Source organism: Peromyscus leucopus, chromosome 14 (genome assembly GCF_004664715.2).
Source record: "Peromyscus leucopus breed LL Stock chromosome 14, UCI_PerLeu_2.1, whole genome shotgun sequence".
Classification (NCBI taxonomy): domain Eukaryota; kingdom Metazoa; phylum Chordata; class Mammalia; order Rodentia; family Cricetidae; genus Peromyscus; species Peromyscus leucopus.
The window spans coordinates 5,369,409-5,613,201 of NC_051075.1; the positions used below are offsets into that span (position 1 = coordinate 5,369,409).

The 243,793-nt window shown below is 43.6% G+C and overlaps 4 protein-coding genes and 2 pseudogenes across 8 annotated transcripts in view; 3 read left to right on the forward strand and 3 right to left on the reverse strand.

The window, feature by feature from the left end:
• Positions 1–1,691, reverse strand: part of Tspan13 (tetraspanin 13) — a 27,926-nt gene extending 26,235 nt beyond the window's left edge. Inside the window, exon 1 of the mRNA XM_028878424.2 lies at positions 1,428–1,691. Within this exon, the coding sequence (XP_028734257.1) occupies positions 1,428–1,490 (63 nt within the window). The 5' untranslated portion in view covers positions 1,491–1,691. The remainder of the gene's footprint in view (positions 1–1,427) is intronic.
• A 50,952-nt stretch (positions 1,692–52,643) lies between these two features.
• Positions 52,644–53,794, forward strand: LOC114699369 (annotated as a pseudogene).
• A 13,187-nt stretch (positions 53,795–66,981) lies between these two features.
• Bzw2 (basic leucine zipper and W2 domains 2) lies at positions 66,982–126,367 on the reverse strand. 2 transcript variants are annotated; one of them, XM_028878421.2, is made up of 12 exons: positions 126,216–126,367; positions 103,442–103,506; positions 97,526–97,702; positions 93,402–93,505; positions 90,471–90,536; positions 89,117–89,252; positions 84,448–84,557; positions 80,107–80,277; positions 77,196–77,342; positions 76,013–76,151; positions 67,921–68,043; positions 66,982–67,419 (listed from the first exon to the last, which is right to left on the reverse strand). In XM_028878421.2, the coding sequence occupies exons 1-12, from the start codon at positions 126,326–126,328 to the stop codon at positions 67,391–67,393; spliced, it is 1,380 nt and encodes a 459-aa protein (XP_028734254.1). In that variant the 5' UTR covers positions 126,329–126,367; the 3' UTR covers positions 66,982–67,390. The 2 variants fall into 2 exon arrangements, with proteins under 2 accessions (XP_028734254.1, XP_028734255.1); XM_028878422.2 differs by lacking the exon at positions 126,216–126,367 and adding an exon at positions 106,056–106,150.
• A 308-nt stretch (positions 126,368–126,675) lies between these two features.
• On the forward strand, positions 126,676–169,001 carry Ankmy2 (ankyrin repeat and MYND domain containing 2). Of its 2 annotated transcripts, XM_028878420.2 has the most exons (10): positions 126,676–126,965; positions 133,845–133,909; positions 140,933–141,071; positions 146,137–146,235; positions 156,627–156,787; positions 161,371–161,585; positions 162,251–162,386; positions 165,326–165,454; positions 166,557–166,686; positions 167,946–169,001. In XM_028878420.2, exons 1-10 carry the CDS (start codon positions 126,899–126,901, stop codon positions 168,125–168,127), a joined length of 1,323 nt encoding a protein of 440 aa, XP_028734253.1. In that variant the 5' UTR covers positions 126,676–126,898; the 3' UTR covers positions 168,128–169,001. The 2 variants fall into 2 exon arrangements, 1 of the variants encoding a protein (XP_028734253.1); XR_005092727.1 differs by lacking the exon at positions 167,946–169,001 and having other exon boundaries at positions 126,687–126,965; positions 165,326–166,231; positions 166,557–166,621.
• LOC114699381 lies at positions 141,384–143,800 on the forward strand (annotated as a pseudogene).
• A 9,641-nt stretch (positions 169,002–178,642) lies between the features above and the next one.
• On the reverse strand, positions 178,643–224,407 carry Lrrc72 (leucine rich repeat containing 72). 3 transcript variants are annotated; one of them, XM_028878403.2, is made up of 9 exons: positions 224,226–224,407; positions 218,810–218,883; positions 214,100–214,169; positions 192,559–192,640; positions 191,212–191,322; positions 184,288–184,377; positions 182,811–182,963; positions 179,892–179,919; positions 178,643–178,930 (listed from the first exon to the last, which is right to left on the reverse strand). In XM_028878403.2, exons 1-9 carry the CDS (start codon positions 224,316–224,318, stop codon positions 178,765–178,767), a joined length of 867 nt encoding a protein of 288 aa, XP_028734236.1. In that variant the 5' UTR covers positions 224,319–224,407; the 3' UTR covers positions 178,643–178,764. The 3 variants fall into 3 exon arrangements, with proteins under 3 accessions (XP_028734236.1, XP_037066395.1, XP_037066394.1); XM_037210500.1 differs by lacking the exons at positions 191,212–191,322; positions 192,559–192,640; positions 218,810–218,883 and having other exon boundaries at positions 224,226–224,314; XM_037210499.1 differs by lacking the exons at positions 191,212–191,322; positions 192,559–192,640; positions 214,100–214,169; positions 218,810–218,883 and having other exon boundaries at positions 224,226–224,394.
• Positions 224,408–243,793: the final 19,386 nt, after the last annotated feature.

The following is a 243,793-nucleotide window of genomic DNA, read 5'->3' on the forward strand; positions in this document are numbered from 1 at the left end:
AGACCATCCATGCTAAGAAGAGAAAACAGTCGAAGAACGGATAGGAATTTACTTTATAAGCAACATGGTAAGCATGCTTCACGTGAGACGGGTGGATTTCGATAGGAAACTTGACATGTATCTCCAATTACAAGGAGCTATATCACCGTGTGTTCTAGAATCTTCCTTCCAAGTCTACCATTTGTGAACATATTGTCTGGATTCCTAAGAACCAGCCTGAAAAGCTTACGCCATTGATGCCCATTTCCGGCCTGCTTTCACAGCTTTGCTATCGTGTCCAGACACACACCAAAAAAAGGTAAAATGACTGGTTGTCTCTGCTCTTAACCCCTAGCAGCCAGCCTCTCTTGTCCATGGAGGTAACTTAAGCTGGCCCAGATGGCCTGGCTCTCCTAACGCAGGGGAGCTGGGTTTGTTTTCAGGGTGGGTGCTGCAAGCACCAGGTGTATTTATAGAAGGGAACATGGAGTGAGATGGCCGAGAGGAAGTTGCGTCCACACAGTGGAGACAGGTTATGGAAGGATCTAGATTCCACAGCTCAGTTCCACTCCAGACCAGCTATGGAATCGTATTAAAATCTTTTTTGGTCTCTACCGTTATAAAATGTAGACAACTCCGCTTGCCATAGAAAAATAACAGAATGACAAATGTACATGAAAAGGCTGGGCTGTAGAAGATTTTCAATAGACGTCACCTTGTCTCCCTCCTGTTCAGAATTACGCATCAAAAATGGAAATGAGCTTTCAACGTTAAGACTGGGAGGCACAGGCTTACAAGCAGGGAGAAGAAACAAACAAAAACGACTTGGGTGGAGGACTATACCGAAGGACTTCGCCTGAAATGGAGTTTGGATATTGATAAAGGGGGAGGAGGAGGAAGGCATGGGAAAAGCATCAGGTTGGAACCTCACTGACAGGAACATCAACAAAGAGATTTTATGTAAACACGAAACAAACTTCGGAAGCCACGGATATCCTGAGAAGTCTCTAGACGGCCTCCATTCAAACAACAGCGCTCAGGGCTGAGCCAGAAGCGCGCCATCCACGGGCCTCCGGGTCCATACCAGGCCACGCTACCCCGCAAAACTGCCCTCCAGGCCCCGGGCTGTTCTCCAGCCTCCGATCGCGCTCCAGATGGGATGGCGAGCCGGGAGCGTGAGGCTGGAGGGATGGGGATGGGATCCTGGGGAGCGATGCGAGAGCGGGGAGGGACGGAGGAGTGGGCAGGGATGGATGCCAGAGTGAAGGGCTGCGGAGAGCCACAATGAAGGACGTGCAGAGACTGCGACAAGCAGGATCGGGGTCCCGGGCGGGGGCCGCGGGCGAGGCCGGGGCGTGGGAAGGCTGCAAAGGGGGCGGGATGGGGCTCAGCAGGGCTGGGAGGAGGCTGACGACCCCCGCAGGTACCACCGGGCGCAGGGTACTCACGGTGTACAGCAGGTTGAGCGCGCACAGGCAGTTCTTGGAACACGAGAAGCCCCCGCACACCATCGTGGCGCGTGGGTTGGAGGGCGCCTGCGAGTCGAGGCGTCCTCGGCGGGGCTGGGCGGGTAGCCGCTGGATCCTAACCTCCTGGGCCTGTGGACCGGGCTGGGCTGGGGGTTCGGGTTCGAGTTCAGGCTCAGGGCTGCAGTGCCGCGCCCGCAGCGGCTCCCACCCGCTCTGCAACCTGCGGGGCGCAGCGGCTCCGCCGATCGCACGCCCCGCCCCGCCGCCCCGCCTCTCCCCGCACGCTGATTGGCCACGGCCGGGGAACAAAGGTAGAAATATGCAAATCAATGCGCTCGGCAGACCCGGATCCGGGAGGGCGGGGCAGCTCTGCGGAGGGGGAGGGGGTCTAGACCGCCCCGAGGGAACCGGGCCCGGGGCTCGTGACAGTGGCCCGGGTGTCATCCCCCACTCCACCCCCACCCCAGCAGGTGAGCAGCCGAGGGCGGGGCTCCACGCTGGCAGCAGAAAGGACAGCACCTCTCTGCATTCTTGCCCCGTGGGTGACGTGGCACCATTTTGAACGAGATGATAAAACAAAACGAAGCACCTGGCCTCGTTTGAATGAAAGAAATAGACAAGAATGAAAGACTGACAGAGAATGAGGATGGAGGCAACGAAAGAAAATAAATAAATAAATAAATAAGTGAAATACTAAAAGGGGCAAACAAAAACCTGTTTCTCTCAACGTAGGTATGAAATGTGGCCTGGAATGGTGACAGATCTCAGGTCAAGAGGACTCACTCTACTCAGGGCCTGAGAAATACTTATGAATACATAGGTGCAAAAGCAATCAAGGATCATTATTCTTGTGGCAGGGTCCTGAATTTCAAAATGCTTCTTTGCATAAATAAGAGCTGGGGAAGCCTTTCAATAATGGACGCAGTTAATTTATTATCACTTTATTTGCAGCATCTTGAATTCTGATTCCTTGCCTCTAACTAGAACATTACAAGTATATTAATCACGTTTTGACAGACCATTGCATAGACTAAAGTATCATATCAGATGATATTAGTCCAGCTAATGTGTTTTAAGCACCACTGTGTTCCAGCTGTTAGGCTGGTGGTAAAGGATTGGTGATTTCATAGTACTTTCTACCAAAAGCAGACTTTATAAAGAGATTTTCAAGGGCCGTAAGAGTTGGCGCTGTGGTTAAGAAGGCTTACTGCTCTAGCAGAGGACCCTAGCACCCAGATATCACTCCCATCTGTGACTCCAGTCCCAGGGAACCCAGTGCCCTCTTTTGACCTCAGTGGGCATCAGGCATGCACATGGTACACATAAACACATGCAGGCAGACACTCATAAACATAAAATACTAAAATAAATCTATGTTTTGAGCCTAAAACTTCACACTGTCACGTGAATGTATAGGTCAAAAACCATTGATTTAAAGAAGTTAATTAAAATAGCTTCAAATACTGTACTCCCTCTTCTAGCCCTTCATGCCTCCTCTAACCTCCCTCATACAAACTCATGGATTCTTTGTCTTTTGTAACCTTTCTCAATCTTGTATATACTCCCAGAAATATTTTTAAAAATTAGTATAGGAAATGACCCTCAACTCCAAACTATATTTTTAATTCCACTTTTCTTTTTTAAATTCCAGAACTTTAAGCCTTGTGTGGTGGTGTGTGTCTTAAATTCCAGTGTTTCTGAGGCAGAGGCAAGCAGATCTCTGTGAGTTCCAGGACAGCCAAAGCTGCATAGGAAGATCATGTTTTAAAACTAAAGAAAGAAGGAAAGAAAGAAAGAAAGAAAGAAAGAAAGAGAGAGAGAGAGAGAGAGAGAGAGAGAGAGAGAGAGAGAGAAAGAAAGAAAGAAAGAAAGAAAGAAAGAAAGAAAGAAAGAAAGAAAGAAAGAAAGAAAGAAAGAAAGAAAGAAAGAAATTCAGAAGTTTACAAAGAAGTATCAACAGGAAAATCTGAGACACCAATACCCAATCAAATAACAGGTAAACAATTTTCAAGACATAAATATCTACTTCAGTCTCAATCTTTTCTACATATTTCACACACAATTTAAAATTCTGAAAGATTTGGATGGAAAAAAAAAAGTATTTAGAAGCCAAGCTTGGTAGTACATCCCTGGGATCCCCACACTGAGAAAGCAAAGGCAGGAGCATTGTGAGTTGTAGACTAGGCTAGACTAAATAACGGAATTTGTCTCAAACAAGAAAGAAGACAGACATGGAGAGACTGGCTCTTGCAGAGGATAGAATCATGTTCCCAGCACCCACAACCACTGGCAACTGTGATCCAGGGATCCATTGCCTCTGGCTTCAGTGGACACCTGCGCTCAAGTTCACATGCTTACACATTCCCATAACTAAAAGTTGCACAGATCAGAAAAAATCTTTTTAAGTACTAAAAGGAAAGACATCCTGGCACTGAGCATGTAGAGACAGGAGACGGATTCTTGGGGCTCAATAGTCATCTAGTCTGCATATATAGCAAGCTGGGTCACTAAGACTAAGGAGGTGGATGGTGCTGGAGGAATATACCTGAGTTCTCCTCTGGCCCCCACATGCATGCACACAATGCCTGAGCGCCTGTAGCACCTTGCACACACATGCTCCAGTACAGAACCATGCATGCACACTCACACACAAGTACACATACACAAACAAGAAAACTTGATTAAGTCATTGTCTACTGTGTAAAACTGGTGTGTTTCATGTCAGCTGTGTTGTTAAGTGGAATGTGAAGACAGGCTTTATAAAATGTGTTCGGTGTGCAGTACATGGTCCTCTCCTGAAGAAGGAATGGACTGAATATGTACGTCACTCTCAGTAGAGCAGTAATAAACTGATGTGCTGGTTGCCTCCTACCCAGTAGGTCTGGCTGCAGCTCTTCCTCTCTAGTACTGCGCCTTGATTTCATTTCTTACAGAATCAGAACTGGCAGGAAATATTTTAATAGATAACCATTTAATTGACATTTAGAATCAAAGGAAGACAAACAGCTGAGATTTCAAACCCACTTCTACCCTCAGGAGTCTCCTCTGCCTCCTCCCTCACTTTCTCCTTTTCCTCTGCTTTCTCTTCGTTCTCTCTCCCTGTCTAGTCTTTATCATTATTGCTATAATTTTTTCCTTTATTTTTCTGAGACAGAATATATATATATATATATATATATATATATATATATATATATATATATATATATATTGCCCAAGCTGACTTCATGCTGGATCCTCCTGCCTCAGCTTCCAGGTGTTGCAAATGCAGACATGGGCCACAACACCCAGTTGTTTGTAATGTGATTCTGAGCCATGGCAAAGACAAAGTCTTGGGAATCTTTCCAGATCTTCAAAGAGTCTAAATGCCAAGGCTGAGTAAGTTAAATGTGTAAGACGTTCATTCATTGGAGAGGAAAGCCTCAGTGTGGGACGCAGGAAGGAATAGGAGTCTGGAAATGCTAGACAACCCCCATGCAAGTGTACCTGTGCGAGAGCAGGGAGAAGAAGGCACTGGGAAGGGGCCGAACGCACAGAAGAAAGTCTGAGTGTGACACGATTTTAAGATCTGCAGAAGCAGCTATTATTTGAATACAGTTTAGTGTCTCTCCAAGACTTCATGGATTTAAACTGATTCCCCATTGTGAAGTATTAAGAAGATGGAAACATATTCAACTCACCTTTGGAATATGATTCAGATTAGATAGCATCACTGGGGTGGAGCCCCCCATAATTGTACCTTGGTGGCATTATAAAAAGAGTGAGAAACTTTGGTTGCAGGACATAAAGAAGTAAGCTCAACTGATCAGGAAACTTCCTTTCTGCTGCATACCTTTCATAGAGCCAGGAAGTGCTATGCAGATTCCTGGGGAGGAAAAGGCACCCAAAACCATACCCAGCTGTGAACCCTGTGAGCTATATTACCAATCTGCCAGGCAAGATGGTCCGTGTGCCCACAGGCACAATAACAGCATGCTTTTACAGAAGAAAACAACTGCTGCTGTGTGGGTTTGGGGCCTGCTCTCCCCAGGGGGGAATATACGCCTCGTGTTATACACCTGATCAAAAACGAGGCTGTAGAGAGCAGAGGCCCTGGAAGGAGATGCACTGCAACTGAGTTTGGTTAAATGGACACGGGATCGAATTGCCATCTCTGTACGTAGGTTTATACGCATAGAGCATGCTGCCTAACACTGGTCAGAGAAGCTTCTTTTTGCAGTGCTCAACAGTTAGTGCAGATAAGTGATCAAAGGCCTGAGAATAAGGGACTGTTGAGTTCTCAGCCCGAAAGGGAAACATATCACCGACTCCTAGGCTCAGGGAATGTCACAGAAGAGGGTAAAAGCCAAAAGATGGTGGGTAGTGCTGCAAACACTGATATCTGGATCATGGCTGCTGCACTACCTCCCAGCCGCTGTTGTGACTTGCTCAAGCTGGGGCCCCGTTAACATGCCACCATGATGGGGGAGGGGCTTGTGAAGCATCACTGTTCCCTAAGGAGCTGTTGGCAGTTAATGATTGCTGGGGGAGGGGAAATCGTAATATTCAGTGGCAACTTGCCTCGATCTAGTAAACACCACACACACACACACACACACACACACACACACACTACTCACGCTCATGCAAGCAATCTGAACTCAAGTCACCTGAAACTAAATAACTAAATAATAAGAATATATACAATAAACTCAGTGGGTCACAACATCAGCAACAGAAAGACATGAAGGTAGGAGGGACTTGTTTAAAGAAACAAGGGGTTCAGCAGGAGAAGGGGAACAAGGGGGCAGTAAGGAAGAGGGGATGACCAAGATGCCTTATGTACTTCATATACATACATGAAGTCATCAAAGTAAACCCGTATGCTAAACCTCACCCAGTCTATGGTGTTGTGCTGCTGGCAACAGAAAATGAATGAATACCAAGGCCAACAGGACATCTTTGGCCAGGCTCAGAAGTCTCCACAATCCCATACACCTCTCTGGAATGAGCAAGCCGCTGACTGAGAAGTCACCACAGTGCTGTCGGTTATTTATTTGCGGTGCAGTTTACTGGGCAAGAGAGAACACGAGGTACAATGTAACCCACTGTAAGAGTTTTATTAGGGAAAGTATAAGAACATGGATAGGCCTGCTGGAAATGAATAGTGCAGGAGAGAGAGAGGGGATTGGGTGGAATCTGCTTTTATAGGTCACCCCCATGCATGTGCATATGGGCTTTTATAGCTACACCACACATGCGCGCATAGGTTATGTGATCATGAGGTACATGGATTGCGTAGTGTGTGAGGCCCTGGGGTAACTAAACATTTTGCCTGACTGCTGGTCAGCACATAAGAAGTCATGTAACTAGGAAGTGGCTATGAATTATAACACTATCTATAATTGATTTCAAATGAGAGCATTGATCCATTTCCTTAGGCTACCCACAATGAGTCTGAGGAATTCATATACTGCAAATGTAATTACATTTCAAACTTTCATTTGTTTTTATGATCACGATTTTATCAGAAAAGGAAATCTGTGATCTAGAGTAATTCAGGTGTTAATAATCCTTACTTAAAAGCTCTTCATCATTTAGATTTAGCTTGACATGATCTCAAAATGTTTTAATAATTTTAAATAATAATTTAAGCTTAAAGCAAACATTTTGTTTGTTGTGAACCTTGCCTTTAACGGCTGAGTCATCTCTCCAGCTTTGTCACGATTTCTTTTAAAGAATTCAACATCAGGATTTAGTTATGTTCAAGTTGTCCGAGAAGAGCCAGGGAGGTGACTCAGTGGGTAAAGGCGCCTACCCCAGTGATGAGCTGAGTTCAGTCTCCCCGGACCCACATGAGCAAGGAGACCCTGTTCTAGCAAGTTGTCCTCTGACTTCCACATGCATGCACATGTACACACACACACATACACACACACACACACACACACACACACACACACACACACACACACACACTTTAATAAATATATGCTAAGCAAAATGGTACCCCCAGACACCTCCAGCAGTGGTAACCGTGACACGGCAATGCTTTCTGGGCTTCTCAGTCTGAACACAAACTTAGATAAACATAAAATTATGCACACACAGTTTGTAGTCATGTAAAATGTCAACGCTGTAGTAACTTCAGATTGTTTCACCTAGAGTCTGTTGTCTTTGTCTAAGTCCCAGTGGACTACTTCAGAATCCATAAGATAATATTAGTAAGTAAATCATCAATGTTTTAAGTGCAATTGATAGAGTTAAACTCTTTCTAATATCAATTTTTATTACAATTTGGGGGCCGTTATTCCTCTGATAGTCTAATAAGCAAACAAAAGAAAATAAGAAGCTTTGCAAACTTTCTTTTCTTTTTTTTTTTCTTTTTGTATTTTGAGACAAGGTTTCTCTGTGTGGCCCTGGCTGTTCTGGAACTTGCTCTGTAGACCAGGCCGGCCTCAAACTCAGAGAGAACCACCTGCCTCTGCCTCCCTAGTGCTGGGACGAAAGGCGTGCGCCGCCGCCACCGCCACCACCACCACCACCACCACCACCACCACTGGATCAGCTTTCATACTGAAGGAAATACCAATGGGGACTCTCTTTCTCCCCAGGGAACCACAGAAGCGAGGCAGCACAGTCGCCCTCCTTCCACATCTGATCTAATGTCTCTTTTCTCCTGTCCCTTTTCTAAAGATTTATATTATTTTTGTTTATATACGCACATATGTGCAGGTGACTTCACAATCCAGAAGAGAGCACTGGATTCTCTGTAGCTGGAGTACCAGGAGATTATGAGCCACTAGATGTGGGCACTGGGAATTTTGTTTATTGTCTGTGGTTTTTATTTCACTGTACGTGTATGAATGTATAAAAATGTACCACATCCATGCATCCGATCCCCTGGAACTGGAGTTGAAGATGGTTGTGAGTCACCATGAGTGCTGGGAATCAAACCCATGTCCTCTGCAATAGCAACATGTGCTCTTCACCACTGAGCCATCTCTCCAGCCCACGGGTACTGGGAATCGAACTCTGGTCCTCTACAAGAGCTGACAGTACTCTCTGTAATCTTACCCACTGAGATTCTCCCCAGTCCACCAGTCTATCTTTCTGATGTTTTGCCAGTTTCAGCAATTAAATTGACATATTCTCCATTCCTACAACAATGTTCTGCCTCCTTTTGCTACACAAGATGGTTCACTATTCATGCCAGAATACTTCAACCAGAACTTTGTTTTTAAAAATGTTTTTCTTCTAGCCGCAAATGAAATGTCAAGGTTTCATTTTCTTTCTTTCTTCTTGCAATTTTTGTCATATGCAAATGGCTTTCTTTTTCCCAGAGGAACTAAATCCATTATGTATGACTACCTTGCTGTGGGATGTCAGCATGGACATCTCACTTCTGAATTTCTGAGTGAGAACTTTTAGAGGCATATTAACTGCTGAAGTATTACATGCAGTTTGAGGGATCAATAGGCGAGTTGAGCTTCCTGCACAGACAAATCCAGCCTGGTCACTGATCTGGAGCCTTTGATGAGGGAAGAGCTTGAACAGCAGGTAAATATCTTTTGTCTCTTCTCCACATCTTCTCTTCCAAAAGGGAAGCTCTTCTCTGATCAAGGTGACAGTGCTCTCATGAGATTTCTAGTTAGCGTGAACTGAGAATACTCTTAATATTCTACCACACCTAAAGAATTTCCTACAAACATTCCCTGTCTGAATTCTGAGACCTGAGTGTTTCCATTTATTGATTTATTTACTTAACTTATTATGTTTCTAGGAATTGAATCCCAGGCCTTATGCATGGTAGGCAAATGCTCTACCCCTGAGCGCCATCCCCAGCACTTGCCTGGAACTTACTATGAAGACCAAGCTAGCTGGCCTCAAACTCTTAGAGATCTTCCTAGCACTCCTGAGTACTAGGACTAAAGGCATGTACCACCTTGCCCAGATCTTATTCTATTTTTGATATTGTAGGTTAATATTTATTAAATTCATTTATCCAATAGAAATTTCAAAAATACCTAGATTCGTTCATCTAAAAGCTAATGACACAAACTTAATTCACATATATCAGAGAGCAATAAAAAGTGATTGGGAACTGGGTATGTGGCTCTGTGGTAGAGTGCATGCTTAGCATGTACAAGGTCCTAAGTTCAGTCTTCAGCACCACATAAACCAGATGTCATAGTACAAACCTGTGATCCCAGCCTTCTGGAGGCGGAAGCAGAAGGATTTAAAACCTCAGTCATTTGTGCTGGCTCGTCTTGTGTCAACCTGAAACCCAAACTAGAGTTCTCTGAAAGGAGGGAACCAACTGAGAAAGTGCTTCCATGAGGTGCAGCGATAAGACATTTTCTTATTTGATTACTGACGGGAAGGGTCCAGCCCATTGTGAGCGGTTCTATCCCTGGATTGTGGTCCTAGATTCTATAAAATAGCAGGCTGAGAAAGCCATGGGGAGCAAGCCAGTAAGCAGCACCCCGCCATGGCCTTGGCACCAGCTCCTGCCTCCAGCGTCCTGACCTGTTTGAGTTCCTGTCTTGACTGCTTTCAGTGATTTAAGTGTAAGCCAAATCAAATCAACCCTTTCCTCCCGAACTTGCTTCTTGGTCATGGTGTTTCATCACAGCAATAGTAACCCTAACTAAGACATCACCATGACTACTTGATGAGTTCCAGGCCAGCCTGGGCAACACGAGACACTCTGTTTTTAAAAAGAAAATGAGGGGGAAATGCAATCAAGTTGATCCTTGTGAGTCTATTTAAAGTGTGGTCCTGTTTGAAACAAGGGAAGTAATCCTGACAGAATGATTAAATGATTAAAAATTTTAAAGAAAATTTGAAAAAAAAACTTTAAGAAAGATACATTTTTTAAAAGAAACGTAGCTTTTTGCCTGTTATCTCTGAACAGCTTACGCAGTCTAAAAGCCAGATGGATGCAATCTGATTCAGCTCATGGTATGCTGGTAATCCTCCAGGCTAGAAACAGCTCAAATATCCATCAACAGCAGAGCTCACTGGCCAAACCCTGGCCATCCACCCGATGAAAACCTACCTACCTACACAGGACGCATGGCCCTCTCAATGGTTTTCTTACAAGGCATGGAGTTGAGTAGAAGGACCCAGAGATACAAAAAAATGGATTGTATGATCTTGTTCCTGTACAGCTAGAGACATTAGATGTTAACATCTGTATCTAGAGATGAAACTATACACAACAGTGAGGGATTGATAACCAGGAAAGTCTAGAGTGTGGTACATATTGGGGGAAGGAAGTGTGGAAATGATGTCTAAGGAAGGGCCATAGGGCCCTCTTGGGGGGATGAGAATGTACCTAGACTGTCACCTTGCAATTCATCTGGAAAAGCCGATGGATGTGTGTGGAGGGGCGGCCAGGAGTACCTACAGCCTAATGTACCAACAATCTGGTTTTAGATCATATAAACAGTGCTATTATAGGAAAGTAATGATGAAACCACCTGTGTGTTTTCAGTTTCCTGCACTCATTTCTCTTTAGAACGGCACCTGTTTGCCAACAAATGTAGCAGATAAGATGGTCTTTGTCATATCACTTGTGGCTGCTTTTGAATACTGACTGTGGCTGTCAAAAGGGCCAATTTTGTCTTTTTGATATTTCTGGCAAAGTCTAACAATCCACGACAAAGAGACTTTTTTTTTTGGAAATAAAAGGATATCAGCCTTTAATCATATCCTGTTTACACAACCACAAATGTACCAGAACACATTGTTTATTACTTTCCCCAAACCAAGTGCATGGCAAAAGTTTTGAGAAACGCGTTTAACCTCCTCCTGGTTCCACTGTGAGTTTTGCAGTATATCCAGTTTCTAGGTTGGAAATTATCTCTTAGAAACTGAAAATTTTGTTCTTTATCAGTTCAAGATATTGTGACAACTGATACTCTCTTGTAAAGTTTTTTGCCTTCTCTTTTGGAAGCTCATAATCTTGTCTTTGACTAAAAATACTGGAATTTTTCAGAAATTCTTTTTTTTTTTTTTTCTTTTTTCTTTTTTTGGTTTTTCGAGACAGGGTTTCTCTGTGTAGCTTTGTGCCTTTCCTGGAACTCACTTGGTAGCCCAGGCTGGCCTCGAACTCACAGAGATCCGCCTGGCTCTGCCTCCCGAGTACTGGGATTAAAGGCGTGCGCCACCACCACCCGGCGAGAAATTCTTAATGATGTACAAAACAAGATTGAGCACAACAGTAAATACTTTAATGAAAAAAAAACAACAAATTATAAATTTTTGCAAGTAAGTGATTTAAAACTACAAATTTTCCAAAATCTTGAAGAATGTGATACATGAGTGTTTTGTTGTTGTTGTTGTTTTGTTTTTTAAGTCGGCACATTTACTTTGTGACTGATTGTTGAAATCTTCTCGTTGAACTGCATGCTGCGGCAGCTACCCCCCTGGCTTGAGCTGTTGTTCCTTCATGGAATCCACATCCTAATTTGATGGTCTCATGCCTCAGACCCCCATTTACTGGGACTGCAAATATATGCCATCACCATGTAGCTAACTATTATTATTATTATTATTATTATTATTATTATTATTATTACAGTATTAGCAATTAAACCTAGGAGTTTGCATATGTATTCTACCACTGAGATACATCCAACCCATTTAATTCTTATCAATAACTTAGGTTGACTTCTTTCTGCCTTCCAATGTGAAGTCTCAATCTCTCTAGGTAATGCTATATACATTTGGGGAAGTCTCCATCATTTATCTCTCTATTGCAATGACCTCTAAATTTAACAGCTTAAGACTGTAACCATTCTATTATATCTCTCAATTTTCAGCAAGGCTTGACTATCTTGTTGCTTGGCTTCCTAGCAGAGTATTAGGGCACTATTCAATTGTCATCCAGGATCCAACCTTACCTACTGGGAACCATCACAATGTTCTGTTTTCCCAGGACCTCTGTGCAAGGTCGTAAGAAGGAAAGAAAAACAAGGGGATGAGGACTTGAGACAGTTCAGTCCTTTGTTTGGGGAATCACTTGCAGAGTGATCCCTCTAAGAGCTAGAGCCTGGTATCCACTTACAGGTTGGGGTGGTTGCAATACAGAATGGAGGGAGAGAAAGGACATTGAAAGCTTTTCTTTTCTAGCCAGAAATTGGCCATTGCTAGGAGTGACTCCCAAATGGAGAATAGTGGTAAAAGAATGTCATATGATTAATAAACATCTCTTATGGGCAGCCACTACCAGGGGGTCTTAGGAGGTACGTGACAAGAATTTAGGTAGACAATGTAGAACACTATCACTATGGTTTCAAGAAATTGTCACCATTTAACCAAAATGGGGGGGACTTTTCAAAATGGTGTGACTGTGGCTAGCCCTCTCCATGAGCTCTCTCGGTTGAGGTAGTTGGTCTTCCTACATAGTGCTAAGGCACATTAGGCCTCTCAGCAGAGACGCTGCATCTCTTCTGCTGTGGTCTACTGCACAGAGCAGCCATAACAAATCAAGATAGAAAGATACAGAAAATGCTGGGGACGTGGGAAAGAAAAGGAACCCTTCACTCAAAAGCCTTTTGTCAACCAAGAATCAAGAATTCCAGCACAAGTAATGTTTGCTGTAAGGACTGCCCACATAGAAACCATATCCCTTTCATTTAAAGATACTTCCAAATAAAAATGTAAGATGGAACTAAACGATACTTACGGCCTGGGCATATGTAACACTCAGTGAGGCCTTGCTCCTTTTCCCAGACGTTTTCTGGAAACCACTTAAACCAGACTGTCAGCTTTTGTTTACAATGAAAACAGCTTCACTTTCCCTGCAGGTCTTGTGACCTAGAGAGTGACCTCATCAACTATAATCCTACTTGGCCCACCTCAGAAGCTGCCTCGTGATCACATGGGAACTTCTTAGCCACACTGTAAAAACAGTAACTTCAGCACCTCACGGAATCCTATCAGTGGCTGTTGTAAAGACAGGGAAGCCATTCGTTTGAGAAGCCCACATCCGTGTTCTTGGGAACATTTTCATCTTTCCCTGGACACTTCTCTCTCTATTAATGCTAGTGCTTAAGTCTATGCTAAAAATCCATTTCAATAGACCTGAACTCTGATTTATTCTGAATCATCCTGAAATTCCTTTCTGCAGTGAAGTCAGGGATCCAGCTTTATCTGAGTGGGGTCTCTGGGAATAACTCCTCAGGCGTCACCTGCGCAGTGTGGAGCTGTGTCTCCGGTGGACCCCTGGCACCTCTGAGAATAGGTTAGCCCAAATTCCAGGGTGGAGGAATAGACCTGACTACTTCTTTTCTTCTTCTTCTTCTTCTTCTTCTTCTTCTTCTTCTTCTTCTTCTTCTTCTTCTTCTTCTTCTTCTTCTTCTTCTTCTTCTTCTTCTTCTTTTTCTTCTTCTTCTTCTTCTTCTTCTTCTTCTTCTTCTTCTTCTTCTCCTCCTCCTCCTCCTCCTCCTCCTCCTCCTCCTCCTCCTCCTCCTCCTTCTTCTTCTTCAGAAAATGACTTATTTATTTAGGGGTGCTAGGGATCAAACCCAGAGGCTGTGTATGTTAGGTGAGGACTTATTAACTGAGCTACATCCCGGCCCTCAATTAATTACCTTTGCAGTCGCTAGGGACAGAACATGGGTTGTCCACATGCCGGCAGGTGCTCCATTACAGAGCTACCTCAACTCCTGCCTTTTCATTATCTTCTGTGTCCTCTCTTTCTGAGGTAAGGTTTTGTTACATAGGCTAGCCTGGCCTTGAACTTGTGATCTTTCTATTTCTGCCTTCCAATACAGCTATGGCATTATCTCATAAGAACCAATCTCTTGCTGGAAGTTATAGCCAAGAGTTTGTAGCCACTATCATTAATGCTGTGGTGACTCTATTCCAGTCCTTCATTGCTATCTAGTGAACCGGCCAGACAGAGTTAAAACCATTGCATTCGGAAAGAGGCTGGGATTGGAGACATAAAGGCTCTCATGGGCTCCACACACAAGATAGCTCCCTCACATTATCCTGAAGCCTCAGCCAGGATGGCTGAAGTAGCTGGGAGAGGCTGGCTTTTTATGCATGACTTAAACTTCCTCCTAGAGCAGCGAGATCAGTAGTCATGTGATATCTTGCTTTCTCTATATTGCGTGTTCTAAGGAGCTCCAGGACATCTCCCAATCACTTTCCCATAGTTATCTACTCCAAGCCGGCATCAATGAAGGGAAGGATAAAGAACTTGGAGAAACAGGGAACACTGAAGGTGACAGAGCAGAACTCAACTTCCTGCTTCTGGCTTCCACACTTGCTTCAACACCACACACACACACACACACACACACACACACACGCACGCACGCACGCATGCACGCACGCACGCACGCACGCACACACACACACACACACATTTGCAGATTTTCACAAAAACATTGCACTATGGAAGCACATTCCTCCAAGACCTTGTAAGAGACCTGCTAATACTCTCTGCCTGCCAGCTGCCCTCCGCCTCCGGCCTCTGTAACCATGCTCCTTAGGCAAGGTTTTAGTTTCCTCCTATTTATTCCCTGCCCAGGATCAAAGCTGATCAAGTTGAAGTGTAAATGCAACATGCTGCCACTTAGGTTTAAAATCCCCAACAGCATCTGCCATCATAAAAGTTTCTTAATATGATTTAAAAGTTTTTCAAACTCTCTTCCTATTGACCTTCTCCTACTCTTTGATCTAACGGCATTGGATATCTTTAATTGCCTGATATCTTTTAGTCTAATCCTCCCCAACTTCTAGGTCTGTGTTGGGCAGTGCACCATTCGGACATGGGAGAGCATCCTTTAACAGGAAATGTGGTTCTGGGGTTGTATAATTGAAACAGTGCAAACACTTATTCCAGCACATGGAAAACTGAGTCTGAACCGCTGTCCTCCGTGTGCCAACCAGCAACTCAAGGAGCTTCTGTTTCACCCCACAGTGGAGAGTACCTGGAGAACATACACATGCTCTCAAACCCTCCATTCAAAAGTAGTCCACGAGGCTCAGTGGTGTGATTATTATGTAGCATCTGTAAGGGTCTGGGTTCAATCCTAAACACTGGAAAGAACAATAGATCTGTGCAGCTTCTCTTCATTGGCTGGAATGAGTCAAGTGGATAGAATCAACACAGTGTCATGATGCACAGATATAATCCTGGAGGCTGGAGTATGGAGGAGATGGGGCAGTTCAAACCAGCTTGGCCTGTATAGGCAAGTTCAAGGCAAGACAGAGCTACACAGTGAGATCTTGTATCAACAAAACAAATAACCACCACCACAAAAAAACCAAAACAATGGCGTTGGCAGAGGCAGGCAGAGCGGCAGCAGGGCAGCAGAGATGCGGTGGTGATAAAGACCAGAAACTAAACTATTACCCACTGAGGAGTCAGAGAAAACAAGGAGATTAAGAGCTTGGAACAGGGACGCCTTTAATCCTAGCACCCAGGAAAGGAGCCATCTCTGTGGGGCACGACCAGAACGGATCCGAACACTCTGCCTGAGGCCAAGCTAGGGCCCAGCTGCTGATCCTGTGAAACCCAACAACTTGGAGGTGTTGGTGAGATTGCCCTACTGAACAACCTGCTCAGCTGAGATCCATTTGGGAGAGGTTTCAGAATCCTATAGTCTGCAGTTTGAAGAAATAAGATCAGCTGAGGAGTTGATGAATGAGCAAAATGTGACCTGAGAACACAAAAGAAGGCACTGCCCAGCCACCAAACCAGATCACCAGAATCATAGGCCTACTACACCAACTGGGAACAGGTAAGCCCCCATCTCCAGACCGGCAGACCAGGTCTCTAGCCCCTAGGCCCTACCCATCAGAGTCCCAGGGACCAGACAGCTACCTTTCCCTGCTCCTCCACCAAAACAAACAAAAACATAAAAAACAAAACAAACAAAAAAAAAACCAACCCCTACAAACCCAACAACCACTGGAACCATAAGCATACCCTGCACCAACTGGGAACAACTGCTCCCTGAGACAGAACCCACTAACACTGATTGGACTAAGCTGCTCCTGGAGAAACAAAGCCCAACAGCACCGATTTGACCAAGAACTCCTAGTGGACCAAGACTAACAATTAGAACAAGAGAGGCACCTTCAGACACAGACACCACCTGCACTGAGCAGAGGAAGAGATGAGTAGACGCCAGTGCAAAAATACAGGCATCAACATAAAGACTTATATGACAACATCAGAACCTAGCGATTCTATACCTGCAAGACCTGAGCATACCAAGGCAGAAGAAGCAGAAAAAATCAATCACAAAAATGACTTTAAGAAGATGATAGAGGCCCTTAAAGAGGAAATAAAAAATTCCCTTAAAGAGGAAATAAAAAATTCCCTTAAAGAAATGTGTGGGGGTATTGTGTCCCCCAAAATATTGTGTATTCTAATAAATTTATCTGGGGGTCAGAGAACAGACAGCCACTAGATACAAAGGCTAGAAAATGGTGGCACTCACACCTTTAATCCTAGCATTCCAGAGATAGAAATTCCTCTGGATCTCTGTGAGTTCAAGGCCACATTGGAAATAGCCAAGCATGGTGACACGCCTTTAATCCCAGAAAGCCAGCCTTTAATCCCAGGGAGTGGTGGTAGAAAGGAGAAAGATATATAAGGCGTGAGGACCAGAAACTAGAAGATTTTGGCCTGGTTAAGCATTTGGCTGGTTAAGCATGTGGCTGGTTAAGCATTCAGGCTTTTGAGCAGCAGTTCAGCTGAGAGCCATTGGGATGAGGACACAGAAGCTTCTAGTCTGAGGAAACAAGACCAGCTGAGGATCTGGCGAGGTGAGATAGCTGTGGCTTGCTCTGTCTCTCTGATCAACCAGCATGGACCCCGATAACTCGCCTCAGGTTTGATTTTATTAATAAGAACTTTTAAGATTCCTGCTACAGAAATGGAAGAAAAAAACAAAACAAATAAACAAAAAAAACAACAAACTGGCTGGAAAAATGGGTGATGACCTGGTCACACCTACCTTTTCATCACACTTACCAATCTCACCATCTCACGGCCACATCTGTTTCCAGCTGATGTCACTAATCATCATTTACTAGTATATAGAAAATTCCATGATGGGATGAAAGTGTATTTGTGTGCTTACCCATTTTGTTCTCTTCTAGTCCCCATCAAGGTTTGGGTAACTAATAAATGCTTACTGAGTGAACAAATGAATAAAATATTTAAATTAGCAAATGTTTATTACAACACTCAACTCCAACTCACTGTAGTCATCTGAGTAAATTACAAAGCTCGTTTATATGCATTCCTTCCCTTCCTTGGTTTTTTTTGTTTTATGGTGCTGGGGTCTACCACTGAGCTCTAGCCAAAGCAGTTTTGGTTTGTTGTGTGTGTTTTGTTTTTGACAGGGCCTTGATGTATAACCCAGATTGGCCACAAAATCAAGATCTTCTGGCCTCATCTTCCCCGAGTGCTGGAGTTACAGGTGTGTCCCACACTGCTCAACTGCTTGTTTTTATTTTCCTCTGAGGAGAGTGGTATGGTTTCCCACATTACTAACTGTTTTAAAGATGGTGAAGCTGAGGCTGGGGGCTTACAGAATCTTCATCACTGGCTGCCCAGCAGAATTCTCTGTATTCTCATGCCAGATTCCATTCACTGTCTTAGCAGGCCTGAGTCGCTTGACCTCCAGCATTCCAAAGGAAGGCCAGTCTTGAGGCGGGCACTGGGCCAGCTCCTTTGGAGTACTCTACCCAAGTAAGTGGGAAGTGCTTTGCATGCCTGGAGTCCTGGGCCACGCTGTATTTATGGCAGATGCCTGCTGCTCTAGTGAGAGATGAAGAGGACGGGTAAGAATCTGAACAGCTGCTGTTATTATACCCGCACTGCCGGGATACACAAGTGACCTCCAGCAAAACGCTGGCTCTCACAGCCAGGGCGAACATTTATAGTTTGCACGAGTTGTCACCCAGCATTTCTAAGATGTGTATCTCATGAGACTCCACTGGGAGGAGACCCCTAGAAACTCCTAACTGTCTATTCCAGGTCTCTCCATATGTGCTCTTTCTTTTGATAGTAGTTAAAGTGGGTATTCATTCCACCTATGGCCTTGGGGTACCAGCCTCTAGGGCATGGCCTCTTGGCTAGCTTAAGATCTGGGGACCACATAAGGGGGCCTTTCTTTCTGTCATGCATGCACTCTTGGAGGGTGGAGACCTAACCGGGTGGCATGAGGCTGCTTGGGACCAGTTCTCAGCCTTCCAGGTCTCTGGGACTGAATTTGCCATATCCTGCATTCGTGAGTTGTTCCCCCCATTATAATCCTTTAATAAATACTTCCTTTATTAGTAATCCACGTATTTTCAGCAATATCTGGCAGCCAGCATAGTGCTCGAACCCATGACCCTGAGGTTAAGAGTCTCATGCTCCATTGACTGCAGGAGAAGAAAAGCTATGGATACCAAGAAAACTAATAAAAATTCGATTTGAACAGGGGAAACCTCTTGGTAAGGAGAGGTCATAGCTCATCGCCCATGTGAAAATTCTATAAGTTGTAAGGAAGACTCATGAAACAAGGATTGGGGCAGAGTTCTGTTTTTTGTCTTTACAGGATAATAGAAATACCCATCATCAGGAAGTCAAAAGGCCTTGGCCATCTAGATGTCTAAAGCAGAAGGAAAGGCTATATAGAAAAAATTTACAAGCAAATAATATCAGACCTATTTGTACCAATATACTCTACAGGGCAATATCTCACTGCCTAACATCAATTTCTCTTTACTTCTAGAAAAGTTATGGTCCAACTCAATCATAAATCAAGCTGGCTTCAGAGTTGGAATGTGGCTCTCTCCTTCTCTAAACCCAAAAGAAAGAAAAAAATTAAGAGATTCTGTCTCATATCAGAAGAGCTACATGGTATGGGACAGAAGAACGCCAATAATCTGGAGACTATTGCTGTAAAGATTCTATTTCTCTCCATGCCAATTCTTGATTCTTTATAACCCTTCTTTATATACCTTGGATCTTAAATTTTAAACTTTCCATTTTGATATTAATAATGTTTAAGTTATCCACAGTGAACAACAAATTCTCCTAACAGCGATCTCTGAATCCCCCAGAAGGAAGATGGGGCCCCACAGCAATTCTGCCTGATTCATAATGATACCATTGAGTCGATAAACACCACTCAGTGATCAGCTTTGGACTACAAACTGTTCAGAATGGTTTTTAAGATGGCTAGCTGAGATGGTCCATCATATTACACTTCTAGCCAGAACTTCACATAAGCTTTACACATAACTTGGAGACTGACTTTGAGTACTACAGCCAGTTCCTACAAGACCTAACCACCGTTTTAGGTTTTTTTTCACAGGATCCCACAGAGATACCATCGCCCCCCAGACAGCAGGAAGCAATTCTAAGAAAATGATGCCCCCTTTCCCAAAAGATTGTTCTCTCAGGGTTATAGATAATTGTAATCTCTTAGGGTTTGGTTTTAAGTTGTAATAGGGTAGGGCATGGAACAATAAAGTTTAGACTCAGGATTCTCTTTTGGAAAAGAAAAAAGGGAATAGATAGGATAGAACAATAAGGTAGATTATTGTATCTACTTGTAAACTAAATCAGCAACTATCAGCCTTAGATAATTTGCATTGGTATGGATTCTTATATATTGATACAAATGTAAAATTGTTTTTCTATTCCTGCTTAAGATAATTTATATATTGATACAAATACAAAACTATATTTATCATATTGTACATATGTGCAGCTGGAAGCTTCTCCAGTCCTGCCCAGCCCCGTAGTGGGGATGAATCTCTCCCACCCACGTCCCACAGCCACTTGGTCCCAAGTAAACACACAGGGGCTTATATTACTTTCAAACTGTATGTCCTATGGGTCAGGCTTCTTGTTAGCTAGCTATTATAACTTAACTCATTTCTATTAATCTATACGTTCCATGTGGCCGTGGCATTACTGGTCCACTGGTATTTTGTTGCTCTTTGGGCTGCAGGCTGGCATCTCCCCTGATTCCACCCTTCTTCCTCTCTTCTTCAGTTTGAATGTACTGCCTAACCTTATCCTGCCCTGCCATAGGCCAACACAGCTTTATTTATCAACCAATCAGAGCAACACATGTTCACAGCATACAGAAAGACATCCCACAGCACATATGTTCCTACTCCTGTTTGAAATATTTTGTATATTCACACAAATGTAAAATTACATTTGTCATACTGTATGTATCTTCTACCTCTGTTTAGGATACTTTGTGTATTGACAGATATTAAGGATATCTATATAGTTCTACATCTGATTAAGGTATTTTGTATATTGTCACAAATTCAAGGTCATTGCCCTTATATATCTTATGTATACCTTATATCTGTAAACATCTGTTTACAGATTGTTTACTCTTATAATATGAAGCCTTAGTCTTTAAGTTATTTAGGTTGATAAGATTTATAGGTTAATAGTCGCCTATGCTTGTCATATCTATAGTCATGTCTGTTAGGTTTTCTAGATATACTGAAATATATATTGGAAGAATAGGTAATCTTCAAATACTTCATAGGACTAGAAAATATGGCATTTAAATGTTCTAATAACTTAGAATTCTATTGACATGAGACAGGATTGCTCCTGGCAGAACCCATCTACTCCCAAGAGGATGTTACGTGATATATTTTGCACCCTAATAAACTTATCTGGGGTCGGAGAACAGAACAGCAACTAGATAGACATAGAGGCTAGAAAATGGTGGCACTCACACCTTTAATCCTAGCATTCCGGAGGCAGAGATCCATCTGGATCTCTGTGAGTTCAAGGCCACACTGGAAACAGCCAGGCATGGTGACACACACCTTTAATCCCAGGAAGTGATGTCAGGAAGCAGAAAGGTATTAAGGTATGAGGACCAGGAACTAGAGGCTTTTTAGCTTTTAGGCTTTTTTAGCAGCAGTTCAGCTGAGATCCATTCTGGGTGAGGACTCAGAGGCTTCCAGTTTGAGGAAATGAGATTGGCTGAGAAGTTAGTAAGGTGAGGTTAGCTGTGGCTGTTCTGCTTCTCTGATCTTTCAGCATTCACCCCAATACCTAGCCCCTGGTTTTTTATTTAATAAGACCATTTAAGTTTGTGCTACAGTTAGGCATTGAAGACACTCCATATGGAGTTTGTCTTCTTCTTGGCAAAAAAATGGCCTGTTTGGCAAAGAATTGCCCTTGCCTTGACTGCTAATGGTAAGCACACTGTCCAATCTGGACAAGCAGGACAAAGGATAAGCAACTGCTGAACTTTGTCAAGACAAGGTGTGATGCACCAGGTGGTGGTGGCGCACGCCTCTAATCCCGGCACTCAGGAGGCAGAGGCAGGTGGATCTCTGTGAGTTCGAGGCCAGACTGGTCTCCAAAGTGAGTTCCAGGAAAGGTGCAAAGCTACACAGAGAAACCCTGTCTCGGGAGAAAAAAAAAAAGACAAGCTAAGATTGTCTTTCAAAATATGCTGCTTCTGAAGGTGGTCTGTCAGATATTTTAGAGCTATAGACAAAATATGGATGCCCCAACATTGCGGAGAAACATGGGGTGACTGTCCAGGCTGCTGGCTGTCTCTGCCATTTCTTGCCATTTTTTGGAAGTTGCTCGCTTGCACTTCTGGTTTACTCAGGTAATATTTTCTTTCTCAGGTCTTTGGTAGAATTGAAGGCTAGATAGTTATAGTTACAATCCTCTCATATCTTAGCTAAGAATACATTAGGTACTAGAGTCAGATTCTTCAGGATAGGACAGCTATTGGAGTAATCTCTATAATTTGCCATTTACCTATGGTCTGGACACATAGCATTTGTTTCTTGCTTGCTGCTGTTCTTGTTGGCTGTATTTCCATTTTGGTTTATGTTATTACCTTTTCCTTCTCCTGGACACCTTGATAATCATTCTTATTGTGTGTAGTTTTGTATTACGTTTAGAACTTTCTTATTTATACAAAAAAGGGAAATGTAGTGGGTATTCATTCCATCTATGGCCTTGGGGTACCAGCCCCTAGGGTGTGGCCTCTTGGCTGGCTTAAGACCTGGCTAGCACGTATGAGGGCCCTTCTCTCATGTGCATGCTCTAGGAGGGTGGAGACCAAATCAGGCAAGGAAGGTGAAGCAGCATGGGACCAGTTCTCAGCCTCCCAGGACTCTGGGACTGAATTTGCCATATCCTGCATTAGTGAGTTGTTCCCCACATTATAGTCCTCTAATTAATAGTTCCTTTATCAGTAATCTGCATATTTTCTGCAATAAGTAGTCTGTGTATAAATTTTTTACTATATTTACTCTTTGAGAACTTCACGTATGTATATAACATACTTGACCATATCCACTCCCACTGCCCACTCTTTCCAGTCCTCTTTCCCACTCACTGTGTCCCTCTCCCAACCTCATAACCTCATGCCATCTTTTTTTCCCCAGATCTCATGATGGAGTTGTGGCTGGCCTAGAACTCCCTATGTAGGCCACCAGGCCTTAAACTCACAGAAATCTGTATGCCTCAGCTTCCTGGGTGCTGGGACTAAAGGCATGCACTACCATGCTCAACTTCATGTACCTACTTAAAAAAAAAAATCATAATTCACTGAGTCTAATTGGGGCTGCCTGTGTGTACATGCTTGTGGGGCCATCTACTTGAGCCTGATTGGTCGATCGGGGCCACACCCCTGAAGAAAAAACGGACTCTCCTTTCCGCAACAGCCATCACCGGGGATTTTGAATGGCTTGCTCTTGTGCAGGTCTTGTGCAGGCAACCACAGCTGCCATGCATTCGTGAGTGCAGTGGCCCTGCCATGTACAGAAGACACTGCTTTGCAGCGGCCCTCCCTGATGTCTGGATCTTCAAGTGTTTCTATTCCTTCTCCCACAGTGTTCTCTGAGCCTTAGGGGAAGGAGCCATGGTACAGACGCCTCATTTGTAGCTGAGCTCTTCACCATTACTTAGTCTCTGAACTTTGACCAATAATGTGTCTCTGCATTAGCCAGCATCACCTACAAACAGAAGCGTCTCTGATGGCATCTCAGAGCTGCACTAATTCTGTTTATAATAATAAGTATTTAGAAGAAATGAGCTTATGTCCACTTAGCAAAATAACAGTAGTGGATTCCACGCTATGGCCTATGACCTCCTTGGCCATGGGTTCATGGCCAGGTATATAGTACCAAGCAAAAGTTTCATTCTGTGGAGCAGGCCTTAAAACCAATCATAAAATGGTTGGTTATTCCACTGTATTTAAGTCACTATTACATAAATAGACATATCTTTATCTTTTTATTCTAACAGGTTTCTGTCAAGCATATAGCTGCTTTTCCAAGTCCCACAAATCTGTTCAATGAATCAGCAAGCCTGGGTGTGGACTCAAGGAGCCTCTAGTACAATTTTTAATATGTCAGGCTACCTGCCTTGCCAGATTCCATTATAAACTTGGGCTTTAATTTGGAAAACCAGTACCTTTTAAAATGGGCTTTTTCCATCTTTATTTTGGTTAGGAACTAAATCTAGAGTGTCACACATGATAAGTGTGTGCATTACCACTGAGGTATACCTCTAGTGCTTTAACTTTTTTATTAACATGTAGTAATCATACATAGTAATAGGTTTCATTATGATAAATTATAATCTATTTTGATTATATGTTCCCCCTTATCATTCTCTCTTGTCCCACTTCTGCTGATGCCTTTTTAGGTGTACACCTTTTAAATTTTATTTATTCTTTCACAAGTTCATACACATATATAATGTATTTCATCATAGTCCCCTATACCCTCCCCTTTCCTCTCCTCCCTCCACTGAACCTCTTCTTCTTCCCAAGGAATCTTCAGTTACAGCATGAGAATGGGTGGGTAGGGAATTATTTCTTTGAGCAAAGGCTACACCATAGAGAATGTGACTCCTCATACCCTAGCAACTACTAATTGCCTATAGTTCTCCTCAATTTCTTTGCAATAAAACATTTTCATGCTATTTCCTAGTGATGTACAGTGAATTTGATAAAGAGTTCACTAAATGACACAAAGCAAATAGCCCTACACCATTCCTGTGTTTCTTGACCAGAAGGAAGTAAACATCCAGCTCTGACCAGTTACCTCACAGCAAAATGCAGTAAACAAGTTAATATTAATAAAGTATGGTTAGTTATAGGCTCATCTATTTAGATAATCATATAAAGCATATATATACATATACACATATATGAGATTTATTAGAGTGGTTTACATGCTGTGGTCCAGCTAGTCCAAAAATGAATGCTTACCAATGGACAGTCAAAAAGTCCAGTAGTTGTTCAGTCCATAAGACTGGATGTCTCAGCTGGTCTTCAGTTAGAGCCAGAATCTTGAAGTTGACTCTAATGCCAGTGAATGGACTTGACAGTGAGAGTGAGAGCAAGCGAGCAAAGAGTGAGGGCTTCCTTCTTCCACATCCTTTGTATTGGCTGTGACCAGAAGGTATGGCCCAGATTACAGGTGGCTCTTCCCACCTCAAAACTTCGGGATTAAAGGTGGGTCTTCCTAATTCAAATGAGCTAATTAAGAAAAATCCCAGCCACTTGGATTTTAGTTAATTCCAAATGTAGTCAAGTGACAACCAAGAATAGCTATCACATTTGCAATAATAGGTTTGTGGCAGTGGCGGTGGTTGCTTTTAGATAGGGTCTAGTTTTGTGGCTCTAGTTGTCCTTAAACTCATTATATAAATCAGGCTGACCTTACATATACAATCCTTGTGCCTCAATTTCCCCAAATGCTGGGGTTTCTGGTATATGCCCCCATGCCCATCATTTGTGTGTGTGTGTGTGTGTGTGTGTGTGTGTGTGTGTGTGTGTGTGTTGTGTTGCAATAGCAGAACTTGGTAGGAAAATGCATGTTTTATATATTAACTTATAGTTTTAAAAATGACAAAGATAGGATCATAAAGAGAAAATATTTCAGAAAACCAATAATCTCTTCTTTTGCCAGCATGAATAGTATGTTGGAAACATCCAATAAAAGCTGTTGAAACTTACAATAGTGCTCCAACATGCCCAAGTAAGATATAATATTACGAACAGGATAGTCTAATCAGTATGACTGAAAACCTCATGCATGAACAAAATCAGAATTAGTTTCTTATTTATGCTGCTCCATCCTGTCACCAGGTTTCCGCTGATGGAGACATTACCACCACAGTAGAAGATCCCTAGGGCCATCGCCTCACAGGGAGGAGCATGGAAAACTCATACCTCCTCTCTTAAATGTCCAGCCACTTCCCACAATGCATTTTCAGAAATAATTATTGCCAGGGCCTATGAAGTCTTCCAGAGGACCAAACATAGTAAGCACCATTCACTTCTACCTGAGTACAGCACATGCTAATGAGCCAAGGCACTGTGAGAAGGTGTGCAGATCACACACCACAGTCTTCTCTCACCTCCGACAGCTCACTGGGTGTATATAAATGATGTGTTGTTAGATTCTGGGTAGTAGACCCTGCCATTAAGTGCTGGGTATACACCTCATAGCCACTTAACTGTTTGCACTAGCTTCTTCCTTGCTAAAAGTATACAATGTTCTGCAAAAGCAGCACTTATAAATCAGAAGTTGGTTCTATCCATCTGGAAAGTCGGGCCTTAGGTCTGATTGGCAGCAGCATTGATTCTGAGAAAGGCATGTAAATCAGAGGTTTGATCCAGGTAAACCTCCCAGCCTTGATTGGAGAGAGGTGGGGTTTGGGATGAACCAATGTGGAATAATCCTTCTGTACACTGGGAATACATATTACTCTCAATGGTTAATAAAGAACTGACTGACTGATAGCTGGGCAAGAAGAGATTGGGTAGGAGAGACAGACTAGGAAGATGCTGGGAAGAAGGAAGGCAGAATCTGGATTAGCAAGAAGGCAAAGGGAAAAGCAAGATGGGCATGCTGTACTGAGAAAAGGTACAGGCCACATGGCAAAGCATAGATAAGAATTAAGGGTTAACTGAAAATGTAAGAGTTAGGTAGTAACAAGCCTGAGCTATTGGCCAAGCATTTATAATTAATATTAAGCCTCTGTGTGGTTACTTGGGAGTGGCTGGCAGGACAGAAACTCCTGCCACCAAAGGAAACCAGCCTGAGAATGTGGTGACACTAAGAGGGCATAGCCAAGGTCATGGAAGCCATCTAAGTGAAGCCTCAGGGGAATCAACAAACCCTGTTTCCCTGTGGCTTCATGAGCCACAATTATCTTCCTAAAACCATTGAGTCAAGGATTCTCCTAGATGTAAGCAAATAAATCTTAATAAATTAAAGAGCAAGCTGGACAGTGATGGTGCAGCCCTTTAATCCCAGCACTCAGGAGGCAGAGGCAGGTGGATCTCTGTGAGTTCAAGACCAACCTGGTCTACAGAGTGAGTTCCAGGACTGTCAGAGCTGTTACACAGAGAAACCCTGTTTTGAAAATCAAAAACAAACAAACAAACAAACAAATATATAAACAATCAAATAAATACAATTAATTAATTGATTAAAGAGCAAATCAGCTGGGAAGTATTTGTTGATTGAAATTTCACTTAATTTATTGTCTTAGTCTCTAAAATCAAATTATGGGCCTTGTACATGGACAAATACAATTAAAAAAATTCTCTCTGCTACAATTGGAAAAAAATTTCCTTCCTCTCCATTTTTAAGTAAGTAACATTTACTTTAAACTTGTAAGTGGAAATACTTTCTCTTCCGTTTGAAATGCAAATAAATAATTTTGAAAAGTAAATTGCTATTTTGCCGGCTTGATGATCTACCCAGAGAAAGAAGTGTCTTTTTCCCCTACACAAAAGCTAATTAGCTAATATAAATGCTACCATATATTCAGATATTTATCACAACAACAGCTAAAACACGGAGAGGGTTATACAGCCGCTGTAGAGGAGAGTGCGGTTTTGTCTTTGTATTCTCTTAGTGGCCTGCCTATGTGTCACAGTCTGGATAATTCTTTCTCAGTAGTTCATTTCTTTTCCTGTTACCTGTGTGAAGATTTCAGAGAAGATTTTATGTTAAAATCTGTTTCCTCAACAACACATAATCTGTAATAACAACCATGCTTTGAAGATAAAGTCCAGTTCCTGGTAATTCTTCCCTAGTATATTTTTGTTTTGCTCATGTTAGTTTTCAGTCAATGTTAAATTAACTCTTTCACCATTGCATTTATATACTAATACTGCCATGCTGATAATTAGATGGGCTTTTTCTATGCCAGGTAATATGTTGGGCATCTTGCCCCAAATTTACTACTGGGTCCAGGAATTTGTTAGGTGTCACTTGTGAAAGTAATATGTATATTGTTATATGAATCAGAGATCAAAGCTGGGCAACCATCCCTTAAGAATCTGGGAAAGGAGAAAAGGGAAATATTCTAAGTCAACAGCAAAAGCAAAGAAGAAAAACAAACACATTAGAGCTGAGTGACTGTGGGGGATTTTTCACTTAATAGTCCTCATGTCAGTGTTCTGGCCTCCATCAATTTCAAGTCACAAGATCTCCAGCATATACACCAGCATGTGACTTTGTCTTTACCCAGACCTTTGAATGTATCTGAAATTATCACATTATTGGAAGTATTGCAGATCTGCATGTTCATAGGATTCGGTAGTACCTTACCCTATTAGTTAGCAGGGTTGTTGTTTTGGTTAGAATTTTGAAGGAAAAAAAAACATTGAAATGTGAGAAGAATGATATGAGATTAAATTTAGCTTGCATACGTGTGTGTGTGTGTGTGTGTGTGTGTGTGTGTGTGTGTGTGTGTGTGTGTGTGTGTGATCTTCTTAGGAGAAAATTCAGCCATGTTACAAATATGTATGAAGGATCATCTTTATTTTATTTTCTGTTTGACATCCAAGATTTGGCACAGAGCCCATACAAACTAACAATTAAATAAATGTTTGTTTGTAAGAAGTACCAGAAAGCAGGGTAGGTGAACTGGCAGATAAAATGGGAAAAGATAATCACAGAATGATCCCCAGGACAAAGAAACAGCGTGCTCTTACATCTGTAGGGGGCCCAGAGCAGTTAAAGAGACTAAGGCTGGAAGGGTGGGGGAGAAAGGCCCAGAAAGCAAACCCCGAGCTAACAGCGACAGAGAAGAGAGGAGACTGAGAGAAGCCTTTTATCTTTGACCTTTGAGTTGCTAATTTACTAATTAAAGACTTGGCCTAAGTTCTTTACCCTTAGTTTTTATTGGTTGCCCCTGAAAAGCCTTGACAGCTGACCCAGTAGGAAATGGCTCTTCTGCTTGACCTGACAGAGAAGGGGGAGGTGACCGGCCATGCCCTTCTGATCTCTTTCTGGGACTACCAGCCGCTGTAAAATTTGCAAAAAACCCTCTGACATTGGATAGTTTCCTCTGAAAAGAAATGTCATGTTTTCTTTCCATGTGGATCTTTTTGTTTGGTGATGCCATGCACTGCTGTTGGTTCTTCCAATTAATTATTCAGAACTTACCTGAACCTTCAAATTGAACTGCTTACGACATTTTGATGTTGGATTCTTGAGAGTGGCACTGTCTGTGCTTGGCGGGTTTATCAATGAGCTTATCAATGAAACTAAGAATCACAGAAGGGTTCCCACAGTAACGTCTATGTAGCCTCCATTCATTCTTCATACCAAATCTCTGAATGACACTTGCGGAAGATCTTGCAGTCTCCTTTGTTTTAAGAATAAATCCCTCAGGCAACTGCACTCCATTCTTTGCTAAGCCTTGACAGCCTTGAACTGCCTATCTGGAGTCCACGTGATGGAAGGAAAGAGCCAACTATCACAGGCTGTCCTTTGACCTCTACATGTGTGCCATGGCACAGTCATGCCCACCACACACAAATAAAAAGAGTGAAAAAAGAATGAACGTTTTATTCTCTTATTTTTCTACTTGACTTACTGCTGTCTCCCCTTGACACATTGCCGTATGTACACTACCCTTGCTTTACATTTGTTCCCGGGCCCCATTAGATCCTCAGCATCCAGAAGAACCTCCCTGTAAGGTTCACTCGGCCTGAACCGTCCAACCTCACATTGCTCTCCCACTCTCGACATCAGATCCTTACCGCACTTTCCCTGGTAGTTTTGCCTGACTACATTTTATTTACTCTTCAGTTCTCCTGCTAAATGAGACCTTTATTCACTCTCTAAACTAGGTCCACTTACTAAATGTTCTAGCAGAGTTGTGGGTTTTTTTCCATCAAAGCATCCATAACAATTGCAAGGAAAAATTCTGCATTCTTCCATCCCAGTAGAAAATAGGACAGATAAATTCACAGATTAGGCCTGATCTGTAGTGTTAAGTGCAGGCTACAGGGCATGGTTCAGTGGTACTAGGAGTCAAACTGGAAACGTGTTGAATGAAGGGTTCCAACAAGAGCTTCCCTTTTCTTCTACCAATGCCAACGAGATTAACACAGCTACATAAGATTGATGTTCACACAGATTCTCAGGTTTGGTCCCATGCAAGTTGGGATTAAGAAAATCAATTTACAAAGAACTCTCGATAGGATCTTAACTGACAAGGCATAGAACTGAAGTTTCCTAATAAATTTTACTGTTGATAGACTATCTATATTAAACAAAGTCCTGCTTATCTAATGAGTCCTGGTTAATTGCTGTGGCAATGTAATTCTAAAGTAGAGATCTGATGTGCAGGGTAAAGGCCGAACACAGGGAGTGAGCGATGGAGGAGATAGTGATATGAACCAGAAACAGAAACTTGTCAGAAAGTTTAGGGACAAGGACCTCCATAAGTGTTCTTGGAAAGAAGCAGAGCATGTCCTTGGTTTTGTCTTGGTCAGAGGCCAATCATGCCAGAGATCTTAGGGGGCTCTACTTTCTGGTCTAGTTTTAGCTGTTATAATCCTACTAGCAACACCATTAATCTTTGGACCTTGTGTACACAATTGCTGTCTTAATTTTTTCTCCCTCATTTACAGTTGATCTGCGACAGAAAGAACATGTCTTCCCTGTGAGAAATCAGTCCACACACTTAGAGACTGATAAAGAAAGAGCACTTTAGTAGAACTTGTATGGCTGTGGCTAATGCCCAAAAAAGAGTTAGCCTTGAATAGCAGGTTTTACTCCTTTATATACAGCGAGGCTTATGCATTTCAAATACACTGTTACCCTTAAGTCTCTTTTATGTACCAGCCCTAGGTTACATTTTGAACAACTGAAACAGAGACAAGAGACTGCAATTCCCCCAGATGAGAGATTTATATGGCATGGACAGAGCCAGAATATTTCTTTCTTGTTTGTTTGTTTGTTTTTCCAGACAGGGTTTCTCTGTAGCCTGGGCTGTCATGGAACTAACTGTAGATCAGGCTAGTCTCAAACTCAGAGATCTGCCTGCCTAGTCTGCTGCCTGAGTGTTGGGATTAAAGACATGCACCATTGCCTCCCAGCTAAAATATTTCTTAAGTATACGAGCATTCTTCCGTTCTAACAGTTTTTAATCCAGGATCACCTTGTTTATTTGGCAGAATGATGCTTTTTCCCAGGAAGAGAACTGGGTTTATGGCAGGCCAGGACTTTAGCATCACTTGTGCCCCTGCATGGCCCCTTGAGCTATTAGAGGCATGCTCTTTGGGGATGGGTCTAATGGCTGGCTAGTCCTGGGGAATGGGCATTTATATCCTAGCATCCTAAATTTCCCCTATCTTTAGCAGGTTTGGTTATCAGGCTATTTATCTTTGGCGTACTTGGGGTGGAGAACAGTGCTCCCTTAGCTAAATTCTACCCCATGTGACTTAGTGTCTCATAAGCAAATCTTTTATCATCAATCCTCTTACTTTGAATTTTTCTGCATCAGATCCACACTTAGATGGGTTTTCTGTGGTCTAATTCTTTCTATCTGGGTCCTTGTGATTGCCCTTTAAGGCTGAATGTCAGCAATAATGGAAATCCTAAACCTTTCTATGCTCCAATTTCAGCAGATCACCTAAATAATTTGGGGGTCTCAGATCTCAAGGAAGGAATGTTAGTAAGGTAGTTGGACAGGAATTAATAGCCTTGGAGGACATTGAGGATAGAGCCTTCCCTCAAGGCCAGATATGAACCTCACATCCCATTTAACATTAGAAAGCAAAGTATCACAACTGCCCTTCCTCGGGCCTCCTGGTCAAAAGGATGAAGTACATCTGGATCTTGGTACAGAAATAGTATTCTGATCTTCCCTCATAGACTCCCTTATTACATAGTGCTGTCTCTTCCCTGAAGAGTTAACCCAGGTGCTAGAAAGGTGGATTAGCAGTTACGAGCACTTGTTGCTCTTGCAAATGATCCAGATTCAGTTCCAAGCACACACATGATACACATACATACATAAAGACAAACCACCAGTAAACATAAAATAAGTCTAAAAAATACAAAATAAAGAGTTAATCCAACTTGGCCTGTCAGTCACCTAGTCAAGAGGACATCCCATAGGAATTTGATTCACTGGAAGACACATTAAGGGGATGGGAGGAATAATTATCTCCTTAATTAGATAATGTATTTATCCTTTCAGAAGCCCTCCCTCAGTGCAGCTGCTTAGACTCCCCCAGCTGCCATGTTAAATCTGCCTGATTAACTAAAACAAGTTTAACTTTTCCTTTTCCTTCTTTTTATCTCCTTTTCTTTCAGATGATGGTCAAAAGCCTAAGCATACTTTCTTTGTCACTCTGGGCTCGTTCTCTCTCCTCCTCCTCCTCCTCCTCCTCCTCCTCCTCCTCCTCCTCCATCTCTCTCTCCAAGCCTCCCCAGTCTTCCCACCGACAGCTGTTCACTGACTTCCATTGCTGAACAGGCTTGCTTTCTTGAGCTCTAACTCCAAGGCACAGTTTCCTCTCTTCTTTTTCAGCTATCTCCCTCCTCTTTACAGTTACTGAGATTTATAAGTTGCCTGCCCACTGTATTTCTCCAAAACGCTAATAATATTGTCCTCAAGCTTCCTTCTGAATCTGTTTTAGTACCTTTTATTAATTAAACTAAGAGCCTACAAAAGGAAACCTCGATTTACTGGATAACAATGTAAGTCAATCACTAACACCAGTGAATCTTAGATTTCCAGCGTGGGAAACCCTCAGTTCGGTCCCTGGGTCTTTGAATAGCTTCACAATCTGAACAATTGTTACTGCACGCCACACAACCATTTCTAAAGCTTTCTAGTATCACATTACATAATCAACATTTTTACTAGGTTTGACTAGTTGAATCATTTGTGTTCCAGAGGATACTCACAGAAATCCAAAACACTTCTGTCAGTCATGTTTTAGCTCAAGGATACATGCCAGTTAGTCAACTATCAAAGAGCAATGCACTGTCTGAGTTTGAGGTCAGCCTGGTCTATGGAGTAAGTTCCAGAACAGCCAGGGCTATTAAAAAAAAAAAAAAAAAAAAAAAAAAAAAAGCCCTGTCTCGAAAAACAAACAAAACAAAACAAACAAACAAAAACAAAGAGCAATGCATTCTTCATTGTTGAGTAACCTCTTTGTACTTGTGCTAATGTTTTTGTTTTGAATAATTCAGCCATGGAGACACCAATAAAAACTGATCTGTGGGATGGGTATATAAATCACTGGTAAAGGATCCACAAAGCCCTCAATTTGATTCCCAGCACAGTAAACAAACACAAATTTAATTGTTTATGGCAGTCATTGAAAAAAAAAAATAGTGAGACCATAGTACCCAGAGAAGCTTAAGACAGATATATTTCCTACATCTTTGGGTTCAGCCTTTTGACATTGACATAGTTAACCAGCCTCTAGATTCCTCAAGAAAACTGCTACAAACTTCTGGAAGAAGCACTCCACTTCAGCTTTTTTTTTTTTTTTTTTTTTTTTTTGATATATATTTTTTATTTTACAATATCATTCAGTTCTACATATCAGCCATGGGTTCCCCTATTCTCCCCCCTCCCACGCCCTCCCCTTACCCCCAGCCCATCCTCCATTCCCACCTCCTCCAGGACAAGTCCTCCCCCGAGGACTGTGATCAACTTGGTAGACTCAGTCCAGGGAGGTCCAGTCCCTTCCTCCCAGACTAAGCCAAGTGTCCCTGCATAAGTTCCAGGCTTCAGACAGCCAACTCATGCAATGAGCACAGGACTTGGTCCCACTGCCTAGATGCCTCCCAAACTGATCAAGCCAATCAACTGTCTCACCTATTCAGAGGGCCTGATCCAGCTGGGAGCCCTTCAGCCTTTGGTTCATAGTTATGTGTTTCCATTCATTTGGCTATTTTTTTTTCAATAATGGAGTAAAACTGAAATTTATTATATGCCACAGTCATTCTAGGGACCTCCATGCTATATATATAGCCTCTATGGTTCTATGGGTTGTGGTCTGATTGTTCTTTATTTTATATCTAGAATCCACCAATGAGTGAGTACATACCATTACTGTCTTTCTGGGTTTGGGTTACCTCACTCAGGATGATTTTTTCTAGTTCCATCCATTTGCCTGCAAATTTCATGCTTTCATTGTTTTTCTCTGCTGAGTAGTACTCCATTGTGTATATGTACCACATTTTTTTCATCCATTCTTCCGTTGATGGGCATCTAGGTTGTTTCCAGGTTCTGGCTATTACAAATAGTGCTGCTATGAACATAGCTGAGCATGTATCTTTATGGTATAAATCAGCATTCCTTGGGTAGATGCCCAAGAGTGGGATGGCTGGGTCTTGAGGTAGTTCGATTCCTAATTTTCTGAGAAACCGCCATACTGATTTCCACAGTGGTTGTACAAGTTTACATTCACACCAACTCCACTTCAGCTTTTATAACTCTTATTCATCCAGGCATTGAATATTTTGTGAGGTACCCACCAGAGAAGACCACTCTGACTCAGGATCAAGCCAATGAAATGACTTTATTAGCCGGCAACCACACTAGGTGTTGGGACCGTGTACAGTCTTGAGCCTTTCTCAGGGTGAGCTCTTAAGCACAGAAACCTCTTCCTGGGTTGACAGACCTCAGTGAGCAAGAACAGATAGTCAGAAGTGGAACTCCAGTAGCTAAAAGGGCAGGTTAGTACATGCAGGGACTTTCCCAGAGCTATGGACTTTGATGCATTAGGTCTTTGTTCTCATTTTGGAGGTGTTGCTGACTATGTGCTGGGTTCCAAAGCCTGTTCATTATAGGGCCAGTTCTGCTAAGGTCTGGGGGCCTGTTATTATACCATGGCATTTGTTTATGCTTTTGAGATTCACTGTGTACACCATGCAGCAATCCTTCCACTTCTGCCAATATGTCTAAGATTGTAGGTACGACTCACCAATAGTGGAATGTATATAGTCATCTTACAAGAAACTGCACATTTCAGTTCATTTAGTCTCTACAGCCAGCAATTATTTCACAGGAAATAGTTTAACGGTGGTCCACCAAAAGAGTCATTTACCACAGAGACCAACGTTATGGTTCAGGAAGAGCCCTGCAGAGAGGCCAAGGAAGTTGTGTATGCACAAGAGATAACCTCTACCCTAAGTAACTTTAATCATCCCATCGAATTGTGCCAACAACCCTGTGCAAAATTAGTTTTTAATGGAGACTGTATACAATGAAAGTCTTGGTTGGAGTTTTATTGCTGTGAAGACACACCGTGATCATGACTGAAAGGATAAACGGCGCTGGTTGGTTGGCAGAAGAGTCACGAGCCATGGTTACCAGAGTTAGAGTGGGCTTTATTAGAAAGGAGAGGGATTGGATGGAGAAGCCAGGCCGGGCGGAGTGGGGGTGGTGGGGCAGAGCAGACAGCAGAGAGGAAATGGGAAAGGGCGGGTGGGGGTCCGTGTGCAGCTTTTTAAGGCTCAGATTGCGTGATCATGCTGCGGTACACAGTAGGACATTACACCCAGAAGAGTGAGAGCAGGATACTAACAATGACAACTCTTATAAAGGAAAACATTTAATTGGGGCTGGCTTATAGTTCAGAGATTTAGTTCATTATCTTCATGGGAGCATGAGGGAAGACATGGCGCTGGAGAAATAGCTGAGAGTTCTATATCTGGATCCGAAGGCAGCAGGGAGGGGGGGGAGGGAGGGAGGGAGGGAGAGAGAGAGAGAGGTGTTTGAAGCCCCAAAACCCACCAAGTGACACACTTTCTCCAACAAAGCCACACCTCCCAATGCCCCTGCCTAAGCATTCAAATACGATTCTATGGGGGCCTTTCTTATTCAAACCACCACAGAAGCTTTGGAAAAGTAATGGCTGTGGAAAAAGATATGTTCTAGATTCATAAGAGCAGAAAAGGGGCTGAAGAGATGGCTTGGTGGTTAAGAAGAGACTCATTCTCCTCTCTGTGTCTGGTTCCCAGCAACCAAGTCAGGTGACTTCCAACCCCCTGAGACTCCAGCTCCAGGGAATCAGACACCCTCTTCAAGTCTCTGCAGGTACACAAATACACATGCACCCACTCCTACACAGATGCACACACATACATTTAATTTTTAAAATACAAAATAAATCTCTTTTTAAAAGGGAAAGAATTTGTTCCAATGAAATTGTTAGGGAAAGACAGAGCTCCAACCCAACACAAGATTACAGGCTTCAGCATCAACAATGATAGTCTATTGAATCGCCACAATTAATACTAATCTATACTTTGTAAAATACGTTAGTTACAAATCATATAATGTGCCAAATACTAGATAGAAAATTCAGAGACATCTTAATTAGCAGAGTTCATTTACAAGCCCAAGGAAACAAGATTTTTACTGAGTTCAAATTTTGTCTTTAATTATCTACTTAAGGAAAGAAAAATCCCACTGAGATAACATATTTAAGTATACTTTAGTATGGACACATACATCAAAGAGTCAACCTTAACATTCAGTGACAGTGAATTCCAAGGAAATTCTTCTTAAAACTTTTTATTAGGGCTGGAGAGACGGTTGAACAGATAAAGGAGCCAGGCTTGATGACCTGAGTTCAACCCCTGGGTCCACATTGTGGAGGGACAGAACCAAATCCCACAACTTGTCTTCTGATCTATGTGTGTGCGCGCGCGCACGCACGTCTACACACACACACACACACACACACACTAAAACATTTAAAAATTATTAAAACAATATTATATATGCCAAGCAAGCTTAGAATTTGTACTGAAAGTTATGTGCTTTGATTAAGGGTACTGGAGCATGTAAGATGCCTGAAAGCCAGGCTTCCGTGGCTTATTACTGATAAGATGTGAGTGACTGAGCTCTGCCAGGAGAGCTGTCAGTGGTCAAGTCCAAGTATTACTTGCTCTACAGACCTGTATTTACAATAAAAAAGAAATTGTATTCCTTTTTTGTTTGCTGTAGAAAATTAAGAATAATTACTGAAATGACAATTATCACTGCCAAGTTGCACAGAAGTCTATGCATTTATTTGATTATTATCTTTTAAATAAGGCAACTACTTAAAATAAAACTAAGTCGCCTGAATCATGATGCTAAAGCATTCCCTCCCCCCCCCCCCCCCCCCGTTCAAGACAAGGTTTTACCGAGTCGTCTTTATTAGCCTCAAACCCAACTGTTGAAATCTACAGTATCCTGAGTGTTGAGACTAAAGCCTGAGCAACCATGCCATACTGAGGCATTCTTGGGCTTGGCATTGGTTTTAATTTTTTTTAATTTTATTGTTTTGCATGGGGGAGAGGGCATGCACAGGCCACATCATGTATGTGGAGGCCGGAGGCCAGTAGGTCCCAGGGACTGAAGCCAGGTCATCAGTCTTCGTGGCGAACAGCCTGACTTGCTGCTCCGTCTCCCTGGACATACAGTGCATATTTAGTGGTTGTATTAATTACTTTTCTGTTGCTTTGATAAAACGTCATGACCAAAAGCAACATCAGGAAGAAAGTGTTTATTTTGGCTTCCGACTCCAGAGGGACGAGACTCCATCACGGCAGGGAGGTGGGAAAGCAGGACAAAAAGCTGAGAGGTGGCGTCTTTGAACACACACAGAGAGCAGAGAGAAGCAGGAGGAAGGTGAGGCTGTACAAGGCCAGCCTCCAGCAGCACCCTCCCCCAGCAAGGCTGTTTCCTAAACTTTCCTAAACATCAGCAGCTGTGGACCGTGTTCAGAAGCCTGAGCCTAGGGGGACATTTGTCTTTCACGCCACCACAGTAGTGTTTGCTCTATTCATCTGCCTGCAAGAACAATTTGTGATCAATTTTAGAATGCTTGCAAATTAGACATTTACTCAAAATTATCTTGAATAGTTTGAATTTTTTTTTTTTTAAATTTGACTTTAGCACCCAGCAGAGAGCTCTCATTGTGCCCATTGTTTATCTTTGGATTGCCTTCGAGGTACATAGTCTCCTAACTGATTTCTTCCCTCATGTTGCTATAACAACAGGCCACATCCTGGGTGGCCTGAGCAACAATACCCATCACTCACAGATATGGAAGCTGGGAAGTTCAAGGACAGGAGCCAACATGCTCTGGCTATGGTAGGACAGGACGCCAACATGCTCGGGCTATGGTAGGCCTCTACCTTGCTTGCAACAGCAGCTTTCTTGCTGCACCCTCCCCTGGCGGAGGGATGATTCACCTTACAAGGGGAGTCGTTCCATCATCGGACCACTACTTCCATGACATCATTTAAATTTAATTACTCTCAAACGCCCTACCTCCAAGTACCATCACCTTGTTAGAATTTTAACATATCAATTTCAGAGAGACACAAGAATTCAACCCATAATATTTGGCTAGCGTTGGTATGACAAAGAACCACAGATTAAGAACCCTAAACAACATATATTTATGGTATTATATTTATGGAAGCTGGAGGTCTGGAACTAATGGATCCTTAGAGCTGGTTGCTAATATAGACTACAGGGGACAATTTGTTCCATACCACTTCTGTTTGGACGCTTAGTGTTCCTTATCTTCTGCTGCATCACTCCCAACCCTGCCCTCAGCATCATTCAGAGTTCTCTTTGTAGTTATCTTGGGTTAGAAGCCCATTGTAGCCTATTATGATCTTGTCTCAACATCTACAACTCTTCCTGAATAGTCACATTGTATGACATTAGGGCTAAGACTTCACTGTATGTATTTTTAGGGTACATAATTCAATCCAGATAACCTCCATAGCTTTAACATCTATAAAATAAAGGGAAGTATATAGAACATTATTTAACTTTCAGATGTTAATAGAGTATAGTATGTGAAATATTATTCAATACATGATGTAGCCTACATTTTCTCGCCTAGTATCTGTGATGGCTAATCTTCATTGTTAATCTGATTGAGTTTAGAATCACCTAGGAGACACACCTCTGGGCTTGTCTGGAGATTTGCTTCCAGACAGTTTTAACTGAGAAGAAATGCACCCCAAATGTAGGTAACACCACTCCTAGGCTGAGTCCTGGACTAACTAAGAAGAGGAAAGGAGAAATGATCCGAGCACCAGCATTCATCTCCGGCTTTCTGACTGAGCGGCTGCCTCAGGCTCCTGTGACCAGAGCTGGAGCTGCTCTCAGCAGCAGGTGTCCCCAAAGGTCTACACCCCCAACCAGTGAACACAAGCACAACTTCTGAAAGTTACTTCCGCCAAATCTTTTGTCACAGCAATGAGAAAAATAATGAAAGCCATTCTGTCCCTGAAGTGAGAAGAACGGGCAATACCATCGAATTCCTGAAGCTTGTGGGAAGCATTCATTTGCAAGGAGGAACTGAGTTCCTACGTGACATTTGAGATCAAAGCTGTTCCAATTAACCATTTGTTCAGTTTCCTGGCATGATGAATTCAGGTTGAAAAGGCAGCGTCTAAGTTAGTTATTAAAAAGCACTTAATTTTGCACAAAGCTGCTTTCACTACAAAGCCTTAATTAAAAGCCCCTACTTAATTATTTATATACCACTCGGGGCATTCGTCTGATTTCCCAGGAAGTGGCAACTAAGCTTTCACAGAGTTGTGACCATTGCATACAGTAACTCTGGTCCATTCAGAACACTCTTAGTTCTTTGAGTCTGCCGTTAGCTTTAGAGAAAGCTGCCAGCTAATGAGGACTCTGATGAGATCAAAAGCCAGGGAAATGCTGGTATTTGGGGATACTCATTTGAAGTCCAGCGAAATCCAAAGCTCTAAGTTTTATCAGCTCACAGCAGAACAATCTGGCAGACACACAAGCAGATTTTTAAGAACTAAGTAACAATTTTAACCTAAGAAAGGAGACCGTGTTATCTATTGCAGCATCATGGTGAGCAGGCTGGCTATGAGGTTGCTGGAGTCCCAGTCTGGCAAACTCCAGCCCTGGGCAGCTGTGTGTGTTGAACTTGCAAATTCTTGTCCGGATGACTCAAACTTTTATCTTCAATTGGCTGTGTTAGTAATGACAGGATCAATGAGGTCACCCATCACAAGACCGATGAGGGACTTCAACCTCTTGGGCAAACTTCATTCATGCCATAAGCTAACAAATACAGCTCTCTAAAACAAATATTGGTCCCCATAAACCAATACCCAGAACATAGCTAATAAAACCTGGTGCTAATACATATATGAAGAATACAAAATTTAAACATCAGGAGGGAGCCCCTCTCTCTCCCAGTAAATAAGCTGAACTACATAGGGGCCAAGCCTTCCTGTCTTCCTCCTTGCCTCTCTAAGGATGATTGTCCCAGACACTGCCTTCTCAGAGCCAAGTGTTTCAACACTTTCAGTTTTCCTTCAGAATCCTTTACCTAATGAGTTTTTAGTTTTAATTTAATCCAATCTGAATTCAAGTACCCATGATTTAAAATTCCTTTGTCTTCATTGCTGTGTATGAATAAAGTTGTTGCATGTGTGTGGGTGCTTTTTTTTTAAACCAAAGGTCAGTCTTCACACTTTCTTCCTGTGAGGCAAAGTCTCACCCTAAGAGTGGAGCTTGATTTTCAGCAAGGTTGGTAGCCAGCAAGCCTCCATGATTCTGTTGTGTCTATCCTCTACAGTCCCGTGGTTTCCGGCATGTACAAGATCATATCTAGACTGTTACATGGGTGCTGGGTTCTGAACTCAGGTCCTTATGTTCCATAATAAGCACTCTCAACCACTTTGCCATATCTCTAGCTCCTGATATTTTTTGAGATAAAGTCTTGCTAAATGTAGTCCAGACTGGCCTTGAGTTTGTGGTAATCCCCCTGCCTCAGCCACTGGAATGCTGGGATTATGTGTACACAATACCCAGTCATTCCAGGGAAATTTGAAAAGAAATATTTAAAGTGTTTTTAACTTAAAAAACTCTTTTGCAATGCATTTAAAAGATAAAGAGAAGAACAATAAAGATTAAATTCCCAAAGTTTATTTGAGTAAATGATTTATGTATTGGAGGACTCCAAACCAGAAATAGATCAGTTTCTCCAACATAGGAATGTCACAGACAGAGATAAAGCAAAGATTACACTAGGCTGGTAGTAATTATAAAATTGGCTTGATTAGAAAGTCCCAAGTTATATGACTGTAGTTATCTAATTTTTAAAAATGTAGTTATTAGCCGGGCGGTGGTGGCGCACACCTTTAATCTAAGAACTCAGGAGCAGAGCCAGGTGGATCTCGGTGAGTCCAGCCTGATCTACAGAGCAAGATGCAGGACAGGCACCAAAACTACACAGACAAACCCTGTCTCAAAAAAAAAAAAAAAAAAAAAAAAAAAAAAAGTAGATGCAAAGATGTGTTGGATTCTTTTATGTTGCATTTTTTAACTCTGTGAAGCTGTGTTACTGTGTCTGTCTAAAACACCTGATGGTCTAATAAAGAGCTGAACAGCCAATAGCAAGGCAGGAGAAAGGATAGGCGGGGCTAGCAGGCAGATAGAATACATGGAAGGAGAAATCTGGGAGGTAAAACAAGAAGGAAGGAAGAGGATGCTAGGGGCCAGCCACCCAGCCACCCAGTCACCCAGCCACACAGCCACCTAGCCACCCAGCCACCCAGCCACACAGCCACACAGCCACACAGCCACACAGCCACACAGCCACACAGCCAGCCATGGAGTAAGAGTAAAAGTAAGATAAACAGAAGTAAGAAAAGGAAAAAGCCAGAAGTAAAATGTAGACAGGGATAATTTAAGAAAAGCTGGCTAGAGGGACTGGAGAGATGGCTCAGAGGTTAAGAGCACTGACTGTTCTTCCTAAAAGACCCTGGTTCAATTTCCAGCACCCACATGACAGCTCATACATTTGTCTGTAACTCCAGTTCCAGGGCATCTGGCACCCTCATACAGATATACTCAACAACACACACAATAAATAAATAAATTTTTTTTTAAAAAAAAAAAGAAAAGCTGGCTAGAAATAAGCCAAGCTAAGGCTGGGCATTTATAATTAAGAATAAGCCTCCATGTGATTATTTGGGAACTGGGTGGTGGGCCCTCCAAAGAACAAAGAGCCAAAGAGTAAAGAGTGAAAAAAAAGAACTACACAGTTAAATTTAGCTAGTTTTGTTTGCTTGAACATTCTTGAACATTGTTTTTCTTTTATTTAATTAACTATATTTATTACTACTACTACTACTACTACTACTACTACTACTACTACTACTATTACCACCACTACTACTATTATCATTATTATTGCAGTCTTGTAGATCAAACTCAGGGCCTTGGGCATGCTAGAAAAAATACTCTACCACTGAGCTACATTTCAGGCCTAAAGTCTCCCATTAAAAATTTACTTATTTATTTATTTATTTATTTATTTAATTTGGTTTTTCAAGACAGAGTTTCTCTGTGTAGTTTTGATGCCTGTCCTGGATCTCACTCTGTAGACCAGGCTGGCCTCAAACTCACAGAGATCCACCTGGCTCTGCCTCCCAAGTACTGGGATTAAAGGCATGTGCCACCACTGCCCAGCTTAAAATATTTATTTTGGTTGTGTGTATGGTGTGTGTGTGTGTGTGTGTGTGTGCGTGTGCGCGCGCGCGCCTTCCATGGCACTCATGGAAGACCTAGGATAACTCCTAATGGCAGGCCTTGTTTTCTACTTTGTTGGAGACACAGTCTCTTACTGTTTTTATTGCTGTGGATGCAGGACTAGCTGGCCTGGGGGCTTCTGGGATTCCCAGACTGTCTCTGTCTCTGATCCTGTTGTCTGGGCACTAAGATCACAGATGTGTGCTTCCTTGTCTGGCGTTGATCTGGTTCCCAAGGATTGAGAAGTGGAAAGTGTTTCATGCTTTACTCTGAGCCACGCCCCAGCCCATAAGATTTTCTTTAAAAAATTTAAAAGAGCCGGGCGGTGGTGGCGCACGCCTTTAATCCCAGCACTCGGGAGGCAGAGGCAGGCGGATCTCTGTGAGTTCGAGGCCAGCCTGGTCTCCAAAGCGAGTTCCAGGAAAGGCGCAAAGCTACACAGAGAAACCCTGTCTCGAAAAACCAAAAAAAAAAAAAAAAAATTTAAAAGATCTTTTACTTTGTGTGCACATTTTGCTTGCATGTATGTCTGTCTGCCACATGTGCGAAGTACCTTGGCTACATGTGTGTGCCGGGATCCAGACCCTGGTCCCCAGCAAAAGCAGCAAGTGGTCTTGACTGCTGAGTTTTTAATTAATATCTCCAGCCCCAAAGGTTTTTTTTTTTTTTTTTTCTTTTTGAGTAGGGTCTTGTACCTGTTGTTGGCCTGAGGTTTGCTATGTTGACAGGCTGGTCTGGAACTCACATAGATTTGCCTGCTTAGGATATGTGCTGGGTACTGGGATTAAAGGTTTACTCTACTCTGCCCGGCTCCTTCATCCTCTTTTGAAATTGTTTATTTATGTTTTGAGTGTGAGCATGTGTTAGAAGACAGCTTTCAAGAATTGGTTCTTGTTTCCTACCTTGCTGAGGTAGGCACTACACTGTCTGTTTGTTTTTTAAAACATGGACTCTGTGGTTGAACTCAGGTTGCTGGACTTGCAGGACCAGGAATCAGTGTGATGGCTCAGCTGATAAAGGTCTTGGTCCTTGCTCTGCAGTGGGAGGTGGTGCTGGGCGCTCAGTGATTTTGTGAGCAGGCTGGTCACTGAAGTTAGGCGAGCTCTCACAGCTAACGGCTGCCAGCTTTCCTTAGATGTTTCATATTCTCACATGAGTTCTCTGTAATTTTCCTGAATGCACATAATTGTCACATTAATCTTCAGTGGCATCTAGTGTATGCCTTCACCACTTACACATTTGTCCATTAGAATTATTCTTTAGTTTTAGCATGAGTTCCAGACTAGAATATTGCTTCATGTCTAAAGCAACCACAGTGCACAAATGTAACACACTGCTTATTATTATGTTCAGAGGTTGTTTTCTAACACAAGGGAGGAAATTAAGCTTTGTATTCTTTTTTATTATTGTTTTTTATTTTTAATTGATCCTGATTGCAGTTTCCTTTCCCTTCCCTCTTCCCAGCCTCCCAGCTTCCCCTCTCCCCTAGGTCCACTCTCTCCATTTACCTTCAGAAAAGAGCAGGCCTCCCAGAGATGTCAACTGAATACAGCATAACAAGATACAATAAGAATAGACACAAACCCTCATATCAAAGCTGGGCCAGGCAACCCAGTAGGAGGAAAAGGGTCCCAAGAGCAAAAGAGTCAGAGACAACCCGACTCCAACAGTTAGGAATACCACAAAAATATCAAGCTAACAACCATAACATATGTGCCGAGGACCTGGGGCAGACCCATGGTTGCTGATTTGGTCTCTGTGAGCCCCTATGAGCCCTGCTTAGTTGGTGTCTGTGAGCCTTGTTCTCCTGGCGTCCTTGACCACTCTAGCTGCTACAATTCCTCCCCCACTTCCCCAGGTTTCCTGACCTCCAAGGGATCTGATGGAGATATAGAGCTCGGTCTCTCTCTCCACCTAATGTTTGGCTGTGGATCTCTGCTTCTGCTTCCATCAGCTGCCAGCAGAGGCCTCTCGGATGACAATTGGGCTAGGCACTGACCTATGAGTATAACAGAATATCATTAGGAATCACTTTATTGATTGTTATTTTCTAAACTATGTCTCTGAGCTATCCAGCTTCTGGTTCCTGGTCATTCAGACAGTATTGGGAATGGGCTCCCTCTCCCTTCATAATAGCCTCAAATAATAGAAAATATCTTGGGGCAATTCTAAGCAACTGAAAAGACCTGTATGATTAAAAACTGCATATCTTTGAAGAAAAAAAGTGAAGACCATCTCAGATGAAAAGTTCTCCCATGCTCATGAATCAGTAGGATAAACATAGTAAAAATGGCCATCCTACCAAAAGCAAACTACAGATTCAATGCAATCCCCATCAAAATTCCAACATAATTTTTTACAGACCTCAAAAGAACAATACTCAACTTCATATGGAAAAACAGAAGATCTAGGATAGCTAAAAGAATCCTGTAAAATAAAAGAACTTCCAGAAGTATTACCATCCCTTATTTCAAGCTGTACTACAGAGTTATAGTAATAAAAACTTAGTATTGGTATAAAAATAGACAGGTTGATCAATGGAATTGAATTGAAGACCCAGACATAAGTATGGTGGTATTTTATTTGTACTGAAATGTGATTTTAATTGTATATTAATAAATAAAGTTGCCCGGGGGTCAGAGCTATTAGAGCCATAGCAAGAGCATGGTGGTGGTGGCGCACGCCTTTAATCCCAGCGCTTGGTAGACAGAGCTAGATAGATCTCTGTGTGTTCAGGGATACAGCCAGCATTGGAGACATATGCCTTTAAGACCTGGAGGGCTGTACTTACAGGCAGTGACGAGGCAGTCACGTGTTTGGGTTTACAACCAACGAGAAGGCAGAACAGAAAGACTATTTAAAGACATGCACACAGGAAGTAGGTCTCTTTCGGAGAGCTAGGAGCACCGCAGGAGGAAGGGTAAGATTTTAGCTCTGAGCTCTGACCTCTTGGCTTTCTCTTTTACATTGGTTCTGTGTTTCTTATTTAATAAGACGGTTGGTTACATCTACACATAAGTCTATATACCTATTGACACCTGATTTTTTTTATAAAGAAGCCAGAAGGAAACAATGGAAAAAAGACAGAATCTTCAACAAATAGTGCTAGTCAAACTGGATGGATGAATGTAGAAGAATGAAAATAGATCCATATTTATCACCCTGCATAAGACTCAAGACCAAGTGAATCAAAGACCTCAACATAAAACCAGATATGCTGAATCTGAAAGAAGAGAAAGTGGGAAATAGCCTTGAATTCATCAGCACAGGAGACAACTTCCTTAATAGAAAACCAGTATCACTGACACTAAGATCAACAATTAATAAATGGGACCTCATGAAACTGAAAAGCTTCTGTAAGGCAAAGAACACTGTCAATGGGACAAAAACAGCTTACAGAATGGGGAAATGTCTTCACTAACTCCACATTAGACAGAGAGCTGATTTCCAAAATATGTAAAGAACTCAGGAAACTAGACATGAAAAAAAATGGGGTACAGATCTAAACAGAGCATTCTCAAGAGAGGAATCCCAAATGGCTGAGAATCACTTCAAGAAATGTTCAACATTCTTAGCCTTCAGGGAAGTGCAAATCAAAATGACTTTGAGATTCCATCTTATATCTGTCAGAATGGCTAAGATCCATAACATAAATGACAGCTCATACTGGAAAGGATATGGAGCAAGGGGAATACTCCTTCATTGCTGATAGGAGTATAAATTTGTACTGCCACTATGGAAATCAATATGCTGGTTACTTAGAAATTTGGTAGATGATCTAACTCTAGACCCAGCTATGCCACTCTTGGGCATATACCCAAAGGATCCTCAATCATATCACAAGGACACTTACTCAACTATATTCATAGGAGCTTTATTCATAATAGTCAGAAACTGGAAATAACCTACATGATCCTCAACTGAAGAATGAATAAAGAAAATGTGACATATTTACATAATGGAGTATTACTCAGTTGTTACAAAAATGACATCATGAAATTTTCAGGCAAATGAATGGAACTAGGAAAAATCACCCTGAGTGAAGTAACCCAGACCAAGAAAGGTAAACATGGTATATACTCGCTAATAAGTGGATACTAGCTGTTAAGTAAAGGATAATCAAACTATAATCCACAGACCCAGAGAAGTTAGATAAAGAGGAGAGGTCTAGGGAAGGATGTTTGGATCTCCCTGGGAAGGGAAAATAGAATAGATATTGAGGGTGGACTTGGGGTAGGTGGGAATGGGAACAGGGGGGATCAGAATGGGGAGGGAGGATGGAGGGAGGGAGTACTGGGAGAGATGACTGGAACAAGTAGACATTTAGGGGGTGATGTGGAAACACAGAGCAGTGGAAACTTTCTGAAACCTATGAGGTTGATGCTAGCAAGGACTCCTAGTAACAGGGGATATAGAGCCTGAACTGGCCATCTTCTATAACCAGGCCAGTATCCCAGTGGTGGGACTGGGACACCAACACAGCCACAAAAATCTACAACCCATACCATGCATACTCCCTGCATGATGTGCTGGGGCAATGGTAGCTCAGAGCTTGTGAAAGTGACCAACCAATGACTGGTCTAACTTGAGGTCCAAGCCATGAGAAGGAGCCCATGCTAGACACTGCCTGGATGGCCAAGATCCGGAAGCTGGAAGATTCAGAGACCCTAGGGTAGAACCAAACCCAACTGACTCAAAAGGAAAAAAGAGGCAATGAAATGAAATGATTCCCAACAAAATTCTGCTATACTCATAGATTAGTTCCAGGCCCAGTTGTTTTCAGAAAGGCTTCCTCCAACAGCTAATGGGAGCAGATAGAGAGACCGGTAGCTAAACGTTAGGCAGAGCTCAGGGAACCCTGCAGAAGAGTGGGGGCAAGGATCATGGGAACCTGAGAGATTGAGGACACCAAGAGAACATGGCCCACAAACATCAACTAAGAAAAGCTCATAGGGGCTCACAGAGACTGAAGTGGCAACCATGGGCCTGTATGGGTCTGTACTAGGCCTTCTGTATACATGTTGTAGTTGTTTAGTTTGTGGTTTTGGGTATCTCTTACTATTTTTCCTGCTCTTCAGACCCTTTTCCTCCTACTAGGTCACCTTGCTCAGCTTTGATATGAGGGATTGTGCCTAGTCTTATTGCATCTTGTTATACTATGTTTGGTTGATATCCCTGGGAGGCCTACTCTTTTCTAAAGGGAAATGGAGAAGCAGTGTATCTGGAAGAGAGGGGAGCAAGGGGAGGCTAAGATTGGGATGTATTATATGAGAGAAGAATAAAGAAAAAGAGAACAACAAAAAATGGAATGTAATTCTAATATCCTCCTTTATATGTTACTTGACCTTTCCCCTTGCAGCTTTTAATATTCTGTCTTTGTTCTGTGTTTAATGTTTTGATTTTTAATTAATTAATTAATTTTTCTATTATCAGCTTGATACAGTGTAAATTCTTATCCTAATAGTGAAATGTTTCACTGAGGCTTGCCCAGTAATTGAGTAAAACCAAAACTTATTATAAGCCACAGTCATCCTAGGGTCCCCCCTGCTATATAGCCTCCCTGGTTCTGTGGGTTGCAGTCTGATTGTTCTATGCTTTGATTATTATGTAGTAAGAGGGCTTTCTTTTCTGGTCCAACCTATTTGGTGTTCTATATGCATCTTTTACCTTTATAGGAATCTCCTTCTTTAGGTTAGGGACATTTTCTTCTATGATTTTGTTGAAATGTCTTCTGGGTCTTTGAGCTGGGATTCTTCTCCTTCTTCTAGTCCTGTTATTCTTAGGTTTGGTCATTTGATAGTGTCCCAGACTTCCTGGAGGTTTTGCTTAAGGAATTTTTTAGATTAACATTTTCTTTGACCAATGTATCTATTTCTTCTATTGTTTTTTCAATTCCTTAGATTCTCTCTTCCAGCTCTTGTATTCTGTTGGTGACGGGGTGACTGGGGATAGGGTAGGTGGGCACCAAGAGAGTGAGAAAGTAACCATTCAGAGGCTTAATATTAATTACAAACTGTTTGGCCTAGGCAGGTGGCCTACCTGGAGTTCTGTCTGGTGGCTGGAGTGACCTCTGTTCAAGCAGGGGGTCTCTGTCTGAGTTGGGGGCTAGGACACTGCAATAGGGAGGGGGTGGACTAGGGAAAGGGTGGGGGACACTGAGGGAGTGGGGAGGTCCTCAGGTAGGTCACCTGCTTAGACTTTTGGCAGCCTGCATAGCCTCATGCAGGGTATCTCTGCCCGAGTTGGGGGCTGGGGCATGGTAATGTGGAGGGGGTAGGGATTAGGGAAGGAGAGCCACCAAGAGAGTGGAGAAGGTCTGCAGTTGGGTGGCTTACCTGGACTTCTGGTGGTTGGCATGTCTCTGGTAGAGCCAAGTCTTTGGATTCTAATAAGACAACTTAGGCATAAATGCTTAGCTTGGTGACCCTTTTCAGGAATGGTGAGGGCCTTATCAGTGTTTTCTGTGTATTCCACTGAACACCGACAAGCTGTGGTATAGCTAGGAGGATTAAATGGAAAGTGGAATGTAGCCAGAGCCTTTTCTCTATCCCGCTTGGTCCTGCAGCAGCTTATAAAGTAACCATTCAGAGGCTTAATATTAATTACAAACTGTTTGGCCTAGGGCTCAGGCTCATTACTAGCTAGCTCTTATATCTTAAATTAACCCATTTCTATTAATCTATGTATCGCCACGTGGCTGGTGCCTTACTGGTACTTTCACATCTTCCTTCTTGGGAGGCTCACTGGCATCTTTCTGACTCTCTCCTCTTCTTCCTGTATCTCTGCTTGGATTTCCCAGCTGGTTATATCCTGCCTTGCTATAGACCAAAACAGCTTCTTTTTTTTTTTTTTTTTTTTTTTTTTTTTGGTTTTTCAAGACAGGGTTTCTCTGTGTAGCTTTGCGCCTTTCCTGGAGCTCACTTGGTAGCCCAGGCTGGCCTCGAACTCACAGAGATCCGCCTGGCTCTGCCTCCCGAGTGCTGGGATTAAAGGCGTGCGCCACCAACGCCCGGTCCAAAACAGCTTCTTTATTAACCAATGGTAATAAAACATATTGATACATACAAAAAGATACTCCATAGCATTTCCCCTTTTCTGTCTAATCAAAAAGGAAGGTTTCAACTTTAACATAGTCAAATTACATACAACAAAACAGTTAGCAAGCAAGAATTACAGTTACAATATTTAGTCTATTAGTATTTGATAAAATTAGAGAAAACCTTTAGTTCTCTATCTTATCTTGGTGAATCTAAATTTTTATATCTAATTTACCTTTGATCCTAAGTAAAATTATAACTATCTAGTCTTCAGTTCCATCAAAGACCCTAGAAGGATATAATATTATCTAAGTAAACAGGAAGTGCATTGCAAGCAACTTCCAAAACTCTAGAAATGACAAGAGACATCTGGCTTCCTGGACAGTCACCCAAAGTTCTTTTGTAATAGTGGGGCACTCATCTTCAGCCCATAGTAACAGGCAGACTTTTCTTTTTCTTTTTCCCGAGACAGTGTTTCTCTGTGTTGTTTTGGTGCCTGTCCTCTCTCTGTAGACCAGGCTAGCCTCAAACTCACAGAGATCTACCTGGCTCTGCATCCCGAGTGCTGGGATTAAAGGCATGCACCATGGGGCTGGAGAGATGGCTCAGTGGATAAGAACACTGACTGGTCTTCCAAAGGTCCTGAGTTCAATTCCCAGCAACCACATGGTGACTCATAACCATCTATAATGAGATCTGGTACCCTCTTCTGGCCTGCAGGCATACATGCAGGCAGAATACTGTATACATAATAGATAAATAAATCTTAAAAAAAAAAAAAAAAAAAAAAAAAAAAGGCGTGCACCACCACTGCCCGGCTAGGCAGACTTTTCAATGCAGCAGGAATTTTGAAGGACTGTCTTGCCTTGTTTTGGCAACGTTCAACAGTCTTTTTCTTGTGTGTCCTCCATGTCCAGTCTGCACAGCACATTGCCAGCAGTCAAAAGCAAGAACAGTTTCTTTGCCCAGTGGCTACCCTTGCACAATGAAAGCAAACTCCATAAGGAGTTTCTTCAATGCCCATCATTTTTTCTGAAGTAAACTGGTGCTGCCAGGAGCAGATGTGTCTCATTGTCATAAAAAAACTTTAAAAACAAAACATTTTAAATGCCATATTCTCTAGGTCTTTGAAGTACTCGAAGACCATCTATCTAAAATACATCTATTTAACCTAGAAAACATACCTACCATATCTACAAATTTGATTGTTATAAATGACTAACTACTTATTGGAAATTTTGAGGGCCAGCCTCTTAATTTCCTTCCAGGCCCCAGGAGAGACACTGCTAATGGCGGGGAATGAATCTAGATACACAGAGCTCTTTCATCCAACTCGTTTATTCCTCTGCCACCATGATTCTGTTTGGTTCTCTGGGGTCCAGTCTATTTCTCTCCAAAAACAGCAACAACCTTCATGTTTACAATACAAGAATTACAAGGTCCCCACCAGAGGTTTCCTGGTTAACTTCATTTGCAACGCAAAGGGGGAGTGAATAAAGGTGGAGTTAGATAGGGACTGGAATAGATCAGAAAAGGAATTTATGTGCTAGAAGTATTCCCTCATCTGTGGTGAGGTGAAGACATAAGAGTCTATCATAAATGTGCTCAAACTACAAACTTGCAGGTGATAGGTAAAGAAACCTCTAAGTCACTGAAATAAAACTGCCTCTGTCTTCCTATGCTGCTGGTTTCCTGACAGGGCGGGGGAGGAGCACTGACAGCCAGTCAATCTGCATCTCAGCTTGAAGCACCTGGTGATAAGAAAACTTTTTCTTCTAAGAAGTTGCTCTGGGGCAGTGAGAAGAGGGGGGGAAATCTGAACTTGATTTGCACAAGAAGCAAAGCTATGCACCTAGGAGCCAGGCACTTGGCCTAGGAGCCAGGTTGCCTCTGAAAGCATGTTTTACCTTAGTTCAGGGGCCTTGGATGCTTTGTTTGGAGCTGGCCCTATCTTTGGATGTAGCTAAAGGGGATATTTGCAGAATGCAGATACCCAATTCAAATGCTGAAAAGGGAGCAGGAAGCCTTGAAGCAGAAGACCTTGCCTATATGACCTTATCCAAGTACTTTGAGCGTATATGCCTGAGGAGGTTCACACACACTGTTCTTGGGGAATTCTGAGCACAAGAAATTCATAGCAAGAAACAGTTGAATATTACAAAGCTGAATAACACCAAGTATTCCATGATAAATGGTTTTCTCTTGAAGGACTCCTTGGTCAATCAAGTTATAGCTTACTATATATAGTTGGACTCCTCTATTTCATATTCTTGTGGCCCGTGGACAACTACTGACCTATATTTCTTGATTATTTATAGTAATATGTGTTTATTATTTATAATAATAGCTTTCAAAAACTAGAACTTTACATTACATTTTTAAATGAATTGCATAGGTATAATACTTTAAACAAAAATAGAAATACATATATAATATGTTGTAACAAAAATAACCTTAAATTCTTATCAATATACAAAAATCCTTTAAACAAGAAAAGAAACATATACACAGTATAACAAAATAACTTTAAATTTGTATCAATATACTATATTCCCATAAATGATAACAAATATCCTTAACACACCAAATAACCAAAAGCCAACCACACATCCCCAACTCTTGGGAATGTGGGACATATTTTTATCCATACTGCTTCCTGCTGTCTATGGAAGAAGCAACTTTAGGGTTCCAGAGAGAAAATTTTCAGATAATGACCAAGTCCTGAGAAGACCAGCAGTAACCTTTGTTGATAACTTGTCAAGTTTCAGGAGGTCTTTCCTGATTAAACCTGATCCATATTAACCCTGAAGAAATCCACAACTTCTCATCTCTTATGGGAATAAAACTCCCAAGCATTCTTGATTTTCATTTGACAATTATTTATTTTGACTTCTTTTTTAAAGTTAAGATAGCCCTAAATTATCTAGGTTGGTTCAATTTTGCAGTCTTGTTCACAATCCCATGTATCCTAGAAGCTGTCTTTTTTTCTTCAGCATTCAAAAAATTCAAAAATCAACACAATACTATACAGGATGCAGACTCTGTGTGTATTTCATGTCTTACACGGCTTTTTTCTTTTACTCTCTCTTTAAAGACTTTATTTTATAAACTCTTCATTTTTTTTTCTATGACTATACCCTCTTTCTTTTCTTAAGCCTATGCACATTGTAACCTGTTTAGAGGTTTTTCCTTCTGGACCTCTTTTATTGTGTATCTTCAACCTTTTTTGACCATATAAACAACTCTTTAAACTGCTAACCTACACCTGGATCCTCTGCATGTGGCTCTTAGCTGGCTCCTCCTGCTTCTCAGGTCATGAAAACCAAGCATAAAACTCATGGTCTGGTAGGAGGTTCATGACCAGGAACTGCATTCAACCTTCCTAGAGCTCCAGAATGCCGATGCTTGCACTTTTATTTAGTTTTTTTTTTTTTTCTTTTGTTCTTACTTAACATACTAGCTGCTTAAGGCCTCACTAATGGGCAGAAACTGTGTGGCTGAAATTCTTAAAGGAGCTATATCCCCCTCACCTCCTTTTCTTTCAGCTTTCTCAGGCAGTTCGGAAATTCAAGCACCTCATTGGTATGCCAAAATGTTGTTGTTCTTTGGTCTGTTTGGGGGGGTGCACCACCCAGCTCCCAAATAAATCACACATAGAGGCCTATTCTTACTTATAAACATCTGGCCTTAGCTTGGCTTGTTGCTTGCCAGCTTTCTTTAACTTTAAATTATCCCATGTACCTTTTGCCTCTGGGCTTTTCCCATTCTCTTACTTCTGTAAATCTTACTCTTACTCCATGGCTTGCTGTGTAGCTGGGTGGCTGGCCAGGCTATCTAGGCAACTTCTACTTCAGATTCTTGTCTCAGAGAACCTTCTCATCCCTGAGCATCCAGGAGATCATGAGCTAGTTCTTCCAGTGGTCCATGCTGGGCAGAATCCATGCATAGGCATTTACCTTTGTCCAGATGTTCCAGCCCTACCAGAAGGATGATTTCATCATGGCTTTTTTTTTTTTTTTTCAAATACCTGAATGTTATTCCAAATTTGCAGTTACTCTCAGATTCTTCTGGACAGTGAACCACATTAGGTTTTGTTCATGGAAGACTCTGAAAAATATGAAGTCTTGAGCCCACTGGGAAGGGAAGATTTCTTGTTCTGTCTCTTTAAGCACCTCTGTATGGGAGGGTCCCTTTGTCAGTATGAAGATATGCTTAAGCCATATCTGGAGATAGCAACACTGATCTATCAGGATCTGGTGAATGGTTAGAAACATCCTTGAACTAAGGAAATGCAAATTACCTCTTCTCTCTTTAAAATGAAATCCTACAACTCTGCTGGTGTGTGCTACCCTTCAGCTAAAGAGCATGAACAGACATTCTCTTACTTCATTGTGGATCCCATTAAGCATCATATGAATGTCTTATACTATTGCTATGGTGTGGGTGACATGGCTGAGTCTTGTTAAAACCATCAGTTGGTGCTGCTCCTTAGTCATTGTGTCTCCTTATCAACACTAATGGATGGTTAGATGTGCTCTTGCAGATCAGTAAAAAGCAACTGTAAAGAGCCTATTCCAAACTGAAGAGGGCAAACACTAAAGTACCTCTCTCTACATTTGCCCAGCACACTCATGCAGGGATCCCTGATGGAACCTGCACAAAGTAGAAATGTTGTAGAACATTATTTTTAGATATGTTTCTTTTGTTTATGTTGCATTTGTTTAACTCTGTGAAGCTGTGTTACTGTGCCTGTCTAAAACACATGATGGTCTAATAAAGAGCTGAATGGCCAATATCAAGGCAGGAGAAAGGATAGGTGGGGCTGGCAGGCAGAGAGAATATATAGAAGGAGAAATTTGGGAGAATGAGAGAAATAGCCAGAGAAGGAGGAAGACATCAGGAGCTAGCCACCCAGCTTCACAGCAAGCCATGGAGTAAGAGTAAGATTTACAGAAACAAGAGAAGGAGAAAAGCCCAGAGGCAAAAGGCAGATGGGATAATTTAATGTTAAGCAAAGCTGGCAAGAAATAAGTCAAGCTAAGGCCAGGCATTTATAAGTAAGAATAAGCATACATGTGTGTTTTATTTGGGAGCTGGATGGCAGCCCCGCCCCCCCCCAGAAGACCAAAGAAAAACAACAGGGGAGGGGAAAGCAGGGTAAAGGAAGGAAGATGGGGAGAGACAGAAAAACCATTTGGAAACCAACTACCGTAGAAACTTCCTAAAATATATACATATATGAAAGGAATTTTAATGGAGTTGCCAAATAATCGGGGAGAGAATTCCCCAACTAGAGATGTTATGCCACCAAGTAAAACTTCCAGTACCAGGAATGGGTTACATCTTGTTGAGTTGTTGGCTAAGTTGATACAATGGAATCCTCCAAACATCCAGGCTATTGTCATGGCTATTTGTTTCTCTACACAACCTGACCATAAGGCCCTATTGCTGAAGAGAACAATTACTCATGTCACTGGACATGGGGAAGTTGAGCTGGCACCTAACTAGAAACTTCACCTCCACTGACCAGTAGGCATAGTGCTGAAAGGTAATCTACGTGCTTCTGGAGGAGAAAGGTAATCATCAATTTCACCCAGCTACAAACCCTGTGACCTATAACAGAGACCTCCTCCAAGATATACTGGTACAACAGTGGCAGAGACACTATGTTATGTAACCAACCACTTTTAGGCCCACTCCATGAGATGGAACATATACATGACATTGCTAAAGTGGCCAAGCACCTGAGATTGGATAGGTCACAGACCTAGGGGAAAGCCTACTGTTATTATTGTGCTAAAGGAACTTAGCAACAAACACACTGCTGTCTGGACCCATAGACCAGTGCATCACTCAACCCTCATTAGAGCTTCTTAAAGTAGAGGGGAATTAACAGAGACCTATAGTGGCAATTAACGAGTCAATTCCATGTAGTTTATCTGATCATCAAAAGAGGTTTATTTTGCATCAACTTACAGCAAGCAAAAGGTTCTGTTACAGGATCCAGGAGAGGTGAGGCACAGTCCAACACAGTTCTCTGGAAAACTCTAACTTGGTCTGCAGTTCAGCATCCAGCATCCAGGATCACAAGGTAGCCAAGACAGTGAGCATGTATGCATTTCAGTTCTTAAGTGGTCCCTGTCTTGGCCACACCCAGGGCGGGGGCAGGTACATAGCAGTTACCTGCTGCCTACTAGGGGCAGTACTTCAGGGGTGAATCACAGACAACCACCCTTACAGAGACCCACAAGTGGACAATGTGCAGAGAGTGAGAAACTTTGGAGCACTGAGTCTTAAGTGGGATGTCTTCATCAAAGCCCTCCCTTCAAGACTCAGGAGTCCACTGAAAAGGAGGCGGAAAGGTGTTCAGAGCCAGAGGTGGTGGATGACTCCAAGGAGACAGTGACTTCCAGACACTGCAGGACTGAGGCACACGTGAACTCACAGAGACTGTGACAGCGTGCACAGGACCTGCACAGGTTCAAACCAGACAAAAATCCCAGCACTAAGAAGGGAAGTGGACATAAAGTCCCACCCCTAACCAAGGAGCTCTCTGCAACTGATGCCTGCTGGGAAAGGAAAAAATCAGTTTTCTCCAGTGGAGTGTCACTGGGTGTATCAACCACATTCCAGGACAGGCCCTGTGCCCAGGAGTCGTCCCTGGGCCAGCGCAAAATGAACTTCATGTTTTGTTTTGTTTTTTAATTTTGTTTTGGCATTTTTTATTTACTGATTTTTTGTTTGTTCTGATTTTTTTTTTTTTTGAGAGGGAAGAGAGGAAGAGAGAGAAAAGTTGGATGGGTATGGAGGTAGGGAGGATCTTGGAGGGAAAACATGATCAAAATAAATTTTCTGAAAAAATTTAAATAAAAATGTTGTGATATATTGAATTAGCAAGTCTAACTTTCTACTATAACTATCTAAGAGTATCCGGAGAGCACCCCAAAGAGTTCAAAAATCTTATGTCTAACTAGTTAAGTCTAAACACAAATAAAATATGGAAAGACTAATCTCAGAGGCAGCTACTACATAAGAATTGGAGAGAAGCTAGACATACATGTATCAGGCATTCATGTCTCATGTAAGGCATTGCAATAATAACTCTACTTATAACTTAAGATTGTACATGGTGAATCCTTAGGGTAACCATGATAAAGGTAATATAAAGTACACAAGGTAATGAATAATTGTAATTAGTAGTATCATTACTATTGTTGTTATTCCTGTTTTGAGATGTGGTCTCACTATGGAGCATCTGGCCTCAAACTTACTATGTAACTTAGTCTGCCCTTGAACTAGAGATTCTCTTGTTTCAGCCTCCTGAGTGCTGGGATTATAAATGTATTCCACCACAAAAGCTTAAAATGGAATTCTGAAAAATCTTCAGGTTATTTAAAGAGAAGGCAAGAAAGGAGAGATGTGGGGATAGAAGCAGAGGGGCTAAGGAAGAAAACTGGAAGTTTGTAGATGTAAATCCAATGGTTTGCAATCGTAGAGATTTTATTTTTCTCCAGTATTGCTATAAGTAGGCAAATGAAAAGCAAACAATTCACTGTGGGTGTTTAATCTCAAGACATTATCACCCACCAAGGTCTCAGTGTGTTTATACAACACCCACCTGTCATTCTCAGCTTCGGCAACTTAGGTTAGCCTACAATCACCTGAGAGGAAAACCTCAATTGAGAAATTGCGCAGATCAGACTGGTTCATTGGCACGTCTGTTGGGAACTGTCTTAATTGTCTATTGACATATGAGGGCCCAGCCCAAACCGGGCAGCACTGCTCCCTGAACGGGTGGTCCCAGGCTGCCTAAAGCTGGCCCAAATGAGACAACAAGCATCACAATTCCACAGTTTCTGTCGTTCTTCCTTGGCTGTGAGGGACTTCCTGCCTTAGTTTGGATTTCTATTGCTGTGAAGAGACACCATGACCATGACAACTCTTCTAAAGACAACATTTAACTGATGGGGCTCTCCTACAGTTTCAGAGGTTCACTCAATTTTTATCATGGAGGGAGCATGGCGGCCATGTGGGCAGAGGTGGTGCTGTAGCTGAGAGTGCTACGTCTTGCAGGCAACAGGAAGTTGACTGATGTCACACTGAGTGAAGCTTGAGAAAAAGACCTCAAAGCCCCCACAGTGACACACTTCCTCAGAAGGTGTGGCCCAGATTAAAGGTGTGCCCTCCAGCCCCAAGGTCTCTGGATTATAGGTGTGTGTCATCCAGCCTCCTCCAACAAGGCCACACCTACTAATAGTGCCACTCTCTGAGTTTATGGCGGCCAAATCATTCAAACTACCACACTTCCCTAGTTAGAGTAATGCTGTATGGAAGAGCACACAGGCCAGCTTTCAAGTTCCGGCCTTGACTTCCCCAGTGACGCACTGTGACCTGGAACCACAGGCTAAGTCAATCCTCTCCTCCACGTTGCTTTGGCTCTCAGCAACAGAAAACATACTAGAGCAGCCTTAACCAGTGTGCAATGCATGGTGTTGGTAAGTGCACAGGTGCATTGATCAACCCCATGGTGGGCTACAAAGTATGTCTCAGCACGTGGAAAGCACTGACATTATACCACACATGCTTTTTAATTAGACAGTGATATATTGGAAAACTGACATCTGCAGATTAAACAATGTGGGCCCTTGTCATTACTCATATTGGTTACACATTATTCAGCCTGTACATGTGAGGATGCAAAATGTATTTTGATTCAAATAAAAGATGGGAGGCTGCATGATTAAAGGAGACTGCTCCGCTAATGCCCATGGGAAAACATTGAGGTCGGGCCACAAAAAGAGACACGTGATCAAATATTTGTGTTTTAAAAAATTCTTATTTAGTCCTGTGTGTTTGCACACATGTCATGTCACATGTTGGAGGTCAGAGCATGACTTTGTGGTGTTGGTTATCTCCTTCCACCTTTCTATGGGTTCTGGTGACTGAACTCTGGCTGTCTGACTTGTGTGGCAAGTGCTTTGCCCACTGGACCCTCTCACTGACCCAAATTCCTGAATTTTAGATTTTTACACACTCCATTTTTTCATGCTCAGCATTGTGCTGCATTGAAATTGTGTGTGGGGTGTGTGTGTGTGTGTGTGTGTGTGTGTGTGTATGCACACATGTGTGCATGTGTTTATGCATGTGGAGTCCTGAGGTTGGTGTTGGATGTATTTTGTGGGGGACCAGCCCCCACTTTTATGGCCAGGGTGCTCTTGAGCAGGGAGAAGTGGGAAATATTTAGATAGAAAGAGAGACCTAGACAATGACGAGAGAGGAAAGACAGAAACACAGGACGGCCTTGGGAGGGCCTGGGTCAGAACCCACCAGCCCCAAAAGGGCTTTTTATAACAATGCCAAGGGGTGGGGCAAAAAGACCTTCCCCGTTAGATACAACCAAGTGTAGACCCTTTCAAACACCTGGTACTCAGGCCCATGACCCAATCATCCTCTTATACAGTCCTGCTGGGTGAAGCCACTAGGGAATCTTGGTGGGCTCCAACAGTATTTCTGCCTTCAACCCTACTTTTTGAGCACCCCCGCTTTCTCTCTCTAACCTTGCGACTCATGTTGCTCAGACTGGCTGGCCAGCTAGCCCAAGGTATCTGCTTGTCCACATGACGCTCTCATCCCTCTATGCTGGGGTTACTGTGTGTACTGCCACACCTGGCTTTTTATGTGGGTGCTGGGTATCAGATCTCAAGTCCCCATGCTTGTGAGGGTGGTATTTTAACAACTGAGCTGGAGTTATCTCCCCATGCCCTGAAGAAGGTTTTGATCTCTTGTAAACCATGTAGTCTATGCTCCTACTTGAATCTACATATAAAAATCACCTAGCCTTCACTCATGTTCCTCTCCATTATCTAGAACTTTCTTTATGATACATTGTAAATATTCATGAGAGTCACTGCATTTTATGAACCTGCTGTTGTGAGTGATGACTGAGTTGACTGGACAGAAGAAGAAGAAGAAGAAGAAGAAGAAGAAGAAGAAGAAGAAGAAGAAGAAGAAGAAGAAGAAGAAGAAGAAGAAGAAGAAGAAGAAGAAGAAGAAGGAAAAAAAAACCCCTGAATATATTATCTTCGTGTTCAATAAGAATTAAATTGAGAATTAAGTTGAGAAAAACCAGCTTTGGAAGATGACCCCACACACTTGCAGATGAGTTCACAGCAGCTATTTCTACAGCTCAGGCTGAGTCACACGGCCACAGGACACTGACATCTGACGTCAGCTAAGAGCTGCTGAAAGATGCCAGGTCACCTTGTCCTCAGAGACATGTCTTGTCTTGCCCTGTCCTTCTCCTTCACTCTGTCCTTTGGTTTTTAATTAGCCTCCAGAAAGTGAAATATGCCATCTCCCCAGGCCCTTACCTTGTCCCAAAGCCTGAGTTTATCTCTGCTCTAATTGTCCATTGCTCTTCTGTCTCTTTAGGGATGTGTCAAGATGGGTTGACATCTGAGACCTTGTTTTCAAAACAATCACACCTTGGAATCCAGGAGAGCCTGTAACTGGCTGGGATGTCTGGAGTGGACGCTGGCAGCCTGCATTTTTAGCTAGCTTCCAGGTGATTCTGATGCTGCCTATCTGGGGCCTATCCTCAACAAACCCACAGAGTTCTTTGCTTAAAGGGGAGAGAGAATGCTGACCAAGGGTCTAGGATGTACTCAAAGGATATTGTGTGTTGTAAGAAGTTGAGATATTTCCAACTCTTTTCCTCTTAAGATTGTTTAGAGACAGACAAATGGTACAGAAAACTGAGGCTGAGGCTGGCTGCTCTCAATCTGAAGGCCAACCTGGGATACATAGCAACACCCCACTCCACATATATATATATATATATATCAGAAGGAGTTTGGGAAAGCTAAATTAGGAACTATGAAACAATCTTGGAAACCTACAGAGAGGAGCATCCAGCAGTACCTCAGAACTTGTTAAGAAAGCCAACCTGAGGCCCGGCCAGGCACCTGAGCCAGACTCCCAGCCCCCCTCTCGGGGGCTTCTGGATGAGGCCTGAGGGGCAGCAATGTCTGCTGATTTCTGAGCTTCACTGTCGCTGTTTAAGAATGGATCTTCCCAGCCTGGCGGTGGTGGCGCACGCCTTTAATCCCAGCACTGGGGAGGCAGAGCCAGGCGGATCTCAGAGGAGTTCAAAGCCAGCCTGGGCTACCAAGTGAGCTCCAGGAAAGGCGCAAAGCTGCACAGAGAAACCCTGTCTCGAAAAACCAAAAAAAAAAAAAAAAAAAAGAATGGATCTTCTCTAGGCCCTTATTTTGCAGTCAAGCAAAGTAAATACCAAGCGTTAAGTGACTTACTAATTAGCTAAACAACTAATTAGAGAACCATCTTCCAGCTCAGGGCAAGCAAAGCCAGGTTCTCTCTGCTCCATCACCCACCAGCAGCCAGCGTCAGAAGAAACACAAACAACCGAGGCCACAGTAGGCTGTGCTCCTTTCATCCTACAGCCTGTCTGGCCGTATAAAATAGGAATGCCCTTTCAGGGACGGGAGCAGCATTTCCTCCCCCCCCCCTGCTCCCCTCCCCTCTCCTGAGATAGTCTCCATCGTAGATCTGACAACTCACCGTGTAGCTCAGGCTGGTGATCCTTCCTGCCTCGACCATCTGAGTGTCAAGGTTAGAGGCACACACCGCTATGCTTGACTGTTTTGTTTGTTTAATGACTGGTATGAAGGCAAGCACATGCTCCAAAATTATCACTGACAACCAGCCTCGTGCCTCCTAATTATTAGTAAAAAACAATAGTCTCAGTGGGATAGGGGAAGCTGAGGCAGGAGGGTTGAAAGTTTGAAGTCAGCCTGAGCCACTAAGAGAAGTGCTGTCTCAGATTAGAGGTATGAACTGGCGAGGTGGCTCATGGTGTAGAGACTCTTGTTGCCAAGGCTGATGGCCTGAGTTCGATCCCATGGATCAACATGGTGAATGAAGGGAACCTACTTCCACAAGTTGTCTTGTGACCTCCACACATACACTATAGGACTCATGTGCCCCCTCCCCATAATTAAATAAATGTAATAAAAAATGTAAGTGAAAAGGCGTAGGGCTATATGTAGCTCACTGGTAGAATACCTGCCTAGAGTAAGCAGTCTTTGGGTTCAGTTCTTAGCACTGAAAAAACATACCAGCATTCCTGATTCATGAATTCTGGAAGAGCTGGCCATTGTGGCCAGTAGAGCAAGTATGTTCACTTAATTATATACCAAAAAATAGTTGAACTCAGAGAACAGGTATCAAGAAATCAGGGAAAACTGCTGGGCGTGGTGGTGCATACCTTTAATCCAAGCACTCCTGGAAGGCAGAGGCAGGAAGATCTCTGTGAGTTTGAGGCTAGCCTGATCTACAGAGAAAGTTCCAGGACAGACAGGGCTGTTACACAAAGAAACCCTGTCTAGCCAGGTGGTGGCAGCGCACGCCTTTAATCCCAGCACTCGGGAGGCAGAGGCAGGAGGATCTCTGTGAGTTCGAGGCCAGCCTGAGCTACAGAGTGAGTTCCAGGAAAGGTGCAAAGCTACACAGAGAAACCCTGTCTTGAAAAACAAAAACAAAAAAACAAAACAAAACAATAACAACAAAAAACCTGGTATTTATGTTTTTGAAGAATACTGTATTTCTATGGTAAATTGTTACAGAATACTTTTCCAAGATCAGACGAGATGGGGCGCGTTCTGGGTGGTATGGCCGTAGATGTTACAGAATACTTTTAATAACAGGATATAGAATAGACCTAATTCTTAAAGAATCAAGCGAAAACCATACTTAGAGATGGGAGTGGTGGCATATGCCTTTAATGCCAGCACTCAGAAGCCAGAGAGGTAGATCTCTATGTTCTGCTCTATTCGGTGAACCTGGGAGAGTCGGGCCTGAAAAAATGCGATGGACTAAAACACTGGTTCTCAATCTGTGGGTCTCAACCCCTTTGGGGATTTGAATTACCCTTTCACAGAGGTCACCTAAGAGCATCCTGCATATTAGATATTTACACTGTGATTCATAATAGTAGCAAAATTACAGCTTTGAAGAAGCATCGAAATAATCTTACATTGGGGGTTTGCAGCATTAGACTGAGAACCACTGGATTAGAGTCTCATGTAATAGCCAACTTTATTGAGAGCATCAGACAATTTATACTGGAGGGTTAGAAGAGTCACCTGAGTAAAGTTTACAGTCACAAGGACAAGCCACATGCAGCAGAACCACGTTTTTCCACAGAGGCCTGTGAATAACAACAGCTGAAGTCCACTCACTCCTGACTGCTACACCCGGGAGGAACATGAAAACACACTCCAAGACGGTTCTGTGTTTTGAAGAAACAGATCACAAGACTCTTGTCTGTTTTCTCACAAGCACTCAGATTCTCACACTACTCCATTCTTGGACTGTGGTCCAACAGGTCTCTGAGTTCAAGGCCAGAACAGTTTCTACAGCAAGTTCTAGGGCAGACAGGGCTGTGGAGTAAGTCTGTCCCAGACAATCACAGCAACAATAAGCAAAGCAACTGTATTTATAAAAATATTAGGGCATGTTTCTCCCTAAATGTTTTCAATGTATTCCATAATAAACATACTAATGTTTCACAGTATGAAGATGTTGTTTTCTAGAAAGAAATTCAAAGAAACATAAACATATAAGAATCTGTGAGCTGCTTCCTGTGTGCGGGGAGCCACACCAGGTCCTCTGTAAGAGCAAGTGCTTTTAACCACTGAGCCATCTGTCCACCCCCTCTTCACACACTTTTTGCATGTGTTCAATTAAGTTACTGCTTTAATTTTCAGAAACGTTATGTTAACTGTCATTTTGTATCAGTCTATTGAAGCCTAGAGACTCCACATGTATACGGTGTTTATCATTCAGGTACCAGCCAGTGTGGGAAAGTTGCCAAGGCTATATAGCTTTCTCGATGTATTTTTTTGACTTTTATCATCTCATACATCTACAACATATAGATATCACATGTCTACAACTGAGCTACACCCCAGCTCTGTTTTTATTACTTGAACATTAGGTAGAGAGTTTAATGTCTAAAAGTTACTTTTGTCTGCCTATCTATTTTACTGTAGCAACCAGTCTCTCAGATAACTTTACATTATCCCTACATCCTGGCACCCACACCAGTGTATTGTACAGGATTTTACGTTCCATAGGATTGGCCTTGGAGAGCACAGAACTGAAGCTGTCATTTCCAGTATCAGGTTATTAAAGACTGGCTTCTTTCTTGGGCTCCCCCATAATCATGTAAAGCTGAGGGAAAGCCAGCTTACGCTGTCAGGGCTTTCGGGTGGCCTGAGTGAGGACTGGAAAAGAGAGAGAGAACTGAGGAATCCAAAATAGTGAGTCAGCTTGGAAGCAGCTCCTGCAGCCTCCAGAGGGTGGCAGCCACAGCCAACCGCTTGACTGTAGCCATACAAGTCCTAGGCTAGGTAGGGCAAAGCTACTTCCAAAGGCAACAGTGAAGTCATGAATGTGTACTTAAAGCTGGTGAGTAGTAGGATAATTTATTATACTAATCAAGTTAACCACGTGTATAATTAGTTCAAATTCTACTTTAAAGGTAAAACAGGGCTGGACGTAGCTCAGTTGATAAAGCATTTGCCTTGCATGCACGAAGCCGGATGTTTAATCTCCAGCACCGCTCAAATCCTGTGTGGCAAGGCCTGCAATCCCAGCATGTGGGAGGTGAAGGCAGGACAAACAGAAGTTCAAGGTCACATTCAATTCAAGGTCACATTCAGCTATATAGAGTAGAGGTCAAAGTAAGCTATGTATGACTGTCTCACAAAACAACAAAATCTTCCAGAAGCTTTCATGGAAAGACATGGCTTTAGTTTTTTTTTTTTTTTTTCTTTCTTCCAAGACAGGGTTTCTCTGTGCAGCTTTGGAGCCTGTCCTGGAACTCACTCTGTAGACCAGGCTGGCCTTGAACTCACAGAAATCCACCTGGCGCTGCCTCCCGATCCCTGGGATTAAAGGCCCGACAACAAGGCTTTAGCTTAAGGCTTTCATGAAGTTCTTGCTATTGGAGTATGTGCCTCCATCCTTATGTGGCTCAAAATTACCATCGGCTTTGGGAAAATGTTAAGTCACTTTCCATTTTTGTTATAGGCTAGAAAAGAAAAATTTTAGGTGTTTCTCAAATATAAGTGCTACATGTCCTTCTTCTTTATTTATTTAGGTTTTATGGCAGGGCCGTGTTCATGCTAAGCAATACACCAGACCAAATGAGCTAGGGATTTTTTTTTTTAACTTTTGCTTGAACTGTACAGTTATTCTCAGTATAAAAAACAAAAGAAGCATAGATGTGGGATGGTCCAGTTGGGACATCTTGGTCATTGGTCACCAGCCCTCAGTTAACTGCCCATTTTCTGTTTGGCTACTTTAGGAACAGGGAGAGTCAAATATACTGCAATTCAATGGCCTTCAGTGTTTACTTATGCTCCCCTGAAATGAAGGGAAAACTTCCTTAAATATTGATAAAATTAAGTGTGAAATATTTAATATGAAATGTATAAAAGTCAACATAAAATATTCTGTGGTAAATTGAGTATAATGTGTAATATTTTGTCTTTGATATATTCAAAATGTTGTTTTAAATCCATGTATTAGTTTCAAGTAAAAAAAAACACATCAGCTGGGCATTGGCACCCCTTTTGTACCAGCACTTGGGGGGCAGAGGCAGGCGGGTCTCTGCGAGTTTGAGGACAGCCAGGTTTACAGGGTGAGTTCCAGGACAGCCGAGGCTGTTACAGAGAAACCCTGTCTCAAAAAACAAACACATCAATACAGGCTCTATGATGTGACTACCATTTAATTTCACACCATTCTTACGTATGTGGGGAGGAAGCAAAATAACAGACGTCTGTAAACTGATGGTGGTATGGAAGAAACTAGGTACTTTCTTCCTTGCCCTCCCCCCGCCCCCAAAGGACTATCTTCTAAAAATATCAGATTCTAGGGCAAGATGGCTCAGTGGGTACACCTGCCATCAAGTCCATGACCTAATTCAATGCCTGGGACCCACATCTGTGAAAGCAGGGCACTGACTGCTGCCAGGTCGGCCTCTGACCTCTATATGAGCATGACGGGCACGTGTGTGCAGGCACACACACACACACACACACAAACACACACTAAATAAATGTATTAAAGAGTACCACAGGAATGGAGATGGCTTGTTAGGGAAGAGCACTGGCTCCTCTTCCAGGAGACTGACTGGGGCTCAGTTCAAGCACCCACATGGTGACTCACAAGTGTCCAGTTGCAGGAATCTGAGAGCTTCTGCCTGCGTCGGCAATGCGTACGTGTAGTGCATAAGCACACAGGCAGGTGAAACACCTCCAAGGCATTTTATGGTTGGCTTTAATGTCAACTTTCCACCAATCAGAATCTTGAACAGTCCTAACCGACGAAGGAAGCCCCGCCCTGATTGTGGGTGGCGCCTTCCGGTAGGAGTCCAGGTTTAAAAAGGCTGTTAAACTGATTTGTGCCATCATTGCTGAAGATTCCTTTGCTTACAGACCAGCGTTTCTCCAGGGAATTCTGGAGTCCCAGCACAGGGAAGTGCAGAGGCTCCCACCTGTGGACCAAGTGACCACTGGTCACCCTCAGTGAGACAGTTTTTCTGGAACCACTCCAGCTGTTGACAACCCAGCCTCACAGACAAACACTGGCTGCTCAACATCTCGGGTGTGACTTGGCCCTGGATACTATTTAAACATTTACTAAATTATGATTCTCTATGTATTTCCATCCCCTTAGTTCTGTTCCTCCAGAGGACCTGACTGAAACAGCGGTGAATACACTGCCTTGACCCAACAGGTATAAAAACTTCTTACCCTGACCCTGGGGAGTGTTATTTAGCCATGCGCTCCTTTTTGTTTCAACTTTTGCCTTCTTGAACCTTTCCATTGCCCTGACAGCAAAATTACTTCATGTAGCTCAAGAGTAAAGGCTACAAAGTTTCCCAAATGGTCAGGTTGATTACATTGTTACTATTGAGAACAGGATCCTCAGAGAATAAAATCTACTGAATATATATAAATACAAACAGACCTTTTAACACATATAGTTTTTATAGCTCAGAAATGTAGCCATTTAAAAATATTTGGATTGGAAAAAATTATGACACTTGTATTAGGAAGTAATGTAAAGAATAAAAAGTGCTTGCCAGCTTCCAAACCCGAAGCCTGAGTTAGATCCCAGGGAAGAAGAGAACTGAAGTTCTCTGACCTCCACACCCAGGCCAGGCCTGCTCTCACACACTGTGGTGGTTTCAAAGAGAAAGGCCCCCATAGGAGTGGCACCACCAGGAGGTGTGGCCTTGTTGGAGGAAGTGCGTCACTGGGGGCGGGCTTTGAGGTCTCAGATGCTCAAGCCAGGACCAGTGTGGCACTCTCTCTTCCTGCGGCCATCAGATCCAGACATAGAACTCTCTGCTCCTCCAGCTCCGTGTCTGTCCGCTCGCCACAGCGCTTTCCACCATGATGAAAATGGACGAAACCTCTGAACTGCAAGCCAGCCCCAACTACACGCTTTCCTTTCTAAGAGTAGCTGTGGTCATGGTGTCTCTTCACAGGAACTCTAACTAAGGCACAACCCCACCACACACTATACTAGTAAATAAACAGAGCTCTGAGGATATACGCAAGGGTTTTTAAAAAGCCATTTATTTAAAAAACTGGTTTGTCAAATCACATACATGAGCAGAAGAAACAGCCATGGAGGTGGCCCTGCGACACAGACTCCAGTGGGTGTCCCACGGCCCGAAAACAGCTGAAAAGGGGTCCTGCTGAGTTACGCTTCGGGTTCCCACCCGGCCCCTTGTAGAATGGCTTTAATTAGCATACAGTGCGAGGTAGAGTCCCAAGTGTGTTAGCCGATGCCTCAGGGCTCCGCTTAAAACAAAACAGAAATGAAAACCCCTTCCCCTCCGAGCAGGGAGGCCTCGCCCATCATTTTTTTCCCTTGGTGCAAACAGAAGCCAAGTTCCCCTCCCCAAACGCTTCAGCGTTCCCAACCGAAAAGTGTGGTGTTAGGCGGTGTGCTCCGGACATTTAATTTTCTTCACCTTCTGATTCGGATTCTAAGAGACAAGAAAGAGAAAAAATCAGGTATTTTATCAGATTCCTTTACATGAGCATCTCATGAGCATCCCAGAGCTGTGGTCAGCCTGGGATAGATTTACACGTATTCATTAGACAAAACAGTTACACAGGAGGCCAGATGGAAACCTCCGTAACGTCTGTTCCCCAGCGAACTAGTAACACAGGCTTCCCTGGGGAGTTGAAGCTCTGACTCTAAGACATGCTTTCATTCTGTGCCTCTGTCTCCAGCATGGCCCACCAGGTGAAGGTGCCGACACCCCGTTCAATCGCACCACGTGTGCCCAAGACCACCACTTCATCCTCTCATCTTCACCAAGTGGATAATCCGAGTTCCTTTTTTAATATTTCTTTTAAAAAAATTGTATTACCTTGCTTTTAGATGTAGGCGAAAGAAAATGCTTGTGTTTGAAGACACATTTAAGGAAAGCGAGGGGAGGGGGCCTGAAATAAAATGGCCATCAGAGTTGTGAAGAAGTTACCTTCTTCTGCGTTTTGTAGCCACTCCACAAACTTCTTCATCTGGTCAAGAAAGACACTTTTGCCCTTGGCGGCATGAGCCTCCTTATACCACTTCAGGATCGCCTCCTCGCTCAGAACGTCAGCTGCAGTTGGAAAGCAAGGGTGCCGAGTTACCACAGGAATGGCATGTTTAAAAAGACTGCTGTGGGGGCGGTTCTGGAGAGCTGGCCGAGGAGGGACGGGCACTTTCTGCACAACCATGAGGACGAGAATTCAGATCCCAGCATGGATCCGTCCAGACTCTGCTTATAACTGCGGCTCCAAGGGTGTGTGTGTGTGTGTGTGTGGTGTGTGTGTGTGTGTGTGTGTGTGTGTGTGTGTGTGTGTGTGTACACAGGTGGATTGCTGTGGCTTATAACCCTGGCTCCAAGGGTCTGTGTAGGGGGAGCTGCAGCTTGATGAATCCTACAGAGTCAATGAGAAAACATGAGCCTCTAGTTCAGGGTAAAACGTGATAGAGGATATCAGACTTCTTCTTCTTGCCTCTGTTAGTCAGTCTCCCGCCCTACCTCCCTTCCTCCAAGCTTATTTAAAGCAGCACAGAGCCACACCCCACACCCTTACAATCAGCTCAGTTCTGGCGATAACAGCGACGGCACCATATCAGTCAGGACACAGTGCAAGCCGCACAGGTCAGGACTGGGCTGAGGAAATCTTGCAAATGAATCAGCAATTCCAGTTTTAGAAAACCATGTCCTGACAAGTTCTACCACATAATGATTAACGTGCAACCTCAGCTATGAGGCACGCGCACACACACACACACACACACGTGAGCCTAGGAGCTGGAAGCTGAAGAATCAGGAACCACAGTGAATGCTAAACTAGTCGGCCCACACAGGACCTGGTCTCCTAAAACAAGGAACAACCACATGGCTATTTGCTCTTCTCTTTGATTTCCCTCGTTTGTTAAGGAGAAACAGCAACGAGAAAGACTAAGGTCGGATGCAAGGAAGATGGCGGCGGGCAGACAGGGACGAGCTGCAGGGCCGCACCAGCAGGCAGCCCCACCTTCCACACCTCGCGCTGCCGCTAAATTAGCATCGTGCTCGGGATAACAGCCTGCGCCACAGTGCAGTCTCCCGGTCCACAGTAAGAGAAAGGCACTGCAAAAAGGTGTTAGGAATGTTATCTACACTGTAAATGGCACCCCATGAAGTGATCACGAATGATCATGAATTGAGGCCACTTAAGGGCGGGGCAATATGAAAAAACAAAACAAAACAAAACAGCCTACGTACTCTGCAGCGTCCTAAGGGTGGTCTTTGGGATTGTGTCCCCGGTAAGTGTCTATTCCATTACATGTACTGATAAGTAGATGTAACATTGATGCATCATTCCAACGACACATTTGCAATTAAAAAATAATTTAAAATTACTATGGCATTCATTTAAAGCTTAGTACCATTTTCATAAGAAATACACTTAGTTTTCCTTTCCTTTATACAAACAAACAAGCTGGCTTTTAGAAAGGGCTCTTGGTTTAAACTCAAGGAATGGGTAAATAAATGATTAAAAAAAAAAAAAAAAAGCTGGGCGATGGTGGCCCATGCCTTTAATCCCAGCACTCGGGAGGTAGAGGCAGGCGGATCTCTGTGAGTTCCAGGCCAGCCTGGTCTACAGAGTGAGTTCTAGGAAAGGTGCAAAGCTACACAGAGAAACCCTGTCTCAAAAAACCAAAAAAAAAAAAAAAAAAAAAAAAAAAAAAAAAAAAAAAAAAAAAAAAAACAACAACAACAAAAACCCCACAAAACAAAAAACAAAAAAAAAAAAAAAGGGAATAAAAAGAAATGGGGAGGGGCACTGGAGAGATGGCTCAGTGGTTAAAAGCCCTGGCTGATCTTCCAGGGGACCCAGGTTCAATTCTCAGTACCCATGTGGCAGTTAACAATCACGTGTAACTCTAGCCCAGAAGAGAGAATGAACGACCTTTCTGGCTTCCACAGGAACTAGGCACACACACGGTGCAGACATAGAGACAGAACACCCACACATATACACGATGTGGCTGGTCTAGAGCACAGGCGTTTGTTTCACTTGTTAAAGAATCATTTGATACCCTACATTTTGCAAAGGAAAGACGTCTGGATTTGTTCATTGATAAGTGCAGGATACCCGGTACACAATTATTCTTATCCTCTAGCCTTTCTGCTGCTTCCCAAACCTCCACCAGACCAAGCCCAGATTTTGTGAAGGGACAGAGCAGGGGGTTATGGTCCCGGGAAGTGAGTTGTTGCTGTTCAAGACAGCTTTGCAGAGATTTGTCGAGAATACTAACTAGGGGTGGTTTTCAGATCACTTGTAATTGGTTCATTGTCTTTAAGACACTTTTGACTTAGACTTAAGAAACTCTTTTGATCACTCACCCCCAGGACTGAAAGAATTTTCAGCACACATGTCCAGCCATATGCAGCAACTACTATTGTTATAAAAATGGGTTGGTTAGAAGACACAACAAATACGGGCAGCTGATAGAGATATAAATGGAAACCGCACTCTTTCCACACATTAATGAATGGGGATCCCACCTAATGAGCCAGGCAGCTGATGTCACCTGCTGCTCGGAGGCACCAGGCCTTCTGAAGGCAGAGCTCAGGCTAGGGTTTGTCACCCCACGGAGGACAAAAGGAGCCATGCACATACTAAAATATGTCCAAGACAGGGATGGAAATGACAGACTGGCAACGCCACATCAAATATATCCACACACACAAATATAAACCACCCACAGTACAATGGAGAGGTCTGAGAAGTTAAGAATCCCATTTATTAAAAGAGTCTTTAATCCCAGCACTCGGGAGGCTGAGGCAGGCAGATCTCTGAGTTCAAGGCCAGCCGGCCTACAGAGTGAGTTCCAGGACGGCCAGGGCCACACACAGAAACCCTATCCCGAAACAAACAGAACCCCACTTATTAATGAATATTTGTTGAAAGACCAAATTTCTAGCACCAGGGAATTATTACTAAAGAGCTAGAGCCACCGCCTGGGACAGTTAGGCATACCTGGATATCAAAAAGTTAAGGGGGGGCTGGAGAAACAGCTCACTGCACAAGAGTGCACCCCCTCCCCCTGCCGCAGGTCCTGTTGGTTCCCAGAACGTACAGGGATGGCTCATGACCAACCACCTGGACTCCTCCACGGGAATCCGATGCCTCTGGCCCGGGAGGGCATCAGCATACACATATACCAGGTGTGGCACACGCCTTCAATCCAGACACTGGGGACAGAGAGGCAGGTGGACCTCTGTGAGCTCAAGGCCAGCCCGGTCTGTGTAGTATTTTTCTGAGAGAAGGTTTTACTCTGTAGCCCAGGCTAGCCTAGATCAGGCTAGCCTTGCCTCCTCCTGACTTTCCCATTTGTGTAGCTGGGATTACAGGCAAGAGACATCGGGCTTAGGTTTAAAAAGGAATTAATTCCTGAGGAATGAAGAGAGGGAGGGACATTCCTATCCTAAGGAAAAGTGGGAGAGGGTTTTGTTAAAATTACAAGCGTTCCCTCACACCAGATGATGTATTTCCTTCCATCTTGCAATTTTCACAAGCCGGGAACTCTTCTGTCTATGTGATTTCCAGCACCGAACAAGAGCGGCCATACAGCATGCGTTCATCACACACACAGTAGACAAACCCAGGGACAGAACAGAGAGGCTGAGAACCATGGAGCTTTACAACGTGCTATTCTATAGTTAAGTCTAAAACTATACCACCGGAAACTTAAAAAACTCAGAATTATACATCGGGAGTGTCACATGAGGACATACATCAGGAAGATAATTTCCCCAAGAATGCTGGGAGTGAGCGTTTGCTGTAGAAGATTATTTTCTTTAACTGTGTGAAGCTGTGTTACTGTGCCTGTGTAAAACACCTGATGGGCTAATAAAGAACTGGCCAATAGCAAGGCAGGAGAAAGGATGGGCGGGGCTGGCAGGCAGAGAGAATGCATAGAGGGAGACATCTGCGAGGAAAGAAAAGAGACCTAGGAGCCAGAGAAGGGGCGGAGGGACGAGAGAGAGAGAGAGAGAGAGAGAGAGAGAGAGAGAGAGAGAGAGAGAGAGAAAGAGAGAGAGAGAGAGAGAGAAAAGACTAGGACTCCAGGGGTCAGCCACCCAGCCTCACAACAAGCCACGGAGAAAGAGTAAGATTTACAGAAGTTTTCAAGGACGTGCCTCCAGTTGTGGAAGGACCCCAGCTACAAGCCTGCAGCACGTGCGCCTTTGGGGGACACTTCCCCACACTGTAGGGAGTATGGTGAGACTCACGCGTTTTATTTCATTTGCTTATTTTTAGTTATTTCATTGTTTATATGTATGAGTGTTTTGCTTGCATATAAGTCTGTTCACCATGTGGGTGCTGGGAATCAAATCCTGGTCCTCTGGAAGAACAGCCAGTGCTCTCAACCACTAAGACAGCCCTGCTTTCCCCTGGGACTGTTTTGTGGGGTTTTTTAGTTTGTTTGGAGACAGGGTTTCTCTGTGTAGTTGTAGAGCCTGTCCTGGATTTCGCTCTGTAGACCAGGCTGGCCTCAAGCACAGAGATCCATCTTCCTCTGCCTCCCGAGTGCTGGGATTAAAGGCGTGCACCACCAAAAAAAGATGTACAGAAGTAAGAGAATGGGAAAAGCCCAGAGGCAAAAGGTAGATGGGCTAATTTAAGTTAAAGAAAGCTGGTTAGAAACTAAGCCATATTAAGGCCTGGCATTCATAAGTAAGACTAAGCCTCCGTGTGATTTATTTGGGAGCTGGGTGATGGACACCCCCCTCCCAAAACAAAAACCACCACCAACAGGTGTGGGCCCCCTGGAGGGGACATTACAGGACAGGCAGCTGTGAATGCATGGTGTGGTGCCCGGAAGTGAACTAGGTCCTCAGCACTAACAGCTGATCCATCCCTCTAACACCTTAGTCCTCCTTTAACAAGTTCTCCAGCTGGGTCTTACACCCACTGGAGCTGGGAAAAGAGAACTTAAACCCACTGTTCATCTAGGCTTTCCGGGCACGACACAAATGAAGCCCCTATCTCCTGCTGCACAAGCACCAGTTAAAGTGCGAAATAATCACAGTTAAAACAACAGACACGGTAACCTAGCAACGCTCTGAACGGTGGTGGGAACATCCGTTATCCAGGAATCCCTTGTTCTCAAGAGGAAATGTACAATATTTTACCCAAGAAAATAGGCTGTAAGTATAAGTCTCAGGGAAAATTACAAAATTACCTAAAAATAATAATTTTAACATCTCAGTGATTTATCTTTAGGTCCCTAGTGAAAAAGTTTTCTGATTTCCGTTCAAAATAAACGTGATTCTGGGGCCCTTCCCGCCACAGGCAGGACTGACTTCCGTTATTTAAGAGGCATGAATGAAAGGCTTACGGAAGAGCCGCCGCCTCTGCCTTTTATTTCCGGTGATTTTATAATTTCAGGTCACTGTCCCTTGGCATCTGGGACTGGAAACTAGCAACTGAAGTAGTTTTAGTTCCTGTCATTAGTTGCTCTGAGGAACATAATGGGAAGGACGCTGGCATTGATAGGCACAGTGAAATCTGAAGGGCTTCAGCGGTTCACACCACTTACAGGCCAATTAGTTCTGAATCTGAACCCCGCCCCGTCTCCAAAAGACACATGTTTTGAATGCTTGTCCCCCATCTCGGGGTACTAACACAGGCTGTGGAGCCTTCGGCAGGAGGGAGCAGGTGGCAGAAATCAGTCCCTGGGAGTGGGTCTCGGAGTCACACCCAGCCCCGGTACTTCCCACGAACAGCTCCGGCCCAGGCCTACTGTCATGGGTTGAAACCACAGAGACCATTTTCTCAAATGGATATTTCTTTCTTTCTATAAGCTGTTGGTCAGGGACCATGGTTAAAACAATACAAACTGATATAACATTAACCATGCCAATGCCAAGCCCAGTAAAAAGTCCTTCCTTTTTTTTCTTCATTTTGTGTGAATTAAACAAAATAGGGGTTCTTCTAGAGAAATGAACATTCAACTATGGTGCCTCGGATAGAAAAACTTCTGATAAGACTCTGGTTACAGAGGTGGGGTGGGTTGGGTCAGAAAGCAAATGCAGAACCCACTTACCCTCAGCCTCTGCGGCGTCAGGTGAGTCAGCTGTGGCGCTGGCTGCAGAGCAGTGCTCTTTAGGTGGCCGGCCAGCACAGCCTGAACGGTTTCCTTTTTAATCGTTTTTCTATAATGAGGGTTTTGCCTACAGGCGTGCATGCACATTCAAGCACCACTCAGAAGAGGCTGCAGGCTCCCCTGAATGGTCATTACTGATTGTCGGTGAGTCAGCACGTGAGTGCTGGGAACTGAACCCAGGTCCCCTACAAGATCAACAACTGCTCCTAACCACTGAGCCACCTCCCCAGCTCCCAGGATTTTCTTTTTAAAATTCACTTTATACATGTGCACTGGTGTTTCGTCTGCATGTATGTCTGGGTGCCACGTGCATACAGTGCTGGAAGGAGCCGGGAAGGAGTGTTGGTCCCCAGGGAACTGAGTCACAGACAGTTGTCAGTAACCACAGGGGTGCTAGGATAATTCTGGGTCCTTGCAGAGCAGCCAGTGCTCTAAACCCTTGAGGCATGTCTCCAACCCCTCAGGTTTGGTTTGAAATGATATTAAGAAAATGCCCCAGAGGCCTGCCCACAGGCCACACATGCGGGGGCATTGTCTCAGTTGAGGTTCCCTTTTCCAAGTGACTCTAGCTGGGATTAACTTGATAAAAACTAACCAACACATTTGCTGTTCTGCAAACATAAAATATCACCCCAAAAAGACTTGTAAGATATATTCGTTTCAAGAATCTGGATGGTCGCTGGGTGGTGGCAGAGCACTCGGGAGGCAGAGCCAGGTGGATCTCTGAGTTTGAGGCCAGCCTGGTCTACAGAGTGAGATCCAGGACAGGCTCCAAAGCTACACAGAGAAACCCTGTCTTGAAACACCAAAAAACAAACAACAACAATTTTAATTGGATGGCCAATTAAAATTCACAGTGAAATACCACTAAGCAGTCAAAAAATACCTGTTACTCAACCATGTAAAAATGTTGTAACAACTTTGGGGGCAGGGGTGAGAGAGGCATCTGGACATCACCCTAACTAAGCTCACCTGGTTAATGAGAAAAACACGAAACAGGGCTGGCTGGGATAAAGGGGATCAGCAGGAGCTGGGGAATGGGGTGGGGGTGAGAGGACTGGAGTTGGAAAAGGGGTGTGTGTGAACATGATCAAGAGACAGCATATGTAAAGAACACAGCAGGCAATTTTAAGAACACAAAAGGAAAATAAACATTAAGCTTCTATTACCTTATCTTTGTGATATTATGCTACCTATGTATGTAATAACCTCTAATGAGCCTTCTGTAATGTTCAAAATGTATCTCCCAATTGCTCCCTCCCCCATTAAAACCACATCATCTAGCCCTAAAACAGCCCAGGATCACTTTTGTATGCTGTAGGTATGGAGACTGAGATCAGTTAGAGCATTTAACATTCATTTTTAGTGCTAGTTGTCATGGCAACCTAAACCTTATAAATATAATGAAAAGACAGTAAATGTGAATTCTTAAAAATAGCCTTGCCTTGGAAAAACAGGAGAATGGTTGGGCCAAACAACCAAAATGTCAAGTGAAAGGCTAATTATTCCAGTAATTTTCAAGTCAGGCTTATGGAACCGAAATGGGTCTGAACACAGTATATATAGCATTTTGATAATCACTGTTATTAGAGCTAATTGTTACAATTCAGAAGCAGACCCAATTATCTTATATAATTACATTGGTTCACTATAGCCGAGAAACAATCAGTTCATGCCCAGTCTTCTGGCAGCTTTGACCAGTAAGAAATGTTCAGGTGCCCAACTAGCAATGTTCCCGAAGTAGTGCATACGGGTGCGTGCCTTCTCTTTCTGTGATGCGGCCAACTGCCCAAACGTTCAGCAGTTAGCATATCTGGTGTCCTCTATAAGGACGGGCTTGTGATCTCGGCCTTACCCAGCTCTGCTCTCAGAGCTTCTGCAAAGCACAGAGGCACAGTGAGTGGACATGAGAATACCTTTATAGAAGAGGACCACGATCTTCTGGAAGGCTTTCATGAAGTGGATGTTGTCGTAGCAGTATTCCTGCACCTTCTGCAGGAGGACTAGCTCTGACTGGCCTTGGGAGCTGAACACAGCCAGCAGGGGAGCGTATTGCTGGAAGAGAGCAGAGGGGAAAGGTGTGACCTGGGGCCAGCACTGTCGGAATCGCAGCACTATGGAGGTTCATTTGGGCTGTTGTTATGGCCAATCAAAGCGAACTGCAGAGCAGTGTATCTGCCTAGATTCTTTTCACTGTACCCACTAAAGAGACCAAATATTGTGGACAACTGCAGAACCCACTGTGTATGCTGGACACTGTGGATGTGGGATCGCATCCTCAAGGCCACTGCGCAGCCTCCCTCTGCCGTTAGGAGGGTGGGAGTCTACTTCCTGATGTCCCAGGCATCAAAAGCCGCCTGAAGGGTCTTTCTGTTGTTGGTACACCCGCAGTGTCTTTGGTTGCTTTCTCTAAGACGACCTCATCGCCTTTCCTGGAGACTTCCCCATCGCCGCCGCTGGAACAGATCGGTCACTCCCCTCACCTCACGAACACCGGAGTCAGCATCTCTGGCCACCGAGTTCACATTCTGTCCTCGACTTCCTAACTGAACTCTATATGCAAGATCTACGGTTCCCACTCACCTCAGGGCAAAGGCACGCTGACCTATACCTGAAAATATGCAACTGACATCATCAATTTCTTCTCTAATTCTAATGTCTATTCATTGTTTACTCAAATAAAAGATTCGGGTATTTTTTTCATGTGAAACACAATAGTTAGCTCACATTTCTCTTTAATGTATGACCCTGAGGGTGACTCTGGATATTTCTGATGTTTTTAGTGAGAACTCACTTTGAGATGTTTCATGTTCTCATATTGGAGACATTTGAGGCAGTGGCAGATTTGAAAAGGAAAAATGTACACAGGATATGTTTAATTTGGTTCTGGGGGAAATGCAGGTGGCACCTACTTGTTCTTTTGTTTCTTATTGTCTGTGACAGGGTCTCCTGTAGCCCAGGCTGGCCTTGATCTTCCCGCCTAGACCTTCTGAGTGTTGGGGTTGTAGGAATGTGGCCCCACACCAAGCTCTACCTCTCAGGCTCCCAGGAGGTGCAGCTGACCCAGCACGGAGCTGGTTCCGATGTAAGACCCATTACCTTCAGGTGCTTGAGAGCTTGTTCTGCGACCAGCTCCTCCTTCTTGTTCCACTCAACAGCATTCATGATACAGGTCCACAGGAGCCCGATCACGGCTGTTTCCGGAAGATCGTTCCTTTTCATTTCCTCCTTGACATAAAGCACCACCTACATTTCACGGAGAGACAGTCAGTGAGCAACAGCATATCAAACACAGACGTTGGGGTTATTCCTCTCGCTGGCCTGGTCAATGAAGGTCAATAAAGGCAGGGTAGGAAACGCTGCGCTCAGCTTCTCCATTCCTGATACACACCCTCGAATGACAAAATGAAAGAAAACAGTAAGACCAATTTTTACCCCATAAACTTAGTTCTAGACAAAAGCAGGTAAATGGCATGGGCTAAGAGAAAGACTTTGTTTTCTAGATAATAAGTATAGGGATAAACCCTGTGGGTTCAGTAGAGTAGGGCACGTGAGTCTTCTTTAGGTCTAAAGAAAGCAACAGGTCTGTGAATTTTTATCTCTATTTTTCAAAATTAAACTTCTTGATGGATATGTTATAAACTTGCAAAAATCCCTTCTCTACAATGTATTCTCTAATTCTTATTGTTAAGATGATTCCCATGCCTCAGCTCAGTGAAAAGTCAATTGGTAAAGAAACCGTAAAGTACAAGGTCATCTCCTTCCTCTCTTTCCCATCTTTCCAGACAGGGAAACTTGCTCCATAGGTGAGGATGACCTTGGACTTCTGTGCTTCCTCCTAACTGCTGAGACTAGACACTGCACCTGGGTTGTGTGGCGCTGGCCCCAAGGCTGATGCATCCCAAGCAAGCCACACCCCAAATTCTGTCATTTTCTTTCTTTGATTCATGTGCATCCAGCAATATCAGCAGGTTCTCTCCCCTTTCAGATTATGTATAACTATGGAAACTTATTCTCAGTTCTGACATCTGGAATACAGGCCTGCCTAACACCGTGTTTCATTCATACTCAAATGCTATGCCTTTTTCTTTTTGAGATACAATCACAATTACAGGTAAGGTCTTAGGAGCGATTAAAAGCCATACAGTATTTTAGGTGTGTAACTCTGTAACTAGCAATACACCCTTTCCCTTTCCTTTTGTGAGAAGGTAACCATTTTTCTTACTTCTGATCTGAACTTCGGACACAGTGGGTGGAGGAGCTCTCAAGAAGTGGCTGGACCACCCCGGCTCAGAGCTGCCTGAAGATCTAGTGAGCGAGAGCAGGGGGCAGGCCTGCACCTCAAGCAGCTCCTCCCCACACCATGGAAAGCCACGCAGAACCCTAGTTTGAATATGGCTGGACACACTGCTGCAGGGAAGGCCAGGGATGCACGAGCATTTGGTGTTCTAACAACTCCACCTGGTGGACAGTTATCAGTGTGAGCTTCCCCGGCTCTCAGGCCTTCAAGAAGCCAGGCCAGGCTGAGAGCAGGGCAGCTGTGGTGCAGAGGTGAGGCTGAGAGCAGGGCAGCTGCAGTGCAGAGGTGAGGCTGGGAGCAGGGCAGCTGTGGTGCAGAGGCCAGGCTGAGAGCACGGCAGCTGTGGTGCAGGGATGAGGCTGAGAGCAGGGCAGCTGTGGTGCAGGGGTGAGGCTGAGAGAACGGCAGCTGTGGTGCAGGGGTGAGGCTGGGAGCAGGGCAGCTGTGGTGCAGGGATGTGGGAGGAAGGAGGAGGACTCCCAGCTCAAGTTTGAGTTTACCATGTCATAGAAAATGGCGTTTCTCAGCCTAAAGAAGAGCTTTCCAGATGCATAAACAGTGATCACTATCTAACACAGATAGTTCCAAACCCTGGAGCTTTTACACAGCCTTCGTAAAGGGGGGAAATGGAATGCCGGCCCAGCTGGTTGTTCCCCTTGTGGACTTGTGTTTTGTTTTCTCTTTCAAGGGTGCCAGAACACAATTCAATATTGGAACTCTTGCTGTACACGAATGAGGTCCCGCGTTTGACTCTAATCACCATGAAAACAGTGTGGGAGCCCGTTCTCAGGTTCCTCGTGGCTTTACCCAGAAGGTCCGAATAGAGGATGATCAGGACCATGGGCCTGAGTGCCAGTGTCTGAGATGGTCTGCACTTGGCTGTGCTGGGGGAGGAGGTCTTTTGCTCCACCCCTTGGCGTCTCTATAAAAACCCTGGGCCAGAGACAGTCGGGGCCCGTTGGAATAGGTTCCAGGCCCTCTCGAGGCTATCCTTTATTTTCTATCTGTTTATCTCCACAATATAAATCCTTCTATCTAACATTTCCTGCTGCTCACACTCAAGAAAATTCTGGGGAGCTGTGGGGTTGGTGGGTAAACTCCCCACAAAACAGAAACAAGCCCACACATTCACAACCAGTGATGCAAAATGCCCAGCCTGGACACTAAACACTAGCTAATGCCTAATACCAGGTGAGAATCCACAATAAAACAGAAGGCCACACTATGGGGTATTCTAACACTGGATAGATAGCCAAGTCTATATGTTGATGAAAACCGTTTGGTAATCATAGCAGCCTGGTAAAATAAGCCTTTTGAACCAAAATAACATTAATAGATATTTCTGGAATACCCCAAAATGTAATAAAAGGGGATTTTGAATGAGTACTTTGAGCCAACTTAAGTGCTAGGAAAAAGGGGATCGTGTTTAGCAACAAACGGTGGGAATGGGGGTGTGAGGGAGGGGGCAGGAAGCTGTGCTGTATGCCCTATGTAGGTAGTTCTTCCCATTGGTGTGTGTGCGCGCGCACACACACCCCAGCATGCATGTGCTGGGGATGGAAACCACGGTCTTGTGAATGTTTATTCAAGTGCTCTACCACTGAGCACACCTGTACCCATCCACCAAGCACATTCACCACAGCCTCCTACCTCCCCCGAGGGGGCCCCCTTCACCCCCATGTGGTGCTGCAGGTCGCCATGGCCTCCTACCTCCTTGATCGGACATTCCTGAGACAGTCGCTCTTGCAGCTCCTTCTGAAGCTCCTTCCTGGTGCCCAGCGACTGCTGGACTCGGAGAAAGTCGGACAGTTCCTTCAGCCCGGCGTCAGTGAAATACTTAGCAAAATGGTCCACACTCTGTCTGTTCACCGGGAAGAGTTCCTGAAGGAGAAACGGAGATGTGTAAACTGCAAGCTATTCAAATTAGGATGGAATTTCCATATTAACATACTTGTGATCTCACGCAGATGAGGACTGCTCCACAGCAGAGAACTATTCTTGGGATGGTGACTGAGTAGCACCTTTTAGAAGACGATGACTTTATAAAGAAGATTGCAAGATTGCGCAATGCAGACACTCGCCTTGCTCACTGGAACCACGAACCCCTTTTCTTTCACCTCAATCAACAGCACAGGACTAAATTTGCTTGACCATGGTGGCATACGTCTTTAATTCCAGCATTTGGAAGACAGAGGCAGGTGGATCTGTGAGTTCGAGGCCAGCTTGGTCTATAGAGCGAGCTCCAGGACAGCCAAGGCTACATACACAGAGAAACTTTTTTTTTTTTTTTTTTTTCGAGACAGGGTTTCTCTGTGTAGCTTTGTGTCTTTTCCTGGAACTCACTTGGTAGCCCAGGCTGGCCTCGAACTCAGAGATCCGCCTGGCTCTGCCTCCCGAGTGCTGGGATTAAAGGCGCGCACCATCACCGCCCCGCCAAGAGAAACTTAGCCTTGAAAAACCCAAACGAAACCCCAAAACAAAACAACCCAACAACAATAGCAACAACAACAAACCCCAAAAAACTGAATAGTACTTGAATTGTTTTTAAATTGAGAAGAAAAATTGAAATCATTAGCTATTCACACTGCTTTGTTAACTGCGTTAAAGTTTGCTTCTGTAAAGCGGAAATGATCGGAAACACCAGTGGCGGCTCCTCTCCAAGGACCTCCAGTCTCCTCAGCAAATGCTGCTCCTCACTATTCAGAAACAGAAAAGGAACAGCAGCGGAGATTCTCATTCTCCACTAAGGACGGTGGTTCTCAGTTGAGTTCTGATGAGACTCGATCTAAACTCGCCTCATCAACTGCTCGGCTTCTTACATAATTCTGATGGATTTTTTTGTTAAAACAAAAAGAGCAAAACACCCTAGCTGCCTTCATATTTTCATCACTTCATTTCACTGTACCCTACGCAGCTTGGCACCTGCTCAGGAACACTTAGTCACGATCTAATCCTGTGTGAATCCAGCACCCAACTATGGAATTGAGGCAATTTTCAAACTGCTGTCAAGTCTAGAGACAGGCAGGTGCTTTACATTAGTTAGGGCTGCATGTGTGCAGCCAATGACTCTGACTCATCTCGAGAAAGACCTGCCATGGGGCTGCCACCAGGGAGAGGAACACAGTACTGCTGCTGGGCCCCATTATCACCCCCAAATTTCCTCAAGTCATATATTTTATGTCAGAACAGAGTTGGTGGGAACATCTAACAAATGTGTGTTCACATCAAAACGTTTCTCACCATATTGAGACTTCATCGTTAATATTTACACTACCATTGAAGACTTTCCAGCTTTAGGGGAAGGTTAATTTCATTTTATGGAATGGTCCTTTCTGCTCCCAGAGAATAAAAGTGTATTGGCACTTCATTCATAATGACTATTTAAAATACAAGTGTTTCTAAAAAACAAAATTAAAACATCAACAATTATCTATGAATCTATCATCTATATCTATCTATTCATCTATCCATGTATCATCTATCATCCTCTATCTGTCTGTCTGTCTGTCCATCCTATTATATATCTTTCCATCTAACTAGTATGTTTATACACATGCTTGCATGAGTCCTCCGGGGAAACCCGTGGAGGTCTGGTGCTTCCGTATGTGGACCTGAGGAGTCACACTCAGTCTACCAGGCTGGGTGGCAGGCTCTCCCGCCCACGGGGCCACGTCACCAGACCTGAAGTAGACATACAGCATTTGGCAGGTGACATGGTTTAAGGGCAGTGCTGGGCACTTGCAGTCAGTTCTGGCTCCATTACTCAGTGCAGCCATTGAGCATTCTTGTCAGAAAGAGTGTGGCTGTCAGGTGCGATCTGAAGTTATGTCCCAGTGCAGGCCAGTCATAATGTCCACAGCTCATTTATGACGCAGATGTGCTCTTTCGGACACATCCCCTCATGACACAGACTTTCCCTCACTACCAAAGGCCTGTATTGATTATTGCTCCCCGTAATCTGTTCTCCTTTAGCTGTTGTCTACACAATTTTCTCTCTACAGATTTTCCTTTTTTGTTGTTTTTGAGGTAAAGTCTCATGAAGGTAGGCCTGGAACTGGCTTTGTAGCAGGCTAGCCTCAAACTCATGGCGATCCTCCAAGCCTCAGGCCCGTGTTAGGATTATAGACATGTACTGTGATGACCCTAACTTCACCATTTAAAAAAAATTATGTGTTCTGTGTGTTGCTCATTCCCCCAAAGTGGGATGTCACCTCATAAAGGCAAGGGTCAGTTTGCTTTCTTTCTATTTTCCCAGTTCCCAGAAATTTCTGGCATGTAATATGCCAAAACCACACTCGATGAATGAATAACAGGAAAATCAACTTCAGTTCCCCTTTTTGTAGGGTTATGGAAGAGTTTCTCCCATCCCATCTCCTCAGGCTTGTACACATGTGTCCTTCTTCTGTCACACTGCTGAGTAATGGCTAACGTTACTATTTTTCTGGACAGTTACATAAATTGTCTATCTTCACCAGACAAAAATGGCTCCCTTAGAATGTAACAGACGCCAAGTGTCTCATGTGGTAAGTCAGGGCCTCTCAGGCACCTGCTGCGCCGTGGATCACAAGCAGCCTGTCCCACCCGACCTGTGTTGTGAGCACTTGGGAGAAACATCGTCTATGCTTCGCATTCCCACAACACACGGATCTAGGAAGAACAGTTAAATGTCGTACGTTTTCAAAACAGATGACGTTTCACACCTAGTCATCTAACTAACCAACCCATGGCTGTTTAAGAAACCAGACTTAGTGAGTCTCTTATGGCAAGTTGTGGTAAATTCTGTTTCCAATCACCAACATAATAACATCTCTGTCAAAGACACCCGCGCCCCTACTACAGAGAGAGAAGTAGCTAAATGTCCCTACTCTATTTCCAGGATGCCAGTGACTTCTTTGTGAAGTTTTAATTTTAAACTATATTTATGCACGTGTGTCAATGTGTAGATATATGCACAAGGGTGCTGGTGCCCTTGAAGGCCAGGCCAGAGCGTTGGAGCACCTGGAGATGGAGTTACAGATGTGTGTGAACTACCTCTTCCCCATACAGGGGCTGGAAACCTCTGCAAGAGCTGTAGGCACTCTTAACCACTGAGCCATGTCTCCAGGAGGGCCAGTGACTTTGTATGCTTTTAATGTGCCTGAGGACTTGAGTTTATGACCCGTGTTCCTGTCCCATGCCATGCAGACATGATGTCCTAAACGGAGGCTGGCTGATCCTTCAGTCTGGTTTCTGGGATGAAAAGACATATGGAACCCAGCTAGACAAGATCCACCTAGTTCATGGATGATTCACAGGCTCCCAAAATGCTATGGTGGGACTGGCAGGATGGGTCACTGGGTAAATAGGCTTCATGCAAAGCCCTCCAACCTGAGTTTGATCGCCGTAACAACACAGTAGAAGAATAAACTACAGCTGTCCTGACCGCTATCTGTGTACTATGGCATGCATGAACCGCACCCCCGCCCAAAAGAAGGAAGGTGTAATATAACTTCTACTCAAGATATCACACATAGCTATCTAATTTGTTGAGATTAAAAGAGATTAAAAACATTAAAACTTTAGTTTTGTAAAAAGTTATTTGATATAGAAGAAACTATTTGTCAGTTTGTTTTATTATGCTGGGGATCGCAACCAGGAAGGCTTGAGTGTGCTGGGCAAGTTCTCTACCACTGAACTACCACCACCACAGCCCTCAAGAGAAAGCTTTCCTGTTAGAAAAGGCCCACACTCAGCTCTCTCTTCCCCTTCTTATTTGGCGCAGTACACTACCCCGTAGGACGGTCTTACCAGCGTACAGCACTCTTCACCCCAGTCAATCCTCTCTAGGAAAGCCCTCATACATTCCCAAAGGTTTCCTCATGATTGGCCTAGGGGTATCTTATTGATTTAAAATACATTAGGATGTATGGAAGATAAGAATGGAATTAAGTTTCTCTGTGATAATGAGAAATAAAAGGAGCACAGTCCAGTCCAGCAGAGCCTGGCATGTCACCGACATGCCAACACGCTCAGAGCAGCCGCACAGACAACCTTTGATGCACAAACACTTACGAGCAGCCGCTTGTCCAAGTTGGCTTTTCTCAAGGAAGAGGTAACAGAATTGGCATCCTTCTCCGCCATCCAGGCTTTGAAAAGCTTGACAGCAAACGAGGCTGCAATGCCTGTTAAAAGAGAGCGAGAATGTGATCCCTGTGTACTGGAGACCCCTTGTGTGGCCTCGCAAGGCTACATTTCCAGCTAGGTTTCCTGAAATGGGTAACAGCTAATTTGGAAGAGAAGAAAAACAGGCAGACCTGCATGTACACCTCTCTTGTCATACTACAAAGAAAGCATCTTCATGAGAAAGGACCTGGGCATGATCCCGTATCAGGAAGCAGAGACAGGAACATTGTTACCAGAGCTAGACCACCTAGTCTACACAGTAAGTTTGAGGACAGGCAGGGCGACATGGTGATATATCACTTACAAAAACAAAATAAACCAACAACAAAATAATCAACGAGGAAAATAAATCAAAACAGTTCTTAGCCAAGCGATGGTGGTGCACACTTAATTCCAGCACTCAGGAGGAAGAGGCAGGCAGATCTCTGAGTTTGAGGCCAGCCTGGTCTACAGAGTGAGTTCCAAGACAGGGCTACACAGAGAAACTGTCTCAAAAAACAAAAAACAAAGTTTTTAGAGCAGGACCCCTGATTTCAATCTGGTATAACTTAATTATTCATGTGTTTATTTATGAATTAATGTATTCATATTTACTTAGTGTGCATCTGCATGCAGAGGCCAGAGGTCAACATTGGGTGTTGTTCCTCAGAAGCCCTTCATCTTGTTTTCTGAGACAGGGTCTCTTCACTGGCCTGAGGTTCCCCAGTTAGGCCAGGCCCCAGGCACCCTCCTATTTCTGCTTCTCAGCACTGGAATTACAAACTCTACCACCAGGCCAGGGTTTCTACACAGTTACTGGCCTAAAAAGTACTGATTCCAAGAGCTCATGGTACCGAAGTCTGTCTGATGGCCTGTACGGTAAACCTTGATATTCAGAGGGATAAAGGTGTACTCACAAATCCTAGCTACTGGAGATGTTTGGGGTAAACACTGCCTGACTTACATTCATGGTATGAACTACATCAAGACCAAAAGTATTCTATGGTCAAAAAAACGGCAGATAATGACTGGCGCTCATGTCGATGCTAAGACTACCCCTGGCTATCTGTGCCACCTGTTGTTGTTTTTACTAGAAAATGCAACGATGGACCTGAAACCTCCGATGCTCTGCACCAACACACCCACTGCATTTGGATGAAGACTCTGGGATTTATGACCAAGAGACACAGGCAAAGGATATGAAAGAACAAATTTACTCTGGAGAGAGATGGCTTCCCACTCTCCTCATCCCTTCCTTTCATGTTGTCATTACTGAAGCAAAAATGCCGAGGAGGCCCAAGTTTGATGTGGAGAGCCCAGGGAGCTTCCCAAAGGGCCTGGCTCTGGAATGGCCACCTTTTGAGCTTGGGTGCTGAAGCTGGACAAGCTGATGGATGGGCAGGACCAAAGTGCAAGAATCTATTTAAGATTCAGACTCTCAATTTTTATTTTATTTTTTGTTTGACCGAATTAGGGTTTTGCTATGTAGCTCAGGCTGGCCAGGAACACACAATTCTCCTGCCTCAGCCTTCTAAGCAACTAGAAGGGCGGAAGCGTATGTAGTTCTAGTGACAGTGACGTTAAGAGACGTCGTAAGGACTGCCAGCAACTGAAGTGAACCCTTGACGTGGATGATCAGCAACCTTTCAATTTATACAACATCAAGACTGCTTAAAATTAAACACATGGCATTTTAAAAGCAATTTAGATAGATGTGTAGATGTTCATCAGGAAACCACTCAATCCCTTATCCATATTTGAATCATGATTACTTCCAAAAATAAAGCATCAGCTAGCGAGCAGACAGTTTTTCTGTAACACTTCCAATTTCTAAATATAAGCTTATATTGCATTTGATGAAGTTGTATTGCATATGGTGTGGTTGAAATATTTAACTGATTTTCCTAAATTGAATGTCTGCCTAGTATTGGTGGCATAAGCAGCTGCCAATATCTCCTTTGCTCCTTTCTAAAAGAACTCCTAGTTGGTCAGGTCAGGTTGACTTCTGATGCGTCTGCGTCCTGCACCTCCTCCTGAAGTCCGTCATCACTTCAGTGACCTCATCCTGCTGGCAAAGCTCCTGGACTTAGGCTGACAAGTGCCGTCCTGCTGAACACGAGGAGGGAGGTCTGTGCTAGAGTCGATCTGAAGACTCAGATGATGACCGGGGAACCAACCACTCTTAGGATGAAGTCTATGCTATCAGTGACATTCCCATTTACTCTGACATCTGCCCTGACTTTACAGTTATCCTTTCATTTAAAAACCATGGGTCAGCAAGATGGCTCAACAGTTAAAGGTGCCTGTGCAAGCCTGGTGTCCCGAGTTCAGTCCCTGGAATCCTCATAAAGGTCAGAGAAGAGAGCTGATGAGACAGAGGTGTCCACAGATAGACACACGCATGCTGCGATCTCTCTCTCTCTCTCTCTCTCACACATACACACACACACCCCTATGGAAATATGCTTATGAAATATGCTACTTTTCAAGATGATTTTTCTTTTTGTGATTTGGAGGTGGAACCTGGGCCTGCAGACAAGCCAGGCAGGGATGAATCACTGAGTTACACCTCCACTCAGCACAAACTTTCAACATTATTATTAGGTTACAGACTCAATATAACTTTAATACAATTAGGCGATGAAGTAAAAATAAGACTGTTCTGTAATCTGTCTTATAAGAAAAAAAACAAAGCATGATTGAAATTTGAAGCCTAAAAAACAAAACCAAAAAAAAAAAAAAAAATCTATATTTAAGCCTATCGCTTTGTATTACAGGAAACCTGGAATGTTTTTGAAGTTACTCTGTTAGTGAGTGGAATGATCCTGTTTTCTTGGATGGTTACTAGAGAGGAGTTGGGCCAAGGTAAAACTTAAGCCTTTCCTAATTAGGAATTAAAAATGTACAGCTTTAGTTTCTAATGATGGTAAAGTACAAGGAAAAACTATGATGCAAACACAAGATCACTCCCGTGGCAGAGGCATTTTCCTCCCCATTTTACTATAACCAATTTCAAACATGGAAAAGGTGAGTGACTGAGTCATAGAATGACCATCTAAATTCTATAATGGTTGTTCTTAAAGACTTATTATTTTTATTTTATGTACATATGTGTGTACCTGAGTATTATATGTACACCTCACATGCGCATGTGCCCATGGAGGCCAGAAGAGGGCATTGGCTCCCCTGAAACAATGGAGTCATAGGCAGTTATGAACCGCCTGATGGTGTTGGGAATTAGTCATCTTCAGCAAGAGTAGAATGTGCTGTTGACTGTTGAGCCCCACCCCCCACTTGGGGTTCCATTAACTAGTAAGGTGATTCTTTTCTGTTGGGATGGCTAGGGTAATCTAGTATTATTGATGAATAAAGTGTCAATTGTACCTTCTCTTTCTGTGCATAACAGGCCAATAACATAAGATACATGAAGTTTGAATTCTTTTCAGAAAAATACTTTCAAATATCTCAGTATTAACAATAACTAATAGTTCTAGAATCATAAGCCGGACAGTGTAGAGAATCTGCAGAATGCCACTTGTCTCTGGCCTTGCTCTTTTCTCCTCGCTGTAAGAGCACTATGGCCCTCCCACTATGGGTGTGAATGAAGCCGGGCTGTCTGTCCTACACGCAGGAGGAAAACCTCCCAGAAGAAACAGATGTTCTCACAAAAGCTCCTTTAATTTATTTTTAAGGAAAATACTGTTTTATGTTAAATTATAATTTGCATACCATTATCCTCCTACAAGAAAACAGCCCACTTTTGTTTTGTTCTGTAATCAATTATTGCAGTAGTGCTTGCCAAACTTTGGAATTTGCACAAGCCTTTCTACTGCATTAATCCTGACTTTGCAATTACTCACTGTCTTGGACAGTGAATGCCTTTTAAAAAAGATATTTTAATGTACATGTGTGCTTCTGTATGTGCATGTGTGCATGTCCAAGGTCAGCAGAGTGCAGGCTCCCCTGGGGTTGTGGTTAGAGGCTGTTGTGAGCTGCTGGGAACACAACTCTGGTCTTCTGCAAGAGCAGCGAGTGCTCTGGACCAATGAGCTACCTCACCCTGAATGTCTTAAAAGTGTGACTAAAACCCACATCCGAGAACCCTGCAAGGCCTTCCTGTTTGTCTTCTTCCTTTCTTTCATTTAGGTAGGGCAACTGCCATGTAGTTCAGGCTGGCCTGGCACTCACTCCATAGCCCAGGCTGGCCTTGAACCTGTGATGACCTGTACGTAGGCTTCAGCCTCCCGATAGGTTTCAGAGGTTTGTAGGTTTCCTGTTCGGGAGGTCTTTTGAAAATGATGGGAAGTTTCTTGTTTCCACATGAAAACTGGAGTTACTAGCTGGTATTTTTATCTCCAAGGTTTTCGTTTGCAAGTAGAATTCCAATGCCAATATACAGCTGGTGCACATTCTTCTAATTCTTTATGATAAATGTGGACTTTCTTATTTGGAGGTGCACACACACACACACACACACACACACACACACACACACACACAGAGGGCGGGTGTTTTTCTAACTCTCTAGGGCGCCCTCTCCTCTCCGCCTCACACACAAGACCCGACCGAGCACAGTTACCTTCTTTGACTAAGCTGTCGGTGAAGAGGCTGGTGAGGATGGCTGCCGGAAGGGTTCCATTGCCCAGCAGGATCCCGGACAGCATTGCCAACTTGGTCTGCTCTGCTTCAGAAAACGCTTTAAGGAAGAGGAGAAGCTGTGGGTCAAACAAAAGACATCATGTCTGTGTGTCCAGACACCAGGGCAGAAGATAACAATGCAATGAGGTCATCCATCCAGGTCTAGGTGGCAAGGCCAGCGGTCGCACACTGGATGTACATGTGCATTGTAGCAAGTCCTGCTGTCTGTGACAGCACTTTCCTCCAGGTTCCTGCACATGTAGCTATAAACAGTCGCAATAGGAGACACTTGGGAACAGTGTGTATGCACAATACACATGTGGCTACTGTACATGGAAAAGGGGAAGCATATAGCGAACATGTTTCACTTTCACCCTTGCCCCCATGTTGAGTGACCACTTCCTCACCATGGCATATGCAAAAACTTTACTTTGGAAACAATAAAATTTTATTCTATTGATTTACATGCAAGTGCACATCTCTGTGTACATATGCCATGTAAATGCAGGTGCCTGGAAAGGCCAGAAGAGGGTGGCAGATCCCTGGAACTGGAATTACAGGTTGTTATAAGCCACCCGATGAGTGCTGGGAACTGAACTCAGGCCCTCTGCAAGTGTAACAAGCACTTCGAACTGCTGAGCCACCTCTCCAGCTCTGGGAATATAACTTTTTCAAGCGGGGAACACAGCAGGACAGAGTCCATGTGAAGCAAGACCTCTGAGGAGAAAAGTCTAAGTTTTTAAGACATTCAGATCAATCATAGTTTAAACACAAGCCTTGGTAAGGAGGCAGTGGAAGATATGAGATTTTCCCAATTTCATCATTTCTTAGGTATGACGCTGAGGTTCCCCAGGGGGCTCCAATCACAACAGGGACCTGGCTGAGTTTTCCTCACTCAACACCAGCGAAGTTTCCGACATTAACATAGGTTTCTATTTACAGGCGGGTGACGTGACTCTCCACCAGCTCTGGAATGAGTGCAGGACACACGAACTCACCGCTGTCCTTAGCATCCGAGAGACTGTTTCTGAGGGCTTACGTCACTGTGATGTGTACACTAAGTGGAAGAACCAGAATCAAAGCTTTTGACTTCTACTCCATATCTAGTAAACTCTCAGCAAACCAAGGGATCACCTCAGGCGAGGGAGTGAGAGTGCGTGCATGTGCGTGTGTCTTCGTGTGTGTGTGTGTGTGTGTGTGTGTGTGTGTGTGTGTGTGTGTGTGATATGGTCTTGTTTTGTAGCTCAAGTTGACCCCAAGTTCAGGATCCTTCTGCCTTAGATATTTTAATTTACCTTTTTCATTTCATCTTCAAATGCCTTTTCCAAATATTTGTATCTCCTGATGAGTTTATTGAAGACCTAAACATAAAACAGAATAATTGAATTATGCAAATAACCTTAAAGGCCACAGAAAAAAGGGAGGAAGTTTATCCTATCCACTGCCATAGGTCTGCAATGATAAGAAGATAAACGTTCTCAGACACGGGAACTATAAGCATGTCAAAGGAGGTACCATGACTCCAGGAAAAACAGGATCAAATATACACATAGGATAAAACAAACTCAAAAATGGAAACAGGCTGGAGAAGTGGATCCAAGGTTAAGAACGCTTGCTACTCTTTCAGAGGACTGAGTTCAATTCCCAGCATCCACGTCGGGAGACTTAAAAGTCCTGTAACTCCAGCACTAGGGGGACAGAATGCTTCTGGCTTTGGAGGACACCTGCACTTATGCACATATCCTTACACAAAAACATTAAAAAAATATAGACTATTGAATACCCAGGGTCCGGGGATAATGCTATGTCTGGCGTGGGATATCTGAGGGAAAAAAAAAAATCTACATACACTATGCTCTTACATCTGTCAACGTTATTCCTCTAGGACAAAATTCTATCAATACAGCTACAGCTCTATCAGGCATTCAGGGCAGGAATTAATTAACTCTAGACATACCAAGCTCTTTATCTGTCTTCTTTATTATTTCTCTGGGATGAAATCCTGTCTCCATAGCTTCAATTCTGTCCAGTTCCCTCTCACAGTCCTGCTAACGACTAAGTTCTTATGCTTCGGGCCTCTTCTTCATCCTGTTTCCTCATTTTCCATCTCTACTACTGTCTACTCCTGGCTCTAGAGTTCTGCCTACCATCTACATTACCTGTGTTCTCTTCTCCCTGGTCATGCCCTTCTGTCCTTTCTTTCCCTGGTACAGGGCTTTCTCTGCCTCCTCGGGAATGTTGCTCTACCTTCCACCTTGATATGTAAAAACCTCTTTTGTTCTCAGTCAGTTGCCCTGGACAGCCACTAGGCCTCAAGGCGAGGAGATGGTCCGAGCTTCATTAGCACAAGAAACAAAGCTATTCTTCTCCCTTCCCCTTGTCTCTGCTTATCCAAGTACTGGCTCCAGCAGGGAGGTTAGTTACCTAGAAGTTCAGCAGGCCTGAGGAGCTGAACTGTTTACCAATTGGTCTTTCATAGCAGAGGACAGCTGAAATATTAAAGCCTGGATGACACCAAATATTCATAGTAAATGGCTTGCCTTTTGACAGACCCTTGGCCGGTCAAAGTATAGCTTTCATACACAGCTGAATCTCTATAATATATTTTTGTGGCTCAACACAATAGAAACAAGTAGAGAAACAATAAATAAATGTTGATGAAAATAAAATAGTTTTAATCTTTAATCCAGATGCAGAGGCTGAGAGAAATCAGACTTAGAAATTATGATCCTTCCAGCTGTGGTGGTCCAAGAGGCAGGAGTTTGATATGAGACCCAGCCCTGAAACCCCAATATGCTGAGCTTGGGAACCGGGTATTCCTATGCCTTCTCAGAGTAGTTACGCCTCTTCTATACACAGGAAAAGACATCTGGAGGGCAGCCCAGCGTCCGACCTTGTCTGTTGTTCCATATAAAACCATTTCTCTTCCCCCCATGTTGGTAAGGAGGCTGTGTATGCTATGCCAATGCATTCTCCCCACTGAGCCACACTGCCAGCCCACAGCCAGCTTTTGAAGAGTCCATATGGAATCAGAATAGGAAAAACAGGCCTGGCTAGCTGCAATGGCAGCTGTTCACTCTCAGACCTTTCACCCCTTACTTTTTGCCAAGCTAATACGGGCAAACTGACCCTCCATAATTTTATTTACTATTCCCCTAAGAACCAGTGGGTATGAACATACTCGCATACATTTAACAGGGACTTGTTTCTTCTCCCTTGAAGTGTCCACACAGACCCTCTCCTAGAAAGGATGCGTATCCCACCTTATCACTGACGTACGAATCTCTTATAGGTTCTATGCTATACTAGTATCTTTTTACCTCTCATTGATTTTTGAGATTGCATCTACCGAAGCCTCAGCTGGCCTTCCGCTCACTGTGTAGCTGAGGATGACTGAATTCCTGTCCTCAGCATGCTGGGCTCACACGCAGGCATCACCACGTCCAGTTTATTCAGTGCTGGGGGATCGAACCTGGGCTTTGTGCATGCTGGAAAAATGCTCTACCAGCCCCTTTTTACTCTACGATTTTTTAAAAAATTAATTTATTTTATTTTTGTGTATTGGTGTTTTGCCTCTATGTATGTCTATGCACCATGTGCATGCCTGGTGCCCTCCGAGGCCAGAAGAGGTGGTCTGATCCTCTGGGACTGGGGATCCTCAGTAAGCTGTCATATGGGGGCTGAGATTAAAACCCAGGTCTTTAAAAGAGCAGCCCATGGTCTTGACCACTGTGCTACCTCTAGCCCAGTGCATACTCTCAATAGCTACATTGTATGTAACCTACAACTGTAAGTCACAAGCATTTCAATTGCGTTTTACATTAATTTCCCTCCTTGGCATTATTATAAGAAATACTGTGACGATGATAATCACTGTAGCTGCCATTTCATATATGCTCAAGCATGGCTGTAAGATGTCTTAAGACCAAGAAGTAAAATCAGTGGTCAAAGGGAATGTGCATCTGTAATATGACAAGAAAGAGCAAAACTGTTTTCTCCAAAAAAAAAAGGATGAATTTACATTGTGTAGGGCACTGAAAACTGTGCAGGGCACCCGAAGACTTGTAGGTGAGGGGCAAAGGTCAGTGCTTTCTAGGAATGCAACTGTGTGGTTTTTCACACACTTAAGAGTTATCTCGCACTGTTGGAGATTGTTCTCCCTCCATTTCTGCTCAGGTGCCTCAGTCCCAACACACAGCACACCCCCTGGCAGAGCCACACTCTACCTGAGCGTAGTTTCGGATGGTTTCATGATCTTCCTTTGCTGAGAACACACAGTGGTTGGTCATCTTGGTCTTGTCACCATCGTCTATGCGTGTTCCTCCAGGGGCTGAAAGACAAGTTATCGCGGTTAGGATGACGCTGCAGGACAAGGCCGAAGCGGGAGGACAGCATCAAGGAAAACAGAGAACAGACGTAAAAACAGGTCACAGTGAATCTCATAGGATGCACACGTCCAAGTAAAGATGCATGTTTCCAATACAATCCAAATACGTTGTTCCCCATCATACATTGACCACACCTGTTCCATGTCCTTGCCTTCACCAGACCCTATCATTAAAAACCTAGTTCTTTCCGAAGTGGGTACTTAACCATGAAAATCGAACCTCAGTGAACTGAATTCCATTATTCTCAATGCACCTTCTGATAATTCATACATTGGGCCATGGTTTTTTCAGGACCACTAAATGCCTTGCTGGACCTTGTTCACCTAACTGTGGGGTTGCACAGATTCAGCTGTGGTTTTTTTTTTTTTTTTAGCTTTATTTTTTTAAATTACTTATATATGCATGTCATTGCACGGAGGAGTGCTGATGACTGGAGCCTAGAAGAGGACGTCAGATTCCCTGAAGTTGCAGTTACAGGAGGTTGTACATAGAGGTGCAGGGAACCAAACTTGGGTCTTCTACAACAGCAGTATGTGCTCCGATTCACTGAGTCATCTCTTAGCAAAGGGTCCAACTCTTACCGATGGCGCGTCTGGTGGGAGTGGGTCATCAGTACAAACTGCGGTGTCAACCATAGGAACCAAGTCGTCTGGACCTTTTTGGCCTTTACTGGTTTCTCAAACCATTTCCTCTTTCACCAACACAATTTCCCATATGTGGCTAACAGTCTGTACTGACTCCTTGAACAGCTGCACTGGCTAGAACAGTATTTTAATTCTCTTACTTGCTTTGCTAGTAGACTAAATGGACTGGAACAGCAGAGTGCCTTTTTATTAGAGCTCAATTTTCCATGTTCCCGTAAGTTCCAACAATGGCTGCTATAAGCACTGATTGTTTACAAGGACAGAGACAGAGCATTCCTGTTTTTCAGTTCTTTCACTGCAGTCAGGCTGGGTTTGAGTGCCATGTTAGAGATACCTGTCCTACATCTAACAAGCATTTGAAGCATAGAATTTTACACTAGCTATTGGACTGTGCACCATCGGTACAGCAGTGAAGAGACCAATGTTGTTGTCTACTTATCAGTCACTTCTTAAATTTATTTGCATAATTTAGCTTTAATTTAATTTGTGATTTCAGACATTGGGTAAAAAAATGCCACATATAGGCACTTTTGTTACTGGATGTAAGAAATGAGAATTTCTTAGCTTACAGACTCTTCCATGGGGCTTTAGACCTCAGCAAATAGTTTGCAAGTAAATTAGTTTTTGAGAAGTCAGCTCCTGCAGGAATCTATTTTCCTTAAGTCATCTTATGCACCCAATTTAATTAGCCCCTTTTAATGAACACCTGAAACAAAATTATATTAAGATGATAATCTTCTCAAACCTCTGGACTAATTGTTCCTTCATGGTAAAGATTGCAAAACCAGAAAGTCTGACTTTGAGACTGCAGATTTCTCCCTGGGGGAAGTACGGGTTTAGGAATGCATTTGCTCACACAACAGACTCACTTGTCATATGCTGATTGATAGCTTGCATTTCAAATGGCTTCTCATTATATTAGAAGCAAGAGTTAATTGTCACTTCCGGGTTTAGGAACACCGCTACTTTTCGAGACAGCGGTAATAAAAGAAAATGTATCCCTTGTGGCTACTTTTTCTTAACATAGAGGTAAAAGAAGAATATTCTTTGATGAAAGACCAAGAACAGTAGGAAAACCTTGTGATATGAAGGAAATTCCTACACAACTGGTCATTTGACAAAGGGTTCAGTTAAAGGAAGGGGCTTGTCTTAGTTCATCTTAAATCTGGACTCAGGCATCTGGGTTGTATAAAATGGGCTAAGCTGTGCCTATCATATATACGAATAGCCTGTTGTACATACTGACTGTGTGAAGGATGAAGCCTGGGCTGCAGAGCTAAACTGGCTATTGATTGTAAGCAAGCCCTCAAAAAGATCAATGCATAGTGTGCAGATACTTGAACACATTTATGGGGCAGGGGAAAAGACTGGAAGAGTGGTAGGAAGGGATCCCTAGCGGTTTTCTAAGAGGGGAAGGAAAGAAAAAGCCCAATGCAGACAGAAGGATTAAGAGTGCTGCCTGGAGGTCACTGGGAACCTAAAACACAACAATGCAGTTCCGAGAACTTGACCTGTCTATGGGAACGAGCCGCCCGCATGCGCAGTCCCAATAACAACGCTCCCCGGGACTGACCAGTGCGGCGATGGGTGTCACGCTTGCTGAGCACCAGTGGATTCTAAGTCATGTTAGAAAATGCTCTATTTCACTATTAAAGTATCCACTCTTAGTTTGTTTGACAAAGATCTAAAAAAGATAGGCATAGGAAAAGATTCATGATTTATGGCAAATGTTAACAAAAATGTTTCCTTCGACTGCTAGATCTGACTATCTCTCCAACCTTTATTACCGTGGCTGGTGCTTTGCTAACTACAGAACCTGCCGGGACGTGTCCACAAACATTGGAACTCAATATTCTTTAACATCACTGGGCTATAACTCTTAAAATCACCCCAAATGTAACACTCATGGAGGCGAAAGGCAGAATATACTGCTTAGCAAACACAAATTAACATGCGTAGTACCACATGCATATAATATTACTCAGTTCTCAAAAATGTGAGGTGAGAGGAGAGAGTTAACCAAAATATTATCAATGGCTGTTTCTGGGTATTGGGATTTAACACACTATATAGAGTTTTCTTGATGGTGGTGTTTCTGTGGTGATGAGTGATTTGTATAAATGGTAACACAAAATTAATTCAGTATTCAGTGAAAAGTCAGCAATATAGATAAGGCCTGGTGTCGTATGGGACCACATTTCATATCAGAACATGCGACCAGGGACTCAGAAAGGGCTCTGGCTCAAAAAGGAGGAATGTATTCACCTTGTCTCAAGGCAGATTGGCTTAGCCAGTGTTTCCTTGAAAGCAGGGATGACATCTGGGACAGGCACTTTCCATTATATCACCCGTCTCATCAGAGCAGCCAGCACACGTTGGCACCACTTCCAAGTGTTTGTAACAATCGAAATACTCCCACAGATGTGCAAATCTCTTTCTCTTAAAAACAAACTCATTTTTGTTTTATTTTATATGCACAGGTGTTTTGCCTGCTCCTATCTAACTAAGTGAGCCACATGTGCGCAACACCAGGCTGGAGAGGACACTGGATCTCATGGAACTGGAGTTACAGACGGTTGTGTGCCACCTTGTGGGTGCTGGGAATCACACCTGGGTCCTTTAGAAGAGCAGCCAATGGTCTTTAACTGATGAGTCATCTCCAGCCCCCAAATATCTCTCAGATAACTGAAAATCAGGAAAAGTGACTGCTTCTAATGACATACAGCTTCCTGGAAATCAATAGTAAGAACTAAGATCTAAAGGAGTTGGGGAGATAACTCAGTTGTTATAAGGACCAGAATTTAGATTCCCAAAACCTATACAAAATGCTCAGTGGGTGAACATGGGATTCCCTAGAGCAACCAGGCTAGCTGGAGTTGCCATGTTAGCAAGCTTTGGGTTTGACTGAGATCTTGTCTCATTGAGTAAGATGGAAGAGCTATAAAGGATGATCCTTACATCAACCTTAGCACATGGAGGAAAAAAGGAAAGCTGCCATTTGATATCTGGGGTCACCAAGTATGCAGGAAGGATCTAGAAGACATATCCAAACACACGAAGCCAAGCCTGCCATAGACACTGTGGGTTAGGGACACAGGAAGCAATGGGCTTTTGGTTGTAGAAACTCAGTCCTACGCTCCATGAGCCAGTGATCAGTCAGACCTACATTAATCCCACTTGGAATTATAATCTAGGTAAAAATTGTAGATTTTCACCAAATGTGATGAATGTTAAGTTTCCAAGGACTCTATCCTAAGAGGAAGCATGATAACGGAATTGAGATACATACACACTGTAAGAAAATGCTAATGAGCTCACCAAGCATGCTGCCAGCCACCAGGATATCGAAGAGTGTGTCTGCATAGCGACGATAATCTAATCGCGAGCCAGTAGAATCCAGAAATTTGGCTACAGCTTCAAGGTCATCACCAGCTTCATTAAGCCCCTGGACAAGCGTATCCCTGAAGACTGTGGGTTCGAATTTCTCTTTTTCATCTGAAATAAATAAAATAAATAAATAGGATTCTCTCTGTGTGTGTCCATGTAGTACTGAAAGAAATTGGCCATGTGGATTTACATGTTCTAAAACCCCTTGTTCAAACATCTATTCTAACAAATTGATTATGTACCTAACATATAACATTAATGACTGTTCATTTATGTCATTTGTATCCCAGGATAATATATGCAATCTATTAAGTCTAACCATGGGAGAAAAAAATTATAGCTACTAAAACTTAATTAGTTTGCCTGAGATAAAGAAACGAAGCAGAGAATCACCAAAGACTGTAGAAGATGAAAATGAACAAGACTGAGGTGGAGGAAATAAAAAAGTGTCTCTTTTTCATGATAAAAGACTCCAGAGCACATGAACGCTGACTATGATGAGCTGGATGTGTGATGTACGGCTCCAGGGCAGGTACTGTTTTCTGTCCTTACCTCTTGACATTTAGTGTTGAGGATCACAAACTTCCTTTTTGTATGTGCATGGATGTTCTATCTATTCATATTTTACTAGAAACAAAAAACATACCATTTTGGAATACGTATTCAATAAATAAGAAAGTGAGATGCTGTTTTAGAGTCGTGCAGTCTTTGTAGTGGATTCTTCTAGCTAGTGTACTCTCCTGAAATACCACATCTCCTCTAGACTCTAGAAGACCACACTGTGAAATATGAAGAGCATTGAACAATGACTTAGTGTTATGGCTAGGCACATTTCTGACTGGGTAGATCATCTAAAGGGCTGCAGAGATTTAAGGAAAACCAGCCACTACATAGCTGCTGTTTCCAGCACACCGATGAGGCAGACACGGAATAACAGAAAGGCATCGGGAGCTAATGTGAACTGTGTCCATGAACACGGGGCTCCGCCAGGGAGTGGGGGGAGGGGCTGTGTGGAAGGTTGGTGCAGGAGAGAAAAGGGGAGAAGGGGGAGGCAGAGAGGAGTGTTCATGATAAATACCTCCTGAGTAACAGTGAGCGCTTGGAAAGGAAAATGACAGAGAAGTGGAGAACTCAACTGGAGAACTGAAAGAGAAAGCTGAAAACATCTGTTGTGAACAATCTAGAAAAATCTTAGTCAAAAGACAAGGCAGAGGGCCGAATACTCAAATACTGAAATAGTACAGTAAAGATAACAAGTCAATGGAAACTATTTTTTAAATTTTCAGAAAGTTTTATAGAATTGAAAAACACAGGTTTTCAGTTGACGGATGATGTGAACACACTACACTTAAACCGGACCCACACCAGGTGCATTCATTGTCACGAAACTTCGGAACACCAGACAGAAAGCAACCACCTGAAGTTTCTGGGGCAGGGAAAACCAAAACCAAGTCCGCATCGAGTATCCGGGAACAGAATCACACCAACTGTTCAACAAGTCACGAGCAATTCCGCTTCAGAAACCAGGATCTTCAAAAAAATTTGGCTAAAAACAATTTCCAGCCCAGAGTTTAGCCAAACTATTCTTCAAGGAAAAGCTTCTTCAAGAGCAAAGTGAGGCTGTACTGAGATCCATGGCCAGGCACCAGGCTGAGCTCCGGGAATTCAATTAATGAGAGAGGAGAGATACTGCAGGCGAGGGAGGTTGAGATCATGATGGGAGGATGTGCAGAGATGACCGGCCACACTAGTGGAAGCCCGTGAACTGTGGACTGGTGGCTGTGGAGCCCCCATGGGACTGGACTAGGCCCTGTGGACACAGAAGATGGTTGTTTGGCTCGAACTGTTTGGGGGGCACCCAGGCAGGGGGATTGGGATCTGTCCCTGGTGCATGGGCAGGCTTCTGGAATCCGGTGCCTGTGGTGTGACACCTTGCACAGCCTTGGTGCAGTGGGAAGGGGCTTGGACCTGCCTAGGCTCAGTGAGCTGGGCTCTGCTGACCCCCCACCATGGGAGACCTTGATTTGTGGGATGTGGGGATGCGGGGTGGCTTAGGAAAGAGGGCTGGGGGTGGGTGGGTGGGAGTAGGGAGGAGGGGGGATCTGTGGGTGGTATGTGGAGTGAGTAGAAAATTTCTTAATAAAGAAAAATGAAAAAAAAAAAGTGAGGCTGTATTGAAACATTCAACACCTCAAGAATGGGAAGTAACTATCGGCTGCATCATGAGACCCTACAAGGAAATAAAAAAATCCACGAGAAGGCAAAACACTGGTGTGGACAGTGGACAGCCCAGCTTCAAGGTGACAACTCAAAGTTGCTGCAATGTGACCAGGAGAACGCCTCAGTATGATACAGTGTGAGGGTGAATGGCACTTAGGAGGGCTGAGCTGGCGCACGCCTTTAATCCCAGCACTCAGGAGGCAGAGCCAAGCAGATGTCTGTGAGTTCGAGGTCAGCCTGGTTTATAGAGCGAGATCCAGGACAGGCACCAAAAACGACACAGAGAAACCCTGTCTGGAAAAAGAAGGCACTTAGGTACCATACTCCAACCTCCAAAAGGAGATCACCATGGAGGAGGGGGTGGGAAGAGCTTAGAGGCAGAGCTCGTGGGTGACGCCAAGAAACAATGACTTCTGGATACAGCAGGACAGATGTGTGTATGAACGCACAGTGGTTGTGACGTCGTGTTATAAGACCCTGAACGAGAAGCATGGGGAAGAGAGTTGGGCACAAAGTTCCACCCCTAGTTGATAAGTTTGTGTCAATTATTAGCTGCTGGGTGGGAGAGGAAGGGTCTCCCCTAAAATGTAGCCCCAATGAGTCTTCCAGAACGCGATGAAGAGGCCACACGTCCAAGAACACTCGGGCAGCACAAGCCGGCCCTGGTGGGTTAATAAACAGACACAGAGGTTGTGTGGGAAGGGAGGGGGCAGATCTGGGAAGGTCTGGGGGAGGGAGACAGGTGACTAGGATCAAAGTAAACCGTATGGAATTCTTAAAGAACTAATAAAAAAAGTGAGACGCATCAATGACACAAGAATTCCTTCAACGTCCTATCATTGCTATCAATTCCTTTATATAATGGAGGAAAAGTTAGGGTTGCCTGGTTTTAATCCATAGAAAATGAAGCACAAATAAGAAATGACTAAATTCATTCAGCCAAAGGATCACAATGATACTGTAAGAAAGAGTGCACCTTAAAGATCATGTCCGTTCACAGGAGAGGGAGGGACAGGAGGTGTGCGGGGGAGTGAGGACTGTCAGAGGGAGATGAACCCTCCTGTTTTCATAGTAGGAGGTGAACATTTAATACTGCTGAGAGGGAGGGAGAGGGAGAGGGAGAGGGAGAGGGGGAGAGAGAGAGAGAGAGAGAGAGAGAGAGAGAGAGAGAGAGAGAGAGAGAGAGAGAAAGGTGATCTGGCTTCACGAATGTGAAAATCAAAGCATCCATTAAGAGTCAAAGGACCTGCTGCTGTAACTACATCTCATAGAGCCATTTGCTTAAATTACATGCTTACATAATTTTGATATCAGTAAAACTTCTAGCTTGCACAGAATGGCTACTTGTAGTTGTCTCATGTGAGAATGGGATAAGTAGTTAACGTCACTTATACCAACACCAGAACCACAGTACTAGTCAGAGTCATGAGGGGAGGACGCCATAAAGACATATATGAATTAATAGCAACAGTGTTCGCTATAAAACAAGAGATAAAAGACCCTTTGATGCTGTAACAAAAACATTATGTAGCCACCAACATGCAAATGGAGCAATAGAAAAAATATAATTAGAGTCTTGTTGTGTAGAGGGGGAGGGGGATGATTAAAATTCTAGAGGAACAAAGTACATAGGCTGCAGGCAGAGTACTCATAGCTCTGAGCCAGAGGAACCCACGGGAAAGTGGAGCAGACGCTACCTTTACTCAGCATCTAACCACAGAGAAGTTCTCCTTGCACTTAGGAGGCAGACATTTCCTTCCTCATAATATGAAAAACAGGGAATATATAAAAAGACCACGGGCCATTTATTAAGCCTGTGACTGACTTCACCTGAACCATCCTCACAGCGATACTGTATGTGTGGTGTGTGTGTGTGTGTGTGTGTGTGTGGTATGATACTACAGCGTGCTTGGACTGAGGTGGTTTCGATAATTTGGAAATTACAGACTGAGGCGCTGGGAAACACAAATGGTGGAAACACCCAGGCTGTGGCAAGAGTACACACAGAAAGGACTGTTTTTATGTAAGAGAACTTAACTTGTGTTTGAGCCAGACCTGGTGATGAACGCCTTTAATCTCAGCACTCAGGAGGCAGAGGCCGGCAGATCTCTGTGAGTTCAAGGCCAGCCTGGTCTATAGAGCAGGTTCTAGGGCAGCCAGTGCAAGACAGAAACCCTGTCTTGAAAAATAATAAAAACAAAAAACAAAAGCAAACAAACCCCCCCAATCAAAACAAACAAACACAAGAACAAAAACTTGTGTTTGTAAGAAGTCCTTTGTCTCTCAGTAAGTAATTTCCCACAGAAGCGCCAAGGGAAAGGCATGGAAAGAGACAGCCCAAGGCAGCTATGGCTGTTGCAGTGAGGGCAGTGGCCACCGTCACCTTGACGGAGCCCAGAGTCACCTGGGAGAACTTTGTCAAGCTCGTTTTCAGTGCTATCTTCTGCCAGTGAACTGGCGGGATAAATGGTGGCCACGCCTAGAGACCCCGAGTCATGGTGGCGTACACATGTCTTCTCTTTCAGGGTGAAGTCTCTCCTGCTCATTATCTGTCAGGAGCTGGGGATGCAGCTCTACGGGGCAGCCCTTGCCTCACGAGTGCGGTGTGCAAGGCCCTGGCCAGGCTCGACTCTGGGCACACGGGAGGAGGTTGAAAAGGAAAGGACACTCACACAGGTGTGGTGACTCGTGCTGCAGGACTCGAGCTCAGGAGGTTGAAACAGGAGGATTCAAAGACAGCTGGGGCTACATGCTGAGTTCTAGACTAGCCTGGGCTACATACAAGTGAAAACCTTCCCGAAAAACAAAACCAAACACACCGAAAAAAGGAGGAAGAGGCTGCTAACCAGGAAAAGGGCAACCACATTTGTATTTTCAGTAATTCTTCACTTCCTTCATCTTATTCCCAGAAATAGTGTCTACATTCAGTTTTAGCTGAACCATTTTTATATCCAAAGACAGAATTGTATAAAACCAATAGTAAAAATTATATATGACACATAACTCTGCAAAACTATATTGTGTGCACAATGTAACTACAAAGCTGACAATTCATAAAATTGGGCAAGATGAGATATGAAATCATGTTACAAATACCCTACACAGAGGACAGCAACACAGACTTTACTTAAGATTTTACTTAAATCTTACTGCTCTGCATCAGCCTACTGTTCGCCCACAGCAGGAAAGCGTGAAAAGTCCCATGTACACCAAGGGCCAGCATGGCACTAGATTTAACCTGACTTCAAATTTCTGGAACACTTCTCTCTTAACATTACTCTTTGTCATGAATATTTTCTCAAAAACCAAAACAGGAGACTGCAATATAAACAATGGTGTCAAAACAGTGAAGTTTGTAAAAAAAAAAAAACAAAAAAAAAACAAAAAACAAAAAAACAGCGAAGTTTATTTGATCAATTGTCTTCATTTTGTCCCCAAAGAGGCACAGCTCGGGTAGGATGTAAGAGCGACCCAACACGAAATAAAAGTCACCCAGTTCCAAGGCTGCACTGCCGAGTAAAGGCTATTCAGAGTTCAGTGTACCAGGAAGAGGAAGTAGGGAAATCATTCAGGCTCCCCTCAATCCTAAAATCTGATTAGCAAATTATGCACACACACACAACTTACCCCTTTTCCGGGTTTTGAACCGCTGGCCTGTTAGTACTGGCTTCTGATGCTTATTCATAAAATTACTGAAAAAAAGAGAACAAAGTTTGTGCTTTAAATCAGCAGTCACAATAAACCTATGTAGATAATAAACACATACTCACTTGAACCATGCATGGATATGGCTTCTAAATTACTAGATTAGCAAAATGGGAAAGTTTACCTAGAACCACTTTTGGCAAAGGTTGGGAAACAACCACCCGCATCGACTTTAACAGAAGTTAGACTTCATGCCATGCTTTAAGGAAGTATATGGTGAGTATCTGTAAATACTTACATGTATATCCTGCAGTCTAACAATTGCTTTATTAGTGGTATCCTTTATTTACATCCACATACCAAGGCAAACATACATGTATGTGAAAGATATAGTTGCAAAAAAAGCATGTGTCTAGCTAAGTGAATTACAATTTAACCACTACATGGAACATTATACAGACTTACAAGAGGATGAATTAGATCTAACTGTGCTACTTCTCAGGTTCTGACTACATCTCTATGACGTAATAATATCCAGTCTCCATTTCTTCCCATCACATACTGGGTTGTGACGTCACTGTTTTCTGCGTTTGCTCCAAAAGACAAGAGGGAGCCCAGTTCCTGAGGCCATGTGCCTGCCTCTTTCAGGATGGCTCTTCCAATTGTTGCTTATCTTCACACACATTCAAATATCTCCTCTGCAGAGGACTCCCCGACCACTTTCAGTGTTCTTCTCCTTCAGTCTTTAGTACCACTGGTTATTTTACAGTCACCTGACTGATGGTGGTCTGTTCTACCCTGAGTGTCCAACTTCAATGAGGTTAGGAAATGCCTAGGTTTTTACATTATTTCCTATCTTTTTTTCCCCTAAGATTTATTTTTTCATGTATATGAGTGCTCTCTTTTTAAAATTAATTTATTTTTATTTTATGTGCATTTGTGTTTGACTGCATGTATGTCTGTGTGAGGATGGCAGATCTCCTGGAACTGGAGTTACAGATGGTTGTGAGCTCCCATGTTGGTGCTGGGAATTGAACTTGGGTCCTCTGGAAGAGCAGCCAGTGCTCTTAACCACTGAGCCATCTCTCCAGCCCTCCTATCTTTTAACACCTAAAAACTAAGCAACAGATAAGCATTTAAATATGTAACCAGTAAGCAGCTGTGCTAACATGGAGCAATGTTTAATTGTTAATAGGAAAAAAAATTCCATCAAAGACTGTAAAGTATAACTTATCTACCTAAAAAGAGGGGAAATGTAGTCTGTGCTTTTTCTATGTAAGAAAAATTCAAGTACTGATATATAAAATTTGTTCTCCAAGACCTTTTAACAATTAATCTACTGCTGGCATGAATATACACCACACATAAAGATTGCTTAAATTAATTACAGAGGCCAAGTAAGATAGTATGTGCTACCCAAACAAGTTACTGCATTTATCTATTGTTTAAAAATTTTTAGTACTTCAAAAACATTTGTATAAACTGCGATTTGAAAATGTCTAGATTTCTTCAATTACACCATTAAATACCCAAGAAAATCTGCAGCGCTCAAGCAATTATTTATTATTTCCCAAAGTTTAAAAGAATCATTAGCAGTATGGAAAATCCTGATTCAATTTATAAAATAAATGTTCCTTCCCAGGGCTGGGTTGTTGCTGGATGGTAGGACACTTGCTGGCATGTGCTAGATCTAGTGTTCTATTCCTAGAACCACCAAAACAAAACAAAATTCCCCTTACCACCAAGAACTTCACATCGATTGTTATTAAGAAGTAAAACTAACTACCAATAAAGCAACAGATGCAAACAGGATTTATTTTACCACTGGAGATGAGTTTTTAACAACTTCCTATAGTGAAAGGAACGGCTTTGAGACACAAGGATGACGAGCCTGAAGAAGACTCTAGGAACAGTATAAATACTGAAACAATGCACATAGTTAGAGTGCTAGGATCCTCACACTGCCATCCCGTCTCATCGGATGGATGCTGGAAAAGTAGCACCCACACATGGATTGCTTACATTAACTGTGAAACTCATTCCGAAATCTCTCTGTCCATGTTGTTATTAGATTCACCCCAGATCTGCAATACTGAATTAGTGCAAAGTGGTAACACCTCTATCTCCCTCCACATTTCCATACTCCCCAGGACGACAAATGTCCAAATGTATTATCATTCAATGACCAAAAATCACCAAGAGTTTGAGTCTCATTAGGAAATTTGGGAACAAAAATAAAATATAAAATGTAGCCCTCTGTCAAAATGTTCTTATTTTGTAAATATTTGGGAATTTTCAGGTGTGAGCTTTCTCTAAAAGTTTTTTTTTTTTGAGCCAGAATACCAACTCAAAGAGTCCCCCAATTAATGCTGTCTTTGCACCCTATTCTCACCCCCCCATTGGAAAAGTGCCACAAAACACTTCATTTTAAAAGCTTTTGATTTTATATCAACTTTAGTTCTAAATGCTTAAGTTTTTCTTCATGCTTGGCTATGGGAGCTTATTGCCAACACCATCTATCCAGTCTATGTGGAGAATAACTGAGTAACACATAAGCATATATATGTATGCAAAGCAGATTCTGAAATAAACAAACCTGTTTCCCGCAGCCAGGTTGAAGGAAGACACTGATCCCCGAGAGTACCTCTAACTGAGCTGTTACTATTTGCAGCAGAGGCATACTTCCCTCTAATTTTAGCTCTTCATGCTACACTATAATCTGCTCCAGTGAGGGTCAGCCTTTATAAGGTCCTCACTGAGCTCTTTTGAAAATCCTGGCCTCAGAAAAGCCAGGGCACTTGAGATTAAAAAATGGGCCTAGCTCAAACCTAGGACAATGTCAAAGATACAGTGGCAAAGAATATCCAAGTATGACAATGTTGAAAGTACACATTTACTATTACTCTTTAGTATATTTACCACACTGCATTATAATCTGGAACCAAGTGACTAGACACAAGTACCATCATTCTGCTGTGGAATAATCCTCTTGTACACTGTAAAGATTTGTCACTCAAATTGGGTTAATAAAACGCTGATTGGCTAGAAGCCAGGTGAGAAGTATAGGCAGGGTGACCAATCTAAGAATCTGGGAAGAGGAAGGGCTGAGTCAGGGGTCACCAGCCAGACGCAGAGGAAGCAAGATGAGAATGCCTCACTGAGAAAAGGTACCAAGCCACGTGGCTAAACATAGGTAAGAATTATGGGTTAATTTAAGTGTAAGAGCTAGTCAGTAATAAGCCTGAGCTAATGGCCAAGCATTTATAAGTAATATTAGGCCTCCAACTCAATTATTTGAAAGTGGCTGCGGGACTGGGCAGAACAGAGAAACTCCATTTATATCATTCTTTGACCCCCACTGGAAAACCTGGCAGGTGTGATGGAAGCACACTTGTAATCCTACTAGTACTTTGGAGACCGAGACAGGGGGACTGCCAGTTTGATGCCAGTCTGGACTACACAGACCCAGTGTCAAATGAAATGACACACACATTGAGTCCAGCCATCCACAGATGATCTACAGGAAAAGGATCCTCCCCTATCTCTTTAAATGAGTGATAGTTTGTCTCAGTATTTGGAGGTTTGTGTACATGCTCTGGCTTTGTTCTTGTTTGGTCTGGCTTAGTTTATCTCTAAATTTTGGTTGCCTGCCTTCCATGACATGCACACCACTGCACGATGCTATCCGCTCATACCACTTCAACTTAGGAACACAGATACTCTAAAGCAGAGCTCACAACATTTCTTTTTTCTTCTGTAAAAGGGCAGAAAAATAGGCTCAGCTTTAAGGCCTTATCTCTATTCCAATTGCTATGGTCTGAAGAAACCATATGAAAATGAGTCCTGCAAGATGGCTCAGAGGGTAAATACCATTGTCTGCAAAGCTGATGGTGTGAGCTTGACTCCTGGAACCCAGTGAGGGGAAAGGAGAGGAGAGAAGCAACTCCATGACTCCATGAAGCTGTCCTCTGATCTCCACATACGTACAGTGGCACACATGTGCAATGAGGCTTTTTCTGTCCTGCCAGCCAGCTCCCAAATAATGACATGGAGACTTCTTACTAATTTATTAGAATTCATCCTATGGCTTAGTCTTGTTCCTAACTAGCTCTTGGAACTTAAACTAACCCATTTATATTAATTTGTGTTCTATCATGTGGTGTTACCTCTCTTCCATCTTGCACCTCCTGTTTCTTCTTTGTGTCTCCTAGTGTCTCCCATGTGCCTAGGTTACTCCTCCTCTTCCTTTCTCCCCCAAGAAATCCCACCTACCTCCTGCCTACCTACTGGCCATTCAGCTTTTTCTTACACCAATCACAGCAATACATCTTCATACAGTGTACAAATATGCCACAACATTTCCCCCTTTTTGTCTAAATAAAAAGGAAAGGTTTTAACTTTAATACAGTAAAATTATATACAATAAGAACAACTATCGCCGGGCGGTGGTGGCGCACGCCTTTAATCCCAGCACTTGGGAGGCAGAGGCAGGCAGATCTCTGTGAGTTCGAGGCCAGCCTGGACTACCAAGTGAGTCCCAGGAAAGGCGCAAAGCTACACAGAGAAACCCTGTCTCGAAAAACCAAAAAAAAAAAAAAAAAAAAAAAAAAAAAAAAGAATTACATTCACAATGTCTAGTCCATTTATATTTGTCAAATTTGGAGAAATTACTCTATTGTCTATCTTATCTTGATGAGTTTTATACTTAAACTTTTTCTATCATAACTTGTATTACCATCCTGAAATTGTCTTTTTAAACCTCAGAACATTTTTTTTAGATAAACAATTTAAGCTTTTATGTCTTTTAATCTTATACACTTTATATCTCTCTTGTGAATTTCTTTTCCAAATGTGGTAGCAAGGAAAACTATAATATCTCATCTTACTCCATCAGAGACTTGAGAAAACAGAAAGTGCAGAGCAAACAACTTCCAAAACTATAGAAATGACAGAGATAGCTGGCAGCCTGGACAGCCACCCAAGGTTCCTCTGCAGCGTTGGAGCATCCATCTTTGGCCTACAGGCCTACAATATCTGACAGACTTTTCTAGGAAGCAGGAATTTGAAAGACTCCTACCTTGTCTTAGCAAAGTTTGGTAGTTGCCTTACTTTTGTGTCCTGCTTGTCCAGTTTGCACAGCATGCTGTCAGCAGTCAAGGCAAGGGCAGCCCCTGGCTCATATGTCTAGCTTTGCCACATGAAAAGCAAACTCCATATGGAGGTTCTCTGATGCCCATCATCCTTTTTTGAAATAAACTGGTGCTGCCAGGAACAGACATGTCTCACTGTCATGAAAAGCCTTATGTTATTAAAACATTTTAAATTCCATATTCTGTAGGTCTCTGAAATGTTTGAAGACCATTTGTCTAAAATATACCTGTGTTTGACCTTGAAAACATACCCAACATGACTATAAATTTGAATGTAATAGGTGGCTAACTACTAACCTGCATTTCTTTATTATCCTAAACAGTACGTAATAATAGATTTCAAGGAGTAGAACTTTACATTACATTTTTAAATGAGCTGCATAGGTACAATATCTTAAACAAGAGTAGAAATATATATGCAGTATGTTCTAACAAAAATAACTTTAAATTTGCATCAATATAAAAAAAATCCATACCAATGTAAATTATTTGAGACTAATAGTTGCTTGCTGTGGGAAAATGCTTTTGTACACTGGTTTAGTAAAACGCTGATTGGTCAGTAACCAGGCAGGAAGTATAGGTGGAGCGAGCAGACGAGGAGAATTCTGGGAAGAGGAAGGCTGAGTAAGGAGTCGCCAGCCAGACACAGAGGAAGCAAGATGACAAGGCAGAACTGAAAAAAGGTACCAAGCCATGTGGCTAAACATAAATAAGAATTATGGGTTAACTTAAGTGTAAGAGTTAGTCAGTAAGACTGAGCCAATGGCTGAGCAGTTATAATATAAGTCTCTGTGTGTTTATTTGGGTCTGAGGGCTGCAGACCAGCCAGGACACAGAAACTTCCAGCTACAGTTGCTTTTTAGTCTAAAAGTGGATTCAATAATCGAAACCTTTTATCCTATCATTCCCATATCCCCCCTTTTTATTTTCAGAAATTATGTGTATATCTATGCCCATGAAAGTATGTACCCAGTAGCCAAAAGAGAATATTGGATCCCCTGAAGCTAGATTTATAGGCAGTTGTAAGCCAACCAACATGGGTGATGGGAACAATACTCAGGTTCTCTGCAAGAACAATATACACTATCTCCTGACCTATCTCTCCATCCCCAGAATTTCTAGTCAATATTTTTCCAATAAAGTATCTTAGAGAATCATTTTGCCCAATTTTCAAAGCATTATGCCAGTGGGCAAGAAAAACTTTGCAACAAAATACCATAAAGAAGTTTTTCTACTCAGTCAATACTATTTATAACTGTGGGGGGCAGGATTTCGGTCTTCAAAAATATAGGAGCACAACCTTACCTGCAAAGAAAGTGTTTCAAGAGGACCAACTCAGTAAAACAGTTTTCTAGGAGCACTTTGGGTTTGTTTGCAAGATTTAAAAATTATCTCATATTTTCTAATTGAATAAGATAATTTACCACTGAAAGAACTAAAAATTACCCATAATTATAAGTGATTCTCTTTCTCCAAACAGCTAACTGAAAGAAACATAAAATAATTAACATGTTCAATATAGAAAAACTTCTAGGTTGACATTATTGCAGTAGTTCTCTTAAAATTAAACTGATTTAAAAAGTTTAAATTACTAACATTAAAGTAACTAAATGCATGTGTATAATAACATGATATAATTTGTTGTATAGCATGCCAATGGACTCTAAGGTCCAGGAGGTTCTTAGTCCACTAAAGAAAAATTCAACAGCAGACACAAATGTCTCAGCTCACATTCAAAGATGGCGAGAGTGGGCGAACCCAAGACATGGTGGCCGCCAGAGATCTTAGGTTTCCTAATTTTATAGGACGTTTTTTACATATATTTGAGGTGAGTGTTGTAGTCACATTTCCCGTTTTCTCCTCCCCAAGTCACAGTAGACAGGATCTTCCTTCTGGGTTGTCTCTTCCTACAGTCCTTTTGAAAAGCCCACACGATGCCGCAGAACCACTGCTGAGGAGACTGTGATGAAACCAGGGTCTTTTGAAGATAGACTGTGTGCATGCATCATGGCTAGGAAACCCGCATAGAGCCTCAGCTCCTGGTGCAGGGGTTAGAACCCAGAAGCTGGCCACAGCCCTGTGGTTCCATAAAACTACCCATGACATCGTGCCCCAGTCCTTGTGGTGCCTGTTCAGAGGCTGTGGGTGGAAGTATGATGCTTTTAAGTGATGTATGGTAGCCATGAGGGTCCCCTCAATACCCTCCCCACCCCACTGGGAAAAAAAGTCTTGGAAATGGTGCATTCCAATCCACTGTGAAGTCAGATAATCAGCAGTCACATCTCCAAAATTTGGAAGAGAGGATTGAACATTTCTTTCGATGTTAAAGGGCTTGATTATAAAAGGAACCCAAGCTGGAATATTCCTTAAGGACAGCAGAAACAGAAACCTGACTGTGGGGGATCACTGTACAGGCCTCAGTACCAAGGGTTTGGTGCCAAATAAAACATTCTAGCTCCCTTCAAACAAACTCCTATTGTAAGTGTGTAGCCATGTGTAGGTATGAATGACTAAGACGGTTTCTGTGATATTTGTAAATATTGAAGGACCTCAATGTTAAAACTGGATGAGTAAAAACCAGTAGCACACAAGTGCAAACTTCTTCCTCAGATGAATTATGGGTACGAGGAAACTGACATCTGATTTCTGAAAATGAGCTAAAAGTTAGGACTCAAGAACAAATCCATCAGTCACATAGTATCTAGTTCCTAGATCTAGCCCCAGAATCGCCCAAGAACCAGTTAGTAAGGGATGTATACCCACTCCATTCTCCTCCAAGTTCATGGCCTCTTGTTCATTGTTACTGCATGCATATATGTATTTATATATCCATATGTACCTCTAAATATAATCCATTCAGTCCATACGATGTTACTTGTATGTATGTTTTCAGGACTAACCATTTGGCAATGGACAACCAATTGGTGTGTTTTTCCCTGGTGAGGGTGACCTTTCCCATTCCCAGCTGGACCATTGCCTATAATTCTTTGTGTAGGGTTGAGGCTTGTGGGCTTTTCGCCATCCACTTTGGCGTGTTTATTGGTGTCACTCTTTGTTCATGTTTGGTCAGTCATGTTGGTGAAACTTGAAGTTTTTTTATTAGTACCTCACCGTATGGTATGGCATCAGAAGGCACTGAAATTTGATAGGTGTTATACAGGGAGGTCATCAGGGTCCCAAGAAAGCCCCAGAACTTGGAAGCGTTGGCAGCAGTTTCTAGCCCAAACAATATACTAAGTCAGGAGGCCGACTTGGCTTGGCCCTCTCCTACCCCAAATAGGTGGTTTGAACTTCCACCTCTAGGGGAAAGCTTGATATTGTGCCTTTGCCTCTGCTTCTGTTTCAACAGAGGACAGGAAGCTCAGAAGGTTAGTATCCTCTAACAGATGTTTCTTTGGGGACACAGAGAACAGTTGCTCTGACCTGTCAAATTCGCAACTTTATTTACGGTGGGGTGGGGAGAGGGAATAGCCATTCAGTGCCCAGTGAACCTGTGGGCACACAGCACGGAGAAGAGGGGAAATGTCACAGCTGGAACCTTACAGTTGATCGGTCAGACAGGTCATGTGCAGAGAACAACTTACAGCGTGCCAGAATCAGTTCCGTCTTATCACCACATGGGTTCTAGGGATTGAGCGCACTCAAAGTCAGGCTGGGTGCCAGGCACCCTCACCCACTGAGCCGGCTGGCTGGCAGGGACTAAGTCTTTAATGCATGCTTTACATGTGGGCAAATCCATGAGTGTGGAAACCGGGGTCTACTCTGGCCCCTGTCACACCTATGGAACTCAGTTCTCATGAAGTCTGACCTGGAGAGAGCAAGTAAACCTGGCTTCTAGAGTTTCGTGGCCTGTCCTTTAGAGCTGGGCGGCTCTTCCACCTTTCCAGAACCCCGGGATCTAGGAAGAAGGTGTGTGATTAGCAACAGGAAGGCTACCACTTGTGTGAGTTGGCAGGTGACGGTGGGGGCCATTATCACTGTGGAACTACCTGGCAACCCAAACCCAGGGGCTGGGTGGTTGAACTCTTTACCTGGAGGGTCTTTCCTGTTCCAGTGGAAGCAACAGAAAGAATGGGGAGGGAACAGCCAGCTCCACCTCTCAGGACAGCCCAATCAGATGCCCCATCTTCCTCTACCACCCGGAGGTTACTGTGACCCCTTTCCTGCCTACAGACAAGACAGATTCCTGTCGCCCAGAGAGGCTCTTTGGGGCAGCTGGAGATGATGTCTGCTGGCAGAAGGAATCTTCTCTGGGCTCCAAGTTTATCTTCCTCTGCCCAGTCTCTATTATAAATGTGGTTGCCTCCAGTTATTGATCTAGGAGAACTTGGGGGTCCAAGAACCAACCTTTTCTGTTTTCCTGCCAGGTGTCACACGAAAGTTGTTTTTGTTGAAGAGATGCTCTCAAGAGGAAAGGCGGTGGGAACAGGGTGTTTCCCATATGTGAGAGATACGCAGAGAGCTAGTTAGGGCAATCTGAGATCTGGGTATACACCCAGGAGTGGACCAGCTGGGCCATCTGATAGCTGTGGTAATGCATCATGATGAAAATATTTTATATTCTAAGAAACTAGAAATTTTGGTGGAACTCACAGCCAGAGTTAATAATACACCGTAGGGTCACTTAAGATTTAAGACTGCCAGCCTACTGTTTAACCTGCCTTTAAGAAACAAGCTAACAACCAACCTTACTTGCCTTGGATTCCCCTGTAATCAGCTTTTACAACCTAAGCTAATATATAGCTGTAATCTTCCATTATGTACTCTCCCATGCCTCTGACCCAGAGGGGTGTGTGTGTGTGTGTGTGTGTGTGTGTGTGTGTGTGTGTGTGTGTGTATTACAATAATCATTTGCTAGAACCAGCAAACAGGCTGAAAAGTGGCCTTATAAAATGAATATCCACCATAAATGTTGGATGGGACAAACAGATATTGCTTGATAAAGAATGGTGTTTATATTTGTTGTTATCTGAGCCAGCTGGAGTGAGCTAGTCAGTGACTTAATTCCTTGGAAAACTCTGAAGTGTCCCTCAGTCCTTCCCATGTGACACTTCCTGTGCTGGTCAATAAAAAGGTGAGCAAAGCCTTTTGTGAGGACAGACACACAGATTCTGAAGACAGCATTCTGGCAGGAACTGATTCAGACTCATGCAACCGAGAGCCAGTGGGATGGAAGAGAGAGAGAAGCAGACAACTAGAATCTGGGTTCCCTCTGGTCACACGACACCCAGGGGAACTGGATTCCTTTCCTTAGTGCGACACCAACGCATTGCTGGTGACTGAGTTTATTACTAACGTGTTCAAATCCACTGCAAACATGTTACTTACACCTGCAATACTGGTACAGTTTTTCCACATTGATAACTTCATATCCTGTGATATTCAAGGAAGAGGGTGGAAGACAGAACAGAAATTTGAGAATTGAGGAGAGAGGAAGAGAGTTAAGGACTGGAGTGACGATGGCTCAGGTTACATGAGTCCTGGCCGCTTTTCCAGAGGACCAGGGTTCTATTCCCGGCACCCCTATGGTGGCTCAGAACCACCAGTGCCACCAGCACCAGAGGGTCTGATGCTGTAGTGGTTTGGGTGACAAGGAGCCTCACAGGCGCTTATGCCTGAATGCTTGTTCCCAGTTGGCAGAACTGTTTGTGGGGAGGTGTGCCATTGGGGATGGGCTCTGAAGTTTCAAAACTCCACACAAGCCCTGCTTCTCTCTCTGCCCACGGCCTGTGCATCAGGATGTAAAGCTCTCAGCTACTGCTCCAGTGCCGTGCCCGTCTGCCTCCCGTCATGATGATCACGGACTCACCCTCTGAAACTGTAAGCAAGCCTCCAGTTAAATGCTTTCTCTTACAAGAGCTGCCTTGAACACGGTCTCTTCACAGCAATGGATCAGTGACTAAGTCAGATGCCTTCTTCCGGCACCAGGCATGCAGGTGGGTTAGAGATATACATATAAATAACACCCATACATACAAATAAAATTAAATTAAAAAAATGTAGGACACTGGGGCTGGAGAAATTGCTCAGTGTTCTCTCAGGACTCAGGTTCAATTCCCACCCCCACATGGCAGCTCACAAACTGTAACTCCAGGATCTGACACCCTTAAACAGACATAACATTCAGGCAAAACACCAGTGCACATAAAATAAAAGTAAATAAATTATTGCTGGGCAGTGGTGGGACACACCTTTAATCCTAGCACTTGGGAGGCTGAGGCAGGCGGATCTCAGAGAGTTCAAGGCCAGCCTGGTCTACAAAGTAAGTTCCAGGACAGCTAAGAGTGTTACACAGAGAAACCCTGTCTCAAAAAAACAAAATAAATAATAATTTTTTTTTTTTAAAGAAAGGAATAAGTAAAACAAGAGCAGATCCAAATTTCTCTTATCTGTATTTCACCAGTCTTCAAAGTTCTAAGTATGCAGACACAGAGCACACACTCAAATCCTAAAATTACAGACCGCACTGGCGGGGATCATATCTAGAGTCCGCCACACTAAAATTACATGTTGATTAAAATTTTTAACCTTTGCTGAAATGCAAAGCGGTTTCAAAAAGATCGAAGCAGCGTTATTATTTACACATACATAAGAACAATATTTACATAGACTTCAGATAACATCACACCACGTCCTACTGAAAGAAAATAGGATTCCCAGGATAAATTACTGATTTCAAGGTAGGGCAGGCTAGATTCACAGTGATCCCCGGGATATCCAGTTTCAGAATAAATAAACAAATATTAAGGAAATTAAAATGATAGCTACTTTGAAAATAATTCTTAGTCTCGTTTGGGGGTCGCATAAGTGAGAATGATCAAAGGCCATCAATGATTAATATAAAAAAATCAGAGCTGGAAAGTCCAGACTCGATGTGAAAACACGGGCAGTGGAGAAGTGGAAGAGACTGCTCTTGAGGCAGGGTCTCCTCTAGCCCAGGCTAGCCCTGAACTTCCACGTAGCTGAGGATTGACCTCCTAAGCACTGTGATTACAGGTGTGTGCCTGGGCCTAGGGATGGGGCTCAAAGCTCCAAGCAATCAGAAAATTCACCAGTTTGTGATTATCACATAAAACAAAGGCATAAAAACCTAAACCAAAATGTGTTATAAGCTCAGTACGGTAGCCTGTCCTTTAATCCCAGCACTTAGGAAGCCGAGGACGGCGGATCTCAGTGAGTTCAAGAGCCTATGTTAAATCCACTAAATTTTATTGTTGTACTGTGTTTCTGTAGGAAAAGTCTTATTCTCTTAAAGAAAAATTTAAAACTACATTTATTTGTTTCTTTATTTATTTAGTATGTGTGTGTGTGTCCGTGTCCATGTGTGTTTGGGTACATGCATGCTGTTATGCACGTGTGGACATCAGGGGACGACTGTGGGAGTCAGTTCTTTTATACTGTGTAAGCTCTGAAGACTGACACAGGCTATCAGGGTTGGCAGCAGATGGCTTTCTTCATCCACTGAACATTCCCGTAGCCCATTATCTTATTCTTCAGAAATACACCCTGAAATAACAGAGTAAAGCAAAATAATATATATACTACTCTCAAATCATTCAGAAATAAAAATTATGAACACACAGCGCCAGCGACGGAGGAAAGGCAGACACAGGAAACAGCAGTATTTTCAGGACGTTTGGGAAGAGGATGATCCGGGGAGCTGAACTCCTCAGGAGTTCTGTATTTTGAGGGACTGTTTAGGAATGAGTGCCACCTAGAAAGACTTCCAAATCCTTAGAATATGCTCTGCTGTGGGCAGCAACACAGCCGTTCGGACATACTCCAGGAAAAAGAAAACACTTCGACATGAGTGTTTATGATAAAGATATATATGTATGTATTTTTGTCTTCATATTTGACTGTCCCTATTCAAGCAAAATGATTTACTTATATTCATTTGGTTGCTTTCTGATCTGTGGCTCCATAGGTTATGTTCTTGTGTGTGATCAGGGATGGTGCCTCCCTGTGGGGCCAGAGCCGAAGTCGGTGTCCTCTGCTGCTCTCCGGCTTATTTCTTTTGAGAAAGGGTCTCACTGAATCTGAAGCCAGCTCACGTATGTGGCTAGGCAGCCTGGCCTTCAAGCTTTGGAGGTGTGTCAAATACACAAAAATGAAGATTTTCATTTGTGTCTGAGTGTTTTTCATCCATGTCCCTGTGTGCCACCTGCACATGGTGCTTGCTGGGCCAGGAGAAGGTGGATCCCCAGGAACTGGAGTTACAGCTGTTTGTAAAGGCACCATGTGGGTGCTGGGAACTGAATCTGAGTCCTCTGAAGGACTGCTTCTCCTCCTCTTCTTCTTCCAGCTCAGCCTCTCCAGTACCCCCAAATCCTTTTAATGGACTTACAAATTCTCCCCTTTAATAATGTCTCCAAAATCTATATATACAACATGTACAAGTGAGCTACCTGTGTGCAGGTGCCGTGGAGGCCAGACAGGGTACCAGCCCCCTGGAATTGGAGTTGAACATGATTGGGAACCACCGGACATGGGTACTAACACTCAAACTTGGTCTTATGCAAGAGCTGCAAGCATTCTTAAAGACTGGGCCATCTCTCCAGCCCCTCAAAAAACAGTCATTAGGACTTGGAATTATGTGACCTGACTCAATGGTGTATTCCACCGTTTTGCTTTTAACAATCTTCTGATTTAGTATTTCACATTCCAATTAAGCATTAGCCCCTGCTGCAAAGGGAAGTTATTCTCAAATTTATGACTTATTTTGCAGTTTTAAGCTTAGAAAAGATGATATGGTTTATCAGCAGCTTTTAATACCGTGAAGTGATACGATGGTGAGGTGAAACACCAACAAACTAACCCAAAGCAGAACAGAAACGAAATAAAACCTACAGCTCACACCTCAGCCTTGCTTATCTACGTATGTCCTAGGGAAATGGTAATTGGAATGCATTAACATGATCTTATGGATCCCTTCATAAGGAGGTTTTCATGCACAAGGATCTCATGTATATTAGATAAAAGTCACATTGTGTCCTCGCTACCAGTGTTCGTTCCTTTAGCAAAGCGCTACACCCTTGTTAGATAGCCGAACAGACCAGACGTGGCCCCTGAGTACAGGAGAAGGGCGTGTCTGTGTCGCACACACGTGAGCGTGGGGCCCAGGGCAGGCTGCAGGTGTCTTTCTCTATCCTCTCCGCACCACTACCTTGAGATAGCATCTCCCACTGGATCACGTGCTTGCCAGTTCAACTAGACTGGTCAGTCCGAGAGCTCTCAGGACCCACCTGTTTGCGCTCTTCAGTTCTGGGTTACAGGCATGGGCACCCATACTCGGCCTCTTTTTGTTGGTTTGTTTTTCCGAGGCAGGGTTTCTCTGTGTAACAGCCCTGGCTGTCCTAGAACTCACTTTCTAGACCAGGCTGACCTTGAACTCACAGAGATCCACCTGCCTCTGCCTCCCAAGTGCTGGGATTAAAGGTGTGCGCCACTACACCCACAGGAAGGAGGACTTTAAGATCTCCCCTCTGCTTCATATACGAGCTTACAGGTTGACAACAAAGGCCGCCCGAGCTGAAGAAAAGCAGGAGGTGAGGATCAGCAAAGAATAGAATGTCAAGTGCCAGATATCAACTCAGAGGCTGGAAAACACAAAACTGAGGGGCACGTGTATGCTCGCAGTTCCAATGCCAAGTCCGAAGCTGAGCAGCACAGTAAGCGAACTAAGTGAACTCCACTACCTAGAGGGCCTTAATCAGAGGAGAAAATTGTAACACTGTAGTAACAAACCTCCAGGAAGGTCAAATAGGGCGGTGGCAGGAATCTGAACATTTGCTCAGTTACTGTTTCATTCAAACACCTACCCTATGTTCTGGGCTGGGGACCTGCCCAAGCCTGCCTAGCAGATGAAACTTTAGGTGAAGGCTAAACACACACACCCATGCATATGTCTTTAGACAAGGAAAGCATGTGCTGTACAGAACTGCCAAAGCCAGCCTAGTACCAATGGGCACAGAGCACCGTTGACAGGATACTGTATTCACCAACAGTTTTATCCACGATCGCCCAAGAAACACAAACTTAAAGGGAAGAAGCATCTTAACTTTCTTTTTGACTTATTTTGTGTGTGTGAAGGTTTTGCTTACAAGTATGTATGTATACAACAGGTGTGCCCGGTGCCCATGGAGGTCAGAAGAGGACGGTGAAGGTGGGTGCTGGGAACTGAGACGGAGTTCTCCACAGGGGCAAGCACTCCTAATTGCTGAGCCATCTCTCCAGCCCCCAAAGAAGTATCAACAACAAAATATTGAAACCAGTTCAGGGTTACAAACTCAAACATCCTTTTTCTTAGCAGTGTTAGGGATGGAACCCAGAGCCTGGCACACACAGGCCAGAGCTCTATTGCTGAGGCCCCCACCCCCTTTCCCCTCCCTCATATGTTAATGTGGTTCAGCTATAGGTCAACCATCATTTGTTTATCTGATATGCCAGGTCTGGGGGGCAGAAGGGCCAGAGCAGCCAGGTTTCCTGGTGTTCACTCGGCAGCAGGTGTAGCTCTGCCCCTACTGACTGACAAAAGACTGGTACCGGCAGAACAGAGGCCCTCCTGACAGCTAACGGACCAAGTACCCTGTATCGTTCACTTGAGCTGTGGCTTCACCGATTAGTGTTTGAATAACTGTTGGATTTTTTCCCCTCTTTAACCTTTTCACTCATGTGGATACTTTGAAAACTCTGGCTCTAAACCCAGGCTCTCAACTCCTTCTCAGATAAAGCTCAGAGGCCTCAAACCACTCACGTGAGGCCACACATTTCATGTTAGCCCTGGTGATACAGTCTAAGACTCTGGCTCCTCTGGAGCTGACAAAGCGGGAGCAGGTCCACTGTCTCCACCCAGAATGCTGGCCAAAGCCAAGCTGCCAACTGTCTTGGAAAGGTATTATAATTCCTGAAGGAAGCCTTGTCATTATTGGCCTCATAGACTTTATAGTTTAGAATTAGGTAGAGTAGAACATAAATATAACGTCAGCACTTGGGCATCCTGAATTAGCAGGTGCCACCAAAATGGCAAGCAGTTCTCTGTAGTTTTAATAAGGAAAACATCCATGTATCTTTAGGCAAAGGACCTAACTACACTGCCTCTTGGGGACATCTAGATATTAGGAAATTTGTGGCTCCATGATTTCTGTAATGTTATGAGATCCAATGTTTCAACTATTTCCTTCCTGCAGAGGCTCAAACTGAATGAAAACAACCTTCATACTCCCAAACATATTGTGTGGCATCCTTCTTCTTAAGCCAGCGGTTTCCTTGGCACCATTAAATTTGGGGTTGTCTTTCCTGTTCGTAAACGTCCCATTCTATTACCTTGTATTCTTAGGAAAAGATAGGCCATGCCTTTTTTCCCCTTAGAAACCACCACAGTTCTAGGAAACTTTACAGGTTAAAACAAAACATTAGAGTGTTTTTGTAAGACTACGCGAAGGGAAGGACAGCAGTGGAGTACCAGAGAGTCAGCCTGGCAGCATCAGTAACAGTGCTGTGGCCTGCAGCCTTCGGCTCCAGGGCCTGCCTTTAGGTTTCCTAGATCATAGCATATCTAACAACTGCCTTTAAAATGTCCTCCTCTAGGATGAGTGTGATGGTATACACCTTTAAAGCCAGCAGAGGCAGGTGGGTATGCGTTCCAGGATAGCCAGAGCCACAGAGAGATACTCTGTCTCAAAAACCCACCCAACCAAACACAAAAGTCCTCCTCAAGCATAGCAGTAAGTTGCAAAGAAGGGGAAACCAATCTTCTACTTACACAAACTGATTATCCTATTCCCATTAAATAGTAATACTTATGGAATTAAAAGAATTAAAGCTAGTCAAATGATTGTTTTCCTAGATATTAAAGTGGGTCATGATATCTATACCATTACATGTTTCCTTCTCATTGACATAAAGGAACAAACAAAACCAAAGAAAACAGCTAACACTGAAAATCAGAGAAAACCGTAACAGTACTGTATCTTAGGCATTTAATACAGTGGTCTACCTTAAGTGTCATTTTCAAAGTAGAGAGCTGACAAATAGGACCATCTGAGCATTTCTGGCACTCTTCACTCAACACATGCCAAATTTAGAACAGGCCAAATCATTCCACTTGGCACCTAACCTCCCAAAAGACACTTGCTGAAGAGATCTGTCCCCAATCAACAGACTCCAGAGAGGGCTAAGAATGAGAAGAAAGCTGTGAGCAGCTTTCTCATATTGGTAGAGTCTATGTTAATTAAACACTTTCTAAAAATCCTTCAAGCAAAGCTAGGAAAGTGATGTTAAAATAATATTCAATACTTCTAACATATAAAAGAGCAACCTTTTCTTTGGACAACTCAGGAGATCCAATTCAGTGTCCCATGCTTGCTAAGTGCTGCCCCAACTACCAGGAAAATTGTCGACACCAAGAAATGCACGATATGAAGTTCCAGGAATCAGAAAGCAGGTGTCCCGTAAGCACCAAGTTAGTTAAGTGAAGTGAGTAAGAACCCAGGGACACACCCTGCCCTCTCGCTGGTCCTGGCTTCCCCACGTTAATAACCTCATCCTGCCAGAGCTGACACGGCTCAGAACAATTCTGCCACTCCTTTTTTGGGAAGGACTTCTGAGTTGGCTTAACAGACAAAGAAAATCAGTATCTCCACTTGGTTCACCTCTGATTTTTCTCAGATAAACTATGTGTCTTTCCTTAGACTTGTCTGCAAACGACTTCGTCAGTTTTAAAAGGGACAGCAACTGACTGCCAGTAAGATATTCATAAACCCGTGAAGCAAGCAAGGAGTAACCCCCTCTTCCTTACAGTTGAGCTGAAAAGTTAAACATGACGGATGGTTTTAGTCCTCTGCAGAGCTAGGTGTGAGACTGCCTTACACTCCAGTGACTCCAGTGAAGAGAAGAACTGCACAACCTAAACATGGAGTATTCATATTACTTTCCTACGCTGGGGGCGGGGGGCAACGTCTTAGGGAATGTAATGCTTTCAAATGTCCTTTCAAAGATGTCATGGTGAAACACCTCAGACATCTTCAAGAGGAGGAGGGACGGTTAATGAAGTCAGTCAAACAGCTTCAGACAATGACAGCGTGGTCAGTGGTGCCTTCCTGTTCCTACCCGGCCTCCAGTCATGGTTACCTTACAAAAGGTGCACATGGCACTCCATTTCCTTCTCAAGTAGTCACAATGTATCTCTGAATGATAAGGAATCCTTGGAAAACAGAAGCATACTATTCTGGTCTAAAAAGTTAAAATTGCTTGATCGCATCAGTTTCCAGTCAATCAGGATAAGCACCTAGTGTACATCCAAGGAGTCAAATGCCAAGGGAAAAACCCTCGCTTCAGACAAAATACCCAAAACTAGTTGTCAATGACCCTGCAATAAAAAGTATTATCTTTAAGCAGCGAGTGAAAGACCTGGGACTTGAGCAAGGAATCCATTAAATTTGTGAGAAGTTTTTTTCTTAGCTGGTAGTGCCAAGTGTCAAGAGATCCAGAGAGTCCCAATGTCTCAAGACTGCCTGCCCTTGGTTATGGCTATGTGCGTTTAGTGCCATTTCACACTGCCAGGAAGGATTAGTGAACTAAGGAAACAAATCCACCTAAAATAACTTTGAGATCAAATGAATTCAACTCAGCATGTAGTGAGCACCTACTAACTGCAAGGTACTGGGTTATATGTTCAGAAACAGCGAGCTGACCTGGAGAATTTATAGTCAAGAAGGAAAAGAGGTCCAAACAATTATGAAAAGTTGTCATAGGAAGGGAGGAGAAAAGCATTTGCTAAACTGTATCATTTTCACGTGGCTGCAGACCCAGAAAAATGGTGTTAACTGGAGGGGTGACTCGAGGGTGCTGGCTGGCTTCCATAATATAGATCAGTTAGAGGTTGCCAAAAACAGTCCCTGCAACCACATCATCTGTCAGCGCCCCGCCACACAAAGACTGTGGGTCCCTGTAACTGCCCGAGGGGCTGTACTCCCTCACTGGACAAGGTGAAAGATAACACATGCAGGCTGGAGAAAAACGCTTATCAACCGAAGGAACAAGAAAGGCAGAGGATTCCAGGAAGAGAAAGGAGGAACAAGGGCTGGAAATCGCAGGCATGGGGAACCAGCAGCATGGTGACCTTAGGGCAGAGTGGGAGGAGCTGGCGTCTGGAAACGCCTGCTGGGACCACACTTGGAGTCTCGCTCATTGGCCAGTGAAAGGGTGATGGTGCTTGGTGTTTACTCAGCTGAGAGTTCCTTGAGATAGTCAGGTGGGAGAATGTGAGGAAAAGCTTAGGAATCCATGGCAGACACCAAGGACACAAGTATAAAGAGGTGACAGGACACGATGACATTTCAGAAATTACTACGTTTTAAAATGGTGAAGACAGGGGGTGGGGGGTTTAGCTCAGTGGTAAAGCACTTGCCTAGCAAGCGCAAGGCCCTGGGTTCGATCCTCAGCTCTGGGGAGTGGGATGGGGTGGGGGTGGTGAAGACAGAAACAGGAGACTATCTCTCACACACACACACTATATATATATATATATATATATATATATATATATATATATACACACATATACATATATAATTATGTAATAGTGTGTTAATATGCTTCCTTTTTTTTTTTTAAAGAAAAAAACTGGAATAGACACATACACGATGAACATGTCTCAGGAAGGAGAACTGAACCTATGGGATGCTGGATCTCCTAACTGTCATACAAAACAGGCAGCCAGAGGATGGGTGCTTCCCCACTTACCCCCAAGCACACCGAGAAGAGCTGGAGTAGATGGGCAATGGCTCCGGTACCTACTGAACATAGCAGAGCGGACCTGGCCGCCAGGTTCTCCCAGCATCCCTCAGTCCCTACCTGTTCCAGGGCATGGCTGGCACGCCTGCCCTCTACCCCGACTCTGCCCTACATGATCCAGCCCTTTTGGTCACCAGCCACTTCTTTACCTGTTGCTCTCCTGGCTGCCGCACCTGGTTCCCCTCTCTCCCCTCCCCTCCCGTGGCTCAGGGTCGGGTCCACTCCGACTCTCCCAGATGCCCCTGCCTCTGCTCTCCCTTTTATGTACAATAAACTTTCTCCTCCACCATACCTGGGGACAGTCATGCCCTTCCTTCTCATTTCTTTTTTTCATTCAGTTTGGCTATGTTTTCATTTATTTTATTTTTTAATCTTTGAGACAGGGTCTTACTATGTAACCCTGGCTGGCCTGGAACTAGTTATGTAGAAAGATCCGCCTGCCTCTGCCTCCTGAGGGCTGGGATTAGAGATCCTGCAAAAGGATTTTATAGACAGATCACAAAGACTCTACATAGCAGATTCCATACTTCCTAACTGTGGGGCTGTGGTCAAACTAACCTCCTTTACCTTCTGCTCCTATTTTCATAAATGGAGATAGCACAGGCTAGTTCCTGGCCGATGGTATAGCATCTAGCAGAATATCTGGAGCAGATTAAGTAGTCATAGTGAATAGTTAGTTATTCATTATCAGTAGACCTCTTTGATAAGAATACATTTCAACCGGGCGGTGGTGACACACGCCTTTAATCCCAGCACTCGGGAGGCAGAGGCAGGCGGATCTCTGTGAGTTCGAGGCCAGCCTGGGCTACCAAGTGAGTTCCAGGAAAGGCGCAAAGCTACACAGAGAAACCCAGACTCGGAAAACCAAAAAAAAAAAAAAAGACTAATTAATGAGTTTATTGAAATGTATTCCTTTTTTTTGTTTGTTTTGTTTTGTTTTGTTTTTTGAGACAGGGTTTCTCTGTGTAGCTTTGCGCCTTTCCTGGAACTCACTCTGTAGACCAGGCTGGCCTGGAATTCACAGAGATCCGCCTGCCTCTGCCTCCCGAGTGCTGGGATTAAAGGCGTGCGCCACCACCGCCCGACAATTAATCTTATTTTGACATTAAATACTTATATTGTACAGTACTATTACTGAAACCCCTCTGAACATTCGCCATTAGGTATTTGTTTCCAAAATTCAAACTGAACACAGGATTTATCTGCACTTCTAGGTGGATGTTTTTCTTTGTCCTTAACTATCATCAAATCTAAATTAAAGCCACGCATTCAGAAGACTAAACTCCCACCAGGAAAGCACATCCTATGTCGCTATCCTCGAGGAAGAGACAACCCCAGTGAGACAAACAGGTGTGACCTTCAAGTAACCATGGCCCAGATTTGGCACAAGGGATGGAAATACTGGCAGTTAAGTGCCCAATCCTGTCTATGCATCTGCTGATACGATGTGAAGTCACATGGTGGGGTTACTCTCAGGCATTTCCTCAGCCTCGTGGGCTCCTTTGGCACACTAATTGCTGTGTGGTCAACATAAGCAGCGGGCACTCTCAGAAGCCTCCTGCTTGTTTGAGCAGCTACATCGTCTTTAAAGCATCATCAAACAAAAGTTTCTTTGTTGTACATTGAGATGAATAATCACCAGCCATTTTCATGGGAGAATCTGCTCTTCCCTCCCCCAAACTGAAGATTTATGTGTCTGTGGGGGTTGGGGAGTAGACAGGCAGCTGGAGTTTAGAAAAGATTTTGGTTAAAGGCAAGAAATCGTGATTAGCATCCCTAGATTTCTTAAGTGTGAGTATATGCTTCCAGAATAATGAAGGTGGACTTTATATATGGTACTGTGGAAAGAAAGCGTGGTCCTGGGGATGCTTAATAAAAACCACCCACACAATTATTTATTCAAGTATTTCTCCCTAGCACAGTTGGGTCTTGAGCAAGACATCAATACTAGTCTGTAGAGAAACAGGAAAACTAAACAGTCATTTCTGAAGAAGCTGTGCTTGACGCTGTAAAACGCTACAGATATGCACCTTGGGGGAATGACTGCATATTTTAGCAAGCATGTCTTGCATCTGTGCCACAGAAAGGCACACACTTTATTCACCCCTTGTCTACCTACCGTGGAAGCTCCAGGCTCCACATCACAGTTGAATGAAGGCTGGATTAAGAAGCTAATCTAAGGCTATATATAGACAGCAACACCAATGTAATCCCCGCCCTCTCCACCCTCCCCTCCCTAGTTCCATAAATCGCCAAACGTGAGTTACAAAGGCAAGCAACTCTCTCAGAGCAAAGATAGCCCACACCCCAACGAAGTATGAATGCAAGCGTGATTTGCTTCTAAATATCCTTAGCAAACACCACAGGTCGGTGTTGTATGGCTTCCAGAGGCCAAGAGATGACAAATGGTGGGGAGGACGAGGTTGGCAAAGAGAAAATTACCTTCTCCGAGCCTCTCCCCATCACAAGCTCACCTCGTTGGCGCGGGCCTCCCCGGGGATCGCCACGCACGAGACCATGTGCACCCGCCACTTCCACCGCGTGGCCAGCTCGCGGCTCGCCCGCGGTCCCCGGGGCTCCTGGGGCGGCCACACGTAAGCGAGGTCGGGGTCTTCCTCGTGGGGCACGGGCACACGGTATGTGCGGAGATGATGGCGCGGCGCGGGGGCTTCTCTGCCGAGAGGAAGGCAGCCGCCCCGGGAGGCACATGCTTCCTCCAGGCTCCAGCCCCGGTGGGAGCCGCTGGCCCGGAGGCGGCCCCGGCGCCCTCGACCCTCAGGCTCCCGCCGCCCCACCTGGGCACCTCTTACCTGTCCAAGGAGGGAGCGACGACGCGCGGGACCGGTGGCTGCGGCGGAACCTGCAGAGCGGTAGCGGCGGCAGCGGCTGAGGCAGACAATGGAGGAGTGAAGGACAGACACATTGACACAGACACACGGAACCCGGCTTAGCTCCGCCTCCCGCCCCGGCCCCGCCCCGGCCCCGCCCCTCGCCCGAACGCACGCCACTCCAGGGGCGGTGCAGCGTGTCTGGCGGCATCCCGATGCCACTGCGCATCCCCACAGAAGCCACTGCCAGGCAGAGAAGTGGTTTGTGTAGAGCGCAAGGAACCCTGTGTCGCTGTAGCTCGTAATCGGTGATCATAGGGGTAGGGAGCTTAGAAGATATATAGAACCCCCCCTCCGGATTTCTCCTTTTGGTTTGGACCTCGTGAGCGGCTCCAATTGGAGTCTCTTGCTGCGCTTGCAGCTCCTCCTTCCGACCGGGCCAATGAGGCGCGGGGGCGGTCCTTGCGGAGAGCGCCTGCCCGGCTCGCCCGAGCTCGCCGCACCCGCCAGCCCCCAGCCGTAGGACCCTGGCGAGCGCCCCTGCGCTGGGCTGCTGCCCCGGCCTCGAGTTCCCTGGCTGTGGCGGACTTCCACGACGCACACACGTCTCTCGTTTTTAAAAACCTGACCAAAGACATAGAATAAGCTTCAAGCTGGCGGGAACGATGGGTCACATAAAGAAAGGCGAGCTGACCCAGGAAGAAAAGGAGCTGCTGGAAATGATCGGGAAAGGTACGGTGCAGGGCTGGTACCCGGGCGCTGTGCACCTGGTCGCAGGGCATGGAGGAGCCTAGGGGCGCGCTTCGGGCCCGGGGGACCTTGGGCAACTTGCGATCCGGAAAAAGCCTTTCTGTCTCTGCTTGGGGACCGATTGCAGGGGCGGGGAGATGGGACATTAAAAGCGTTGGCGTGATCAGATCGAGGCTTAGACCTCTAAATCAGCTTTTTGGAAATCGACCGACTGCCACTACCCCTCTGAGACTGTAACGCGCGGCCCTGGGGCGCTTGCCTCCGCGTGTGCAGGCTTGCCAGCTCCTCGGATGTTTTGACCGCAGTCAGTCAAGACCACAGTGGCCTGGTAGTTCTAGGCTCTCAGGCTGGTGTCTAAAGGGCCCTTTTGACTTCCGGAGGCCGAAGGATCTGGATCCCTTGCGGATCTCCGCCCCTGCTGGGGGTGGAGGGAGCTCTCAGCGAGAAGTGTTCTTTATAAGGGCACAGAACTCGGTCTGAATGTGCCGCCTTGAGCTTTCTGCATCCAGGGTCTCTGTGACTGGCTTCCCTGCCCAGGCCGGCGCAGGAACCCGCACGAAGGCCAGGAGATGGGCGGGACGCTCACTGCTGTCTTTGGTCTGGTATTATACGTCTGAGATCTTGTTGTGCTTCTCAGTGCTTTCCCTTCCACTTCGTGGGTTCGAGTCGCGCCTACGCCGTGCAGCTTGTAGGAAGGAAGCCATCTAGGCCAACCAGAAGCCTTGTTTTCCACACTAGTCTGAGTGGACTTCCCAGCTGAATCCCGTTACCTGGCAGGTGACATCAGCGTGACCACAGGCACTGTCACTTTGATGAGAATGAGGAGCCTGCAGGCATGACTAATGTGGATGCTTTAAGTTCAAGAATTAAACATATGCCCTCGAATGGCAGAGAAGCTGGGCATTGTAACATTGGGGCTCCTGGGTTTACAGTCTTGTATGCAGTCAATTTCTATCTAGAGCCACAGATAGGAAGGCAAATGCATTCTTTCTAAGAAGGAATGCCTGTGAGTCGAAATAGTATGAAAAGAGAAAACTATTGTGTTTGAACTCAACAGGTCACTAGATCTCACTTCTACATCAGTCATGACTAGATGCTCAGGGCACTTGATATTTGCTGGAAATCCCAGAGCTCCGGGTTGGATTTTTGTCTTGTGAACTGCATGGCTCTCAATGACTTCTGGCTTTCTGTGCTCTCTGGGTTTCTCCCTGCCTTCGGTAGGTCTGGGATTTAGTTTAGTGAACAGGAGCCCCAACTACATGCCAGGTACTGTACTGTACCCACCAAAACTAAGAGAGGAGAGAACACATAATCCACCTGGGATGGTAATTCTGATTTAAATAGGCCAAAGCTATCACAAGTTCACTTGAAAGTGAAAAGAGCAAGCAGGCGGAGAAAACATGGTCTGAAGGGGAGGTGTAAGTTCTTGGATATATTCAGAGGTGTGCAAGGGTTTATTCGAAAGGTTGTATGGAACAGGAGTAGTGTGCGTATCACTTGTATTTCTTGGGCCATCTCATGCTCAAGGTTTGTGAGTACACGGATGCTGGTGTTCATTGGTTTAATTTCCCCAGGCCAATGAGTGAAGAACCAAGGTAAACTTAGTTTGGGCTGCATTCTTGTCATGTCAAGGTTTTAGAGCCATTATTGCTTTTTAAAAAAATACTGGGAGATGGGAGAAGATAAGCCCCCATTGAATGCCATTCTGAGCACATGGCATATATTTATACATTTAATCTAGAAGAACTAAAGGTTTGTGTTTTGTTGTGTTTTCTCTGAATTGTAGCAGGAAGCATCATGGAATTGTCACTAATTATGTGTCTGGGTTAGTTTTTGTTTTGTCAATTTCATACATGCTAGACTCGTCTAGGAAGAGGAACTTCACTGAGAAAATATCTCCAACAGGTTACAAGTCTGTGCCAGCATTTCTTAATGATTGACATGGGAGGGCCCAGCCCATTGCAGCCAGTGCCACCTTTGAAAGGCAGTTGGTCCTGGGTGCTGTGAGAAAGCAGGCTGAGCCCTGGGGAATAAGCCAGTCAGCAGCACTCCTTCATGGCTTCTGCATCAGCTCCGGCCTCCAGGTTCCTGCCCTGCTTGACTTCCCGCCCAGATGACTTCCTTCATGATGGAGTGTCCCTCCCTCCCTGTGTTGCTTTTGGTCACGATGTTTTATCACAGCAATGGGAAGCTAAGTAGGACACCATGCCAGCTAGTTCCCAGCACTGCCACCGTGGTTCCCTGGTAGTGTAGACTTCCGCACGTGTCAGGTTCTGTGGGTATGATGGCCCCTACCTCATGGCATTGTTGTAAGGATAAAGTGAGTCGGTACAGGTAACGTTAAACACACTCTGCTGCCCATGGGTTTGGTAAATATTTCCCCTTCATAGAGACAGAAAGTGCTGAGGGAGAACTTTTAGAAACTTTGCAGAAATCTACTGTTTTCAAAGCACGTGTTATAGTAGATATAGTAGAAGTTTCTTGATTTTTTTAAAAACATTTTATGTGTATGTGTGATTGTGCTGATGGTATCAGATCCTCAGGAGCTGGAGTGAGTTACAGGTGGTTGTCAACCACCAGATGTGGATGCTGCGGTTCCTGGGAACTGAACTCCAGCCTTCTGCAAGAGCAGTTGTGTGCTCTTAACTAATGGGCTATCTTTCCAGCTTCCAGTTGTCTGCTTATAAACATTTTTATAACTTTACATCTGATGATAGCAATTTATATCTATATGTTTTCCTTTTGAAGTTAAGGCACTTATGTGTCACACAATGCCTTAGTGGGTAAGGTCCTTTCTGAGCAGACTAGACAACTGGAGTGTGATCCCTGGGACCCACGTAAAGATGGAACATGAACAGTCTCCATGGCTGTCCTCTGACCTCTGCATATGTGCTGTGGCATGTGCACACACCCTCTGCACACATCATATAGTTAAGATGCTTGGAATAGCTTTACGTAATTTTACTTATATATAAACATTAAAGCAGCCACAAACTCAAATCATACTTTAAATGTTTAATTGGATATAGATGCTGTAAGACACCCATTTTGGGGGTCTGGGATGGTGGCTCAATGGTTAAGAGCACTTATTACTCTGGTAGACCTGGGTTCTGTTTCCATTTGGCTCACAAGCATCTGTAACTCCAGGTCTAGGGGATCTAGGGCCATCTTCTGGCCTCCAATAGACACCAGGCAGATTTGTGGTACACATGCATCCATGAAGGCAAATGCTTTACACATAATTTTTTTTTTCTTTGAGACAGGGTTTCTCTGTGTAGCCCTGGCTGTCCTGGAACTCATTCTGTAGACCAGGCTGGCCTCAAACTCAGAGATATGCCTGTTTCTGCCTCCCTAGTGCTGGGATTAAAGACATGTGCTACCACTGCCTAGCTAAATATTTTTTCAAAATATATCTTTTGACACCTGCTAGTTATTCAAATCTACACACACCTAAAGCACAGCCATGTGGTACAGCTCTTGCCCCACGTATGTCTACTAGGACCTCATGATAATTGCTCTGAAGGTAAAACAAGAAGAGCATGTGGGCGCCTTAGCGGTTAACAACGCTGGCTGCTCTTCCAGATGACCCAGGTTCCATTACCAGCAACCACACAGTGGCTCACAGTCATCTCTAACTCCAGCTCCATTGGACCTGATGCTTTCCTCTGGCCTCTGTGGGCACAGGAAGGCATGTGGTGCACAGATGTGCACACGGACAACAAAACGCATACACATAAAATTAAAAATTAAAGGCCATGTAAAGTGCGCTGAAGGTTTCCAGTGTGTCCACATTAAGGTGAACCCCGAGTCTTCCTCAGTATTCTCCAGGATTTTTGTTTGTTATTAGAAAGTTAGGGCTTGGTCTGCTTTGTTTAGTTTCACCGTAGCTCTGAAAATGTCACAGGTGGTAGCAGGTGGTGACAATGAGAACCCACTTCTAGCGTCACTTGCCGGCCAGTGCTGGCTTATCTAGATAAGACTGATCAGTCCCCCTCTGATGAAGGCAGCTGGGTTCTGTTTCCTTTGGTTTGAACATCAACTCTCCGAAGGAGCAAATCACCACTGGCTTTCATTAGTCTGGTCCCACCCATTTTTGTCTGCAGTGAAGGTTGATCAATCCTGTCCAATCCAGGTACTTATCTCAGGGTTGCCCCCCCTACTGTGTTTGTTAAATTAGATAGGACACACTTCTTTCCCTGCATAAAACAGCTTTTTAAAAACTCAATGGCAAAATACCATTTGAGAGTCTCCTATGAGGGTTAGGAATAAGCAGAAGTGTGACTCCTGTGTGAGCCACATGCTTCCCACCTCTGTGATATTTGGCTGGTTCTGAAGTTTGCTGTTGGTGTCATTAGATTTCGAACACCACATTAAAAGTCATATTATATATATATTTCCCCTTGGGGTAGTTCTCTTCTATTTTCATTCTGAAGAAGCTCAAACTCCAGATTTTTTTTCATCCAGCTCCCTGCATCTCAAAAAGCTGATGTAAGAGATTGCATAAATCTGTATGTATGTATGTATGTATGTATGTATGTATGTATGCATGTACGTATGTGTCTGCATCGGTAGGATATAATATGGATTTGTTCTCTGCCCTTGTTTCCTGGCACACAGCTCTTAAATCACTCCCTACCTCTAAGCATCAGGGGTGTTGGGTACATCTTTTATTCTAATATCTCTTGGCACCTCCTAGGTGACAGGCATGCCTCTATTTATTAGTCGCTGTCCGGTGGGCTCCTAGGTAGTTCTACAGCATGGGCTGGTCATGGGAAGGACCAAGCCACCATTACAAGCTTGGAAGTTTCAGCTTCACCTTGCTCTCATCAACTTCCAGGAAGGGGAGAGGGGCTGGAGACTGAGCTAATTATTGATCATATCTATGCATCAAAGCCTCAAAATATTTCTGAAATACCAGGTTGAGAAAATGTTCAGATTGCTGGAAGATGGGCTGCCCAAAGAAGGTTCTATGCTTCCTCCTGTATACCATGCCTTATTCTTCTAGACCAGTAGTTCTCAGCCTTTCTAATGCTGCAGCCTTTTAATTGTGTTGACCCTCAACCATAAAATTATTTTCGTTGCTACTTCATAACTGTAATTTTGCTGCTGTTATGAGTTGTAATATAAATATCTGATACACTGGATATCTGATATGCAATGCCTGTGAAGGGATCATTTGGCCCCCAAGGAATTGATACCCAGAGGGGAGAACCATTGATCTCTCTACCTTTTACAATTAACAGGAACATGTGAGTTTAATGTTTCCCTGAATCATGTGAGTTATCAGACCTGAGGAAGACATCTCATTGATGTTTGCTGGAGAACTGGTGTGTGTGTGTGTGTGTGTGTGTGTGTGTGTGTGTGTGTGTGTGTGTGTGTGTTGGCAGAGGTATAGGGAGTCTCTGGTTTCATAGATAAAGTCTTGAGACTACTGGGTGAGAGTTTAGCAGGAGAAAATATCCCTGCCCTATACTTTACAGCATGCCTAGTATCTTTTTAGGCTGTTGACTACTGGGCAAACGTTTTGTAGAATTAGAGGCCTGTTCTCTAATGAGAACCATGCTGTCCTTACCATGTGGCAAGCTTGAGATGCTCACGATCCCTGTAGTACTCTTTTTCTCCATAAACATCTGGCCAGAAAGAAAACGACTTGCTGAGTTCTCAGTGGAGCATGTAAGTCAACTGAAGCATCTTCCCCAAGAGTAAATGGGTTGTCTACCTTCTTTGAGATAGGGTCTGTTATGTGCCTAGAGGTCACCAATTAGGTGAGCTGGCATGTACTGCAGCAAATTTCTCCTTATCCTTAGCCACTCAGCCAATGATACCAACTGCCCTCTCGGGGAGTTCAGCGCCAGAAAAAAAAAATCCAGCAACAACAAAAACACAGTATTTACAGAAATAGTGGCGATCACACTCCAGGGTCATGTAGATCATTCTGTTGACATTTTCCCATCACACCCAGTGGCATCACTGCTTCTCCTGCACTGGGGAGGAGCCCTCAGGGGACTTGTCTACAAATCACATCGTGGAAAAGAAGCATGCTGGTGTTCACTCTGTACCCCGCTTTCCTCTTACTCGGCTGGGGTGCTCCTGTCTTTGATTTCCTTTTAGAGGGGAGGCATAGCTCATCCTCACACGCCGAGGACACTCAATTTCATTGTTCTCTTCCAGTCGAGCCAAGAAATTATTTGGCAGACCACGTGGCTGTCGTGGACTAGTGGCGGGACTATTGACGCTCTCCTCTGCAACCGCCTTCTGCCATGCGGCACACAAAACTGGAAAAACCTGGTCCTTCTGACCCAGTTACAGCTGGTTTCCAAATTTGCAGAGGACTGACTTTTTCAATTTTAATGCAATCCTTTACAGCACGGGGGACTGAATACTCACCAGAGAGCACTTTCCACAGTAGCAGACTTTGAAACCATGTCTTACCTAGCAGTTTCCAAACCAAGCATTCTTTTAAAAACATGCCATCATTCACAAGACCTGGTGCTGACAGATGATACAATACCGACCGTATCTTGAATTCTAAGTGTTACACGGGTGAGACTGTCATTTTTGGGTGGTGATTTGGATTGGATTGTCTTTAGGAGTGGCTACAGTCTGACTGTCAAGAGGAAAATGGGGCCAAGGTAATATAATTTAAGGTCAATGAAAGTAAAACCAAGATGGAACTATGTTAGTTTGTATTAAACTGTTTCTTTGGAGAAATGATTTTGAAGCAAATAGTACATGGCTGAGTGCTTTATGTCTTGGTACCCAGCTTGACTAACCTTAGTTTTCCAGACAGCCCTTTAAAGTTTACTGCCCTCCCATTAGACCTTCCGCTCATGTTTCACCACCTTTTTTTTTTTTTTAAAGGTACTGTCCAAGAAGCTGGAACACTGTTATCTAGTAAGAATGTTCACGTCAACTGTTTGGATGAGGTAAAATTAATACAGCATTTTATTTCCTGAGAAGATGAATGCCATAGGCATTGGGAACATGACTCAGTGGGTTAGTGAGGATCTGAGTTCAGATGGCCAGCACCCATGTGAAAATCAGGCATGGCAGGACACACCTGTCAGCTCAGCACTGGCGTGGGGACAGGGTGGCAGAAACAGGATGCCTGGCACTCACTGGCCAGCCGCCAGGCTAGCCAAAACAGTGAGTCCGGGGTCCGTGAGACACTGTGTACAGAATAAGGTGGAAAGCAATAGAGTAAGACACTTGACATCAACTTCTAGCTTCCACATGGGCAAACACATCTGCGCGCGCGCGCGCGCGCGCACACACACACACACACACACACACACACACACACACACACACACGCCAAAATGGGTAATGCAAAGTCTTTCAATAGAAGTTGTTTTGTATCATTTGTGTGCTCAAGTTATATTACTTAAAAAGATAAGAGACAAAGAAAACATGACTGATTTTACAAGCAATCAAATAAGTACAATTTAAGCCCAAATTACAACCCCTTTCTCTTTCCCTTCTCCCTCCCCTCTTCACCTTGTTCTTCTTCTTGTGTTATTGTGTTGTTTTTGAGATGGGTCTTAATACTGTGTGTCCCAGACCACCCTTTCAACTCTTGTCCTACTGCCTCAGTTTCCCAAGCTCTGGAACGGTTATGCAATTAGAGGTGTTTGTAATCACACCTGTTGCCAAACAATCTCTCTCTCTCTCTTTTTTTTTTTTTTTTTGAGATTGGGTCTCACTATGCAGCACTGACTGGCCTGGAACTAGCTCTGTGGACCAGGCTGGCCTCTAATTCACAGAGATCCACCTGCCTCTGCCTCCCAAGTCATGGGATTAAAGGCCAACTGTACCACCACAACCAGCCTTTATCACTTTTTACAAAATATGGGAACATGAGCTTTTATATGCTAATAGATTATATACATTATATTTTAAAAAATGAATTTCAATAACATTAAACAAGTTTACCAAATGCAATGTGTTAGATTTGAAAATAAAAAAAAATAATCAAACTAATGAAATGCCTATCTTGGAATGTTTTTTAATTCAATAATTCTTAGATTCATAAATAAAGTAGAAATGTGTGGAACTAGAAATACATTTATCAAAATATGGTATTTATTGAAAGCCTTTGTGGTGGGTAAAGCAATGAACAGAAGCCATTTTGCAGGTATTATCATATTTTCAATCTTTGTGGTAGTCTAAGATTTCAGATCATGAAATTATATGAGTAAAATATACAGAAAGAAATATAAAAATAGCTTAGGAAAAATGAAAACAAAAAAGAAATGTGAGATGAGATAAGGTATCAGCTACAAAATAGAAAATAGATTAACTGGAAATCTCTGAGGGTGAAAGCTTTTGTGTTTCAAGGCATGCAATTGTTAACCCCACTGATTGAGAATAAGACCACTACCACAGTTTAAAACCAAATTTGAAGCAAGCTTTAATTAAATGCTGGACATGTGCCTGGGCTCTGGTCAGGTCCACACCCAGGTTCCTGGGAAATGGCCCCAGGTCACGGTTTGCAGCAGCTTAAGAAGGAAATTGCATAATAATTCACTGCATTTCCCATCAGATCCAATCAGGGACAAGCATACATGCTGATGTACTTCCAGCCTACATCCAGTTAGGGGCAAGGGCCCAGCTGGGACACCACCAGCTCCCACATTTTACAACATGGTACTCTTGGGGAGAGAGGGATAAGAGATATTAGATAGAAGGATAGAGGGGAGAGAGACAGATAGAAACACAGGATAGCCTCAGGAGGGCCTGGATCCTTATCCACCGGCTCCTCCTGTCTCTTCTAAAGGGCTTTTTATAGGAATGCCAAGGGGTGGAGCAAAAGACCGCCCCCTAGAACAGCCAAGTGCAGACCCTTCCAATCACCTGGCAACCACATGTAGTCAAGCAATTCTCCAATGCAGTCCTGCTGGGTAGAGCAAGCTCAGGTCTCACTAGGAAACCTTTGTGGGCCTCCACATATATCCTGACATATTTCCTGCCTATCAACCTTCCGCCCACATGTGATCAAGCACATCCCATGCAGATGGGTCAAATAAACTTGTTCAGGGGAGTGAAAACATGTGGTTTGTTATCTCCCGTAAACAATAGCCTCCAGCACTTCAGGAACTGTCTGTCCTTGGGCAAGAGACCTGCAGATCAGAGATATTTTTGTTTCTTGGATCTCTTAGGCATGGTAATTAAAACTTAAAATGTAACTTTGGTTCTCACACAATCATAACCCATAGAAGTGGAGAAAAGATTTATAAATCATATCTGAGGAGGGATATATAGCAAGAGTATAGTAAGAACTACTAACTTAAAACAAAAGAATTTATAACCCGGGTGTGGGGGTTGGGGGCAGGGGAGGATAAGCAAAGGATCCAAACAGACAGGGCTCCAAAGATTTTTTTAAAAAGTACCAGAAAACGTGTGGGTAGTCCCTGTGACGTCACTACCACTTGGGTGATGCTTTGGAAGCACAGTGGGACGTTGCTTCCTGCCCGTTTGGGGACTCAGTCTGGACACCTGTCACTACCGCTGAGGTAGAGAGATGGGTGCTCAGCACTGGCTTCTCCAGAGCACTACGTCACCTCACATCGATAACTGGAAAATAGCATTTTCAATTTGACTTGGGAATTTTGTTTTGAATATGGGAATGTTTTCTTTTAGCAGATTAACTTTTGATTTGAGTTATTTGTCTCCTTGATATTTTTTTTAAACACTGACAGACTAGAAAGGCTGATGGAAAAGCCTTTATCTCAGAACAAAGAAGTGTGTTAGTATTCCTTCAGTTTTTTTTTCTTGGCCCATTGAAATCACACCATAAAATGTAGCACTACAACCAACATAATACTTAGTAGTCATTGCATTGGGAATTTCTCCCTTTGCATTGGTTGAGTAATGCAAAATGGAATTAAGAAAAGAAAGTAGGAATGATATCCAGATCTTTCAAAAACTAGTCTAACTTTTCCCAGATTCTGATAGCCTGGAGTAATGATATGGGGGGAGCCCACATTACATGTGGACTTGACAGACAGCTGGCCCAGACACCTCAAAGTGAGTGACATAATCAGAACTCTGTGCTTTTGGAAGGAAGCTTTCTTAGTTTTTGGCCCTAAAATCTAATCTTGCTGAGGTGGCTAAAAGAGAAAGAACAAGAGGATAAAGACGTAGAAAGAGGGAGATAGCATTCATTTTAAAATGAGAAGTAATGGGACCAAGGGAGGCGGGAGTTCTAGCCGTCAGGACGTAAGAACAGCACAGACAGACGGCAACAGAAGACCTTTGAGGTTTGCAGGTTCTCACATTGTATGGAGAGGTTCTGCTTTAAAGGCAAGGCCGTCCTAGAGTTTCAGTGATATTCTCTGCAGGTGAACACTCTGGGGAGGATTCCAGGAAGGCTGCCTGCAAACCCGTTCTGAAAGAACAGGAAAGGTTGAAATCTGCATGATCTGTCTCTTAAGAAAAAGTTGTTATGTGTTTGTTCAATTAGCATATGAAACACTCAGTTTCTGCCTGACATTCTGAAATATCATTTGTTTTGTTGATCCCAGCCTTTCCCCCTCCTCCTGCTTCTTCTCCCCCACCCCACTCTCTCCCTTCCCCTCCCCACCCCACTCTCCCTTCCTCTCCCCCTTCCTCTCCCCCACCCCACTCTCCCCTTCCTCTCCCCACCCACTCTCCCCTTCCCCTCCCCACCCCACTCTCCCCTTCCCTTCCCCCACCCAGCCCCCCTTCCCCTCCCAGTTTTCTGTTTTTCGCTTTCCCATCACATGTTTTATCACACTCACTCTTCCTCAGTGGTTCCCTTTTGTGGGGACCTTTCCTCACCTTGTCCACTTTCATAGCCTATACTCACATCCACACACGTGTGTACGTATGTTCCCGGCGTTGCTGTTATTTGGTGGTAGAAGTGAAGCCCAGGACGACTCTTCACTGTGCCACTGAGCTACACCTACACCAAGCACCAGGTGGCCTTTTTTAATGCCATGCCCTCCCCTCCTGCAGCCTACATGCTGTCCTCTTCATGCATAGGTCCCAGCACTCCCCGGGGCTCGCACCTGTGCTCTCCATCCATCTCTGCCTCGTTCAGATGATAATGATCATACAGTCCATCCCTCTTCACTGAAGTACATCCATTCCCAGCATCCGTTTCTGTATGAATACACACTTAAGACGTCTTAATATTGTATAGTCTCCCTGTTTTCCTGTTTGCAGTCCCAAGAAGTGTTGATCACCCCCATTGAGTAACCTGAGAGGACCCAGCCCCCAATTCTGTTGTTGGTCTCCCTCTAAGAGGGTGGGTGTAAGGCAAGGTAGAGAGACGAAAATGTAAGGGGACACAGGAGGGAAGGGGGCCCCTCAGAACCTTTCCTGCTGAAGGAAAGACAAGAATCTCCTGCAGAACTGATGAAAAGCCGAAGTTACCCACAGAGATAATAGTTTGTTTAAGGACATCTCAAGAATGGACGTTCAGAACAACAAATGAACTGTTTAGGGCCAGAATATTTATGATCAGGAGCTGAACTGTATTAGTACTCATCTTATTCCTAAATTGAAACCACACACCTCATAAGATCGTATTATAATTTCATTAACAAAAAGAAATATTTTTTCCCTTTTATTTTTTGAGACAGAGTCTCACTACATAGTTCTGGCTGGCCTGGAGCTTATATCAAGGCTTCTCTGCCTCTCTGCCTCTGCCTCTGCCTCTGCCTCTGCCTCTGCCTCTGCCTCTGCCTCTGCCTCTGCCTCTGCCTTTGCTGGATTAAAGGCATCATTATGCCCAGTTGAAAGAAAATTCTTTATGATAAAATAAATTTACTAAATCTTGAAACTTTGTTTAATCTTTAAATTTTGTTTTAAATTATACTTTTGGAGCAATGTTACTAAAAAAGCTGTGGAATTATATATATTATTCATTATAAATTTCAAATTGAAAGTTAAAGGACAAATCAAACCCAGCACACCAATAAAAAATGACAGCGTAACTACAGAAGATAGGAAAGGCTAAGCGCCACCGTTAGACCTTCCCACAGCAGCCCTGTGCCCAAGATTGCTCAGCCCGTCACGAAAAGCTGTGAACAGCAGCCTCACAGACACAAACGGGCATTCCTTCTTGGGTAGTCTGCACCCAAGAAAAAGATGGAGGCAAGCCAACACATGAATTTTAAAAGATATACTAATACCTCTAAGAGAAAATGTCTTCCTTAGGACATGGAAGGGTCATCTATGAGATTTAACAGAACCATGTGTGTGCTGTAATATTATTACATTACATGATACTTCATTAGGTCAACACAGACAGATGGAGACCAAGCAGTTCAGTCTAGTTTAAATATTGCCAGCCACTCCTCAATGTTTGCAATCATATGTAATCAAATCCTAGTGTGATTTGGAGATTATTGTTTTAAGATACAATGTCACAGGGTGGGAGGCTGGAGAGATGGCTCAGTGGTTAAGAGCACTGGCTGCTCTTCCAGAGGTCCTGAGTTCAATTCCAAGCAACCACATGGTGGCTCACAACCATCTGTAATGAGATCTGGCGCCCTCTTCTGGTGTGGCGCCCGCTTCTGGTGTGCAGACAGAACACTGTGTACATAATAAATAAACAAATCTTTACTGGGCGGTGGTGGCACACGCCTTTAATCCCAGCACTCAGGAGGCAGAGCCAGGCGGATCTCTGTGAGTTCAAGGCCAGCCTGGTCTACAGAGTGAGCTCCAGGACAGGCACCAAAACTGCACAGAGAAACCCTGTCTTGGAAAACAAAACAAAACAAAAACAAAAACAACAAAAAAAGAAACAATGTCACAGCAGTAAATATATCCCATGCCTGCTTTTTCTCATTGCCAGTAGTCAGAGAATTCCCAATTCACTACACAGAGATGATTTTTTTCTAATTTATTTATTATTTTATTTATTTATTATCTATCTATCTATCTATCTATCTATCATCTATTTAGTGTGTGTGTGTGTGTTTGTGTGTGTGTGTGTGTGTGTGTGTGTGTGTGTGTGTGTGTGTGTGTAGGCCAGGAAAGAGTATCTGATCCTGGATCTAGAATCACAGGCAGTTTTGGACTGTCTGATATGAGCGCTAGGAACTGTACTCAGAGCCTCTGGAAGAGCAGCAAACAGTATTAACCTCTGAGCCATCTCTCTATCCCCTCTAAATTTTTTTTTTAAATCTTCATCTTTATTTGTTTATATTATGTGTGAGTTTGTATGTGTGGGGCCACATGTGCTCAAAGAACAGCTTTTTGAAGTTGGTTCTCTCCTACCAGTGGGTCCTGCTGCTCAAACTCAGGTAGCCAGGCTTGCTGGCAAGCATGCCTACCCCCTGAGCATCTCGCTGTCTCCAAATGCACTTACTGAATAGCTTTAGAATGACCTATTATGAATATGCCAGAATCTGTTCAGCTTTCCTTTTGATAAATGTTCTGTGTATTTCAGAATTTTTTGTCTTTTGTTTGGTTTGGTGCTAAGGTTGAACCTAGGGCCTTGCACATGTTAAGCAAGTACTTTACCATTAAGCTACATTCCAAACCCGTTTTTAACTTTTTATTTTGAGATAGAGTCTCAGGCAGGCCTTGAACCTGTGGTCTTCATGCCTCAGCCTCCTGCCTTCAGTTTTTTTGTGTTCATTGGTGTCTTAAGAACCAAGAGTGTGAGGAGATGAGGACCTGAGGCCACTTTTGTCTTAAGAACTAAGAGTGTGGGGAGATGAGGACCTGAGGTGGTCTGGGCTCTGACCCTTGCTCTTCTTGTCTGATAGTGTGTGAGGTTGAACATGTCTTTTCTGCTTGTTAATCTATTTAAAAAAAAAATGTGTTTTTTCCTCTCAGAAGTTGAGGTAAGATCTAAGAGAGGAAATGAATATGCTTTCTAGGTTTTAAAGATGATTTTATTAGTTTATGTGTGTGTTCATGAGTTATGAAAATGGAAATGTGCGTAATCAATGTATTTTCCCTTCTGTTTAAAGAATGGAATGACTCCTTTAATGCACGCAGCATACAAAGGAAAACTTGATATGTGCAAGTTACTTCTGCGTCACGGAGCTGACGTCAACTGCCATCAGCATGAGCACGGGTACACAGCCCTCATGTTCGCTGCGCTCTCCGGTAAAGATTCAGTCTTACTCTTCTATCAGTGTTCTTGACCTTTACAGTCTAAATGGGCATGTGTTTTAAATGTAATGCATGTTTTACTTTAGTCATTTTTAGAAGTTTAATAGAAAAGAGTGGTGAGAATTGACTTGTGAAAAAACTATAATGCAGCCGGGTAGTAATGCACACCTTTAATCCCAGCACTCAGGACACAGAAGCAGGTGAATCTCTGAGTTCGAGGCCAGCCTAGTCTACAGAGTGAGTTCCAGGACAGCCAGGGCTACACAGAGAAACCCTGTCTTGAAAAAACCAAAATAAAAAGGTATAATGCCTGAAACAAGTGACCGAGTTAGTGATCTGTTTCTTGTCTTTGTTGTGGTTCATGGCACAGGTCTGCAGGTCCGAGAAGGACTTGCAGAAGTTAGTCCCCTCCTCTCAGCATGTGGGTTGTGGGAACTGCATGCCAGGCCTCAGCCTTGGCAGGGAGCACTCTTACCCACTTGACCATCTGGCCAGCCCACTTCAAGTCACATTTTAGTGACGTAAAATCCAGTGCTTCCCTATACACCTCTTCTTTCTATCTTGCTCCTTTGAGTCTAAGTCTTCACGTGTTAATGAAATCCAAACATTGCTTTGGTCTTTTGTCAAACAGTTGCTAGGACAGTGCTGCCCAGTTGCCTAGAGGGATCATCCACGTGGAAACAGACTTGCATGTTTACAGACCCATTTCCTGAATAAAATAATTGAAAAGTATCAGTTAAAATAAAATAGGGTTTACATGATTGAGGTCCTCCCCCCGCCCCAACACACACACACACACACACACACACACACACACACACACACACACACTTTTGTTGCTGATCCTGTTTTGAGACAGGATCTCATTCTATAGACTTGGCTGGCCTGGTACTCCTAGAGAACCACCTGCCTGTACCTCCTGAGAGCTGGGGTTAAAGATGTGTGACATCATGCCAGATGGTTGTAAGTCTTTAAGAAAATAGAGATATAATATAATAAGCTCTGATTTCAAAGGCACACACATACACATACACACACACATGCATATAATCATGAGGCACAGAAGCATTTCTAAGTTGTGTATACAATAAAGAATCCATAAATAATACAGACATCAGGGACTAGAGGACTGGACAGAGGGGTGTGAAAATCAGAACAAGAAAACTTTTAACTTGGAGAAGCGAACCATACTCCAAGGATGCATCATCAACCAGCAGCAGCAGCAGCAGCACATACACACACACACAACACACACACACACAGCCAGAATGAAGGCTTGACTACTGACCAAGAGAGACCTCCACCCTGTGTAAGTCATCTCTTTGTTGACAGTCTTCCCCTGACATCACTGAGGAGGAAATAAAACTTTCTGAGAATTATGGGAAAGCAGGCAAAGTTTTCATTCATAAGGACAAAGGCTTTGGCTTTACCCGCTTGGAAACACGACCCTAGTGGAGATTGGCAAAGTGACCCCGGACAATTTGTCTCTCGGTGGAGGACAGCAGCCGGGTGTGCCCTTACCCACTGAGTGTCTACAGCCTTCCTCAGGACGTGTCTAAGGAACCGCGGGAAGAAGCCTTTTCTGTTCGGCCAGGTGGAGGGCTGTGGTCACTGTGGATGACCGAGGAAGGCCCTCAGGGAAAGGCATTGATGAGTTCTCAGGAAGTCAGCTGCTCGGAAACTCTGGACAGATGCGGTGAAGGCTCCTTCTTGCTAACCACATTTCCTCGGACTGTGACAGGGGAGCCAATGGACATGATGAAGAGGGGCTTCCAGAGAAGCTGGTCATAAAAACTCCAGCCGTTTCACCCAGAACTGAAGCAGCCACCCGTGCTTTGCACGGCCTGGGTCCTTGGAGTTTGAGTATGCCATGCACTGGAAGGCACTAGTGAGATGAGAAGCAGCAGCAGGATCCAGTGGACCTCAACATCAGGGAGGCTCGTGAGAAGCTAGAGATGAAGACAGCATGCCATAAGCACCAGGTTATGAGGCAGGATTTCATGAGGCTTCAAGAAGAGCTTCCGAGAACTGAGGAGCTGAGTGACCGAGAGCTAGAGCCGTAACAAAGCAGCTAGAGCTCAGGCAGAAGGAACAGCGCAGACTCCGTGAAAAAGAAATGCAGCAGCAAGGAGAAATAACGGAGCACCAGCAGGAAGGATTCAAGGGAACCTTCCCTGATGAAGAGAACAAGAGATGTGGATGGGCCAAATGGCTACGGGAGATGCCATGGGCACAAACAATAGAGGCACCGTTTCCCTGCTCCGGTGCCGGCTGTATCCCAGCTCCTCCAGAACCTGCCAATATGAACCCTGGCATTGACCCCACCACCAATGGTCTAAATGTTCTGGCCAAGCTGCTACAATGGAAGGAATTGGAGCAATTAGTGGAACTCCTCCTGCTTGCAACCGTCCAGCTCCTGGAGCTGAATTTGCTCCAAACAGAGGCTGCCCATACTACATAAAGCTGCAGTGTCTTGTTTCCCGATCCAGAATTCCACTCTGGAAAAGTGTTAGGGATTCTAACCAATAGATAAGTCTTCCCCACCTCTACTACTCTTGGGAGTACGCTTGGAAGCAGAGGGCAAGGGAGGGGTGGTATTTAATGAATCAAAGTCTGTAGTATATTGCTTTGTCAGTCAAGGTGTGTTGCTTGTTGAGAGTGTGGAGAACCACAGCAAACTGGACTCACAGCCCCAGCAGTCTTGATCATTTCCTTCCTCCCTCCCTCCCTCCCTTTTTCTTTCTTTCTTTCTTTCTTTCTTTCTTTCTTTCTTTCTTTCTTTCTTTCTTTCTTTCTTTCTTTCTTTCTTTCTTTTTTCCTTTCTTTCTTTCTTTCTTTCTTTCTTTTTTCCTTTCTTTCTTTCTTACTTTGTCTATCATGTTTTAATTACTTTTCATCTTTATTCCCTCAATCCCAGAGACACTGTCATATCTATCATAAACCTAAACATCCTCCACTGACCTAGTCCAGTTCCTTCATTCACTCCCAGGTGAGAATTCAGAAAAAGGTCCACAGAGCTTAACACACATGGATGTGTTGTATCTCATATACAACCCTTCCATGTCCTAAGGAAGACAGTTTCTTTTAGAGGTGTTAGTATATCTTTAAAACATCTTGTGTTGGCTTGCCTCCATCTTTTTCTTGGGTGCAGACTACCCAAGAAGGAATGCCCGTTTGTGTCTGTGAGGCTGCTGTTCACAGCTTTTCGTGACGGGCTGAGCAATCTTGGGCACAGGGCTGCTGTGTGAAGGTCTAACGGTGGCGCTTAGCCTTTCCTATCTTCTGTAGTTACGCTGTCATTTTTTATTGGTGTGCTGGGTTTGATTTGTTCCTGATACCTTCACATTTCAAATACCTTGAAATTTTTTCGAGATACAGAGCAGTAATGCAGTATCACCTTATTAAAATACATTTGAAACTCCTGCCCCTCAAGAAGAAGAAAAAGAATGCCTACCATTCTTTCAGAGGACTGAGGTTCAGTTCCTGGTGCCCACATCAGGTGGTTCACAACTGCCTGTAACTCCAGTTCCAGGGTATCAAACGCCTTTGGCTTCCATGGGTGCCTGTACACATGTACAGTAAAGACATACAGGCACAAACATACATAAATAAATAATAAATAACAACAAATAAAACTTTATAAACAGGCCGGGCGGTGGTGGTGCACGCCTTTAATCCCAGCACTCGGGAGGCAGAGGTGGGTGGATCTTTGTGAGTTCAAGGCCAGCCTGGTCTACAGAGTGAGATCCAGGAAAGGCACAAAGCTATACAGAGAAACCCTGTCTCAGAAAAAAAAAAAAACAAAAAAAAAAAACAACTTTATAAACAAAGGGGACATCAGTGATTTAATTACATAGAATTTTAACATTGCTGTAAATGAGATATTCCATAGATAGAGTTAAAATACAAATAAAAATGAAGAAAAATAATTTTTGAGTATCTATAATGGTCTCATTGCTATCTATAAGAAGTTCTTATAAATCAACTAGAGAAAGACAAATACTGTAAAAGACAACTGGACAGAGAACAAAAGAAATAGAGCCAGCCGATAATATTTAAAATGCTCTCAGCATTAATCAAAGAGGTCAAAATTGGAGCACATATGATCATTTTGTACTTACTATATTGGCAATGATTGTGGAATGTATTTGGTCTACCCTTGCTGGGTGGCAACCTAGCAATATATATTTAAAACCTATGTAATCTTCATCCACATTTTTTAAGAAATGTTCCTAAGGCAAGCATGGTCATCGCACAAAAATGAGTCAAAAGTGCTGCTCACTCAATGGAGAGAATATTAGCAAGATATCTATAATGATTCTGAATAATGGAAATGAACTATAGATATTTACAGAGAAATGTGCAGAAAGATTCCCAATGTTTATACATACATACCACATATATATCATATATACACCCCAATGTTTATACATACATACCACATATATACCATATATACTTCCCCAATGTTTATACATATATACCTCATATATACCATATACACCTCCCCAATGTTTATACATATATACTATATATATACCATATACATTTTCCCAATGTTTATAACACACACATATATACCATATACACCTCCCCAATGTTTATATCACATATATACCATATACACATCCCCAGTGTTTATACCGTATAAACCACATATATGCCACACACACACACACCCAAGTCTGTGGGTGTGAGAGGGGGAATGAGTCAGTGGGTGTTCAAGGAGGGCTTCTGTTCACTTCTCCCTCCTTGTTGTTGATAATTTTGTATGTATATTTTGATTTTATACTAAACATTACCATTAAGCAAACACGCTCTGTTTTAAAAGTGGTATTCGATTCTGTATCATGTTTGCATTACCAAATTGGTTTTCCAGGAAATTAGTTTGACGAAGTAGTTTTGTAGTACTGTATTTTTGTAATTATGATTGATATTTTTGGAAAATTGAAAATGTCCACATGATAGAAACTTAAATGTCAGTGAGAGGGCCTGAGAGAGAGAGCAGACAAAACTGTGTATTTCTTAGGGTTAACAGATCTGTGTCCTGGAACTCTAGGCAATAAAGACATCACGTGGGCCATGTTGGAGGCAGGCGCAGAGACAGACGTTGTCAACTCAGTGGGCAGAACAGCCGCTCAGATGGCAGCCTTTGTGGGTGAGTGTTTGCCACAATTTCACAGTGCATTGTTCCTGGTTTCCTTTATGTATATTTTATTTTATTTATTTAGTTTGTTTTTTTGAGACAGGGTCTCAGTATGTAGCTCTAGTTGTCCTGGAACTCACTATGTAGACCAAGCGGGCCTTGAACTCAGAGATCTGCCTGCCTCTGCTGTGTGGGATTTAAGGCGTGCGCCACCACACCTGGCAAAGTGAAATCCCTAATGACTCTGGAGAAAATGAATGGCCACGTGGAATTCCCACTCTGAGAGAGACAGAGCAGTAGGGATATTTCATTGCACTCATATCTTTGAACTAAGGGACTTTATTTCCCCAGTGGAGGGAGTTTGACCCACTGGTTAGGAAATGACCCGTGAAACCAGCAGACCTGAGTTGAAATTCCGGCTCCACCATTTTGTAGCAAAGTACTTGAAGATTTTTGTCTCTCAGCTTCTTCGCTGTAGAACAGTCACAGGGCCGTTTTAAGGACTAATAGAGATGATTAGCTTAAGATCGCCACGTGTAGAACTAAACAAGTAGTTCTCCATCAGCTACAAACCTTTATTTTATGCGCCCACTCATCCTTGGCATGTAAATCCTCTTAAGTGACATAATGAAGGGGTGGAGGGTGGGGGAGGACTTGATCGTTGGTATTTTGGTCTCTGAACTGGCAGTTAAGAGCCCATTGATAGAAAAGCAAAGTCAGAAACAGCTGATTTAGTGGGATCACCATGAGTGGCCTTGTGATGACCAGTAACTAAGCCAAGTCTTACTCTTCACACCCTGTTGAGTATCTTTGTGGATGCCTTGGTTACGGTGGTGAGCAAGCAGAAGTTAAGTTGCTCGTGTTTTCAGGCAGCTGGCAGTGGACCAACGTGGTGTGAGGTTGTCCTGTAAGGGAGAATTTGAGTTCTGTGGACATACGTTGAAGAGGAGCATTTTCTACCCTGTTCCAACAGGTTTTTGAAAGAAATTATGTTTAAGCTGAGATACAGTAGGAATTAGTCAATTATGGGCAACATTAATTATATATTACATTCAATTGTATAGTCATTTTTTTCTTGAAATTAGTAGTTGCTTCCGTTTATTAAGCTAGACAGTCTACTTATGTTGGCTTTGTAATGACACACACTCTCACTGTAATTCAGGAACATTTGAGAAAGTTACAGCCCTGTGCCAACTTCAGAGAGGTAGCTTGAGTCCCAGAGATGTTCTGGCTGCTCCCCCAGCTCACATCTAAGCTACCATGGAGGGTGTCCGCACAGTGGGTGTGAACACACAGCTCACATCTAAGCTACCATGGAGGATCTCAGCATAGTGGGTGTGAACACCCAGCTCACATCTAAGCTACTGTAGAGGGTGTCCTCACAGAGGGTGTGAACACCCAGCTCACATCTAAGCTACTGTGGAGGGTGTCCACACAGTGGGTGTGAACACCCAGCTCACATCTAAGCTACTGTGGAGGGTGTCCGCACAGTGGGTGTGAACACACAGCTTACATCTAAGCCACCATGGAGGGTATCCTCACAGTGAGTGTGAACACACAGCTCACATCTAAGCTACTGTGGAGGGTGTCCGCACAGAGGGTGTGAACACTGAACTAGAAGATCTGGAGTGGGCATTTTAGTTTAGATTGTTGCTTATTAAGATTATGGGAAAGTGTTATCACTTTTGTGGGCCTCAGTTTTCTGACTGGTGTGCAGTGGAGAAGGGAGTCATGTGATCTCCACAGTTTTGTTTAATCTTACAGCTTTTTATTGTGTCCACCACAATAAATGAAACAGCTCAATAGAAGGTAATTTTCCCCAAGGTCACAGGACTGGAAATGGAAGAGACGCTTCCTTCTCATCTATACAATGCTGTTTTTTTTTTTTTTTCCTTAACATTATTACATTATTACCAAAACTTGAAAACACAAATTGACTACAGTACTGCTCTATTTGAACAAAGAGACATTTTTTGGTCACATACGCTGTGGTGGTTTGAATGAGAATGTCCACACACACACCCCAGACTCATATATTTGAATGTGTGGTTTGCAGTTGGACTTTTGGGGAGGATTAAGAAGTGTGGGCTTGTTGGAGGAGATGTGTCACTGGGGGTGGGCTTTGGGGTTTCAAAAGCCCACACACTAGGCCCAGAGTTAGTCTCTGCCTGCTGCCTGAGGGTCAGGATGTGAAGCTCTCAGCTACTTCTCTAGCACCATGCCTACCTGCCTGTCACCATACTGCCCATCATGATGACAATGGACTAACCCTCTGAAACTGTAAGAAGGCTCTCAGTTAAATGCTTTCTTTTCATGAGAATTGACTTGGTCATGGTGTCTCTTCACAGCAATAGAACAGTGACTAAGACATGCTGTTCTGGCTGGTGTTACGTCCAGGTGACACAAGCTATAATCATCCAAGGGGAGGGAACATCAGCTGAGAAATTTCTTCTGTAAGATCTGGCTGTAGGCAGACCTTTAGGGCATTTTCTTAATTAGTGTTGTGGGTAGACTCAGCCCGTTGGGGGTGGAGCCATTCCTGAGCCTGTGTTGCTGGGTTCTTCCAGGAAAGCAGGCTGAGCAAGCCATGTTGGGCCAGCCAGTCAGCAGCACCCCTCCATGGCCTCTGCACCGGCTCCTGCCTCCAGGTTCCTGCCGTGTTTGAGCTCCTCTTGTACTTACTTTCAGTGAACTGTTTTGTGGACATGGGAGTGAAATAAACCCTATGCTCCCCAAGTTGTTCTTGGTGACAGTGTTTTATCAAGGCAATAGAAAACATAATTTATAAGACAGATACATGCAGATTTTTTTGTATCTATATAAAATCTAAAAACCACAAATGAGAGAAAATATACAGCATTCACTTTTATGAGATTGGCTTAATTAGCTTAACACAATTGTCTTCAGTTGTATCATTCCTCATTCTAAAACAACAGAAATATTTTCCCTGCATTTAAAGCTGTTTAGACTAATGCCATAGGTGAAAGGTATACCACACCTTGTCAGTTGAAGTTACATTTTCTATATAATTGGCCTTAATATTTTTCCTTTTATTGAAAATAGATTTTTTTTTCATATATCCTGATTAGCCTTTCCCCTCTCTTTACTTCTCCCAGTTCTTCCCAGTTCCCCTCCCATCTGGATCCACCCTGTCTTCGTCAGGGTTTCTAGTGCTGCAACAAAACATCACGACCAAAAAGCAGGTTGGGGAGGAAAGGGTTTATCAGGCTCACACTTCAGCATCACTGGTCCCCACTGCAGGCAGTCAGGAAGGAACTCAAACAGGGCAGGACCCTGGAGGCAGGAGCTGATGCAGAGGCCATGGAGGGGTGCTGCTGACTGGCTTGCTTCCCCTGGCTTGCTCAGCCTGCTTTCTTATAGAACCCAGGACCAGCAGCCCAGGAATGATCCAACCCACAATGAATGGGCTCAGCCCTTCCCCACTGATCATGAATTAGGAAAATGCCTTAGAGCTGGATCTCATGGAGGCATTTCCTCAGTTGAGGCTCCTTCCTCTCTGATTCTCTAGCTTGTGTCTAGTTGGCCCACCAAACCATCCAGGACAACCTCCTTTCTCTCTCATTGGAAAACAAACAGGCTTCTTGGGGATAATAATAATAAATATAATAAGAAAAACAAAAACTAATATTGGAACAGCACAAAATAAACAGATGGGAAGAGGCTGACAAAACAGATACAGACACAGAGACCCACTCGTTCGCCCACTCAGGAATGCCATCAAAACACTAAACTGGAAGCCATGATGTGTGTGTGTGTGTGTGTGTGTGTGTGTGTGTGTGTGTGCGCGCGTGCGTGCATGTGCAAAGGACTTGTAGGGTAAAAATAGAGAAAAAAAAATATATACAAATTTTTTAAAAAGGCCTGATCTTACATTCTGAGAGAAAGAACTTGCAAAGATGTCATTGAGTGCATTTTGTGTGGTGTGGGCCGTCTCCTGCTGGGCGTGCACCCTACCCTTAGAGGAGTTTGTTTTCCCAGTGAGATTCCCATGGAGAAATCTAATGTTTCATTGGCAGGTGGTTATCGGTTGGAGACGGCCTCTAGTTAGGAATGAGCAGGTGTCCACTTCTTTCAGCGCCAGGACTCCATCTCGCACTTACCTGTACAGGCCCCATGGGTGCTGTTGAGACATGGTGTGTCTTTGTGAGTTCGTATGTACATCCAGCAAGTCGATTTAGAGGCCCTGGTGTCCTCCATTCACTCTGGCTCTCAGACTCTCCGTCTCCTCTTCTGTAGGGTTTCCCGAGCCCTGAGAGGGATTTGATGGAGGCTTCCCTTTTCAGGCTGAGTGTTCCAAGGTCTCTCACTCTGCGTTTTGTCTGGCTGTGGGTCTCTGTGTTTGTTCCTATCTTTTGTAGGAGGAAGTTTCTCTGTCGATGGCTGAGCAAGGAACTGATCTATGACTATACCGGAATGTCACCAGGAGTCATTACTGTATTCTTTTAGTAGAACAGTAGTATTTGGTTTTGCCCTAGGTCCCTGGGCTTCCTAGTCTCAGGTTCTTGGTCACCTAAGCAGTGCTGGCCTGAGTTCCATCTCCTGGAGTGGGCTTAAGTCAAATCAGATATCGGTTGGGTATTCCTGCAAGCTGTGTCCACCATTGCCCGGTGTATGTTGCAAGCAGGACAGCACTGTAGATCAGAGGGTTTGCAACTGGTCTGACATTCATGTTTCCCCTTTGGTAGTGTGCAGAGTACCTTCCTGTACAAAGACACTAGCAGGTAGGGAAAATTAGCCTTTTAAAAAGTAATTCTCTTCTTTCTGTTCCTTGGTCCAGCAGCGTGTATGTTGGTGTATCCACATATAGCTTCTGTCACTTTCAAACTGTGATCAACCTACACAAGAAATCTTATTTATTTGTGACTTCTTTTCCATATTTATTAGTATGTCATAGTCATCTCTTTCACCTTGGGGTACTAGTGAATCTTTTTAATGGCTATGTAACATTCCGTGGCACAGATTCCATTTAGCTTTCCCTATTGGCTGATTTGATATCTTTCATCCACTTAACTAGAACAATCCACTTCGCTGTTAGTCATATCTGTAAGATATTATTAGAAGTAAAACTTGCTAAGAAAAAGATACGTAGTTTTAATTATTATATTAAGTCTAAATTGTTTTCCAAAAGGACACAGCAGTTCATCTGAATATCATCTGTGGGAAATTACCGTTCTTCTGCTTCTGCTGACGTAGTAGGTGAAAGGGTGTTATGTCACCTGCCTCCCCTCGAGACCGGTGAAGTTAAACCTCACCAGAGCGCATTTCCGTTTTCTTCTGTGAATTGCTCTCCTCTCCTCTCCTCTCCTCTCCTCTCTTCTCCTCTCCTCTCCTCTTCTTCCCTTCCCTCTTCTTTCTCCTCTTCCCTCTTCTCTTCCAATAGGGTCTCATCTAGCCCAGGCTGTCCTTGAACTTGCTGTGTGGTTGAGACTGGCACTACATTCTCTGCTTCCCAAGCATTTGCATTTACAGACGTGTCCCCCCCCCCTTCCTTTTATGATGGGGAAGTTGTCTTTTTCGTATTACTTGGAAAACCTTCGTGTGTATTGTAGGCTGTCAGCTCTTTCTCTACCGGATGTGATTTGAGAATTGTATGCCAGTCTCATTTTTGTCCTCTGATCTTAAAGAGCTTTGCTATAGAAAAGTTATCTTTAAACGGCCTTTTTTTTAAATTGCTTCTGAGACTTTTGTCATTTAGAAGTTGTCTTTACCATGAGTTACAGCAGTTTTCTCCCAAATGTTCTTTAGATTGTTGCTTTTTTTCTGTTAATGTGTTTATTAATATGTGTGTTTTGTCTGCATCATGTGCATGCCTCGTCAGAAGATGGCGGCGGATCTGGAGCTGGGGTTACGGAGAGTCGTGAGCCTGCTTTGGGGCTGAACTGAACTCAGAGATCCAGTTCTTTCTGCCTCTCCAGTGTTGGGATTAAAGGGGTGCATCACCACACCCAAAAGGAATGATTCTTGTACTTACAGAATTTATGTTTTTAATTGACCACTAGACTGTCTTCTAATTACAGTCTTCCTGTTTCAGCCCACCACACCTGACTACCATATCAGCCATTTTCCAAAAAGCTTATCAAGAAGTACTTTCCAGCCAATGTCCACATTATAGGAACTCTTACCTCACTCCTATATTCTGCTACTTCTAGCTTCTTATGGACGAAACAGAGGAATAGTAAGTTTTACATTTTTTATTAATCTCCTGGCATCACAATGGCTTTCATGGCAAGCCAGGTTTTCATGTAATTCCTAGGGACCCAATTCCAGCTCCATGTGTGACAAGCACTTGTACCACTGGGCCTTCTCCTGATTCCTCTTGTCCGTTTCCTTTGTCAATAACTAGTTATTTCTTTCTTTCAATCATTTTCTTTCTCAGATCCACTTTGTTTGTTTGCTTGTTTTTTGAGGCAGGGTCTCATATAGTTTAGGCTGACTTTAAAATTGATGTGTAGCTAAGAATGGTCTGGAACTTTTGATTCCCCTGCCTTCACCTCCCAGTTGTTGGAATTACAGGCAGGTACTATGGGATTTTATTTAAATAATGTAACATAAACGCAAAGGAAATCTCTCATTTCTAATTCCAAATAATTGCCCCTCCCTTTTTAGCAGGTCTTTACGATATGCACCGGGTTCCAGTCCCGTCCTCTCTCGTCTTTGCTCCTTATTTAATTGGTGATTTGTGTGTGTGCATGCTTGTGTGTGTGTGTGTGTGTGTGTGTGCTTGTGTGTGCATGCTTGTGTGTGTGTGTGTGTGTGTGTGTGTGTGTGCGTGTGCTTGTGTGTGTGTGTGTGTGTGTGTGTGTGTGTGCGTGTGCTTGTGTGTGTGTGTGTGTGTGTGTGTGCTTGTGTGTGTGTGTGTCTTCAATGTGACTGTCTTGGTGAAAGTGACATGATTCCCAGTCACGCTCTGCCCTCTGTGCACAGGGCACTGCTTGCTCCAGTTAGCAGCCCCACCTCACTGCTCTGCTCTCTGTGTCTGCCTTGTCCGGCCTCCGGGCCTTCGCGCTCACCTTCTGGACTGCAGCCTTCGTCTCTGGGCCGGTAGCTCCTCGCTGGGAACCTCCTGGGACGGTCCAGTCTTTGTTGCGCCCATTGCTCTAGAGCACCCTTGGTGGGATGTCACCTCTTTTAACAGTCCTCTTGATGTGATGGTAGGCAGTCACTCTCCCCGACTCGGGTCCACCCTCCCAGGGCCTTCTCTGTCCTTCTCTCCATTGACTTCTGAGATCCCGTTTTCATTCAGGTTTTCGTTGCAGGATTTCTCAGACGAGTTATGTAGATTGTGTGTCTCTAAACCCACCACAGCTAAATGATCGTTCTGGAATGTACTTTTTCTTTTTTATTTTGTTGTTTGTTCCCTGGCACTTATTTCGCAGTTCCTTTCTCTCTGTTCATGTCAAAGTCATGCTACAGCTTTCTAACTTCTAGTGCTAAAAATGAGAATGCAGTTTAGTTTCCATTCTAAACTTTTCTGAATTGAGGGAAGTTTGACCTTGTGTAAGAAATTTACTCGACTTGTCGGTGGGCCTTGCTGTTGAGAAGACCTGCATCTCATCGTCTAGGAAACTGCTGGGCTGGAGCTTGGCATTTCAGGGACTAGAGTACACCCTGGTGGGGAAGCGTGGCCAAGGGCTGGCTCTACACTGCGGCCGCAGGAGGGCAAGCAGCCGCTTGTTATGTGGTGCCAACCAGGAAGCAGACAGCAGATTGGAACAGGACCGGGACAGAACCCCAAGGCGCACTCCTGGGACCCTCTGTCCTAGAAGTTCCACAGCCTCCCCAGGCAGGGCCCCAAGCTGAGGATCAAGTGTTTAAACACATGAGCCTGCGGGAGACATTGCAGCTCAGTTCATTGTGTCCTCTCTCTATAGTATTCTTCTTAGTGATAATACTTTTTAGTTGTATTTAATCAGAATCCTTAAAGCAAAATAGTTAAAACCTCTTTATCATTTTATACTGAGTTTTAAACAAGTAAAATTACATTTACAAAGATAAACTTTACACATATGTCAGTCTAATAAATTATTAGCAAATGATTTAGGTTCAACCTGTTTTCTGACAGGGTCATTGTTAGGTAGCAGATATTTTATGTATGATATATACAGTTTCCAACTGTCCAGTTAGGGGCTGGCTGTATTAGTCACTGTTCTCCTTCCTATGACAAAGTATCAAAGTAATTTATGGAAGTGTGTGGGTGGGTGTATTGTGGCTTGTGATTTGTGGAGACACAGTTTCTCTTGATGGGGATGTCATGGCGGTAGAAATGGGGATGGCAGTCACAGTGTGTCTGCAGTCAGAAAAGCCATGGGTTCTGGACTCGGCGTCCTGTCTCTCTTTTGATTTACTCTGGGACTCCTGTCCATGGGACCAAGAGAGTGGTCCAGGTCTTCACTTAAACCTCCCTGGAAACCCTCACCAACACACTCAGAGGGGTCTCTTAGGTGACTCTAAACCAGTCAAGTTGCCATGGAAGCTAACATTTCAGGGATTGCTGGAAATCGTAGTTACTTTTTCTTTGATTGTTTGTGTCTGGTTTGACTCTCTTGCTGAGACATTTGAACATTGTTTTCGTCATGAGAACCTGCTTGATGGAGGTCCATGTAAAGAACCAGGGCAGCCGCCCTCAGCCTCCGTTTCCTCATGTGCGTCTGTCAGCTCACACAGACACCTGGGTTGACTTGGATGCCATGATGTGTATAACCTGCTGGATGAGACTGGCTCAGTTGAATGCCAATTTTCTCCTGGAAGATTCTGGAAGTAGATACCATTTTCTAAGCATAGCGCCTTGGCTGATCTCAGGTTTCTAATACGCAGTTGACTTCTCGAGATAGGAATCGAAATTTCTAGTAGGCAGAAAGAAGACATCGAGGAGGGGAAGTGAAGGGGAAGAGGGGGGACTCTACTTCTCATTTCCCTCCAAAAACAGAACGGCACGGCCGGCACGGCATTTATTAGAAACATACACACAAAATGACACTGCTGTCGGTACTGAATTCCATTTTCAAATCAGGGGTATTTTCTTCCATCGCTGACTTCTTTATGTTTCAGTCTGTTTTCACTCTTTATTCTTTCCAGTGTTAGATTTCCCGTGCATTGGTGAGCTCTCCCATCCCTCCCCTTGTGATTTCTCTCTGATTTGCTACTACAAATTTAGTTCACAGAAGCAAGTAGGATTTTCTCTTTGAATTTGCTTATTAATTTTTAAAGTTTGAGCTTCCCTGCGGCTCTCGGAAGCCCCTGGTTACTCTTCCAGACGCTTCGGTGGTTGTTTGAGATCTGCGGTTGTGGTGGCGGCTGCGTTGGTGTCTCGAAGGGACGCTGCACAGTCGCTGTTTTTCAGCTAGCGTTTCCTAGGCATCCAGGTAAAGAAAGCCTGCAGGCTTGGGGGCCAGAGGCACAAAGGGCTGCAGTATCTGCCCGTGTGGCCAAGGTCTACAGCCACCTACCCCAGGCAGCAATCATCCTTCTCCTCAGTCTCTCGGGAATGCTGAGTAACGGGTAGAGCGCCTGCTAGTGCACACGTGGGGGCCGATGGCCAGCAGTGCAATGCTCCAGCGGTCCGTGTTGGCAGGACCACATGCGCTCCCAGGACCCCGGAGGCACCGACAGGAGCCAGGCAGGCAAACCGGGGTTGACCGCTCTCTTCAAGACTGGCTGTCTCTGATCCCATAGCCCTCGACAGGCAGCGAGGAGAGGAAGTCTGTCCCTCCAGAGACCTCGGCCGGGCCCAGAGCCGGGTGCTCTGGAGTGTGCTTGCCCAGAGTGGCCACTTCCTGGCTCCAGAGAGGTTCTGGAGAGGGAGCTGTGGGTAGAGGACAGCAGGCCCAGCGTCAGCTCAGCGGCTTTCCTGGGGAAACTCACATTTCTCTTTAACCCAATAGCTCATGGTTGTGGCTTAGCAACCTGTGAGGGGCTGTAGTGTTGATTCCAAGCTTGTGGGAGCAAAAGCTTTCTATACTTCAGTTCACAAAGAGGCTAAGCTTCTCTCCAATTCTGGGGGGGGGGTCTGGGATTACTTGATAATATTAGTGATTATAACAGATAGTTTGTATAGAATATATTTAAATTGTATGTATATGTACCTGTATGTCTTGGGGGAAACGTATCATTGGTGTTAAGGTTTAAGAAGAGATAGTTAATCATAGTTTTTATAAAATAATTTTAGGGTTCTTAAGTTGAATACTTTTTTTTGGTAGTCTATCTCTCTACTTTAAGATGCTTAAAAATGTTCTCTGAAGTAGTTTCCTTTCCTTCTCTACTCTTTTCTCAAAGAATAAAAACATTGTACATGTTTACTCCCAAAGCAACGTCACGTCATTAAAATAGCCCAGACTCCAGTGTTTAATGATAAACTAACAGTTTTTCTGTTTCTCTATTTAAAGGTCAGCATGATTGTGTGGCTATAATCAACAATTTCTTCCCTCGGGAGAGGCTGGATTATTACACTAAACCCCAGGGGTTGGATAAAGAGCCGAAACTGCCCCCAAAGCTGGCAGGACCACTGCACAAAATCATCACCACAACGAACCTCCACCCCGTCAAGGTAGCCTGGCGTCTGCTGTATCTGCTCTCCAGAGCAGGGTTGCTTCGGTGTCTAAAGTGTTCTCATGCCATGGGGTCTTAACTGTCTCAGGCGGAGTCCCGTAGATGAGGGGTCTGCTTGAGTCATGGCAGGAGTGCCCTCACCGAGCGCCAGGAGCTGGTGAGGGAAACCAGGAGAGGCGGGTAACAGGCCAGGAAGGGCAGTGTTAGCCTCACTTAACTTGACCTTATCCCCAGGCATTGCTGCAGACAGCCTGGCGCCAGCCCGGAGAGAGTGGAGTCGTTCATGTCCTTTAGTATGCCATTGGCCTGGGCCTGTCCCCAGAGGGAAAGAGCACCCTGCCAGGCAGAAGAAATGAGGTAGCTCGCTTGAATGAGGGAAGTTCTCCAGAGGAAACTGCTGTGCCCTTAGCCCAGGCTGAGTATGGCAGGCCTGGTGTGAGGCCTGGTAACGTGGATCTAAGTGATGCCTTTGGTAATGCTGTCAGTGGAATCCGACAGATTGTCGGCTTGGGCATCAGACTTCAGCTCGTTCAATGTGCGTTCCAAGAGTGGCACACCGTTGACCTGTACGGTAATACTTATCCTTGTGAGAATACTCATAAGTGTAACAATTCCACTAAGCGTAAGCACGTTTTCGTTGCAAGTGAATATGTGAGGCCTTTGGTAATGCTGTCAGTGGAATCCGACAGATTGTCGGCTTGGGCCTCAGACTTCGGCTTGTTCCATGTGCGTTCCAAGAGCCACTCTGAGCTGCCTTTCCTGCCATCTTCTCTATCGTTAGTCCGTTTTTGTTTGTTTTTCAAGACAGGGTTTCTCTGTGTAGCCTTGACTGTTCTGAAATCCTGCAGACCAGGCTGGCCTCAGACTCAAAGAAATCCGCCTGCCTCTGGCTCCCGAGTGCTGGGATTAAAGATATGCGCCACCACCACCGCCCGGCTTTGTTTGTGTGTGTTTGTTTTGTTTTGTTTTAACAACAAAAGCTACATTAGAAATTTGAGGAAGAGGAGGCTTAGAGTTTAGCTGTAAACTCCTCTGCTCTCTCCTGGGCAGTGCGGCTGTCCTTGAGAACCCCCAGGAGTCTCAGAAGGGCCTTTTCGGTGGGCTGGGGGGACCAGGTTTCATGCAGAGAATGTAGGTGTTTCTGGGTAACTCAGGTCATCACAGCCTGTTCTACTTTGGAGTGAAGTCCCCTGCGTTCTTACTGACGCTCACACCCACCCCTCTCTCTCTCTCTCTCTCTCTCTCTCTCTCTCTCTCTCTCTCTCTCTCACCCACCCCTTCTCTCTCTGACGCTCACACCCACCCCCTCTCTCTCTCTCTCTCTCTCTCACCCACCCCTTCTCTCTCTCTCTCTCTCACACCACCCCTTCTCTCTCTCTCTCTCTCTCACACCCACCCCTTCTCTCTCTCTCTCTCACACACCCATCCTCTTCTCTCTCTCACTTGCATATCTGTTTCTTTGCCTTCAGATTGCAGGGAGGTTCTGGAATCATTTCTGACATTTGCATGGCCCCCACTGTTCCTGCTAACTGTCTTGAAATTGTCCTATTTCCAGTATCTTTACATATACATCCATTATGAGTGAATTAGAGTGTGTACCTCCTTCTGCAGGCAATAGAAAGGCATTGATCAGAGGTGGTCGACATGGTTGAGTCTTTAAAGGGACTTGGCACTGTGGTCCTTCTGGAGAGCGAACCTTGCTCTCGTAAGGATAGGCAGTCCGTCTGCCTGGGCCTCTGCCTTTCGTCTATGCTTTGGGTACAGAAGCCGCCCCTTGCTTTTGTTGTGTGTCCTACTTCACTGCTTCACCTAGCTTCAAGCTGGCCTGTGTCTTCAGAGGTCACAGAGGAGGAGAGAAACCCCGTCGGAAGCCGAAGAAGCGTTTTAAAAAAGCACAGACCTTCCCCCAGCTCACCTTTTTGTTGCTTTTGTGTCCACACTGGCTGCGTTTGCATCTAGGTTACATGGCTGCTGTAACAATGTGTTTGTTTTTAGAAGGGACTCAGAGAGTTGTGCTGGTGCCCAGACAATAGTGGTTATCCAAGAGAAAGACAAAATCCTGGGAAAATCACGATAGCGTTGTGAGGGGCCTCTGAGGGAAGAGCCGGCAGGTGCCTATGTGGCCGTCCATTGTTCAGGTGGTTTTCAAGCCCAAGATTGTTGACGCACCAATTTAAAAAATGGGGACAGAGTGAAAAGAATTAAAAATGCCACCGCAGGAGCATGCTCTTTGAGAGGCATCCATGGAGAAAGAAGACTCACCTTGATTTTATGCTGACAGGAATATACTACTTCCCTTGGTAGCACATATTAGGATTCCCTTGATTCCTTTTCATACTGTGGAGATGAAGGAGGCTACTGTGAATGTTCCTTGTGGGCAGCACGTACGTGTCAGTAATTCTGTAGCTATCGATCAGAGTCCTCGTTGATCTTAGTTCTGCTTTATAAAATACATAAAGCCTAGTGTCTCAATTTTAAAAACGTCTTTAATATTTTAGATTTTTAAAAAAGAATTTTGCTTATAAGTCTGTACTCCTGATTATTTACACCATATATAAAATATTGAAAAGTTTTAAATGATCATAATTAGCAAAAGTATAAATGGGTAGCTAATAAGTTCTGTACATCACAGATTATCTTTTCTACAAATTAGTTTTTTAAAAATATTTATTGTATGTGTATACACGTGTACCTGGGGGTATGTTCATGCACCACTTGTGTGCAAAGCCCTGGGAAGTGAGTAGAAGACATCAGATCTGGAACAGGAGTTAGAGCTGATTGTGAGCTGCCATGTGGGTCCTGGGAACCTAACCCGGGTCCTCTACAAGAGCAGTAAGTGCTCTTAGCTGCCAAGCCTGCATGCATGTAGGGCAGCACATATGTACCTGGTAGCTGTGGGAACCAGAGAGTGCATCTGAGCTTCTGAAACTGCAGTTATGGCTGGTTTGGGGCTGCCATGCGGGTCCTGGGAGCCACCATGGATCTTCTGGAAGAGTTAGCCAGTGTTCTTACTCACTGAGACGTCCGTCTCTCCAGCCCCCACAAATTAATTTTTAATATTTGTTTTGGTAGGGAGAATAATCAGCAAATTTACTAATAAGGATTCAGTTTTACTTCTTGAAGTCTGATAATTTATGATAATGTGCTAAATCTTAAGAAAATATTTGGTTATATATAAGTAGAGTAGTGTCAGGTAATTTCTCATTGACTTTAAATCTATGTTAGATTTTCAGGAAAGCTGGACATGGGTATTATGTCAGTTCAGAGATGATTTTTCTTCATGTCCAAAGAGAATATAATCCACGAAGTCTCCTCCCGGGCACAGGGATTGAGCAGAAACCCACAGGTTATCAAGCACTGAGCGCTGCACACACCCTGGCCACATCACACACACACATCGTCCGTCATTCCTGTTAGGCCGTCAGGACCTGGGGTGGTCTCCTGCAGACTGACTTCAAGGACTATGCCCTGTAGCAAAGCTCATAAAAGCACTTCTGATTACATTAAATTTGAGCTTGATTAGTACATAAATAGGAAATGTAGGACCAATAATGTGTAAGATTGGATAACTTTCTACTATTCTCCCTTTCAAAGCTATTTCTGGTTTCCATTTTCACATAATTGCATTATTGAGGATGGTTGGACTCATCTTAAGGAAAATTTCCACAAAGAAATGTAGTTAATATTGTTTCTAGATTTCTTTCTGTGGAGATCTTATTTTCTTGTAATTAATAAGAATTCAAACAGGGCAGTCGTGGCACACGCCTTTAATCCCAGCACTCAGGAGGCAAAGTCAGGCAGATCTCTGTGAGTTCGAGGCCAGCCTGGTCTACAGATTGAGATCCAGAACAGGCTCCAAAGCTACACAGAGAAACCCTGTCTCTAAAAACCAAAGGAAAAAAAAAGAATTCGAAGACTAGGGGGTCTAACTCAATAACAGAACACTTGCTTAGCATTCAGGAAACCCAGCACCTCACAAACTGGGCATGGCAGTCAGTGCACATCCATAACCCCAGCACTTGGGCTGTAGAGGCAGGAGGATCGGGAACTCAGAGTCATCCTTATTTAGCACGTTCAAGGCCAGTCTGGGATGCATGGGACCTGTCTCACAATCCAAAAGGAAAGAAGAGGAGGAGGAAGGGAGAAGAGAGAAGGAAGGGGAAGGGAGTGAGGAGAGTTGTAGTTTTCCTGTGGGGTTGTTGAGTTTAGTAATGTTAACTAGAGGACGTTGACTCCTGCGATGCTGTCCTGTGTGTGGTGAACGGTTTGCATGCAGGTGCACTGGTAGCATTTATGAAGTGCTTTTCAGAGACAGTGTGCACTGTGCTCTGGCAGGCATGCCAGCACCCTAGCATGCGCAGAGACAGACCACATTTTAATCGTAGTGTCAGGAGATTTCCCAATACCGCATTTGTTTTATGGCGTCCAGTAGCAGCAACGTGCCTCCTGATTTGAATTGTGCACTACCGTGTGCGATTCCGAGAAGACCCTGGGCGGTCTCGGCCTCAGCTGTGCCGACTGCCTGTCTGTACATGGAGACATCTTTTGTGGGATTTCAGCGTTCGGTGGCATTTCTTCCAGATTGTGATGCTTGTGAATGAGAATCCTCTGCTGGCGGAAGCAGTGGCCCTCGGGAAATGCTACAAGGTGATGGATTTGATCTGTGAGAAGTGCATGAAACAGAGAGACATGAATGAAGTGCTGGCTATGAAAATGCACTACATCAGCTGCATCTTTCAGAAGTGCATTACGTTCCTCAAAGAAGGAGAGAATAAATTGGAGACCCTGATCAAAAGGTACTGCCTCTACTCTGTCATACAAAAATACGCTCAACATGCCTTCTTCTCTGAAGCCTGGTGACTCACGTAAAAAAAACTAACACTTTAGCAGCAGCAGACACTGTAGGAGTCACATTTAGTCTCCCAGAAACAAAGGACAATATTGGACGCAGATAGAGATTTGGTAATTTCGTTGTTGTTATTACTGGTTTACTCTTGAGGAACCTTTCCCAGGGAGTAAGTGACATGCGAAAGACCACACAGCAAGAAAATGGCCCAAGTGATGAGATGAAGTGTATTGTGATGTGGGCTGCTGTACTGGCACTTCCTGTGTCTGTTACCACACTTGGCAGGGCTGAGTGTGACCTTTGCCCTCTGACCGCAGGGAACTAACTCAAGTGCAGCTTTACTGAGAAAAAGGAACTGAGTCACGAGGGTGTGGCTCATTGAGAGTTTTCATTCTTGCCACGGACAGCTGACTAGGTCATAGGTAGCTGGCCAGCATGGGAACAGTGCTCAGCCCTTTGAGGCAGGTGTCACCTTTGCTTGTGACAATCAGATCTTGGAAGCACGGTCAGGTCTGCTATTCAGTCTGAATAACAATCTAGGTTGAGTCCCTCCATGTGAGATTTGAGGAGACACTGACAGTTTTAACCCCAAACTGTTTAAACTGTGTCTTTCAGCTTGTTGAAAGGCAGAGCATCTGATGGCTTCCCGGTGTATCAGGAAAAGATCATCAGAGAGAGCATCAGGAAGTTCCCGTACTGCGAAGCCACGCTCCTCCAGCAGCTGGTGCGAAGCATCGCTCCCGTTGAAATCGTAAGGCTCTTTTCCCTGTGTTCCTGTCCAGTGCGACCCGGCCACCGCACCATGCCGTGAGCCTGAGGACAAGTTCTGACTGTTCTTATTCTTTCAGGAGCATTTTAGGAGCAAGACTGGAAATCAGTTGGCAATATCTCTCTGTATAGGGAAGTAGGTAGTTATAAGAGAAAGATTTTATACCTCTGTGAATGCTGTACTGGTTGCGTACCCGTCTACTGAGATAGAGACACACAGGTGTGCTCTAAGGATTACTAGTAGAGGTTTCCAGAGTAGACGGATGCACAGATTGGTCATCCAGGGTACCAGAGTTCAGGCCACAGACCACAGCGGGATGAGCCAGCACAAGGCTGGCTGTGGTTCCAGACAATCATCTCAGTGTCCCTGATTCTCCTGTGCACCTTTAGTGCCTCTAATTAGGAATGTTCTGTAATTAACAACAGCAACCTGCATATCCCAGCCGTGGGAAGTACATTCTGCTGTTGTCCTAAATCACTTACCGTCTTTTGTCACGCATGGAAGTGCTGTTTCACGAGACACTTCATGCTGTCCTTGTTTTGACTAGTCTTCTGTTCACTTTAGCCATGCTGAGTCACGCTTTCCCAAGCATTTCAACCAAATGCTGTGTTAGCCCTAAACCTGGTGTAGTCCCTGCCACGTGGCTCCCTCTGTCCCTCTGGCAGTTTGGTTCACTTCTCTGTCCCTACTGTGGGCTGTGTTATCATCCTTGGTGTAGAAAACCAAGACAGAAGGGGGTCCCAGGCAGTCCTGGCATGGCGGTTAAACATGGGCAGTCATTGGTTCACACTCTCCTGGGCCTTTCACACAGAAACACTCTTCCTTTTTAACACAGTTGGCTGTTTGCCATTTGGGCTTTTAGAAGATTACGGAGCAAATTGTGAAGGTGAATTGCTGTGGATGACCATAGCAAGCTCCAGCCGACAGTCAAATCAGCAAAGATTTACTTCTTCACATACACTCAAATAACCAATGCTAGCAGACCAGGGCTGCAGGATGGCTCGGGAATGGACTAAGGAATGCCCCACTCGTCTGTCTTTCTGCCCCATACTCCTCACCCATATAGCATATGCATGCTTGTGTGCACAGACTTGCAAGGCATTAGACACTTCCCGCGGGACCCATTCCCATCTCCAGCAGGCAGGAAGAACAAAAGGTCTACCCCTGAGGGAAGATGCTCTCCACGCAATCTGAGTTGCACGTGTGTCCAGTGGACAAAAATTGTGACTTATTTACACACCGCTGCTGCACACTGAATCGCTCTCTGTTGGTGAGAAGTTTGGATACTTATGTCCGAGAAGCAACCAGCACTGCTGAGTGGAGACTGGTCTTGCACCTCCATGAGAGAAATCAGAACAGCAAACCTGGCGACCCCAGTGTTCAGATAAAACCTCGATGCCGCAGAGGGCATAAGCTGGCACCCTGAGTTTAGTCCTTGGATCCAATGGTGGGACGGAGTGCCAGCTCTCCTGAGTTGTCCCTGACTTCCAGTGTATGCCAGGGCAGGCATGTACCAGCACATGCACACGCACACAAATGCACGTACTAAAATGATTCTTTTTTTTAAACGAATCAGCTTTCTGTTTATAGGGCCAGCGAGAAGGCTCAGCAGGTAAAGGCACTTGCCTCCGGGCCTGAAAACTTGATTTTAATCGCAGAGACACACATGGGTAGATAAGGTAAAGTTTGTGTTTTGACTTCTAGGAAACTGGCCCATGTCTGCTATGCATGGAGGTAGTGAGAAGCCGGTTATGTGTGGCCTATGAAGGACAGACTGACTTTCACTGTTTGTCCTCCGACCTCCACATGTGCAGCCTCGGCACACACTCACACAATACAAATAAATTAAAAACAATTTTTTTCTTTTTAGAGTCAGGGCATGTCAACATCTTAGCCCCACAAGAGCGTAATTACATCTTGTAAAGCATAATGTTTAATGTTTTTTTCTGGTGATTTACTTTGTCAGGAAAGGTTAATAATAAAGTCAAGACAGTATTTAATATCATTTAGAAAGATCTCTTTCAAAGATTTTGTCCTTTAAGAATTGTACATTCTAAGCTGGACCTAATGGGCCAGGTCTGTAGTTTTAGCTGCTTGGGATTAGGCCAGGAGAGTTACAAGTTCAAGGCTGGCCTGGGCTGCTGAGTGGATTCACAAGCAAGCTAGGTAGCTTCATAGATCGTATCTCAAAATAAAAAGTGAAAGGAACACAGAGGCTGTAACTCAGTGATGGAGCACCTGCCTGGCATGCACAGAGACTTCGTGTGGTCCCCTGTTCGAGAAGCAAGTTCCCTAAACTACTTTTTGAAAACGTACTGTTGGGCTCCCCAGCTAACTCCGTGTGTGGGTTTTGTGGTGCTGCAGGTCCTTACACCTCTAAAGTTACACTGACTCGTTCCTGTCCTGTGAGGATCTCAGGCTGGCAGCCATGACAGTCACTGCCGCTCCTGCCAGTTCTGATGGCTGGGTCCCCGCTGCACGGGGTTTTTTTATTTAAAAAAAAAAAAAAAAAAAAGATTTTCTTTCCTTTTACATACCAACCCGTTCCCCCTCCCTCCTCTTCTCCCGCTCCCCCTACCTACCCTCATCCCACCCCCATCCCCTCCTCATAGAGAGTAAGGCCTCCCCTGGGTAGTCAACACAGGCTGTTATACCAAGTTGGGGCCAGACCTAGCCCCTCCCTCCTGCATCAAGGCTGAGTAAGGCATCGCACCATAGGGAATGGGGTCTAAAAAGCCAGTTTGTGTACCCAGGGTAGGTCCTGGGCCCATTGCCAGGAGACCCACAAGCATATCAAGCCCACGCAGATTTCACTCTCATTCAGAGGGCCTTGCTGCTGTTTCTAGTCAACACCATGTGCTGATATCTCCGTGCTCTTCCTTGGGGATTTCAGTGGAATTCTCTCCTCTTCACCCTCCTAGGGGTCTGATCCCACTGCATTCTCTGTGCTTTCCCAAGCCATCACAGGACAAGTAGGCTTTGTGGATGCTGAGTTCTGCACCACCTGTGGAGAAAAAGGAGCAAGTAAAAGATGTTCGGTTTGCAAAATGGTAAGAGCGAAATCCTTCCAAATTCATCGATGTGTAGGTAAGATTGCTCCAAGCGGACAACCGAATCTTATCACGTAAGTGTAGTAATTGGGATTAGTTTTACAATAAATTCTAATAAGTGAACATAGCAAATTAATCTTAAACAGTAGCTCAGGAAGAACTTCCTGTGTGCCTCAGTTTCTGTGTTTAGTACCACATAGAAAAAAGAGATGAAAGGATGAAGGAGAGAAAATAGAAAGATCAGAGAACACCGGGACATGGGCTGGTGCGGATGGCAACCCAGACTGGGACATTTCATGTTGGCTTCTCAGTCTTCTATCATCTCCTCTTTTTAAACTAACGCTTTCCTAACTGCCAACAACTGACGATCCGTAAGAACTCCACTTTCTCATTTTCTAGAGTTATCTCTGTAACGTACATATCTGATTATATTCTTCTTATCCAGTGCACGTGTACGTGTCTGGTCCACTCACTAAATCCCGCAGGTAATATTAATTAACCTGTTGATTTCAGGGTTGAAATTCTTCAACTTCTTTTGAGACATTAGCATCTGCCACCGTCATCTGCTTCTCCAGCTTCACCTGCTTAGGTTACTTCCTAAAGCCTGTTTCCTCCCGAGTGAAATAGGGCTGGCTCAGGGTCTGCAAACTACTGCTCATAGGAGAGCCCAGTAAAAGCAATGTCTAAGTCCATGGTCACACTTCACGTCTATGGCAGGCTGCCTTCAGCTGTGGCAGTTCGGCACCTGAACATGTTCCAAGGGCTGTGCTAGAACAGGTCGGCAACCAGAAATGCAAAGGGATTCTTTTGAGTTTTTCAGTTTTGTTTTCTCTTAAGACCATCCTTGAATTCCTGACCCTGCTGCCTCTACCTCCCAAATGCTGGGGTCACAGATTCTTAATACACCAGATACCAAATCTTTTGTGGCCCCTTGGACCAACACATAGCTATATTATATACAATCACATATCATATAATAGTATCTGTTTTTTTTAAGTATGGGAAAACGGCATTTTTATAGAATAGTGCTTGGTTTAATGTTTGTTGGGAAACCATGCTATTGTAAATCTTAAAATGAAAACAAGTTTGTAATTGATTTCAGGTAATATATTGTGATCAGACCTGCCAGAAAACACACTGGTTCGCACATAAGAAGATGTGTAAGAGTCTGAAAGATGTTTATGAGAAGCAGCAGTCTGAAGCCGCCAAACATAAGAGCCAGGAGGAAAAGTGTATGTACACAGCCACTGAGCTTGTGCTGTTCCTTTTCGAGGGAAAGACAGGCTCCGTGACACCAACCCTGTATACAGAGGAACTGTGTCACCTTTAAAACAGGAGAGCCTGGGGGGTACCCAGCTTGGGGACACTGCACAGAACACAGTCAGCTGAGATGTCACTGGCAACCAGACACATACCGTTCTGATGAGAATGCTAACTCCACATTTGACTACCCTGGAGTGGTGGGTGTCCTCGTGGGTCACTCATGGAGGGTTTTAAGGTCATTGATTAGACCTTGAATGTCTCCCGATGGCTACCAGAATACTTTAAAGTTAGAACAGCCTTTACACTTTTAATTACAGTTTGAAATTATGAATGAAATTAAAGTTTATTTGTAAATTTGAGACTAAGTTGTAGATCTGATGTGCACACTCCACTCTGTAAGCGTGAGAGCAATGAGTTACACATTTTCCCATCTTCTCGTAAGTGACTGCTTTTCCTCTGTAACTGTGACTTGCTTCTATGGTGATTCTCATATTCCAGGGGCCTGCCCAGCCCTGGGAATATGTCCAGCTTTCTTGGAAGTGTATATAGCTAGAAAACATTCACTATGTGCAATTAACTGTTCCAAGGCACTTTCATCTCTGCTCACGAAATGTGGCTCTTTTATCATTTGGTGTAATTGAATGGTTTGCACAACGTTATTTTTAAAAAGAAACATTTGTCACTAAGAGACTAGTTGTCCTGTTTTGCCTTCTTTGCTGTGGATCAAACTTTTTTTTAAGTTTTTTTTAAAGTTTTTCAAGGTGTAACCTTGGCTGTCCTGGAACTCGATATATAGACCAGGCTGGCCCCGAACTCACAGAGATCCTCCTGCCTCTACCTCCTGAGTGCTGGGATTAAAGGCATGCACTACTCCCCAGCACACCAACCATTTTTAATCTTGTGTTGAAGACAGAAAATGGGTAGGCTTTTATCAATAAAAGTTAACTAAATACAGGCAATTACTGCCACAAGAACATCAAGTTAGTTAAGTGCAGATTTTGTCAACCCCAAACAACTCTGGTGTAGAGTTCTGGTCTTAGAACCCCTGCTCTCGTCACTGTGTGAAGCTTGGAGCAAGCACCCAACCCCTCTTCTCAGTGATTGGCACAATAGTGACGGTTACAATAAAAGTAATAGTCTGCCCTGTGTAGAGACTGATGAGTAGAGTAACATTGCCACACTGTCTGGCACATGATAGCAACAAATGCATTTTTCTTTTTTATATTAGCTGGAAAGCTCGATGTCAATTCTAACCACGTTAATGAAGATCAACCAGAGGCTGAAGTGGGCATCTCCCAAGAAAATTCCACTCCTGACGATGCTGCGGAGGGAGGGAGAGAACCTGGAGACGAGGCCGGAGCAGCCCGGGCACAGGATGCTCCTACGGGGCCCCAGCTGTCCGAGGAGTAGGAGCTGTCTGTCAACGGTGGCCAGCACGGGCCGCCTTCACCCCGCACATAGCTGCAGAACTCACGTGACTGTCTCCATCTGCTGTGACACCGCATGGCCCCGCAGCACGGGTGCACATCCGTGGAGTAGAGGCTTTCAAGCAAAGCTACCTCCTACGCCTGATTTCCTCTTCAGCTCTGTTCTATAGTCGAACAGGCATTTCTGTGGAAAATATTTTCTTTCAAAATACACACAAAGAACATGTCCATTCCCTGTCTGGCCCCCCAGTGATTGTACACAAAGGAAAATAAATCCCCTTAAAGAAGAAATCTGGGTTCTAGGGAAGAAAGCAAGCACAGGGAAGATGTGAAAGAGAAATCGCGGGCACAGAAATAGGCCGTCATAAAGAGCAAAGCTCCCCAGTGAGTAAAGGGCATCTGAATCGTTTTTATTGTCCTGAAGTTGGACGTACGAAGCTGTAATGAGGAACACTCTGTATTCAAAGAGCTTTTCCATAAGTCAGCCTGGTGTAGCTTAAATAGAAATTATCCAGAGCACTTTGAGCCCTGGGTTTCTTGCAGCAATCTTCTCTGTAGGATTTGAACATTTAGAAAGGCTGGATCAAACACTGGGTAGTCACTGTACCCGTGCTTCCTGTAAAACCACCTCATGCACCGTACTCTATCTGAAAAGCCAACTTTTATCTTCCTACCAACTTCTCATGAGCCTCATCCTACCCAGGTACTGTGACTTAGAGCTGTCGTTTTAAGAATGTCCCGTTCTGTATTTTAGCGTATGTGGCATGTAAGCAAAGCTGGAGTGCCGTGTCTTACAGAGGCGCTGTCTTTCGGTTTCCTGTTGGCTTTAAAATAAATCTACCTACATACATGGTTCATCTCGTTTCATATTTGTGTCAAGGGGCGGAATATTAGCAAACGTAACAAATATGAAGACTAGTAAATATGGAGGAATGGAGTTAAGGTTCTATAATGTGTAAAATGACTGGCCCTTCCCTCACTCAGCAGGTCGGGTTTCTGCGTCCTGTTGATTCTAATCTTCCTTCCTGCCATCTTTCTTCCTGCCCTAGCCCAGTTGTCCCCCATTTGCTACGATCATTGTTCAGTGACGACTTCGTGTGAGTGAATTCAGTGTTAAAAAGTTAACTATCCTGTTTAGACTTCTCCGTTGTAACAAGCTTCCCTTGCACAGTGAAGGCATCCATCAACCCGCCTTGTCTACGCAGTGATAAACACTTCAGGTTGTGAACGAGCCATCCAGGCCCCTCTGTGGGGTCCAGCACTCCCTGCATTTTAATGATTTCGAATGGTGCTCATGCCATCGTCCTTGTCCCTTCCACACTGAGCTCCAGCTGCACACTGTGCTAGGCTCTGGCAGCCTGCCTAAGAACCCTGGGGTCCATGCACTGACACTTGGTGTGTCCTCTGGGTATTCTTCCTTGCTTCATGTGCCCCAGAAGTAAGGGACAAAGTGGCCTGCGGCATGGAAGCACCCAGAGTACCCACCCCCAGCCCCAGAAGTCCCAAGAAAACCCTGCAGCCTTTCAGCCCACTGTGTTGCAAACTCAAGCTAGCAACATCAGCTCAGATCTGAGTTTGCAGCCAGCTACACGCTTAGAACGCGTCTGCTTCCCACAATGGCATGAGCACTTGTATGGTATTCTCTCCATAGGTACGTCTCTATAGCTGCTGTTTCTCAGGTAACCCTAAGACATCAGGCAGTCTTGGCCAGTTTGACCTTATAAATGACCCCATACCAAGTGGCTTAAGTCACAAATACTTATTTCTAAGAGTTTTGGAATCTGGAAGTCCAAAATCAGGGTGCTGGTTTTGATCGGACTCTATAAAATTCTTCATGCTTGGGAAGAACATGCTGCTCTCCCATTTTTGTGGAGGCGGAGGTCAAAGTGCTCTGTGGGGGACCGACTCCACCCCTGAGGGCTTTACTTTCATGACCTGATTTCTCAAAACACCCCAGACTCCAAACACCTTCACCTGGAATTTCAGTCAATGAAATCCAAATATGAATTCTGGAAAGTGGGGATATATACCCACTATAGTCCCTAAGAGGCACCCCTGAACTGGGGCTGAGAGTAACCACACATGGAGTAAGTCTCAGCCCTTGAGACTCTGTGAGGTCATATTATTAGTTTACCCAAGAGCAGACTAAAGCCTAGGGAAGCGAGTATCCTTAGGCTAGGCCCATCTCATCACATGGTCCAGCTTTAGCCACAACTGTCCTTTATACCAGGGATTTTTATTTATATACAAGGGATTTTGGATAAAAGTTTTCACTTGAGTCAGCCTTAGTGGGTATCCATTGTTTAAAACAAAAAGCATAATTAAAATTCTCTCTTTTTAATGATATGTTCCATTTTAGCAGAATTTTATCTAGTTTATGGGTCATAACTTTTATTCTGTGTTTAAATTAGTGATCTTTAAAGAAGTTCTTTCTAGTCACAGCAAGTTAGCCCTTCTTTAGTAAAGTTCTTAAAGCCCAGTAGAGAAGAATGTGCTTTGCAAAAATACTTTTTCTTTTATTGAAAATAGATTTTCAAAAAAATATATATTCTGATTACGATTTCCCCTCCCTCATCTCCTAGTTTCTATCACCTCCTCTCCCATTTGGATCTCCCTCTTTCTGTTTCTCCTTAGAAAACAAACAGGCTTCTAAGGGATAATAATAAAATAAAATATAGTAAGATAAAACAAAAACATATGCATTGGAATAGGACAAACAAAAGGAAAAGAGCTCAAGGAGAGGCATGAACAGATACAGTTCAGGAATCCCATAAAAACAAAACCAGAAGCCATAATATATATGCCAAGAACTGTAGGGGGAGAGAAAGTGAAAAATAAAAAAGGATAAAAGTTAAAAAAAGAAAATGCCTTGACATGACATTATGAAATAAGAAACCTCCAAAGACACTGCTGAATTCATTTTCTGTTGACCATCTACTGCTGGGCATGTGGTCTACCCTTCAGAGTGGTTTGTTTCCCCAGTGAGACTCTCCTGGAGTCAAAGTTTTATTTTCATATGTAAATGGTTATCAGTTGGAGATAGCTTCTGGGCTAGGGATGGGGGCATGTGTCCACTTCTCCTTTCAGATCTAGGAACCCATCGGGTGCAGACCAGTGCAGGTCCTGTGCAAGCTGCCTCAGTCTCATTGAGTTGTTGGCCAAATGGGAACACACAAACCACTCAGGCTATTGCCGAGGCTATTGGCTCTCCACCAGCTGACAGCAAGGTCCTGTTGCTGAAGACACATCCATACAACCCATTGAACATGGAGAGGGTGAGATGGTGCCTACCTATAGTCTTCATCCATATTGGCTTAGTATTCTTGGTATCAGAAAGTACTCTGCATGCTACCAAAGGAGAAACACAAACAACAGCCCAGGTACAAATGCTTTGACCTACAGTGATGTCCTGCCTGCAAGATATGCCAGGGCAATGGTGGTACAAATTCGTGTGAGTACCCAACTAATATCTGATTTGACTTAAGGCCCACTCCAGGAGACAGAACCCGTACCCAGCACTGTTTGGGTGACTAAGAACCTGAGACTAGATAGCCCACGGACCTAGGGTAAAACCAAATACTACTGTTCTACTAAAGGAATTTAGTAATAAAATGACTCCTAATGACATTCTGTAGTCATCAGAAAGCTTGTAGCTGGCATTTTTGTTGAGCCACCAACCAGCTCCCAAATAAAGATACAGAGACTTATTATTAGTTATGAATGCTCAACCTTAGCTTAGACTTTTTTTTAGCTGTTTTTTGTTTTTAACTTAAATTGACTCATTTCTATTCATCTCTGGGCTGTCCTGAGGCTCAGCTCTGTACTGTTCACCCTGCTTTGTTGCTTCCCCGTCTGGCGGGCTGGCCCCTATCTGGTTGCCCCCATCTAGCTGGCTGGCTCCCCTTTTCTCTCTGCCCGCCAGCCCTGCCTATCCCTCCTCTGCCTAGCTATTGACCATTCAGCTTTTTGTTAGACCAATCAGGTGCTTTAGGCAGACAAGGTGAAACAGCAACATATCTTTACATAGTTAAACAAATGCAGCATAAACAAATGCAACAGATCTTTACATAGTTAAACAAATATTCTATTTCACAACAGAAGCTTCCTCCTGCAGCAGATGGGAACAAATACAGAGACCCACAGGGAGACAATATGCAGAGAGTGAGAGACCTTGCAACACTCAGCCCTAAATGGGATTCCTCCATCAAATCCCTCCCCTCAGGACTCAGGGAACTCTGCAGAAGAGGAGGCAGAAAGAGTATAAGAGTCAGAGAGAATGGAGAACAGTAAGGAAACAAGGCCTTCTAAACACTCACAGGACCAATGCATACATGGAAAAAATTATTTCTTTATTTAAGTGAGGCATGCTTCACTTTGTCATCTAACACAAAGAATAAGTAAACATGACTGTTCTCCTGGCTGGTCACCCCAGCCTCTAGGCCTCAGGCCCAGGAGCACAACCTGTGCCCCCCACCCCCGCCCATCACAGGCCCAGTTGCAGGCCAGCAGGCAAGGCTCCTGTGGGCAGGCCTGACCACCACCACCCCATGGGACCCTGCAATCTACAAGTCCCACTCTGTCCCCCAAACCCACCCATCCCCCGAGACACCAGAAGCTCCCTGAGACACAAGCACGGCCAGTGTCAACTGGACCAAGAGTGGCTCCCTGAGACACAGACACTGTTTGCACTGATTGGAGGAAGAGATGGGTAGATGCAGGGCAAGAATACATTCAACAACATAAAGAGCAATGTGGCACCACCAGAACCTAGTGGTTCTACATCAGCAAGACTTGAACATCCCAACATTGAAGAAGCAGAAGAAAACAAACTTAAAAATGATTTTATGAAGATGATAGAGGCATTTCAAGAGGAAATCAAAAACTCCCTTAAAGAAATCAAGGAAAAGACAAATAAAAAATTAGAAGAAATCAACAAATCTCTAATAAAGAAAAAGCAATCAAACAGGTGAAGGAAACAGTTCAAGACTTGAAAATTGGAATAGAAGCAATAAAGAAGACACAAACTGAGAGAACGCTGGAAATGGAAAATCTGAGTAAATGAACAGGAGTGACAGATGCAAGCATAACCAACAGAATGCAAGAGATGGAAAAGAGAATCTCAGAAAATAGATTCATCGGTCAAAGAAAACATTAAAGCCAAAAGAAACCATAACATAAAACAACCAGAAAATCTGGGACACCATGAAAAGACCAAACCTAAGAATAATAGGAATAGAAGAAGGAGAAGAATACCAGCTCAAAGGCATAGAAATATATTCAACAAAGTCATAGAATAAACTTTCCCAACCTAAAGAAGGAAATGCCTATGGAAGATATAAGATTATAGAATACCAAATAGACTGGAGCACCCCCCCCCCGTCCCCTCACCACATAATAATCAAACCACTAAACATACAGAAGAAAGAATATTAAGAGCTGCAAAGGAAAAAGGCCAAGTAACATCAGAATTACACTCAATTTCTCAATGGAGACTCTGAAAACCAGAAGGTCTGGACAGATATATGCAGACACTAAGAGACCATGGATGCCAGCCCAGACTATTATACCCAGCAAAACTCTCAATCACCATAGACAGAGTAAACAAGACAGTCCATGACAAAAGCAGATTTAAACAATACCTATCCACAAATCTAGCCCTACAGTAAACACTAGAAGGAAAAATCTAACCTAAGGAATTTAGATGCACCCACAAAAACACAGGCAATAGATAATCCCACACCAACAAATCCCAAAGAAGGAAAACACACACACTACCACCAAAAAAATAACAGAAATTAACAATCACTGATCATTAATATCCCTTAATATCAGTGGACTCAATTTGCCTATAAAAAAGACACAGGCTAGCAGAATGGATACAAAAACAGGATCCATCCTTCTGCTGCATACAAGAAACAAACTTCAACTTCAAAGACAGACACTACCTCAGAGTAAATGGTTGGGAAAAGACTTTCTAATCAAATGGACTAAAGAAGCAAGCTGGTGTAGCTATTCTAATATCTAACAAAATAGACTTCAAACTAAAGTCAATCAAAAGAGATCAAAAAGGCATTACATATTCATCACAGAAAAACTCCATCAAGATAAAGTCTCAATTCTGAACATTTATGCCCCAAATACAAGGTCATCCACATATGTTAAAAAAAAATAAAAATAAAAACAGTACTGAAGCTTAAATCACACATCAAACCCCATGCACTAATAGTGGGAGATTTCAACACCCCACTCTCACCAAAGGACAGGTCTGACAGAAAGAAACTTAACAGAGAAATAAGGAAACTAGTAGATGTTATGACTCAAATGGACTTAATAGACATCTACAGAAATTCTACCCAAACACAAAAGAATATACCTTCTTCTCACCACCCCATCGAACCTTCTCTAAAATTAATCACATACTTGGTCACTAAACAAATCTCAATAGGTTCAAAAAAATTGGAATAACCTCTTGTATTATATCAGGCCACCATGCCTAAAAGTTAAAATTCAACAACACAAATTACAGAAAGCCTACAAACTCATGGAAAACTGAATAATGTTCAACTGAATCACCACTGGGTCAAGGAAGAAATAAGAAAGAAATTAAAGACTTCCTAGAATTCAATGAAAATGAATGTACAACATACCTAAACTTATGAGACACTATGAAAGTAGTACTAAGAGGAAAGTTCATGGCTCTAAATGCCCACAGAAAGAAGTTGGAGAAATTTCACACTAGCCACTTAACAGCACACCTGAAAGCTCTAGAACAAAAGGAAGTAAACTCACCCAGGAGGAGTAGATGCCAGGAAATAATCAAACTGAGAGCTGAAATAAATAAAAGAGAAACAAAGAAAACAGTACAAAGAATCAATGAAACAAAAAGTTGTGTTCTTTGAGAAAATCAACAAGATAGACAAGTCCTTATCCAAACTAACCAAAAGGCAGAGAGAGAGCATCCAAATTAACAAAAGAAATCATCTTCAACAAATGGTACTGGCATAACTGGATGTCAACATGTAGAAGATTGCAAATAGATACATATCTGTCACCATGCATAAAACAAATCCAAGTGGATCAAGGACCTCAACATAAATCCAGCTCTACTGACCCTGATAGAAGAGAAAGTAGGAGGTAGCCTAGAATCCATTGGCATGGGAGACCACTTCTTAATTATAACACCAGTAGCACAGACACTGAGAGCAACGATTAATAAATGGGACCTCTTGAAACTGAGAAGCTTCTGTAAGGCAAAGGACATGGTAAATAAGACAAAATGACAGCCTACAGAATGGGAAAAGATCTTCACCAACCCCACATCTGACAGAGGGATGATCTCTAAAAGATATAAAGAACTCAAGAAACTGAACAGCAAAATACCAAACAATCCAAATTAAAAAAAAAAATGTTCTACAGATCTAAACAGAGAATTCTCAACATAAGAATCTCAAATGGCTGAAAGGCATTTAAGGAATTGCTCAACATCCTTAGTCATCAGGGAAATGCAAATCAAAATGACTCTGATATACCATCTTACACCTGTCAGAATGGCTATGATCAAACACACTGAAGACAGCTGATGTTGGAGAGGATGTGGAGCAAGGGGAACACTCCTCCACTGTTGATGGGAATACAAACTTGTACAGCCACTTTGGAAATCAGCATGGCGGTTTCTCAGAAAATTGGGAATCAATTTATCTCAAGACCCAATGATACCACTCTTGTGCATATACCCAAGGGATGCTCATACTACAAGGACATTTGGTTAACTATGTTAATAGTAGCATTATTTGTAATAGCCAGAACCTGGAAACAACCTAGATGTCCCTCAATTGAAGAATGGATAAAGAAAATATGGTACATATATACAATGGAGTATTACTGACCTGTAAAAAAAACAATGACATCATGAAACTTGCAGGCAAATGGATGGAACTAGAAAGTATCATCCTGAGTGAGGTAACCCAGACTCAGAAGTACAAACATGGTATGTACTCACTCATAAGTGGATAATAGATGTAAAGCAAAGGATAATCAGACTACAATCCACAGCTCCAGAGAAGCTAGGAAACAAGGAGGACCCTAAGAGGGATACATGGATTTCCCTGGGAAGGGGAAACAGATGAGATCTCCATGAGTGAACTGGGAATGAAGGGGACCAATAGAGGGGAAGGGATGGAGAATTAGAACATGAGGTAACATGATGGTTGAGTTAGGGGAGGGATGGAGTGGGAGAGCAATGAAAGAGATATCTTGATAGAGGGAGACATTATGGGGTTATGAAGAAACCTGGTACTAGGGAAGTTCCCAGGAATCCACAAGGATGACCCCAGATTAAACTACTAGCAATAGTGGTGAGGGTGCCTGAGCTGGCTTACCCTGGTAATCAGATTGGTGAATACCCTGTCATCATAGAGCCTTCATCCAGGAACTGATAGAAGCAGATGCAGAGATCCACAGTCAAGCACCAGGCCAAGCTCTGGGAGTCCAACTGAAGAGAGGGAAGAGAAATTATATGAGCAAGAGGCGGGGGGGTCAAGATCATGATGGGGAAATCCACAGAGACACCTAAACCAAGCTTGTAGGAACTCACGAACTTAGATCAACAGTTGTGGAGCCTGCATGGAACTAGACTAGGCCCTCTGCATATGGGAGACAGTTGTGTAGCTTGGTCTGCCTGAGGGGGCTCCCTGGAAGTGGGATCAGAATATATCCCCTGTGCATGAGCTGGTTTTCTGGAGCCCATTACCTATGGTCAGATGCCTTGCTCACCCTTGGTGCAGGGGGTGGGGGTCCTGCCTCAACTGTGTACCAGGCTTTGCTGACTCCCCAGAGGAGGCCTTACCCTTTTGGTGGAGGGGATAGGTATTAGTCGAGGGGTGGGGGTACACTGGAGGTGGGGAGTGGGAGGAGGGATAAGAGGAGGATCTGTGGTTGGTACGTAAAACAAATAAAAATTTAAACAAAAACTGAGTAAACACAATATTAAATATTTTAAAAAATAAAGTGAATTTGCCATTCTAAAGGGTTACACCACACATTCTATCATTACAAAGGGCTACTCCACATATTCTGTCATAAAAAGGGCTACACCACACATTCTATTGTTGGTATAGCCCTTTTTACTTTATTCTATCTTTCAGTGGTCAATCCAGAGATTACAGGATCTCGGCTGTCACTTGCTAGAGCAATTAAAATACTACTTATACAATTTACAGGTCTCCTTAAGCCTGATCCTGACTACACTGTTTTTATCAAAATGGATTCTTCACAGGCACGCAGAGTCCTGTACACAAAGAGACGCATTGTCTGTACTCAGAGGTTCTGCTTCAGCTCAGCAGCTGATGAGTGGCTTCCACTAGTTACTCCGGTTTTCAGTATGAGGACAGGTGCAAGGGAACATCAGAACTATTTGAAGAGCAAATGGGTCATGCTATGTCTGTATGGTCTTGCTAAAGAACCTGTGAAAACTGTGAGCCTCCAAGAGGAGGCTTCTCCAGAAGGCTGGGCATGCTGACACAGTGCCCTGACTCCCCCAAAGTCAGTAATCAGGGAAGGCGGGAGAGAACACACTGATTCTGTCTATCTTCTGACCTTGCACACTGGACAACCATTCCCGCCACAAGAGCAAGAACCGTCCCCCAGATGCTCAGGTCATTGCTTCTCCTGATCCTATCTGACCTTTTCACCAGGAACCACACCTGCATGCTCAGACTCAGCCCAGGCACAGGGGACCAAGAACTGATTTCAGCTGTCATGGCTTGCCCTCTGTGATGTCAGTCCACATTTCCATGTGTTTGTATTCTCTGAGCAGGAGCAGGATTGGGAGAAATGTCACCACCCTTTATAAGCTGACAGAGCTCTTAAGTCAGAGAACCAGCAACGAGAGTGAGATAAACTGTTAATTTTGTCACTCGGCACCAGGCAATTGGGAAAGGCTGTCTAGTTTCTTTATTCCTAGCACTGGACTTCTGGCAAGGCCGGTCCAATAATCATTAGCCCACACCCAGACCTGGCCAGTGGCCCAGAGATGGGAAGACAGTGCGCTGGGTAGCTGAGTTATGTCGTCACATGGTGGGCTGCTGTGCAGCAGTGAGAACTGTAGAGTCATCACTATGGCAACAACACAGAGCTGCCTCAGAACAGCAAGTGCTAGAAGCCACACACAAAGTGTTCATCCTTTGTGTTGGTGTGTATATGGCTTTCACAATCAAGATGCTCTTGATTTCACAATCAAGATTCACAATCAGACTTGCTCTCTAGAAATCAGGGTGCTGGTTTGTGTGGAAGGGTGGACAGTACCTGCTAACAGGAAGAAGGGGCTTTTAGAGAGCTGGTGATGCTTTATTACTTGATCAACAGTGCCAGTCACATGACCTTACTCATTAGAGGATACGTGTTGAGTTTTACACTTAGAATTTGCATACATTCCTATATTCATGGTAACTCAAATGTAATGTAAATGTAAGTTTGCATTAAGAAGCCTATAGTGTAGGAATCATTTTCCCATCACTGATTGTCCTATTTATAAACTCCAGGTTGCAGTAAATGTGTAATGTGCTAAGTCATGGGGACATTTTAACATACAACTGAACAGCCCTAGGATGTTTGGAAGTACTGTTATCTCAGGGATATCATGACCATTTGGGGAAACTTCGCCATCTTCTCCTCTTCATACTTTTCCTTTCGTGTTGGAACGGTGTCCCAGTTCATAGAGGTAATGGCCATCAGTGACCTCTTCATGGATCTTGCAAACACAGCATCTTCAGGGTCATCAAACACTGTCCTGCAAAGGTAGCGATTGTATCAAAAACAGGTAGGTCTGACCAACATGATATTGTGTATGATTGTGTCTGTGTACTGAGGGTGGCATCCAGGGCCTTATACATCCTACAGAAGTATTTTACCTCTGGAGTACACCAGAAGCCCTGAATTTTTATTTAAATGAATAAATTGTATAAGCCTCCACCAGCATTGCAAGCTTTAATGCCTTGGCTTTCAGGCCAAGTGACACAATTTCTACTGTGTACATGGTTCATTTTTAAAGTGGAATGTCTGGACATATTTCAGGATCTATTATAAAAGTCTCACATTCTCATGTATTCATAGTGGGAAACTATTAAATAACAAACTGTAAATACTTTTGGTATCATGCATATTAATATTGTAAACATTTTATTTTGAGATTATTTCTCCACATATCTTGCATAGATTCTTGATAAGAATATTTTCTAACATCGAACCCAAAGAATATTCATACATAGAAAAGTAATGGTTTCTAAATTCATTAGTATTCATGAATTTGAAATGTCCTCTGTAGAATTAATGAACTATTTGCTTTGGGAAATGTAAGTTCTAGTGAATGTAAAATGTTAATCTATATGATAATTGCTTTTACTGAACATATTTAGTGGCAAAGCAAACAATCCAAGTTCCTCATTTGGAATAACTAATAGAGCTTAACAAGTTTTAATATCTTATACATCTAATCATCTACTCATTTATTTGAGGTTATAATCATCACATTAAAAGCCTGAACATGTCAAATATGAGCACATAGCTGGAACTCATTTGTCAAAGAAAAACAACCATTTTTCCACCTATTGAAAACCTAGTACTTTTTAATTAATTAAAATTTATTTTAGAAGTTAGGGATAATTTACAAATGAGACATTTATGAATCAGTCTGACAATAAAAACAGATATAATTTTTTTAAAAATTATATTTTTAAAAATATCACACTTACTTGTCAACATTATCCCCAAATTCGAAATCTAAAAATAAAATTCTAAATTAGTATTTTTCAAACATTTAGTCAGCACTCAAAAATAATGAGACAATATTAGATTTCTTTTCAAGTAAACTGACAGATATGCCTTTATAACTAGTATAAAACTGAACATTTCCCTTAGGTAAGGAATTTTGTTGTAGGCTTTTGGGGCAGTCTTTAATATAAGGCAAAGCTCAAACCCCTGAAAACAATACGCTGAATCGGCTTAGCTGACCATGGAGGCCAACTGGGTGCTTTTATAAGCAAGGTCCACACATAGAAGGAAACCCTTTTTTCTTCTGATGAGCACATGCTTCTGTAAGAGAATAGTTGGGACAAGTATTTAGGGCCATCTCAACCATTTGGACTCTTGGCGTGTACTTCAAAGAAAGATCAAATCCAAGATCACAAGACTCAGTGTTCTAAAGCTTTAGTGCTGAAGGGCCAGAGCTCAGAGCCTGGGGCTTGGGGTAGCTCCCAGTCTCCCGTGGCCTTGTTTATTCCTCTCCAGAAGGCCTGGTACCACGCCAAAGACAGAACTTTCCTACACCTGTTGGGTCACTAAAGCCTTCAGCATAAGCTCTTGCCAGTCCACAAGAGAGGACACAGCCAAGAGCTTGTGGCATCACGCCTTTCACAAGTGGCTGCCCAAGTCTCCCGGCCTTTCTTGCCTCCCCAGGCTCCTTCCCCCTCTCCACAGTGTTGAGATACAATTGAAAAGTAACCATTACACAGATTTATGGTGCGCTACTATGTTTTTGGTACCTAAACACACACACACACACACACACACACACACACACACACACACACACACACACTGTGGAATAACAGTTAATTCACGTATCTGGCATCTCACACAGCTACCATTTTTCTTTCTTGGGTATGCATACAGTAAGTACATTTAGCAGATTGCTAACCATAGTTACATTACATTAGATCTCCAGAATTTGGAGGCATCACAGATAGAGCCTCATGTTTTCTTGCCCGTGGAAGTCACAAACAGTTGGGACTCTTTGATCCAGATCTCATCCCTCCCTCTGACCAGCAAAGCCACAGTTCCAAGAGTGATCTTCCTGTTCAGTGAGACCACAGAGCAATAGAGGAAGACACCCAATATCCTGACCTAGTGTCTACATGTGTGTTCACAGGTGTGGATACCCTTGCAGTTATGTGAGTTATGTGCATACACCACACACACACACACACACACACACACACACACACACACACACACACAGAGAGAGAGAGAGAGAGAGAGAGAGAGAGAGAGAGAGAGAGAGAGAGAGAGAGCTCTGCTATCACTCCACATTACAACTTCAGGGTTGTTTGTTTGTTCTGGGTTTTCAAGACAGGATTTCTCTGTGTATCACTCCTGGCTATCCCGGAACTTGCTCTGAAGACCAGGCTGACCTTGAACTCACAGAGACCCATCTGCCTCTGCCTCCTGAGTGCTGAGATTAAAGACATGTGCCACTACTGCCTGACCCACAACTTTATGTTTTTAAATAGGACAAATATATCAAGAAATGAGGCTATAGTGGGATAGTTGTATTGGATGAATGTCTGGTAATGCAATATTCCCCTATGAATAACCATTAGAGGTCTCTTCTGCATTTACTATTATAAAAAGGCATCACAGAGAGCAGCCTTATGTTTTTCTTGCCCATGGATATACTGTGTAGGGGAGTTTTCAAATTGCATTCTTATGTCAAATGCTGAAAGGTACTGCAGTCTTGTCTCCAAGCAAATTGACCCAGTTTCTGGATTCATAAAACCTTCTTTTTTTTTTCCGTTAAAGATTTTTCCTCCATGCTAGAGGAAAATGGTACCCTACTTCTTTGGCCATACTCACTGTATCCATTTCTTACTTTCTAGAAATGACTTGTTTATGTTGTCATTTTATCTACTGGGGTTTTATTTTATTTGACTTTAACTGTGTGTGTGTGTGTGCGTGTGCGTGTTTTTACAGGATCTTATTCTATAGCCAGGCTGACCTGGAACACATGATCCTCTTGTCTCAGCCTCCTGATACAGGAGTACATCATGCCCTGCCCTGAGAGAAGTTTTTGTTTTGTGTTTCTTTTAGTGTTGGAGATCAAACCAGCTTTGGGCATGCCTGGCAAGCACTGGCCCCTGGCATCGGATAGCCCTCCTGCTGGGATTAATAGAATTGTGAAAGTCCATCAGGGATTGTGAGGATGAATTTCCACCTGTTACATGTTGCAATGCTTTTTCCAGTTTGTGTTTTAATTTTGATCCCATGCTGTGTTATACCTTTTGCTTTTATGTAGATAAATCTGTCCATGTTTCTTCTAGTATCACAGAACTTTACATTAACTCTATTTACCTAGTCCCTGTGTCCTTTGCTATGTGCGAAAAATAAATGTTTGGATGATGTTACATAAAGTAAGTGCCAATGAAGAAAACATAAGTGAAATTATCTGTAATATTTCTATGTGACCCCTTGGATGTGAATATAACCAAGACATTGAGAGTGTTCATTTCTGACTGGCAAAATTACAAATGATCTTCATTCCTTCTTAATATTTTTCCCATATCACAAAAAAGTCTACCCTTCATTGAGGAAACTGTCTTGTTTTGTTGGTAATAACAATGACAGCTAATTTTTTGTCCTCTTTACTGCACTGGATACTGGAGAAGGGCTTCAGGGTATCCTTTCACTATTATCGTACTGTACCTCAGGTAGCACCGATGAGTGAGGATGAAAATTATGTTATTCACTGCATCAACATTGGAAACACGAAGTTAAAATGTAATATTGGAAGTTAATTAGAAGCTACTCCACTCTACAGGTGACTTGTAGTTCTTATTGAAATCAAGTGTTCCCAAAGCTTACCGCGTTTTAATCTCCTTTTCATTTTAACACAGTACCTGAGGGAAGTCTTTGAACTCGTTTTTGCCTTATTGGTAACTTGGGGTTCCAAGAGGCATCCACTCTTCCTCCAAATGCTATTGATTGAATGATATGAGTTTTTTTATGGTCAAAAATGGTAATCATGGATCTCCTCTCTTTCTCTGTAACTTCTAATAAAGACAAAAAAGAGATAGTATTTAGAATTCTAAATGAACAAGGCATACAGTAATTACAAAACAGATCTGAGCAACATGACTTGCCTGACTAGCCAAATGAGTGAGCAGTGGTTTAGGAGAGACCCTGCCTCGATGCACAAGGAGGAGAGAGATCAAAGAAGACAGCCAGTGTCAACCTCTGACCTTCACATACATGTACATGTACCAGCACATTCAAGTGTGCCCACATATGAGCATACACCTACACACAGAAATATATTTAACTTACGTATGATTATCTTGTTGAAACAGAGTTTATCAAGAGATTTCAGGGGTATTAATATAATCTCACAAGCACTCAGTAGATGTCCTCATGTCACACAGTGGAGCTCAATCATGTGGTCTAACACACTCCTGAGGCTCTAGCACGTATCAGCACATGACTGACGTGGTAACAAGAGGTACCCTGCCCCTCACCACTGCTGGAGACAGTCAGGTCTTGATATATCCTCGTGGAAAGACTTCACACAGTAACAACCCACGAAGGATATTCTGTAGACTTAGAAAGATAATGGAATAAGGGATAGATCACATTGTATTGAGGCTGAATTAGGCCTCAAAAATGAACAATGAGCATGGGTTGTGCTTATGTTATTTTACAAACCAAACATGATACTTTACATGAACAGATATGTATAAGAATTCACTGTTTAATAATATGAACTTACAGAATTTCAAAGAAGATAATTTTTATAATTTAAGACTCAAGAAATTTAGTGTAAATCATTTTTGAGGTAATAATGTGTCAGGAGGTAAACAATTTGGCATCAGGAGCAGGAGAGCTGGCTCAGTGGTTAAGAACACCGGCTGCTCTTCCGGAGGCCCGGGTTCCATTCTCAGCACCCAGACGGTGGCTCACAACCATCTGTAACGCCGGTAGCAGGGAATCCAACATCTTCTCGCCTCTATAGGCATAAGGCAGACGTACGGGGGTGTGCAGACACACACGCAGGCAAACACATGTCCATATAACATAATGAACAAACAAAAAACCAGTTTGGCATCCACTGTGCTGATGTCCAAAGCCTGAGCTGAAGGAGGGAAGTGGTCCACCCACTGGGCAACCTGGTCCTCCTAGCGAAGGAGAGCAGACCTGAGTTCCTGAGCGAGCGCAGATTTCAGAGAGCTGACCCGTCTTAGTGAATAACAGAGCAGCTCCCGTTCACAGTTAGCTGGCAGTTTTTGATGAGAACAAATTCTCACAGGTACCTTGCACTTTTTAAAGCACTGGTTTACAAGACAGATTCTAGATGTTTCTATGGGAAAGAGGAATCCTTACGCTTCCGGTCAAGTAGCTCCACTCCTGGAAGGTGGTAGATTATATACAAGCGGTATAAGTTGTATTGTGATAAAGGGTTTTGGTACAGACCTGCAAAGGAAGAATCCAAAATAAAATGTCAGTTTTCACAATAGTTCCTTTTTACCACATATTAAGATAGAAGATATAAGACTTGCGGACAGAAACAAGGATGAGCAACTGTGCCTATTGTCTAGCACACAGTCTCATCCCGTATTTCTTTATTTAGAGCACCGCTGATTTCCTTATCTGTTGTATCCATTCATTCATTCATTCATTCATTCATTCATTCAAAGTTTTCGATTGTTACTACCCATCAGAAATAGTTCTAGCTTGACTCATATCTGGCACAAAAGAGGAAAACTTGGAATGTCCATAGGTAAGTTTGATGAAGAAGAACTAGACACTAACTCTATGAAAGTCTTAAGGCTGCTTTTCACGAAATACCACTTGGAATTGTTCTGGTCTCTGGAGTAATGGGGGGGGGGCTGTGGACTGGCGGGGGGGGGGGAAGGCAGTGATGCAGTGCACTGTCCTAACAGGTTTCTTCCTGAGCCTCACTGTTGCTGTGCTCAGAGGATGCACATACCAGCGGCGCCTAGAGATCTCAGGAGCAGAGCTGCACAGATGTGGATGCTGCATCTCATCTCACTTCCATCCGCAAGACTCGTGTGGCTAAGGGATGGGTGATGAACCTAATTCTGCATGACAGTGGTGGCGAGGAAGAGGCAGGTGTGAACAGTTCGGAAGATCCTGGTACTTCTGATGTAATCATCCCTCAAGAATTAGCACAGAGGGATTTTTAAAAATGCTTCAACTAGAAATTTTGAGTGTTTTATTTTATAGTGACATATTTTGTCTGCTCATTTTCCATAACATTAAATGAGACTATTTAGACACATTGCAAAAAGAAGTTTTTGTGATTTCCAGTGTGGCATCTTCAAAATGCTTCTGAAAAACACGTAAAGCGGGGAACCACTAGATGGCAGTAGAGCAGAGAGCTCCAGCTCCTACACAGCTATGCCACTCAAGAAACGCGGCTCCTTTACTCGTTAAATTTCAGAGCACTGCTCCTAGACTCTCCATAAAACAGAGGATTTTAATAAATGGGTGACAATATCAAGCATCCGAAGCCCATAAGAACTGATCAACATTTAGAATGCATAGTTTGCAACATAAAGAAGATTGGAGAGGCATGTTTGAAAAACAACAAACTCACTCAAAACTGAAGATAAACAATACCCGGGTGTTATTCTCTGTCAGTAAAAGACATTGAGATGTGTGTTGTATCAACACAAGCTTTTCTGGCTAGTCAAATCCGTGCATGATCTTTAAAGGGAGATGAAGTCAGCAAGGCAGAGACCTGCTGCACAGTGAACACGAGTTAATGGACAGGGAAGATGAAGGAAGATGTAGAGCCGGGGGACCAAACAAATGTGTGTATTGGGGGAAGTTAGAGGAAATGACAAAGAAAAAATTCCAGACCAGTCACACACACACACACACACACACACACACACACACACACACACACACGGAACTTAAAGTGGAAACAAGTGGTTATCAGCATGGGAGAGGGGACTGCATGATGAACACTGAACGGATTCGAAAGGCAGATTTGAAAAGGCACACAGAGTCACCAACTAGCCTAGGCTGGGGACCCCGGGGGGTCCTCCTTTCCCTGCTGCCCCAGAGCTGGAATCACAGGCAGGCACCACCACTCTCCGCAGTTTTCAATGGGTTCTGGGGACAGGACTCAGATCTCACGCTTGTGAGATGAGCACTTGACAGAGCCAAGGCTAACTTCACCTAACTAAATAAAGCATCGCAATCAGCCCAGCACCGCATTGCTGGTGAGCAAGGCAGCCAGAGAGCGAAGGCCATGCACTCTCACTGAGGTTCATTCCATGCCATCTGAAAACAGAAACCATGGGGCAGAAAGGCAGAAAACAGAACAGCCACCTAGCCTCTGAGATCATTTCTGAGAAAAACAGGTTGATCTGAGTAATTTGGAAGACATTTCACCATTCTTCTTCGCTTTTTTTTTTCTAGCTCTTGCATTTTAGAAGGAAGGAAACTTATTTTTATCTCCCTTTCTCCCCACCTCCCACATTTATGCTAGTAAGTATTAAACATTCTGGATTTATGCATTTTGGATGGCTGGTCCTAAAATTACCATAAATTAAGTTTCTGAGCTATGAAATCAGTTTCCTGTGTCTGAGTGTTCTGAAAGCTTTGTGTGATGTATGGGCACATTCCTGCAGCAGCTATGAGGCAAAATTGCTTACACTTTCGCTTTCAATAGGTTAATACTATTTAATCCCCCTCTCCCTCTAGGCTACTCACGGAGCACACCCCAGTGGCGCCAGCACTGTCTTGCTTATCTTAATTTGGAAGTCGGAGTCTAAGCAATTTACATTTACCCAACAATATATCAAAATGTCTCTGCCACCTTACTGCACCAACTTGAGTTAGATGAGTCACACGTGCGGAGTTCCTTAATGAGAGATGAGAGGAAGACAGAGAACGATAGAGTCATCTAAATAATTGGCTCCCGCTGATTTAAAAAAAAAAAGCAACTTTGAAAGGAGAACTTAAAAGTCATCATGGAAACAGACCCACACAGCCTTGTCTTTTTGGTTGTGAGCCTTGGCCTTTGACAGCTGAGCCGTCTCTCCAGCCCAAAGACCCAAATATTCTCAAAACACTTTAGAAAAAAGTCGATGTGGACTGGGCTCGTAGCTGGGTGGCTATAGTCCTTGTCTACTGTGAAGCTCCAAGTTCAGTCCTCAGCACTCCATAAAGCAAGGTGTAGTAATATATACATAGAATCGAAGCCCAGTGAAGGTGGAGGCAGGAGGATCACAAGGTCAAGGTCATCCTTAGCTACATTTGGAGTTAGACATCAGCCTGGGCTACATGTGAGACCCTTTTCTTTTCCCCAAAGAAACAACACATCTGTTTTAATAAATGGGGATAATGGTATGAGGGAATTAAAAACTCATACAGAGCGTCACCCCGTGGAAGGAAGTTCAGCTTGTTAATCAGTGATCAGGCAGCTGGATTTTGAAGTCACACCAAGCTGGCTTGCCATCTCTCCGGTTAGCACTATCTGCTTCTAACCAAGTTTGTGGGCTGTCACTCAACAAACCGAGTAAGGCAATCATCCTTGGGTTAGCAGGAAAACGGGTAGAGCGGAGATGGACGGGAGCAGCAAAGCTTCTCTTCCTCACATAGGCATCCGGGGACCATCTGGGAGTTCTGTTGGCCTCATAGACTGTCTAGTTGGGAAGAGGCAGCCCAGCACCCTCAAGGGCGTTAGAGATGGACTGAGAAGAAGAGTCCCTGAGGCCCGCCTCCTTCGTAGCATCCTTCTTCTCCTTGCCCTTTATCAACAGCTGAGAACAGCACATTGCTGATGGCAAGAAGAGAGAATGCTGGAGAGCAGGACCTGTGGAAGCACAGAGCCCCTCTAACATGGCTGCTCCCTCAAACTCCAATAGGGAGGTCTTGCCTGTGAGGAAATGCAAGTTGCTAAGTGGATTTAGTGAAATGGAGAAAATTTGAGAGAGGGCAGCAAAGTTTAAGAGCAAAGGAATGGGTTAAGTGCCGTATTGATGTTTTTCATTTGGTGTTGTGTGCTAGTTAGCTTTATGTCAACCTGATACAAGCTAGAGCTGTCTGAAAGGACACCTGAGCTGAGAAAGCACCTCCATCAGATCAGGATGTAGGCAAGCCTGCAGAGCATTTTCTTAACTTGTGATTGATGTGAGGGGGCCCAGACCACTGTGTCTGGGGACGTTCCTGGGCTGGTGGTCCTGGGATATATAAGAAAGCAGGCTGAGCAAGCCAAGTGGATGAAGCTGGTAAGCAGCATTCCTCCATGGTCTCTGCATCAGCTCCTGCCTCCAGGTTCCTTCCCTGTTTGAGTTCCTGTCCTGACTTCCTCCAGGGATGAACAGAAATGCGGACATATAAGCCAATAAACCTTTCCTTCCCAGCTTGCATTTGGTCATGGCGTTTCATGACAGCAGTAGAACCCTAACTAAGACATGCTGGTAAAAGAGCAGGCGACTGACGGGGAGAAGAACTCATTCCTGGTACAGCAGATAGAGACACGGGAGGATTCCCTTTTGGAGTTTGGAGAGCAGAAGGAAAGAGGAAGCCACAACTGCACAGGAGGGTGTGGAAAGGTAGACCTCCTGGAGAGCTGAGGTGGGGCCCTGCCTGGCCTGGAAGACAGGAATTCCAAGCAGCAGACCTCACACTCTGCTCTGGCTTCAGGCCTCCCTGAAGCTCGCAGCCCTCCGTCTCCTGGGCAATTGCTGGCAATTTTTCTCATAAATGCCAGAGGAGGGTGCAGTGTTGAAATGGGATGGAGCCTTACCCCCAGGCTGTTTTCTCACCCTCAGAAGAACTTATGATTGAAGTAGTAACACTTTAGATTTTTACATGGTTTTCTTACTTGAAAAGAGAAAAATTACAACATTTGAAAATGCATAGTTTTCTCATTTTAGGGAGCTGAGTCCATTCTAAGATGGCAAACGAGGCTTCTAAGAACCTAGTGTGAGGACATCACAGCACACATGTTATATGTCTGCTGAGTGCACACTTTACTCATGAAATATCTGCAACCGGAATAGGGCATTTCCAGAAAGTGCTTTCTTTTTAACTGAATTCAAGGAAATGGCCGCATGACAAGTTCCTCAGGTGGAATATGTTACTCTAACTTGGATGATATCATCATGGTTTTAAGTAGAGGTGATTTTAACGGTCATGACCAGTAATAACATGGATGTTTTATTGCCAGACTGGCCCTTTAAAGAACGTGGGTATTTTCTCCCTAACCCCGGCCTGACTCATGTGTGCTCATATGTACCCTTGACACCAGGACCTGGGTTGGATTTCAGGTACATTCAGCTCTGAACCAGGCATCTTGGTTCAATGCACAGCCCTGTTCCCTACAAAGGCCGACATTACATATTGTCCTCCAGATGTTGTTTTATAGCACAACTTTACTTAAGTGATTAAGTTTTACCTGCAGCAAATTGTACAAATAGTTTTTCACCAAGCTCCTTCATGAATCTAAATCATTAGTCTACAAGTTATAAAATTCTAAACCCAATAGAAACCCAAATCAGCCTTTTCTTCTACTTTGGGATCTGTTAATAAATACAGAATCAGATGGCAAATGAGTGATTCCCTATGCATTAAATGAATAAATTATAAACATTGAATGAATAAATCAATTGATAAATGATCAATAAAACAAGGCGTAGATGTGTTTTAATACTAGTAATTTGATAAATCTCTGAACCTTGTATCTTCAGCACTGAGGAGAGAATAAGTTTAACCTCATCATAGAATTGCTGTGAAAATTTAAATAGTATTGTAAGAAAACAGTTTCTTAACAGGAAGGACATCAGAAATATTACTATGATAATTATTGTTTAAAGCAGCAGTTGTATTGAGTCTATTTACCACTTAGAATTTCTAGACTCTAAGCAACTTCTTAATTATTTTATTTATATCCTACATATACAATAATTTGGTTTTCCTGTTTCAAAGTGGCATCAATGACAAGAACTTCTTCTTAAGAATTGCTTTGGAGAATTATCTCAGTGTTTGAAGAGATTCTGGGTGATAGCTATGAGCCCATTTTATAGAAGAACAGTGATAGTAAGAGGTCTAGCATAGACCTAGCATGGGCCTAGCATATCCCTTAAGTTGTGGAAACATTTGATTGACATGGGAAGATTAGGTAAATAGGCAGGTCAATTCAAGACTCTGATGGAATATCAGAATTGGGAAAAAATTTCTAAGGTAATCACTGACTTGCCAAGAACTTTGTGTGATTTGGTGATTTTCACGATTTGGATTTTTAAAAGTCTACTTTGGTCCCATGAGTCATTTCTCCTTAAATACATGAGATGTTCCTGATGACAGAAAAAAGCTGCAGGAGCTTGAGTTAGTTCCTCTATGCGTTGATCTGATCAGAACATTTACCATCAACATTAGTTTACACAATTCTGAAAGACAAATAAGGAAATATGCCTGTGTCTTGACAAGCAGAGGTCTCCAGGCTCAGGTCTGCAAACCTCATTGATCATGAGTCTTTCCACCTGTGACACCTGGAATCCTCTGCCTTGTCTTGGAGCTGTGTGCATGTTTATTAACCTTTCAAGACTATAAGCACATTGAGAGGTGAACTTCGCTGATTATTTTTGATCTATTCCTACATATATACAGCAGTCAGTGCCATGCTGGGCACGACTCAACAGTTGTGAATGAAGGCTGTTTCTCAAACATGGGGAAACTTCGACGTTCTTTTTTGTCTGTTAATTTACTTTATTAATATACACCTCAATGTCACTTATACTTACCACTTAAGATGCATAGTTCATACATATTCAGTAGTGCAATGATTCGAATCACTCATTGTCATAATCAATTTTAAAACATTTGATCACCCCAGAGAAACACATACCCCTTCCATTTCACCCATCACCCTGAATTCCCTCATCTCCCCAGCCCTGAGATGAAACCCACTTAAGAACATCTGCCTCTCGCCTCCGCCTGTCCAGCTGTGCCTGGTAGAGGTAGTTCCTATAATTGGAACAATGCAAGTGACTTGAGATGAAACCCCAAGAGTAGATCGGGACACACAGATCCCCACTTGTTAATTTTGCCATTTTCATCTTTCAGGACCTATCATTCTGCTAATAATTCTTTTCTATCTGTTGCTCTTTCAAAAGTATGTGTTAAAAAAAGAATAAAGTCTAGTCACATTCTAGGGCTATGCATTCCAGCAGCAACCCGGCTTCCCTAAACTGGACTTCAGGAAGGAACATAAACATCCCGTGCGATCACTGTCTCAATCTACGGGCACAGGCGTGCAGTGTGTACTTAGGGTCTTCAGGTCCTGCATCCCCTTCAGCTCCTTCACCGTAGCGTCAATGCTGGTGAGCTCGTTGTGGTGCAACATAAGAATATGCAATGAGGGCAGATTATGCAGGCCTGAAACACAAAAGGGTTTGGGCTGAATTGCACTTTTTAAATTGACAAATATAAATAAGCATCTTTTCATAGTAAGTAGATGTTGTAACTAAGCAAGAAAATGCATTATAGCTGTTAAAAAAGGAAATGCCTGGCAATGATATCCTGTATTATGGTCAAGCATGCGGCAATGAAAACTGACTGTGATGTGGGCTGCGGAGTCATTTCTTGCTACTGTTGCTGCTTCAGTTGTTTTCCTGTGGCAACGATCTGGAGTGTTTAAATTTCATGTTTGAGTTATGTTCTCTCTGTTTGTTGTTTTTGCAATGTGCGTGTCTGTGCACGTAAAACAATGTTACTTAGAAATACAGTACATATCAAAGAACATTTCTCATTCATTCACTGCGTCCTTTGCAAATTGCTTGGCTATTTGCAGAATGGGAAATTTTATATATATATATATTCATTTCATTTTTGTTTTCCTGAATTGCACATTTTAATTTTTTTTTTTATTTTTTATTTTATTATTATTATTATTATTTTTTTAGCTGAGGATCGAACCCAGGGCCTTATGCTTGCTAGGCAAGTGCTCTACCACTGAGCTAAATCCCCAACCCCTTAATTCATTTTTTAACATAAATGAAAGTGGGATGAATTCATGTGATAATCAAATTATAGTTAAATTGGAATGTTTCCTTCCTTGCCAGGATAAGAGCTTACCATGGGTGTTAAAGTGTTTGACATTTTGGTTCCATGGTTATTTTATAGCCAAGTGCTTTCTCCAGCAATCCATCGTGTCTCCTGATCACGAACTGTCATACACTTTATACCTGGCCTGAAACTAACTGTCAGCATGGAGACTGCCATAAAATTAAATCAGTGGAAGCAGGGACTTGGCTAATCAAACCCCAGCAAATAAAGAATTTTAAGACAACGTATAGTTTTTATATTTATTCTTATTCCTAAATGCTGCTTAAGTTAGGTTCCACAGCAGCTAGTTTGTGTACAACTATAGTAGAATGGTAGTGCTGTAAAAAAAAATACTGCTTTTAAATTTTGAGTAAGACATATAATATTCAACTAAAAAATGGTCTAACATATTTTTAAAAATTAAATGCACAAATGGTCATTTAAATAGATATTACATATTTTAATAGACATGATGAAAGATTTTTATATGTTCTTAGCAATCATTATAGTTGAAAGTTATTATTTAATTGAAAATCATTTAATCAAGAAAGTAAGTTTGGGACGTACCTTCTATCTCAAATATTGCATTGTTGTTTAGATACAGTTCTGTCAGGCAATAGTTTCTAGTTAAAAATGCTATCCCCTGCAGCTGAAAATGAAAAATGATACATCACATTTGTAAGCCTAAGACAACGGAAGTGTGGCTTTCAACAACCGTTATTGCTGTGGTCTTTTGGACTGGGCTACAAGTTGTACCTGAAACACTTTTTGTCACAGCTGTGTGATAGAAAGGGTGTTTTCAAGCAACTTAACAACAAAGTCTTCTGAGCACATCTGGGCCAGACAATCACTTGGCTTTCAGAGCCACTGTCACCTGACCTGAGGTTTTCTTTCCACCCAGTTGTGTCCTGGATGGTCACCGGTCTTCCACACACCAAGCCTTCCTCTGTTACTGTGAGCCAAGGGCTCTCTAAGATAATGCAGGGCCACGTCTACATCTGTGGGCTCCATGGTTTCCCTTTGCCCCCACAGCCTTTCTTCCTGGTACACTTCTGATCACGTGTAAGATTCAGATACATTTTCACGTTCTTTTGAGATTTTTATGAAATCATTCTTTGACCTTCCGGCATCTCCCAACTGGTCCAGAACTTCTTAGTAATGGCCCAATGCTAAGCTTTCTTCTTGCCCTGCTCTACAGAACACCTCTTCTGCTGTGCCAATGTCTTTGGCATCCACAGAAGCAGAAGCCTCTGCACCCTAAATAAAGGAGGAAACTCTGCTAAGCAGGGCTGGTGCTGACAGCTAGAGCAGGGGCCACAGCCACAGCCACAGCCACAGCCACAGTCACAGCCATGGCCACAGCCACAGTCACAGCCACGGCCACAGCCACAGCTAGCCCAGGAGCCACAGCCACAGCCACAGCCACAGCTAGAACAGGAGCCACAGCCACAGCCACAGCCACAGCCATAGCCACAGGTAGCCCAGGAGCCACAGCCACAGGTAGCCCAGGAGCCACAGCCACAGCCACAACCACAGCCACAGCCACAGCTAGAATAGGAGCCACAGCCATAGGTAGCCCAGGAGCCACAGCCACAGGTAGCCCAGGAGCCACAGCCACAGCCAGCCCAGGAGCCACAGCCACAGCCAGCCCAGGAGCCACAGCCACAGCCAGCCCAGGAGCCACAGCCACAGCCACAGCCACAGCCACAGCCACAGCCACAGCCACAGCTAGCCTAGGAGCCACGGCCACAGCTAGCCCAGGAGCCACAGCATGGCCCTGGTCCTTCTGTTCCTCTGTTCTTTGTTGTTTCCCGTGAGTCTCGTCTTCCTGATCATGTCCACATTTAACTAGTACAGTGAATCATTCCAGTTCTCCAATTGTGTGTCTTCTTCCTTAAGGAAAGGAGCCATGTCCTTCCATTCTCCTTCCCACAGCCATGTCCTTCTAACATTAGGTTGAACGCACATCTTACTTCGTGTGTGCATATTCATGTGTGTATGTTTGGGTGTGTGTCTGGATGCACATGTAGAAATCAGAGAACATGCTGTGATGTCACTTCTTACCTTCTACCTTGCTTGAGATAGTCTCTTTTTGTTCACTGTTGTGTTTGCTAGTCTGTCAGTCCTGTAAACTTCTGAGGGTTCTGTCTCTGCCTCCCATCTTACCACAAGAGCACCGAGATTACAGATGTCCAGGTTTGTGTGGGTTTGAGGGATTCAAGGTCAAGTCCTCATGCACTCACAGCTAGAAATTTATCCACTACCACATGAGTGCTGGGAATAAAACCCAGGTCCTCTGAAAGAGCAACAAGTGCTCTAAACCACTGGGCCATCACTCTAGCCCCTCTCTGCCAGCCCATATCTTATTTTAAGATTTGTTTCAAATGTCAAAAGTCAAAAATCCTCCTGAAAATGTCTCAGGTGCACTGTTAAGTGCTATATATGTGCATACATGCATACATACATACATACATGCATACATACATACATACATACATACGTGTGAGTGATATGGGCACTCAGTGCTAAGACATGTCAGAAGACTTCCCTTATGTCACCGCAAAGGGAACACCACTACGCTAGAAATCTTGTTTTAATTTTCTCACACTTTAATTAGTTTATTTTTGTGCATATGTATGGGTGCATGTCTGGGGGTCAGAGGACAATTTGCAGAAGTTGCTTCTCTGCTTCTACTTTGTGGTTCCTGGGGCTTGAGCTCAGGTCATCAGGCTTAGTGGCAGGTGCCCTTACCCTCCAAGCCCCAACTCTGCAATCTCAAAAAAATAAAATTCACTTCTTTGTTTGAATTATGGTGAGACACAGTAGAGCACAGGCAGAGGAAGATATATTCTAAGAGTAGCTGATAATTAAATTTAAGAGTATTTGCTTTACTGCTCAATATAGGACTATAAATATAAAATGCTAGGGATAGGATCCTCATGAAATAATTACTGATCAAGTTTCACATGGTTTTTAAATATAGACAAACTTGATCATGAATATAAACTTATTTTTCTAAAGCTGGAATCTGTTATTATTGGTAAGAAGACCTGTTTTATAATTTGATGAATAGTCAGTTATACAGATGCCATCCAGCAGTCTTGGAGCATTTTATTGAAAGTGAGTGTTCCTTTCATAGTTCAGCAAAGCCATTTTCAGGATGCATCCAAAGGATGAAGGCTACATTGACAAATTTTCTTCAACTTCTTCTATTGGCAGTGCTCACAATTTATGATGCCATAATAGGCACAGATACTGCTCATTTTATCTCCCAGGCTTATCTCAACCAAATCATGAGAGATCACTCTAACGCTGCCACAGCTTCACAAAGGTCAGGGGTCCTGTGGGTTGGTCTGTATGTCAAATTACTCTGATTGGTCAATAAATAAAACACTGATTGGCCAGTGGCTAGGCAGGAAGTATAGGTGGGACTAACAGAGAGGAGAAAAGAAAGAACAGGAAGGCAGGGGGAGTCACTGCCAGCCGCCGCCAGGACAAGCAGCATGTGAAGACGCTGGTAAGCCACGAGCCATGTGGCAAGGTATAGATTTATAGAAATGGATTAGTTTAAGATATAAGAACAGTTAGCAAGAAGCCTGCCACAGCCACACAGTTTGTATGCAATATAAGTCTCTGTGTTTACTTGGTTGGGTCTGAGCGGCTGTGGGACTGGCGGGTGACAAAGATTTGTCCTGACTGTGGGCCAGGCAGGAAAACTCTAGCTACACACGGGGAAGTATGACTTCCCAAGGTAGGAAGAACCATCCCAAGTAGGGAAGGAAGTTCCCCTTGACTCCCTGTCCCTTTGTGCTTTTCCTACTGGCTTCCAGCAGGAATCCACTGTGTCCTGTTCCCTCACCATGCCCTGCTCTAATAGTAACCACCAGCATGGGAAACTCACACTGCACTAACTGTGATGCTTTCCTGTCACTCCGGCATACACATTTACAGCCATTTCTGAAGAGTGGAGGCTCCCTTCTCTTACATCAGGAAGGACGCTGTCCACCCCGGTAGTGTCACCTCAGCTCCAGACTCCTAGTTTTCCCAGGATATTAACATTTATGGGCCACGATTATTGCCATATAAAGACTGTTCTCTGTGTTGAGGTAAGGGGGATGAGGTGGGAAGGAAAGAAATCAGGGCAGATCATGATGACTCTGAGAAACTCTTAAAGACATGCAGCAGGAGAGCATCACCATCCAATTTGATGTCAGAAAGGAAATGTCAAGATAAAACTCTGTTTTGGCAGGAGATAAGTCAGGAAGGCATTACTGTAATTCAGGAGAACATATAGGATCCTGAAGTAAACTAATGGGGATGGAAGAAAATGAGATGGTTCCAAGGTATAATTCATGTAATTTAAATTATACAGAAACTTAGCAGGTTGTTAAAGCCAGAAACAGAATGAGAAAATTATGATACTCAAGTCATTATTAAAATAAAATGGTAACACAGCTACCCATTAAAAATCTACATTTTCCTTTCTAAAGAATCTTATGGTGGTACAATTTATATTTAGTGCAACATTCACAAATCATGGACCTTAATTCAAAGCTTGGCATTATATACATTACATTATTAAGCAAGTAATTTTTCTTTGTTTATTTAACCATTATTATTAATTCATTTGAGCTCTTGAATGTAAAGTACTTTTAGGAAGCTGCTGGGGAAGATGAAGACCAGTATGAATCAAAAATGAAGCAAGCACACTCTAGAACAGTGGTTCTAGAGCAAGGTTGCTCCATCTTTGCTACTGCTAGGCATTTGGATGAGTCTTGGCTGGTTTCGGCTTGGGGCAACCTGGACACAGAAGTACACACAGTAGCATCCCTAGCCCATAACTGGTAGATGCTCATAGCACACACTTTCCAATGTGACAATAAAAACCCTCTGAACAGCCGGGCAGTGGTGGTGCACGCCTTTAATCCCAGCACTCGAGAGGCAGAGGCAGGTGGATCTCTATGAGTTTGAGGCCAGCCTGGGCGACAGAGCAAGTTCCAGGAAAGGTGCAAAGCTACACAGAGAAACCCTGTCTTGAAAAACTAAACAAACAAACAAACAAACAAACAAAAAACCAAAAAATCCCTTTGAACAACATCAAACACCCCAAAGAAGGAAAATAAACAGCTGAGAGTTGTGGGCTGGTGACTTAGGGCCAAGGAGAAGAGAGAAACAGAATATGGCACTGGAGAGGTGCTCCTTAGTAGTTAAGAGCACTAACTGCTCTAGCAGAAGATCTGGGTTTGGGTCCCAGTACCTACACAGTGCCTCACAACTGCATGTAAACCCAATTATAGAGGATCTGATACCCTCTTCAGATATTTGCAAGTTAATGCACACATGTGGTGCACACACATACACTGAGGCACACACATACACATGAAATAAACAAATATTTCAGAAAGAGGACACTCATTGCTCATTACAGGTAAGGCGTTAAGCCAGATGCTTTTGCAGGTATTTCCTAGTATGATCCTTCAGAAAGGACTATACTATTTATTTTATGTTATTTATTTTCTCTACCATCTCTCCAGGAGGAAACTAAACCTCAAAAAAGTTAAACAACTTTCTAAACGTATAGAGAGTGTAAATAGCGAAGTGAAGATTCAGATCTAAGCCTGACTGATGACCCAGCCAAGCACTGGCAAGCGTCAGGCTCTTTAACTTGGTGGTACTTCTGTATAAATGACCTATCATTCATACAGTCATTTGCTTGTAAATTAGGTTGAGGCATGAAAATATTCTATAAATTAATTTATTTCTTGTATTTTAGCCATCACCTCCCAAGACGTCTAAATGTATCTCAAAGTACTTGACCTGAAATACAAAGAAACAGAAGAATGTGGAATCCTCTCTTTCATGTACGTATAATAATGAAAAGATTGGCTTCCAAAGTGTTGTGTGATTGTAAAATAAGACCACAAGACTTTTGACTTGTCAGGTAACCTCCAAATCACACACAGTCAAAACTCTCAGTAGATTAGATTTGGACCTCAACACAATATGTATATGATGAACTCACATCAGTTCCAGATGTGGAAAGCTGAAAGCTTGTTCTACGCTCTCAGCACTTCCCACATACTAATAAAAGCCCTAGAACAAAAAGAAGAGGAAGAAATGAAGTTATCTTTATATGCTGATGACAGAATATTAAATGTAGAAGTACTGAAGACCACCCCTAAGAAAACCCTATTAAACTGGTTTATTATGTACATGTGTAAAGATGTTATATTGAAATCCAGCATTATGTATAATTAATATATACTGATAAATCATTTAAAAAATCTGTTAGGACTGATCAATGGGTTAAATAAAGTCATAAGACACAAAATAAGCACACAAAATTAGTTGTACTTCTAGATGTTAATAAGGCTGGGGATGTGACTCAGTAGTAGAATATTTGCCTGGCATGGACAGGGCCCCAAGGTCAATCCCCAGCATTACAAGAAAATGAGACAAAACTCAACATCTAGTTAACAATAAGAAATGATACCAGAGGGAGATTAAGAAAATAATAGTATTTATAGTAGTAATAACAATAAGTATATTTATATGTAAGTTTAATTTTAATTTTAAAATTTAATTTTTGCCTATTTAGAGGCAAAAAAGCCCACCCCGTTTTATAAATAAATAGAAAGACATGCCATGTCCATGACTTAAAATTAATGTGAAAATGTCCATACTACCCAAAGTAATGCAATTTCTATCAGTTTTCCAATGACACTTTTTAAAAACAGAGAAAATATCATTAAGTTCACATGTACCCACAAAAGTCCCCAAATAGCCAAAATCTCTTGAACAAAAGCAATAAAACCAGATCCATTTTACTCCCTGATTTTAAAACAGTATAGAGAACAACTGTCACCAACATAAAATGAGAAACACTGAGCAAGAAAGCCATCCCAGAAACAAATCCATATGTTTGTCAATTGATATTTTAAAATTAATTTTTATTTTATATGTGTGAATGTTTTGCCTGCATGCCTGTTCACCACCTGCATGTAGTACCCCAGAGCCCCAAAGGGAGCATCAGATCTCCTAGAGCTGGAGTTACAGAGAGTTGAGAGCCACCATGTGGGTGCTGAGAATCAGACTCTGGCCCTCTGGAAGAGAAGCCAGTGCTCTTAACTGCCAAAGCTGTTTTCCAGCTTCTCAGCTGTTTTTTGAGATGGCACCAAGAACACACATAGACAAAGGGTAGTCCCCTCTGTAAATGTTTTTGGAAAAAGTGGCTGTTCACATGTAGAAGAATGGGATTTAGATCCTCATCTCATGCTGTATGAAAAAAATCATTTCATAATAAAGTTATAAGATCTAAAGATAAAACAACTAGAAGAAAACACAGAAAGAGCCACATACATTGATCTGGCAATGGATTTTTGGTATAATTCTCAAAGCACAAGTAACAGGAGCAGAAACAGACGAAAGACAGGGCAGTAAACTAAAAAGCTCCACTACGACAAAGAAATACCGAACAACTTGAAGAAACAGCCCACAGAACGGGAGAAGACATCTGCAAATCATATATCCAATGAAAGATTAATAGGTAAAGCATGTTAGGAACCAAGAAAAGAAAAAGAAACAAAAACCAGAGCAGGTAAACAGCTGGACTGAAAATGGGCAAAGGAGAGTGGCCGTGGGAGCCGCGGGGCCCGTGGATCTCTACAGGAGGCGCCAAGCTCCTCCGACTCTCCTCCGCTGCGGTGCATTCTGGGCAGGCAGTGGATCAGAAAGCCCAGGATGGGGCGTGGGTGTGGTGGGAGCTGGGGAGGGTGGGGGCCCAGAAGAGAACCACTCTTGGCTGAGCACACCTGCATGGCAAGGGAGCAGGGGCAATGCCATGCCGAGACAGGCATTAGAAGCCTTCGAGGTGGCCACCTAGTGTCCCCTCAACCCACCTCTGCATAGAGACATTGCAGACTGGCTCAGCCCTCTCAGTTGTCTCCAAGAAATCAGCCTAACCCAGAGCCATCACACTTCAAGCTTATAGATAGCAGATTGCTCTGTTCTTACCCGGTCCTGGAGCTGAAAAAAATGTAATTTACCTAACAGTGTGCACAATTGGACCTGAGTCTCATTAATACAAATACCAGCTCTAGGTGTTTCATAGAGAAAAACAAAATGGACAAAGGACCTGGCCAGACATTTATGAAAAGAAGATCATAAACATGGCTAACAGGTACATACAAAAATATTCTCTCATGATTAAACTTTAGGGAAATACCAACTAAAATCACACTGTTATATCGCCTCACATGTCAAAATAGCTTTTTATCAAAAAAGATGAATGATAAATGCTCATAAGGATATGCAGAAAACAGAAAAAGGAATTCTGCACATTGTTGGTAGGAAAATGAATTAGTTATTGCCATGGAAAATGGTATAGATTTTCCTTGATGAACTACTGTAACCACCTGCCACAACCTCCACTGCTTAATGACTGAGCTGGCACAGGCAATGGGGAATAAAAACCCAACAGACTCACGCACAGAAGGCTGGGATCTGGGGGAAGGTCTGCTCTGATGAGCACTCACTAGTGGGGGCGGGGAGGGGGGATGGTGGAGAAGGCATTGTCTATTTCACACTGAAGGAAGATTCTGGTGGGATGTGTGCTCTGATGGGGACTCACTAGCAGAGGAAATGCTGGGGAATATTATTTTAAGATGGGTTATGTTTGTTTATGTTGCATTTGTTTAACTCTGTGAAGCTGTGTTACTGTGCCTGTCTAAAACACCTGATGGACTAATAAAGAGCTGAACAGCCAATAGTGAGACAGGAGAAAGAAATAGGTGGGTCTGGCAGGCAGAGAGGATAAATAGGAGGAGAAATCTGGGAGGAGAGATCTAGGAGCCAGAGAAGGAGGGGGACTTCGGGGGCCAGCCACCCAGCTACACAGCAAACCATGGAGTAAGAGTAAGATTTACAGAAGTAAGAGAACAGGAAAAGCCCAGAGGCAAGATAGATGGGTTAAGTTTAAGTTAAGAAAAGTTAAAGTTAAAAAAAGAAATAAGCCAAGCTAAGGCCGTGCATTCTTAATTAAGAATAAGCCTCTGCTTGTGATTTATTTGGGAGCTGGGTGGCAGGCCCCCAAAAGAACAAAAACAAACAACAGGGAAAACTGCTGTTTATTATACACTGAGGGAGGAGGCAGCTTAGCGAATCTTGGGGTATCTGTAGATAAGCACTCACCGGCTGAACTCATGCAGGAGGAGGCAGCTGTGGTTGTTACTTTCTGCATATGTCAACATCCCAACTCTAACTGGGAGAATATCTTGCCATCCCCCTAAGCCTGGCCTGGTAAAAGTCTTGGCATTCTCATGGGTCTGAGGCACTGGGTCCACACTCATGTCAATAACACATATTCACTCAGATATCATTCCATAAGATATCTCCAAAGGAGTTGAAATGAACATTTTGAGGGATAGCTGCACTCCTATTTTTAAGGCAGTATTATTCACAATAACCAAGATATGAAACCCAACTATCAATGGGTGGATGGATAAAGAATGGTATACTAGTCAGTCTTTAAAAACAAAGGAAACCTGTATTTTGACAACACAGAGGAGCCTTGGGAGCCATTATTCTAAGTAAAACAAGCCAGCCACAGAAAGGCAAGTACCCTGTGACCTTGCTTACATGTGGGTAATATACAGAAGTTGAATTTGTAATGCAGAAAGATGGGTATGTAGAGTCTGAGAAGGGAGGGAATCACGAGTTATTGATAAGAGGTTAGTTTGTTTCAGATAGAACAGACTGTCAATGGTCAACAACAGTGTACTGTATGTTTCATAATAACAATTTCAAATGCTTCACATAAAAACGGCAGGTGACTAAGATGATGAGTATATCAAATTAGCATGATTTAATGATGTTGTATACATACATAAGAATATCACATAGTACTCCAGAACTGGTAGTGATGTATAAAGAGAGAATTAAGTAAACGTTCTGTTTCTTATGTGTCCAGTCTATCAATAGGCCCTAACTGTCCTGCCACACAGAGAGAAGAGAACAGACCAGACCAGACCAGACCAGACCAGACCAGACCAGAGCCATAGCATAGCAGACCAAACGAGACCAGAGCAGACCAGATGAGAACACAACAGACCAGAATGGAACAGAACAGAACAGATGAGAACAGAACAAAACAGACCAGAGCAGAAAAGAACAGATCAGACCAGACCAGAACAAAAGAGTAGAATGGAATGGAACAGAGCAGGGCAGAAGAGTTCCAAGGCAGTTAGACAAGAGACACCTGGTAGAGCTAAAGGTCGGTAATTCCGACCCCAAAGATTATGCTCTGTCGATTACTGACAAGTTGCAGCCCATTTTCTCCAGCTTGGATTTCAAAGCCCTGATACTCAAAGTCTTTCCCTTGGGGCAGGGGATTGCTGAAGGCTTTCCTGAGGATTCTGACCTTAGGAGAAGAGACACGCATCTCAATACCCGGGTTCCCTTAAATTCTGCCCTGCAGACAATCCTACAGAGAGGTTTGCATCGACAAGTCCAAACCATGCATACTTACACTTCCAATCAACATTTAGACTTTCATCCCTTTTCTTTTATTGAGACACAGTCTTATTATACAGCTCTGGCTGGCCTGGAACTTGCCATGTAGATCTCAAAATCATGGAGATTCACCTGCTTCCCTCTTCTCCCTTTGCCTCTGGCTGCTGGGATTAAAGGCATGCACTACTATACACAGTAGATTTTTTATCTTAAATGTTTTTTTTTAATTTGTGTGTGTGTGTGAGAGAGAAACTGTGTACATATTTATGTGCACCTGGTACATGCAGATGCCCAATGGAGGCTGGAAGAGGCCATTGGATGCCATGTACCTGGAATCATAGGCAGTTGTAAGTCATCAGATGTGCGTGCTTGGAACTGCACCTAGGTGTCCCGCAAGAGCAGTGGGTGTTCTTAAGCATGGAGTCATTTCTCCAGCCTTTAGACTTTCATCTTATAATACAGCCAGTTTGTCAAATTCTGACGTAAGAGATTAAAAGAAATATACAGAAATAAGTTTAACTTAGAGATAATAGATATATCATTAACAACAGCAGCGATAATTCCACCATCATTCCCATGCTAGAAGGTATTAGAGGAGATTTTCATCTTTGAAACAAAGAAAACATGAAATGGTCTATATGTAAGGCTAAGATGCTCAGAGGGTTAAGGCACTTGCTGCCACGCATGACGGCCTGTTTTTGATCCCTGTGGAAGGAGCGACCCAACTCCTGCAAGCTACCCTCCGACCTTCACAGGAACCATGGTACAGGTGTGCCTGCCCCACCCCCAAATAAGTAAATTAAAATGTAATGAACATTTTAGTAGCCTCACACCTTTTAGGACAAGTGTTATAAAAACTGAAGCATGTTGTCAAGGACATGGAAGAGCTGGGTCTCTGCTGCACTGTTTGGAACGTCGTAAGTGTGACTGCTGTGGGGACATTCCTGCACTCTGGTCAGCAATTCACTCCTCAGTATGTGTCCAAAAGAACAAAATCAGGGTCTCAGAGAGTTACCACGCTCTCCCACATTCACTCCTGCATTATTCAAAATAGCCCAGGGGTGAAAAAAACTCAAATGTCCACTGACAGGGGAAGGGATTAAAGAAAATCCGCAGTGTACATACAATGTCATACATACATACATTAGTCTTAGAATACACAGAAATCCTCTAACGTGACATGTCACTGCTTGAAAGACACCATGCTAAGTGAAAGAAGACAATCCTGAAGGGATGGAGACAGTAAAATTTTACTCATGAAGTTTCTAAAGTAGCCAAGCTCCTAGAAGCAGAAAGTGGAGATCGATGATTGTGGCCAGGAGGAAAGGAAACAGGAAAGTCACTGATGGGTCTGCATAAGTTCTAGAACCCTGCTGTGAGATATGGTACCTGTAGTACATTTAAATATTTGCCTAGAAGGTGAATCTCATGTTATCTGTTCTTTCCCCCCAAACAAGCAAACACAGCCCATGGGGCTCCTGGAATCTCGAGTGAGGCATATTTTGGTTCCAGCAATGGTTTCATGGATGCATGTATTTGTTCAAAGTTACCAAATTGCACATTTTTAATGTATGCAGTTATTTGTGTATCAGTTACACTTTCATATGTTAAAAATATGGGCTGGAGAGATGGCTCAGTTAGGATCACTTACTGCTCTTACAGAAGACCAGAGTTTGGTTCTGGGTACCCATATCTGACAGCTCACATCTTCATCTCTGCTGGCCTCAGCCAGCACGGCACACATGTGTGCATACACATAAACACACTAAACTATAGCGAATCTAATCATATGAGGGTAATATAAAAGATGCATCTTTTACATAAAACATACACAGATATATAATTTACTGGATTACATATAAAAAGGTATATATAAAATACACATTTAGGGGCTGGGGATGAACTCCAGTGAGTAGAACATTTGCCTTACATGTGCAACACACGAACTTTGAGGTCAGTGCCGCATACAACTGGGTGTGCAATGGTGGTCAATTGTTACATGAGACCCTGTTTTTAGGTTTGTTTGGTTTTTTTCGAGACAGGGTTTCTCTGTGTAGTTTTGGAGCCTATCCTGGATCTCTCTCTGTAGACCAGGCTGGCCTTGAACTCACAGAGATCCACCTGTCTCTGCCTCCTGAGTGCTGGGATTAAAGGCATGCGCCACCACCATCTGGCAAGACCCTGTTTTTTTAAAAAAATAAAAATATGAACAAGAAAATAAACATTTAGATTAAAAGAGCACTTGAAAATTAAAAATTTGAAAGCAGCCTTTAAGAACATGATGGGAGCCTGGGAAAGCAAGATGAAGGTGTTGGAATTCCTAACCACTTCCCCATGACCATGCACGCACTGGCAAGATGCTTAGTCATCCCAGGGCCTTCCGGCCTGTGCAATCGGTGTGCTGTGTGATCATGTAATCTACGCTCAGGGGTGGTGCAGCCAGGTAAGGCCATATGCGCATGTGCCGGGAGGGGAATCTACAATAGCGGGTCCCACTCATCCCTCTGCCCCTTTTCCTGCAGGATCCTTCCCACAGGCCTGTCACATCCCTTCTGTTCCCTTCCCTTCACAAACTCTTATAGTGGGTTTTGTTGTGCCTTGTGGCTTTCCTCACATGGTAAATAGCGCCACTTAATGAATAACGGAAGGGCTGTAGGAAGAAGAGCAAAGTGTGAAGAACAAAATTCAGAACGTAAGAGGAAATCGCAAGAATGCTGACCAAAGCTCAGATGTTTGTGTGTGTGTACGTGTGTGTGTGTCTGTGTGTACATGTTTATGTGTCTGCTTACATGTGTATGTGTGTGTGTTTCTGTGTGTCTGTGTGTACATGTCTATGTGTCTGTATGTGTCTGCTTACGTGTGTATGTGTGTGTGTTTCTGTGTGTGTGTGTCTGTGTGTATGTGTTTATGTGTCTGCTTACATGTGTATGTGTGTGTGTTTCTGTGTGTATGTGTATATTCCAGAAAGAGAACAATGTATGTAGATGAGAAAGAAATGAAAATACTTATGACAACTTTTCCAAATCAAGACAGGAGGTTTTTGGATTGAGATATCCTCAAATTCAATACAGCAGATAAAAATGGTTCAAACCGCCATGGCTTTCTTTCTGCTGCTGGGATAAAGCCCCTAGTCAATAGCAACTTAAGGGAGAAAGGGTTCGTGTTGACCCACCGTAGCAGGGAAGGGAAGGTGCTAAGAAATGAAAACAATGAGTCGCATTACCTCCATGGTAAAGAGCAGAGAGAAATGCATGCGTGCATTCTTAATATTCCACTCACTTTCTCCATTGTAAACAGTTCAGGACCCAAACCCAGGGGTTGGTGCTGACTCCAGTGGGCTGGGGCTTCCCATAACAACACAATCAATACAACCCCTTCCAGACACACCCACAGGCCGAGACTGAGTCTAGAGCGTGTCAAATTGAACACTAAAACTAACCATCAAAGCCGGGCGGTGGTGGCACACGCCTTTAATCCCAGCACTCGGGAGGCAGAGCCAGGCGGATCTCTGTGAGTTCGAGGCCAGCCTGGGCTACCAAGTGAGTTCCAGGAAAGGCGCAAAGCTACACAGAGAAACCCTGTCTCGAAAAACCAAAAAAGAAAAAAAAACAAAACAAAAAAACTAACCATCAAACTTATTAACACATATCGTGAAATGTCAGAATACCTTATCACCAACCCAAAATTCTACTGGTGAAATAAGCCAAACTTTTGGTTCAAATATGAGGGTTGAACACACACATTCACAGGTCTTCACAATAAGAAAACATGTCTGATCTGCAGCCCTTCCCCAGGACTCTAGTGGAGGAAAAGACATGCACTACTGGAGACAGGAGGAGGTCGGAGGCTTTCCCTAGGATGGTGGTGAAGGTGACCGGAGCTGCTTACAGATGCGCAGGTCAAGCAGCTGGAGCACGTGCAAAGGGCCTGGGCAAGCTTAAGACAAAGGAAGGAGCTGAATGCATTCAGGTTTGTTCAGTTGACGGGAGTTTGGATTGAGTAAGTAGTAACAGTGTTTTAAAAGTACATTAGTTTGCTAGAGCAGATCATGGAATGGCTGACTAAAATAGAAAAGAAAATTCTTCACAGTTGTAGGGGCGCAGTCTGAGGCTGAGGTGTTGGTGGGAGCAGGCAGAGTTCTGGGGCCTCTCCTAGCTTGTAGAAGTCATCTTCTCCCTGTCCCCACATGAGCTCCCTCCGTGCATATGAATAGCATCTCTTTGTGAGTCTTAATCTTCTCTTTTATAAAACTGCCAGCCATATTGGATTAGGGCCCACCCTTAATACCCCATTTAACTTAATTACTTCTAAATGCCCTATCTATCTCCAGTACAGTCACACGGGACCAGGGATCAGAACTGCTACATACGAATATAGGGAGACACAATTCAGCCCTTGAGGGAGAAAAATCAAACAAATAAGAACTCCAGGGAATCAGAGCACAATAAAGGAAAACTGGAGTATAATACATGGTTTAGCTCTGAAAAGCATACTTGGTCTTAACAATGTAATGAGCGAACATTGATTTAACTGAAATTACACCACAACCACATCAGGAGACCGGGAAGTGGAAAGTGCGTGTGTGTGGTACAAGTGGGACAAGAAAGAGTAGGAACTAAACCCCCATGCTCCTCTGCGGGGACAAGATGGCTGCTGTGCAAAAGCGAAAGAAGGAGAAATAGCAATACCTACGGCCGTGGGTTTCTCCGAGAAGAACTGAGTGGTGTGCGTCCGAGGAAGCAGATGGGGCAAGCCACTGGTCCTGGTGCTAATGTGCCCAACTACCCACTTCTGTAAACTTCGATTGCAGGAGTACACAGTGGATTAAAACAAAAGTCTGTTTGGCAGGGTAGAAGGCGACTCTTAGTATTTATTCTGTGACTGCATGTACAAATGTTTCCCATCAGGGCTTCATCTGTCCCACAGCATTTCATTGTCGCGAGGAACTTGGAAGCAGTCAAGAGCACAGCCCTTTGCATGAGCATCTCTGAAGAGCTTGTGTGATCTGATCGACAGGGACAGGATAGCGCCCTCCCCAGCCTTCAGCATCCAGTCACTAAGTAGTTGCTCTTTCCGGGACATTCTGTCAGAAATTGTTATTTCTTTCATTTCTGTCCCTTTAATTTTTTTAACCTAATAAAATTAGAGAGATCGCATAATTTCTCAGAATTTGAACCTCTTCTACGTAATTCCAAGATTCCTTATCAAGTGATTCCTCATAGAAATTAGAGTCTACGCCAGGCAGTGGTGGCAAACATCTTTAATCTCAGCACTCGGGAGGCAGAGCTAGGCGGATCTCTGTGAGTTCGAGGCCAGCCTGGGCTACCAAGTGAGTTCCAGGAAAGGCGCAAAGCTACACAGAGAAACCCTGTCTCGAAAACCAAAAAAAAAAAAAAAAAAAAAAAAAAAAAAGAAAAGAAAAGAAATTAGAGTCTACTTTCCATCAGACAAGACACTCGATTTCCCAGACTTCCTGCGGGTAGGCGCGGACAGGATCCAGACCACGCCATTACAGTGTCTCCACCCTGTGCTTCAATCAGTAACTGCACGACGGAATAGTGAATTAATTCTTACGGCAACAGAGATGAGACAATGTTGTCCACAGTAGTGAGCAGGGGCGGTGTGGACAGTAGTGAGCAGGGGGGCGGTGTGGACAGTAGTGAGCAGGGGACGTGTGGACAGTAGTGAGCAGGGGTGGTGTGGACAGTAGTGAGCAGGGGGGCGGTGTCCACAGTAGTGAGCAGGGGCAGTATGGACAGTAGTGAGCAGGGGGGCGGTGTTGACAGTAGTGATCAGGGGGCCGTGTCGACAGTAGTGAGCAGGGGCGGTGTTGACAGTAGTGAGCAGGGGCGGTGTCGACAGTAGTGAGCAGGGGGGCTGTGTTGACGGTAGTGAGCAGGGGGCGGTGTGGACAGTAGTGAGCGGGTGTGTGTGTGTGTGGTGTTGACAGTAGTGAGCAGGGGGCGGTGTCCACAGTAGTGAGCAGGGGCCGTGTTGACAGTAGTGAGCAGGGGGCGGTGTCGACAGTAGTGAGCAGGGGGGCTGTGTTGACGGTAGTGAGCAGGGGGCGGTGTGGACAGTAGTGAGCGGGTGTGTGTGTGTGTGGTGTTGACAGTAGTGAGCAGGGGGCGGTGTCCACAGTAGTGAGCAGGGGCCGTGTTGACAGTAGTGAGCAGGGGGCGGTGTCGACAGTAGTGAGCAGGGGACGTGTGGACAGTAGTGAGCAGGGGACGTGTGGACAGTAGTGAGCAGGGTGCAGTGTTGACAGTAGTGAGCAGGGGGCGGTGTGGACAGTAGTGAGCAGGGGTGGTGTGGACAGTAGTGAGCAGGGGGCGTGTCAACAGTAGTGAGCAGGGGGGCAGTGTCGACAGTAGTGAGCAGAGCGCGGTGTGGACAGTAGTGAGCAGGGGTGGTGTGGACAGTAGTGAGCAGGGGGCGGTGTGGACAGTAGTGAGCAGGGCGCGGTGTCGACAGAGTCCTTGCACAGCGCTGGCCCAGCTGACACCAACAGTGCAAGAAGCATGGGCTTGTGCTGCGCCCTTGTGGAAACTCCCTCCGCAATCTGGTTTCTAGTTTTCACCACAGGAGCATTTGATCCCGAGGATTTTCTGAAGTTTGGTTTCAAACCTCGAATGTCCACCCAGTGCTTTTCAATAAGTGCTTGTTCTGCCTCAATCGGGGATAACGTGCCCGTCCTTTTTATCACTTGAATTGGTGACCATGGAAAGAAAACTTCCTAGTGCGATGTCTAATAAATAGGAACTAAGACATCAAGTTAACCAAAGGAAAATGTTGAGGAAGAAATCCCTAACTTCCTTTCTCAAGTTCATAACTGATGACCGTGATATTTGTGAATCATTTGTGATTCACTGACGAATTGGAATTTTGCATTTCTGAGAAAATTCTAGGTTCTAATTACTCACCCTGCCATTAACGGGCAGTGCCAGGCTGCTGAAGTCTCTCGGCAGGGCAGTGAGGGACAACGGACAAAAGCCCTGGCTCTGCAGTGGTGGAGGAAGACTGACTAAGTAAACACACAGACAATAAGTAAATGGCACGTCATGGAGTCAGTGGATAAATGTGGGAAAGGCCTGGAGATGGAGACGAGGAGCTGGTGCTCTTGGGAGAGCTGGCTTCCGAGGAGGGATGCTTGAAAAGGCTCTGTGAAGGAGACAGAGTTCACTGGTGTGTGTCAGAGCAGCGCTTGTGATGAACCAGGGCTAGATAGAGAGACAGGATGGTGGCGGGAACGGCTGGACCAGAGCGCCAGGGCTGAGCCAGAGCCAGGACCTCCCTCCACAGTTCCTGCTCGGTGACCTTGACAGCTTAGCTGAGAGCGACAAGCAGCCATCTGGATTTGAGCAGAGGCATGGCTGGTTTGCATTTAGGGTTCACAGGCCATTGTTTGTTTGTTTGTTTTTGTCTTTTTGTCATATTGAGTGATTCTTTGTGAGGGGGGCAATTCCTTCCCTGCCCCCAAGAAGTAACAGAGGATGTGGAAGCAGTTTGGGTTTAACTCCTGGCAGGGAATATCCTGGAAACCAATGGGCAGAGTCCATGGATGCTGCTTAAGGTCTTAAGATGGCCACCTCTCATCATCAAGACTTACCCAGATCAGAAAGTCAGTTGCGTCATGGCTGAGAAACCCCGGGAGCAGAGACTCCCAGGCCAGTGGCTAAACAAGCATGGTGAGTCTCAGAAACTCTACATTTGTGTGCAAACCAAGTTATTTATGTTTGAAATATCAGTATTTCTTAAAATGGAATTTTAAGTATTAGAGAAGACTCCTTTTAAAATTTAATTATTTCAATTGTTTTTAAGTGTGCATGACAAAGGGTTTCATCAAGCTGTCTTCACACATATGTATTATCACACTGTGCTGCCTGGTTTTATGTCAACTTGACACAAGCTAGAGTTGTCTGAAAGGAGGGAGCCTCAACTCAGAAAACGCCTCCATAAGGTCCTGCTGTAATGAGTTCGAGTTTCTGTCTTGACTTCCTCTGATGATGAACTGTGATGTGAAAGTGTAAGCTAAACAAACTCTTTCCTCCCCAAGTTGCTTTGGTCATGGTGTTCATCACAGCAATAGAGACCCCGAAGAAGACTTAGACTTTGTTCTAAGACATCCTCTGCCTCCCTGCCTCCCCCCCCCCCGCACCCCCCCCCTCCCCCTGCAGCTGGCCCTGCCTCTCTCCAGCTTTGTTCTCCTCTCTGCTTTATGACATGGATTCTTTTACTTTCTGTTCTCCAGTTCCCTTAACATCTCTTCCTCCCTTCTCATGATTTCCTTTCTAGCTTTGTGATCTAAAAACATCCCCTACACACATACACACACACACACACAAAAAAAAAAAACCTCACAATCTATACATGAGTGAAAACATGTGGTATTTGTCTTTCTGAACCTAGCTTATTTTACTTAATAAGCTGCTCTTGCAGAGATCATGGATTAGATTCCCAGCTCCCATACGGCAGCTCACAGCCTCTGTAACTCCAGTTCCAGAGTATCTGATGCCCTCTTTTGGCCTCTGCAGGCACTGCATGCATGTGGTACACTTTCTTAAATGTGAGCAAAGACCCAAATATATAAAATAAACTCTTTAAAAAGTAAAAGTTAGGTATACTCCATTTATATCCATGGATTTCACAGCTATGCAGTGAGCTGTTTATTGTTTGTGTTTTTTTATGTTTTAAACATTTGGCAAACTATAAGTCAACAAAGTTGACAAACATATTAAATGTTGCCCTGATAAGAGACTCATCATAAGCACACAAACTGTGTGAAACTTGTACAGTTCATTTTGTTTATTGGTAGCTCTTATATTCCAGTATGGGTGGTTTCTTGTCATTATTTTCTGGAAAAAGGTAAGGTGTTTCCAAACGAGTAACTGCATATACCCAAACTTATTGCACAAATAAATCTGAGGGACATCTCCCAGATTTCTTCAATATGGGTGCCCAGTCAATCATCCATCAGTAGGAAATTCATGCTAACTCAGCTCATTCAGGAGCACCTGAAATGTGTCAGGAGGGTTCACCTTTCCGAGTTACACAAACTACATTATTAAAAAGAACACAGTCCATTGCACATAACAAAAACACAAGAAAAGGACTCAGTCTCTTCCTGCATCCCACCTTGCCCTACCCTCTTAAAAAGAAAGTGTTGATAGGCACACAATCCCTTCCTTTCTGTAGGTTAACTGTATGAAAATTCAGTGGGTGGCTGGAGGTCAGACACCACCCACTCACAGAAAGCCGAGAAACACCACAAAGTCCCTAATCATGTCCCTCCCCTTAGACACAGGGCAACATTTGTACATGTCTGCCTTTCAAAGGTGACCACTGCAAGAAGCCACACTGCAAACAAAGATGAGTCACTGTTGCCAAGCCTGATGATTTCCATCTTGTTTTAATCAGAGGTCATGTGCTATGACCCAGGATAATTTCTGGCAGGGTGTTTAGAAGAGTTTTGAATTTTAATACCCTTAAGTGGTACATGTTCTTTCCATTTCAGTTGTTAGTTGCCTGAGCCTTGAAGGTATTTTTTTTTCTTCCTAGAAATTACTTCAAGATTAAGAGACAGTCTGATGCTTATAGTTAATACTGAGAGCAATTTTATTTTCCATTTCCATCCAGTTGACATACTGAAATGTTTTCATAAACATAGCTGTTTAAAGATTCAGTGCTGTGAATATAGACTTCTGCACAAAGGAAGCTCACTGTTGGGAAAAGATTACCATCCTTGTGACTGCTGGTGTTTGGAAATCTAAATTAAAAACGCTAAGACTGAGTTATCAGTGTACAGTGAACGAAAGGCAGGCTGTTGGAAAGCCACACGAAAAGCTGAAAGGCATCTTCTGACTAGTTAACTGTAATTACTGTTTGGGGCTGAGTGTTAGCTGATTGTGCTCTTTTGCTCGGAAGGAGCTGGGAGCCCCACACTGAGGCCATTACTATGAGGGGAGCACTTACTTCTAAACCACAGCCGCTAATGGAAGCTTTGTAGACCATCTTTCTGACCTGGAGAACTGCTCCCTAAAGTTGGCGACATGGTGGTTTGGAGTCTGCTGCTTCCTGATGAAGCCGACTTCATCTCACTAACAGTTAGGTGCACTGACACCCTTCTCCTCTGACTAAAAGACGAAGACATCTGCATCTGGGGAGTTGAGGATGAGAGCACATGTGAAAAGCGGGTCTGGTCAAGGTTCTCAGTGTAAACCACAAACCCTTGAGGTGGTGAGAGGAAAACATGCAGAATGTATTTTAAGATAGAGGTGTATGTAATGATTTCCTGAACAGGACTCCGATAGCTCCAGAAGTATTAGCAAGAACTTACAAATAGGATTACACGAAATAAGAAAGCCTCTGTAAGCAAAAGAAACAATCACAGAGGTAAAGACGAGAGTAGCGTTTGGAGAAAGGTGTGGTCGGGAACAGCAAATGGAGAGAATACATACTGGAGGGCAGTTAGCTTTCCCTTGCCATGTCCAAATACTCGAGAAAACCAACTTGAAAAGAGCAAGAATTTATTTCGGCTCGGAGTTTCAGAGTTTCCGTTCTGTTTTTAGGCTGATAGCGAGGCCGAACACTGCAGAAGGGGCGGGCGGCACGAGAGTGGAAAGCTAGCGGAGAGGAAGAGGCCGCTGTCCTGACAGCCCCTCAACGGTACGATGAGACTTCCACTGGGCCTCACCTCCTCCCATCACCCTTAGGAGCACCATAGGCTGGCCACCAGGCCCGAAACACAGGAGACGTTGAGGGTCATGGTGGATGGAAAATGTCACAAGAAACCTAGCAGGGAAGCTTCCAGATGATCCACAGGGTCAAGAGCCAGCCTGGAAAACCTAACAGCACTAGTGGGTGCAAAACAAAGACCTGTTTCTCCCTTGCCTTTCCTTACCCTCCACAGCACCACACCAGTGCACACCACACCTAGCTGGAGACACGGGTAAAGACACTCGCCACCATACCGAACCTGGAGAAGACTGGAGGAGAGGCAAGGAGGAAAGAACATGGACGTCTCTATCTCCATAGTTAACAAAGAAAACAGATGGCCACCTATGGTCATGCCAACTCCCGGTAAAATGTTTTAGAATGAAATTACAATAAATTTGTCAACAATGAGACATAAATTTCTTCTCATCAAGGCAGGGTATATGTGTGTGTTTCTGTGCCTATGCGCATGCATGCATGTACACATGCATGTGTGCGTGCATGGACATGTGCCTGCCTGTCTGTATTTCATTTGTAAAGGAAGAGCAATATATGAATAATATTGTCATTGATAAAGATGGTCTACAACATTGACCAAATGGGCTGTAACATTTTAAATTACCAGGAAAGGAGTGATGTGACTTTCTAAGCTTTCTTTCATAAAAACTTGGGAGGCAGAGATAAAACTGTGGTCTGATAGAATTTCACACATTATTTTATTCAATATACCAGATGTACATATGTCTGATAGGTCCCTGATATCTCTGTACCATATATATACATATATATGTATGTTTGTAAATAATACTTAATATTCTAAATATTAGCTCCATTAAAGCATGGAATTAAGACATTTAAATAACTTAAAGATAAAACATAACATTACCTTATTATGATGGAGCCATAAATATTTTAAATTTTTAAATCTAGAAAGATCAATAACCTCAGTCAGGTCCCTGGAAAGACAAAAAACCATGAATATTAGCAAAATTCATGTGCTTACAGGTAAGGCTGGCCATACTGCACGTATGGCTTGGGAGGAACTGGCAAGGCCTCTCTATCATTTCAGAATCGTTGGCACACTTACCTTCTAATTTCAAAAATTCCATCATTTGGATTAAGCTTGTATTGCCAATAAAGTTCATTAGCTGAAATTTATATCTCATTATTACAGTTCATTTCAAAACATTGCACTGGGGATTTGGAAGGGAGAAAAAATGAGGTGGACACTGGACATTGGTCCTGTTGTGGCCAGATGTGATCTAGGAGATGAGCATGGTAGGATACCTGGAGACAGGTGCTGAGGGGGAGCTTGGTTGCTCAGTGATCTCCTGGTTGCTATTACCCACCCTTCTTGAACTGTTGGGACTCTTGACCATCCAGGCAGCCTTGGCCATCATCTGATGTGCTCATACCACAGATGTGGACCGAGCAGATAAGTTATCCACACTGGGTGTCACCTCTGAGGAAAGGTGGCCATGTGGAGTTTTCAGATCTCCTTTGAGTTCTTAGAGTGGAAATCGCAGCTATCAAGCACTGAAACATGCATGCGGCTTTCCTCTTCCAAATCTTGTACCATCCCTAGTGTGCAGAGCACTTACATCAACAGAAGTCGTATGAAATACTACTGTATTACATATATTAACTTATTCATGGCAACGTCTCCCACAACTTTTTTTAAACTTTAAAACCTGTTTTGAGCCACGGTATCTGTATGTAGCCCAAGGGAGACTCAAACTCTGAGTCCTCTTCCCTTGACCTTCCGAGTGCCGGGATTACAGGCTGCGCAACTCCCAGCTGCTCACACTGGTTTTTGGTTTGTTTTGTTTTGTTTTTGTCATGAAACTCCAAGGAACTAATTTTTTCCTGATTTTTATGAGACAAAGTCTTCCTGTGTACACTAGGCTAGCCTTAAATCTGCAATCCTCCTGCCTCAGCCTTCTGAATAGGTGAGATTGCAGAGGTGAACCTTGGTGCCTGATAAAGCATGTAAATGATATTTCTAACCAAAGCAAACCTTCCTCGCTGCTTTTTATATAGGAATATTTCAGTCTAAGAAAAGGGGGGGTACAATAGACAATTACAGATTTTCATAGTTATTTTTAAGACTATTTTATCTTGAAATTATGACATTTCTCCCTTCCTTTTCTCCCTCCAAGCCCTCTTAAATACTCGCCCTGCCCTATTTTTCAGTACTTGTCATTGCACATGTATAAGATATATACATGTATATATATGATGTTACTAAGGGACACAATCTTACAGCAGACTTCCGGATTCTCTGGCTATTACAATCCTCCCACCCCTTCCATAATATTCCCTGAGCCTTAGGTGTGGGAATGTTTTGTACATATATTCAGTGGGATTGACCTCTACAATGCTGAATTTTAATTGCTTGTATTTTTCTGTAGTGGTCTCTATCAGTTGCTAAGAGAAGTTTCCTGGATCAGAGGTGAGGACTCCACTTACCTGTGTGTCTAAGGACAAATATTTATAGATTGTTGTTAGGGATTAGGCTGGTTTAGTAAATTAGAGGTTGTAACTTCTCCTCCAATAATCATGACTTCATTAGCACTGAGTAGTTAGGCTTCCAGTACCAGGCATGGTTTCCCATTTTAAGTCCAATTAGAGCTGTGGTTACCATCAAGGTAAACATGCCCCTACTCTACCCTTAGGGTTATCATTCAATGCCAGTTGTTGAGTGGTTCATAGGCATCACAGCTGGGGAGGACTACAGGTTGCCTCCCTCCTTTGGAGTCATGCGTGGTGCCTTCTGGTGCTTCTGGTACTTAGGGGGTTTTAGCCCAGGGTTTTCTGGGCTCTGTTTCTGAAGTGCATGAAGACTTATTTGTTGTGAGCTGTCTGATATGGGAACTGAAAACTGAATTCAGGCCCTCTGCAGGAATAGAATGCATTCTTAACAGCTAAGCCATTTCCTTAGCCCACCAACTTTAACAAATGTAGCACTGCGTTTTCCTTACTCTAGTGTGTGTGTGTGTGTGTGTGTGTGTGTGTGTGTGTGTGTGTGTGTAATTTTCTTGGAATCACTTGAAAATAAGACTTATTATTGTAGGGATCTCATTTGTAAATAGCTCAATATCCATAGCTTCCAAATTAAAATATTTTTTCTGCAAATCATAATACCCCATAATTCAGCAAAGTAAGCCATCAATAAGTTATTCACACCTCCTACTCACCCACATTTATATACTACTTTCATAGTTTATGTCTTGTCTCATCATCTTTATGTATTATATTCAGTTGCTATAACTGCAGTCATTTTAAGTTTATTTTGCCAAAGTCTTCCCCGTTAACATATTTACATTTTGAAAAGTCCTAGACAACTGACCAGCAGAATGGCCCCCATTTTTGACTTATCTAATCCTAAGAGTTACATTCCAGATACACCACCTTTTAATGACATTCATGGAAATTCTGTGTTACATCAGAAGGTAAATGATGTCAGTTTGCCCCACTTCGGGTAAAATTAAGCTGTTATTTGTTTAAGATCTGGTAGGTGTCTATTACAGAAGTGTAGATTTTATACTGAAAAGATAACATGGAGCCCAACTCTGCCTCCACATGAAAATCTTGCTCCCCACAACAACATTGCCTTCAGTTGGTGACCCCACCTGATTTGGGGTTGTAAAACATTTTTTTTCTCATGCGCTAATTCTTCTTACATCCATTAACTTTTTTTTTTCTACAAAGAGCATCTACTCTCTTCTTTTTCTCTTTCATTTTTCTTCTCCATCGTCTTTGGATTGATGGACCCCCATACACACACAGTTTCCCTGATACAACCACAAACACCAGCTTTCTCCGAAGCCACCTTCAACGGGGAGTGCACAGCCCCATTCCTCACTCTGTGGTTGGCAGCTTTTTCCAGGAAGGAGGCCCTAGAACATGGCACAGCCTGACAATTGCGCAGGCAGGGATGGTAAGCTGCTAACTTCAACCCTCCCTATGACGTAACAAAAACAACCCCTACTGAGAAGCATAAAGATCTGGAGCCTCACTTCGGGAACTTCCCATAAATTTTAATCCATTAGTACAGTATCAATGAGTCTAGCCATCCTTATCAGATTTCTTATAGTAATAATATCAATGTGGAAAATCTGACTATTACATAATGCAGCAATGATTCATTTTTTTAAAGCACTTTCAAGCTGGGCATGTTTTTCTGCACACAAGCCTGTCCCACATGAATAATAAGTTGTTATATTTTAAGGTGAGGCCAATCAAGACCATGAGATGTAAATCTGCTACTAATGATGCTATGATCTGTGCTGACAGGTTACCAAGAGACATTGATAAGGCACTGCCATTCCAAAGGCAACTGGGACTTAAGTGAAGTGCCCAGCTCACCTAGTTTATCCATGTAGACTGTGAAATAGTTTTTTTCCCCTGCTCTGTTGTCTTTCATTTAAGAAAACTACTAATCACTCACCGTCAAGGGTTGATAGTTCTAATTTTTCTAGTGTTTTAACGCTATCCTTTTTATCTACCCAGGCTTACGATGGGCAGCATCCCTTGTTGGAGTGGCCTTCTTGCTGCATTACGACTTGGTGAAGACATGTGTGAGCAGGGAAGCAAACTCACCTCCATCAGGAATTCACTCCTGAAACAATGAGCCTGCTTTGGTCACAACACCATTAACCCACGAGTGAAATGTGGAGCTCTCATGGCCCAGTCAACTCTCAACGCTTCTCAGTGCTGCTGCGTTAGGGATTTGGTTCCTAATGTATGGGTTTTGGGGGATGCGTGTGAGTCAAAGCCATGTTATTGCTATTAAAATGTAAACAGTGGCCAAGCAAGTGTCATTTATTGGCCAGTGGACATACAGTGGTCAGAGTCCAACCATACGCATCACTTCCTCTCCCTCTTCCTCAACATACCTGGGGTATGTTGCAGACATTGGGATTACTGTGTTTTATGGAACACCTCTTTGATGGAAAGGAAGAGTTTTTTTCTATTTTCTAACAAAATTAATACAAGTGGTTTTAGGGGTTATAGTACAATAGTGGTTTTTATAATAAGAGAATGGGCCATTCATAACAATAGTAATAATATTAATTGTACTAATGATAACTGAGAACCTACTATGTACCAGGTCTCTCTTTAGTTTCTAACTCTCCTACATGTCACAGCCATCCCGTAATAAGGTTGTATTATTATAAAAGAGTAGAATTGCTTAATGAAGTAAAAAAGTATCAAGTTAATATTTGTGGTTTTTGAGAAGTAATAAATATTGTCTGGGACATAATGATACTAAAAGTCATATTCACTGTTTTTCTAAAATTAATATTTAACTGATGTCCTATTTGTTTTTAAATGTAATAATCCTAGCAGGAAAGCTACTTAACACCCCAAGATCATTGAGTTAGTCTGTCTCAATGATACCAGTTTTTTTTTTTTTTTCCTTTTCCTCTTGTCTCTCCAACATAGGTGGTAGACTCTCATAAGTGGTAAAGTAATCAGACTGTGGTCACCTACCCAGTCCTTGAAGAAGGGGTAATGAAAAACAAAAACCATTTGCCTTTATAAAAGATTGTGAGATGATATTCCTCTGTGTTTTTCCAAAAAGCACACTTACTTTCTAGAGAGGAACAGCTCAAAGACATCAGCATCCCTCTTGTGGCCACATATCTTTAGCTGATCTTCAACTGCCTGATAACATATAATTAATCTGTCAAACCACATTCCAATGAGCAAAAATACTGAGACATTTGCAGTCAATAACAATATGTCTATGAGAAGATCAAAAGAAAGGCAAATATGGAGGCCACCACTCTAAATTGATAAATTCCAACACCACAATTATATATTATTTACTCATCTTAGTGGTTGAATCTCATTATTTTTAACCCTAGGCACAGATGTGTAAATAACTTTTAACCAGAGGGGGGAAAAATACATATGTGTGTATACACACCACGATTAAGTTGTTAGTTCTTTTCAGGGTAGAGTATTTTGGTTCTTTAGCAATTATTTTTAAATGTTCCTTCATAAATGAAAAATTAGTGTTTGACAGGGTTCTGTCTTTATAGAAAATACCTAGAGCCAGGGTGGAGGTAGAAGGAGTAAAATCCAATGTATATTTTTAGGGGCTTTTTTCTAATGGCCCACTTCAATATATTCAGGACCAATAAGTTCTCAAGAAGCATCAAACAAATGAATAAATGCCATTTTTCTCTGAGTAAATTAATACATTTTCCATTTTATTGACACAGGCTTTAATTTTAAAAGTACAGATCCAGCAGCAGCTGGATTTTTTTAAATAATTACCAAGTGAACACTGGTAGGCTTCCTGACTGAGAGCAATATGGAAAAACTGGCCAAAGTGTAGAGCTAGCAAGACACAGCCAAAGTAAGGGGGTCACTGGTGCACTTCTGGGTCCACAAACATCATAACTACCAGAATCAAAACAATCAGCCCAAGTGAGGGGGTCACTTGTGCACTTCTGGGCCCGCAAACATCATAACTATCAGAATCAAAACAATCAGCCAAAGTGAGGGGGTCACTTGTGCACTTCTGGGTCCACAAACATCATAACTACCAGAATCAAAACAATCAGCCAAAGTGAGGGGGTCACTGGTGCACTTCTGGGGCCCGCAAACATCATAATTATCAGAATCAAAACAATCAAAGCTTTCTGTGGGGATTTGCTGCGGGTGGTAAGACTTCAGTGTCAGGAAGTGATTTACAAGGTTCTGAGAGTGGATTTACTATGTAACAGGGCACTTTAAGAAGTTAGAGTGAGGTGGATGAACAAATTCTCAAAGACCCAAGAAAGGTAAATATCCTAGTGAAGGAGGGTGACTGAAAACTGACAGTTCCTCCCTTCCCTCGATTCTCTCTCGAACAAGCTGAAGCTAGGGGCCTCGGAGAATTTACAGGGTTGGGCTCAGGTCTTCCAATAGCTGGACTGTAGTTTACACTTACACACACCAAATCTCGGAAAAGCTCATTGAGTCAGGCTTAGGTGCTCTCACCTGGGTATTTAGGCTCAAACATCTAACTTCTCAGCCTGCAGTATGCACAGTCAATCTCAACACCGCAAAGTGACTTAAGGCCAAAGTAGAATGAAATTTTTATTCTGTTAAAGTTTGAATATTTAAAATTTATAATTCTAAAGTTATAAAGTCATGCTTTTAACTTCACCTAGCCATTGTTACTCAGAAAGAGTTCGCACAGTGAAATGTATTATTGTTAATCTCAACGTATTTTGCTGTGGCTATGAAATATTCCCAATAATTAGAATATAGATTAAGGCATGGCCATGGCCTCATAGGGAAATAGTTGTACAGTAGTTTAAACATATAGAGAAGGGTATGATGGTCAATTTTGCATGTTAACTTGACTGGATTAAGAGATGCCCAGGGAGTTGGTACAGCACTATCTGTGAGAGTTGGTGAGTGTGTCTCCAGAAGAGAATGGAGTTTGAACTGGCAGTCTGGACAAAGCTGATTCTCAGTGATGTGCTTGTCGCCCAGTCCACTGAGTGCTGAAAACAGAACAGAAAGGCGGAGCTGTGCACATTCGTTTTCACTGGTGAGCTGGACACCTACACTCCTCTCCACCACTCCCAGTGTTTGGCCACTGTCTCACCGCCAGCTTGCGGACAGCAGCCCTGTGAGACCCAGCCCTTCCTTCCCAGGTGAGCCAATCTCTCCTAGTAAATCTCTGTCTGTACGCTTATGCATTTTAGGGGCTCCGTTTCTCTGGAGACCAATAAGAGAGATGTATATCTAGACATACGTTTTTAAGTAAAAAGTTATTGCTGATGCAATTTGTTGAAGTCCACAATGTCTGTTTTCTTTAAAAAAAAAATTAAATACATATACAATGTGCATACTCCAAACTGAAAACAAAAGCCTCATGTGGTCATGAAATTTTACTTTCTAGAATATATATTATATATGAATGTATGTATGCTATATGTAAAATAAATGTAAGTGTGTGTGTGTGTGTGTGTGTGTGTGTGTGTGTGTGTGTGTGTGTTGAGGTAGGGTCTGGTGATTCAGCTCAACTTCCCCAGAAGTTGAGGCTGTTGGCAATTCTATAGTGCCTAGCTCAAGGCAATGCATTTCAAGTGTTTAAATATTTATAATAAATATGTATTAACTTGATAATCAGAAAGTATTATGCATTTTCAAAAGTTTAGCCACAGAAGAAATACTTAAGGTTTAAAAATTTTTAGAAAAGCAAGAGAGGAAACTTGCAAATATCACCCTAAGTTGTAAATCACTGGCACAATTAATCACTTACACAATTTTTTTTTTTTTTTTTATCATGGCATGTTTCTTTTCGTCAAGTAATTTTATATGACTCCAGCACAAAGTTTGAATATCAAAGTACCACAAAAGTGTGCGGGAAGTTGAAGTTTCAGGTTTCACTGAGACGTGGTAGGCAGCAGCCCCCCACCTCCCGCCCTGCCCCCACTTCACTGGCGACGCACATGGCCCTTCATTTAAGAGGACTTCCAACATCCTTTCCTGATGGTTTTGTATTGTGGTAACAGACATCCACATTCTACCACTTTTGCCATTTTCAGATTGATAGCTCTGCAGAATCAGGGATGTCCTCAAAGAGTTGCATTCACATAGCCACCAGCAATGTCTTCTAGAACCTTCCCTTCACCCTTCACAGGTACCTCCCTACCCCACCCCCCAGCCATGGCAGGCAGGCACTGCTCCTGCTTCTATGACCTTGTGTAAGCAGACCTCTGCAGCACTTGGCCATGGGCGGCTGGTTAATTTCAGTCAACAGACGTTTTAATTTTTATGTGGTAGTGTGTGTCAGAAATTCACTTTGTAAAGCTTGGTGACATTCTACGGTGTCGACACACTTAAGTAAGTAGACAAGTGGGTTGATCTGCCTTTCAGCTGTTGCCAGCAACGCCGCTAGGGCTGTGGGCATACAAAGACCAAGCCAGCTCGCCCTTTCACTTCACTGAGGTAAAGATGTGGAGACGATGTGGCGATTCTGCTCACTTTTCCTGGGGAGTTTTCGTGTCATTTTCTATGACGGGACAGACATGGCAGGCATTCTTAAAAAGGAATATTTTAAAACAGTAGATCCAAACACGGTCTTCCAGCCACCAACCAAAACTGCTGGCTGCTTAGTCTGGGCTGTGACCAGTCTGTAAGTTTACTTGGTAAAGCTATGGATAAATTCGGTAAGATGCCTGATGAGTAAATCTTTAAGTGGGAGACAGTCAGGGACAGCTAGCGGGACACAAGGTGGCAAATGTTACGGGCTATAAGAAAGGGGAGACAGACTGTGGCCAAGGCAGAGGAAGGAGAGGTGATGGGGTTTCAGGGCAGGACCAAGAGGCTTCAAGAGTACCAGGAAAAGAACCAGGATTTTGATGGAAGAAAGGGCTGATACTCAGAGGGCACCAAAGATGCATGGCACAAGGAAGCCCAGCCAGCACAGAGGAAAGAAAGGCAGGGGAAAGCAGCTGGAGAACAAGAAAGGTGTTTGGGAATCATATCATGAGGGTTAACTTTGAAATTCAGATTTGGAATTTAATTAAGATTTGTGCACTTAATTAGTGCCCAAATGCTTTAATAGCCTTCAATAAACATAACGGAAGGCCACACATTTTCCATAAATTGTCACTTGTAAGTAACTGAATGTCACATGGGCCACACATTCATATACATGTGTTTTTACAAACTAACTACATTGTAAATCCAGGTAAGAACGTCTAGCAATGGTCTCCTTCCTCACATGACAATCACACTGTGCCTTGTGAAACAAATTCCAGAGGTTTGTTTTTGCTCCTCCCCTGGGGTCCTTCTCTTGTTGGTACCTAGAGTATGTGCTTATTATCTGCTGGGCAATGTGACTTTGGACTTAACACTTACGGAGTCTTTGAACTGGAGAAAGGATATGACAAGCTTCTGGAAGATGCCTCTAGCAGCAGTGTGTGATAGCCTAGGGTGTGGAGAGAGTACAGGCATGGGGCAAGGTCACCTCTGGGAAGTCAAGAGTGACTGGGTGACAGGGAAGGCGAGGGAGCAATGGATAATATCAGGTGGTGTGGGGATAGAGAATAGAGGCAAAGGGGGACAGTGCGGGCAACGGGAAGACACAGGCAAGGGCAGGATGGAGCCACACTATGACAGTGTTACCTTTGCTTCCTTGGTGAGGAGAAAGTGCCTGGAAGGAAGATGTAGCCAGCGGAGAAAGGCCTGAGCTTTTGGCCTCGATGAAACATACAATAAAGGTCAAGATGCCCAGAAGAGAACTGTGAGTGTGAAGGAATGTGGATCCCATCAGAAATTTAAGGGTAAGTCCACAGACCTGGTGAGTCAGACCAGCCCAAAGGAGAGAAAAGGACACGTGTAAGGTCATGGCAAGGTGTAAGTTCATGAGGAAGGTCGCGGAGGGAAAGGACACAAGGTGGGGAAAACCATCATCGCCACAGGATGAGCCCAGGTGGGGATTGTAAGAAGGCAGAATTTAGGTCTGCAGTATTGTACCCAGTGGGAGCTGTTGTTATTCAGGAACGATGTTGAATTTGGGAAGGATTTCAGCAGCCTGACGTGTGTGTGTGTGTGTGTGTGTGTGTGTGTGTGTGTGTTGCTGATTTCAAGTTAATTGGTACTTTATCAAGAAAATGGAAATAATCCAATACAACTTGGGATGGGGTGGTTCCAAATAGCAGCTTTCTCTACTACCCTCTCTCAGAATTTAGTATGGGAAGATAATGTTTTATAATCACTGAATGATTAAATATTGCACGCAAATCTCATGAAGGAAACATAATTCCTGCACCCCCGTGTAACACAGCCCAAGTTAGGATTTAGTGTGGATCCCTAGTGTTCCCCAACCCTGAGGCTTAGCTAAGGGGACCGACTGGAGTTTAGTACTGCAAAATCCCCCTTACCAAGACCCCAGGAGTGGCCTCCAGGAGAGCAAAGCATTGTGTCAGACCCTTTCCTCCCCCGACCCAACTCTGCACCCAGGCGGTTGATCTGGTAAGGGAGGCGCCTTTTACCTGGAGACTGCTCAGCGGAGCACTTTTTGACGTCTTCCGGAGCTTGGAGCATGGGAAGATGAGTAGCGAGGCGGACTTCTGGTCTCTGGACATCAGGAAAATTATGGCGGTGAGGGGCACCAATAGTCCACCGGGCTGGGCCGAGGCTTCGCTGCTCTCTTCCCACCGTCGCTGTCCTTCAAGTAAAGATCCGAAGCCAAGCTCTGACTTCTATGACGTTTGCGCGGTACATCACAACACCTTCGGTGTCCTCTCCCTCTGCAGCGAATGTGCAGGCCGTGACGGGAGTGGGTCTGAGGGCCAGAGCAAGCAGCTGCCCAGCAGTAACTTCAGAGTCGATACATGAGCACCAGCAGGCTTTATTTACAGAATCAGGTGTCCCTTAGGCCGCTGGTAGCTCTGGGGGTGAGGCGGTTGGTTCTCCGCTGAGTCTCGGTGCAGCCCCCGCTCAAACCGAGAAGCATACGACTTCATTATCATATCAAATTTGATGACATTTTACTCATGGATTATGATTTTTGCATCAATTTGACTCGAAAGCATAGCATTAAAATTATTTTTATTTCAGATACTGAGGTTTGGGTGCTCCTAACGTCGCGGCACCAAGGCCTCATCATGCACCCAGACCTAGGATGGAGAATGAGGTTGGCAACGTTGAGGTTCCCCAAAACTTCCTTCTGACTGTGTGGGCCAACACAGAGTAAATAAGCATTTCCTTCGGCGAATCTCTTCTACTCCGGATTTTAGTTTGTAGTCGCCGTGTGCTAGCTGCGTCAGAACCAGTTGGGATTCTCTCTCATCTGGGGTGTCCTTGTTTGATGATCCATCTTTGTGGTCTCTTATTGTGATTTCCTAATGTGGTCTTTTGAAAATGCTACTACTTAATGATCATGGAGGCTAAAGCAATGTAAACAACCACAGAATGTCAGAGATGGAGGCGAATGAAGGGGCTGGCATAAGAACTCTCTCACAGATGTCCTCACGCTAGTAAATTATATTATTATTATTGTTGTTATTATTGCATCCCTAGCAGAAGGCTTTTACTACCATATGCTAGGAGGATAGCTTGAGGAAACAAGCTTGAAATCTTAAAAATTCATTTAGAATGTGCAGCCTCCTTTATAATCAATCTTGTTTTAATAAAAATAAAGTGGCTCTCCTAACTCTCCTCAAATCTTTGAGTAATATTTACTCTGAAGCCAAACAGCCTGTGTTTATCCTGTGGCTTCACCTCTCTGGCACTCTGCCATTGCCTGCAGCGCTGTGCATACCCCAGTTTGGAAGCTCTCTCGTACCGTGCGTGTGGGTTTGGATAAGAAGAAAGGGCCCTGTGAACCAAGTTGAGGCATGTGGGGCTTAGCCTCAACTCTGACATTAACTAGTTGTTGGCCAGTTTCAAGTCACTTAATGTCACCAGCTCTCACGGTTCTTCAACAACAAAATGAAGAAGTTGGAAGTTCGTTAAAAATGTTTATTATTTAATTACACTACCCTACAAAAATAGTATTTACAGAGAAAATTATTGTGGAGATGGTTGACATTTAGAGATGCTGATATTTAAAGAAGAATTCTGCAGTAAAAAGTTGGTGAGAAAAAAACTATTCGTGAGATGGACTGTTATTAAATCCACATGGCTTAGAAATTCTCTAGTGTTTTGTTAAATAATTCCAATGATCAATTTACATGTTCTTGTTTAAGTGAGTAAAAAATACTTATTAGATAAAAATGATCAACACCCACTTTCTACTCGGCAGACTTAGATAATGATGAATGACATAAATCTCAATCACCTTTTACGTCCTTTTCCTGTTTATGATGTGCTCTGATTAGGAAGCCTTGTGCTCATGGTGTCGCCTGCTCGATGATCTCCTGAGGGTTTTTGACCTGCTTGCAGTTTTTGAGGTGTTAGGGTGGTAGTTGGTCCTGAGCTGCAATGGGCAGCATCAGTCTCCCTCCACAGTCTATGCCCATCTTTGCCCTCAGGGCTCTGGAGGACACTGTCCACATGTTCTCATCAGAGTCTCTCAGCAAAGCAGCCACCCCTGCTTCTCTCTATCATATTCTTCCTTCTCAGTGTTCACATATGATTCCCAAAGGCCTGCCTGTGCAGGAAAAGGAAGTGATTCTTCTTCAGGAACAGTTCTATGTTGTCTGGAAGAGCTACAAAACTTCACACAGAAACTCAATTTCCAGTTGCAAACTCTTGCCTAATTCAGTATGACGTCACACTAAGATTGGCAAGCTCATGTCCAGGATTCCTCATTTTCCTAAGCAGGAGACACTCATTCCAACCCTTTGAGCCTAGGAGGGCACAGGTGCATCATTTCAGGTCCCTAAGTAAAGAGGAGAAACAACACAGGGGAGGAGGAGGAGGAAGAGGAGGAGGAGGACGTCGACGGATGCCACGGGAGTGGGAAGAGTCACATGAAGAGGACCAAAGCCTGGTCTCCGTATGACGCCAAGTGCAGGGCTCTTGATTGAAACTGGAGAATGTGTATGTAGGGTGAAATCATGCAGTTTATAAAAATTAACTTCAAGTGTGCAATTTAATTTGTGAAGTCAATAGAATTAGCCACCCTCGCTTACCTGTCTGGACTTGGTGAGAGCTGTCCAAGTTTTCCCTAAGTCTTGTCAATGCTGCATCTTATCGCAATTATAAAATAATCAGACATTTGAAATATATATCCTCTGTGTATGCACGGATCCATGTGTACACGGATGTATTTTGATGTGTGTGCCTGTATTCATCTATATGTATGCACATACAAGCACACACAGTTAGGTAGGGTGGTATGATTTGGATGTGATTCGCCGTCCCCAAGGATTCATGTGTTGTAATGTTGGTGCTCAGAGTACTAGTGTTATTGATGATGAGGTAGTGGGACCTTTGAGAGGTGGACACTAATGGACACGTGGGTCACTGTCCATAGAAGGACTTAAGGTAGTTCTCCTGGGACCTGGTAGTTCGCTTCATGAGTGACTTATTGTAAAACACAGAATCTGCCCTTAAATTGTTTTGGGCCTTGTGTCTCATGATATGACCTCCCCATACACCATCTGCCTGCCAAGACACCATCACCACAAGACACCCAACAAAAGCCAAAAAAGGACAGCTACCTCATATTATACATTCAGTGTCCTAAACTATGAGACAAATAAACTTCTTTCTTAAAATGCACGATTTAGCCTCAGATGTTTTGCTACAGCGATGATAAATGGACCAAACTGGAGACAACCTTTACAATGCCCTCAACGGTACTTGTCCTTTGGTTGTCACGTCCTTGTACAGTCATCTCTCTTCGTATGTATGGATTTCTGGTTTTTTGTCATGAGCTTCCTAGTCCAGATCCTGTGATTTCCTGATGGCAACGGTCCTCAGGCAGCCAGGGAAGAGGACTGTCCTCTGTCGTCTAAGCACATCACTGTGGTGGTAGACCTGCAGGAGGCGCCGGCATGGGATGTAACCCAGGACACAAGGCCTGTTTCACTGATGCCTGATTGAAAACCCTAAACTGGTTTTTAATTGAAAAACAGTTTCCACGATATATATTATTAACACCTCTTTATGAAATATCTCACCTCTTTATGAAAAGCTTTCAAATGAGCCATATACTTAAAGAACAACAGAGGAGCAGTGTAAAGCATGATCCTTCTGTCATTGGAGACATTATATATCAACATATTTTGATATATCTACATATGGATTTTACTCTGTGTGTGTGTGTGTTTAAGATTCTAACTGAACCATCTGAGGGTACTGAGATTTTCTTATGGATACTTTCATCATTTAGGTAATTTTTAGAATGAAGATTCCTTCTAGAAATAACTTTATTTTTTATGGCTATCATATTAATAGGGCATCCAGCTGCAGTCTTAGCAACAGTGTCTGTGTCTCTCATTTTCTTTCTAAGGTGGCGCGAAGCATCTGGAAGGCTAGGACTCCAGGAAGGCTGTGACCTCAGGTAGTCAGACCCTGGCCATTTAATGTCTTTTTCCCCCTGCATGGGGAAGCTATTTTTGATAATCTGGCACCTTTCATTGTTTTCATTCATTTGGTCTGGCCGGCAGTGAGACTGAGACCCTCCATAAAGCACCGACTCTCCCAGGGCCTGTGGATATGAGTGAGAGCCTCTCCACGAGCAGCAGTTAGAAGCCAATAGCTTGCTGTACAGCCTTAATTGTGTTTGTTCTTCTGAGTGTTGACTGGCCACCAAACGGATCATTAAAGATGTTGCTGTTCTTTGCTTGGAGCCTAAAGCATTTGTGTGATCCAAGTGTCTTGGTGACCACATTAGCTGTTCTCCGGGGTCATTCAGCTTTCGGTGCACAAGGCCTTGATTACCACCTTTTCACGTAAAGCAAAAAGCAGAGGAAAGCTCAATACTCATTTTAACTAGAGGCACTGCATTTTGGAAAACAGTTTGAATGAAACAATTTTTCATAAAAATTGTCAAGGCATTGAGAAGTTTTTATACTTTAAGTTTAGGATTTCTACAGTTTTAGGAAACAATTTTAATTTCATGATTTCATTTGTGGTCACAACAAACAAGATGATCTGTTTTCACAGTAAGGGTGCATTTGCCAAGATGTTCGGCATTTCCAGTAAATATGGTAGGAAGGACAGACTAGGAATTCCTTAGGCTTTGCCCAGTTCCTTAGACTTTGCCTGGTGATATGGAAATTCAAGAAGTAGAAATCTAAAGGCCACCAGAACCCACTGCTTCTACAATTAAGAGCCGTAAAGGGCCCTCATAGAAACAGGCCATTAAAATGAGTGTGTGTGTGTGTGTGTGTGTGTGTGTTTTGCAGGTGGCTAAGTCAGTAAAATAGTTGTCTTGTAAGCACGTGGGCCTGAGTGTGATCCCAGACTCCATCTTCGAAAATAGCAGCCGGAAGTGGTGGAGCACACTTGTACTGTGGAAACAGAGACAGGAAGATCTCTGTGTGTCACTGGCCAGCCATCTCGGCCCGCTTGGTTTGTGAGTTCCATGCCTGTCTGAAAAAACATGACTAGCATGGAAGAATAACCCGGGGTTTTCATCTGGCATCCACACACATATCCCATACATATGCATTCACCAGCACACATCTGTGGACATGCACACACACAAAAATAGATAGAAGGATAAGGGAAACCAGTTGAAAGAGAACAAACAAATAATGGGATGGGAACAAAAGAGAAAGGAGAAAAAAGAGATGTGTGCGGAACTAAAGGGAGAGGGGAAACAATGATGGGGGGAAGGAAGAAGGATGGGTGCTCAGCATGGCTAGGACTTGAGTTAGCATTTGATTGCAAGGATGGGCTGATCCACTGGAGCACTGTCCTGTGAGGCCAACAAACCTAACTCCACACCCATGATATGAAGATCAACTAGTCATATGATCTCATTCAGCCTAGGTAGACTAATTACCCATAGAGTTACCTAGCAGGCACGAAGAGAGAGGAGCAGGCCTTTCCTTGCGAGGAGGCCATGGCAAGGAGTGTCAGAATTGAGATTATATGCATGGCCTTGGCCTCTCATGACCTGGCTTCATGCTCCTGTCCCTTTTCTTCTGCAGATCAGGTCTCCAAACCAACTAGCCAGTCAACCAAAACCACATAATGATGGTTTTATTTATCTCCAAGTAATGTGATGTTATCATAGGGGATGCAGACTGGGGAGCTGCAGGTAGGGTAACTTGCTGGGTTAGTGTTCCTGGCTCGTTCCCACTGGGCGTCTGTTTTCTGTATGTCCTCGCATTCCCTGAGCTAGTTTGACAGGGAGTCTTTCAAGGGCATGAAGTGTTGAATGGACAGAGACTTCAGGGACAGTTCAGTGGTTACATAGACTGTGGCACAACCATGGGAACTGGGGTTCAGATTCCAGTAGCCATCTAACAAGTTACACATCCCATGCATTTGAACAACTCCATCTCCAAGGTATCTCTCTGGTACCTTTCTCTGGCATCCATGTGCTTGAGGCACACATGCACACACATTCACACACACACACACACACACACACACAAGCACACATGCCCCCACTCACACAAACATATCTTTACAAGCAACAATGAAAGAGTTTAATGGGTGCAAATAACAAGAGAAGAAAGCACAGAAGGAAAAAGAAAAGTTGTTCATGGCGAGGTGGAATGAGACCCACTCACAAGTACATCAGAATTAGGGAAGCCAAGTTAACCAGCTTTATTGAAAGGAAATTAGTCATTTCTCTATTAAGTACAGAACTAGCTAACATATATCCCTTTTAGAATGAATGGTCATTTTCAATTGCTGTTTTTGTGAACACTGGACCCTTATACATGATTTACATTCTATAGACTGTCTTCATAACTTGATGTTAAAAGACTATTTTTCTAAATAATTATTTCTCATATAGGTACTATGCTCATTTCTTGACCTTATGCATAAGATGAGAAGTTTTGTTAAAGAGCCAGTGGGTAACAATAGGGTCTGTGTGACCCGCCCATGTTCACAGCCACAGCCTTTGGTATAAAGATGGGAACTTAAATTTCACTGGACCTTATAACCTTAGCCATAGATTTTGGTCAGTCTTACAAATTAGACCAATCAGAATCATTTCCTAGACTCTTTTCATGGTGCTAATAGTATATGAAGCTAGACGCTTCTGTCAGCCATATTTCTTTCTACACAGTGAGCTGACAATGGAGGAAGTCATACTACCACCCAGAGGACAAGACTGTGGCCATTGCCACGCTTCCTTTTTTATTGCTGAGTTATGCAAACCCAAGTACTTTTCTTTTAGTTTAAGCTGCTGTGCTTTAGGTTTTTCTACTTTATATCCAAGGTATGTCGGAATCTGGTGATGTGGTAGCATTTCCTTGGAGGCCTGTCCCATATTACACTCTCATCACATTGCCCGGTTACTGCTGAGGGAGAAATCCTATTCGCACTGATCCTAACTTCTGTGCACTTTCCCAGCACTCACATCTATTGGTGTCTCTCAACAAATTAAGAAATAATAGACAAATTAAACAATATTCCTGCTGAAACTTCTTATTGCGTTTTCTCTTTTAAAAAATATTACATTAAAATTATTGGCCAACCGCCAGAGCTTGAAGTACAGCTGCATTTTGTGAATTAATTAAATGCCATAACCCCATTCGTAGTTTTTCAGTCACTGGAATGATTGCTATAAAAAGCACACCCACTAAAAGGAATGCGTTGTGTAATTTAGTGGATGTTAGATGTAGGTGGTCTGAAAACTATTTCTCCGAATTCTTACTTTCACTGAGGAAGCTTGAAAGCATTGTTCCTAATATGTGGGTGCCATTCAGGCAGAGGAAGCCAGCTAAGCCCTTTCCACGACATTATGCTATGTAATCCTCTCTGTTCTCAGTCAGTGTGGAATTAGCTGATCTGCCCTATTGGCTACTGTGGAGAAGACGCCACGCATCCTGTCTTTGCTATAATTACATACATTCCTTTGCCATTTCCTTTTGTTGACTTTACTTCTATTTTGTATCATAGCTTTAGTAACTGGGATGTCTTTGGGGTGAAGAAAATCCCTTATTTCCGATCTTTGTCATCTGTAGGTTGATGACTCACAGAATTCTGCGAGCATGTCCATGACTGTTTGTCTCGGTGTGGCCTACGGGGAGCGTGGCTTCCGTTGGCAGCTCCAGAGCCATTTTCCCAAGAATTTAGGAAGATCATCTAGATTGGTGAGCTTCACGGTTTCTTTGTTAAGACACTCTTGTGTTTATGGCTTGATTTCTTCTTATCTGCCAACTATTTTTTTCTGATTCACTTTTTCCTATAATATTTTGTTTTTATTCATTTTTCACATTTTTTTTTGATAATTTACCTGTGTATGTGTACATTCATAGCATGGCGTGCCTATGGAAGTCAAAAGCAAGTCATAGGGGTCAGGTCTTCCTACCATTTAGACCCTAGGAATCCAGCTTGGGTTGTCGGTCTGGGTGGTAAATGACTTTACCCACTGAACCATCTCTCTGGCTCTGTGATATTACTTGAATTAACTATCCCATTAACTTCATTTTGTTATTGAAATATAGGATCATACCTAAATTGTATAGCTGTGGTAGCAATGCTAGTTGATGCTTTGTATTAATTACAAACATTTAACAAGCTTCATTTAAGTGGTTAAATGACTCTGGGGTCTTTTCTGGAGTTTAACACATAAGGGACCCCAGGGAAATTTAACATCTGGTTCTGTATTTCTCCCAGCTAACAAGACAGCTTCTAAGCTTTGAGTTCTTTGTCAATTAAAAAAGCTGGTACTGGGAAGCAAACCCAGGATCTTGCCAGTGTGCGGCCAAGCACTCTACGATGAAGCTAACTTCCCGGGCCCTAGGATGTCTGTCCTTAACCTGGCCTTTTCCCCAGGTCACCTCTCCATCACAAAGCAGTAGTGGCAGTTCCACATTTGATGTCCTGACAAACCACTGCATTGGTCAGAAAAATGGTCTCTGTTCCACTATCATCTTACAAGAGGAGAGGGCATCCCTGGGCCCTGGCCTTGAATGCTCTGGGCCATACATCCTTTACCAGCATGGAGTTGAGTATGTGGTATCTCTACCACTGCTTCTCTTGATGGAGCTGGAGGTGAATGGGCAGAACGAGCAGACATTTGCACAAAGAGACCAGGCTTAGGCTGGGACCACACAGAAATAGGTGGACTAGAAAGTGGCATTCCCTCCCCACTGCTACTGCTTATTCTACTCTGAAAAGAACACACATTTGTTTTGTGACACTATATTCTATCCACGGCAGTAGGAAATGCTGAGCACAGAGGTCTTCCCATCTCAGATAGACCCCTGAAGTCTAATTTTCATCAATGACTAGAAGGAGAGAACCTCTTTTCCTAATGTCCTTTCTACCTGGAAGAATCAACAACAGAGCCAGAGAACAGTGTGAAGCCATTTGTAGGGTTTCAAGGATATTATCTCCATTCTAATTTGTGCTGCCACAATACAATGTCACTGGCTGCATCAAACAAGACAAGACAAAACCAAACAAAAAACCAAAACACAAAACAACAACAATGTGGTGATATTGTGTTCCCCAAAAAATTGTGCACCCTAGTAAACTTATCTGGGGTTAGAGAACAGAACAGCCACTAGATACAGAGGCCAGAAAATGGTGGCACACACGCCTTTAAAGAGTCAGAGATCCATTTGGATCTTTGTGAGTTCAAAGCCGCACTGGAAACAGCTAGGCATGGTGACATACACCTTTAATACCAGGAAGTGATGACAGGAAGCAGAAAGGTATTTAAGGCATGAGGATGAGGAACTAGGCTGGGTTAAGCTTTTAGGCTTTTGAGCAGCAGTTCAGCTGAGATCCATTTGGATGAGGACACAGAAGCTTCCAGTCTGAGGAAACAGGATCAGCTGAGGAACTGGTGAGACCTTCTAAGATTTGTGTTAAACAACAACAACAACAACACTAGTAATTTTCTCCTCACAGTTAAGTAGCCTGGAGGTCCAAGACCAGGCTGGCAGTTTGGCCGGGCTTTGATGAGGCCTCTCCTGGGCTGCAGAGGGAGTCCTTGCTGCTGCATCCTCACTTGGTACAGAGCAGACAGACTACTAATTGTGCTATATTTTTATATGTGCACTACTTTTTTCATGATCTAATTACATTCCAAGATCCAGCCTCTTAATATTATCACACTGAGACTTAGAATTCCAATTTATAAACCCTGGGCTGGGGGTGTGCGGATAGTCTATAGCAACTACCTAGAGCACAGGGCAATATGTGGCCACAAACATAGCCATCCCTTTTTCTGCACCTAACATGGACCCTTTGGAATGATCACCATAACCCCATGGGTGGGTGTTCCCTCTAGAGGATGCATAGAATCGGATGCAGAAGCTGTACTCTACCCACAGTGCTGAGGGGTATACCCACCATACCATTCTGAAGGTAGACACGTTGTTTCTGGAAGTTGTAACATGCATTCTCTTCTGCACAGGAAATTAACTTGTGCTGATGGAGAGTTAGGGTCAAATTCCATGTGCTCTTCCGGGTGGGTGTGGGAGGGAGCTGTTTCCTTCTCTTTAAGTTGCATCTGACACTGGGAGGAAGGATTGGAGGAGTCTGAACACAGAGGAGCTCTCAGTGACCAGACTGAACAAGTGGATGCCATGGGTGGTGTTACTGGAGACAGAACAATGGGCCCTGGATTGCACCATCAGAATCCAGTGAGACGCTCAATCCCATTTCAGGTTCACTGGCTGGAGCTCCCACACTGCCCACTGGGCTGCCCTCCTTCCCACAGATTCCCCTCCACTGGCTCCCATGCTGGACATTGCACAGAGTGGTCCTTCCACCCCTTTCTGCTCATGGGGAAAATAGGAAAGCCTGGTGTGGGTGCGGTCACTGTCACATGTGACACAGCAACCGAGTGGCTCTTTACCAACGAAGACGCACAGAGTTGTCTTCCTCTCCTGCCATCAGCGATCTCAAGTCACAGAAACAGACGCGGAAGATTGGAGCTGACCTGCCAACTCTTAGAACTTTGTGCTCATACCAATTAGAAGTATAGAAAAGGAGAATCAGTACACAAATTTAAAACAGAATAGTTGCCTTTTAAGAGTTAGTGCCACGATACGTGATACTTGGTGTAATTGCACTGCTCTAGCCAGTAGAAGGCATTCAGTGTGGCAATATTCCTTTTACCCTGCTTTATCATTTGCAAGATGTCCACAACCAGGTTGTAATGGCCATTTTGCACTATTATAATAGAACACCTGAAGTTGGACAACTTAATAATAAAAGATTTCTTCTGGCACATGGTTCTGGAGGTCTGATGTTAGGTGATGGTGATGGCTTCTTTTTGCTGTCAGAACCTGAGGGGGCATAGACCATCAGATGGCAAGACACCAGTAGTCAGCGCTGGGGTTCCACCTTCATGTAGTATGCTATTCTTGTCATCTGCCAAAGGCCCTGCCTCTTAACACCATAGATGAGGGGCCCAGGCTCCCAATGTTGAACCCTCGGAGGACATGCACAAGCTATATGCAAACCACAGTAGGGTTCGTTTTACAGACAAGGACATGGAAGTGCAGAGAGTTAAATAATGGACTCAGAGTCACATTCCTTATGAAAAAGACCGAAGACATCTACCCCATGGGTCTGCCCTGCATTAACCCCAACCCCCTTGTGACACGTAATCTTGATTGTCAACTTGATTGAATTAAAAAATTTCTAGGAGAGCAGTGAAGCATGCCTTTGGGTACGTGTGTAGGGGTGCTTTCAGAGATGATTAACTAAAGCAGAAGACCTGTCCTGAATGGGAAGAGCAGAGCAACCTGATGGTACTGGAGAGCTCTGTTTTCTGGTGACAGGAGGTGAGCAATTCTCACGCCATTCTCTCATTATCATGAGCTCTGCCTTACCCCAGGCCCATGGCCGAGGCCGCGACCTCTGAGACAATGAGCCAAAATAAATCTTTCCTTCTTTTGGATGGTCATTGAGCTGTCTGTCACATTTGTTAAAAAAAGTACCCACTACAGTATGCTACCCCTAGACTAAAGGAAATACATTATTACAGTACTATCTTTAATATGGAAAGACTGGGAAAAAGCAATAGATGAGGATGAAATGAAGTGTTAATACCCCATGTCTATCAGGTCACCCTGAGTAAATAAATAATAAATGCTGGACAAAGTCCAGGTCCATGCAGAGTCTCTCACTAGAATGAAAACTGGAAGGGGTCCAGGAGGTTTTTGGGTCTTCTTTGAAGCTGCTCTCGGGGATTGGCAGTCGTCAGTGCCATAAGGAAAAATTTCAGCTAGAATTCTGACTAGGGTTGCCTTAAATTTACAGATTTATTTAGGGAAAATCCAGATCCATAAGAGTGATCACTTCTGACATGCAGGAAGGAGCACGAAGCGTTGCGCTGCTTGCTGAGGTTGGGGTCCCTTCCCGTTTGCTCGTGCCTGGCTCCCTGTGCTGGTGTGAGGGACGGCAGCTCAGGAGCAGTCAGAGGTGAAGTGCCAGTCACTTGTTATGGGAATTACCAACCGGGTGATTCTTAAACTCCTAAGCAGCGGGCTAGCCACAGATATTCTCATGTGTTCCTCTCAGCTCTCTTCCGCTGTTCTTACTTCTCACTGGAGTTCTATTTACCTCAAAACATTTCATCAAGTCCCTCATGGTGCAGATACTGTTTACGCTCTAGAAAGATAGAACTTTTAAAAATTTGCTTGGAATCAGGAAGATCACATTTTAGTACTTACAAGAACATCAGACAGCTTTCATCTATTTACCTGTAGATGTTTACATTAAAAACAAGGAAAACAAAAACTTGACTTTGATCAATGAGACATGAACTGGTCGATCTGCTTGTTGTATTTTCAGTTCTCCGCATTTCCTGGCACATGGTTTAGACTGTACTACTTTGTCCTCATCTGGAAGAGTGAAGCCAGGTGACTAAATGTCACTAGTTAGTTGTAAACAGAAGCAAATTCAGCCATTCCTAAGCTGGAGCAATTCAGTACCAGCAGGAGACTCCCCAGGACATTTCTTCTGCTGTGGCACAGAGGTGAAGCATTTATCTAACTCTTGAAAGGGCCTTCATTCAGGTAAGACTAGATCCTTGGCCATAGACATAGAAGTTACATAGAAACAGACATAGAAGTTACTAAAGGCACTTTGAAACAAAGATTGAAGCACAGGCAACAGGGGAAGAAAGCAGGACACTCCTGAGAGTATGGATTTTTTCAGAGAAGAGTCAAGCTCCGCTCCGTTGTCTCCAGGAGTCAAGGACTTGTTTTTGAAGTTCTGATCATCAGAGCATTGCCAAGGAATTTTAAATGATTCCTTCACAAAGAGGTGCTGCAGGGGCACCAGACAGGCTTCCAATGAGAGAGTTAGCTCTCTAGCTCATAGGGAAACAGGAAGTTAGGGGAGATTCGTTGGAAACAATGGTTTTGTGCTGGCTAGTTTTTATGTCCTCTTGACCCAGGCTAGAGTCATTTGGAAGGGAGAGCTTCAAATGAGAAGATGCCTCCCCAAAACTGGACTGTAGGCAAGTCTCTGGGGCATTTTCTTAATTAGTGATTAATGTGGGAGGGACCAGCTCATTGTGGGTGATGCCACCCCTGGGCAGGTGGTCATGGGGAGCATAAGAAATCAGGCTGATCAAGCCATGAGGAATAAACTGGTAAACAGCACTCCTCCATGGCCTCTGCTTCAGTTTCTGGCCCCAGGTTCCTGCCCTGACTTCCCTGGAAGATTCACTACAAATTGGAAGCTGAAATAAACCCCTTTCTTTCTGACTTTGCCTTTAGTCCTGGTGTTTTATTACCTTAATAGAAACTCTAAGACAGTTTTGTTGGTGCAAGTCTCAGAAAATATCCAAAAGAGTGAGACCCAACTTTCATATACACTCTTGAGACCCAAACCAAGCTCATACATACTGGCGGAACCCAACCCAAGAGCGTATACACTCACAGAACCCAACCAACCCAAGCTCATACATCCTCAGGCCTTGAGACTGGCTCATTTCTGTGTTAACATTGAAGAAATACCTTTGCTGACTTTCTCTACACATACTGACTCACAGTGAGTGCTCTTAACTGTGATGGAACTTTTGTTTCTCAGGCGATAACTGGCTTCAACCAGGGTCTGGGCTGGAGAGATTCTCTCTCTTCCCACACCTGCATAATTTTTCCTGTCCTCGCATCCTACCTCATCAGCTTCTCTCTTGGGCCAGCCATCTGCACAGGATTTGATGAATCTGAACAGGAGAAAGGCAGGACATGGCACATGGCATAATTTGAGAGAGAAAGAAATACCTAAGAAAGTAATAAAAGCTTTTTCTGTGGGCAAATTTGCTCTTGTATATTTTTGAATAATGGAAACTGACATATGACAAATTTGTTGGGATATTATGTTTATTTCCAAGAAGCAAATGTAAACAGTCATTTAGCTCATAAAGAAAGGCATATTGTATGGAGGAGATACCTTTATTTACCTAGTCATTACACTGCCCTCTCATTCTCCAAGTGTGTCAGATATGAAATGAAGATGTACTCCCCATGAAAGACAGATGCAGGCACTCAGCAGGCTGGCCTGTCTTCTCTCTCCATTTCCCTTCACCTTCAAAAACATGCCCTTCTCTCTAAGATGCTCGATGCTTGCCATCTCTCCCCCTTGTCCTGAGTCTTAAATTCCCTCTCCAGATGCACACATTAGGCTGCCTCCTCGCAGGAGCCATCTAGTCGTTACATGCATTGCCTCCAAAGTCTGTTCTCCTGTCAAGCATCTTTGTCTCTGTTCCTTGTCTCCATTCAGAGGCTTTTCCCAAAGACTGTGACCTTATTTCTCTGTCACCTCTACAAGAGTCCCTGAAAAGCCTGTAGCTGCAGCCAGCTTTCTCTGGGACTCCTCGTGGTGACTGGTGACTACCCAGGGACTTTTGTTTAGTGCGTGCAAGAAATGAGTCACCGGAGCCCTCCATGTTTAGGGAAAGCTCCTACTTGTCTTGCAAGGCTGGAAGGGTGGGGGATGCTCCCTAAGCCTGAGGTCTGCACATTCCAGTGGAAAGTTTCCCTGTTTCCCTCCTTTGTGTTCTCGCTTTGTCTGCCCTGGACCAGCTCCTGTTCTTCCTGCTTGGGTAGACAGCAGACTGAACCAAGAATCTGTCTGGGCATGAGATCCTTGACGCCTCATTGTCTATCGCTTGTCAGTGGGAAAATGGCATGGCTGTGGGAGTGCCGTTTGATGGGGACTCCCACTTTTGTTTCGTTTATGTTTCTCACTCTTTGATGCCTCAGGACCCTTGGCTTCTCTACGTCGGTTGTTATTTCCCCCACTCAAATGGAGATGGCCACCTCAACCCCAGGCGTGGACGGGGAGAGAAAACACAAAGCCTCTGGTCTCTGCGTGTGGGAGAGAAGTGGAAATGGTGGACTCTGTGTTAAGTTATAATGTGTTTCAAAACGAGCAAAAGCCTGCCTTTTTCGTCACAGTTTTTAAATATTATTTACTTTTCTCCCGAGCAGACACCCGACAAGAAGTAACCAGAGGAAGCAAAGGCTTACTGTGGCTCAGGGTTCAAGGCCTGAAGTCCACCAGGACAGGAAGAGGATGGCAGGAAGAGCATGGCAGCAGAGTGGCCTGAAGCTGAGGCAGGAGGCTGCTCAGATCTAGGAGGGTCAGGAGGCAGGAAAGGCAAGCTGGAACTCACGTGTCTTCCTCCTCCTTGAGTCTGGTCCCCCAGTCTTTGGGGTGACGCTGGTAACATTCCCTTCTCAGTTAGCTGTTCCTGGAAACACCTCCACAGATTACACCCAAAGCTGTGCTTCATCTAAGTCTTTGTGTTTCTTAATTCACATAGTGATAATCAAAATTAAGTGCCAAAGTTATGTTTCAGTTGCATCATATCAGCTTATTGGGAACATTTTTAGTGACCCATTTTTCTCAAAAAAAAAAAAAAAAAAAAATCTGATTGTTTAATGTAAAATTCCTTCCTGGAGTGACAGTTATTACAGAATAAAAGATTGAGTCCTTATCAGTTAGACAGAGTGCAGCTCCGATACAGTTTTCTGACATTTCCTCCTGCGCTGTCTTTAAGGACAGCCCTAGTCTCCAGCTAATGAAGACTCTCCCGCTGCTCCCACAGAGTGCTGAAGGTAAGGGGGTGTTGCCTGTATTCTTACTTGCCAGGCACCTTTCTTATCAGCATGATGCCTCATGACACTTCCTCTATTATTTATTCTTTAATAAAATTTTCATGTAGGCATAAATATACAGGGAATAATATCTTATTAATCTTGCATCTATCTCTCCACATTTTTTTCTGAAGGTTTTAGAAGGAAATTTCAAATGCCATATCATTTCCCCCATAAAGTCCTTAGTATGAAGCTGTAAGAAATCGGGTGTTTAAAGGTTTTAAATATACATGATACTATTAAGACACCACTTTTAATAATACTTCACATCAATATTCAAACTTCTTCAACAATTTCAAAACGATTTTTCCATCATTCACTTTTCTCTATGCTGTGTAAGAAGCTACACAGTTAGGATTTGTGTACGTTGTTTACATCTGTTTCAATCTGCTTCAATTTACTGCCCTTCACGTTCTTTAGTTTTTAAATGACTCCACAATTTGTCCTTAAAGTGTCCTTTAAATTTTTGGTGAGGAATGTTTTCATCTATTTGCAAAGTTTTATTTTTTATAATGAAGTTTATAAAATGATTTTCTTTTAAAAAATGTATTTAAAAAACTCCTATTTGGTTGCTTGCTTCCTTATGGCACAGAGATGCTTCGCTTTTAGCATCTGTATTTTTCTGAATGCTGTCAGGTTAGCTTGAGAAGCTTGATTCAAATTCTACCTGGAACAATACTTCGCAGACAGCATTGTGCCCTTCTTGAGACCTCATTCAGGGGACCCACAATCTCTTCTGTTGCTCTTTTGGTGATGATGAAATTGATCTGTCGTTTCTAGGAACATCAACCTGATGTCCTATCACAAAGGTCTCCATGGGAATTTCCCCCTGACACTTACGCAGCCTTCGATGTTTGTCTGCCTCCTTTGTATCATCACTGACTGTAGAACAGAGGTGTGTGCGGGTGAATGTCTCTGTATTTTCTGTGCGTTTGCTAAATGCCTCTCTTCTGTAGGTTACTTTCTCTCCCGCATGCTTTAGCTCTCCCAGTGAATACTTCATGAAGAAATGGGACTGACTTTATTTTTCCCTCTGTCGCTTCATCTTAAGAAGGTTGAACCAGGGCCTAGCAAGCTGGGTCAGCGGGTGTAAGGGCCCACTGCCAGGCCTGGCAATGATGGTTTGATTCTGAAACCTGCATGGTGGAAAAAGAAAACCACAGTTGTCCTCAGATCTCCACTGGTACCCCACCACCACCACTGTGCACGAGAACACACACACACACACACACACACACACACACACACACACACACACAGAGAATAAAAATAAATGGATGAGTTGGAACTATGCATCTCCAATGACAGCTAATGAGTATTTCTTGTTCAGGTCTACTATGAATTTATGTATTCTTACATGTTTGATGTATTGTAATCCATGCTCATCATCATTATTTTTAATCTACTGTCATACTTTAAAATATAAATTTTACGTTTTCATGTCTTTTGGGAATACAAAGCTACTTAGCAGAGACTTTCAAGACTGCTCACGTGTGAGGCTGTGGGGAGTGAGGGCTGGCAGTTTTATGGTTGTCCAAACAAGGCTGTGTGGTGCAACCACAAGGGTACGTTATAGTTAAGGTAGCATGCAACAGGCGCTTGTCATCAACCTCCACGATAGAACAACCAGGGAATGGTGGGGAGAGGTGGACGTTGGGTTTTAGAAACTGAATGTCACTGAATGCACACATTGAAAGCCACAGTACCGCACAGGGGAAGGAGGGCACTGCCTCTCTAGATTCTGCATCTAAAGATGAAATATGTCATATCTTCCCACTAGGACCATACGTTTAAAAAAAAAGCAGTGTACTTGGGTACATTTTCCATTGACCTCTGGTGTATGGTGTTTTTCTCAAATGAAATCAAGACAATTTAACTATGTAAGGATAAAACGGTCTTGATTTGTTTGAGAAACACACTTGAAAACATTATGATGAACTTTAATGGGAAACACACTTGTATAGAGGCTTGGGCATGAGATTGAAATTGATCATCTCATTGTTTGTTTAGAAAAGAAAACCTAACATTCACAGACTATGTTGGAAGCATTGGGTTTCTTCCTACGAGAACACACACATAGACCGTGACAAGGCTCGGAGCGAGCATCGGTTCCAGGCTTTTTCCTCTTTTCCTTAGGAGTGTTGAAGTTTAAAAACGTACATATATTATTGCATATACTAAAAGTTAATTAGAACATTTTTCATGGGGAGTACTTTTGTAAAAAACAAAACAAAACTCCCAAGTAATAGAAACTCTTTTTTTTTAAGTACCCACAACCAGACTTTGCAACTAATTGTACAAACGGAACCTTGAAGAAGACGGCAGACAATTCGCAGCAGGGCGAATGTGTAGATTTTAGGTGCCACCTATCACTGCTCTGTGTGGGTGGTCTCCCGGTTCCCGGAAGAGGGGGTCACTGAGTTTTGAGATACGGTCACCAAATATTCTGCACCTAAGGGGCCTTTGTTGGGGTGGGGAAAGGCAACGGGTAAGTTTTTAAGTAGTCATGGGAGGGTGTCAAAAAAGCAGACAGGAAACTTTGTGAAGTTATATAAACCAATTCACTTGCCCTGGAGAAAAACCACACCTAAATTCTTCCAGACAGATTCGAATCTATCCTGTCTCCGAGGACCTCCTGGGAAGGAGTTTCCATCTCCCCGAGTCAGTATTTAACAAATGTCACTCTTCCAGCCCTTAAATCCTTCCTGATTCTGCCAACAGCTTTGTTTGTTCTCATCCTGTCAGGGAAGGTCAGCTGAGTGAACTGGCTTCCAGCACCATCCCTATGCACCCCACTCCACCCCCGGCCCCCAGCTGCTCTCAGCTCTCCCTCTTCTTCCCACCCCAATCTCATGATCTCATTTCTTTAAGGGAGGCACTGACAGCATCCTTAGTGATCCGGGAGGTACTATACAATTTGTGAGACTTAAGACTGGGTAAATACAGAAAATTAACAACAACAACAACAAAGACAGACGTGGTGGTGCAGTGAGGACCCGCTCTTCTGTGTTACTAATACACTGAGTAGGGTATGCTGGCATGTCCTGGGTAGAATTCTGCTTGAGAGTGGCTCCCTGGCATCGTGGTTTTACATCTCTCCTCAAAGCAGAGGGCTTGGTGAGAAGGTTGAATTGGGCAAGGATACAAAGGGGAAAGATAAGTTTAATTCAGTTTTGAAAAAAGTTTGCTTGCGTTCTCTCGTAAAGTCAGCATTCTTGTAGCAGGTTTCTTCTGGGCACAAACATTGTAAGTGATATTAATACATGAATTAGCTCCGGGATGACCCCCAAAGATGCCTGCCGCCTGGGATTGTCCCTTGTAACCAGTAGAATCGAATATTGTGGAGGCAGCAGCATATGGTTCTGACGCTAGGCCACATAAGACACTGTAACTTTGTCCTTACGTTGTCTTTTCCACAGGAGCACCAGGCTGAAAGGGTCCTCAGGTAGCTCTTGGCAGAAGATCTGGGGCCTTCGACCAAGAACTAGCACACCAATTTGCCAGTCCAGTGAGAGAGCCACCTCATGATGAGGTCTCCACATGCAGTCAAAACTTCACACGGTAGTAGGAGCAGCTGACACGACTTTAGGACCTAGGAAGTGTTTATTGTTATTTTAATCTGCCATGTTTCAGGAGTGAACTGTTAGGCAACAGTGCTTGATGAGCAGATTTGGAAGCCTTCTAGGAGGCTGCACAGCCTCTCAAAATGAGCAGTGTCCCGTCTAGTCACCTACTTCTATCGGGTGTCTTGGCAGTGGGAAAGTCAAGTGGGTCAGGGAATACTTAGAAAGCAAGTGATTTTGCTTGAATATACATCATGTCCATTTTTAATTGTGGCTCAGCAAGAGCTAATACTAGCCTATACTGTGTGGTGGTGCTGTGCCGTAGGCTCTGCCTAAGTT

Bases quoted from the DNA above. Each gene is read 5' to 3' on its own strand.
- Bzw2 (XM_028878421.2), bottom strand. From the start codon at position 126,328: ATGTGTCTGTCCTTCACTCCTCCATTGTCTGCCTCAGCCGCTGCCGCC. The intron at 93,506-97,525 runs GTGAGCTCATTA...CTTGTCTTTCAG, and splicing joins GGTGGCTGGCAGCATGCTTG to CCCCTGGAGGAACACGCATA. The intron at 68,044-76,012 runs GTATTCTCATGT...TTCCAACTGCAG, and splicing joins CGTGGTCCTCTTCTATAAAG to CTGACGTTCTGAGCGAGGAG.
- Ankmy2 (XM_028878420.2), top strand. From the start codon at position 126,899: ATGGGTCACATAAAGAAAGGCGAGCTGACCCAGGAAGAAAAGGAGCTG. The intron at 141,072-146,136 runs GTAAAGATTCAG...CTGGAACTCTAG, and splicing joins CATGTTCGCTGCGCTCTCCG to GCAATAAAGACATCACGTGG. The intron at 166,687-167,945 runs GTATGTACACAG...TTTTTATATTAG, and splicing joins TAAGAGCCAGGAGGAAAAGT to CTGGAAAGCTCGATGTCAAT.
- Lrrc72 (XM_028878403.2), bottom strand. From the start codon at position 224,318: ATGTCCAGAGACCAGAAGTCCGCCTCGCTACTCATCTTCCCATGCTCC. The intron at 214,170-218,809 runs GTAAGTGTGCTT...TTGTCTTTCCAG, and splicing joins GAGCTGTTCCTCTCTAGAAA to GGACCTGACTGAGGTTATTG. The intron at 182,964-184,287 runs GTAAGGATTCCT...TGTCTTTATTAG, and splicing joins GGAGCTACTTGACCGGAAGC to AAGTTACAGAGAAAGAGAGG.